Source organism: Hyperoodon ampullatus, assembly GCF_949752795.1.
Source record: "Hyperoodon ampullatus genome assembly, chromosome: 11".
Classification (NCBI taxonomy): Eukaryota; Metazoa; Chordata; class Mammalia; order Artiodactyla; family Ziphiidae; genus Hyperoodon; species Hyperoodon ampullatus.
Window position 1 is genome coordinate 98,065,101 of NC_136924.1, and position 262,850 is coordinate 98,327,950.

Sequence of the window (262,850 nt, forward strand, 5' to 3'; positions counted from 1 at the left end):
CTCTCACTGTTGTGGCCTCTCCCGTTGCGGAGCACAGGCTCCGGACGCGCAGGCTCAGCGGCCATGGCTCACGGGGCCAGCCGCTCTGCAGCATGTGGGATCTTCCCAGACCGGGGCACGAACCCACGTCCCCTGCATCAGCAGGCGGACTCCCAACCACTGTGCCACCAGGGAAGCCCAGGCCCCTAAATTTTTATGGTCAGGAAGCAGACAGAGAAACCTGCTCAGTCCTCAAGAAACATATCATCAGCAACGCCCATCTCAGACAGGACCAAGATGACAGAGAAGAAGGGGTGTTCCAGAGGGAGAAGCCAGGGAATCGAGAACAGTGAGTTGGGAATCCCTCCCAAGGAGCCACATGAGCTCCTAATTCTGCTAAGTGGAGTTCAGAACCACAGCAGTCCAGTGATGGCCGCACTGCTTCCATCTCTCCCCCTTCTGAACAGGAATATTTATTAAGGTTATCTTATTCCAAATCAACCCTTGTCCATCACGTTGTGAGAGAGGGAAAGATAACATGTCTTTGGTTCTCTGAGTTTCTGAACTAGGAGGTGCCACGTCTGTAACTGATGTAGAGACCAGAACATGTCCCTCTGAACACAGAGACTACTACCCGCCGCTGGAGGTCCTAGACTTTGAGCTTGGTACCTGGAATGGATAGGACTTTCGTGTTGTCTCCCTTAGAGAGTGAGTAAGTGTATTTTGCCTGTGAGGGTCAAACATTTCATGATCAGGAGGGCAGACGATAGTAGGCATTGCTGTTATTTACCAAATATTTCCATCTCTCTACCTTCTGAGCACATGGTAGGTTTGTGTCCTTCCTGGTCCACGTATGGCGGGCCAGGGTCACGTGACTAGCTCCAGCCGATGCGTTGTGATATGTGTCATATCTGGCCTGCAGCACTGAGTTTCCCAAACTCTTTTCCTCTGGCATAACAATCCAGAGCCCTTGAGACAGTGGCCGCTCCATCAACCTAGGGCTGCCAAGAATGCCAGTGAAGCATGTGTAGTCTGAGAAATAAATAATCCTTCAATAGAACCCACTGAGAGGTATGGGATGTTTATTACTACAGCTAACCTAGCCTCTCCTGACTGATACACCTACTTGTTTTCCTGCTCGGAGATACATACAACAGAGGTCATTAATGTTCTATTTTCTATGGCCACAAGAAAAAAATTGAACATAAATCATGAAATTCATTACAAAAGCTTAATTTTGGTCAACTCTTTTGTTTTTGTTGTTGGCTACTTCTCCCCCCACCATATCATGCTGTAGAGGGTATGCTCAGAAAAGATAGAGAAAATATTTTCTGGCTTCTTCCACCACTGGAGTGAAGTACAAGTTCACGAAGAGATTGATCTGGAACCTTTGACACAGTTGGAGAAATTGTATCTCTTGTTGATTCTGCTAACTGCGGACTCCGTGAAGTAAAAAAGTTCTCTTAGTTCTGAGGGCAAATGAAAGGACTTTATGGTTATAAGAAAAATAAAGCCCAGGATACAGTTTGTGATGGAAGCTAAAGGCAAAGGAAGTTCAATTGCTTTGCATCAAAACAGAAGTAAAATGATTTTCCGTATTCCCCTCAGGGTCAGGAATTGCAGGAACCTAAAAAGGAAGAAATTGCGAATTCCCTGGCAGTCCAGTGGTGAGGACTCGGCCCTTTCACTGCCGAGGGCACAGATTCGATCCCTGGTGGGGGAACTAAGATTCCACAAGCTACTTGGGGATCTAAGATTCCACAAGTCGCATGGCATGGCCAAAAATTTTTAAAGAAAGAAAGAAAGGAACACAACATTGTAAAGCAATTATACTCCAATAAAGATGTTTTTAAAAAAGGAAGAAATGAAGAAAGGAGAGAAAGAAAGGAAGAAAGAAAGAAAGAAAGAAAGAAAGAGGGAGGGAGAAGGAGGGAGGAAAGTAGGGAAGAAAAAGAAAAGAAAAAAATAAAAAGGAAGAAATTAGAGAAGGTTGTCTGTCGAGTAGGACAGGTCCCCAAAACAAGTGGGAAGGCAAGGTCTCAAAGACCTTGTGAGGTAGCCTGTCAGATGCAGAAATGGAACTGGCATGTCTAATGTGCACTTTTAGGCTGTTTTCTCTTCTGGGCTTGGCTTCCCTTTCCAGTCTTGGAGAATGAAGGGGCTGCTTTGGAAGAAAAGATGGGGGAGGTTAGGGAGGATTCTACAGAAAGAGAGACCCCACTAGCATCCCCCGCTCCGCTCTCCCCTTTGGATGCAAATAGACAGATGGAAGCAGTAGGGTGAGGCTGGGGCAGCTTTGTGCCTGGTCCTTTCCAAAGCGTTTATGCTTCCCTCCCCCCAGGCACACTGGAAACAGGGATCCACTGTCCCTTGCCCAGTGAGTCTAAGCCGGATGTAGCGGGGCCTCCAAGGTGCTGCTTCCCTTTCTGAGGAGCTAAGAGGGTGATTTTCACGTTCTGGTTCTTCTGCTTTCCCGATGGAATGAAATAGCTGGGGCTAAATAATGCAACATTCCCAGTCCACTGATGGTAGCTTCTCTCTTTTTTTAACTACAGCCTCTACTTCGCTCTGAAGAACAAATTATGTTTTATGGCCTTTTATAAAATATTCATCCTTCATCCCAGTGCTCTCGGTGGTTCAGGAAGCCTGGCAATGGCCTGGGGTAAGGAGGACCTCATTTCCCCCAAGACACAATTCCCAGAGGCAGGTGGGCTCTGACCACATGGACCACATGGACCACAATGCTGGCTGCCAGGTTGGGAGCAAGGATTCCAGCATCCCGTTCCACAGAGCTGGACTTTCAGGACACCTGGAAGTCGGGGGCCTTGGGGGCGGGAGGGGAGGAGGGTGCAAGGGAGTCGTGCTGCTCTTCCTGGTGTCCCCACGCTTCGTGCCTTCCTTCTGAAGATGCTGAAGGCTCACCAAGCATCACACAATTCCTTCTCCTCCGCACCCTCTTTTCTGAAATGCATGTGTTGCTCCCCCCCAGGCCTGGGTCCAGGACACCAGCAAGGGAGTCAGAGTCCAGAGGAGGGGAGGTGGCCGTGTTCGGAGGGTGTGGTCAGGGTGCAGGGGGGAAGAGGGAGAGGTGACAGCTGTTTTCTCTCCATGTACGTTTCCCATCCAAGTGACCAAGGGACACGGGTTCATCATGACATGAAGAACGCCCTCAGTTGATCACAGTGTGCAAAGGACTGTCACATCCAGACTTTACAGTGTGCAAAGGACTGTCACATCCAGAGCCTTGAGCACTGAAGGTGGAGTTGGGGAGCCCGACTTCCAGACCTGGGGTGTCCAGTGATCAGCCCACATCACTGTGCTTCCCTGGGCCTTGTTTTCCTCACTTGCACAGTGAGGGGTTTATACAAGAGGACTCTGGGGTCTAAGGTAAATTATAATCCTGGTTCTGCAACCCTCAGACTCTGGATGTGTGCTCCTAACCTTAGGTTGGTACCATTTCAGAGGGTCTCCAGACATCTGCCACTGTAGGTAGAAAGAACCCCATTTCCTCCAAAAGCAACAGCATCAGCAACTCCCGAGTAGAGCGGTTTTCCAACGCTGGTCTCACACGGCTACCCCAGGTGTCACCCACCAGGCCCTTCCCACAGCAGAGCGAGGAGTGGGCTCTAGGCACCCCTTCCCGTTGGCCCAAGACCTGATTCCTGGAGGTGATGCCCAGGAGGACGTGTGTCACCAGCTGCAGGAACAAGACCACAGAGGCAGCAAAAGGATGCACACACCCTCATCACCCAGATGCCACTTCCCCCCATCTTCGCACGCATCCCTGCACCACTCCCTACGGAGACATGCTCATCTGAGGATAAGATGAAGGCTCTTACACTAACAGCCCAAATTGGAGAGATGAAAATTACAGGAAAGGACATTTCCAATGGATTTGTCATCACAGAGTCTCAAAGTACTCCGTGTCTCTCATTTATCCCAGAACCTATCCATCTGAAAAGCGCAAATTAGTTAATGCGCACATTTTCTATTAGGCAAGGCAACCGTAGGGCTCCTCAAGCTGTATTAGCTGCTAAATAGAATTCTCCCCTCAGTCCAGGGTGACCTGAGCAGTATTTATGAGTGGGGAGAGGACAAGAAGGCAGCTCCTTGAGAGGGCTGTCTCTGTGCTGACTCATCTTGTTTTCATCACCTGCTGTCCTGGCAATGCATACTGGTGACCTGAGAGGTAGTCATTCATCTACTTCACAAATAATCATTGAGCATCTTCTGTGTACCAGGTACTGTGTTAGGTACTGGGTATAGAGTGTTGAATGAAATAGGCCTGACTGTGACCCTGACCCCCAGGACAGTCTATCTAATGGGGGGGCAAAGTATATACATACAGACATAAGTGTATAGACACATGTGCACACACACACACGTATTTAGAGAGACAGACTCCTCAAGCAGCCCTAGCTGTTTTGGGATTCAGCCATTCAAATCATTCTAGCTGAGACCCCAGACATCACAGAGAAGGTAACAGGACATCCCCGCTGCAACTTGTCTGAATTCCCGAGCCCCAGAATTGTGAGCTGTAATGATACCAAACTGATATTTGGAGACAGTAGGTGTCGGGTAACTTGTCTTGCAGCAAGAGATAACCAAACCCCTCGGAGAAGCCAAGTAACCTGCAGAGAGTATATCAGCTAAGAAGTTTTACAGTGGAGGTTGCAACCCAGCTGAGCTGTGAGGACAGGCAACCTCCTGGGAAGTGAGTGGGATGGTAGAGCTCAGGGGAGCCCAGAACTTTCCCGAATGCAGAGTTAACCCCCTGCACTTTCTCTTCACACACACATATACATCCACCCCCACCCCCACACCCACATACACACACACATATACACACACATACACACACACCCATATACACACATGTACACACACCCACACCCACACACAACCATATACACACATATACACACACACACATATACACACACATACACACACACACAAACACTCACACACACACACACACACCCCTGGGCATCGTATTTCACTATCTCATCACCAGAAGGGAATCCTTACAGGAAAAGGACAGGCATGAAGTCCCTTATTTAGGGAGAAAGCATCAGCTTAGCTAATCCAAGTCAGCAGACTTTCGGAATCCGGGTCTGGCTGATGTAGGCCACACTGTAGCCACGCTCTGCGGCACAGAGAAATCAGACATAAGGTTCCAATTTGAATTCCATTTCCATGAAAAACACGTCCAGCCGAATCCTCCCAAAGCCAGGAAGGGGCCCTGCACTAGGGAAGAGCCCTGCATCCTTACAGAACAGGTCGAAAACAAGGAGATGGAGAATGGGGAATGGGGGCAGGCAGGGGGGCGGGCGCCATGCTGTCCGGAAGCTCTGCGCTCAGTTTTCTCCATGTCGTCGGCTCAGGAATTGGCAGGGGAAGGGGCAAAGTGATGTTTTGGAAACAGGAAAGGGAAGTCACAACTTCTTTTTTTCTCGGGGCGGGGGGGCACTGCGTGGCACGTGGGATCTTAGTTCCCCAACCAGGGATCGAACCCGCGGCTCCTGCAGTGGAAGCGTGGAGTCTTAGTCACTGGACCACCAGGGAGGTCCTGGGAAGTTGCGATTTTTGATACCTTCCATGTGTCCTGATTCTATTCTCACTTGGGGAAATAGCAGACCACGTGAGCATCCTGAGTTCCCTTAGAACCCTGGGTAGATTGGGACCCAGCCTTTGGGACTTGCACCACGAATAGTAAAGAGGATCCAAGAGGATTGTGGAGTAATTTACAAGGTCAGAGAGAAGGCCTCTGACATTCTGACTGCAGCCGCCATACCTAACTGGGTGGCTGGTACATAACAGACGCTCAATGTTTGTTGAATAAGTGAAAAAAATAAATGATCTCCATACAACTGCCCTGATGTCAACTTCCTAAAATATTAGGAAGTGGGCAGCCTGCTCCCCATCCAGACGCCTCTGATCTTCTGAGGAAGGCGGGATGCACCACAAGGGCGGGGCTCCTTTGCCCACTGGTAGAGCACAACCTCGAGGGAGGTGAGGTGGAAGGAGCACAGGCCAGGTGCCACTCCCCAGCTGTGTGACCCTGGGTGTGTTTCCCAACCTCTCTGAGCCTCCGTGTTCTCATTTTTTAAAATGAAGCTAAAATGTCTTTTGGTCCCAAATTAACGTGAAGAAGTTTGGGATGCTTTTCATCAAGTAGAAACTTAATAACTATAGTTCCTTTCACTTTCCCTTGGGTTGGGACAACTCCAGGGATAAAATTTTACTGTAAAAATCTATAGCCCTAGGTTTCTTACTCTTCCTTCCACCTCCTTGCCCTTGCAATCTGGGTACCTGACAGCCCAGGCGTGAAGATTCACTTTGGGGGTGAGGCTGTACGTTGGATTGATATCTCATCTCCCCCACTGCAGGCAAGTTACTTACCTAATACGGACTGCCAATTCCTCACCTACGAAAAGGGAGTCCTGACAGTACCTCTGTCACTGTAGTTCAAAGGATGTCTTCGTGAATTGGTGGGTTGTACCCCGTATGGGGTAGCCTGCACTCCATACCCAGCACCGTGCACCCTGGCGTGGCTGCTCATCAAATAATGAGGAAGGGGCGTCTTTTTTTGATTTGTGCAAAGGTTCTCTATGGGCTAAAGCTGGCCCTGAGCTGGTATAAAGATTAAATGAGATATAGCAAGAATGTCACTCACCCTTGTTCATAATAGGAGGAAGCTTTAAAAATATATCCCAACTCTGATTACTTTTGCTCTCTGCTTCAGAGCTCTAGAAGTCTCTCTGTTGGTCTCCTGCCAGTGATGTGCTGGAGCTCATGCTGACTCACAAGAGCTGACTGCTAGCAACCCAAGTGTCTATCAACAGAGGAATGGAGAAAGAAGAATGCCATTTGCAGGAGCATGAAGGCATCTATAGATGATCCTACTAAGTGAAGTGAGTCAGAGAGAGAAAGACAAATATGATAGGATATCACTTATATGTGGAATCTCAAAAAAGCACAAATGAACTTATTTACAAAACAAAAACGGATTCACAGACATAGAAAACAACCTTAGGGTTACCAGAGCTTCTAGCACTTTCTCTCCCACTCTCTGGCCTCTCCCCACTTCCTCCTCTCACTCACTAGTCATCTTGCCTCTGCTTCTGGGGATCACCCACCGATGACCCCCATGTTTGCCTAGACTCTTGCCTCTCACGAGGTGTTTCCAGTTTGCCTGATGAACCCTAAGAGAACCCCGTGTAGCAGGCCAAGCAATCAGCATCATCCATATTTCTAACACGAGGACCTGCTCCTGAAATCCTTACTTGAGCTGCCTGCAGGTCCTGCAGCTCGTTAACGGCGGCGCCATGACTAGGACCCAGGTCTTTGGCCTCCAAATGGGGGCAAACCTCATGAAAAAGGCCTTCCGATTTGCGTTTGCATGAGGACAGCTTTATCATGCTGTCTGGGATGCCTTCCCCAGATTTCCAGTCATCTCCTTGAACAAACTAAGCACTTTTCACAGCATCAGTTAACTTTGACAAACGATTACTATGAGCCAGACACTGTAGGGGTTTTACATACATTATCCTTTTAATCCTCACCATTCTCTGAAGCTCAGAGAGGTTAACAAACTTCTCCAATTCACCAAATAGACAAATGGTGGAGTTGGAATTCAAACCCAGGTTTTTAACAACACACATTGCAACCCTCTTCCTGAAGGAGATCCACCGTAAGGAAAAGCAAAATAATCAAACAGAAGGGCAGTCAGAGCTCTTCTCCATCCAATGTCTTCACTGATCGACTCTGAATGGTCCTCATCCCTCTCCTTCCTGGAACAGGGACCCTACGGGCTCTAGGACCGGGATCCTGAATCCCAGGTTCTCTGTCCTCACAGCCAGGCTCCTCCTCTGACTCCTCCTCCTCTAGCTCTCCTCTGGCTCCTGGGCCAAGCTTTAACCTCCTCTCTGCCCACTCAGCCCCAGACCAGCCTCCTCTTCACGTTCACATCCTCACTCTGAAGCAGAAGCAGCCTACAGCCCTCCCTCCTGCAAGCAGACCAAGAATAGCTCATGGCTGGATAAAAGCTCTGAGTCCCGAGCCACAAGCATGATTTCGCTTTAACGTGTCATGTCCTTCCTTTCAAATGACCCCCATTCATCACTCTCAGCCCTCATGCACACGGCTCACCAGCTCTCTTTGGCTGACGTTGTCTTGGGGATCATCAGAGAGGGACTTGCTTCCCAAGCCACCCTTAGAGACCCCTCCCAACCAGCCCCCCCGCCTTCAGATCGCAGAGTTCATTACCAAGCCCACTGCATCTCTCAAAAACTGGACACTTAATGGAGATGGATCTGTCCCCCGGGCTGGCTCTGAAAGCAGCATGCTCGCTAAAGAGTTTCTTCTTGTTGTTTTTTCCAAGGTAGGGCTTGAACTGATAGAAAGGGAGAAGAAATAATCTTCTTATTATGTCTTAAAAAAATAAATACTTGCTCTAATAAAATCACCAGCCCTGAAATATGCAGGCAGGGAGATGGAATATCTTCCATTCCTAATTAAGTTCCCATAATGAGGAGGAGGCAAAGCAGGACAGCGGATTGGAAAGGCATCAGGGCGCTAACACTTGGAAGAAACACTGTCTTACTTCATTACAAGACGTTTCCATGAGCGGTCTCTCTTCTCTGTTCAAGTGATTTGCATACTCCCTTACATAAGCGTCTGAATTAATCTGGACCTTTCTCCTAGGTCACATGGCATTTAATTCTCCTTTCGATGACCTAGGTTGCCTTATTTATTCTTCTAAATTATCTTGTCCAACTTAACCCACTCCTCTCCTACTTATCACTCCTGAGTCAGCTTCTGTTATCCCTCCATGAGGGGAATAAGTGTGTGTGAGTTTAAGGATGGCGGGAGGGGGGCAAGTAATCGGAAAAGAAGCAGCAAAGGAAGATGAGGAAGGCCAGGGACTCTGCTACTATCAGATCAGACAGGAAGCAGCACCTCCTGGCAGAAAGCTGCTCTGTCCTAAGTGTGCCGGGGCTAATGCACTATTTTCTTTTGAAGTGTGTTTTGCCGCTGCTAATGGACTGATTCTTACTGAATCTTGTTTCCTGATACATTTAAAGAAACCGTGAAGGAGGGGTGCTCTCACAACCCACAACTCACGTTTCCTTCCTGGAGTGTTTGTTGTCTTCTGAGGCACTCTTTCCAAGGCTCCAAAGACCACATTCAGCCCTCACATGTACGAGGCACTGCTCTCAGCGCTAGAGAGGCACGGATCTAATTTAACTTTCGAAACTGTTTTATCCTTATAGTCAGATAGTTGGGGAAAGACTGACCAGGTGTGCAGTGAACCATCTCCTTTTCATCCTGGGCACGCAGCCGGACTACATTTCCCAGCTTCCCTTGCAACTAAGTGGAGGCAGCACCATGTGACCACATTCTGCCCAGTGGAATGTGGGCAGAAGGGATGTGGGTCCCTTCCCGGGCTGGCTCATAAAACTATGCAAACCTGAGCACTCTCTCTCCTTTCCCCATCTTTTGACCAGATAAGGAGGATGCCGAGGACTGCAGGGTGGAGGGGGTTGAGGGAGCCATAAGTTGGAGGGATTCTGAGTCCCTGAGTCACAAAGTGGAGCAGAGATAAGCAGAACACCTGCGTTGCTGTTGTATGAAGAAGACATAAACTTTTATAGTGTTAATCTAACTAAAATGTTGGATACAGCAGTTAGCCTACCCTGGCTAACACATCCCCCATTCTGTAGACTGTGAAATTGAATTATGACTGAATTTCTGTGACTTCCTCCAGTTCTAATGCTATTCAGTGGCAGAGCTGAGATTCACTGGCAGATTTTCTGGCTAAAACCAGTGCTTCTGCTGCTGTCCCACAGCTGCTTCATCATTGCTCTAACACTGCTTTCAGAGAAGCAACAAATCTGCTGAGAGAGGCGATCATCTCGTACAGATGCACTTACAGCTCATTGATGCTGTCCTAATTAGGACCGTAATGAAGATGACTCTGGGGGAAAAAGAGACGGAAAGCAGGGAAGTAATCAGAGCCACGTCCTGGGCATAATATGTGGAGAATTCTGCAAAGTCACCTTTGAGGACCTCAAAGCAGCCTTAGCCACGGCAGGCACCAGGGTTAGCCCAGGGAGGTTGACAACAAGGGTATTAAATGGCTGCAGTGTGCTCATTTGAGACGAAGGTAGACCATGTATATTCCCTGGGAGGAAGGAAGCCCCAAGCATGCAAGGAAGAATCCCTGGAATGTCACCCTGCATGGCCGGCACATCAGCACCATGGCTCCTCCCTTTGAAATCCTTCAGTGGCTTACTTGTGGCTACAACATAGAGTCCAGCACCTTAACTGCACCCAGGGTCCACCATGATCTGCCCGTTCTTACCTATCCAGCCTCAACTCCCTTCCTTAAGGACAGCACAGGCAGAGTGTGGGCAAGCACCTTATGCTCCAGCAATTTAGACTATTCTTAACTCCCATGCCTTCCAGGTCTTTGCAAACGCTGTTCCTTCTGCGTGGTCCCTCAGTCCCAGCCGCAGCCCCCTTAAAGCTCAGGCCGGGTGTCCTCTCTTTCTCCAGCCTGGGGTGATGCCCCTGCTCTGTACCCCACAGCCCCCCTTTGCACACCCACATTACAGGGCTTGTCAGATTGCTGTGCAGTTGCTCACTCTTGTCTCCTACCAGACTATGCATTGTGCACCCCTGATCTCCCAGCTCCCTGCAGAGCACATGGAACATAGTAAGAGCTCCACAAATGCAAGGTGAGTGCAGGGGTGGATGGCTGAATAAACAGGATCCTTAAATAAACTTACTTGGCCCCATAGTAGATAGAATAATGGCCCCTGCAAAGGTGTCCACATCCTAATCCCTGTAACCTGTCACTATGATATGTTACATGGCAAAATGGAATTAAGTGTGCTGATCAACTGACTTCAAGAAAGATGATTCTGGAGTGTCCAGAGGGGCCCAATCTCATCACAAGGTCCTTTAAAGTTGTCAGAACAGTCAGTGGTGCAGTGACTCAATGTGAGAAAGATTTGATCAGCCACCACTGACTTTGAAGGTGGAAGACGCCACAAGCCCAGGAGTGCAGGCAGCCTCTAGAAGATGGAAAAGACAAAAACAAAACCAGAAAACAAAACAAACAGAAAAGAAGGGGTGTCCCCCTAGGACTTCCAGAGGAATACAGCCCTGCTAACACCTTGATTTTAGCCCAGTGAGATGCATTTCAGACTTCTGACCTCCAGAACTGTGAGATAACATATTTATGTTGTTTTCAGCCACGTTTGTGCTAATTTTATTGCACAAACTAGAGAAAACAAACACAGACACTTTTAAACTGCATGCAAAGTTCCAAAAGAGAAAACAGCTATTCATCCGCCCACGTTATTTGGTCATCTGCTATGCACAAGGCACCGTGCTAAGATCTAGAGGGATGCAGAGCTGAATTGGAACAAATCCTACCCATTCAGGGAATGTGGGTGTGGGGAGGAGTGGAGTGGGTCTTGACCTGCCACTGAAAGACACCTGAAAGCATGGAAAGAGGAAGGGAGCTGAAAGTGGGAAGGAAATATCCCAGACCTGGATCTGAGACCAGATCTCTCCTTGCCCAACACAAGCAAATGTGCAGACAGGGTCACTGCAAGAGAAGAGGCTTCGAAGGCAGCCATGTAATGGGAGCTCTGCAGCACACTGTCTGGGAACACATATGTAATTCACATGTAGTTTCCTATTTATGGGAAAGAGCTGTCCTTGGTGACAACCCTGTGGAAGATAAGGGAATGAAAATCACGGAATGCCAAAGCCACAAGTCACTCTTGTCCAGTTCCTTCATTTAACAGGTGAAATAACCAAGGCTCAAAGTGGGAAACACCACCTTCATTCTGTAGACTTCCTTGACTCTGGCCAAACAGGTGTCATCCTCCTCTCGTGGATGTTTCCTCAGCCCTGGGTTCAGATCTCTATGGCAGTAATCATTACAGGTGTTATAGTGTGTATGTGGCTGCCACATCCCATTGTCCTGTCTATTTCTTGAAGGCAGGGTCTAAGTCATATGCATTATTTTATTCCCCTTACCAGTGACTAAACATAGTAATCGAAAAATAAATGTTTGTTGAGTGACTTAATGTAAGATCCCAACAGGGAAAATCAGATAAGCAGAGACTTCCCAAATCAAGTGACCAGAGATAGAAAGACATTGGTAGCAACGTTCTTCAATAAATACATATCACTTCTGAGCCTAAAGGAAAGTTGTATTTTAACAAAAGTGATTCAAATTCATGTTTTCTGTTTGTTTCAAAGCCTATATTTTTCTATCCTGCTACCCTCTTGGAAATGCAAGTTGTAGTCCTCATTCAGTCACTCACTGGTTGTGTCACCAGGAACTGGTAAATTAATCTCTGAGAGCCTTAGTTTCTGCCTTTGTAAAGTGTGGATAATGATGCTTATTTGTTCAAGTTGTTTGGAGGATGACAAAGGGCATTTGCACAGCCCCCAATGCCAAACGCCTAGTAGCTGCTCAATAAATGTCACCTATAAGGAGCATCCTCCAAGGTGGGGAATCCCTTTGTACTCAGCTGGGAGGCACTAACCCCATCATTACAGACCAGACCCAGCCCTGCAGGCTCCCTCCCACCACACCTGGGAGAACAGAACTCTTTTTTCTAACACACCTCCCTCTGCCTTCTTCCTTCTTCCTTCTTCCTCCTCGGAACAGCAGCCCTTATGGTGGGCTGGTCAGCTGAGGAAGTGTTCTGTGCCACCTAAAACTTGTGCCCAAAAGAGACTCACCCACACCATCGTTCCAGAGTCATCTTCTAAAGCCTGTACGAGAAACTTCTGTCTTTCAGCAGATAACTCCTCTATATCCAGAGATAATGAAAAATGCTGGATTTCTTGGTAAAATATTAAATTAAAAAAATCAGGCTACAACTGTATATAAAATAAGGTCCTAATTTTATAAAATGTATAAATATATTCAGACACATAGATTCAAAGAAAAAAGATGGAAAGGAAATAAGGAGAAATCTATAATTATTACTTCAAAGTGATAAGCTGATGCAGGCTTTTGTAGTTGTTTGTTTATTTGTTTGGCTTTGCCTTTATGTGTTTTGGACATTTTTACAACGAAAACTAAAATGTGAATATGGTTTATTCATTTGTTTCTCTATGCATACCTGAGGGAGAAGGCAGGATAAAGGACGTTTCTGTTGGCTGCTGTGTTCCTCGCAGGTCTACACCGTCTCTCCCCCAGGGTGGGTCCCCATCTCTCCTTTGCCCTTTCATGCCATCCAGGCAAATTCATTTTTGGCATTTTTGCTCCCAGTTCCATGTCTCTGTTCATTTGCCATCACATCCCTGGGACCATGTCAGGCTCTGGAGCAGAAAGAGTACCCCTCTCCTCACTCGCCTCCTCCAACCCCACCTTCCTTGGGAGGCCTCCTGAGCCTGAGGCAGAACTGAGAGCCTCCTCCACCACCACCCCCGCCCACCCTGTTAGCCCCCTCCCCAATCCACATGGGCCTGCTTCCCTTTCGGCTCCAATTATATTGATTCAACCAAGTGTCAGAGAAGTAGAAGTAAAAGTTACGACAGAAGGTGGGAAGGGTGGGGGAAATGGATGAAAACCATAAAATCCTAAAAAAGCATGATTAAGTTTGCATAACCCTGGTGAATCTAGGCCACACAACTGGCAGCTACAGAGTCTCAAAAAGACACAACCAAATGGGATTCAAATGGTCCTTTTTCTCTGACTCCTAGTAGGAGACAGGAAAACGTGTATCCAAAACAGAGGAAACAGATGTCCCTTCCATGAGGACACATGCTCTCCAAAGAAAAGCATTGCATTACAAGGTCCCTTCCAGACCAGAGAAAAAAAAACACCCAGTCTCAGGGTACGCAGAGCCCTGTCCCAGAGCCATCCCCGCAGAGACCTTATTTACCTTGGCTTTTCTGTTCTCTAACTCACAGACTTACTTAATTAAGCACTCTCTCTCTCTCTGGCTATGTGTCTTTTTGTTAGTATTCAATGTATTTAACTAAAATAAAACAAAAACAGTTCATCCATTTCTCCCATCCCCCCCAACCCCCTGCCTCTGACAACCACCAATTTGTACCTATGAGCCTAGTTTTATATGTATTTATATATGTATATTATATAAATACATATAATATCATATATATATGGATTCTACATATAAGAGAGATCATACAGTATTTGCCTTTCTCTGTCTGACTTATTTCTCATAGCATAATGCCCTCGAAGTCCATCCATGTTGTCACAAATGGCAGGATTTTATTCTTTTTTATGACTGAATAATATTCCACCACATGTATGCACACACACACACACACACACACACCTTATTTTATATCTATATATATGGAATTTATCCATTTTTTCTAGGCTGTCCAATTTGTCAGCATATAATTTTTCATAGTAGCCTCTTATGAACCTTTGCATTTCTGTGGTATCAGTTATAAAATCTCCTTTTTTGGGGCTTCCCTGGTGGCGCAGTGGTTGAGAGTCCGCCTGCCGATGCAGGGGACACGGGTCCATGCCCCGGTCCAGGAAGATCCCACATGCCACGGAGCGGCTAGGCCCATGAGCCATGGCCGCTGAGCCTGCGCGTCCGGAGCCTGTGCTCTGCAACGGGAGAGGCGACAACAGTGACAGGCCCGCATACCGCAAAAAAAAAAAAATCTCCTTTTTCATCTCTGATTTTATTTATTTGAGTCTTCTCTCTTTTTTTTCTTGGTGAGTCTAGCTAAAGTTTTGTCAATTTTGTTTACCTTTTCAAAGAAGCAGCTCTTAGTTTCTTTGATCTTTTCTATTATCTTTTTAGTCTCTTTAGTTTCTTTGATATTTTCTATTATCTTTTAAGTCTCTAATTCATTTATTTCTGCCCTAATCTTTGTTATTTCCTGCCTTCTACTAATTTTGGGCTTTGTTTGTTCTTCTTTTTCTAGTTCCTTGAGGTGTAAAGTTAGGTTGTTTGAGACATTTCTTGTTTCTTGAGGTAGATATTTATCACTATGAGCTTCCCTCTTAGAACTGTTTTTACTGCATCCCATAAATTTTGGTATGTTATTCATTTGTCTCAAGGTATTTTTTTATTTCTCTTTTGATTCCTCCTTTGAACCATTGCTTGTTCAGTAGCATGTTGTTTAATCTCCACATGTTTGTGAATTTTCCAGTTGACTTTGTGTGATTAATTTCTAGTTTCATACTGTTGTCAGAAGAGATGTTTGATATAATTTTAATCCTCTTAAGTTGATTAAGACTTGCTTTGTGACCTAATATATGATCTATCTCAGAAAATGTTCTGTCACGTGAGAAGAATATGTATTCTGTTGCTTTTGGATGGAATATTCTGTAAATATCTGTTAAGTCCATCTGGTCTGATGTGTCCTTTAAGGTTGATGTTTCCTTATCAATTTTATGTTTTGGTGATCTATCAATTGATGTAAGTGGGATATTAAAATCCCCTACTATTATTGTATTGCTGTCTATTTCTCCCTTTAGATCTGATATTATTTTTTATATTTAGGTGCCTCTATGTTGGGTGCATAAATATTTACAAATATTATATCTTCTTGTTGGATTGATCCTTTTGTTATTATGTAATGCCCTTTCTTTGTCTCTTATTACAGTCTTTGTTTTAAAGTCTATTTTGTCTGATGTAAGTATAGCTACTCTAGCTTTCTTTTGGTTTCCATCTGATGTTGTCCCATAAGTCCCTTAAGCTATTTTCTCTTTTTTTTCATTCTTTTTTTCTTTTTGCTGCTCTGATTGGGTGAGTTCCACTGTCTTGTCTTCAAGTCCACCGACCCTTTCTTCTGCTTCATCTAGTCTGCTTTTGCACCCCTATAGAGTATCTATTCAGTTTAGTTATTGAGTTCTTCAACTCTGTGACTTCTATTTGATACTTTTGTATATCTTCCATCTCTTTGTTGAAGTTCTCACTGTGTTCATCCATTCTTCTCCCCAGTTCAGGGAGAATATTCATGACCATTAGTTTGAACTCTTTATCAGATAAATTACTTATCTCCATTTCATTAAGGTTTCTTTTCCCCCTGAGGTTTTATCTTGTCCTTTCATTTGGAACATATTCCTCTGTTTCTTCGTTTTGCTTCCTCTGTGTTGGTTTCTACAGAAGATGAAACAACCACCCCTTCCAGTCTTGAAAGAGTGGTCTCATGTAAGAGATGAACATTTTCCTTCAGCCCTGCCTCAACTCCTGGTTGTCTTTTAAGCCTCTGTGCTTGTCCAAGCAGCCTATTATATTTTTAATAGCTCCCAGTAGTTGAGGGTGTGCCAAGACCTGTGAGTGTCCCAAAGGGGAGGATCACAGTCACCACCTAGATCCAGGCTAACTGGAAGCCAGACTCTCAGGCATCAGCTTTTAAACATATGCAAATACATACAGTCTCCTAGGACCACAAGCATAAGCCTCACTGTCCAACAGGTCCAGGTGATCTGGAGGTGTCCCCTGTGTGGCAGTCACAGATATCAGGGCTCAAGATGAGTGTATGAACTCTCTTCTGCGTGATACCTGTGAGCTGCAGCAAAGCAGAGGAAGAAAGCCAAGATGGCACCCACAGCCTATATTCCTTGAGAGTGGTTCCATAGGCCTCTAAATGTGTGTCAAACCTGAAAACTGCCTTTCAGGCCAAAGGACAAGCAAATAGTCCTTCTTCATAGAAAGACTGTGGTGTATGCCTCAGTCCACAGCCTGAGTACCCTGGGGGTGGTAACCTGTCAAGAATCATCTCTTCAATCATCACAGTCCCATGGGACTCAGGAACACAAGCCCCCTGGCCACGAGAGCCAGGCAGTCTAGGGGTGTACCCTGGGTGGCAACTGCAAAATCCAAGATTCCAGGCACAGAAACCAGGGCACTGGATGCATGCAAAACTCCCCTCCACGAGACACTGGCCTCTGGAGCACAGCAGAGGATGAGTGCAAAGATAACGTCACCCTCCGAGGTCTCAGGAAAGGTTTACAGTCAGCCCTTAGCTGTGTGTTTAATCAGAAGGCTGCCCCTCTGGCTGCAGTTATAATAATCAGCTAATAGGTCTCCAAGCTCCAAGGGGCCTGTTGCCTCTTGCTATGCTCTGGGGGTGGCAGCTGTTTAAGAACTCTTTCTCTGTCAGTCACCATCCTGGGGGACCCAAGATTGTAAGCCCCACTGGCCTCCAGAGCCAGGTGATGCAGAGGAGTCCTCTGGCAGCAGTCACAAAAATCAGGGTGCCAGCCTGGGTTGTGAGCTCCTTTCTGGTGACACCAATTATTACAGTCCCTTGGCCTCCAGGGCCAGGTGATCAAGAGGTGTGCCCCAGGCAGCAGCCACAAAAATTCGGGCATGGACGTGTGAAAAAGCATCCATCCTGGAGACACTGATGTTCAGGGAGCACAGCAAAGGGAGAGCGGAAGACCGCACCCACCCATCTGCATCTTGGAGAGCAGTCCAGCAGACTCCTAGATGCGATGCTAAATTAGATGCTAGCCCCTCCAGCCAATGCTTTAATATAAGCAGGGGAGTGTTCTCCCTTTAAGTCTGGAGGCAATGGGCTGCTCTGAGCTGGGCCATGGGATGGGCAAGTCTAAGTGTGGGAGCCCTTTAAGAGCCATCTCACAGATTGCTGGTCTTGTGGGTCTCAGGACCCAAGACCCGTGGGTTTTCAAAGCCACGGGGGGTTCATGTGTCCCACATGTCAGGATGCCTGATGTGGGGTCAAAACCCCTCATTCCTCAGGGAGAAACTCTGGGTTCCGAGTTCCCTCCCAGCTGTGAGATGCACACCAGGGGTGGGGTTTGTGTGAGATTGTGTCCCAGCCTCTCCTGCCTGCCTCGATGTGGTTTTCTTGTTTGCCCAATGTGACGTTATCACTCAGCCAGTCTTTAGGATTTTTAAGAGGAAATGGTTCCATGTGTACCTGAAGACTCAGTGTATTCATGGGAGGAGGCGAGTTCAGCATCTTCTGGCATTGCCATCTTGAACCAGTCATGCAAGCACTTTTAATACACTGGTTTCTTTTATTCCAGCTGTGGTTTCAGAGCTGACTTGCATCCCCAGTCTAGAGGTCATTTACAGTCACAAATATCAGGAGTGATGACAAAGTTGAAGGTATTACTTATTAGAATACGAGTACAAGAGAATGCCTGATTCAGTCTAAAGTTTTCTCAAGTTGAAGGTATTACTTATTAGAATACAAGTACAAGAGAATGCCTGATTCAGTCTAAAGTTTTCTCTTTTTAAACTTGGGTTATTTGTCTCTCTTCTTGCTGCTATTTCAGGGGAAAGCACTGCCAAATCGAGTTTTTCCATATTTGACTCAAAGGGATTGACAGTAGAAGTTGATCCTTGTTATAACACTGGTGCCAACAGTTGGCCTAGTATAAGTGTTCACAGCCAGCTTTTCAAATTCCAGTAACCAAGGGCCCATAATGAAAAGACTCTTACAAGTCTCTCTCACTGAGGCCTCTGGCCAAGGAAAGCAGGAACCTTTGATATCCTCTGGAGCCAAAAGGATCTAAGGATGGAGTGCAGACAGACAAGAGTCCTGGCAAAGAACTCAACTGGGTCCACTTATTCAAAGCATGTCTGAGATGAAGTCTCTCCACTGCTGGGTTTGCCAGACCACTCCAGCCTAGGGCCAGGGCAAGCTGGATTTCAGAACAGTTGCCTGTTTATTCTACCACATTGCACTCTGTTAGTGACCGGCCAGCTGGTCTATTTGCCCAAAGAGGCCCAACCCAGCCACAGCCAGCACCACCACTCCCCCAGGGGCCTTGGCTGTTCCATTAAGAACCTCTCTTCCTTGCCTTCTGGGTGGAACTGGTCCTGGATTGCTTTTATATTTTCAAACCTCTCTGTACATAAGCAGGATGGTTAGAAACACTCAAGATGGCCAGGGAGCTGCTGTGTTGGCCATTGATTCTCACTTGGAGCACAGTTCTGATCAGTATCAGTGGACCTGCTTCTGCCATGGCTCTGGATATAGCCCAGGACAGCCGAAACCTCCCTCTCTCTATCTCTAAGAAAACTTGGCTACAGGGAGTTCACACTGGTAGGGGTGAGGTAAAAGAGATGCCTTCACTTTTTAGGGGTGTCTCTTATTACAGTCTTAAGAAATCTTCCCTGATCCCAGAGTGTCCAAGGGAGAAAGGTGAGTCTCATAGGTGGGGACATTATTCCCTTTGGAGAGTTCTTCTCAGCCTCCTAAGGGCTGGGGTAGGATCCAAAAAAGAGTCCTCTATGGAAAACAGCCTGTCCATGATTAAAGGTCTGTTGGGAAAAGTGTTCATGAGTAAAGACCCCCTACTGTTCCCTCTAGACTGAACAGAAAGATGCACAACAGCAGGGTTGCCCTTGATCAATAGAGCCAGTGCCTGCTCCCCTGGAGCTGAGTTCATCCCAGATGCAAAGGTCTTAACATCTGAGGATGGAGACTGGAAAACCTCAGGCACATTGAGAAAGCCAGAGTCCTCCTGCAGGGAAGGGACTAAGGGCAGAGGCAGCCACACTTAGAGGCCGCTTCTCCCGGCTCTTTCACACATCCCTGCTTGGCCAATCCCCAGGCTCAGCTACCAACATTTCACTACCTGCCATTTCCAGAGCTCCCTGAGGGCTACCCAGCACCACAGGGCCTCCTGCAGCAGCTCCTGCAGGCAAGACTAGCCCCCTGCCCACCCCACCACTTCCATCACCCTGCAAGATCTGCTGCCCTGTTAACTCTGTCCTAGGGCAAGCAAGTACCACTGCTGGCGCTGCTGGTACCCACACAGCCACACCCATCCCGCAGGGTCCTCCATCACCCAAATTGGCTGTGCAGTGGCCACACCCCTTTTGCCCCCGAGTCAATTCCTTTCTGTCCCTTCAGTCTATCTTCCCTGTTCCCTAAGCCATGATGGGCAACTCCGGGTGTGCAGTGTTCTAGCCCAGTGCAGCAAAGCGAGACTCGGCAGGTAGCCAGTCCCTAGAGCAGTAGCCCTCCCAGGACCCAGCGTGTGGCTCCAACTGGGGAAGGGAAGCCCTCATGAGAGTGGCAGGACCCATGGCTTAGAAAGCAGAGCATCTGTCCTAGAGCCTCTTCACAGAATCTGTGGCACCTCGGCTGCACCCTCTACAAATCTGTGCAGAAAGACTCCAGCAGGTGGTGAAGAGGTTGCATGATGGGGTTTGGGGTGGGACTTTTGGAAGAAAGGGGTTCCCCAGATTATGATGCTGGAGCTTTTTGCCACTGTCGTCGTAACCCATGGTCCTAGATTTTGACCTTTCCCCCACGGATCAGAGGAAAGTGGGGAAGTACACTTTACTCCACCTTCAGCAGAACTCTCCTGCTCTTGAGAGAAGCGCTTGATTAAAAAGTCACTGGGGGGGCTTCCCTGGTGGCGCAGTGGTTGAGAGTCTGCCTGCCAATGCAGGGGACACGGGTTTGAGCCCTGGTCCGGGAAGATCCCACATGCCGCAGAGCAACTGGGCCCGTGAGCCACGGCTACTGAGCCTGCGCGTCTGGAGCCTGTGCTCCGCAACAAGACAGGCCGCGACAGTGAGAGGCCCGCGCACCGCGATGAAGAGTGGCCCCCGCTTGCCACAACTAGAGAAAGCCCTCGCACAGAAACGAAGACCCAACACAGCCATAAATAAATAAATAAATAAATAAATAAATAAATAAAGCAAAAAAAAAAAAAAGTCACTGGGAACAAACTGTTGAAGATACTTATAATCGTGAGAACCACTGTGCCCCAGCAGGAGCCCTCCAAGCACTGTGTCCAAGCTGCTGTCCACGCAGCCATAGCTCTCCCGGCCAACCACAGCCCAGGTACACACAGACTTGAGAAGAAAAGACCACTGGGAAACTCGTTTGTCAAAGGCAATTTTAAAAGCTTGGCAAATGTGTGACAACATGGATAGACCCAGAGGACATTATGCTAAGTGAGATAAGCCAGACACAGAAGGACAAACACCATGTGATCTCATTTACATATGGAATCTAAAAATAGTCAAATGCATAGAGGCAGAGAATAGAACGACAGTTGCCAGGGGTCGGAGAAGGAGGAAATAGGGAAATAATAGTCAAAGGGTATAAAGTTTTAATTATGCAAGATGAGTAAGTTCTGGGGATCTACTATACAGTCTAGTGCCTATAGCTTACAATTCTGTATCTTATACTTAAAATTTTCCTAAGAGGAAAAATCTTATGGTGAGTGTGCTAGTAATAATAATAATATTAATAATAATAATGGCGAAAGAAAACCTTGGGAGGTAATGAATGTCTGTAGCCTTGAAGGTAGTGATGGTTTCCCGGGTTATACTTACCCCAAACTCGTTAAATTGGGTGCATTAATTGTGTACATGTCACTCATACCTCAATGAAGTGGCTTTAAAAATTTTGGCAAAAAAGAAAAAAAGAAAAAGGACAAAGTTTTTATAAGGAAATCCCGAAAGAAACTTGTTTGATTGCTTAATGGAAAACCCAGGGCAATACATTGGGGGAGACCACCCTGTAGGTTCCAGCAATGTTAAGGTAGTATTCCCAGTAGTTTACCAACAGATACTATCTTTGGGTTTCAGGAACAAAAATTAGAACTCTTGAGAATTTTCAGGGATTCCCCAAATCATAAGTTATTCTTTAAGTGTTTCTAAAATTAATTATACTCTTTACTCATGGATATCTAAAAAGTTGTATAATAAAGAAGAAATATTAAGCTTAGTCGTATTTATGAAAACTATAGTCTTAGCAAATATTCAAACACTAGCAAACATTACTGTGTATTATTTAAATAATGTAACATTCAGATCTCCTAGTGAGAGGTTAACTAGTTAACAGCATTAGTCAGAATAATACGTTGAAATTGCTCAAGACATATTTTGCTCCCCAAATTTATTATTTCTTGGAACACCATTCCAAGATTTGTATAAAGTACACAGTGCATAAAAATGTATCAGAAATTAGTAAAATTCATTAATTATTATTTTATTTGCAACAATTACTCACCATTAGAGACAGGCAGGTCACAGACACTTACAACATGGCTATAGTTTATGGATGACAAACTGGTTAGATCATCACTGCTTTTCTTCTGAGTGTTCCTGTCCTGGTCTCAGAAACTATCACCCTTAACCTTGGACTCTATGTGTCAGTGGTTCCTGCACTCATGTTCCATTGCACTTCAATGGATTCCTTCAAATCAGTAACATCTCTATGTCACTTATAAAGCTTTAATTCTTGCAGGAGAATTATAGAGTTTTTTCTTGTTTTCCTAACTTTTCAACTGGTTTTCTTCTTGAAATTTGAAATTTGGAAAAACACAGAAATTTCCCAAGCAATGCTGGGAAAGAATTCTCACATGGAAACACTAGTCAAGATGAGTTGCAAGCCTGGTGGGGAAGGCCCATCAGCAGGGCCCCTGGAGAGGAAGTAGAGAGCTTGGTGGGGGTTGGGGGGAGAAGCTGGGACTTGGGGGTTACAGCCGGCCTCAGGACAAAGCACCTGCGAAACCAGGAAAACATAAGCCCATCTTCTGCAATTTAGCCTTGGCTAGAAACTATATTGGAAACAGAAACCACCAGCCTCATTTAGTAGTTAATGAAGAACCTTTAAAGAATGAGGAACATTGACAAGATACTTGGAAAAGACAAGTCCTGCCCTTATGGTAATGACTTCTCAGAGAAAGAAGGAAAATATTGGGAATATTGAGGCAACCTCTTACATCAATTAAAGGGAAAACTACACCTATTTCTTATCTTGTTGTCATAAAGTTGAGTTTCTGCCTAGGGCTTTTTGTTAAGAAGGCCAAACACCTTTCTGGTAATATTGAGAGATTTGATTTTTATAGTTCCATGGACAGTGGACTTGAAATCTTGAGACAGGTTTGTTCCTTGAAACTACACTTATCAAAATGTTTGCAGGAAAAAAAAACTGTTTGTTAAAATTATAACAACTTAAAGTCATGAGAAGTTGATTTATTCACCAAGCTTAGTGATAATTTTCACCAGGACATTACTAGCCTAACTCTATTTCACTTAACCTCTATAAAAGGACTTTGCAAGTTTCCTTAAAATTAGGAAATTAGCTAAAAGCACATTTCCTATTGTAAAAATGGATTACAAGGAAAATAAAAAGACGCTATAAGAGATTAAATTTAGAACTTCTAGAATCTCAATTTGTTATAACTCAGCCCTCAGCCCTTTATCTGTTAGGTTTTGCACAAATGAGGAAGGTGCTTGTTCTAAAGAGCATTGGGATGTTTGAGGCTGGTATGGATGATGCTTGGGGCCTGGAGAAAAGGGACCACCAGGCCCAGGATACATGACCACAGTCTCAGGAGCATCTCTCTTGAAAAAAGTGCCAGAATTCAAGAGAAACAGCAGTGCAAACATGAGAGGTAAATCAGGACACCTGTCCTGTCTCTTTAATCTCCTTTACTCGGGGGCAGTTCCTCAGTCCATCTTTTTTTATGACTGACGTTTATGAAGCATAAAGACCATTTATTTTGAAGAATGTCCCTCAGTTTGGGTTTAACTGATATTTCCTCAAGATTATAGATTCAGGTTCTGTACTGTGGGCAGGAATACCACAGAAATGATGTATTCTTCTGGGAGCATCATATCAGGAGGCACATGATATCCATTTTTGCTGTAACTGATGATGTTAACACTAATTATCTTGTTAAGATGGTGTATGCCCGGTTTCTCCACCATGAAATTATTATTTTCCCTTTGTAGTTAATGAATATCTTTTGGGTAGTTACTTTGATACTATGTATGTATCCTGTTTCTCATCACCCACTAGTTTTAACATCCATTGATAATTCTTGCCTGAAACAATTTTAATTATGGGGGTTGCCAAATAAATTTCTAATTCCATAATTTCTCCTACATTTATTAGCTGGCTTTCTACTATCAAAAAGAGCTTTACCTTTTTCCCCATTCATTCATTTATTCGTCCATCTATCTATCCATCCATTTATCCAATCACTCATCAGTATGGACTCATGGATTCTTATTTTATTCTATGGCTTATAGTCTATATAATAAAATCATTGTTTAGTTTAATGCTCAAGTTGTCTTAGATTTGGCCAGTGGGAGCCCCTGGAACCTGGCTGCTGTAGTCTGTGACTTGTTCCCATCACTCTTTGAGAAGTTCCTTATTTCCCAACACGGGAAAATGTCCCAGTCCCCAAGCCCTAAAATCAGCTATTTCTCCAGGGAGCCCTAATTCCTTTTACTGGAAAATGTTAAGAAACCAAGATCTGGATGCTAGATGCTAAGTGTTCTCAGAGGGTATGTGCATTCAGTTAAAATATCAAAATATAGTTAAGTTCACTTGTTTTTATTTGTACTCCATTTTGGGTTTCCTCTAACCTTATTGGTTTTACCGTATGTGTGTTTTGAGCATATGAAATATGACGTGGTTCTAAAAGGCTACAATTATAATTGTAGTTTGAAAAGTGTCACTGCCCTGCCACACCCCTTCTATCCTGTGCCTATACCCAATCCTTTCCACCCTATTTCCAACCACCACCACTCATTTGTAACCAATCTCATTAGTTTCTGGTTTATCATGCAGATTAACCAGAAAGGAACAGTTACATGTATCTTTCCCCCTCATTTCTTACCTAAAAAACCCATACTCTAGACTGTTTTTCTTCTTTCACACTGGAAATCACTCCATATCCATTCAAAAAATGGTCCTCATTCTTTTTTATAGCTGCACCCCATTGGGTGGACCACTCTCTGATGTTTGAGCATATGGTTTGTTTCCCACATTTTACAATTACAATCAATACTGGAAAGAATTATTTTGTACGTAAGTATTTTCTTGTTTTTGGAGCTGTAAATACCTGAGGTGGAATTACCGGCACAAATAGAAAATGCACATATAGTATTTTTAGATATTGTCAAATATCCCTCCCAAAAGGACTGTACCAGTTTACATCCCTACCATCAAAGTATGAGATTGCCTGTTTCCCACAGCCCTGCCAACCAGAATGTGCCATCATATTTTTTTTTTTTTTTTTTTTTTTTTTTTTTGCGGTACACGGGCCTCTCACTGTTGTGGCCTCTCCCATTGCGGAGCACAGGCTCTGGACACGCAGGCTCAGCGGCCATGGCTCACGGGCCCAGCCGCTCCGCGGCATGTGGGATCCTCCCAGACCGGGGCACGAACCCGTGTCCCCATGCATCGGCAGGCGGACTCTCAACCACTGCGCCACCAGGGAAGCCCCCTCATATTTTTTAATTTTCACCAAGTTAAGTGAAAAATGATCTCAGTACAGTTTAAATTTGCATTACTCTATGAATGAGGTTAAACATTTTTTCTTTTGCTTAAGAATATTGTGTCTTTTGCCCATTTTTCTGTGGGGCACATGCTTTTATTAAAACTTGGCTATGAATTACATTTTCCCTTCAACATGCTGGGCAGAAGCTAGAAGTTCTACATTTGCTTAACATTTATCCTCTTCCTTAATTTTTGCACCATAAAATCTTAAATTGTGGTAACGTTTTAGTCCTTGATATGAGCGTGGTCACTGCGAAAATTTTATCAAACTGTATATTTATGACTTGTACATTTCTTATCTGAAAAACTCTTAGCTGATTTTATTCTGCACTAAATTATCAGTGTCTTGTCTGCCTAATGCTTAAAGGAAGCCTGGTAATTCCCAGAATCATACCCAAGTAACCCTGACGTGAAACTAAGAGGAAAAGGTGACCCTCTGGAGAAAGGAGAACCCAACAACACAGCACACACAGGGTCATCCTACTTCCCCTCCCACCGTGATGCTCACTCCCACCAGCCCCTAAGACCTTGCCAAAGCTGGCACCCCTAGACAGATCCTCCTAACTCACCACTTACAAGAAAGGATTTGTCCAGTGGGCAGCTGTAAGGACCCCTGGTCTTTAGTACTTACCTACAATCCCCTCTTTGTTTCCCAACGAGTGATGCCTCTCTGTTTCAAGCCTCATTTTCTCCATAATTTTCAGGGATGGTAGAAGGAAACAGGTAATCAAGCCTATTAAATGTTATAAGCTCCTTAGAGAAAGACTTGGAAGGGCTTGGATTTTTCCACCATTCTCATGTACTAGGCAGAGTGAGATTGGTTCGTTAGGTGTGTTCTCTCCTATCCTCAGCCCCTGGAGTTTCTGTTATGGGAGAGATGGGGTAATCCAAAGAAAGCTGCTGTGAGGGGATGGATGGAGGCATTTTTTTAAAGATTACGGGTGGATTTGCTGCACCTTTCAGGACAGTCCTGGCTGAAGTCACAGTAAACACACACACACACACACACACACACACACACACCTTCTTTCTCTCCCTCTCCTCCACTTTGAGCAGCATTGGGAACAGAGCCCATTCCTGTGACAAGAACCCAGGCTCTCTGAGGATCACTGGGCGTTGGTTTGACCCCCAGTTTCCAACAGTGTACTGGAGCGTCCACACTTGTGTGGTGCAGGTCTGGAGAGCAAACATGTAGCCACCTGAAGTGTCCCTCTTTGTCTCCAGACATCGTTTGGTGGTTCTGTTTAGGACGGCTCTTCCCTGGATGGAAGGAGAAGAAGTGAAGGTATTGAAGCGCCCTGGTAGAGCATCATCTCCCTGCTGTGCTCAGAGAAAAGCCCAAGGGCTCCCTCAATCCTCTGCGAGTCATCCAGTGGAGAAACGAAGCCAAGTGCTGAGTTAGATCACCCGGTGCTTTCTCTCCTAGTCCCACCGCAAACTAACCCCAGACCCGGGAGTAAAAATGCTGTGCTGGGTTCCTATGTTCTCATCCGTATCTCCTGAGCTGGAAGCATCAGGTCAGCATGGCTGGCAAGACAGGATGCAGCTTGAAGAGCCGTGGCCCTTCTCCACTTGACCTCCTTTCTACGTCTTCATCCCTGAGCCCGTGACATCCATCAGAACTCTCCCCCACCCCACCGCCTCCTCAGCAAGGGAGTCCGGTGATGGGACTGGAGTGGAAGCTCTGTTCAGGATTCTCAGCCTATTTTCTCCACCTGTTTCCTCTGGGGAGGGAGGCAGTTCCTGCCTCCCCTGTTGTGGGAGCTTCACCAAGGTTTACTGCTGGAAACAGTAAGGGCGTTAAAGCCAAAGAGTCTGGGTTGTATCTCTGCTCCACTGTGAAGAGAGAGATGTGGGCAAATTACCTGTGCTAAGTCTCAAGTTCCTCATCTCTAAAATGGGTCTAGAGTTGATATCGGGGTTAACGTTGGGGTTAATATTTATTGAGCTCTGTGCGTGACGTGGAAGATGTGCCATGGATATTAGTTCATCTCCATCTCTCCCCATCCTAATGGGGAACAGAGGAGGGAGGGCCTCCTTCTCTGTGCTCCCTTGTGCCACCTCCAACGCCCCCGACCTCTTGGCTCCTGCTCTGCTCACCTTGATACTGATGGTCATGCCATCTGTCCTGTTCCGTTCTCCTAACTCTTCCCTCCCCATGCCCCTCTCCACCCCTTTGCAGGAATCTACCTTAGTATCTGGGTGAAGTGGTCCCCTTTACCCTCAGAGCTCACAGCATCCATGTGGACGTCTGGTGAGAAGCCCGGATCTCACTGCTCCACCTCGATGACCTGTCCCCACCTCGTGTTTGCTTAACAGCAAGCAGGGCTTCAGCTCTACATCCAAATCTCTGCTCCCTCTCTGACCCCCCGCCTCCCGTCCTCTCATCTCTTCCAATCGCCAACGGCCCCCACCAACCCTGCTCCCCCAATCTCACCTGCCCCCATCCCTGGCCACCTTGGACTCCCTCTGGCTACCACCTCCCACCTCCCTGGGTGCATCCATCCAGCATCGGTCATTCAGGGCTGCCCTCCTATTCTTTTCTATTTTTTTTTAACATCTTTATTGGAGTATAATTGCTCTACAATGGTGTGTTAGTTTCTGCTTTATAACAAAGTGAATCAGCTATATGTATACATTTATCCCCATATCCCCTCCCTCTTGCGTCTCCCTCCCTCCCACCCTCCCTATCCCACCCCTCTAGGTGGTCACAAACCACGGAGCTGATCTCCCTGTGCTATGTGGCTGCTTCCCACTAGCTATCTGTTTTACATTTGGTTGTGTATTTATGTCCATGCCACTCTCACTTCATCCCAGCTTCCCCTTCCCCCTCCCCGCGTCCTCAGGTCCATTCTCTACGTCTGCATCTTTATTCCTGTCCTGCCCCTAGGTGCTTCAGAACCTTTTTTTTTTTTAGTTCCATATATATGTGTTAGCATACGGTATTTGTTTTTCTCTTTCTGACTGACTTCACTCTGTATGACAGACTCTAGGTCCATCCACCTCACTACAAATAACTCAGTTTCGTTTCTTTTTATGACTGAGTAATATTCCACTGTATATATGTGCCACATCTTCTTTATCCATTCATCTGTCGATGGACACTTAGGTTGTTTCCATGTCCTGGCTATTGTAAATAGAGCGGCAATGAACACTGTGGTACATGACTCTTCTGGAATTATGCCCTCCTATTCTTGAACTGCCTGCATCACTCCCACCGCTCCTTTCTCTGGGCCCCGTTCCCAGACCACAGAGCGCTCCTGGAGAAGGTCCACCGACCGAGCAGGCCTGGCCCCTAAAAGGTGCTTAGAACAGTCTGGCCTCAGAACTTGGCTCACTCCGTAGGGCTGCTCTTCCAAGCCTCCTTAGCACGCTTTTTCCTGCTGCCCCAGCCCCTGTCCCTCACTTTCACTAAATGCCTCTATTTTTCCCTTTGTCGAGAAGACCTTGCTTCCAGCCAATCTAGCCCCTCCCAAATGCCATAAGCAATCTCGGGGTACTGCTCAGGGGTCATCTCAAAGGAGCGGCCCTGCCTCTGGCTCTATGATCAGTCCCCTGTGCTTGGAGCCCAGCCATCTTCGATGCCAGAGAAACAAACACCCTTCCTGTCTAACATCCTTCTCTTATTTCTCCCTCTTGGCAGATTCCTTTTCTATGACTTTAAATATATCCAAATGTCCCAATATTCGAGGGGAAAAACAGTTCCTTAACTCTATCATCTTTTTCAACCAGCATTCAGTGTTTTTCTCCCTTTCAGAATCAAACTTCCCAAGCAGTGAGGCAAAAACAATGGATAAGATTCTGTGTTTGAACCCTGGATATTTACTACGCTATGTGACCTTGCAATATTATTCGACTTCTCTGTGTTTTAGTTACTTCATAGGTAATATTATTCGACTTCTCTGTGTTTTAGTTACTTCATAGGTAAAGTAGAGCTAATGGTAATACTTCTCATAAGATTTGAGTAAGGACTAAATTAGGTAATGTTTAACCCAATGTCTGGTACATAATATGTACTCAATAAATATTGGCAATAACAATTTATGGTGACCTTGCAGATGAAATCAATGGTCTTTTTTTTTTTTTTTCCTATTTTCTCTCCACTTCCATGTGACATGTACTTTGGCAATATTCCTATATGTCTTCAGACTCTTCCCCTCTGGTTTCTCTTACATGTGTTCATCTGGATCTTATACATTTTTGGTTTGGTTTTTATTTAAGAGGCATGGCCTGCCCCTTTTTAAAAGATTTTTTGATTCTTTTTCACTTGTACAGAAAGAATATGTGCTCATTTTTTTAGCTTAAGATAACATTGTCTATATGGCTTTTATACCCTGTTTTTGAAATTTAACATTATATCATGTGCATTTTCCAGTGTCATTCACTTTTTAGAAAACACACTTTTTGAGAATATAATTTGAATGACTATATAATATTCAGTTCAAGGGATGAACAAAAATCTCCCCTACTGTTGGACATTTAATCTTTCCTAATATTTTGCTATAACTATTAACATATTTTCTATATTAATCTTGATCTACATTCTATATTATTCCTTAAATTAAAATATTGTCTTAAAAGAGAATCAGTGGGCTTCCCTGGTGGCGCAGTGGTTGAGAATCTGCCTGCCAATGCAGGGGACATGGGTTCGAGCCCTGGTCTGGGAAGATCCCACATGCCGCGGAGCAACTGGGCCCATGAGCCATGGCCGCTGAGCCTGCGGGTCCAGAGCCTGTGCTCTTCAACGGGAGAGGTCGTGATAGTGAGAGGCCCGCGCACCGCGATGAAGAGTGGCCCCCACTGGCCGCAACTAGAGAAAGCCCTCGCACAGAAATGAAGACCCAACATAGCCAAAATAAATAAATTTATTTTTTTTAAAAAGGGAGGATTTCCCTGGTGGTGCAGTGGTTGAGAGTCTGCCTGCCGATGCAGGGACACGGGTTCGTGCCCCGGTCTGGGAGGATCCCACATGCCGCGGAGCGGCTGGGCCCGTGAGCCATGGCTGCTGAGCCTGCGCGTCCGGAGCCTGTGCCCCGCAACGGGAGAGGCCACAACAGTGAGAGGCCCGCGCACCGCAGAAAAAAAAACAAACAAAAAAGGGAATTAGCACCTTAAAAGGGGGCCTAATCAATTTGGGGGTTCTGGTTAGTGTCAGACCTTTCTGGAGCTGTGCACTCCAGCACGCATGAGGGCCCTCCCTCAGGGATCTCTTCCTGGTCACTTCTCAGACCCAACTACGAGTGGCTTTCTCCTTCTCACGACCTCTCCCAGAGATCCTCTGCTGTCACTCTATCCAAAAGACTTCTGAATGATGACTGTCACTCAAATTCTCCATTATATCAGCTTCGTCTCTCCTCTCCCCTCCATGCTCCTCGTGTGAAAGCCCAGATACCTCAAACTGACCTTCTCTCTCCAAACAAGCCCCTTCTCATCACTGGCACCATCTCTCCTGTGGTTTTCAGAGGTCAGAACCTCTTCTGGTTGACTCAAAACATTAATCATGGAATTGGAAGACAACAAAGGAATTATCGAGCCTTCCCTCCCTCTCAGTTCTGGGAAACTTCTTTGGTAACTTTTTAGTAGAATGAATGTGCGATTTGTGTCTACAAAGAAAGTAGAGCACAAAAGGGACCCAAGATTCCATCAAACATCATCTTCACATCTGAAAGAGCTGTGGTCCTAAGAGATAAGGTGGGTATGGAGAGATTAGATGGAATGAAGGGACTTAAACCTGACTTGAAATCAGGCAATGCACCCTGAGCGACATCAGTGTCTCCCTCTTTAACTTTTGGAATTCTTGACATAGTGATCATACCAAGGGACCCAGCCTGGACATCAGAGTGGTGGGCTGGATTCCCCTGCATGTCCCGCAGATCCAGATCTCACACCAGCCAAGATCTCTATTCTATCAGCAACTTCAACCCACTAAGAAAGTAAGTGATCTTCCAAAATTCTCTTGGAAAGACAACCTTCAAAATGTTTGGGATGTCATCATTGTTTCTTTAGCATAAGTACTATCTGGAGATTTAAGATAAAGTTGAGATGTGAAAGGAATCAAACACATAATAATTGCTAAAGATTCTGTGTACATTTACTATATTAAGTACTTACTATGTTTAAGAAAAACTGTCTTACAGATTAACCTTTTGATACCAATTTTAAAATGTGTAATTAAATAAATCTGTGATTGTATGTTAAAATTTTACTGGATTGCAAACACTTTTGAAACATTTAACAGAACTTAAGAAATCATTCAGTTTAAAGTCAAGATCACTGAAGTTCTTAAAAAAAGAAAATTTAATGTATTAAATTTATAAATACAGTCTGTAATGTTTAAGGGAATTTATTAAATTGAAAAACCCCTTTAAAGTTCTCATCACAAGAAAAAAACTTGTAACTGTGTGTGATGATGAACATTAACTAGACTTACTGTGGTGCTTATTTTGCAATATACATATAAATCATGTTATTATGCTGTGCACCTGAAATTAATATAATGTTATATGTCCATTATATCTAAATAAAAATAAGTAAATAAATCAAATACTACAAATAACTTTATACTCATAAATTTGAAGAAGTGGAACAGTTCCTCAGAAACCATAAACCACCAAACTCAATCATGACAAAATAATCTGAATAGCCCTATATCATTTTTTAAAAATTCAACTCATAATTTAAAAGGTTCTGAAAAAAAAATCCAGGTCCATATGGTTTCCCTAAAGAATTCTGGCAAAAATTTAAAGATGGAATAACACCAATTAAAGACAATCTCTTCCAGAAAATCTCTTCCAGACAATGTCTCTTCCAGAAATTTGTCTCTTCTGTAATATTTGTCAACATGACTAATTTTACCAACAGAAAGAAGGAACACTTCCCAATGCCCTTTATGAGACAAGTATCAACCTGATACTAAAAACAAAGACAGTATCAAAACAAAAACAAGAAAACTGCAGACTGTTATCTCTAATGAACTTAGACCAAAAAAAAAAAAACTTCAACAAAACATTAGCACAATTGTTCACATAGGTGCCTATATATGTTTTCCTGGAGACAGTCCATAGCATTCCTCAAGGGGTTATTAGCTTTAAGTGAGCAATTACTGTTAGACTGTTCATGTCTCTTACAATGTGAACCTAAGGTAACACAGCACCAAGATGCTCAGAGATACATTCACAAACAAAGCATCATCCCCTTCTCTCCCTCAGAACATCCCATTCCTGCCAACGTGGCTTAGGAATGCAGCTCCAACACATAGTTAATTCACATGTAGACATGGTCAGCCATGTCCCTCATGCCACTGTCATGTGACTTCTGCTGGATTCCCTCCACCCTGTTCTTAGTCAATTGATGATGATGTTAACAGGGCTTTTACATCATTGCCTGTCGAATTGCATCCTAGTGCTCCAGACTCTCTGATTATCATTAAGAATAAGGCTAATCACACAGCTAATAGTATTGAACGCTTTCTATGTGCCGGGCACAATGCTAAATACTTTACATATATTATCCCATTTAATCATCTGCACAGGCTCGTAAAGTAGAAACTATCATCTCCACTTTAGAGATGAAGAAACTGAGTCTCAGAGAGGATAAGAAAATAGCTAAAAGTGACTGAACTAGGATTTGAAGGCAAACTCTTAACTTAAGTTACACCACATTCCAATATCTTTTCCCCTTGGCCACCCCACCTTAGTCAACAGACTCAGTATTTCATGCCCAGACTAGAAAATTTTCTAGTCTTTTCCCTATACACTGCTACAAAATTAATCTTTCTAAAACACTACTAGATCAAATCTGAACCTCTCAGACTATATTTTAATATATCCATCTTTAAAAAAAAAAAACAACACTTGACTCACCAGTTTAAAATCCCAGTGTATGTGCAGTCTATTTTTGACTGCCTTGGAACATGGCTCTAAAGTAGGTTTCTCCCCTTTGCCAGGGTGTGTCAGACAGCAGTCATCAATGTCTGTCTCAGCAATCAGTGGTCCCACATAGACTTCCCCAGCTGGGTGGTAGTAGACATTCTGCAAGAGGACAAGGGGATTTGCCATGGAGACTCAGTGGGGATGCCCTTGACATTACAGAGGGCATAAAGACTGCTCTTGCTTCCCTAGACACCCAGGCACCACGGGGGGGACCACTGAACTTTCGTGGGTAACAAAGAGTCACCTCTGCACCCTTCTCTGACCACCCCTCATCCCCAGCTGATTCTAGAAAGAAGACCAGGAATGAGGGAGGGACACTGACCTGCTTCCTTCCATACAAAGGCTCCAATAGAGTCAATTCCTGCATAGATGAGGGAGCTTATCTTTGAAAACAAAAACACAACACAACTGAACTTCAGAAGCTGTCATTATAAGTCCCAGCTAAGGGCTTGTTGTCAGGAAACCTTTCAAATTCTCAGTCTCTCACTGCCTTGCTCAGTGAGCTTGGACAAATAGGTTGTTTCTGTATCTCCATTGTTTTCTTTTCTCAAATGGAAATTCAATCTGTCCTGCAGACCTCAAAAAGTTCCTGTGAGGGCAACATGCAAAGTAACGTGATAGGTGGAAAAAGTCCCCTGGGTGCACCCTCCATGCGGTGCCAGTCCTCTCCTACCCCATGGAGAGACTTCCATTCAGCCTCTCTCTTCTCTAGCCCTCTGTTTCCTTCTCTATGGAAGGAAACACAGGTAGCATCACCTGTCCACCTTCCAGGGCATACAAGGGGGAAGTGGGCGGATAGGAGGGGTGGTGGGAGGAGGGGAAAAGGAAGAGATTGGAGGTTTTTTTCCGATGAAGATATGATCACGGAGAATGAACGTGCCAGAGCACAGCCTTTCTTTCTATCCTCCCTGTATCTGAAACACAATGACTGCGCACATGAACTTGGAAGTGCTTGGTTACAAGCACGGGTTCAGGCTTCATCCTTACCCATTACCAGGGATGCTCAGCACCTGCTTCTCCATCATCTAACACCAAGTCCAAATCTGGCAAAGGCTACCAGGGGGTGAGCCACAACAGACTCACCCTGCCGGGGCATGGAAGATACCTGGGAACTGTACTGATGGCAATAATACATGATCAGCTGTTGCCTGGAATAGCTCCCTGGTCCAGGCAGACACTTTCATCCAATGGGTTTTTCATCTGAAGGAGCAAAACACAAGACAACACTGTTGGAAAGAGGCAGAGAAGGAGGGTCCCCAAGCCTCCCCAGGCCCTGCATTTTGCCCAGTACTCTAAGGATGCCAAGGGGTGTGGGAATTTGGGATCCTGGCAGCTACTTTCTAAGCTGAAGTGAGGCTCTGCTGTGATGCCCACTTCCTGGGAACACACACACCCTCAGAGCATCAGAGCATATATAAAGAAGGGGCTCCTACACCTGCAGTCAGGTGGGTGAGGCCACACGCCCTGACTGGCTGAGAAACTGTGAGGGTCAGAGCAAGGGCTGTAGTTTGCAAAGTAAGTAACCAGAGGCGGAGAGAAGGAATAGATGGGGACTGGGGAGCAAGAGAGGAAGGGAAACTGAGAGGGTTCAAGGGCAAAAAGTTGAGGAAGGAGTTGGGGGTAGGTAGGGAATCGGGGAGGATGGGTTTTGGAAACCCTTGTCCAGGCAGTCATGCGATGATTCAGGTCTCATGGTCTTTTATATCCAAACATTTAAAATCTGAAAGCAATTTCATGAAACCTGCTCTTCCGTAGCCCGCAGTGCTGTGGATTGGCTTCAGGACTGGATAAACATTTTTCAGATACCAGTCAAAAGTTTTGCATTTCAGTTTCTTCTGGAGTGCCATTCTGGAAGAAACGTCTCCAAAATCAATTCCAGAGTTCTGCAAATAAAACACGGAACATGTCTGCACCTTGCAACACCCTTGACTCCACCAAAGGGTAGGGATAATGCACGAGGGAATTGAGTGTTTCCCTGCTTCCCTGTAAGATATCCTTAATCATTTATAGTTTTCCAGGGAATGTGGAAGAAGCTTGACCCCTAGGAATATCTGCTAGTTTCAAAGGCACTTGCAAGGCCTGCGTAGCGGGGTTTACGTCTCATCATTAGCAAGCTGATGCAGACTGCTCCTGTTTGAGATAATATTCACATCAACCAGGCACAAAGTACTCCTCATGATGTCCGGAAAGGGCTTCCAAAAGGAATATTCTGGCAGCAAGATTTGGAGGTTAAAGGAGATTTTCTAGAAGTGGTATCTGTGGCCAATGAAAGTGGAAGAATGCTTCAGCCCAGAGCCACAGCTCGGGAACAGAGACGGCATGTCATGCCGACCTCGGGGACTAGGGCTAATGATGTGGCCTTAGCCAAGAAGGTCATCTTCGTTCACGTGCATCCAACAGGATTCCGGTGCCTGCTCCCACCATCCCACACCCCACCCGCCATGTTTATGTCCCCTTTAGACAGTGGATCCACGCCCAACCCTGCCCCACAAGGAATCCCCCAGTATAGACGACGGATGAAGGACATGGAATCTAGAAGTTTCCTTGGTTTGAATCCTATCTCTGCTCTTACGACCTTATTACCTTAAGCAACTTCCTTTCCACTCTGTGCTTCAGTTTCTTCATCTGAAAACTTAAAATAATAAAAATAAGCCTTACACAAGAGGTACGTTGTGACGAGTCATGAGTGCCTGGAACTTAGTCCTGGGACATAAATGCTAATGTCATTATCCTCACCCTATCGGGACTTGACTTTAATTCTTTAGGACTGGGATGGCACTTCTGCTTTATCCCTTCCCATTTCCCGCCTTGACCACCACCTCTTCCTCCTTCATCCATCTCTGCTTCTGTTCAAGTCCAGGACGAACCTGGAGAGGTATGTTCCAGGCCATGTAGACCATGTCTTTTTACTCACCCATCCAGATTTCAGCCGCTCTCGTGGCGTTATGCTTCAAGGGAATACTCAGGTCCAAGGAATAGGGCTTGTGGTGTCTCTCCAGGTGGGCAACCCGAGAGCAGGGCAAGACCTTGACTCTCCCACTGCATTGCCACACCTGCAAGAGAAGAAAAAAGCAAAATCGCCTGGGCAGGCTGGACCCATGGCCAGAAAGTGCACAGCCTGTGGACTCAGAGACCACACTCTGGAGCCACGTTTTAAAGAGTGTACATTCAATCCTCCTACTCCCATCTCTACGCACCCCCAAACTATTCATATAAAACAATCTTCCTTAGACGTCTACCGAACTGCTTCTCTCCTGTTGCTCAGACAGCGCCGGAGGTCCTACCTCCTTCAGGAAGTCCTCCTGAAGGAACCAGAGGAGGGCCCCTGCTCCTTTATCCCCAGGGAAAATGCAGAAGTCCTGAGGTACGCCATGGCCTGGGCCAGTCTCGCTGGACTTAGCTTCGCATGACTGCTCTCTGCCCTGGTGCTGGATGTAAGGCAATGTGGTGGACAGACTCTCAGGGGCCCCCATGAGGCCTGACTCCTGGCATTCACGTCTCCCTAATCCCCTCCCCTGAGGGTGGGCTTGAAACCTCCTTCTAACCAATAGGTTATGACAAAGAGGACAGCATGTGCATGACTACATGTGTGTCATTACGTTACATAAGCAGGTAGTGTCCATCTTGCTGGGAGATGCACTGTCTTGCTGGCTTTGAAGAATCAAGCCACCAAAGGGAGAGGTTACATGGCAAGACACTGAGGGCGGCTCCCACTGAGAGCCAGAAAAACCTGAATGCTTCCTCAGTCTGGAAGACTTGACGGAACTGAGTGCTGTTAGCAACCACACGAGCTTGGAAGCAGACCTATCCCCAGCCAACCCTAGATGAGAACCCAGCCTTGGCCAACGCCCTGACTGCAGCCTTACAGAAGACCCGGCTGAGCCAGGCATGGGCTCCCAACCCACAGGAACCATGAGATGATATTGCTTTGAGCCACTAAGTTTGTGATGTTTTTGTTTTTGTTTTTGTTTTTGTTTTTGCGGTACACGGGCCTCTCACTGTTGTGGCCTCTCCCGTTGCGGAGCACAGGCTCCGGACGCGCAGGCTCAGCAGCCATTGCTCACGGGCCCAGCCGCTCCGCGGCATGTGGGATCTTCCCGGACCGGGGCAGGAACCCGTGTCCCCTGCATCAGCAGGTGGACTCTCAACCACTGCGCCACCAGGGAAGCCCTGTGATGATTTTATTACACAGCAATTGGTAACTAATCCAAGTAATTCTTGACCAAGAGATCCCATGACTTCTTATGATCTAATTATAAAATTTGTCATCCTGATGGATACAAACATGCTTGGCAGCCCACACATTCTAATATGTGGCTTAAAATGTATTCTTTATGCCAGTAGATGACTGAACTGTCTAGTGGTATTACATCGATACAATGGCTCCTGTGTGTTCTCTTCATGGTTGCCCAAGTGAGTTGCATTTTCTGGGAGCTATTAGCCCATCCAGCAGTGGTTAGCAACCTACCACACTCATGTCTGTGGGACCCCCAGAGCAACTCAGGTCCTGCTGGTTCAGTTAACACCCGGGGTGGGGGGGGATGGTCAGTCCCCTTATCTGACTTTCAATTTTTTTTCACCCCTTCCTCTACTTCTGAACCCACAGCTTCCCCTCCCTCACCATCTCTACAATCCAGAATAGCAAAGTGAAAAATAGCCAGGCTTTGAAATCAAAATGACCTGTATCAAATCCATCACTGCACACCTGGCAGCGAGGGGGGGAACCTGCCCCCTCCCTGAGCCTCAAGGGGCTCAGCCACAAAAGGGCTGCCAGGAGGACTAAATGGCACCATCTTCTAAGATGATAAACTTGAAGCACATCTTTGCTTCATCCTCCTCCTCCATTTCACCCCATTGGTTCCCAGCCTCATGGAGAGGTTCCATCTAGCTTGTTTTCAGACTTTATTTTCTGTAGGTAAACATTTAAAAATCCCAATACAACTTTCCTTCCATTTTCCTAAAAGAGTTTTCCAATCCACAGGCATTTCAGGGAGAAAAATGAACAGTGGGCACAAGAAACCTTAAATTCAAGTGAAAAGATAAAAGTCAGAATTGTCATCGATGAAGCAACTTTAACTCTTATCCTGAAACAATAGGTTTCAGATTTTTCTCTCTCAATTTATTCCCACTTGCCAATTGCCCCCTCCTCATTCTCTCTGTCTGTCTGTCTCTCTCTCTCTCGCTCTCAAACACACAGAGACATGAAGCTTCTGCTTATAGTTACAATGGCTTACTTTGTATCACAAACTATCCTGATGTTTCAGGAATTTAACCCTCACCATGTAAGTATTATGATTACCCCCATTAAAGTAATGTGTCCACATTTACCAGCTAAGAAATGACAGAGCCTGATTCTGATCTCAGACAGTGTCAAGCTCTGGTACACTGCCAGTAATACACAGGGTGCTGGACCAGTGCTGAGGGCATCAGACTGACTCTCCATCTCTATTTATACGCATTCATGTGCACCATCACTGCGTGGCCTCTAGATGTCAGAATAAAACACCCAGTGCATCTCTGATGTTCTCCAAGGTCTACTACTGTTAGGAGAAATATATATCCTAACAAGTGCTTAGAGGTTTGAAAAGGCAAATGGCCACACACACAAACAAAGGAAACTGGATATGGGCAAACCATTTTATCAAGGAAAGGAAAAGAACGACCCTTCCCTGACACTCCCTCTATTTCCAGCAAAATCTATTTTTCTGAATCACAAAGTATTAAAAGAAATAGCATTTCTTGCAGAAGATGAAATGAGATGCAGAAGGGAGAGCAGAGAAAAGCGTGATGAACTCAGAAATGATAAGAAGGGCTTTGGGTCCTAAGTTGGAGAATTGAGGTTCCAGGCAAATTCATGGGATGCTCTGGTGGGTAGGAAAACCCAGCCACAAGGAACTTGGGTCATCCTCAGGACTTTGCTAAGTACCATGCATAAAATAATGATGTCTGCATTTACGTTTTTTGTGCTAGAGACTAATTGTACCCCCAATGTCTACTCCCCGCCCCCTACATTTATAGTTATAGAAGGAATAACTGGGCACATAGCCAACTAGCTGAAATCTACATTTCCCAGACTCTTTTGCACACAGGCATGTCCGTGTGACTTGTCGTGGCCAATGGGATGTAGGAGAAATGCAACTTTCGGGGAGTGACCTTAAAAACAAACAGCGTGCTCTCTCTTTCCCCTCTTTTCTCTTCGTACTGATGAGAATACAGATGTGGTGCTGAGGGTAGCAGAGCCATGTGATGGAAGAGGCTTGGTTCCCATCACCCTGGAGCTGCCCTCTCAGTCCGGAACTGCTCGTGTTCAAACTGTTATAGGAAATCAATATCTACCTTGTTCAAACCTTTGTTATTTTGGCCTCTGTCACAGAAACCAAATGAGGATTCTAATTAATATGTTTATAAATCATTTTAAATTACTTACCACGTTTGAACTGCACCGTCATCCTTAGGAGGAAGATGAAACAAGGATGCTTCTCTTCATTTCACAAATGGGAAAACTGGTCAAGACTGCTATGCAAAAAAATTAGTTTTCTCTGCCAAGGAATGATTGTGGCTTAAGGTAGAACCCAGAGGGGGACTCAAAGTTTATTTGTTAACATACAAATGTGGAGTCCTCATTGGGTGCTAACTGGGTACGATATATGGCTGCAGGGTCATCAGTCTCAAGCTGAAAGACCTGACTAAGCTTTAGACAGGAAATTATCTTGTTCCTCCAGAGTCCACAGTGGACCAGAGGTCACCTGGCCTCAAGCACAGAATTTTTAATCTGGGGGAAGGGAAAAAAGCCATGTTATAGAAGCTCAGTCCACAGGGTGTTAGCAGAGCCAGAATTAGAACCCATGTTCAGCATTTTTCACAGTGCAACCCTGACATACTTACTATAATTTTTATTGTCAGTAACCACTTACTGAATGTAAGCCATGTGTCACTAGCCATGCTAACTGCCCGATGTAGCAGGTATGCTGCTTTGGCTGTCCATACAGGGGCAGGTTGGCTGCCCACACATCTGTATCCTCTGGTCCCTCTGCCCATTTCTAGTTTCTCTTTGACTGGTCTTGTAGCGAGCCGTCTGTCCCAAAGTTGGTTTATCTCAGGAGATGCTTGGAAAATGCCTGGAGTCCTCAGGGAAATAGAGACACCATCTTTCCACCCATATCACCCAGATTATACAGACCTATACCAGAAAGCTCCACTCCAGAAGCTCCACAGCCCCTCCCTAGTGACTTGGAAACATGAGAATTTGCCTGCCTCTTGAGCCAATGGCATTCATCCTTGTTCCAGGGTTCCACAGATCCTACTACCTTCCTATTATTTCCCCTTCTGCTTTGTCCCATAACGAGAATGGAAATGCACCCACCCTCAGTCTAAGTTCCACGTTCTCCCCTCCATAGGTCAGCATCCCACCATCCAGAGATCCAATCTCTCCCAAGAAGAGCCTGTTGGAAGCCAGGATGCCCATGATGGAAGGACTCCAGCAGAGCACACAGCGAGAGAGTCACTAACTCCTCGACGAGGAATGGATCAGGATGACGGTGAGGGCTAGGAAGCCCAGTGATGGTTTAGCCTTCAAAATTCTCTCTACCCAAGCTTCTTCTTATCCTGAAGGCTCTCCCCAAACCCTTAGGCTGAACTAAGTGCATGGAGCCTTCCCTTCTCAAATTATATTGAAATGACCTCTTCTTCATCTTGGTATCCCTGCTTCATAGCCTGATAAATGCTTAAAGTGGCCAAGATATTTTCTAAAACATTATACTCTTTGCTTTATTTTGCTTGTAATTCCTTAAATAGCCAAAGTATCTGTGATTTCTTATCTGAGATCAGCTTCTTTTTGCTCTATCCCCTGTCCTTCTCCCCATCTCCTCCAACTCCTCCCACCCCACTCCCATGACTACCACCAAAAACAAACAAAGCCCAGACTGCCCATTCCTGACTTCCCATGTGCTAATCAAGCTCCCTGAGCCCACAAAGACTTACTTCACAGGAGCGGTGACATCATGCAGATCAATCCAGGCCTTTGGCAGTGAATCATAGTGGCACCATCGCTCCCAATTAAACCTGTCAACTGCTAATGCATACTTATCCAGTTTAAAGGTGTCAAAAAGAATGTTGTCAAACACAGGAGACACGACCACAGTGCTGTCTTTCTGAATCTGCACCAAGATGGGTTCTGCCCTAAAAGAACAGTGTGTAACCCAGGTTGGATGTGAGGATAAACAGCAGAAGCAAGCAGACAAAGCTGCTCCAAGCACCTTGCCCTGACACTGAGCACCTTCTTCATTCAGGCTGCCCTGGGTGGTGAGCAGAACCCCCCAGAGTCCAGAGAATCTGCAGTTTGGGGGATAGCTGGGGTGGCTAGCTGCTGACCCAGGTCAAGAACAGATCTGAAATTAGTACCCAAATATCACCCCCAAGCCATTGTGAACAGGACCATCAGTATCTGCCTGAATGTACATTACCTCTTGGGTCTTCCTGCTTCCAAAATAATGTCTCTTTACTATCTGATTCCCCACATTCTCCAAAGAACACAGCTCTCTTTGTATCAGGTAACTTCATGGGAAAAACCTTAGGAATTACCAGAAGATAATCTCTTCATTTTACAGAAAAGGATAATCTCTTCATTTTACATAAATGTCTAGTTTGGTGAAGTGACTCACTGAAAGTCACAAAGTATTTGGCAAAATCAGGGTTGGTATCCAGTTGTCCATATGCCAAGTCCATTGCTTTTGGGTTTTTTTGTTTTTGTTTTTTGTTTTGCGGTACGCTGGCCTCTCACTGTTGTGGCCTCTCCCGTTGTGGAGCACAGGCTCCGGACGCACAGGCTCAGTGGCCATGGCTCACGGGCCTAGCATGTGGGATCTTCCCGGACCAGGGCATGAACCCATGTCCCCTGCATCGGCAGGCGGACTCTCAACCACTGCGCCACCAGGGAAGCCCCAAGTCCATTGCTTTTTCGCTAGCACTAGACTACTTCTCCTAGACAAACAAAAGCATCCTGTCTTTGGAGCTTCCTTTTGCTTGAGGTCTGGTGTTGATATCCTGTCTTATACTCATTGTGTGTACAATATTTCCTCTCTTCCCTTTCCCAGAAGGAGTCCCCTGGAGCCTTACCACCCAACGTTCACTTCAACATGAGCATCCAAGATGGCAACCACGTCAGCCATGGCCACCTCCCTGCTGGTGTCGCGAGCAGCAGCAAGAACTTTTCTCTCGGTGTGCCGTATTATTTTCAGTAGTCCTGGAGACTCCTGGTTGTAAAGCTTAATCTCATCCAAGTATGCCTTTAATTCTCCTGCCAACCAAATGCACACCTATAGAAATTCTAAATGCAATAATCAATGCGGTGCAAAAATTTTATACTATTGTAGAGTAGTGGTTGGACTACCTCCAGCACAGGATAGGCAGTTGTACAGCCTTGACTGAGAAAATGGTGTTTCCCTACCCCTGCTTCTCCTCTCCCTTCCATCCACAGGATTCATGTTCCCAATCCTAATTTTTCCATTGAAGTTAAACTATCTTAGCATAATAATACTGCTATTTGTCAGGCATTGTTACATGTGCTGTAAGTGTATTGAGAAATTCTTACAAGAATGAATGCAGGACTTCCTTGGTGGCACAGTGGTTAAGAATCCGCCTGTCAATGCAGGAGACATGGGTTCGAGCCCTGGTCCGGGAAGATCCCACATGCCATGGTGCAACTAAGCCCCTGTGCCACAACTACTGAGCCTGTGATCTAGAGCCCACGAGCCACAACCACTGAGCCCACACACTGCAACTACTGAAGCCCGCGTGCTCAAGGGCCTGTGTGCTGCAACTACTGAAGCCCACATGCCTAGAGCCCTCTTTCTGCAATAAAGGAAGCCATCACAATGAGAAGCCCATGCACCACAACGAAGAGTAGCCCCCGCTTGCCGCAACTAGAGAAAGCCCGGGCGCAGCAACGAAGACCCAATGCAGCCAAAAATAAATAAATAAAATAAATACATTTTTTAAAAAAAGAATGAATGGGACACACCTGACCTAACTAAGGTAGAGGTGCTTATGGACAGACATTGCCAAGACAACCTGGAACTTCTTCTCCACAGCTAAACTCTCAAGGTTTTCTGGAGAGTACATAAACAACTGAAATTGTTTTGTCTTGTTTTAGGTATTCCTACTTGACCTACTCAAGGACCAACTGGGACAGAATACCCAGACGAATCTCCTTGCCAGCTTCTAGCTAATAAGTTTATCCCCAACATTATGCAAATAAGATTCGCTATTTCCAGATTGTTTACAGTTTCTTCTTCTCTCTCTCTCCTCTCTTTTATAAAGCCTGTCTATGCATTCATATCATTTTTGAAATACTTGGATTAAATCTGTTGACACTTGATATATTTGACCTGATGCAAATGAGGCTTCACATCTAGGGGGAAAAAAGGAAGGGGGTACATCTCTAACGTCGATTTGTGGCATTTCAATCTTACTACAAATGATACTGAGGTAAACAAGGAGGATAACTCTAGCTAACATTTACTATGGGCAAGCCCTAGGCTGAGGACTCTACATGTATGATTTAATCCCCAAAACAGTCCTATCAGGAAGCACTATTATCTGTCCCATATCACAGATGAGGAAATGGAGGCAAGAGGTAGCTGAGAGATACCCCACCAAAGTCATGTGAACAGTAGGTTTCTCTTGTGGCCTGCATGGTAGAGACGTCCAAACATTTTCCTCAGTTTAACAAAAAAAAGATTTTAACACAATACATAATTCAGTGTAGGCCCAAACTGGCTGATATTTCCATGGTTACTGAGAGAGAAGGTGATTCTTGTTCCAGTGACACCCGTCAAAGAATGACCAACAATTCCCTCTGCTGTGCCTATCCAAACAAATTATCTCTATGAATGGGTTCCCGACCCAAGTGAGCAGGATGTTATATGATAGGGTCCAGAGCAGCTGAGAACCTTCTCTGGCTTCTCTTTGTGTGTCCACTCTGTGTTTGTAAACTTGTTATCTTTCAGTTTCATTGCTCCACAGGAAGGAGTCTTGAATTAACTCATCTATTTCCGTGGAATGTGGAATTATAGAACCATTGCTTTTGGGGTTTTTTTATCCACAGAAAAAGACATCTTCCAGCTCAGCACTTGCATTGGTCCCCTGATGAAGGTGAGTCCCAGAGAAGTGAAATGTTTGCCTCACATTATGTCAGAAGCAGGGAGTGGAGCCAGGATCTCTTCAGACTCTAGAACAGAGGTCTTTCTAATCAAGCTCCTATTTCTTGCTTGAAAACCAAGTGTGAAACTTGTTATCAGCCTCCATGCCCAAAATGGAATGAAATCTGCCATCCTCTTTTCTTTGGTTTTCAGTGGAATTTTGCTAAAGAAGTGGACCTATGTTTTGTGCAGTTATATTGGAAGGACAAAAGAGAAAGGTATTTAAAAGCAAGAAAGGGGGTATTTTCAGTGTCTGGAAATCCAAAAGGGAAGGTTAAAGAGGTCATTTCTCTCTTCTCCTTTGGCCAAACTGCCCTTAATTTGATACTGCAATAATCCATCTGGTACTTAAAGATCACCCAGAGAAGGAACAAATTCTGCCTCACATGGGCTGCCACTTCACAGCCCTTATTATTAGAAATGTCTTCCTTATTGCTAGCCCAAATCTCTGGCTTGTGACTCAGTTCTAGTTTCTTTTATTTGATGCCCAAAATTAATAAAACGAAGAGCTAACACTTGCTGAGAGGTTACTATGTACTCAGTGCTATTCGTAATCCATGTATTATGTCAGTGAACATAATGGCTAAAGCTAGGGCTCTGGACTCTAAAGTTTACAGTCAAATTTCAGTTCTGACGCTTACCTGCCATGTGACATTGAGCAAGTTTCTTGACCAGACTATGCCTTAGTTTTTTGCATCTGTGAAATAGGCAAAAAAAAGTGGTTCCTTCCTCATAGGTTGTTGTCATAATTCAAATAGTTAACATATGTAAGGTATTTAGAACAAAAGATGTTAGCTGCCATTATCTCTTTAATTCTCGCTCTAGTCCATAAGCTCATGATTATTCTCTACATTCATGCTTTGCAGGTAAGGAAATGAGCACAGAGAAGTTAAGTTACTCAAGGAATAGAGCTTTTAAGGGAGGAACCAAGACTCTGAAATCCATAAAGTGAAGACTCAAGTGTACTACCACCCACTTCACCATGTGTTGTCCTTGGTGGGCTGGACCAGCCTGGGGAGAAGGGCAGGACGGGAGCAAGAGACCCTGCCACCTCCGAAGAGTCTCAGCACCCAGAGCTCCCTTTTCTCTGGGCTTAATTACCCAGGAAGATTGGGGTTTCCTCCGAGGGAACAATTCCAAATCCTTTCTTGGTGTCTGGGGTCTTCCTTTGGACCCACTTCGCTCCCTTGGGTCTCCCTAATGGTGCACAGGACGGGCACAGGTGGCTTTGGAGTCACACAGCCCTGGGCCTGACTCAATGCAGACTCGCCACGCAATTGGATCACACTGTGTCACCTCTCTTGGTTTCCTCTTCCGTGTGAACAAAAGGATGATCCTCTGTCTTGGCTTGGGAAGATTAATGTACCCAGCACAAAATGATCCCTCAACAAATGACCCCTTTCTTTTCCCTCTATGAGAAGTCCAACTTCTTGTCCTAAACTCTAAAACCCCTTTCAGCCTAGCACAGTCCATAAACGGTCATTTTTACTACTATTCCTTGATCAAGTTGCTCACCATTTGAGCTAAAATCGCCCACTAAGATGATCTCCTTCAACAATTGAGAGGGTGTCCAGTTGATGATGCTGGTGATGGCTCCTTGTATAACAGAGAGAGCTTCATCCATGAATATGAGAATGCCACTGAGAGATGGGCGTTGTGAAGGATATCTCTTCTGAAGACACCTCTAAGAGATTTTTTATAACCATATTACTCTTTTTAATTACTTAAACATTACTCTCAAAGTCCCTCTTCTCTACGTATGATGTTATAATCTATCAATCAACTCACCAACCCCCAAACTCATGAGGAAGGGGAACTCTCAGTTGCTTATCACAGTAGCAAGAAGATTTTGTATTTGTTTGTCCAAAATTCTCCTGTTATGGGGATAAAATTCATTTCTTTTTGATCAACCTTCAGTAGACGCTTCCACTTGAACATTCAACGCGTCCCACAAAGAATCCCTATTCTTCCCTGTCCCCAAATTATCGTCCTTGCCAGAGGGCCTCCTTCTGCCATTGCCACCACTCTTTCTCCAAGTTCTCAGACCTTCCGTCATTTTTGACACAATCCTCTCCTTCACCACTAAAGAGAGGCGGCCAACTGTCCAGAGATGTGTGCTTAACACATTTTTTAAGTGTCAGAGTTTATATGTATTAAATGCTTTACTGTATGCTAGGCACTGACCTACTCTTCTTTTTTTTAAACATCCTCATCAAGATATATTTCACATACAATAAAATTCACCCATTTAAAAGTGTATGGGATGGGGGGCTTCCCTGGTGGTGCAGTGGTTGAGAGTCCACCTGCCGATGCAGGGGATGCAGGTTCATGTCCCGGTCCAGGAGGATCCCACATGCCGCAGAGCGGCTGGGCCCGTGAGCCATGGCCGCTGAGCCTGCGCGTCCGGAGCCTGTGTTCCGCAGCGGGAGAGGCCACAACAGTGAGAGGCCCGCGTACCGCAAAAAAAAAAAAAAAAAAAAAAAGACAGAAAACGTGGAGCTTCTGGAAGGAAGGAGATAAGGGAAGGGATGGAGAAGAAGGCCACCTCATTTAGGGTTGGTTGACCTGAAGTGAAACCCAAAACAGCCACCCACTGAAAGCTTGGTTATTGTGCTAATTTGTGGCAAACGATGAACAGGAAGTCCACACTTTAATTTACCAGCTAAGTTAGCACTCAGAGATGGACAGATACGACGGTGGCCTTTTGCATTTTGAACCTCAAGCGCGTCCTCTATTGAAGAGTGTGCTGTTGGGGAGAGGATCAGACGTAAAGAGGGAAGGCTGGCTGGACCACGGGGTGCCCTGGGCCCGACAGAAAAGCCAACAGAGCCGTGTGCCGTGTTGTACAGCTGGCAGCAAGTCAGGGGAATACCACACTCTGCTCAAATGGTGTTTCAGACATTTACCATGGTTTACCATTAAAGCATGGTCACCTTCCTACCGTACAGCACGGGGAACTCTACTCAATACTCTGTAATGACCTATATGGGAAAAGAATCTAAAAAAAGAGTGGATCTATGTGTATGTATAACTGATTCACTTCGCTGTACACCTGAAACTAACACATTGTAAATCACCTATAGCCCAATAAAATTTAAAATAATTTTTAAAAATTTTAAACAAAACCAAACCATGGTCACCTTGCCTAAACCCAGCTCCCAAGACACAATGGCAACACACCTTCAAAGATGTCCCCAGCAGGGGTCACAGTGGTCGTTCTCAGCAGGCGTGACACAGCCCCTGGAGGGCACCCCGGAAATCTGTGGGTGCAACCTGTTTATCACAATGATGGTGGGGGACTATGGGCATTTAGTGGGGGTGGACATAGCACAGTAAGTCAGAACACACAAATCAAGACTTGAAACATCTCACGTGACTTAAAAACCCATTTACACTCACCTGAACTGAAAATTTAACTGTTTGACAGATATAAGGGATTTCTGGTACGGGGTTAATATATGTTGAGTTTTCTAAGAATGTGATTTACTATATAAATCTAGGGCAAATTAGATTTTGTTTTGTTCTGAACTTTACAAGAAGCTGCTCACTAATTCAGAAGCTGACATCAGGAAGAGCAATGAAGCTCTCGGCAGTTAAGTGGCCAAGAGAGACGGACCCTCTCTGCAGCCCTGAAGTCAGGGAGCCTGGATTCAGCCTTCACCCCAACACTCCCTGGCTGTGTGAACTTGACCTTGATTTAACCCTTTTGGGTCACCACAGGTTGTGGTAAGGATTTCGTGAGATGGTGCGGGTAAAGCACACATCACAGTCCTGGCATTTAGTGACCAATAAATATTAGCTGCTAGTGTATCATGCATGGGTGACCTACTTCTCTGGCCACATCAGGCCAGTGTACCTGTGTGCCTATGGTGACTGCCCACAGGAATGCAAGCAGTTGACCACATCACTATGCCCTTCAGTGCAACTGTGCTCACATCACCACTGGAGTACGTGTTATTTTATTATGGGTGTATTATTCTCCTTTAATGCCTTGTTTATATGAGATAAGCCATTATGTTTTGATTACATGTTAGATAGGTTATAATAATAACAACTTTCATAAAAGAATAATTAATAAAGGATGTATTACAAAATATAAAAAGGGGGCATCGGGTGTGACAGGAAAGAACCATCTTGGGTACATTATGGTTTTAGAGAAAGCAAGCATGCAACATCATGGGTTAGGATACAAACCAATGAGAAACAGCATTGCTAGAACGCACGGATACTGTACATCACACAATTATCATTTGTTTTCAAATCAAATCCACCCATCTGTGTGCCTGCTGGCTGGCTTGTGGCTGGCAGAAGTATCCTCCAAACCAACAAGAGATCTCTTAACTGAGGAAAAAAAGTGAAGCAGGGTTGGACTCCTTTCCCTAGAGCCCTGATTCTCACATATTAGTGTGCGTGAGGATAAACCGGCACGTTTAATGAAAATAAAACTCCTGGGCCCTTTCATCAGACTCTTTTTTTTTTTCAGATTTATCATGTAATATTGTTTTATTTGTTTCCTCCAGGTTTACTGAGATTTAATTGACATGCATCACTGTCTCTAGAGATTCTGACTCAGCAGGTCTGGGGTGGGGCTCCGCCACTTGAATTAGTAACAGGAGTCACACTCCTGAGATGCAGCGTTTTCACACTACTGTGCACAAAAATCTCCCAGGGACGTTTTAAAAATGCAGATCCTGATTCAACAGGTCAGGGAGGGCCTGGGACCCTGCATTCCCAACAAGCTCCCAGGGGATCCTGACGCTTCTGGTCCAGAAATCATACTTTGCGTGGCACACCTTTGTCCATCTGGGGACAAAAGATTCTGGAGCATGCAGAGGGGCCAGGGAGAGAAGGCACTTCAGCACTCACGTTCCTCACTCCGCAAGGCTGAGACGGGCGTTACTATAAATGAACAGGGCTTTCACTGACCTTCCCACCCCACAGGTTGAGGCGCCGCACTGCACTGCAGTGGGCTGCGTGACCAACCCTGGGCCGCCTAGGGAGGTGGTGCATTAGCTTCACCACAAACCCTGGGACTTTTTCATACCGTCCTGAGGGACTTGCCGACACTGAACCAACTGTGCATCTGGATCTTGGCCGTGAGGTTGACAACTTATGCAAACAGTCCTAATTCCGAAGCGCTAGCACTCCTTTACACGGCAGAGGATCCCTGTACACCCACGTGTCTGAAACCATCTAGAGGCTGTCCTAACTGCAGGCGGGTAGAGGCCTCGGCAAGTTCAGATCTGGGCAGAGGACTATGGAATTATTGCAGGTAGTTGGAGGATCCATGGCTACAGACAACGGTTTTCCATGTACGTACTATATTTTAAATGTGTGTAGAGATCATTAAGATAAATGTTTAAAAATACCCAAAGTGTGGATAAATTCAGATTAGTTATGGGACATTCATTGTGTCTTTTCTCAATTAGTGTTTATTAAAAGGCATCATATATCACACGGGGGCTTCACAATATTCTGACCTTAAAAAGCGGTTCTCATCTTCCGGAACATTCACAAGAAGTGGCCTGACAGAAGGACATTCAAATCTTCCAGGATTTCAGAGAATAAGATATATATGTGTCACTATTAAATATATAAATTTAAAGAAAATAATGCTCAAATTCTAGATGGCTGAATCTCTCCCTTTGTAAATCAAGAAAGATGTTGGCAAAGAATTTGATCTCAGATGTTTTAATAGGGGCTCTTACGCACGATGTACAGGATTCTCTGCCAAAGGTGGCCTGGTCACTAGTGACCCGAATGACACCAAAAACCAAGGGCAGCTCAGGGGCCACTAAACACTGACTGTCTTGGCCGGCTTCACATCTTCAATCTCAGAAGACAGCCAGCGGTACGTGCGGTGACGTCGCAGCACCTCGATGGCCTTGAGCTCCAGGGGCGTGGCCTGAATACCCAGGTCTTCCAAGCCGGGCAGGTGAGGCAGGGTCATGTCTGTGATGTGCACCTGTGAGTAAACAAGACGCGCAGAGAGCGCTGAAAAGTGGCCAAGGACACGGAGCGCTGGCCTCGCAAACACTCCAACCCGCAGGCCGGCCTGAGTCCCGCTGCTGAGACTTCACTGGTTTCAAAGGATACGGGACAGGGGTTGATGCCCAGAACCACCGAAAGCAGACCACAGAAAAGGGCTCGTGGAGGGAAAGGCAAGTGTCAGCTCAGGGTCTATCCGCGAGTACAAAACCCAGGCTCCGGTGAGGGTTAAACAGCAGTCAGTCTGGGCTGGAGCAGACAGGTCGTCACATCTGTGAGGCTCAGTAAAGAAACAGGGGCTGAGGCAAAACCAGCCCATCGTGAGGATCCCCTGGGCCTGTTCTCCGAGCACAGCTTTCTGCCTCGGTTTTGCTGAATCAAGATTATTCAGCGACAATCCAAGAACCTTTGTCTCCAGCTCTACTTAAGCTGGCTGACTAATGCCGACTATAGATCTCAAAATCCAAACCCACCTTGTTTGCAGGGAAGGAGGGTGAGCCCTGACATTCCAAAGACCCCAGCTCATCCTCAAGCAAATGAACAGGCTCGGTCTCCACCCAGAGCAGCGTGCACCCCCATCCTCCCACCTGAGCACGTCTGCCATCCTTCCACCAAAGAGCGGTCAAGCTGTCTCCCCAGATCAAATCCAAAACCCAGCAGCCTGCTGCCCCAACACTTCCTCAGTGACAAATGTAAGAGGCGCATCCGTCAAACACGCTGAAGCGTCCTGGCCATGAGTTCTCCCGCCCGATCTTTCCTGAACATAGAAAGGACACCTTGGGATAACAGCTGCCTGTTCACGTCTGTTCCCCAAGGACTATGCTTCCATCTTGTGAACATCTTAGCTTTCAAGTAACATTCAGAGGACACCCTGGCTGTTGCTTGTTGGTAAAAGGCCAATAGGTTTTCACAGGCAGAGACGGCAGAGTGTGTGTATTTTATTTTGTACCCTCCCTGGAAACACTTCTACATAAACACTTCTACACGCAGCGGGCAGGCGATCAGTGAGGGAGACCAGCTTGGAGACAGCGAGACGGGAAGGGGTCAGCGCACTACAGGGGCCAAGAGGCAGCGGGAGCTGGTCCAGAGGCTACGGAAGGGATGAGCTACCCTCCTGGATCAGAGTGCGTAGAGTGATTTCCTCTACCCTTCTGGAAGTGGAAAACTTTCAATGCTATTATAAACATTTGCATAATAAAAAGCTGAATAAAAAGGTAGGAAGAGGGAGGTGAGATCTAGCATACAGTTGGTTTCCCATCAATACCTGCTGATGGGCCAGACCTGTGCTGTCCAATACGAATTTAATAAAACTCAAATCTTATTTCTGCAGTCACACTAGCCATGTTTCAGGCGTTCCACAGTCACTGTTGCCAGTGGCTACTTTCTGAACACTAGAGATGACAGAACATTTCCATCACAGCAGGAAGGATGGGACAGTACTGTTTACATGGGGAAGGAAAGGAAGAAATCATGGAGGACTTCCAGATTTTTGGCTTGAGCAACAGAGAGAACAGTGATATCCTTAACTGAGCTGAGAGGGGCTAGGAGAGAAGCGGGTTTGCCATTGTACTCTCGGACGAGCCGTGTTTCAGGTAACTATTACACAGCTAAACAGATGTGAGGCCTGCAGCTGGGCGGGCAGGGAGGCCATCCAGGGCTGGAGTTGAAGCCGCTGCCAGGAGCTCACAGACAGCAGCCGGAGCCCGGGGCGAGATGAGGGTCGCTCAGAGAAAGAGCAAGGACAGGAAAGGGCTGAGGACAGAGCCCTTGGTCCCCACCTTCAGAGACCAGGGACAGAGGGTGAACCAGGGAGACCGAGTGAGCACGAGAAGCAAGAGAATGTGGAGAGCACAGGTGGAAACCGGGGTTTCAAGAGGACAGGAGCGGCGCCTCTGACCAATGCGGCTCACAGATGGGCTGAGGGCAGGGCAGAGTGCTGACCGTGGAGGTGACGGCACAGAGCCCACAGGTGACCGGGAACAGAGCCGGGCTCGGGGAGACACGGAAATAAAAGCCAGGAGTGCGTTAAAGCAAGAAGGAGGTAAGAGGCTGTCAACCACAGGTAGAGACAGCTCTTCTGACGAGCCTGACACACGCGGACACAGACAAACAGGGCAGCGGCCAGACACGATGGGCCCAGGGAGGGACTTCGGCCTTTAAAAAAACACAGAGCTAGTGTTAAGGCATGTCTGTCTGTATGTGGATGGAGACGATCCAGCGGAGAAAGGAAAATTGAAAATGTCAAAGATAGGACCCTGGAGAGGCTGGGCGTGGGTGCATTTTGTGCACGAGGGAGGGGCTGACCTCAGACATGAGGACGGCAGACAAGCACGTGGAGATAAGCCAGGCGAGCCCGTGAGCAAGCTCGACACTCACTCACCCATCTCCGTGGCTCTCTGCCCGGCATTTGCCCGGGCAAGTGTTCATCACCCTCATACTCACCCGCTTCACTTTGTCCCTCGTGGTCCAGGGCTCAAACGGACTCATTTCAAAGAGTCGACCTAGCCATCTGGAAAGAGGAATGAACAAGGCACATGTGGTGAGCGTCTCTGCTCGATGTTCAAGATAAGCAATCAAGGGAGGCTGCCGGGGAGCCAGGAAGTCACTGCAGGTTTTTAAAGAAACGAACAAACGTCCGAACCTCCTGGCCCCAGTGCCTGGGAGGTGGCCTCGCCTTTCAAGCCAACAGCCTGATCGCCTCACCGTGGCTCTCCTAGGCTCCCACCAAAGGGACAGTGGATCAGAAAAACTTACAGTACAGCTGCCTCAGCAACAAGACAAACAAAAAAGATCCAACGTTCAGTGACACCTGTCACATTCAATCAAAGTTAAGCCCCAGACGCTCAAACAGGCTTCTGTCAAGGACACAGGGCGAGCCAGGCGGTATGCAAGATAGAAAGCGTGAGCCTTAAAAGTAGGGGACCCGAGAGAACCAAAAAACCCAAAAGTAAGGAGATGCCTAAGATCTACGGTTCAAATGAGGAAGCCAAGAGAAAACCCGGACAAGAGGGGCCACCTGCCTCCTCAGCACCATCTCTTCACCCTACTGAAACCCGGGGGTCTCCTTATCTGCCACCTGAGTTCCTGTCTCACGTGTCTTCAGGACAGGGAGGTCCCTAGGAATTCCTCGGGGTCCCCACAGAGGACTGGAGGCAGAGCTGGGAGTGTGTGCTTTGAGCAGCAACCATCCCTACGGCTAGGCCGGCTCTGCTTTTATCTGATTGTCCTAATGGGCCTTTAGGTCAAAAGTCATCAAACCCAGGGCTCCACAGCTTTTTAAAAACCTGAAAAACATCATTCCAAAGGGAGGTATAAAAAAATGAAAAAGGAAGCTGAAGATTGGTCAGAATTTCTCCCGGAACCTATGTTCAAGCCTCAGATTCCAGCCAACCTGTTCCAATGGCAACAAAAGGACACTTCACTGACTTAAAAAAACAAAACAAAACACACCGCTTACAATCCTCTGCTCTGGTTCTATGCTAACAGATCACCTCCAGTCTGTATTTTCGGGTCCTCGGGGGCCACGCCATGGGCATATGCCAGCTCCAAGATAAGCCTCAGGTGTAGGCACAACCGCGAAAGCAGCTCCCTGCAAACTGGCTGATACCCTTCCACTGCCCCGAGGCCCCCACCACAAATGACCTCACCGCTAGCTCCAGTGGATGCCCTTTTGTCTTTATCTTACCTGACTTTTCTACAGCATTTCATTCCATAAACGTTAACAAAAGGCCTACTGTGTGCCTAACACTGTTCTAGGTGCTGAAGACACAGATGTGAACAAAATAGCAAAGCTTCTCTCCTTAAAAGGCATTCCCTCCTTGAAGCACCCCCTTTCCTTTGGTGCCCAGGAGGCCAAAGTCTCTCCATTTCTCACTTGAGCCTCTGATAACTCTCTTCTAGCTCCCCTGACAAACTGCTCTTGCTCTGCTGGTCCTTTAAACGGAGATACTCCTCAGCCCTGATCTTCCACTCTGCCCCACTCACCTCGGAGTCACTGGGAGTGTTAAATGAGATGAAGAAGGCAGCCTGAAAGATGGAACACTCCCAGTAAATATTACCATCACACTGCTTTCTGTCTATCTCTCTGATACTTCTGTTAGGTCAGAAGCTTTTTTGAGGGTTTACTGTAACATCCTGAGTGCCTGGTACATTGCCTAAGACACAGCTGGCAACAAGAAATGTTTGTTGAATGACTGAATGACCAAACGAATGAAGAAGTGAGCTGCTGTGTTGCTTCATCAGTCAATCTCTGGCAAACTGGATGTGAAAGTCTCCCTGACCAGGACCGCAGTGTGTGATCATTCCAAGATGCTAAACCTACAGAGGGGAGAAGTGAAGCCAGAAGCAGGAAAAGCAAATAAGGCAACTGCAGGAAGCGGCTGAATTGACCTGGCTCCTTTCCCCAACCCCGGGATCAGACGGCCTGAATGAAGGAGGGCCCCTTTCCCCCACCTGGGTGAGTGGATGAAACAGAGGGAAACGTGATTGCTCCTTCACATGACCTGCCAAGCAAGACGCTGCCAATTAAACCCAGTGGCTTCTAACAGGAGAATCTGAAGACCTGCAGATTCAACCTTCCAACACAGTGTTTTTCTCACCCACAAATCAACATTCCCTTTCTTAAACTCCTCTGGCTCTGTCCTAGATGAATGTCAAGATATCAGAAGCACCTCCTGGTTAGAGATTCCCAGATTTCACCACAACGGACGTACTCCCTCTAACCCCTGGGTGGGAGCATTACAAACGAAGTCTCTAGTTAGCTCTTTTCTAGAAGGCACAAAAAGCAGCACCTTACTTACTGATATACAAAATGTGGCAAAGGGTATGCCAGGAAGGGTCTGTGAGCCACGGCAAAGATGTACTGCACCAGGTCAAAGAGGACGTACCGACTGGGCCTACAAACAGAAAATTCACAGTTCTTCAGATTATTTGCTCCCCACAAACTTTCGTTCTTAGTTTTACAAAATAACATCTTTCTTATGAAAAAGGAAACACATACGCACTATAGGAAATACAGATTAGCACAAAGAAAGATGAAGTTAATAAACTTAATATATAATAATAAACTTAACTTCTCATCCCCTTATATTTATATTTTAATTTATTTTAAAATTTTATTTATTTCTTTTTATTTATTTCTTTTTTGGCTGCATTAGGTCTTCGTTGCTGTGTGTGGTCTTTCTCTAGTTGCAGCGAGCGGGGGCTACTCTTCATTGCTGTGTGCGGGCTTCTCATTGTGGTGGCTTCTCTTGTTGCGGAGCATGGGCTCTAGGCACGCGGGCTTCAGTAGTTGTGGCGCACGGGCTTTGTTGCTCCGCGGCATGTGGGATCTTCCTGGACCAGGGCTCGAACCTGTGTCCCCTGCACTGGCAGGCAGATTCTTAACCGCTGCGCCACCAGGGAAGCCTGGGTCTTAGTGTTTTAGTTTTAATTAATTCAGTAAAAAGGTCTTAAACCTAGCTGTGACATGATTGAATAATTTCAGGTAAGTCACATAGCTTAACTGTGCCCCATTTCTCCTGAGAGCGAATTTCAACAAAGAGAGCGTACAACAAATGATCAGTCTTGCAAAGCGCTAGAAACTGTACCCTAAGCCAGCCATTTCCAACCTTTTGGGGCATCGTGATAATCTAGCAAAATTAATTTGATTTTGCAACTGTACTTACTCCCTAAAAGTGTTTTGTTTGATTATCCTTTGATATATTAAAAACATCACTGGAGTAGCACAAAACCATCCTTGGGGGTCACTGGACTATGGCTACATAATAGTCTAGGGCAGGGGTTCTCAGACTTTGGTGACAGAAGAATCATTTACTCAAGCAGATTCCTAGGTTCCCTCAATTTGGACTTAATATAAGCATTCAGGAGCTTCTGATAATGATGGCCTTTGGATGGTTCTTTGAGATATACTGGCTTCAGGGCCAAGACAGTAAGGTTTCTGGAATAAATATCATCCAAGAAAGGCACTGAAAAATGCAACCAACAGACCTGTGAGCAACATGTTTAGAAATTATTGTTGTTGTAAATCACGGTTCTTTCATTTTAACAGGCTGCACTATTTTGAAGTCAAACTCCAGCCACCTACCCAACAAAGGCAAAAGTTTTCCCTCTGGCATCTGGATCCTTAATTGCATTAACAATTCCTTTGGTGACATCCACAATCTACAAGAAATTATAACACATGTTTATGTAACTGTTGAAAGAGAGAGAAACAGAGAGAGATGAGGGAGAGAAAGGAAGAAAGGGAGGAGGAGAGGGAGGGAGGAAGGAAAGCAGGCCACATGGATCACAACAACAGAATGATGACGTCATTGTTTTCAGAACGCTCCTAAAAGAACCCACCTCTCAAGAGCTCAAATAACCTCCACATGGGAGGGTCACCTGAATACCTTCTCCAGTCGGAGCACGTTAGCTTCGCGGGCACCCAGGCCTCTCCCACCGGCTCCAACCTCACCCCCCCACCTCCTCCTCTCGCTGTCACTGTGCTATCACAAACCATTAGTCCAAACCACACGGAACTGCCAATATTCTACCATTTCAACTTTTAAAAATAATAATAATCTTACATGATTTCAGACCCCATGGTTTTCACTAGGGGTGATTTTGGCCCCCAAGGGACATTGGCAAATGCCTGGAGGCAGTTTTAGTTGTCACAGCTTGGGGGGTGCTACTGCCACCTGGTGGCTGGAGGCCAGGAATGCGGCCACACATTTCACAGCAGCCGCCATGGCAAAGTGTTACCGGCCCAGGAAGTCCACAGTGCCCCAGCTGAGAGACCCTGGTTCAACACAATGTGGACTCCAACATGCTCTCTCACCTCTGGGCCCCCGTACACACCGCTCCCTCTGCATGTGAATCATCTTTAGGGTCTCACGTAAGATGTCATTTCCTTGGAGGCCTTCCCTGACCCTCAAGTCTGGAGTAGGTGTCCTCTGACATATTTACGTAAAACCCTCTCCTGTCATAGCACTTATCATGCTGCATGACAATTGTTTTGCTGACCTGCCTCTGACCATCTTGAGGACAGCAATGTGTGTCTGTGTCGTTAGCATCTCAATATTCCCAGTGACATTAGCATCTCAATATTCCCAGTGAAGTGTGGTGTGCCTAGCACATTAAGGGCTCAATACAGTTTTCCTGAATGAACAAGTGAAGACAGAGAATATATGTACCTCTTAGGTAAACTGAGAGGCAACCAGTCAAAGCAAGCTGACAAAGATGAAAATGATGGAATTACAGGATTAGGATAAAACTGGAAAACTGATCATCTGACTCTTGAATTCAGAGAAAGCTCCTTTATCCAGGGTACTTACATATACTGGTTGTTTCACTGTCTTCTTGCCCAAGGCAATAAGAGGGACACCACCAAACCATCGAATACCTGGCAGAAGAAAGACAACATTCTTAGAAGGCCTAGGCTGCCTGCAGACCCACGCATCTCCAGGTGCCCCAAGCTGGCATAACCATTTTGTGTAGTAAAAATAATGAAATAAATGTAGCTGACTCTGAGGCAGTTAATGATCCTACAAGGGGCAGCCATTTGTTTTTCACACAACAAACATAGAAAGTAAAAGGGCCAAACGCTTAGGGACACAGAGAACAAGGGAACGCAGTCAGGTGGCTTGTCTACCTGTCTTCCACTCTGCAGTGCTAAGCGCATGGCCACTCCCAAGACTGCACTCTACGTGCACCCTATTCTAATCAACAGATCAGCAATACAACTAACCCAGAGAAAGACGTAGGTGGAAATAGGAATTTAGTGTATGACGAATGCAGTACCACAAATACGTAGAGAATGGAAGTATTTAATAGATGACGCTGAGATAATCATTCTACTCTTTGAAGGAAAAAAACAAAAAAGAAATGGCTCACATCTTGCCATAAGCCAAAACAAAATCCCAAGTGGCTTAAATGTAAAGGTAAAAAAAGATTTTCTTAAAAAAACTTTTTTTTTTTTTTTTTGGCCACACCACGCGGCTTCTGGGATCTTAGTTCCCAGACCAGGGGTTGAACCTGTGCCCCCTGCAGTGAAAGCGTGGAGTCCTCACCACTGGACCACCAGGAAGTCCCTTAAAAAAAACTTTTAAAAGTAGAAATTATTTATAAGAGCATCCAAAAGGACAAAATACTTAGGGAAAGACTAAACCAAGTTGGTTAAAGACTTGCACACTAAAAACTACAAAACATTGCTGAAAGAAATTTAAAAAGACACAAATGGAAAGACATCCCATGTTCATGGATTGGAAAACTTAATATTGTTAAGATGTCAATACTACCCAAAGCAGTCTACAGATTTAATGCAACCCCTATCCAAATCCCAATGGTGTTTTTTGCAGAAAGACAGGAAACTCCATTCTAAAATTCATATGGAATATTAAGACACCCAAAATAGCCAAAACAATCTTGAAAAAGAAAAGAAAAAGAGTTGGAGGTTTCACACTTCCTGATTTCAAAACTTACTACAAAGCTACAGTAATCAGAACAGTGTATAGTGATCAAAACAGTGGCATAAAGACAGACATAGACCAATGGAATGGAATAGAGAGATATAATCATTGCACATCTGGCCAAAAACTTTTTGACAAGGTGCCAGCACCATTCAAAGGAGAAATGATAGTCTTTTCAACAAATGATGCTGGGAAAACTGAATATCCATAGGCTAAAGAACGAAAGTGAACTTTACCTCACACCATACACAAAAATTGGATCAAAGACCAAAACATAAGAGCTAAAAGTACAAAACCCTTAGAAGAAAACACAGGGGAAAAGCTTCATGACAACGGATTTAGCAATGACTTCTTAGCTATGACACCAAAAGCACAGGCAACAAAAGTAAAAATAGATAAACTGGACTACATCAGAATTAAAAATTTCTGTGAAACAAAGGACACAATTAACAGTGTAAAAATGCAACCTATAGAATGAGAGAAAATGTTTGCAAATCATATGTCTGATAGGAAAGGGGTTACTATCCAAAATGTATAAAGAACTCCTACAATTCAACAATAACAAAAAACCACCCAATTAAAATATGAGCAAGGACATGAATAGACATTTCTCCAAATAAGATATACAAATGGACAACAAGCACATGAAAAGATGCTCAACATCACTAATCATTAGGGCAAAACCATCAGATATTACCTCATACCCATTAGGATGGCTACTATCAAAAAAACAGAAAATGACAAGTGTTGACGGGGATATGGAAAAATTGGAACCTTGTGCACTGTTGGTGGAAATGTAAAATGGTACAGACATTAAGGAAAAACACATGGTAGTTCCAAAAATTAAAAATAGAATGATATGCTCCAGCATTTTCACTTCTGGATATATATCCCAGAGAACTGAAAGTAGGGTCTCAAAGAGATATTTGTACACCCATGTTCATAGCAGCATTATTCAGATAAAATAATGCAAAGGTGGAAGCAACCCAAGTGTCCACTGACAGACGAATGGATAAACAAAATGTGGTCTATACATACAATGGATTATTATTCAGCTTAAAAGGAAGGAAATCCTGTCACATGCTACAACATGGATGGACCTTGAAGACATTATACTAAGTGAAATAAGCTAGTCACAAAAAAGACAAACATTGTCTGATTCCACTTATATGAAGTACCTACAGTAGTCAAACTCACAGACAGAAAGTAGAATGGTGTTGCCAGGGGCTGGGGGGAGGGGGGAATGGGAAGTTGTTTGATGGATACAGAGCTTCAGTTTTGCATGATGAAAAGAGTTCTGGAGATTGTTTGCAGTACAATGTGAATACACATAACGGTACTGAACTGTACACTTAGAAATGGTTAAGACTGTGTGGTCTGCTCGGGCTGCCACAATAAAATACCACAGACTGAGTGGCTTATTTAAACAAGAGAAATTTATTTCTCTCATACCTCTGGACACAGCAAAGTCCAAGATCAAGGTATCAGCTGATCTGGTTCCTGGTGAGAGCTCTCTTCCTGGCTTACAGGCAGCCGGCTACGTTCTCACATGGCTTTTCCTCAGGGCACACAGGGAGGGAGAGAATGATCTCTCTCTTCCTCTTTTTCTAAGGCCACTAATCCTGCGGGTTAGGACCCCACTCTTATGACCTATCACATGTGTCTGACAAAGTAGGATGCTACCTCTTTGTCTTTCAAAACCAACACCTAAGTGACTTGGAAAACAGACTGAAAGTGAGGCAGCACTAAGAAAACTGAGGCTTCGTAGGCCAAGTATAAATGAGGCACTGACCCCATGCCAGGTGCTGTAACATAAGCTAGCTACCCCATTAACCAGCACACTGGTCCTCAGGTAGACATCATCATGTTCATCTTAACAGATGAAGAAGCTGCTATATTCAAAGACCTGCCAGAGTCCCAGAGCTGGTTAGTCCCAGGACCCAATTCATAGTCAGGTCTCGAACTCCCAAGTCCATGCTCCTTCCAGGCATCTAAGCTGCTTCTTTTGATACAGAGTGACGAAGATCACGAGAGGGACCATGCTGACTGGAAAAAGAGAAACTTTGGGGAGAAAAAGGCAACTCGAGGAGAAAAAAATACAACCTCCATCTTCCAGTCAGAGAACATAGTTTGCTTGTGATTAACTTCAACCTGGTTAACCAGCATTCCCCCTCCAACTATTAAGGAAGAAGACCTACTTGCAAAATAATTGAGGAATCTATCCTCTCTTCCAAAGATGTCCGATGGCTTTATGATGGTAGCTTCTGGAAATGTGTCTCTCACTTCTTTCTCTCCAGCAGCCTAAACAACCAAACACAACAGAGCTCTGCGGTGAGTTAACGAAGCTCCCACTCCTTCCACTATGGGGATGCTACGCGTATTTCAAGGTCGTATTTCCTCCAGGTTAAGGGAATCATATTATTCCTAACACTCAGCTACAGTCACCCCCCGTCCCCGCCCTTATATTCAGTTTCGCTTGCCACAATTTCAGTTACCCGCAGTCAACTGCGGTCCAAAAATATTAAACAGAAAATTCCAGAAATAATGCGTGAGTTTTAAATTGTGTGCTGTTCTGAGCGGCGTGATGAAATCTCATGTCATCCTGCTCGGGCCTGCTGGCACGTGAATCTCATATCGTCACAAGAAGAAGGGTGAGTAGAGTCAGCAGATATTGAGTGAGAGAACGGGGGACCACATTCATGAAATTTTTATTATAGTCTATTGTTATAACTGTTTACTTTATTAGTAGTAATTGTTGTTAGTCTCTTACTGTGCCTAATTCATACACGAAACTTTATCATAGGTGTGTGCATATAGGAAAAAGCAAAGTATATATGGGGCTCAGTACCACCCTCGGTTGCAGGCATCCACTGGGGGATTTGGAATCCATTCCTCACGGTAAGGAGGAGACAAGTCTACGCGAAAGTTTTTTAAAAATTACTAACACATAAAAATGCTCCACCTCTTATAGCTCTTTGCTGGGTTTCTTCCCATATTTATTCTAAGGAAGTTTATGTGGAAGAAGAAAGAAGAAAACTCAGAGTAGACTCACTTCCTAGACAAGGTGCAGATGCCAGCACCTGGTTCAGCCATCCTGCCTACCCGCACCCGCTGGGGGTGACATCAGAGCCCCGGTGGACTTGGACCTCCGTTTCTTGAGCTTCTCAACTCCAGGGACCTCGTCTCCAGCCCACTTCAGCCACTCTCCACTTGGAGGCCTCAGACCAGAACAACCCAAGTGCCCCTCCTCTGAGCCCGACATGAAGACGTGCCGCTTTCAGATGACCAGCTCCTGGGCTGCCAGCCTGCTTGTTCTCTGCTCCTGAGATGTGTTCCTTCAACTTCTCGGGGACCCCGGTCCACTGGGTCTGCCCTCCTCCACACCAATCCCCACGAACGCCCCTTGCCCCAGATTAGATTCCATGGCCCAACCTGTCCATCACTCTCTTAGCGACACTGTAGACTACCTGTCCCCTTGTCCTTTACTCCACCCACCAGGCAAAGTCCCAATCCTGGAAGAACCCCACTAGCCTCCTTCTTTAAGCCATGCACTCCTGCTGCCTTCAGAGCTACAGGAAAATAAACAAGTACAAATCATCAATTGGTAACACATAAATTCCTGTCCCCAGTTTTAACCGGCTCGTAACATTTCTCAGAAATAGGGTTTCCTTCTAATTAGTTTACATGTCCAGTTGACAAATTTCAAACCTTTTCTGTTCTATTCAAATTTCTCCCTTATGTTCCCCTCTTCCTTCCAGTAAATGACTTCATCTTCTAAGTCAAGGAGAAAGTACAGCAGCAGAGAGAAACCACCTGGTGTTCCCAGTGCTGAATCTGCAAAGCCAGGTGCACGAAGCAACATTCTCTCCTCCTTCCTGACCAGAGTGGAGGAACTCACCTCCTGTCACTTTCTCAGGAACCTGCCCATCACTCCCGCCCACATCTGTGGTCAGGCTCCCCTTACCTGCACCTTCCCACCAGCACTTCAACAACGTCAAGATCATCTACCTTAAGAGGAAAAAGAAATTCCACCTCCACACGCCCCTCCAGCCTCCTGCCCCCCTCCCTCCTCTTAGTAAACCACCTGAGGACGATGCTGTCTTACTGTCCCTGCTGCCTCCGCCCCTGCCTGCTCTTCACTCACTGCTGCCCCGACACCTGCTCAAACTGCTCTTGATAAGCCCACGAGGACCTGTGGTGTAGACCCCAGCTGACCCTGCAGCTCTGACTCACCTCTTCATCTTCCCCCCACTTCTGTAACCTCAGACTCTCCTGGTGTCCCTCCTGCGTCTCCGGGTCTACCCTGCTCAGTCCTCTTGTTTGCTTTTTGCAGGTGCGTCCTTGTCCTCGTCCCCAGACCCCCCCCGTCAGTGCTCCTCTGGGCGCTGTCCAGAGGTCTCTGCTCTCGACTCATCCCCATGAGGCCACCTTGTCCCCTCGTGTTGCTTCAGTTAACAACAAACAGTGGGGACTCCCACGTTCATATCCCCCACCACACTTTTTCTTCGGAGCTCCAGGATCTTGAGCCCCATTCTCCACTGGGACCTGGGTCACTGACATGCACTTGAGATGCAACCCGAGGCCAAAACTGGATCATCCTCTTCCATTCTCCACAGATAATACCCCTCAATTTGTGCTACACATTGGGATTACACAGGGAGAGGTGTAAATACTGATGCCCGAGTGCTACCCCCAGAGCGGCTATTTCCATTGGTCTGGGTGCCCTGGGCATCAGGATTTTTCAGTCCCCTCCATGATTCTAATGGGCCACTAAGGCTGAGAACCCCACCCCCAGCACCCGGTCCTTCTCAAGGGTTCCTCATTTTGTTCAACAGGAACACCATCCATCCAGGGGTTTAAGCCTGAGGGCGGGGCACCGCTGACCCTCCCTCACCCTCACCACTGACGACCCCACCTCCGCCCCCTCCAAACAACTGCGAATGCGGGTGATTCTCTGAATGCTAGGGCAGAGGCAGGCACGGGCTTCACTCTCTCACTCCCTCTCTCTCGCTCTCATACAGAGAATAGTGTGTACGCTGATTTATGACTTATAGTAAGCCTTACGTTAAGTACGGTAATGACGGTGAACAGGCCTGTAAAATTTTTAAAAAGTATTAATTTTGACTTCAGGTTAAATCGTTGCTACTTAGAAGTGTAACTATTGATATTATGAATTCCAGCAATAGTATGAAAACCAGCTTATCACGGAACGCTTTGAAATCTCGAGTCGGGTGTTCTTAACCAATTCCTATTTTTTCCTTCCAGAAACTTTGATTTTGAGGTTGTTTTTGTAAAGATTCCCCAAGCTACTTTGCAACACCTAGTGCATCTGGAATTATTTTCCTCAATGGACTAGAAACTAGATGTGGGCTAAGACCATGTGTGTTCTATTTACCCTGTATCCCCAGCGCCTACTACAACATGGAGCATGTAGTAGGTGCTTAATAAATTATTTGGTCAATTAAAGAATGCAGTGGAACCAAAAGCTGGAGCCAGTGTCAAGGAACTCTGCGGTCCTTATCAATCTGACCCAAAGCAGGCTGCTTACGGCAGGAACCAAATGCTGAAGGCATTCCCGGGCACCACAATCCCTGCTGAGTCCCTGATGATAAAACATTTCAGGTTACAGACCGACTCCAAACCAGGCTGCTCAATCCCTAGGCACAATCTGGACCACAGTGGGGTTTCTGGGAGTCCAAGAAGCCTAACTACAATGTGAACAGCCATTTTCCCTGGCAACTACTTATCCTGTCACCCCCAGCCTTCACATCACCCCTCCAAGCATGGCATAAGACCATGACTATGCAAGGGGTCTGAGAAAGAAGGATGGTCCTGTAGCTCTGGTGGCTGACAGAGGTATGACTCTTATGCAGGAAGCACACTCTACCTTTTGTGTTTACTCTGTAAGTCTATGATGTGCCAAGAAACTTTACACCCTGGAAGGTGGGTAAGAGTATGATCTACCCATCTTTGAGGCCGCTTAGCACAGTTCCCTGCAAACAGAAGGCACTCAGCTACAACTCAGCCACACAACAATCACATTCTGGATATGGAGAATTAGAAATCCTCCTTGATTCTGGATACATCAGTGAGAAACCTTTCTCACTTAAACTCACGTTTCCAAGGGGCTAAGAAACTCAAGCTCTGTGAACCACTTCCCAAATCAACTTGTTCCTTACCTTATTTCTCAGATACTTAGAAGAGCTTTTAATATCAGCATTCAGATGTGAAACGTGAATAAATTTTTCAACTCCAGCTTCCTTGGACACTTGAGCGATTGCCTGGGGAATCTTTACAAAAACATCCTCAAAATCAAAGTTTCTGGAAGGAAAAAACAGGGATCGGTTAAGAACACCTGACTCAGGATTTCAAAGCATACTGTGATAAGCTGGTTTTCATACTATTGCTGGAATTCATAATATCAATAGTTACACTTTTAAGTAGCAACGATTTAACCCAAAGTCAAAACTAATATTTTAAAAAAAATTTTCCAGGCCTCCTCACTGCCATTACCATACATAATGTAAGGCTTACTATAAGTCATAAATCAGCACACATACTGTTCTCTGTCCTCAAGGAATCCCAAGGCTGAGGCCCTTTAAGAACATCTGGCTGCACTGATTGGGTGGGGAGGGGAGAAGTGCTGGGTGCTGGAGGGGAAATCATTGCTCACCCCTAGGCCTTTGCTTTGCTCAGGGGAAAAAAAGGAAACTAAAAAAATACATCAGTGCTTGCTTCGGCAGCACATATACTAAAATTGGAACGATACAGAGAAGATTAGCATGGCCCCTGCGCAAGGATGACACGCAAATTCATGAAGCGTTCCGTATTTGAAAAAAAAAAAAAAAAATCAGTCACCAATTAGATCCAACAACATGAACTAAGTGCCTGCTCTGTACAAAGCACTGTTAGTCATCACGGGGGCTATAAAGTTGAATAAGACCCTCCAAGTCATCAAAGAACTTAAAAATATGTGATGAGGCAGACATATCTAAATAAGTCTAAGTCAAACTTTCATAAATGTGAAGAAAGAGGCGTGAACAGAGTGCTGCGGAACCACAGGATTAAAACATTATTTGTTGATAAACAACCCACACAAGGGCTAAAAAGAACTGTTCAAACCGGTACTCATGCCATCTTTGATTAACAACGTGGAGAAGAGATCAAGAACACTGATCACGCGAGAAAAACCCAGTGTTCAGCTTGTCGGTCAGTGGAACAGGAAAACCCTCCTTCCTAACCCCACCCCAGCTGGTGATGACACCCACCACACTGGCACAATCCACAGTGGCTTTTTATTGCTTCTTATACTAGACTTACCACCAACTGAATCCCCGGCTGGGGGAGGATAGGGGTTAGGTGGGGAGGGTGGTCACTGGCTGTGGAAAGGTTGTTCAGTCAATACTCATCGATGAACTAATGAAAATGTCACAACTACAATCCCTGGCATGTTACGTGCCCAACAAATGTCTACTGAACCTTAGGCCAGCTTTGCAAAGGAGAAACGAGGGTCAAAGACTTACCTGGTTTCCCATTCTCGCCCAACAAGATTAATGACCACGTTGCTGTGCTCCACAGCTCTTCGGATCGAGTCCCTGTCTCTCCCGTTCCATTCCTATAACAGCAAGAGCCAGTCACATGAAAACATCAGGGGTGCACCCTGGCACAAAACACGTCTGTAGCTCCCCCCATCAGCAAGATTCACAACGGGCCATCTGTTGTCAGCACGAGACGGTGCCATTTCACACCGGCTCCACTGACTACAACAGAAACGCTGCTGATTCTCTGGCTCTCCTGGAAACGAAGGGGCCAAAGCACATTTTCTTCAGGTAATAGCAGGTGACACAACTAGAAAAGACACTATTCATTTTCACGGGGCAGAGCAATTTTTGTCCTCCCAACTGCCCTGCAGAAGCCTGTAAAGGAACCTAGCCATCAAGTCTCCCTTCCTGAATGAAATACAGCCAAAGAACCGAGGATCATTTGGGAGGTAAACTGACTTTCCCTTGTTAGCACCAACCAGTTAGACGGGAGATAGGAGGGGTGTCTCAAAGGTTAACGTTAAACTGGGAAGACTCATGACTAGTTTCTTATGTCTTTTTAACTCTTTACTCTTTATCATCCCAGATCCGGTCATCTCTGCTTTAAAGACATGAAAACAGCACTCAGAGAGAAGTGACCTGCCTATCAGTTCTGGGCGAGCCGATGGCAGACTTCGGTGGAGACCTGCACTTGTGAGCAGTCGTTTAGGACTTAAGTCAGATCAATGTGTCTTGTCCAAAATAGTGACAAGGGACTAAAGACCCCCGGACAAAGGTAGAGCATTTTCTATGTTAAAATGAAAAATACAATGTTAAAGCATTTTGAAGGAAGATAATAAGTAGTATGGATTTCTTAGTTGTATCTGTGAGTGAGGGGGGTGGGAGGGAGAAAAGAGGGGGGAACGGAAGAGAAGTGGGGGGCTGGGGGAGAAGGAGAGACGGCGAGCAATAGAATGCCTGTGCAATTTAGAAAAGAGAGAGAGGGCTACGGGAAGCAGATTCAAGGGCAAAAAGATGAAGCCCTCGGCAGGCAGCACTGGTTACAACTGACTGTGGCGAACGCGGTACAAGAGACAGAATGCAAATTCCACTTTGCCATTTACTAACAGTGTACAAATGCTCTCTCCAAACTCCATGCAAAACTTGAAAATACAACCTACCCCACGGGGTTGCTATGACGAGTAAGTGAAATATACAGAAAATCTGCATCACAGTGAGCAACACACTCAACCAAAACAGCGCTCTACACATAACGAGCTTAACACGGCCTTTTCAGAGAAGATGACACGGGTGGGAAAGGATGAACCCAAGAAGACTCAGAGGGGAAGAGCTTGCGGCATAACTGCATGAATGGCCCAAGTGTGATGCCCGGAGAGCAGCAGTCAAAAGGAAACCAAATTCCCAGGAATAAAGGCCCAGGGGCACGATCAGGTTGGTGAACCAAACGGCTGTTCAGACAGCAGTTTCCAACAGAGACTCAAGTGGGGAACTCGGCACCCCACACCCAATGTGGTCCATCCTTCTCAAAAATAAACAACAACAATATAGTGAGGCGTCCCCCCCGTTACAACTTTCCTGGGCTTCCCCTTTCATAAACATGACCGTATTCAAAGTCATGCACTTTGTGTCCGTATGCCCTGTTAAGACTGAGTTCCCTGTGGTCTTGTTCAACAAGACACACTCAGAGCTTAGCTCAGGGCCAGGAACGGAGCAGACACAATAAACACCCATGGAAAGCATGGAATACATGCCATTCAGCTTAATTCCAATGACTCCACATTTGCAAGCCAGTAAAAGTTTTCGTCCATCACTTGTGAAATACCTCAATTTTGAGGATTGACAAGATGACTGATAATCTTCAGTCACAAAGAACTAGGAAAGGCTAAGCTCCTCTAACTGTAATACCAAGCAGATATTTGAGAATAAGATTGTGGAAAAGCAAAACACTTTAGAAGTAAGAAATTTCCAATATAAATATTATATTTAGCTTGTGAACCTTCAGTAAAGAATAAATGAAAATGCCATTAAAAATAAGTCAAAATTTAATGAGGTCACAAATAACCTGTGTGAATAAAATAGATACTAAGGATGTTTAACAAACATTTTTTAAAAGAGGAAAGTGTGTCAGTGGAAGCGCTCAGGCCCAGGCAGGATGATGAAAGTAAGAAAAGTTAGCTACAAGAACAGCTGACCCAAGCACCCAGGCCCAGAGTGTTTCTCCATAGGAAACTGCAGGCACTGGGACAACATCATTCCCTGTGAAAAGGGCCTGTGTACTGTAGGATACTCAGCATCCCTGGCCCCTGCCTAATAAAACCAGTATGGTCTCCGGTCACTGTGACAACCAAAAGGGCCCACACATTTCTCATCACTCCCTTGAAGGTTCTCCCCACACAGTTCCCCCTACCCCGCTGGCAACTAACTATTGGCCTAAAGGAAGAACCTGCAGATTGAAGAATAACAACAGTGAATGCTCAGGAAGAACTTTTGGAAGTCAAGTCTATCCAAGCCAACCAAGTTATAAAACACCCTATTTGTGATTTTCTCTATCGAAGCACTGTCCAAGAGAAATATAACACGAGGCACATATGTAATTCTAAATTTTCTCTTAGCCACTTTTAAAAGAATAAAAAGAAACAGGTGAAATTCATTTTAATAATATTTTATTTGACCCAATTTATCCAAAATACTATTTCAATATGTAATAAATGTAAAAAATTATTAACAATATATTGAATATTATCTTCTTCGAACCAAGTCTTTGAAATCTGATGTGTAATTCACACTTACAGCGCACCTCAATCCACACCAGCCACATTTCAAGGGCTCAAGAGCCACACGTGGCTGATGGCTACTGGCCAGCATAGGTTTAGAGCAGAGGTTGGCAAACTATGGCCCACAGGCAAATCTAGCCTGCAATCTAGCTTTGTAAACAAAGTTTTACACAGCCACTCCCATTTGTTTATACTTGTTTATGTATTGCCTGTAGCTGCTTTTAGGCTACAAGGGCAGAGCTGAGTAAACATGATAAAGAGCCTATGACCTGCAAAGCCTAAAATATTTCCTATCTGGCCCTTTAGAGAAAAAGTTTGCTAACTGCTGGACTAGGGTTTACAAGAATGGCCTGTGAATGGAGGATGCCCTTGGTCCACTCTGGGATGAAGTTGCTGCTTTATTATACTGCCTCTCTAGGCTAAAAATGACCTTAGTAATTTACCTTTATCAACTCCAATAATCAGTAACAGGGGCTCTTACCAGGAAGATAATCTGGCCCAGGTCACCCATCGGGCGAAGGTGCATGGTATCATATGGCTCACACCGGTAGGGGACGATCACTTGTGACCCCATGCGACCTAAAAAAGAATGGATTGGAACAAGGATCAGCGTTAACATAATATGGTTACATTATACAACAGTGATTTTGTAACATTTAAATTCTAGTATGATAGGTGAATTGATTCTATTTTTAGTAAGAAACATATTTTGCCATGCTAGAGATGTCATAACTTTTCAGAGCCTCCTTTCCTGTATTAAGGTCCTATATAGGAAGTCTGGGCCTGCTCATAACGTACAACAGACCAAAATTACATAAATCCAAGATAGGAGTAATTCAAAACACCATTACAATGAAAAGAAACAGTTCTCATTAGGCAACTGTAATAAATGGCTTTGGAGTACGTTGAACGCAAGGAACTTTACCAAGGTGGTTGACAACATAGCGGCCCAGGAATCCTGTTGCTCCAAACACAGTGGCCACAATCCCACTGACTGAGGAACGCCCACCTTTCCCATGAGGTACGAGTGCATGATGAAGCTGGCGCTGGGGTGGGCCATGAAACACAGATGTGGCTATTGTAGTAACAGAAGAACCTTAAAGAGAATCCCAAAATATATATAAAATTGACCATGAATTCAAACAGCTTCTTTTCCTAGAAACGTGACATTATTTTGCTATCAGTATTTTCATTTACTTAGGTTACAGTTTAAATTTAACTTTTATAATTTAAGTAACAACAGCAATAATAAACACAAATTATTGCAACAAAAAATCCATAGGACATAAGGAAATGTATAAAAGTTAGAAAGCAAACTCCCTGCCCTATAGGATGTAATTTACCTAAAAAGATAAATCATGTTAAGAAAGATAATAATAAACAGTTACAAATTAAGAGAGTATAAATCTCTACATGAAAGAAGCAGAGAGAATGCAAAGTAAAGGTGCCATAAGTTAGAGAATCATGAGGAAGGACCCCTGAATAAAGTGTTTTGAGAAAGATTTGAAAGAGTAATAACAGAAAAGATAGATTTCCACGTGAAACACGTAACACATCTAACAACGTAGGGGTGGGAATGAATAAGCCCAGCGCAGGGAACAGCAAAAGATGTACCTGGAACAGACTGTAAAACTGATGATGAATGAAAAACAGAGTTGATGATATGGGTTGGAGATAGAGGTAAGAGATTATTTTTTTAAAAGAGTACAGTTCAGGGGCTTCCCTGGTGGTGCAGAGGTTAAGAATCTGCCTGCCAATGCAGGGAACACAGGTTTGAGCCCTGGTCTGGGAAGATCCCACATGCCGTGGAGCAACTAAGCCGGCGAGCCACAACTACTGAGCCTGTGCGCCACAACTACCGAAGCCCTCAGGCCTAGAGCCCGTGCTCCACAACAAGAGAAGCCACCGCAATGAGAAGCCAGTGCACTGCAACAAAGAGTAGCCCCTGCTCACTGCAACCAGAGAAAAGCCCACGTGCAGCAACAAAGACCCAACACAGCCAAAAGTAAATTAATTAATTAATTAGTTTTAAAAAAATAAAAATAAGAGTACACTTCAGACTTAATAAACAACTAATGAAAATCATCAAAAGTAAATAAGTAAGTAACTAAGAAAGTATCAATAAGTCTGTTCTGTTTTCTAGAGCTGACTTTCCAGTGGCACTCTGCCCAGAAACCACTGATTTTCCCATCCAAAAGTATGGAATTGGAGAAAAAGCCTAGCTTACTGAATAGTTACTGCAACCACAGAGACTAGAAACAAACAATGCGGATCAGACACATAATAGTGACACAATAATAACGTATAAATAACAGCTAAACTTACAAAGGCACCTGGCATCATTCTTAGCGCTTAATAGACATTATTTTATTTCACACTATCTTTATTGCCACTTTACAGATGAGGAAACCAAGGCTCAGAGGGGTTACATGACGAACCCAAAGAGCCTGCAAAGGAAATTGAAAAGTGGCCCAGTGAGGTGAGAGAAAAAAACAAAATGGTGTCCAGAAGCCAAAAGAAGAAAGTGATCGATGGAGAGAATAGTCAACTCTATCAAATGCTGCTGAAAAGTGAAGTAAGAGGAGGGCAGAGGACCCTAGGATCTAGAAAAGGTTGGCTGTAAATGGCCTGAACAAGAGCAATTTGATTGGATTAGGAGAGTGCGGCAGGGGGGTCCTAAGAGGAGTATCGAGAATACTTCTCAGGGGATACGATGTAAGAGGACAAAGAAAAATGGGACTAGAGGAACAGGAAGACAAGGAAGGGTTCTTTTTTTTTTTTTTTTTTTTTTTTTTTGCGGTACGCGGGCCTCTCACTGTTGTGGCCTTTCCCGTTGCGGAGCACAGGCTCCGGACGCGCAGGCTCAGTGGCCATGGCTCACGGGCCCAGGAGCTCCGCGGCATGTGGGATCTTCCCGGACCGGGGCACGAACCCGCGTCCCCTGCATCGGCAGGCGGACTCTCAACCACTGCGCCACCAGGGAAGCCCGGGAAGGGTTCTTTTAATATGAAAGATTATAACATATGTAGATGTTGATGGGAACGACCCCGTAGAGGGGAAATGTTAATGACTCAGGAGAGGGGAGGAAGAGGGAAGGGAGGATGGGATCAAAGGCCAAATGACGGAACTGGCCTTCCATCAGACCAGGAGAAGCTCATACACTGTAAGAGGAGGGAAAGCAGAGAATTATCTCAGCTCAGCTATTAGATTTTCATGGTGGGAAAAAGACTGTTCCCATCTGATTCCTTTCCGTTCTCTGTAAAGCTAAGAATAAGACAGAAGCACGTGTTAAAAGTTTTAGGAGATTGGCAGTGTTGACTAGTCATATGGAGAAAGGGAAAGCAAATTTCCTAGAAAAAATGTGCTGAAAATCCACTTGAGATTTGCATTCGTGGATTTAAAATAAGGACACTCAATTTGTTTGGAGTTTTCCTTAGCTTAGCTCTCAGCCGCTCAGGGGCAGGCAGGAAATACGTGGAAAGTATACATGGAAAGCTTGGTTTAATCAGCATTGATTTTTTTATGTCAAAGGGATAAGGGCTGGGGAGCTGAGAATGTATAAAAGGGAATGATTAGAATGATGAGTAAGGAAGTTAGGGCACAGGATAAAGGACAGAGCAAATAAAATGAGAAGAATTACTGGAGTCTAGGTATGAACATCTCCAAGGACTGTTATGAGGACTGGAGTAAATGTGTGTAAAGCATTTAGCACATTACCCAGCACACATTAAGAATTCCAGGAGTATTTTACTATTACTTTGAAATTCCTCAGAAAGTAATGTTACACTAACCTCACATGGTTATTTGTTTTTTCAACAATTACCAGCCAAGCATTATTCTAGAAACTGTGACTAACATAGTAAAAAAGACAAAGTTCCTGGCCTCGTGAAGGTTACATTTTAGAGGGTTGATATGAAAATTAATAATAAATGGGTAAGGGCTTCCGTGGTGGCTCAGTGTTTAAGAATCCGCCTGCCAATGCAGGGGACATGGGTTCAAGCCCTGGTCCAGGGAGATCCCACATACCGCGGAGGAACTAAGACCGCACACCCCACAACTACTGAGCCTGAGCTCTACAGCCCGCGAGCCACAACTACTGAACCCATGTGCCACAACTACTGAAGCTCACGTGCCTAGAGCCCGTGCTCCACAACAAGAGAAGCCACCGCAATGAGAAACCTGCACACCACACGAAGAGTAGCCTCCACTCACCGCAACTAGAGAAAGCCTGCGCAGCAACGAAGACCCAACACAGCCATAAATAAATAAACTAATTAATTAATTTAAAAAATAATAATAATAAATGGGTAAGTATGTCACGGTGCCTTGCACACTGTAGGTTCTCAATAAATATGTTATTACCCTCTTTGGCTCCAGCCTCTCCATCTTCTTCCATTTATTAGGAACACCATTAGGAAAATAACATCCTTTATTCATTAAACCTACTTTGGTTTCCTACTGTTAATATCTAAACCAATAGCCTCCAAACATATTTGCTTCCACACCACACAAGGTTTTTTTTTAAAGTATTTATTTGTAAATTACATGCACATTCTATGTAGTACCCATATGTTATACATTTTGCAACAGACATGAAAGCACTTAGAATAGTGTCTGGTATATAGTTTGAACCATGTGTTAGCTATTGTTACTACTACAGAAAACTTTTTTTCTTTAAGTTCTAATACTGTATTTTTATATACCATTGGTTCCTCTTGCAAAACCCACTTGGAAAACCACTGGTCTAAACTCTGCTTGGCTTTCAAAGGCCTCCATTATTTGATCCCATCTAACGTATTCAACCTCCTTTCCTACAACTCCAGATCTTCAGGGAGTCATCTCACTGCCTCCATTCTCACCCCCGTGTCCTTGCTAGTGCCAGGAAAATGTCCAACCCCTCTGACTTTCCAGATCATAACAACCCTAAAAAAAAATTTTTTTTTTAATCAATGGAAGCGCTGCAATTCTCCACTGGCCTTACAATCTTCCCTCCCTACTTCAGATGATCTACTTTTTCCCTTTTCTGATTTCCTGTGGTACTTAAATAGTCTCGCCACATTTCACTATATATGTTTTATACAGTTCTGTAGTGTTTTGATTATGTTACACACTAGACTTGCCTCTCCCGAGTTTACTCAAAAGCTTACTTTACCAGAGACAGTAAAGCAGAGTGGTAAAGAGCACAAGCTACGGTGTCAAGTTAAAAAAAAAAAAAAAGAGTTAAAGGAAAAAATTTTATGAAAATGTCTGCAACTGTGGTTAGCTGACAACAGGAACTCAATAAATTGCCGTTATTAACATTCACAACCTACACTATGTGGCACCAATGTAACAGTTTAACAAGAACCAGCAAATGTCTTTGCAAAGAAGTGAGCGCTACGAAACCATCCATTATAAGTGATGTGCACCAACCACCTGCCCAGAGGCGTGGAGGAGCTCTACCCAAGATGGAAAATAAAAAAGAATCCTCCAAATACTCCTGACTCTCACCTCTAGCTGAACATTAGAACTACCTGTGGAGCTTTTTAAAATTTAAGGTGCAAGGAGCCAGTCTCAAAAATTCTGATTCAATAGCTCTTCAATGAGTCTCCATTTCTATTTTTTATAAAGCTCTAAGAATGATTCTGACATGCACCTAATTTTGAGAGCAAATGATATTCTGTAATAACTAAAATACACTATGGAAAAATGCAATTTCTGGAGGTTGATGCAGGGCATGTTTGTGAGGGAGAGGAGGGTGAAATAATGATGATAAAGTTTAACTGTATTCCCAATTTCCTTGCTTTTCTGGCCTCTCTTAGTGAGTGGAAGAGCAAATGCGTGTTTTCAACTTGAGGACCGCAGATCCGATCAGAATAGAAGGGACAATAAACTACACTTAGACAAATCCTAAGATATTCTTTTATTCTTCTTCCTTTTTTTCCCACCAATGTCCTGATTCTTCTCTCTCCTGAGCATCCCTCGCTCCCCGAGGCCTCAACGCCTCCACATTTGTAGGAATGCTTTTGATTTAGAAAGTGCCTTTATAAATACTACTTCACTGAATCTTCTCAGAAACTCCCTGACGTTGTAGTATGATCATTTCCACTGTGATGCGCAGAATCTGAAGTTGAGACCGATTAAGAGTTTGCGCAAAGTCATAAAGTCAATCCATGAAGAACCTTTTCTCCACTATCCTTTACCCCCATCCTTTTCAGATTCCTCCCCCGCCTTCCCCCCAATATTTCTTATAACCCCAAACCCTTACAACTCTATCAGTACTGAGTTTGTCGATCTTCCACATGTCCCCCTTTTTCCTCTCCCCTTCGCGTTGCTCACGTTCTCCCAGCGAAGACCCCTTCCCAGGTGCACAATTTAATACGTGAGCCGGGGAAGGGAAGAAAAAGGAGGAACTGGACAGAGGCAGCTCCGGACCTAGAAAAACCAGGGTGCCCTGGGACTCAGCGCGACCGCTGCACCACGGTGCCACTCCCAAAACTTTAGATCCGCATCTTGGACTCCCGATCCGGGGCCGCCGTTCCCGGTGACACTTACGTGACATTGGCAGGGCCCTGACAACTCGGGGGTGAACGGCGGCTGCCATCTTCTCCCACAATCCCCCGCCGCCGGCGCTCGGCCGCCTACGGCTACTAAGCTGGGTCAAAAGGCATCTTTCCCGGCTGTCTGCGCAGGCGCTTACCGGGAACGGAAGGGGCGGGTCCGAGGTTAGGGTGAAGAGTGGCTTGGAAGAGTGTTGGGGAGAGAGCTGGAGGGGTGTGGGGACGCGGGAGAGACGGGGAGGAGGGGAAGTAGAAAGAAAGGAGTCTTAGGGTCGGAATCTCCGGTCTGGAGTGCACCGTAAAGATAACCTCGTATTGTCGAGGAACGTGAAGTTTACAGTGGACCGGGGACTGACTCAAGGGCAAAATGGCAGCACCGCAGCTCTCCCGACTCTCAGTTCATCGTTCCCTGAAAGTGTCCGATGGGGCGGCTCCGGTGAGGCGAGGAAGGAGGAGGCGTGGCCCCTGCGCTTGGGAAGCTCTTCAAGGAGAAAACTCGGGGCCAGGGGACTGGAGGGGGCGGGGACCAAGAGAGAAAAAGTGAGGACGAGAAATAGAAGTGAGAAAGGATGCTGTCGTGGAACCGGAGCAGGTTCTGTCCGGAGCCTTGGCTCTTTCTTGCTGTTCCCTTTTCCTGGCGTGTCACCAGCTCAAGTGTTTGCGGGTAGGTGACCTCGGAGACGACTTGTCTGACGTCTTCTATCATTCCACCTGTCCTTTAATTACTCTGATTTATCAAAGCCTTTATCTCACCACCTGACATGAATCCAGGGATTCTTAACTTGGACTGCCACCCAGGAGTGGGCTTCAGGGGACTTCCCTGGTGGTCCAGTGGTTAAGATTCCGTGCTTCCACTGCAGGGCGTGCCCGTTCGAACACTGTTCTGGGAACTAAGGTCCTGCAGGCCGCACAGAGTGGCCAAATAAAAAGGAGTGGGCTTCAGGAAGTCTACGAACTTCCTGAAATGTCATGTAAAAAGTTAGTGGGCGTGTATGCCATTTGCACATTTTTCTAGGAAGAAACTCAAGATGGCTCTCTCTAGAGCAAAGGTTTGTAATTTTTTTTTTGTAAACTGTGGATCCGTTGGGAGTCTACTTTGTTCCAGAAAGTATAATAGTATCTAGAGCTTATGGAAATTCCAGAAAGGTAAAGACTTGCATTTTTGAATATTTTCTTCGGGGCAACCTCTCAAGCTCCCTGAGTAGGAACAGCGATCAGCAACGTGTCGTGAGACATCTACCTAGGGCTTATCAGAAAACAGACTCGGGGCTTCCCTGGTGGCGCAGTGGTTGAGAATCTGCCTGCCAGTGCAGGGGCCACGGGTTCGAGCCCTGGTCTGGGAAGATCCCACATGCTGCGGAGCAACTAAGCCCGTGCACCACAGCTACTGAGCCTGCGCGTCTGGAGCCTGTGCTCCGCAACAGGAGAGGCCGCCACAGTGAGAGGCCCGCGCACCGCAATGAAGAGTGGTCCCCGCTTGCCGCAACTAGAGAAAGCCCTCGCACAGAAACGAAGCCCCAACACAGCCAAAAATAAATAAATTAATTAAAAAGAAAAATCTTTCCGATGACAGTGAGCTCATTAAAAAAAAAAAAAAGAAAAAGAAAACACTCGTTTGGGGGAGTCTTTCTAGATTCGGTCATTTCTTCAGTGCTTTGTGTTTTCAGGAAGAAAGGAGTGTGCGTTGCTGGGATGGACAAAAGACATGTAGTGAGCAGAAGTGCCCTGTTATTAGGCTTGTAAGGTTGGTTGGTCCCACTCTACCCCACCCCCTCCGCTTACTGAAATGTCATCTTCCACAGTGAATTGGAAGAGGAAAGAAACTCTTGAAGAAATTTTATCAGAGACGTTTACTAATGCTACACTCATATTTCTTGGTCTCATCCTATGTTCACTCAGGACTTATTTTGCTAATATTTGATTCTGGAGTCAATATGAATAAAAACATACCTTCCTGATTGTGATAAATTGATAGATCCCTTTATCATTGGCCGCATCCTAACACCGGTGTAATACTGCCAATTATGTTTCACCTCCAAGTCAAACAGTGCTTCACGTTCTCAATACTAGTTTCAAGGTGGCATGATATTGCTGAAACAGCATCGACTTAAAACTCAGAATGTTAGAGCCCAGTTCTAGTCTACCAGGTATGTGTTGTGAGCTGGGTAAGCTTCTACATCTGTCTAATAGGGAAGAGAACACTTGTCCTGTTTCCTCAGAATGCTACCGTAAGGATCAAATGACATGGACATGAAGGCACTTTGTCAGTTGCAAAGTGCTGTATGAGTGTATGTGTGTTCTGTTCACATCGCACTCAAGTATCAAAATCATAGAATGTTAGAGCTGGAGGGGATCTTAAGAGATCAGCAAACTCAATTTCTTTATTTTAAAGATGAAGAAACTGAAACAATATAAAAGATTATCAGTAGATAAGTAACCTTGTTGAAGGAAGCTTGTAAACCAGTAAGTCGTTTTTGAATTCATTAACAATTTTAATCTTTATCCTGTAGCGTTGTTCAGAGAGTCATTAAGAGTACCTAAGGTGGGCTTCCCTGGTGGCGCAGTGGTTGAGAGTCCGCCTGCCGATGCAGGGGACGTGGGTTCGTGCCCCGGTCCGGGAGGATCCCACATGCCGCAGAGCGGCTGGGCCCGTGAGCCATGGCCGCTGAGCCTGCGCGTCTGGAGCCTGTGCTCCACGGCGGGAGAGGCCACAACAGTGAGAGGCCCGCGTACCGCAAAAAAAAAAAAAAAAAAAAAAAAAGAGTACCTAAGGTAACATTCCAAAGAGAGTGTACTGCTAATAAAGTCTCCTCAAGCCTAGAAATGGCCAACCAAATGCTCTTGGTCTGATCAATCTCAGTATGGTTCCTCAGGTCGAGAATTGCAGAGGATGGATTAGTGCTACTGCATCTGTGACCATCTAAGATTTATTATAACCCAGAGGTGGTCAGTTTAGGCAAAATATCTCAGAAATTTTTTTTTATATATAAAAGTTAAGATGCTTATAATCAAGAAGAGTCCAGGCTGGACCCCAGAAAATGAAGTGATTCCATGGGCTTTGCATAAAAAATTTAGTAGACCCTCAATTCTTTAATTTCTTATTCTCTGCACCCATCTGGATTTGTTCCTATGTAATACTTACTTTGTTCTTTTAAATGGAATCCATTGGCATAAATTCCCCCTCCCATATCCCCTAACAAAATTAGACACTTAAATGAGAAAATTAATCTGGAGAAAGCAAGGCCAGGCCTTCCAAACTAAGCATCCGAGCCTTGGAATGTATCTTCACCCCTCCCCTTGGCCTTTGATCACTCAGTTTCTGGTAGCCTCACCAGTGTTGCCATGGAGACAGTGATATCACCAGTTGTGATTCTGATGTCACTCTCCAGTCCCAACAAGGGGGAGGTACATGGAAGGCTGGGGGAGGAAACAAGATCTTGAGCTGAGCATGAACATCCCAGCATCTTCATTGACTTTAAAAGTGTATTCTGGAGTCTGATTATGTTTCATCATTCCAGTGCTGCAGAGGTAGGAAATCCCACTGGACTGAGAAAACAGCCCATTTTCTGATCCTCTGTGGTTAAAAGGGAGAATTCAGTGATAAGTGCTGGGCTAACTTTTAATGTTCAACCTCGCCTCCCTCTTTGCCCGGTCAATTTTAGTTTCACATCAGAATCTTCTGGAAATAAATGAGCCTCTCCCTCAGTACCATGATAGCTAAACGTACTATCTTTGCTGTTGAAGTTTTAATTTTGTTGCAGATTGATCAGATCTCCTTGGCCATACTTTTGGGGACATGAGGGGGTCTTACGTCTGCTTTCCAATTTCATGATGTGACTGGAAGCTTGACTGTGTGCTGACTTTTCCTATTCATGTGTGGCTGTTCCAAGAGCTGTTGTTTTTGTTTTTGTTGTTGTTATTGTTGTTCCCAGTGCTCTAATAGCAAAATCAGACTGGTATAGCTCTGAGCCCCAATTCTCATCCACTTCCATCCTCTCACTGTTAGTTCTGACTCCGTGGCTAGACAACAGAGAACTGGGGGAAGGCAGGATATATGTAGCTCTGTGGAGAAAATGTCTGTACTAACAGGGCAATGGAGGAAGAGGTTATCACTAAGGGAAAGTGAAACTATAGGAGATCCACAGGAAAGCTGAGCAGTGAGTGGTACCACTGAGAAAAAGATACACACACACACACACACTTTTCTAATCCTTACTTAAACAAAATCGCATGAAACTGATCTCATCAACAACCAAATTTATTGAGTGTCTACTATATGCCAGGCACTTAGAGAAAGGGAGTGAGAGAGAAAAAGAGAATGGATGTACTAGAATATATTCTTCCTTTTTTAAACTAGTAATAAAAACTAGTCAAATAAATTTCAAAACTTGATCAGATATGTATCAGCCCTGCAAAAGCTTCATTTATGCTGCCTATAATTTGAGTTTCTGTGAGTTTAGGAACCTTGAGTAAACAAGAGCTCATCCTTATGATGAATACAGGAAACATGTCTCGAGATGGAGCTGTGGTCTGGGATACAGCACCATAACCAAGCCCCTGTATTGTTGTGCATTCCTGATTCATGATTTGCACTCCTCAGTTATCTCTGAGGTAATAATCACATTGACATTTTTAAGGAACATTTTAGGTCAGTCCTTCCATTGTCCACAGGGTCTCTCTATTGGCCATAGATAAAATTCTTAGCTTCCAGAATGTTAACCTGCAGAGCTGTAAATATTTCAATGAATATATCCATTGGGTTTTTTTAAATTTATTTATTTTATTTCTGTATCTTTGGCTGTGTTGGGTCCTCGGTGCTGCGCACAGGCTTTCTCTAGTTACGGCGAGCGGGGGCTACTCTTTGTTGCAGTACATGGGCTTCTCATTGGGGTGGCTTCTATTGTTGCGGAGCACAGGCTCTAGGCACATGGGCTTCAGTAGTTGTGGTACGCGGGCTCAGTAGTTGCGGCTTGCAGGCTCTAGAGCGCAGGCTCAGTAGTTGTGGCACATGGGCTTAGTTGCTCCGCGGCATGTGGGATCTTCCCAGACCAGGGATCGAACCCGTGTACCCTGCATTGGCAGGCGGATTCTTAACCACTGCGCCACCAGGGAAGCCTTATCCATTGGTTTTAATAATCCTTTTATGGGCCTCAGTTTCCTAATCTTTAAAATGAGTATGTTACAATAAATGGTTCCTAAGGTCCATTTATCTTTACATTGTATATAGTTAGCCTTCTTTCCTCATCAAATTTAATAGATAACACAAAGCATCCTTTGTGTCTTTTATTTTCCACCCTAACTCCAGGATATTATTCACCAACTTTGAGGTTAAGAAATGGATGAATCCACTCATTGGCTCCATTAATCTCTAGACTCTCCTCTCTTTTCCATTTTGTTATGAGACATGTATACAGATTTAGGAGTCTGAATATCACTATCATCCAAAGGTATTTAAGTACCTCCTTATATACACTATTATCCAGGACAATTTAGGGAATTGAAAGTCTAAAACAAACGTCATGGATGCAGACAAACATACAGAAGATATAGAAAATAGAATAAAAACCTCAGGACATATGTAAATGGAAGTGTTTGCTGAATCTATATAACGAGTAGGTGTGAAAGAAGTACAAGAGTGCTTTTGAGGTATTGATTTATTTATTTTATTGGGATAGAAGGTCTATTAGTAAATCATTGGATAAATATTTACACCTTCAATAAGTCTCTGGGGTGAACATATCCCCAAAAAGAGTCAAGCTTCATGCAAGTCTTAACCAGCCTAGCAAATCTGAGCAAGTCATTTCTTTTTTTCTCAGATTCTCCAACTTAAGAAATAAAGAAAAATTGAGCCATCTAGAATTAGAAATAGGCTGTAGTCATACATTCATTCTTTCAGCAGGCAATTAGAAGGAAAATAATTGATCTGGAAGCTGGTTTTGAAGTTAATTATGAATTCCCTTTGTAACATGAGGATGTGTATTTCTCCCGAGTCCTCAAAGGAATGCCTACAAAGTGTTTTGATTTTTTGTTTTATCTTTTTGGCCGCTGCCATGCAGCATGCGGGATCCTTAGTTTCCCAACCAGGGCTCTAACCTGCGCCCCCTGCAGTGGAAATGCTGGAAGCGCGGAGTCTTAACCACTGGACTGCCAGGGAAGTCCCAAAGTGTTTTGAGATTCATGAACTCAGGGCACTTATTCTCCATTCTAGCTACTTATCTTCTGACTTCCTATTTAAGCCAGATTTGAGATTAGGCTAAAAACTGTCAGTGTCCTCGTTGTTAAATAAGTCTGTCTACCAATGATTTGAAGGTGGAGAATAACAATAGTCATGTCAGAAATTACTGGCCAGATGATGAAACCTTTGTTGTCATGTAGGAACCATCAGACTGCACCAAGAATGAGATCTGGAATATGAATGTGAATGTCATTTTGTGCTCATCACTTATGTATCCCATGTGAAAAATAATAGGTCAAATCATTATTTGGTAATATGAGCAATAAAGTTCATATGTAAAATCAGCCTTTTTTATTTGTGTCTTTCCATTGCGGATTCCTTATATTTCATGGCAGGAGGGGTGGATAGACTTAGGAATAGTGAAGACAACAAGAAGTTAATCCGGAGCTTTCCTCACAGCTCAGAACCTGTCCTCAGTAAGAGTAAGTGACCCCACAACTTCCTTTCTGTACTTCATTTTCATCCTTGCTTTTTTTTTTTTTTTTTTTTTTGTGGTACGTGGGCCTCTCACTGTTGTGGCCTCTCCCGTTGCGGAGCACAGGCTCCGGACACGCAAGCTCAGCGGCCATGGCTCACGGGCCGAGCCGCTCCGTGGCATGTGGGATCTTCCTGGACCAGGGCACGAACCCGTGTCCTCTGTGTCGGCAGGAGGACTCTCAACCACTGCGCCACCAGGGAAACGCCTGGTTTAATTGTGCTATATAATCTAAAGTCAGTAGATCCCATTGACTTTGTCATTTTCTATTAGAAGTAACTCATTAAGATGAAATGTAAACTGGAGATTAAAAGACCTGCACTGTCAACAGTCCAGGACAGCCTGTTTCCAAGTCTTCTGATTCTTTGGCCAAAGAACAGTGCCATCCCTTCCTTTATGCATGGTAATGGTTCAAGGGTTCGAATATATACACAAAATATCGAGCTGCTGAGAAACCATACGGGGTTTAACTTAATTGACATTAAAAGCTTCCTTGTTAGAGTTTTAAAAAAAACATTAAAATAAGGTACCAAGAAGGTTAGGAAATCTCAGAGAAAATGTTTAAAGAAAAGAATAATTATCTTTCCGGAGCTTGCAAGTCTATTGCAGAGAGGATCTCTCCATATAAGCCCAGGCCCAGGGGTTCTCAATTCTAGATGTACATTAGAATCGCCCAGAGAGCTTTTAAGAATTCAATGCCTACATTTCCACACCCTAAGACCGCTGAAATAAGACTCTATGGGGATTGGTATCTCAGATACAGTATTTTTAAACAGTTGATCCTAAGTTTCAGTATTTTTAAACAGGGCGATTCTAAGGTCTAATCAGGGTGGAAAACCCGTTGCTTATTCAAGGAATCTATTGTATTACGGTATTAGGAAGAGAAAAGAAAGCTGTTTCCCCAGCTCAGTAATCTAAGTTAGTGGGGTGTGAAAACGGGAACGCATTCTTTTGGGAGCAAAGAACAGGTAGCTCTTGAAAGATCTTATATTTTCTTTTTAGTAATTACCCATAATGTTACGTATAACAAAAATAATAAATCCACTTACAATTAAGTTTAAATCGTGTGTAATCTGTGTTTGAGTTGTGTTGGTTTTATTTGTGGGGGAGATGTATACCCCACCACGACCTAAAGTCCCTTAAAGCAAATATTTCCAATTAACCAGATATTCAACCCCTAATAATGCTCCATTTATTTCAAGCAATTATTTTGACAACACAATTTCATTGTTAAAAAAAATTAGGTTAAGCTTTTGGACTTTATTATAACAGAATTTTAAACCAGTATATTTGTTGAAATTAAACTATAAATATATATGCCTATTTCACAAAGATGTTTGTGGGGCATTGGGGAGGAAAAATTGGCCATCTTATTCCACGTTGCTTATTAAGAAGTGTAGATCTAAGCAACATTTATAACAAAAGAAGGGAAACTTCAGTGTGGAAGCCTGGTAATGGCATTCTGTCATGGAAAAAGAGGGCAGAGAGAAGCTTCCCGTACTTGTAGATGATCAGTGGGCAAATATGATAATTAGTCATGTTTCCAAGAACTAGCAAAGATGCGGTGCTGCAGAAAGTGGATGAGACTAAGGCCAAAGGCCAAGGAGTGTATGGATTAGGGACTATGATGCTCACTTGTGAGAGGAGGCAGTGAGAGCAGCAAGTATAAGCAGTTCTTTCAAGAAAAATGACTACAGGGCTTCCCTGGTGGCGCAGTGGTTGAGAGTCCGCCTGCCGATGCAGGGGACACGGGTTCGTGCCCCGGTCCAGGAAGATCCCACATGCCGCGAAGCGGCTAGGCTCGAGAGCCGTGGCCGCGGAGCCTGTGCTCCGCAAAGGGAGAGGCCACAGCGGTGAGAAGCCCGTGTACCGCAAAAAAAAAAAAAAAAAAACAAAAAAAAAAAGAAAAATGACTACAAATGAGAGAAGAGAGAAATCGTAGTTAGAGGAGGCTTGGGATGGAAGAATACATGTAAAATAAATTTCAGTTTTCTGGAAGACCAGGTAGATGGTGGTGCCATGACAGAGGTTAGGGAACAGAGCAAAGAGTTGGGACGGTTATGAAAAAAATCAACATCAGCAAGGACATCACTGCCTCCAAGGCCCTTTGGATGGTGCATATGACATCTCCCTTCTCCTGGCATTCAGATACTTGGTGGAACCTTGGGGAATGAGAATTCCTCCAGGACCCCTGGCTAATTGGAAGAGGGATTAAGGAAGCCCTTAATCTTAAGGAAGAGATACTAGACTTACTGCCAATATAAGTAAGTTAGTGCTCTAGGAATTAATTACAATGAAGCCTACGTTACTGTATAAAGTTGGTGGAGGCAAGAACAGAGAGGGACAAGTCAATTAATTCTATTCTGATCACACTGAGCTTTGAGCATGTACTGAAAATCCAAGATCTGGAAGGTCTGTCCAGCCAGGACACAGAGAGCAGGACATGTCTGCTTAGGTTCATTCATGAGCAAATCTATATCAGGCACCACTAGAATACACCAGCCTCTGGCCTCTGCACTAGAGATACATGTGCTTAAGAAATCTTCCTGCAGTTGGGAGCTGAGGATGAAGAGGTCCAGAGTTAAGTGGGTGTGGAGTAGCTCTTGGGACAGGTCTCTGTGGAAAGCATCTCTCCTGTTTTCCACATCTCAGCCTTTTACCTTATTTCTCCTTCCGTATAACTAGCCCTTTTGATGACCCATTCTCATTTTTTTTCTTCTTCCAGATGTCAGATAGGGTTGACTGGTTACAAAGCCAAACTGGAGTTTGCAAAGTTGATGTCTATTCCCCCGGAGATGGCCAACCTCGGGACTGGAAAATGGTAAGTGTCAGCCGCCTTATAAATACTGAGTTAGGAATATGTGCCATTAAGACTAGCTTTATTCTCTCCACGACCACCTCTTATTCTTGAAGATGAAGTTATTGGGGGGAAAATGAACTCCTTTAGAACAAGTGATATGGTCATTCTGCCTACATCATTCAGCTTAGTATCAGGAACTGTAAGTCAGAGTCCCGTCAGAAGATGGAAACCACACCAGTAACTGAATATTAAAAACCTGTTCAGTAAAAAGTATTTAGCTAAGTTAACTACTAAAAGCTGTGAAAGAAGACTCAAAGAGTTCCAGAAGCAGCAAATGGAGAAAGCAGCTACTTCCCCTAGGCTGAAAGAGTAAACAAGGAAGAAGCTAAGGCTCATGAAAGCTCCCTCGCCCTCAACCAAGGCTGCTTCAGATCTCCCTGGAGAGAATGAGCTGCAGCAGGACAGCCACCTGCATCCCAGTGGTGCTGAAGACACTTGCCAGAGGGTACAGGGGGGCCAGAAGGGAAACGCCTCCCACCTGTGATGACCACGTAGTGCCCCTCCAGTGCCCTCTGTCAACAAAGCCAGCTGCCAAAGGAAAAGTGTTTAAAGAGTCCAGTTCCAGAGTCACAATGCAAGACAGAAAAGGGTGGACTTGGAGTTGAGAGACAACAATGAATAACTGGCACAGACACTGTGCTGAGTCTTAGGGTCAGAGATAGAAAAATAAATTAGAATTCTCTCCCTTTAAGGATCTCACAATCTAATGGAATCCCCATTGTAATCCTCATCCTTAGTACTAAAATTTATCAAACATCTGCTTGCATGTAACGTTACATCATCCATATTCTGTTTGTCCAAAATCTATTTGGTCTGCCTTATATAGCCTAAGAAAGAAAACATTAACAAATCTACATTAAGACATTAGGACATACAGATACTAGATACCCAATTAATGTAGAATAAGTGCTAACCAAAACTGCTTCCACTAGATCTTTTATTTACTTCTTCCCTTTTCTTTAGAAAAACAACAAAAAAATGAGTTTCAATATTAAATCAAATTAACAAAAATTTCTCAATTTTTCAATAAGTGAGAAGCACTCTAGTGGATGTAGTAAAGAATGAAACAATTTCTGTCCTCGTAGACTGTATCATTCATTTGGGAAAATAAAAAATACACATGTGCTCTAAATAACTAGTAGACACCAATTATAAGAAGTTCATGGTAATTTGCCAAATGGATTTTCTGGACAGTAATTGCTCTGCATGCTTAAAGAACAGATCATTTCGAAGTGGGAGATAGGGAAAATTTTATAAAGTATGTTTAATTGAGTTAGAGGTGAAGAATAGGACGGGAGGTATATGTGTTGACTTAACACTAAGCTACTGAAGCAGAAGATGGCTGAGGAGAGAAAATTAAACCCCTTAACCCTTTTCGTATTCTCCTTCAGGGCCATGAAAATTTTCCCTGTTCTTAATTAAGAAAGACTCAGAAATAATTGGGCATCCACCTTCCCCAACTGTTCAAGATACTAGTCTATAAGAAAGTTAAAGGATGCAAGAGGGCAAAAGGTTTGGAGGAGGTGGGTGTTTGACTGTCAACTCCATCAATAGAAAAAGAAACTGGGTTAGTATTTCCGCCAGTCACTCTGACTTCATCAGCTAGTTCTGCAAAATTCTTCTGGATTGAGTGGAATAATGCACATAGGGTGCACACATTTTAGTTTAAAAAACATAAATAGACAACTGAAAAACTAAAACACACCAAGCTAACACAACTCCTTAGACTCCATCACGAAGCTCGATGCTGTGCTATAGGGTTGTTTTTCCTTAATGTTCTGTGAAAAGAATTGAAAAGGATACAAAGTAAAATCTACACCTGCATTATAATAAGACTGTACACGTTACAGCCTAATTTTGGAAACATGCCTATTTGCAAATAGTGTGCACCATCTGTAAAAGTAGGTAACATTAAGGAATAATTTTCAAAAAAGGGCAAAATCGAGACTCCCAATTAGATACAAAAATGAATGCATGTTAAAGATTTTTTCAACTAATTAATGAGGAAATTGGTGAGACATACTACACCCAGTTCAAAGGAGAATTTTTTAAAAAGGTATACTTACAGATCAGGAACGTTGAAATGAATGTGCAAATCAAAGCAAAACTGGCCTCTTCCACAGCTAAACCTCCACTGGACAGAAGTTACATGTTTGTAGACACACTGAATTATTTTGCATTGCTATCAATTATCTGCAGCTTACAGAGTTGTAAAGTAGCTCACACAGAATCAGAATCAAGTTATGTGGACAGCTATATGCAATGCTCAGTCTACAGACTATGAACTATAGATAGTGCATAGTTTTCTAATGAAGCACAAATTTTTTTCCTACACTTAGCTCCATTTTTATTGAAAAAATCTCAAAATAAGATAAATTTTGATCACAAAATAAGGCTAGTCTCATCAGATTTGGTCTGATTATTTATATACTTGCGGCAACCAGATAAGCCTTAAGTTTGCTTTACTGGAACTTTTTATAAAGAGTCACAGATTGGCCTTTAACAGGATCTTTGTTTTTTATTTTTGGCTGCATCGGGTCTTAGTTGCAGCACGCAGGATCTTCATTGCAGTGCACAGGCTTCTCTCTAGTTGCAGCATGTGGCTCCAGAGCCATGGGCTCTGTAGTTTACGGCACATGGGCTCAGTAGTTGTGGTGTGAGGACTTAGTTGCCCCGTGGCATGTGGGATCTTAGTTCCCCAACCAGGGATCGAACCCACATCCCCTGCATTGGAAGGTGGATTCTTAACCACTGGACCACCAGGGAAGTTCCAAATTGGCTTTTAAAGGCCTCCATTATTTGCTGTCCTGAGAGCAGGGAGTCAAAACTAAGAAACTCTCTCCACCAGGTTTCACCTGCAGTCCCTAGAAAAATAGGCATGTATTCTGTTGGATTCCTGTGAAACTATTGTTCCTAAATATAGCCTCAGCCACTTACATTAATCATAATTTTTAACCTAAGTACTTTCCAATCTATTTCACAAAGAAACCTGGGAGAGAGGAGGTTTACAATGGTGAACTGTCACATAGCAGCTGAAGTGCGGACTAACAGAGCTTATGGACCAGACAGGACGACTCTCTACAGACATACACATCCCTTATTACAATCTAAGTGGCAAAAACAAACACATTCATTAACAGACCCAAAGGTTTAACCTATCTATAGTAATAAAAATAGAAAGCAAAAGCATATAAGTTATGCTTAGCTATTAGTGTTTCACTATTCTGTCTTACTTAGAAATGATCTAAGTATCCAGTGAATATCCATTAATTAGCTCAATTTAATACCAGTCCAGGGTTTTAAGTTACGTAAGGATGTTGGAAATTTATCATCAAGCTGACATACTATAAAACATAATAACTGTTGAAACAAAGTTTGTCAGGATAAATATTCAATTTGATTAAACACATTTATATTTTTCATGATCTTAAACATTAAGTACAAGAAATACTAGCTGATTGGATCTACATAACCTGTATAAGTTTATGAAGAGCACATCAACATAAAATAAAAACGCACACTTAACATTATACCTAACTCTGGTAAATCAGAAAAGACGTAGCTGTTTTTTGTTTTGTTTTGTTTTGTTTTGTTTTGTTTCTTGCGGTATGTGGGCCTCTCACTGCTGTGGCCTCTCCCGCTGCGGAGCACAGGCTCCGGACACGCAGGCTCAGCAGCCATGGCTCACGGGCCCAGCCGCTCCACGGCATGTGAGATCTTCCCAGACCGGGGCACGAACCCACGTCCCCTGCATCGGCAGGTGGACTGTCAACCACTGCACCACCAGGGAAGCCCATAGCTGTTTTTATTAAACAAAAATTATTAAACTAATCTTATTTACCAAAAATTTACCCAACTATGTGAAATTAGATTCCTAAAATATTTCTGAGTTAGGCTCTATAAGAATACTTTTTCCAGTCAGAATAGAGATTCTTTTGCTCAAGAAACTTTATAATATTAACTTGTTAATACCATGTGGAGGTAGGAAGACATTATTACTTACACTTAATGCTTTTCTGAATGGCAGGCACATAATGATTCGAACACTGATAAATAGCTTAGAGCCTCAATTCTAAACTTTCATCTAGTAGATTCAAATGTCCAGTTTTTAACCAAAAAAATTCACAAGTCATACAGAGAAACAGGAAAGTATGGCCTATTCAAAGGAAAAAAATAAATCAATAGAAACTGTCTCTGAAAAAGACCCAGTGGCAGATCTACTAGACAAAGACTTTAATATGACCGTCTTCAAGATGCTCTAAGAACCAAGGGAAAGATGTGGAGAAAATCAAGAAAATGATGTATGAACAAAGTGGAAATATCCATAAAGAGATAAAAAACCTAAAGATAAACTAAAAGAAATTCTGGAGCTGAAAAGTACAGTAACTGAAATGAAAAAACCACTAGAGGGATTCAAAGGCAGATTTGAGCAGGCAGAAGAAAGAATTAGCAAAATTGAAGATAGGGCAATGGAAATTATCAAGTCTAAGGAACAGAAAGAAAAAAAGGATTGAAGAAACAAAACAGAGCCAGAGGGCTCTGTGGGACACCATCAAGAGAACAAACATGCAGCATGGGAGTCCCAGTAGGAGAAGACAGAAAAAAAGGGACAGAGAGAATATTTGGAGAAATAATAGCTGGAAACTTCCCAAATCTAATGAAAGATGTGAACATAAACATCCAGAAGTTCCGTGAACTCCAAATAGGATGAAATCAAAAGAACCACGCTGGGATACATCATAATCACACTTTCAAAAGGCAAAGACAAATGGAATATGGGTAGAAGTGATGTTTGTCACTTCCAGGCCTGGACAACAAAAGTTTCTCATTCAGTCCTCCACAGTCTCTGGTGTTTCCCATACACTGGCTCAAAGGAAAGATTCTGAGTCCCTAAGGAAGGGTGAAACCATGCAAAAGCAGAGCCTGAGTCCCTGAGTCACTGCAAAGAAGGCTGCTCATCAAATGCCCTCTCTAAATGATGTTACACACAGACACTATATACATATTGAATTGTTTTATTATAGTTTATGATACACATCATTCATCTCCCCTACATCACCTCTGCAAAGTGGGCTATCAGGTTGGTCCCCCTGGTGAATAGTTTGTATGCTGGAACCCACTGAATTTTCCATTTCTTGGAAGTCTTTGCTCTGACTCCACCACCTTTTCTCTGTCCCTTTCTCAGACATGCATACAGGCAGCTCTCTTTCCTACAGCTTCCTCTTAAAACTAAATTTTGTCCTTTTAGAAGTTCACCCTTGTTACTGACCTCTGGTTCAGAAAAATAATTTTTTAAAAGATTCATACAGAAACTCAGTAGTCTCTTCACACCTCCCACCCAGGCTGATGGGAATGAATTGCAGGACACACCCCTAGCCATGCTCTCTTCCAGTACTTCTGTTTTCACCCAGAGCACTACTTCCCATACATGTAGGAAGTCAAGTTTTATTCCCTAGTACTCCACAGCTGGTTAACCATGTTTCACCACATTACCTTAACAATCAAGCTTCTTGACTTCTCTTCCTCTTCTCTTACCTCTTCTGAAGTCTAATCTTCATTTGACATGTTTAAGGAGTACTACCTGTCTGATAACATTCCATTCCAAGTGTACACATTATTTTGTGCATATTATCTCATTTAATCTTAATCACAATCATATGAGGAAATTATTTAAAAATAATAATAACTACCATATGATCCAGCAGTTCCACTTCCTGGTATATATCTAAAGGAAACAAAATCACCATCTCGAAGAGATATCTGCACCTCTGTGTTCACTGCAGCATTATTAACAGCAGCCAAGACATGGAAAACAACCCAAGTGTCCATTGATGGACAATGAATAAAGAAAATGTGGTTCATATATACAGTGGAATATTATGAGAAGAAGGAAATCTTGCCATTTGTGACAATAGCTGCTAAGTGAAATAAGTAAGACAGAGAAAGACAAATACCATATGATCTCACTTATATGTGGGCTCTAAAAATAAAAAAGAACACATAAACTCATAGGTGCAGAGAACAGATGCCAGAGGTGGGTGGGCAAAATGGGTGAAGGAGGTCAAAAGGTACAAACTTCCAGTTAGAAAATAAATAAATAAATAAATAAATCCTGGGGATATAATGTACAGCATGGTGACTATAGTTAATAATACTGTAGTATATATTTTGTATATTTGAAAGTTGCTAAAAGAGTAGATCTTAAAAGAGCTCAGCACAAGAAAAACATTTTTGAACTAGGTGTGGTGATGGTGGACGTTTGACTTCCTGTGATGATCATCTCACAATATGTATACAGATATCGAATAATTACAGGTGTTGTACACCTGAAACTAATGTAATGTTATATGTCAACTATATTTCAATGGAAAAAAACCCCTTTTAGTCATGTGTCAAAGGTAAACACAGAAACCCAAAACTCACCTGTCCAGAGGTTAAAGAACCCTTCTCCTTCCAACTAGGCACAAAATTCCAAACTGATTTGAGCTTAAGATAGGCAAAAAACACTAGCAAAATAGATTTTCTGTTGTCTGTCACCAACAGAGAATAGATTGCTATAAACCATTAATCCATTAAAGAAATCACCAAATGGTGATGCAATAAAAGCACATTCTCAAGCATTGCTGCCACCGGTGATTATTGGCCATGGAAAAACCAAAATGAAAACCAAAACCAAAATTCGTAGAGAGGAAAATTAAAACTAGAAAAACAGAATGTTTGCAAAGTTCTGTTGCCCTTTGCATTCACCTTTGGGGGCCTAAGAAAAGATGCACCTGGTACACTATCCTCATGATGACATTTACCTCTGTTAGGCAAATCTGTTGGACATCTTGGCAAAGACTTCCAAAACTGTTAAAAGATCATTTTCAGAGAAAGGTGAAATAATGACTCTCATATGAATATTAAAATAAATTGTGAAAGATTTTATTTAACTAATTAATGAGGAGCTGGTGCAGTTCAAAGGAGAATCAAAGGAAAAAGGCATATATAGATCAGGAATATTGAAGTGAATGTGCAAATGGAAGCAAAACTGACCTTTTCCACAGTGGGAGAGACAGTAAGTAATTCTTCCCTGGTCAGAATTAATATGTGTGTAGACAAGAATTATATTGCATTGCTATCAGTTATCTACAGTTTACAGAGTTATCAGATATCTCTGAGAGAATCAGAATCAGAAAATGTGGAAAGGTATGCTATAGATTATGCATAGTTTTCTACTAGAGCACAAATTTCCTTATAGTAGCTGTTATTCAAATTAGCAGAACCATTTAGGAGGACTTTGAACCAAGCTCTGTAGCCCAAAAGCAACTTAAACCAGTCTGTAGAGGTCCAGCTGCTTTTCTCTTCTTCCCAAGTCATCCAAACATAACAGAATACTGTAGGGGTGGAGAGTGCCAATTTTAGAATCCAAACTAGATTTGAATACTAGCCCCCATCGTGTAGGAGCTGTGAGATGTTAGTCAGTATTTAACTTCTCTAAGCCTCAGTTTTCCACCTGTGAAACTGGAAGAGGGATACCCACCTTACAGGGTATGTATGAGAAGTAAATAAAATAACGCATAGAGCACTAAGCACAGTGCCTGGTAGACCTAAGTATTTAACAAATAGTAGACAGCAATTCTGTAATACTTGGTAGTTAAAATACCAAATTATTCTTTAAAGATGGGCAGTACTTGTGGTCATCCCCAGATAGATACAACTCGTCATTACAACGATCCCTTACATTTGATGGTAAATAGGATACTTTTACATACATTCTTATTGTAGCCTATGTTCAAGTGCAGATTATAGATTACAGTAGGTAAATATATAAATATGTCTATGTGCTTATCACAGCTAATGTCCACCAAAGAATCTGCATTCACTCAAAACTAATAAATTGTCCACAGATACTAACTCCTCAATTACAGATCAGATTTTTAACTTAAGTCATGTCCAGGAGTCCACTGGAAGCCATTGATCATATCAGATTGTGCTTGTGTAGCCCAGTAAAGTGATGAATTAGGCACAACTGTCCTTGAATTTTTTAATTTTTTGAAAACTGTGCTGGAATAAGAGACCTAAATAAAACAGATCAACCATTAAAAAATAGCAATTAATAGCAATACATGAAATCTCTGATTCAGCTCAAATGCTACCTCTGTAGCTGCTGACAGATCTTTTTTTATATATATAAATTTATTTAATTTATTTTTTTGGCTGCATTGGGTCTTCGTTGCTGCTCACGGGCTTTCTCTAGTTGCAGCAAGTGGGGCCACTCTTGGTTGCGGTGCACGGGCTTCTCATTGCAGTGGCTTCTCTCTTTTTTAAAGTATTTTTTTAAATTATTTATTTATTTATTTATTTTTGGATGCGTTGCGTCTTTGTTGCTGTGCGCGGGATTTCTCTAGTTGCAGCAAGTGGGGCACTTTTCGTTGCGGTGCCTGGGCTTCTCATTGCAGTGGCTTCTCTTGTTGTGGAGCATGGGCTATAGGCGCACGGGCTTCAGTAGTTGTGGTACGCGGGCTCAGTAGTTGTGGCTCATGGGCTCTAGAGCTCAGGCTCAGTAGTTGTGGCACACGGGCTTAGTTGCTCCACGGCATGTGGGATCTTCCCAGACCAGGGCTTGAACCCGTGTCCCCTGCATTGGCAGGCGGATTCTTAATCACTGCACCACCAGGGAAGCCCACAGTGGCTTATCTTGTTGCGGAGCATGGGCTCTAGGTGTGTGGGCCTCAGTAGTTGTGCCACACGGGCTCAGTCGTTGTGGCTCACGGGCTCGAGAGCGCAGGCTCAGTAGTTGTGGCACACGGACTTAGTTGCTTCGCAGCATGTGGGATCTTCCTGGACCAGGGATCAAACCCATGTCCCCTGCATTGGCAGGTGGATCCTTAACCACTGAGCCACTGGGGGAGCCCTGACAGTCATATCTTAAGGACAGATGTTTCTGGAGTCAGTATAGTGCAGTGGCCAAGAGCATGGGCCCTGGAGTTGCCTGCCTGGGTTGGAATTCCTCCTCCGTCAATGATTATAGCTGTATAACCTCAGGTAAGAAACTAACTTAAATCTCTCAGTTCTTCAATTTCCTCTTCTGTAAAATGTGGGTAATAAGAGAGCTAGCATTTAAGTTTACTGCCAGAATAATATTAAATGAGATAACAGGCCCAAAATACTTGCAGCAGTGCCTGATACATAGTAAGCACTCAATAAATGTCAGTTACATCTATGGGGCTGATGGAGCAGTTAAGACTTGAGAGAGGCGACCATTTTTGTAACTGATCTTTGAGGTTGTCCTGAATATCCCATATCTTTGCTTTGTTATAGTTGGATGAATCCTTGTCTGTTTTTAAGGAAGCCTCACATGATCCCATCAGAGTGCTCAGCTGGCTCCGCAGAGACCTGGAAAAAAGCACAGCAGGGTTCCAAGATGTTAGAAGTTTCAAGCCTGGAGAAGCATCATTTGGTGGGGAAATGGTCAACTCAGGAGACCCAGGCAAAAGTTTCTGTGTGGACTATTCTAACACCACCACCAAGGGCAGTCCAGGGAGATTGCATTTTGAGATGAGCCACAGAGAGAACCCTTACAATGGCCCCAGTGCCCACGTTGGTAACAGGAGCTCAGTAGACGAAGGTTCCTTCTACGCCAGTCGCCTCACAAATCTCGTCATAGCCATGGCCCGCAAGGAGATCAACGAGAGGATTGAAGGCTCTCAGAACAAATGCGTCCATCAGTCAGCGTACATGGGGGATAAGCCCGCACCCAACAAAAGCCTGAGCGAGGTGGCATCAGAGCTGGTGAACGAGACTGTCTCTGCCTGTTCCACAAACTCCACCTCAGATAAGGCTCCTGGCTCCTGTGACAGAGCCTCAGGAACATTACAGAGTCCCCTGAATTTAAAATACAAAAGTGCTTTGAAGATCAAGGACAGCACCAAGGAAAGCAGGAGTCCAGACGACAAGCCTTCTAAGAAGTCTTTCTTCTATAAGGAAGTGTTTGAATCTTGTAACGCAGGTGATGCCCCAGAGGGTGGAAAGTCCTTACCCACACAGGGAGAGATGTTCAGAGAGCAGGAAAGGCCCGATGACTTCACAGCTTCTGTCAGTCAAGGGATCATCACCTATGCTAATAGTGTGGTATCTGATATGATGGTCTCCATCATGAAGACACTGAGGATCCAAGTGAAGGACACGACCATCGCCACCACCCTGCTAAAGAAGGTCCTGGTCAAGCACGCGGAAGAGGTGGTCTCAGATCTAATTGATTCCATGATGACTCACCTACACGACGTCACAGGGGCCCTCATGACTGATACGGACTTTGTCTCGGCCGTGAAAAGAAGTCTCTTCTCTCTTGGAAGCCAGAAGGCTACAGGTATCATGGATGCCATGCTGGGTAAACTCTACTCAGTGATATTTGCCAAGAAACCTCCTGAGACTGTCAGGAAAACCAAGGACAAGTCTGAGAGTTATTCCCGCATGTCCATGAAAGGAATGAGTGACCCTAAAAACCGAAACATCAGTTTTGCATCCATGAAATCTGAAGGTAAATTGAGGGGAAAAATATACTCTCCTGCACGCAAACCCGAGAAGGAGAAGACGTGTGTTGAAACTCTGGGTGAGCACATCATCCAAGAAGGACTGTCCCTGTGGCATAAAAATCAGCAGAAAGAAGGAACATCTCCAGGTTTCCAGTGTGCACCATTTGTAGCTTCCAACAAGCAGTATAAGCCTGCACCAGACTTTCCCTTGGGAGTTCCTTTCGATCCTTGCAACCTCACACCCTCTGTACATCACCCAGAGAAACCGGAGAATTTTATGTATGATTTAGACTCCTGGGCCAAGGACCTGATCGTATCTGCCTTACTTCTGATTCAGTACCACCTGGCCCAGGGGGGAAGCATGGATGCACAGAGTTTCCTTAAAGCTGCTGGCAGCACCAGCTTGCAGGCCAACAAGTCCCCTGCAGTTTCTGATGAGTCTGGCCTTAGGTCTCCTCATATGGGGGTTGACCAAGAAGAAGCAGAAAAGAAGGATCTAATGAGCGTTTTCTTCAACTTCATCCGGAACTTACTCGGTGAGACCATTTTCAAGAGCGACGGTAGCTCTGAACCCAAGCCAACTAAGGAAGAAGACAGTCCCCAGTGTGAAAGACCTGTAACTCCTTCTCTCATCAAATTAAACGAAGGCGATGAGGCTGGAGGTACTTTTGCTGGGCTGACCAAGAAGTTTGCTAACCAGCTAGATGACCCCATGAATGGGCAAATGGTAGAACATCTGATGGACTCAGTGATGAAGTTGTGTCTCATTATTAAAAAGTCCTGTGACTCTCCGTTGGCAGAACTAGGAGATGATAAGTCTGGGGATACCAACGGGCCAACTTCAGCCTCCCCAGATAATTTACATGTGTGTTTGCCAACCAAGGGCACAGGGACAGCAGAGATCCTCCTGAAGAATGCTTATGAAGCTATCTATAACGAATTGAGAGGTATATCAGGACAGCTCCCCGAAGGGTGTGCCGCACCCCAAGTGATTGTCAGCAGTCACAACCTAACCAATACGGCTCAGAACAAGCAACTCCAAGCCGTTCTTCAGTGGGTGGCCGCCTCGGAGCTCAATGTCCCCGTTTTGTACTTTGCTGGTTACGATGAAGGAATCCAGGAGAAGGTAAGGAAGTAGAATCGGGAATTTGGGAAGATTTATTAGGGGTTAATTAGGGTTTTAAGTTCTTTTTTTCTTTCTGAATGGAAAGAGAGCCATGAGAAGGGTAGAATGGAGACAGTAAAAATTTGAAGCTCATGCCTCATGGTAGAGATAATGGGTAAATGAAAATTCAATTTTGCCCAATAGGAGGCGTATCAAAGGGTAAAAGAGAGAAAAATCAATTTTTTTCTTTTTTTTTTTTTCTGCGTATATTGATGGAAATGCACACATAAGGATCCTCCAAGAGACTTGGTGAAAGAATCAGATCAAGGTCTGGGCTCAGGCTGAATTCTGCATACAGCTTTGCCCAAAGAATGAGAAGGAGCTGCTGGGAAGCATCCCATCCTGGGGATGTGTTGCCGGGCTGGGGAGGCGGGGTGTTGAAGGGCTAGACTGTTGGCCTTTTCCAGCCTGTCATTCCTCTCTTAGCTGGTGGTCTAGGAAGTGTTGGGGATTTGAAGGGATTCAATAAATAACATCCCTTTTCCCCTCACCCTGAGTTCTGAATCCATTGAGAAGTAAGACCAAAGAATAAGGCAGATGGAAAATCAGCTTCTTACTGTTCTTGTTGATAAAGGTAAGTGTGCCTTTTAACTCCTTTCTTCTCCCAGTTTAGGCCTTGGAACTGCTCACTGCAGGGAAATTTGCGGTCCAGAAAGCTTTTGTTTATGTAGTTGCTGTTTCATGCTGGTGTGGGAGAATTAAGAGAGGCCATCTCCACAGCACACACACACACACACACACACACACACCACACTCAGGATTTTTTTATTATTTTCCCTCAATTGAGAAAAGTAGAACAGTGGCATTTTAAGTAGTAGGAGGTGGCACAAGAGGCTGGGATGATTTATAAAAAGCATTCATCTTCTTAGAAACCAGAGGACGTGGAGGAAGAGGCTTTCTCTTTTTAATATGTGGTATTAGGAACCCTTGTAACTGGGTTACTTGGTTTATCTGATGACCGGGAAGACACAGAACTGTGTAGCGTACAGAATAGGCCACACTCAGCCTAAACGAGAAACTGTGTCATCTGTAGCCTTGCTACTCATGTGGTCTGTGGACCAACAGCATTGGCATCGCCTGGGAGCTCAGTACAAGTGCAGAATCTCAGGCTCTACTCGTGACCTACTGAAACAGAATCTTCGCTTTAGCAAAATCCCCAGGTGATCTGTGTGCATGTGCCATTTGGGCTGAAGGAGAGAACGTGGAGATCCAATCTTAGATTTATCCCTAAGAGTCCTCGGCAAGTTCTGTCTCTTTACAGTTTTTCCAGTCTGTACAACAGACAACTGTTTTGGCACGTAGTAATTCGCGGAGGGGCCTGTATTCACAAAAGCTTTAGACTGATGAAAAAAATCTAAAAAGCCTAGCTTTCATGTGTACAATGTGTGAAACAGGCTTTGTTCTGACACCATCTTTTAAGTCATCCTCATCATACATAACATACATAATACATTCTGATTTTAGATTATTTTGAATTAGAATGTCTATGATATAATTCTCTAAAATGAGGACAGGAGACTTGCAGGCCTCCTTGTTCTACACACACGCACATCTTTGCCCAAAGTAAAGACTATCATCTGTTTTCTTAAAGGAAGAGTGGAGAGGATGAACAGCAGCACATCCAAACTTCACCTGAGTGGATTTGCACTGAGCATCAGTGTATTTTTAAGAGCAGCTGCATGAAGTATACATCAAAGAAACTACCTAAAAATGAGTCACAATTTGTTTTTGGAAAGAGATTTAATTAACATATGCAAATATTGTCATGCTGATGCAGGTGATTGAACCTGGTAACACTGGGATGCCCATGAGCCCAATTCCTTTAAACAAATTTGCATCCATTTTTGAATAAGTAATGTGTGCATAGTTCAAAATCCAGAGGCACAAGAAAAGATGCACACTTAAAATTAAGGGCTTTTTCTCATCTTTATCTCCCATCCCATTGCCCTCCCTGGAGAAAACCATTCTGATCAATTTCTTGTTTATCCTTCCAGAAATGCTTATGCATGTACAAGTTAATACTTACGTATACTTATCTTTTTTTAAGTCACAAATGGTAGTCTTTTATCTATGTGTATATATTCTCTTCTGCAACATATAGAGTTGCCACATTCTTTTCTAATGGCTGCATATTTACTGTATGCAGGTGCTGTATGTAACCACTCTTCTATGGATGGACATGTCAGTTACCAGTATTTTGCTGCTATAAGCAGTGCTGTATGCACAGATTCAAATGTATCTGAACGTGTGCTTGTAGATTTGATATGTATTCCCCAATGCCTTTTATAGAGCTTGCACCAACAGTATGACAGTGCCTATTTCCCACAGTTTAACCAACAGTCCATTCCAGACTTTTGACCTTTGCCAGGTGTCGCCTTACTTTTCACATATCTTATTAGGAACGAGGGTGAATACCATTTCCTATGTTTAAGAGCCATTTTTCAATTTCCTTTTTCATGGATGAATTACTTGTTCATGCCCTCTGCCCATTTTTCTGTTGGGTTGTTGGTCTTTTTTTCTTTATCTCTGAGAGTTTTTTTATATACAAGGAAATTAGCCTTTGTGATATTAAATGTGATAATTTTATCATTTGACTTTTGATTGGTGTTTTTTGTTTTTTGTTGTTTTTGCCATACAGAATTTTTTAAATGTTTATGTAGTCAAATATGACAGTTTATCTTTTATTTTTCCTAGATTTTGTGTCATATTTTGGAAAACATTCTCTACCACAAAATATTAACAAGACTTCACCATGTTTTTCTTCTAGTACCTTTATGATTTTTTTAAAAAATGTTTAAGACTTTGATCCATGTTGAATTTGTTTTCATATAAGGTTTGATGTAGGGATGCAATCTCTTATTTTTTTCCAGATAGCTCTTTTTTTTTTTTAACATCTTTATTGGAGTGTAATTGCTTTACAATGTTGTATTAGTTTCTGCTGTATAACAAAGTGAATCAGCTGTACATATCCGTATATCCCCATATCCCCTCCCTCTTGCGTCTCCCTCCCACCCTCCCTATCTCACCCCTCTAGGTGGTCACAAAGCACCAAACTGATCTCCCCGTGCGATGCAGCTGCTTCTCACTAGCTCAGATAGTTATCTGTCTGTGTTTTTTTCCAAAGCTTTCTATTCTATTCCATTGAATCATTTGTCTATTCCTACTAGTTTAATACTATTTTCATAGCATATTGATTAATTACTGTAATTCTATAATATGTTTTAATATCTGATAAGGACTAGAGACGCCTTATTTCTCTGTCTCAGAAATTTTCTAGGCTATATTTCTCAGTTTCACCACCAGCCATAGGCAACCATCAACCTGCTTTCTAGCATTACAGATTTGCCATTCTGACATTTTATATAGTGGAGTCATAAACTATGTAGGCTTTTACACCTGGCTCTGTACACCTAGCATAACGTTTTTGAGGTTTATCCATACTGCAGTATATGTCAGTAGTTCATTTCTTTTATTGCTGAATATTTCATTTTATATGTTTTCTCTATCCACTCACCAGTTCATGGACATTTGGGTTGTTCCCACTAGTTAGCTATTATGAATAATGCTTCTGTGAACATTCACATGCACATCTTTGTGTGGACATAACGTTTTCATTTCTCTTGGGTGACAAGGAGTGTAGTTGCTGCATCTTATGGTAAGTATACTTTCTTAAGAAACTGTCAAACTGTTTTCCAAAGTGGCTGTACCATTTTACGTTCCTACCAGCAATTTTTGTTGATTTCAGTTTCTCATTATTCTTTTTTTTTAAATTATAGCTGTTATAGTGGTTTCTGACTGTGGATTTAATTTGACATACATACATTAAAATGACTAAAGATGTTGAACATCTTTTTCATGTGTTCATTAGCCATTCATATATATTCTTTGGTGAATTGTCTGTGTAAGTCTTTTGCCTATATTTTGACTGGGTTACAAGAATATAAAGTTACAAGAATCCTTTATGTATTCTGGATACAAGTCCTTTATCAGATATATATGATTTGCAAATATTTTCTCTCAGTCTGTATCTTGTCTTTTTACTTAATGGAGTGCTTCAAAAAGCAAAAGTTTTTAATGATGACATCTAATTTATCACTTTCTGCTTTCATTGCTTGTGCTTTTGATGTCGTATCTGATAAATCTGTGCTTAACTCAGTGGTTCTCAACTGGAGGCAGTTTTGCCCCCCAAGGGACATTTGGCAATGCCTGGAGACGTATTTTTTCGTCACAACTGGGAAGGGGGTGTCAAGGGGGAGAGGCCAGGGATGCTATAAACATCTACAGTGCACAGAACAGCCCCTCAGCAAAGAATTGCCTGGCCATAAAGTCAGGAGAGCCAGATTGTATCCAGATTGTGAAACCCTGACCTAATAACCAGGGTCATGAAGATTCTCTTGTTTGTTTTCTTCTAAATAATAATTTCAGCTCTAATATTTAGGTCTGTGACCAATTTTGAGCTCATTTTCATGTATAATATGAGGTAGGTGTCTAGATTCTAGATTCATACTTCTGCGTGTGGGTATGCAGTTGTCTTCAGCACCTTTGACAAAAAGACAAATGGACATCTGGCCCTTTTGAATTCTTCCCCCTTTATACCAACAGAATCACCGTAAATGTTGAGGTTCAAGCTCTCTTTTGATTGGTGTTTTCATGGTACGTCTTTTTCCATAATTTTACTTTTAACTTACCTATATCATAAAATGGTACAGCCACTTTGGAAAACAGTTTGACAGTTTCTTAAGAAAGTATACTTACCATAAGGTGGTTCACATTACCATTTTCCATAGGCATCGTAAGTAGGGTCATGCTTTTTTAATCTATTCTGACAGCAGTTGGTGTGTTTAGACCATTTACAGTTAGCCTAATTATTGATATGCTTGGATTTAGGCCTATTATTTTAATGTTAGTTATGTTTATTCTCTCTGCTTTTCCTGTTTTTCCTTTTGTTGCCTTCTTTTGGGTTATTTAAACATTTTTTAGTTGTCCATTTTAATCTATCGTGTTTTTGTCTATATCTCTTTGTGTAGTTTTTTAGTGGTTTCTCTGGGGATCACAATAGTCTAACTAGAGTCAATAGTTACCACTTAAATTGGAATGTAGAAATCTTCCTACCATTTAGGTCCCTTTACTCTTCTACCTTAGGTTGCAGTTATTTTATGTATTTAGTTGCAAAAATCCTTAGGCAATGTTATTTTTGCTTTCAACCGTAAAGCACATTTTAAAGAATGGAGGCAAATCGTTTATTGTTTATCCTGAGATTTTTACTGTCTCTTTTGTTCTTTGTTCACTCCTTCTGTTCCCAGTTTCCTTCTGATACCATTTTCCTTTTGCCCGAAGAACAAGAGTGCATTTTCTGGCAATGAATTCTCTTAATGTAATCCGAATTTTTCTTTATTTGACCTTCATTCCTGAAGTATATGTTTGCTGGACATAGAATTCTGGTTTGATAGTTCTTTCCTTTTTTTTTTTTTTTTGCGGTACGTGGGCCTCTCACTGTTGTGGCCTCTCCCGTTGCGGAGCACAGGCTCCGGACGCGCAGGCTCAGTGGCCATGGCTCACGGGCCCAGCCGCTCCGCGGCATGTGGGATCTTCCCGGACTGGGGCACGAACCCGTGTCCCCTGCATCTGCAGGCGGACTCCCAACCACTGCGCCACCAGGGAAGCCCAGTTCTTTTTAGTGCTTAAAAAATGCCGTTTCACCTCCCCTGTCCTCTATGGTTTCTGACGAGAAATCTGCTGGCATTCGAATTGTTGTTCCCTTATACAAAATGTGCCATTTTTCTCTGACTGCTTTTAGATTATTTTTTTCTTTTTCTTTAGTTTTCAGCAATTTGATTGCAGCAGGTCTTGAAGTGAATTTCTTTGGGTTCATGTTATTTCAGCTTCACTACACTTCTTGAATTTGTCAGTTATGTCTGTTGCCAAATAGGGGAAGCTTTCATTAAGTATGTTTTCTGTACTCCCCTTTTTCTCCTCTCCTTCTGGGATTCCAATGACATAAATGTAAAACCTTTTGGAATTGTTTATTTCCTCAGTCTTTTTGAAAGAGGTTTAATCAATCTCTTACCCCGTTCAGTGCGACGCATTTCTATTGTTCTTCAAGTTTACTGGGTTTCCTCTCTCATCTCCGTCCATTTAGTTTTCAGTTTGGATTTTGTATTATTGTTTAGATCCAAAATTTCCATTTGGGTCTTCTTTATATCTCCTTTTTGCGGAGACTTTGTCTTTCCATTTGTTTCAGGAGTATCCTTATGTATTGGGTTGGCCAAAAAGTTCATTTGTGTTTTCCCTAAGATGCTATGGGAAACCCCGAACGAACTTTTTGGCCAATGCAATACTTCAGTCTTTGCATGGAATTTCCCCTGAAACAGCTCCTGATATTTGTCCTGTTCATTTGCCCTTTGACTTTCTCAGACAGTCAGGTGCAGAATGCACAAAATATAAAATTTGATTAGTTTGTTGCTGTGAGGATTCCAGGTGGAATAGCAGTGTACTCTGCTCATATTAGAATACTTGCTTTGGCTCATTTTTTCTCATTTTAAGCTTGGGAAGAGAATTAAACATAGGGTTCAGAGACCTGGGAATGAGTATTACCTCCGCTAATTTCTAGCATTGTATTACTGACAATCTTCACCTCTCCAGGCAGCATTTTCATGGGGGTTGAATGGATCTTTGAGTCACCTTCCTGCTCTAACATCCCAGTGTTGTCTGGTCTGTGGGGCAGGGAAAGCAGCACCCACATTTGTCCTTTGTCTCTTTCTCTCCTGCCCTTGTCAGTCTTGGGACAATGATGGAGCCCGTTTTATGATGTTACAGTGAACTTAAGAACTTTAGAATCCTGAGAAGGCAAGAACACCATTGACCAAACACCCACTGGCAGCAGGAAGCTTTTAGTCTTAGTGGGAAATCACATTTTCCGTATCACGGACAGGGGGATGTTACTTAAATTAAGGGCGATGTAACCACCTTTCTTCTGTCAGACAGGCCAGCGAGCGTCCCGGTTATGGACATCTCCTCAGTGTCTCCCTCGAGGCCCTCCCGCTGCAGGGGCTCTTTTGCCCTCGCCTTGGCAGCCCTTCCCCATGGGATGCTCTGACCCCCACCACTGCTTTCCTTCCCTCCCTCAGCTACTTCAGCTCTCGGCAGCTGCCGTGGAAAAAGGGCGCAGCGTAGGTGAGGTTCTGCAGGCGGTGCTGCGCTATAAGAAGAAGCAACAGCTGGACAAGGCAGTGGACAACGTCATGCAGCTGCAACTGCTGGACTGGCTGCTGGTGAACCTGTGATGGGGCCGCCGCTGCTCTCCCCTCTTCCCGCGCTGGGCCCGGCCCTCGTCCCCTCCCTGCTTTCTCACCTCTGCAGCCCCCGCCTCCGTATCCTCACAGAGCCCCAACGTCACCTTCATACCACTCACATCCAAGACATGTCATCTTGTGCTAGTCCCTGGATTTTGCAGATTTTCCTGTCCATGTGAGCAAGGACATAAAATAAAATTAAAAAAATTACAAATAAATGGCTTCAGGTATTTTGTTTCCTTGGCATCCAATGGGACAGTAAGGTGAAGCAATCTCAGCAATGAAAAAAGGATCCGATGGCTAGCAGAAGAAAAATACGGCCGTCCTGAGAGACCCCACCAAACGCCATTTGGCCTGTTGTCTTTGGATGCCCCCCGTCTGTGCCTTGCGGCTCCCCTGCTTTCAAGTGGTCCCTAAAAGTAAGCCACAATTTATCAAGCGTCATTTCAGCCCTTTATAACCTTGTAAATATTTTTCAATATCCAATCTAAATCCTCTTAATTAGGATTAATTAATCCTCTCTGTCTCCGCAGAATAACTGTCCACCTCAGCTTTATCCATGGTTGCAGACAGTCGGTGTCAAAAAAGGTCCAGAATACCTGAGTTCTGTTGCCAGTTCTGTACCTTTCTGGCTGTAGGACCTGGGACAAGTCACCTCTTCTGACACTGCTCTGACTTAATGTCCACGTCACCCCACTTTAGAAGCATTTTCTGAATTTTACATGCTCCAGCTATTTTTTATTCTCCATCCTTCCTTTTAGAAACTTCCTCCTCCTCTGGTTTCTAGTTTCCCTATTTTTCTACATCTCTCAGGCTCTACTCGACTTTGTCAACCCCTTACATGATTGTCTTTCCCAGGACTTTCTCTTGACCCTCTGCTACTCTCTACTATCTTCCCTAGGTGATCTCATCCAAACCCATAGCTTCAATTACCTGGTGTCTCCCTTCATGGACAGTTACACACTGATTAAAATGAAAACTATGAAGCCATGTATGATGTTCATGATGTTATGATCTTGAGTCTTGTACACATTTATCTGTACTATAATTACAACCATATACAGACTGAGTTCGTGTAGGTAAAGACTAGAAGGGCAGGTGGTGGATGAGTGGATACCTCCTGTAGTTTGCTCGTCTTCTGTCCTTTGGGAAACCTGTTGTCCCCTACTCCACGTGGTCCTGGAGAAGCATCAGTCATGGCACTGCCACCACACCACACCACACTGTGGGCTTGTGACCCAGACTGGCCAATCAGAGGATCCCAGTATCTCAGACACAGTGATGAGTTCAAATCTGGTCAGTCATCTCTGAGGCTCTCCTACCAGCAGGAGGACTGCATCTTTTGACTGGCTGAGAGTGGTCATCTTAACTTCTGGGCAGAGCTTGTCTTCAGAGTGAAGTTAACCGTAAAAAGAAGCAAGACTAATGGAGGAGAGGGAGTCTGAGCTCCATGATCTTGTCTGAATTCCTAGATCTTGCTGTGTCTACACTTACCCCTCCTGATTCCCCAGTCACATAAACCAATAAATGTCCTTTGTTGTTTAAACTAGTTTGAACTCAGCTTCTGTCATTTTCAAACCAGAATCCTGACTGTCTTGGGCAAGAGGAAAAAAGTGTTTTTTTTATTATTTAGAGTCCTCTCAGTGATGCTGTAACACTTGAGTACTTAACTCTCTCCCCACCCCATCTCCCCACACACGCACCCATTGTTGTATTTCATTGAGGGCATAAGGAAGGAGCATGGGTGCAGGGACACCCTTTCCAATCCCTCATCATAGGAATCATGCCAATAGGCCATGTGAATAGAGGTTTGTTTTTTTTAAACCTTTATGCATTAAAAAACAACAGTCTTAAGTATTGTACAATATAAGTGCTGTCTCTAATACAAATCACTGGTGGAAAGGAACGGGACACACCCTCCTCTCAGGTCACACAATAGGTGGTAAAGTGTTTGTGTTCTTGGGGGAGCAGTTTTTGTTTTGTTGTCCTGTGGAGGTCTTGGACTCCGCTGGCCCAACAACTGCCTCGGGCTTTCCGGAAGCTTCTGCTATATGAGGCAGCTGGACTTCAGCTGTGTGCTGGACAGAGCCCTGCTGATTACCTGAATTCTGATCCTGTTTAGTGGCGCCTTCTTTGATTTTGTCTTTAGTCTCTATTTGAAGGATCACCTCTGCCAAAGAGGAGAGAGCAGGAACAAGTAAGTGTTCAAATATGAATTATATTCTAACAGTCCATTAGGCTCTCAATCATTTTGGGGAAATCTGGTTGTAATGATACAAAAACAAGTCATTTGTAAAGCACATTCTGTGTGCCAGGCACTATTCTAAGCCCTTTACACTTACTGGTTCCTTTGATCCTTCCTGCAACTAGAGAGAACAGGCATTATTCTCATTCTCATAAATGGAGAAACTGTGGCACAGAGAGGTTAAGTAAATTGCCCAAGGGCCCACAGCTCGTAAGTGGTAGGGCCAGAATTTATCCCAGGCAACCTGACTCCAGTGTCCAAGGACATAACCATGATGCTATATTGCATATAAAAGTTACTTGTATAATTCCATAATCTGATAAAAATTCAAAAGGTAATTATAGGGCTTGCAGAGCAGGACACATTGAAAGAAAAGGAAAGGAGGCAAATAGGAATTGGAGATAGGAGAAACACGGAAATTCCTGATGAGAGGGCAAAAAAAAAGGAGAACCCAGCCACAACCGAGTTTCCTGAAAGAGGAAAATCCCCAAATTAAGAAGTGGCAGGCCAGTAGTGATGGAGCCAGAATAATTAACCAAGGTTGAGCTCAGAGAAATTGGCATGCAATCCTCCAGAGATGTCTGACCCCCTGGATTATGGAAATAGGACTGGCTATTTGAGGTACTGTACCTTTTTTGCCCAAGTGATGTTGCCCTTGAACCTTGTCCTTCCTGGCCTCAGAAGGGAAACAGAGACTGGATTTCCTCAAGGTCTGAAGCCTGGGCTGTGCTTTGAGGTTCTGCGGCTCATGAATCCAAGCATGCTTGAGGGCCTGGTCAGGGGTCATGCGAAGAGAAGGCTCCCAGCTACACACCAACAAAGCCCAGCATCGGTTAGGGGTTTTATTTCCCTTTTTAATAATGAAATATTTTCAAAGACCCCAATAAAGAACCTAAATAAGATATAAAAATGGTTCATTTTTAAAGAACCCATTTAAGCTATGTTAAAACTCAAAGATACCATAGAACAGAGCTTATGACATATAATTTTAAAGTACCTGGAGGCAACTATTGGAAATGATCTTTTTAGAAAATGTGTATGACAAGCCAAGGAATATCTCGGAGCCCAAATTCCGTTACAAGAAATATTATAGAAAATCCAAACCAGTGGGATTTAGGGTTTAATAAAATAAGAACATCAAAATGAAGAGATGCTTAATTGTGATTCCCAAACTATGGAATTTGGACCTCCAAATATATCACAAAGAACATTATAGAACACTAGAATATTAAGATCATGAGGGGACTTGGAGGTAATCCAAACTGCTAATGCAGTAACAAAATACACTTGACAAAATACACTTGACCCACCATGGAATCATCTTGCCTTTCTTGAGTAATTATAGTAACATGGCACTAACTCACAGAACTAGCTATTCCAGTTTTTAAAAACTCCAATTCTTTAAAAGTTCTTCATTTTCATTGAGCCAAGATTCACTTCTCAGGAACTTTTAGCCCAGTAACTCTGACCCGGTCTTAAATTCTACCCATTAGCATCATACAGAATGAGACAATAATCCATCTTTTATGTCACAACCCTTCAACTATCTGAAAACATTTACATGACTACTAATTATTGATCATATGACATGATCAGTTCCTTCCTAGATAGGAAAGCTCAGCCGTTATCTAACTGGTGTCCATCATGCTGGGAATAGCTACTAACTGCAAGGCGATGGCATTAATATTTCAGACTCATCAAGGTCTAAACAACTCAAGTTCCCAGTTCTTTGTCCAATGAACTGCTGTTAAGCTACACCTCACCTCTCCTGAACTCCTAGAGTTAGCCTATAAAACCTAGACACAGAACTTTACATTTATTCCTATTAAATCTGACCCAAAAATTTTAGTCTCTCAAAGACTTGCTAATTAGCCAAATACAAAGTAATAAAACAACAGGCCCTGACAGCATGACTGCCTCTTACAAGGTGTGAGCAACCAGCCCTTTGCACTAAAAAGGAGAATAATTTCATTCTTGGCTCTGAGTTTCTGGATTACCCACCTCGGTCTCAGTACTGAGTTTCTGTTACGAGTTAATGGCCATTCATTCTATCACCTCAGCAAGAGGCTGGGGTGGAGTGGGGGTCATCATGGGGCACAGGATCCTTCTCTATCTCCATTTTTCAGATGGGTAGCATGACCCCGCAGATGGGAAAACTTTTGGCAGTCCCTGGTGGTTTATTTTCTGAGCTAGTACCTAAACTCCAGATGCACAAATGCCAGAAGAGTAGTATTTTGCTAAAACTACTTCATCCCACTGAAGGAATGAGAGAACATAAAGGTATGGTCTTCTAAAAATACTAAACAATTATAGGACTAATACAGCTGGAAGAGACCTTAGTAATACCCCACTCTACAGAAAAGGAAACTGAAGCCCAGAGAGACAATGACTTGTCCAATATCACATGGTTAATTTATTTGCCACTCAGTGGAGACAGACTTGCATAACCTCTTTAAAATTGGTGACAACAGCTAGTATTTTCTAAATACCTTCTAAACTAGGTACAGTTCTAAGGTGCTTTATGGACTATTGGGTTTGTTTTTTTTTTTTATCAATACTATGACTTGGGTGAAGTACAGAGCCTACTTTCTAAGATTCAAAATATGCCTATAGATTCTAAAAAGCTGTACACAATAAATGGTTTATAGATCACCCTTTCCCTAGTTCCCTAATATGAGAGGATTTAGACTCTAAACCCTAGGGGAATGGGTGGGAAGGGGCCTGAAACCAGCTTGTACTGGGCAGGTATGCAAATAGTTATTGATACAACAGGCTCTCTGAAGACCTTGGCTTCAGTTCATGAAGGAGAAAACATTGAGGACTTGCCTGCAGCCTTGCATCCAGGCAGTCAGGGCAAGAAGGAAGCAAGCTCGACCCGCACGCTGTGTAATCCAGGGCAAGTCACTGAACCTCTCGAGCCTCAGGCTCCATGTCTCACAACATCAAATCGTCTGTCCCGCTGACCACACAGGATGGACAGTGGAGAGAGCAGGCTGATGAGGCAACAGATAGGAAAGCATCTTGTAGACTCTAAAGATCTAGGGTCCGTGTTTATTATGTCCCATGACTGCGTCCCAGCCCCAGACTTTCACCAGCAAACATGTGGGAAAGTACAGTATTTAAGAGGAAGCCCAGAAGCAAAGACACCCTGACAAACTCACACCAAACACTTTCTCAGAAAGTCCAGGAAACTGGTGTCGTACGTTTTCAGCACCATGGTGAGATCCTTGGAATCCGGGTATCTTTTTTTCCCCCCTGTTGTTGGTTATGTTTTAGGAAAACCTTTGGAATCTTTAGAGATATAACATTATGTGTTTAGTTCCAGGTGTGAATATGCATTGGTCACATCACAGCTGTTCACTCAACCATGCTGCTTCTGGGAGTGGTCTCTGCAGCTCTCCTGCCTCCTCACACACAGACAAACACACCCGCAGTCTTAGTTTAAAACAACCACACGTAAATTATCCAATGAATACAATTTACTTTTACAAATAACTTCCTACTACTCGGCATGTTCTGAGCCACCACCTCCTCCTGGAATCAATCAAATGATTTTAATGGTTTAACATTAACCAACGTAAAGTAAAATAATAACGATAATGATAATGATGAGGAGGAGGAGGAGGAGGATAATAATAATAGTAAAGTAAATCTGAAATGACAGAAACGGTCCGCTCTGAACAAAAAGCATGTTGTCCATTCTTGGCTTATCTATGCCCTTGATCCTTCCTCACCCCAAAACGTGAGAATTTGGGACACCCATGAGGAATAACAGGAAAGTCATTTTAGGAGAAGGATTGACTTTCAGAGCTCATGTACAAGCCACACAAGCAAGTTAACCTCATTTCTTATTTTTACAGTCACGTCAAAATTTTGTCCATAACTGGAATGATCAAACTTGGTTGGTGGCTTAAGACACTGCTTGGAATGATTTTCTTCAGCCATTTCCACTGATTAAAGCCCTCACCAAATGTATCTTCTGTCATTGCTGAAAAGAAACCCCCGAAGACAGGTCCAAAGGTGGCCTGAGAACACAGTGCAATGCCTTGAAGGCAAGACCACTCGTTTGGACATCTCGGTCCTGGTGAGCAAGTGCAGAAAGGTGACCATGTATGCTCACACCTTGTAAATATACATGTAAAAGGGTGGATATGTATATACACACATGCAAAGTTGACACATTGCATGAAATTCTCACAAAAACTCGGGGTTCATACAATGGACATCCTGGAAGGTACATAATGAAATGCTTCTAATTACTTTTGCAATCAATACAATTTGCAGGGCGTCCAACAGAACACCTGCTCTTACTGAATTCCTAGAAGAGCCCATGAATGTGTGTATGTGTGTATATACACACATGGGTATCTGTGTGTTTATATAGAAAAAAATGGGCTGGGGGTACTGCATAGGGCAAAGGTCCTGTGAACTCCTTTCTGACTGTGGCACCAGGGCTCCCACCTTATCTTATACTGTCTTTTCATAAATGGCCAAAGAAGAATTAGATTCATGGGCTTACAAATAACATAGCTCCTCCAGTCATCCTTATGTAATTGCTTTTCTTGTACAAGTTTTTCCTACCTCTCTGACCTTCCCCAATATCTCATTATTCTCGCTACCTCCTCTTGCTGCCTGGAGCACCTACATATCTTGCTACCTTTGAAGAAACAACTTTCCTCTTAATTAAGGGTATTAACTAGGAGTGGCTGGGGTCTGAGGACCTATTGGCAGCCCAAACCTGGGGAAGGGAGAGCCAAGAACTTAAGTGGATACAGTGTTTCCAAACTTGCCTCATCACAAGCTGCTGTAAAAAACATACAGACTCCTGAGTCCCACCTCAAACACACTATACCATAGGAGGATCCTGGGGATTAGCATTTTTCCCAAGAACCCAAATGATTCTTATAATCAAATAAAATTTGGGAAACACGGATGAGGATGCAGCTGCCAATAACGTCCTTTCTTACGCAGGAAGGGAAGATGTGTGATTTTGCTACCAAAACCACATTCGGAAGCCTAGTGCTGATGGTAAAAATCGGGTACTCTATGAAATGGACATGTGTATGTCTTTGGTACCCTCTTACCAAAATGCCTATATTCCCTTCCTTTTGATTCCCCCAAGTACAATCTCTTGAGTTCAGGGTTATAGGCTTGAGATGTGACTCTTCCCACATTGTCTTTGTCTAGCAGGAGGGAACACCAATGCTCCTACTTGTCTTTCCCTAAATCCTTTGAAATCCAAAAGGCTGAATTAAAAGTGGTGGATGGGAAAAGTATATCTGGGGTCAAGAGACCAGTTCCATTGCCCCATGCATAAGTTATACCAGCGAGTCAGCCAGAGCCTCTGCTGCCATCAGACTGCTCTGGTATGGGGCTGACCAATCCGAGTGGACGACAGTCTTGGCATTGGAGGGGGATCCTGGAGGACCTTTTCTTGCCAGACCTTAAAATTTTAGTTTCTGGATCGTGGGCTTAGAGCTGTGGCTTTTTAACCAACTGGTACAGAAATAGACTACATTTTAACCCCCAGGTGGCTGAACCAATATATACCGACTGCCCATCAACATGACTGAAACACTTTTGTCCAGGAGGGTCCCCCAGGGTGGTGTTTTTTGACTCCTATTGATGGGACAAGATGTGGAGAGAAATTATGTGATTTGTCTACCCATTTTGAGGCCACCGTTGGGTGAAAATAAGAGGCAGGAGGGCTGGGAACGACAGTGTGAGCCTGTGCACTAAGCTGACGACACTGTCGTTCCGGATGGCAGGGAGCCCGTCTGTGGAGCCCTCGTCCCTCACATCTGGCTTCACTCCACTTGGCTGACATTAGGGCCACTATGGCTTTTTGTACACGGGAATCCCTTAGCAAAGGGATTTTAGATCTGGGGCTGGCTTCATCTTCTGGTTCACAGTGGCCCAGAAGCCCTGCCCGAGTTGGACTTCATTGATCCACCGGTCCGTCCTGTACAGCACAACTTGGCTTGAAAGACAGAGGATCATAAAATCCAGAGTCTGGGAACTGGGATGGGGGTTGCAGCATGGAGGCTGTGGATGAAGCTTAATTCCAGCAATAAGGCAGATGTCCTATACAAAATTGACAAGCCATAGCTGACAGCCCTTGCTTACCCATTTTATACCAAAGTTGCAATGAATCTGGAATAGTAAGGGACTGGGGGATTAAGAGAATTTCAGCGGGAAAGAATAAGGCTCCATTAATAATAAACTGCAGCAATGGAATTTTCCACTATTCTTGCAAAGACGCTTCTGCTCTTTGATTTCCTTCACCGTGCATAGTGCGAGCGGGCAGGCAAGCTGCTAGGGGAGGTGGGGAGAATTGTTAGGAGAGGGTAGAGTTCTAATCTTTTGGGGTTTCAAGATCTGCTGATAGGCCTTCTGAGCAGGAACCTGATCATTCTAGGCACCTGTGCATCTTCACTGCCGAGACCTCGTTCCCAGTGACTGCCCCACCCATCTCCATCATGCACCTGGTACCACGGCTCAGCATCTTTTTACTTTTCTGAAAGAAACCTCTAAGCACAGTCTGCCTTTTGGGGTGGGGCCAGAGGAAGAGCATCATATGGGGTGTAGGGCATGGAGGGTGTCTTCCAGGGCTGGGAAACCTCATCAGCTACAACAGGAAAAAGAGAGTCAGACCTGGGACTCCCCAAAGAATGTCTGTCTCCTGGAGGCCGTCTGGATGAAGTGGGTTGGTGGCAAGCCCAGCACCTTCAACAAGGACAAAGCAGTGGATTCACTCCTCTGGAGTCACACATTCCAAGACTGTTAGAACTGGGTGGGACTTCAGCTAAACGTTGTCTTCTACAGATAAGGACCCAGGATATTAAGCGATAACCTCAAGCCAGTGGCAGAGCAGGTCCAGAGCCTGAGACTTGACTCCTAATCCAGGGCTGTTTCAGTATCCTGAGCACTGACACCACCTACATTATTCTAAACAGACATCAGCACCTACTAGATAGGCCATTCGTGAGAGCAGCCAGATCCCACTGTCCAAGCAAATAAACCAGTGCAGCTGCGGACCACCCCTGAATTAAGGAGTGACACATCCCAGCTCAGAGCATGGGAAGGGAGGAAAGGAAAAGGAGATGGAAATCACCAGATGGGCATCAGACCATGATATGACAAAATATCTTCTGAAAAGACAAGAGTAACACCTGCTTGGTCACCTTTCCCCACTGCAACCTACAGGGGTGCACACAGAAGAGAGAAACGACAGGTGTCCCCCTCAGCTCTGGGCCCCTGTCCTTGCAGCCAGGTTCCCAGGTTGTCCCTTCATGACCCTGCCCTCCTGTTCCTCAGCCTCACTGAGGTCAGGAGGAAGCTGCAGTTCTGGGGCAGTACGAACCTCCACCCAGATCCCATGCCCTCCATTCTCCTTGGAAATTGGAGGAGGATTGGCTCAGGGATGCTTCACTGAATCATCCATCATCAACCTTAGAAGCCATGGACTCTGGTCCCCTCATTTTACAGAGATCCAGACCAGGGAAGTGACTTGCCAAAGAGAAGGAGGACTAGCCTCCAGGTTTACTGATTTCCAGGGCAGTGTTCATCCCACCATAGCTATCATTTATAGCTGCTACCAACTAAATTATTTGAATACTTTATTATCAGTTTCAACCATAAGATGAATCTCTACATTAATTCTCAAGGATGTATGTGTCTCCCCAACCAACCTTTAACTTTAAGACAATCTAGAAAATGGAGATTTGGGATGAATGGTTGAGAGAGAGAGAGGAATTAGATATGTCTTTGTTCAGAGTCAAAATATCTTTGTTCCCTGGGGAAACCCTAAAATGTGAAATTTCTAATTTTTAGGATTATTTTCTCCTATGTCATCTAATTTGGCTTAACAAGATGTCTTTAAGTAAAAGAATAGCAGGTATAATAAATAATCATATGAGAGTCTTGGTAAAGCCTTTTCATTGGGTGATATTCTTCCCAGAAAGTTAAGATGGTAACTAACAACTGAACAGTGCACAGATTTCAATGGGTGTCATGTCAGCCTTGTTTTTAGATTCTTTGGACTATGTTTGAAAGACTGGTATAACAGTTTTATTTTAAATGTCACTATTCAAAATATGCTGGAAGTTACATCCTTTGCAGTTACTTAAATTTATGATAAAAAGGTTAGATGTCAACTCAAAAGTGTACATAATTTCAAAACATCCAACCCTGTCCCATAAACAGATGCAGGCCATTGCCCTAGAGCGAGTCCGATGCAGCCTGGAGTCTGAGAGCGGAAGTTACCCATCCCGAGGGCATCGGCTGGAAGGCAGCCGGGTCCCCCTCACCTCCATGATGCAGGCTAGCTGCTCCCCCTTGTTCTCCCCAGGGAACAGGGGGTAGCCCATGTACAGCTCGGCCATGATGCAGCCCAGGCTCCACATATCAATGGCCATGTTGTAGGGATGGCCCAGGATCACCTCTGGGGATCGGTAGAACCAGCTTTGAATGTAGGTGTAGGCTGCAGGGGAAAGAAAGAGAAACCTCACGTGGAAATCTCCTCTCCAGAGCACGCTGCTCCACATACCTGCTCAGGTGAGGGTGGACAATAATTAATTAAGAACCCCCCCTACCCCCGACTTCTTTTCACTCTCCAGGCTTTGCAGGGAGAAGGAAGTACAAATGGCCAGCACTTATGAGTCCCATCCCACATCTAATCTCATCACATCCTCAGAGCAACCTGATTATCAGGAGGGGTTGTTAGCCTCACGTTACTGATAAAGAACTCTAAAGTAGGCATTGTTCTAGAGAAGTAAATTTGTCAGGCAAGCTTTCAAAAAAGAAAACATAAGACGAATATAAAGCTAAGTTTTCAAATTGTCTGATTAATCTGGGGTAGACACCCTCTGAAGTATTGCGATTTGGCAAGGGAAGACGTGTATGAAAGTTGAAAAAGAAGCGTGCAAAATGCATAATTTAAAAATGTATATTCCATACATTATGTGCATTGTGTTATATAAAGTATAGAAAGAAAAGTTCAACAAAATCTCAGCAGACGAGGAGGTACAGAGGATATTTAGTATTGCAGGCAGCCTAGATTTTACAGATGAGGAAACTGAGGTTGGAGAAATGGGACATTACAGTTATTTGCAAATGCTGTTAACTGGTTACCTAGATGGGGGCAGGGCAAGGGATTTTGTAGTCACTTCTCTGTTTTTTGACTTGGGTACAGTAAGGATGTAATAATTTTTAGTGATTTAAAACAAAATAAAGATTTAATAAAAATGACTTTGTACCCTGTCTGTTTCCAAAATGGACCTGAGGCACTTTGCAATCAAAGTACAAATATACAGGAAAGATTTTTTTCTTTTCTGTACGTGGGCCTCTCACTGTTGTGGCCTCTCCCATTGCGGAGCACAGGCTCCAGACGCGCAGGCTCAGCTGCCATGGCTCACGGGCCCAGCCGCTCTGCAGCATGTGGGATCTTCCTGGACCGGGGCTTGAACCCACGTCCCCTGCATCGGCAGGCGGACTCTCAACCACTGCGCCACCAGGGAACCCCAACAGGAAAGATTTTTTAAATGAATTTAATGACAAAGGAAGACAAATACAGTATGATTTCACTTACATGTGGAATCTAAAAAGTGAACAAACAAAAGGAAAGAGAAATGTCTATTTAGGTTTTCTGTCCATTTTTGGATTGGGTTGTTTGTTTTTTTTGATATTAAGCTGCGTGAGCTGCTTGTATATTTTGGAGATTAATCCTTTGTCAGTTGCTTTGTTTGCAAATATTTTCTCCCATTCTGAGGGTTGTCTTTTCGTCTTGTTTATGGTTTCCTTTACTGTGCAAAAGGTTTTAAGTTTCATTAGGTCACATTTGTTTATTTTTGTTTTTATTCCATTTCTCTAGGAGGTGGGTCAGAAAGGATCTTGCTGTGGTTTATGTCATAGAGTGTTCTGCCTATGTTTTCCTCTAAGAGTTTTATAGTGTCTGGCCTTACATTTAGGTCTTTAATCCATTTTGAGTTTATTTTTGTGTATGGTGTTAGGGAGTGCTCTAATCTCATTCTTTTACATTTAGCTGTCCAGTTTTCCCAGCACCACTTATTGAAGAGGCTGTCTTTTCTCCATTGTATATTCTTGCCTCCTTTATCAAAAATAAGGTGACCATGTGTGCATGGGTTTATCTCTGGGCTTTCTATTCTGTTCCATTGATCTATAATTCTGCTTTTGTGCCAGTACCATATTGCCTTGATTACTGTAGCTTTGTAATATGGTCTGAAGTCCGGGAGCCTGAATCTTCCAGCTCTGTTTTTCTTTCTCAAGATTGCTTTGGCTATGTGGGGTCCTTTGTGTTTCCATACAAATTGTGACATTGTTTGTTCTAGTTCTGTGAAAAATGCCATTGATAGTTTGATAGAGGTTGCATTGAATCTGTAGGTTGCTTTGGGTAGTATAGTCATTTTCACAATGTTGATTCTTCCAATCCAAGAAATGGTATCTCTCCATCTGTTTGTATCATCTTTTATTTCTTTCATCAGTGTCTTATAGTTTTCTGCATACAGGCCTTTTGTCTCCTTAGTTAGGTTTATTCCTAGGTATTTTATTCTTTTTGTTGCAGTGGTAAATGGGAGTTTCCTTAATTTCTCTTTCAGATTTTTCATCATTAGTGTATAGGAATGCAAGAGATTTCTGTGCATTAATTTTGCATCCTGCTATTTTACCAAATTTATTGTTTAGCTCCAGTAGTTTTCTGGTAGTATCTTTAGGATTCTCTATGTATAGTATCATGTCATCTGCAAAGAGTGACAGTTTTACTTCTTCTTTTCCGATTTGGATTTCCTTTCTTTTTCATCTCTGATCGGCTGTGGCTGTCTTCCAAAACTATGTTGAATAATAGTGGCGAGAGTGGGCAGCCTTGTCTTGTTCCTGATCTTAGTGGAAATTGTTTCAGTTTTTCAACATTGAGAACGATGTTGGCTGTGGCTTTGTCATATATGGCCTTTATTACAGAGGTAAGTTCCCTCTATGCCTTTCTGGAGAGTTTATCATAAATGGGTGTTGAATTTTGTTGAAAGCTTTTTCTGCATCTATTGAGATTATCATATGGTTTTCATCCTTCAATTTGTTAACATGGTAAAAGCAGGAAAACTAAATAGTTGAATGACAACAGCATCACCTGGAGGAATATACAGTCTGGTCCATGCAGGAAACACACATTCAAATAAAATTTTGTAAGGAGCCAAGTTGATTTTGAGTCTTCAAGGACAAGTAGGAATTAGCAATGGAAAGAAGGCAAATAAGAACCATCTGAAGACCTGGAGCCACGGGTACTGGCACCCAGTGTGGTGTGGCAGGGGGTCAAAGGTGAACGTGGGCAGCATGGGACAAGGTTGAAGCAGCGGACAGGGGCCAGCCTGATTCGAAATAGTTTGTGAACTAAACAGGCTAAGGGGTATGTGTGTGAATTTTAAGCAGAGGGGTGTTTGGGCTCAGATTTTATTTTAGGAAACTCCCTCTGACTAGAGTGGCTTGATGGGTAGGCCCGAGTAGGCTACCAGTCAAGGCAAGGATGCCCGTTAGTAGTCAGAGTAAAGGCAGCAAGTGGAAGGAGAGAGCGGTTTTGAGAAACGCAGGAAATGGACTAGAGCTTGCTGAACGGACGTGAAGGGTGCAAGTACCTGAGGCACCTCTGCTGACTGAGGGTGATGCTATTTACTAACAGAAAATATAGGAGGGAAAACGCCTGGCGAGGGGGAGACGTTATTGATTCAGTGATGACTTACGTCAAATGATCAAGTGGTCTGTGACAAGAGCAAGGTCTGGGCTAAAGATCCTGACTTGGCAGTCACTGTCACACTGGTGACCATTGGAACTTGAAGTTGCCCAAGCTTTGAAAGAAAAAAGGACCAGGGGGGAAAAGAATGGAATCTCACAGAATATGGTATGGTAGTGAGAGCCGTGGGTGTAGGTGACACAAAAGATTAGCAAGCCACAAACAATGAAGAGTAGGAAGGGAGGCGGGGAGAAAAGTACAAAAGAATGGTGTCATATGGGCCCAGAAATAAAATGTACTAAGCGGGGTATAATGAATAGGGTCTATAAGATAAGGTGAGAAAGTGTACCCTGGGTTTGGCAACAGAAAAGTCATGAGTGCTTTCTGCAAGGCCAGTTTTGACACACTTTAAGGTAATTTTCAGTGGAAACTACTAATATCAATAGCATAGAGAACACAGGTTCATCAAGCTGGTCCAGATGATTAATTAATGATATCAGTACTAACACAGGGTAGGCTCTTAATAAGTGTTTATTGTTAAACTGCAGCATACAGAGTACCTCAATACCGTGCCCCTGGGAAACGTGTTTCCAAGAGGAGGTGGGGTGGGGTAGGTAAGGGGATGTAAGACAGTAGAAAATATACACTTGATAAGAAAAAACATATATAATAGCAGTGGGATCATAATTCCTACACAAAATCATCACTGTAATCATAATTCTAAATACTTATCTTCACATTACCATAGATATTTCATTAACCAAGAAGAACTGAGCTAAGTATTATATATTTTTTAATGGTTAACACGATTCAAAGTATTTTTATTAAAAATTGAAATTTGGTTTGGTTGAAGTTCTCACCATAAATATAAAATATCTATCACTATCTTTTCTCACAGTGAATTAGGACCTAAGCTTCCTAAAGGGCTGTACTATCTAATACAATAGGGGTGACAAGTACTTGACAGCCGCCCTCTAAAGCACGGGCTTAATGTAAAAGTGACGACTTTAAGAAACAGCTCTTCCCCTTTATATTTACAACAAAAAGGCTAACATTTTTTTGCAAAGCACTCATTTTATCATAAAATGTAGACAGTTAAGAGACAGGTGGATGCATCAGTATCAAGGAAAAGTGCATATCACAACCTTTTCACTTTTATTAAAGGTTTTGACAATGAGGGCTTCATAAAATGTCACGAAATTCTATTTGCTATCTAACCATCTACTTCGAAGTAGGAGACATACGCTATAGTACAGCAACTGTTTTAATATGGAAAATTATTCTGAATTCTCAATATAAAAACATTTGGCTAAAATATGAAACAACATTGCAACAAAACTGACAGTGCAGGTTAAGTAACTTATAAGATTTCAGAAATGTCTCCTGGGAGAAATGGGAATTTTCCTTTTGCCAGATAAACTCTACACAGTTAAATTTCAGGTGCCATAAACTAGACAAAGCCAGAAAGAAGCATCGGGCACCTTACCAGGAAAGAACAACATGTAACGGGGACATCCTCCATGTCAAATTGACAGCCACGTAATGACAATGACTTATTATATACATATAAGGGAAAGACAATATGCTCTTCAGAAGGGAATGACATTCCAAGATAATTTTTATAAACAAACCTCTTACTGAAGTCTCAGAGAGCTTTTCAGAGAACGATCACAAAACAGGTAGAGATCATTTATACAACTTCAAAGGATTCATTTATGTTACAATACCCTCCTCAAATATAAACACAAATATAAACATGCTTATAAAAGTGAGATCTTCTTAATCAAACATTTTCTTGCCACTACACTCAGCTACTAGCAGCATTTGGATGCAAAGGTTTAACTCGTGCTAATCGGGACAAGCCAAGGCGGAGACTCTGAGTTGGAGACTTCACAGACACTCTTGCCAGTGGGCTACGGCTGCTGCTTCCAGACACCGCTGCAAGAAGACAGATCACCTGATGCTGAGAACGTCAGAAATCTCGTACCAAAGGTCAGTTTATAAAACAGAAGAGGCCAAAAAAAGGAGTTAAGCATTTTTCTGCTATGCAGGTTCTATCAAGTTACATATTAGATCAAAAGAATGGGGAGTACTAAAGAGCAGAAAATATATAGCACTGCATATTTTCAAACATCCTCAGAGGCCAAGGTAATGACACCGAAACTTTAAATGTGAGAGCTAAATAGGAAAGTTAGGAGCAAAGAACACTGATTGTAAAGACATAAAAAAATGAATGGAATTATAATTTCTAAAGTAGTAGCAAAATCTAACGCATTTTTACAAAATTCTACAACTTTTACAAGTACTCCTTACAGAATCTATTTTTTCAAATATCACACAAGTTTAAATATGACAAATACCATTTTTCTTTATTTATACTAGTTTCATTTATGCTACCACTCTAATGGAGCAATCATTTCCAACGAGTATTAAATTTCAGAATTTATCCACATGTATGTTCGTAGCTGATCATGATTTTAGCCGTAATAAGTACAAGTGTGTGTACTTTTTTCATACAAAGGTTTTATGAACATTTCCATGTTTCCAGCCATCTGACTTATCATACTTAGTTGCACATATGTGCCACATATTGATCAAATTCCTACAACAAACTTCTGGGTTGTTTCCAATTTTTCACCACTTTTCTATAAATGGCTATAAAGAAATCACTTACTACTGACCACTTACTACTTTTCCTTCTTTTGAGTTCTTTTTAAGGATAAATTCCCAAGATTAGTTCCTAAGTCAAAAGATCGATTTATTTTTATGGCTCCTGTCAAGCTGTCCTGTAAAGGGATTATAACTTTATAATAAATAATTATACCTGCTACCCCACAACCCAGAGTGCACTGGTTGATACTGCTTTATTATTTTCTAGTTTGAGAGGTATAAAACAATATTTTATTATTTTAATTTACATTTCCTTGATTACCAGTGAGGCTGCAATTCTTTTCATATTGGTTTCTAGTTGTACTTCTTGGGGGCAGTGGTATGTTATGTCCTTGGCTCATTTTCCCATTGGAATCTTGCTGGTCTTCTCACATTCGTATAAGACAGGAGGCTAGCTGGCAACCTGAGGGTCAAATCCTGCTCTCAGATATACTGTTTGGACCACATGGTGTTTTAAAAAGTCCACTTTTAAGAACTAGGAGATTTCACACTAAAATCTGTACTTCTGGCTCCTCTTGAAAAACTCAGACGTGGAAATACGAGGCCCATAATCCTGCATGTTGACAACCAGGTGGAACAGAGCGACGGCGGCTTCCTTCCAGAGGGCACGCGCTCTCGAGGGCAGCAACGCCCGCTCACTCACGCTTCCTCTCCAGGCCCGATTCCCTCACCTCTGTCACCTGCCCGGCCCTTCCCCACAATGAATTTATAAGCACTTTGTGTTTTATGACGTGACTCTTGACCCATCAATCCGTTATTTCTTTTTTATCTTTTTGCTGATGCTACCTTCAAATTTCTACAGTCATTATATCAATACTTTTAAAATTCTTTTGTTGCGGAATCACTAATTATTCTCAGGAGAAATACACTAAGGATTATCCTTGAACTGACAAAGCTTCATTATTTCAATAACTAATCTTCCGGGACTTTCCTGGTGGCTTAGTGGTTAAGAATCTGCCTACCGATGCAGGAGACACGGTTTCGAGCCCTGGTCCAGGAAGATCCCACATGCCGTGGAGCAACCAAGCCCGTGCGCCACAACTGATCCTGAGCTTTAGAGCCCGCGAGCCACAACTACTGAGCCCGCATGCTGCAACTACTGAAGCCTGCGCACCTAGAGCCCACACTCTGCAACAAGAGAAGCCACCACGATGAGAAGCCTGCGCACCGCAACGAAGAGTAGCCCCTGTTCGCCGCAATTAGAGAAAGCCCGCGTGCAGCAACGAAGACCCAACATAGCCCCCCAAATTTTTTTAATAAAATAAAAATAAATTAAAAAAAATAATATGAGGAAGTGCTCATACGTAACATTTACAACTAAGAAAAAACAAATCTACTAGTGGTAATTTTCCAAGCCCCTGCCCTTGAGCAGTAAATAAATATACCATACCTGGTGGGACCCACTTAGGTCTCTTGCTTTCAGCTGGAGGACTTCGTATTTGTAACAGCTTCCTAGTGGCCTCTGAAGAAGGAGAAACCTTTTTCGGTGAGGGCCAAGATTCTGACTTGACAGCAGCAGGAGCAGAATCTACTGAAGTCACTTATTTGAAAAATATACATAAAAAAGGGGTCACAGAGGAAGATAAAGTCTAGCATGTATGTGTGAAAATTATCAACTTACATAAGCTTATAAGAATTAAAGAAGCAGAATCATAAGTTTGAAAAACTCATTAATCAACATTTATTGAGAGTCTAAGAATAGCCATCTTTTATGAGCATTACATGCTAGGAAGTATGGTAAGCATATCATATACATTACCTCTAACCCTTAGAGCAACTCCAATACAGAAGTGACTATCCCTACTGTCAGTTAAGGAAACAGAGGTTAAACAATCTGCCTGTAATTTGAGAGCTAGTAAGTGTCTGAGTCCAGAGTCCACACTTGTAATCATTACACAATAGTGTCTCATCGGAATATGTCAGTGAGACATTTTATTAGGCTCTAGGAATTTACGGTCCAATCACTAGACTCTAGTAGAAAGGGCAGAAAAGTACAGAGATGCGTACAGTGCAACGTGGTGAGAGAGATGACAGACGCTAGAGGTGGTCACGGGGCAGGGAACCTACATCTAGAAGCATCTTGCCGAGGGCAGTGTAAAAGCAGACCACCTAGACGGCTCTGTGGTAACCCAGGTGAGAGGGGACCAGGGCCTGAACTAAGGGGGAGAAAGGAGGGAAGACAGCAGAGTGGATGGCTTTTAGTAATTAGGAGGGGGAGGCATGCTGGAGATGAGGGAATAATCATGATTGGCAAGTTCCTGTCAGGAACACACCATCTGATGGCACCATTTACCCAGAGAATGAACACAGAATGGGAGTGGGTTTGGGTTTTTTGTTTGTTTGTTTTTGATGGAGGGAGGAGAAGCAGAATACAAATTCACTTTCAGATAATGCTTGCTTCGAGATACCTAAGTGGCATCTAACTGCATGTGCATATGAACATTTTCACTATACACTCTTCTTAACGTTAACATCTACATTCTCTAGGTCAGCCCCATCCCACAGACTTTTCTGCCGTGATGGGAACGTTCCGTATTTCGTGTTGTCCAATACGGTAGCCACAAGCCACATACAGTTAGTGAGCACTTGAAATGTGGTGTGCAAAACCAAGGAACTGACTTTTAAATTTTATCTAATTTAAATTAATTTAAATATGATAGAGCTACTTTGGCTAGTGGCTACCATATTGGACACCATAGCTCTTGCAATTTTCTCTATTCAGGGAAAAATTATAACACCTGCCACGTCAGAGATGCTTAGAGGTTATCAGTACATTATTAGTGGGACTAGAAATATAATCCATCTTTCCAAATTCTTAATCTCATTATTTAGCTGTTAAACTTTACTTCTAATATTACATAGGAAATTTTCTCAGGAAGCAACTTGCTCCAGGGTATATGGAAGACTTTAAGCAGCAAACTCCAACGTGGAAACTGAAATTTTATCTTTAGTTTTTAGAATGTTTTAGTGAGAAAGCATAAACAAACATCTGAAGAAAATATGAAATATATTCATGTTACGTTTTTTTCCTATTGTCAATGACTTTTTCCTATCAGTTTGTGGTAGGCAGTCCCTTAAAGAGACCTGTCTCCTAATTCCCAGAATGTGTGCACATGTTACCTTACACAGCAAAGGGACTTAGCAGCTGTGACTAAATTAAGGATCTGGAGATGGGGAGATTATCCTGAATTATCCGATGGCCCCAGTGTACTCACAAGGGTGCTTATAAGTGAAAGTGAGAAGTAGGAGAATGAGAGTTATGTGATGGCTCTGAAGGGATAAGTGGACCACCTGTCAGAGAGCAGGTGGCCTCTAGAAGCTAGAAAAGGCAGCAAAGGGGGTTCTTCTCCCCTTGAACTTCCACAGAGGAACAGAGCTCTGCCAGCAGCTTGATTTTAGCTGAGTGAGGAAAATTTTGAAACTATGACCTGCAGAACAGTAAAGTAATAAATCTGTGTTGATTTAAGCCACTAAATTTGCGATAAATTTTTACAGCAGCAATTGGAAACTAATACACAGCTTTATCTCTAAAAACCCCTACATTTAAAATCTAATTTCTGGAAACCAGATGAATTTGCCAATTGCAAACAAAAAAAAACAAAAAACAGAAAACACACCAATTAAAACCTGGCTAATTGAGAATACAGTGGTGGGAGGAATACGACTCAATCAGTTCTCATTTCTTAGTAAGTACTCAGCACCAGTACTCAGCACCATGCTACTTAAGGTGAGAGCAATGCCCACCCTTAATGAATGGGGTCTGAATAATGGAAAGTTTAGTTTCTAACAGTACATATATTAAACAACCAAGACATAAAAATATCTATCAATAAGTAAAACAAAGCAGGTTAAAGGAAGTTATATTTTACAATAATCTATTGTATGTTATGAACTCAAAAATATCCTAACTTCTTTTACACAAGAAACAAATATTCCACATTCAAGTCGTCACAAATTCCAAAAGTTTTATTGTGAAACTGGTTTCTCCTAACTGAATTCATTCTGAAGAAACCACAGGGCCCTAAACACATGACAAAAGCGGTCTCAACTCAAAGACTGAGTCACGTGCAACAGCAGAAAATGAGAATCACGCCAATTTCCCCGTTTAATCGTGTGGAGAAAATGTGGTCTAATGGACAGATTTACACTCTGAATGGACAAGCCTGGGTGCAAATTCTAGCCCCTCGCTTATCAGGTATAAGAATTCCAACAAACGGTTTAACCTCTCGGAGCCTCAGTTTTGTCGCTGTGAAATGCAGGTGACAGGAGCCACTCAGAGGGAGGCCCAGCTTGAAGGGAGACAAACAGTCCGTGCTGGGGGGGGTGGGGTCAGTGCCCCTATCTGCCCTTCTGCCTTGCCCACCCCAGCCTGCTCTCTTCCACGGACCTTAACAAGAAACGAACGCTGGCAAAAGGTTAAGGAGACTAAAGGCAAAGGTGAGAGAAGCACGGTAAGCAAGCAAGCAAGCATATTCAGTATGAAGTGACGTATGGGGGACCGCTCTTACCCACATCATCCCGTTTGGATTTGGCTTTCTTCTCTTTCTTTTCAACTGGAGATTTCCCTTTCACTTCTTTCTTTTTAATTTCTTTAACTTTACTTTTTCTCACAGTGAAACTTTCATCGTCTTCACTCTCACTAAAATCAGAATCGTCCTCAGAATCCTCACCTGAAACAGAAGATCACATACCTCATCTCTAAAAAGTTCTAAAAAGTGAGGCTTCTGGGACTTCCCTGGAGGTCCAGTGGTTAGGACTCCACGCTTCCACTGCAGGGAGTTCAATCCCTGGTTGGGGAACTAAGATCTAAGATCCCGTATGGCTCTTGGCGTGGCAAAAAAAAAAAAAAAAAAAAAAAAAAAGGGTGAGGCTTCTAGTGCCTCAACTTCATCTTCTGCACCAGATTCTTGTGCGCCTTTGTGCTATGCTGTTTCCAGGGGCAAAACAATGCATGGTGCCTGGGTCTGGATCCTGGCCCCTCCACTGACACGTCGTGTGACCTGAGACAGGTCCCTAACTTCAACGTGCCTCAGTTTCCTATGTATAAAATAGGGAGAACCCTAAAACCTGCATCACAGGGTTGTTGTGCAGATTAAGTGAGTTAATATAGGGAAAGAATAACATCTGGCATATAGCGAACAGAAGAGCATTGCTTGCTATTGCTATTATCATTAATTTCCCATCAGTAATCTTTACTTCTGATTTTACCAGTTTAACTCAGAACTTTTGAGAAGAACGGCTGGGTATAACATTAGCTGCTCTTCCAAAACGATAACCTTGATGGTAATAATAACCGTATGCCTTTCCTTAATCACACCAACTTCAACATGCCGGAACAGAAACCCACTGGGAATTGAGAAGAGACTGACCGTACCATAACCATCTTAACTGACAATCCTGTGTATGATTTCACCTGGGACACACCTCTGATTTCCCACAAACTCCTTTCTATTCTGCATGGGATGATACAAGCCAGTGATGGAATGTGTTAAGTAGCTACAGCTTCTGGAAAAAAGCATAGAGAATACTCGAGAGTTAAGCAATGATTCTTCTATCTTTCGGGGGAAGAGAGGATCAGAAAATCATGTCCTGTAAATACTAAACTCTGAAAATTAAGTGTAAATAAGGATTAGCCCTATATTCATAAAAAACCTTTTTACACTTTTTTATACATTATTACAAATGCAGTACATGCTTACTGTAGAAGATGCCGACCATACCAAAAAAGTATTAAGGAAGAAGAAAGCCCACTCCCTCATCTCCTCACTCAGAGATAAACACTGTCATACCCACCATATATAATATCTACCTATCTATATGGAATAATATATTTTATGTAAAAAATATATATATGTATGAAAATTTTCAAACATACACAACAGTGGATAATAATAAACTACCACCCAGATTCAACAATCATCAATATTTTGCAACATTTGCTTCATCTATCTATCTTCTCTTCCGTTTCCTTCTCAGAGTATATAAAAATAAACCCAAGACACTGCATTATTACATTTCCACATACTTCAGAATGCATCTCTAAAAAACACGGACTTATAAAAAACACATCATTATCATATCTAACGATATCAACAACAGTTTCTTGGAATCATCTTCTATCCAGCCCATATTAATCACTTTTAATATAGAGCAATATCCCATCCCTTTTCCTCCCATGCCTTTGACATGTTGAAGCAACGAGGTCAGTTGTCCTATGGAATGTCCTACATTCTGGATTGGTCTGTTTTCTTCCTCATGGTATCATTTAACTTACTCTTGCATTTCCTGTGAGCTGGAATTTTCTCAAGGCTCAATTAGAATCAAGCTCACATTATTATTATTATTACTTTTTTGGGCAAGAATACACATCATAGGTGATGCTCTGTTCTCCATATTATGTCAGTCATATCAGAAAGCACAGAATGTATGGCTGTCCCACTCCTGGCTGGTTCAGCTGATGCCAGCCTGAATTCTCCATTGTAAAGATCCTCGTCAGCCTTCTATTGATGATCTTTGCCTAAATCAACAATGTCATTACAATCTTCAAATTGTGACGTCCTTATTCTATCATTCTTCCCACACAAATAAAATTTTAAAAACAGATAATCAACCCATGTATTCACATAATAGTTACCGTGTTATACAGAATTCACCATATAAGGCCAGCAGATCACATGAAGGCCACTATAAATAGTACCTTGCAAAATCAAATAATTATTTCTGGATTCCCAAGAGGATCTAGGTTCAGGGAGGGCAAGCAGTGGAGAAGTTTCTCCAAAATTTCAGACTATAGTATCTAGGAGGATACAGCTTCCTATAACCCCAACAGTTACGGTATCTCATGTGTTCTTTTCTTGGCTTGAGAGGATAAACTGTAGGAGCGGGCTATAATGCTATTTAAATAAACTGGAGGTGGGGAAACGGAGCTCCCAGAATCCCAAGTCATTAGCATCTCATACTGGGAAATCTGGAAGGCCCAGACACTCAGGTTATAGATTTGGGGTATCTTTAGATGTCCTTAAGAAAAGCCTTGATTCTCTCCATTTTCACTTTTCTTTTCCCACTGAAGGTCACAGAAGTTCCTTTCTCTTCTCATCTAGGGTGAGCCAGTGCAGGAGGAAAACTCTGAAATGTCACTTAAAGAAGGGACCCTGTCCCAGATAACTCAGGTTGTCTGAAATGAATCCAGCAGCACATTCAAGTATAATAAACAACCAGCTCTGGGGGGATGGGAGAGTGAGTCATTCTTGGCTCAGGGCAGATGGAAATAAACTGGTAGTACTGCTCCTTGAAGGACACTGAGTGTATCGGGGAACATGTCTGTCCTTCCATTTAAGGTAAAGCAGGCTTGAGACCCTTCACGATCTGGCACCAGGCAGCCTCTCCAACCTCCATCACATTCTGCCTTCCCTGCAAACCTCACTGAACTCTGTGTGTGTGTGTGTTTCTACGTCTTTTTCTTTTGTTTCTTCCAGTTTTATTGAGATATAACTGACATGCAGCACTGTGTAAGTTTAAGGTGTATAACATAACGATGTGACTTACGCTCATCATGAAGTGACCATCACAAGAAGTTTGGTGAACCTCCATCATCTCGCAGACACAAGATTAAAGAAATCGAAAAAAATGTTTTTCTTGTGATGAGAACTCTTAGGATTTACTCTCTTAACTTTCATATGAAACACAGAGCTGTGCTCATCATCTTCATCCTGTTGTACGTTATATCCCTAGTGCTTATTTATCTTATAGCTGCACGTGTGTACTTACTGACTGCCTCCATCCCATTCCCCCTCCCCCAACACCTGCCTCTGGTAACCACAACCCTGATCTCTTTTTCCATGAGTTTGTCTGTGAAGTATAATTGACCTACAACACTGTGTTAGCTCCTGGTACACAACACAGTGATTCGCTATTTCTATACATTTCACAATGATCACCGCAATAAGCTAGTTACCATCTGTCACTACACAAAGATATTACATAATTATTGAGTATAGTCCCCACACTGTACCTTCCATGACTCATTTAATTTGCAACTGGAAGTCTGTCCCTCTTAATCTCCCTCAACTATTTCTTTCCTCTCCCCACCCTCCTCCCCTCAGGCAAACCACCTGTTTGTTCTCTGTATCTGTAACTGTTTCTGTTTTGTTGTTTGATCATTGGTTTTGTTTTTTAGATTCCACATATAAGTGAAATCATACAGTTTTTGTCTTTCTCTGTCTGACTTATTTCACTTAGCACAATGCCCTCTAGGTCCACCCATGTTGCTGCAAATGGCATGTTTTCTATGGCTGAGTAATAGTCACTGTGTGTGTGTGTGTGTGGACATACACATATACCACATCCTCTTTATCCCTTCATCTACTGACGGGCACTTAGGTTGCTTTCGCATCTTGGCTACTGTGAATAATGCTGCAGTGCACATGCGGGTGCAGATATCTTTTCTAATTAATGCTTTTGTTTTCTTTGGATAAATACTCAGGAGTGGAACTGCTGGATCCTGAGGTGGTCCTAGTTTTAGCTTTTTGAGGAAACTCCAGCGCCGCTGAGCTCTTGTATGTGCACTTGCCTGTTCTCCTGTTTATGCCCTTTTATCAGTCAGAAGTGCTATTTCACCCCTAAATGCTACTCATTTTTCAAGGCACGGCTTAAAGGTCACCTCCAGATAAAGCTTTTCCCCCAAATGCCATAGCTGAATTGAACTGTCCTGTGTATTCCTCAAGTTTGCAGACACCAAACGTTTAGCAGTGCTTTGCATACATTCATGGTCTCCAAGAACTTTCTACTGACTCTCCATAGGGTTAATTTTGAGTTAGGACATAACCTACCAGTTGCAAAGTCTGGTTCGGAGTCATCGGCACCGTCGCCGTCACTGTTTTCCAAAAGAATCTTCCTCTGCTGGACCACGGCTTGGGAAGCCGCTTTTCTTCTCCGCTGAGAACCCTGGGAATCATCCTCCTCCGTGATCTTATCCAGATCTTCAGGATAAAAAAAAATCAACGAAACTTTTTGTGCCAGGTAACATTTAAAGAACTGTGGAGTAGACTTCTATTATACCTGCTCTTTTTATTTGCCCAGCTTTGTCCTTCCTGTGTTTCTAGTAACAGACCACACAGCCCAATCTGGGTCAATCATAATACATCAGTCTCCTGGCAACAGTCTGAGTTAAGCAAAAGTCCAAGGCCCACACTGGAAGAGTCTTTCCCCAAGAATTTTCAAAATGGAGCTGGGAAGATAGAGCCCCTTTCTTCAGTGTTCAACTGATGTCAACTAGAAGCTATGGGTAGTCGTGACCCTCCACCGGGGAAGAAACTGGGTCTGCAGTTAAAAGAGAGGAAAACTAAAACAGAAAGAAACAAAGGAGAAGGGGTGAAGAGAACCTTCACAAATGTGAAGACCTTGGTTCTAGTTACAGTTTCAGGAATTTAAATAAGAGTTAGAAAATGTCGATGGAAAAAATATTATTAATATCAAAAACTTACCTAAATAATCACTGGCTACACTGCAGTTGGAGATATGAGGAGGCTTACTCATTGCTTCTGTTTCACTATTGCCATGTTTGTCAATGTCTAAATATAAGGAAGAAAGCACCCTAATCAACTAATGTCTAGAAATAGGAAGATAAGTGCTAAAATCTAATACCATTTAGATACAGATAAATGATCCAGACCAGGGGTCCCCAGCCCCTGGGCTGTGGACTGGTGCCGGTCCGCAGCCTGTTAGGAACTGGGCCACACAGCAGGAGGGGAGCGGCGAGTGAGCGAAGCTGCATCTGTATTTACAGCCGCTCCCTATCCCTGCCCACCGCTCGCATTACCGCCTGAACCATTCTCCCCCTCCCCACCGTGGAAAAACTGTTTTCCACAAAACCGGTCCCTGGCACCAAAAAGGTCGGGGACCGCTGATCCAGGCTCAAACTAGCACAGTGACTTTACTTGGCAAGGCTAACATATGGTTAGGAAGTTTTGGCTCTGAAATCACACAAACTTTAATCAGACTTAAGTTCAAATTCAGGCTCTTAAATCGGCAATATACCAGGGGAAAGTTGCTTATCCTCTACAAGACTTAATTTCCTCATCTATAATGTGGAGATAAAAACAGTCTGGGGGGGGCTTCCCTGGTGGCGCAGTGGTTGAGAGTCCACCTGCCGATGCAGGCGACACGGGTTCGTGCCCCAGTCCAGGAGGATCCCACATGCCGCCGAGTGGCTGGGCCCGTGAGCCATGGCCGCTGGGCCTGCGCAGCCGGAGCCTGTGCTCCGCAACGGAAGAGGCCACAACAGTGAGAGGCGTCCCGCGTCCCGCAAAACAAACAAACAAACAAACAAACAAACAAACAAAACAGTCTGGGGGGCTTCCCTGGTGGTGCAGTAGTTGAGAATCCGCCTGCCAATGCAGGGGACACGGGTTTGAGCCCTGGTCCGGGAAGATCCCACATGCCGCGGAGCAACGAAGCCCGTGTGCCACGACTACTGAGCCTGCGCTCTAGAGTCCACGAGCCACAACTACTGAGCCCGTGTGCCACAAATGCTGAAGCCTGTATGCCTAAAGCCCATGCTCCGCAACGAGAGAAGCCACCGCAGTGAGAAGCCCGTGCACCGCAAGGAAGAGCAGCCCCTGCTCGCCGAAACTAGAGAAAGCCCATGCACAGCAACGAAGACCCGACGCAGCCAAAAAAACCCAAAAACCAAAAAAAAAAAACAGTGTGGGGATTAAATGAGGCTATTGTGGGGAATTAAATATTGACTTATTGTGGAAATTGCTTATTGTGGTGCCCAGCACAAAGGAAACAGTGGACAAACATTAACTATCATTTCTGTGTAGGCAGATCCACGCTTTTACTAATGTAAAGCCTCTTCAATCATTATCACAACTTTAAAATGATCTAGAGTATTTTAAGAGAACTTTAAGTCATGATGATTGGTATTATTACTCTTGGAGAAGTGGTACTTCCAAGGAAACCCTGCTATACGATGTCACGATCTTTTACAGGAAAGAGATTTTCATTTTCTCAGTTTTAGATACATGACAATTCTCTTTTTCAGTTTCTTTGACGCCTGATTACTAAAAGGGCCCCCTAATCAACACTATCTCACTTATTTTCAAACAGGAGGCACTACTGACTTAAACATCTATACCCCTAAATAAGCAAATGGGCTAAAAATATCCTCCAAGATAAAAGAAGTTAGGCCAAAGCAGTTTAATCCAAAAAGCAACTGAGCAATTTTAATGTCTTTTCCAGGAATAATGATTTCTGCTTCTCCAGAATATCAATATTGCCATCTGCTGACCAATTGCCAGAAAAATCCACAGATAAAGCCAGCAGTCATAAATCTATCAAGTCTACTGAGCTTGCTAACCAAATTAGTACCTTTAGCCTCTGTAAAAAATAAAAATTACCACCATTAGATTATGTTTAACTAATCTGAATTTGGAGAGAAAGAAGGTGGATTGTTCAGATGTATAGGTCAATTTATTTGATCATGAAATTAAATTTTCACTGCATATAAAGATGAACTTTGGACATGCAGGGTCATAGTCCACGTCCTCCAGTTGAATCTGAGTGTTAGGCAGAGAGGTATTTATGTGTGGATGAGATTTATGCAACTGAATAAACAACTGAATCCAACGGCACCCTCTGCAAATTGTTCCTTTTTTAGTCCAAAGTTTTAAAACTACATTCTTCCCTCTGCAAAGGCTCATCCAACGAAATGATTACAAAAGCAATAAGAAGGCTTTAAAGATAATTATCCAAAATAAAGTTACTTTTATCTTGAGACTCCTCCACATCAATGGTGACGGCTGGAAGTTCCTTCACTGATAAAGCCAGTGCGACTTCTAGGTCTCTCTGGTAGAGCTTATCGTCTAAAGGCATTCTAAAATAGACACACAAATAATAATGAGTTTGTAAACTATCAATCTCAACTAAAATCTGAGATTTTCCTCAGTGACTAAGAGTCTCTTTCCAACCTCAGAAAGATGTTCTTCAAAAATAATCATGATCATAATTGCTCCTTAACGTTAAGCCTCCCGAAATGTTAAGTGTCATGTTGGACCCAGCAGAACAGATTTGAAATAGGAGCATCACGTGACAATGTCCATTTCATTGTGATGTCTCTTCCTCACCACCAGCTCCGTCCAGGTGGGAAGCACCTGCCCAGCTGAGAATGGACGTGGCTCAAACATCACTTCCACTTAGAAATGTTCCTTGACCTCACCCACACCTCTTTAGACAGCTGTTACAGCTCTTTTATTAAATAGAAATTACTTTTTTTTTTACATCTGTTCCGCCCAATCTGGATTTTGACAAATATTTCAGCAAGTACTTACTCTGTGAGGCATTGCACTAGACAGGATATTAAAAGTGCCCTCAAAAAGTCTGCAGTTAACGAGGAGGTAGGAAAACAAGTCCCATAATAATTACCCTATATAAAAAGATTACCACGTCTCCTGTTCAAGGTGGTCAAGAGTGCTATAGTGCTTAAGAGGAAGAGAAAGCAAAGAAAGGTTTAAAAAGGTTTGAAGGTAAGAAAAGGCTATGTAAAGGAGGTAATGCTGAGATACACCTTGAAGGATTTATTTTTTAAAATAACAATTTTATTGAGATATAAGTCGCACAGTACAAAATCCACCCTTTTGAAGCATACAATTCAGCAGCTTTTAGTATATTCAGAGAACTGTGAAAGCATCACCACTATGTAATTTCAGAGCACTTTCATCAGCCCAAAAAGAAACCTCATATCCACTAGCAGTCAGTCCCCATTTCCCCCTCCCTAGCATCTGGCAACCACTAATCTACTTTCTGTTTCTGTGGACTTGTCTATTCCAGACATTTCGTATTACTGGAACCATATAATATGTGGCCTTTTGTGCCAGGCTTCTTTGGCTCCCTACAATGTTTTCAAGGTTCATCCATATTGCACAATATATCAGTACTTCATGTCTCTTTTTTTTTAACATCTTTATTGGAGTATAATTGCTTTACAGTGGTGTGTTAGTTTCTGCTTTATAACAAAGTGAATCAGCTATACATATACATATGTCCCCTTATCTCCTCACTCTTTCGTCTCCCTCCCTCCCACCCTCCCTATCCCACCCCTCTAGGTGGACACAAAGCACCGAGTTGATCTCCCTGTGCTATGCAGCTGCTTCCCACTAGCTAGCTATTTTACATTTGGTAGTATATATGTCCATGCCACTCTCTCACTTCGTCCCAGCTTACCGTTCCCCCTCCCTGTACTTCATTTCTGTTTATTGCTGAATAATATTCCACTGTATGGATATATCACATTTCACTTATCCAGTCATTAGTTGATAAACATTTGGATTACTTCCATTTTTTGGCTATTATGAATAATGCTCCTATAAATATTCATGTACAGGTTTTTGTGTGGGCATAGATTTTTATTTCTCTTGGGTATATACCTAGGCTGGGTCATATAATAACTGTTTATTTCAAGGAACTGCTACTCTGTTGTCCAATGTGGCTGCACCATTTTGTATTCGCAGCAGCAATGTGTGAGGGTTTCCATTTCTCCACATACTCCTCAACACTTTCTATTGTCTGTCCTTATGCTTACAGCCATCCCTCTGGGCGTGACATGTTATCTTATTGTGGTTTTGATTTGTATTTCCCTGATGGCTAGGGACGTTGAGCATCTTTTCATGTGCTATCAGCCATTTGTATATATTCTTTAAAGAAGTGTCTATTCAAGTCCTTTGCCCATTTCTAACTTGGGTCATTATTCTTTTTATTGTTGGACTGTAAGTGTTCCCTATATATTCCAGATACAAGTCCCTAATGGGTTCTATGATTTGCAAATATTTTCTCCCATCCATTGGTTGTTTTGTTAACTGTATTTTAAAGGTAGTATAAGAATCTCAAAAACAAAAAAGAAAAAAGTAAGGAGAAGGACACGGGCTAAGTCTCTCTATGTTAATTAACTTTCCTCACATTTATTGTAGCAGTAAAGCATCACACGTCCTACGTTCCATTTGTCAGTATCCCTCCTCCCCATAGTGCAAGTTTGGGGCCTCTTGGGGCTTCCTTCCCTCATTTTACCCTCTCTCTTGGTACTGACTAATGGAACTCCAGGTGAGGCTAGAAACCACAGGTCCTGCTCACTGCTGGACAAAACTCAGTAAGGTAAAGAGAAAATATTTTTTATCTCTAGAAAAATACATGGTTTAATTTTTTCTTCCAGTTTTACTGAGATATAATTGACATCCAGCACTGTATAAGTTTAAGGTGTACATTACAGTGAGTCACAGTGATCTGACTTACATGCATCACGCAATGATGGCCACAAGAAGTCTAGAGAACATCCATCATCTCATATGTTATAGATACGTGGTTTTAAATCTTATAAAACTGTCCTTACAAATGTAATGTTTAACAAAGTAGTCTTGTAAAACCTGAGGACTTCAGAGACAGGTACTAGGCCTTGTAAATGCAAGTCATACCTTCTAAACTTGGTAATTATGATTGTCTTAATACTTAAATAGATATTTCCTCATACATTTGTGAACTTAAAGAAGTTCGGAAAGTCAGAAGGGGATTAATGGTACATCCCTGTTCTCCTACATGCACTAAATAAAATAAGACCCATGATGCTGCTCAAATTCCAATTTAGACCAAGACTTTGAATTTATCTCTCTTTTACATTAACACACCTAATGTCATATTTACTGTATGTCTTACCTCTCACCTTTTTTTAGGGGTTTTCTCTTGTAGTGGGATGTCTTTTTCCTGGAGATTCTTCAGTTTAGGTTCTGGTTTTTCTAGTTTTAACTCCTTTTGTGTAGTTCTGGATTTTTTATTTAACGGTGCGGTTGCAGGAACAAAATCATCTATTCATGTGTGAATTAAAAATAAAAGAACATATGAAATTGCTTTTCCTTAGGAAGAAATAAATAAAATTACTTTCTTGGTAGCTGAGATTCATTACCATGTGTGTTCAAGTTTTAAAGATGAGCAAATTGGGGCTTCCCTGGTGGCACAGTGGTTGAGAATCCACCTGTCAATGCAGAGGACTCGGGTTTGAGCCCTGGTCCGGGAAGATCCCACATGCCGCGGAGCAACTAAGCCTGTGCACCACGACTACTGAGCCTGCGCTCTAGAGCCCGCATGCCACAACTGCTGAAGCCCGCACGCCTAGAGCCCGTGCTCTGCAACAAGAGAAGCCACCGCAATGAGAAGCCTGCGCACGGCAACGAAGAGTAGTCCTAGCTCGCCGCAACTAGAGAAAGCCCGGTAGCAACGAAGACCCAACGCAGCGAAAAATAAATAAATTAATTAAAAAAAGAAAAAAAGCAAAGACAAGCACATTGTTTGCTTTCCACAGCTTAAAAAATACTGTTGGTATACTGTTTGTCTTTATTCTCCCTCAAGCTTTTCAACTTTGTTTTAGTGGCCTTGATTTTTTAAAATATCAATCTATCAAAAACTAATCCCCCAAAAAGCTGCAAAGGCAACTAAGCTAGTATGTGTAAGTGGCAAAGAAAAGAACAATTAATTAAAAATCTGCAAAACCATTAGAAAAATTATTAAAATTCCCTTACAATTTTATCATATTGACAAGTGGAAGAAAATGATTTTTGGCAAAGGGATGCTCTTTTCCAGCCCATTCTGTTCTCCCAGTCTTCTGCCCTACCAATCCTCAGAAGTGAGGTAGTTCTTCTGTTGACACTCAAGCTAAGACTGCTGCTCTAGCATTCTAACTCATACATGACACATGTATGGATACCTTCATGTGCGTGTAGTCTGAAGCACGCACTTTCCCATTTATTAATAACTGTCATCTCTTTTATGCTTCCCCAGGTAGGAATATAATACTTTGTGACTCGCCCCCCACCCCCATGCCACAGTCTCCAGAATACAACCAGCAATTTATAACAATTTAGTGACAGGTTGATGACAATAATTAAAAAGGTAGAAGTTATACCCTATGCTCTTTTCTCCCAAGTATTAGACACATGTAAGACTGGGCTCAAGGTGAAAAACAAATTCCTTCAAACAGAGGAATTACTAAATATCTGACCTGCAGAAAACTCCAATGGTCTAAGAAAGAAACACAAAACTTACCTTTAAGTATAATGTAATCTAACAATGTTTCTCAAACTTTTTGACCAAAGTTCTCTTAATAGCAGAGACAAGCAAATATATATATATATATATATATATATATATATATATATATATATATATATATATATATATATATATATATATATATATATATATATATATATATACACAATAGGGTAAAGCTCATGCCTGAGCTTTCTTCAATGTCTTGTTTTATTGTACAATTAATGGGGATTTCACATTATATTCTGTAACACATTTGTGTCTCAGAAAGACAGTGTGTTCTTCTTAGAGGAAGGGATAAAAGGGTACAAATCCCACAGTGAGAAACATGGACCTCACAGAGTTTAGATCTAAGAAGCCATTTTACCTTGCCCTATTTGGTTATGATCTATGCCAATAATTCTTGTCAGTATAATTATCAACATAAGTATCCTAAGTGCTTAGAATATTATTTTTCCAGGCCTACCTCATACGCAATTGGTACTAACCATATTTTAGCCATACACACACACACACACACACATACACACACATATCCTATAAATTATGAGGAAATAAATTTCCAAATCTTTAAAGAAGACATAAGAAGCTCTACTTACCATCACTGTCAGAGTCCTCAAACTGGGAGTAATTGACTGGCTTCTTGTGCCTGTAACGAAAACAGAAATTTTCATTTACACAAATGTCAATTTCTCACCTCCATTCTTTAAGGTCATTAATAGTCTTGAGTAAATAAAAATATGTTTGGATTCCCTTAAGAATATATAAATTAAGGCCCTGAACCAAGATGGCAGAGCAGAAGGACATGCTCTCACTCCCTCTTGCGACAACACCAGAATCACAACTAACTGCTGAACCATAATCGACAGGAAGACACTGGAACTCAGCAAAAAAGATACCCCACATCCAAAGACAAAGGAGAAGCCACAATGAGATGGTAGGAGGGGCGCAATCACCATAAAATCAAATCCCATAACTGCTGGGTGGGTGACTCACAAACTGGAGAACAATTATATCACAGAAGTCCACCCACTGGAGTGAAGGTTCTGAGCCCCACGTCAGGCTTCCCAACCTGGGGGTCTACCAATGGGAGGAGGAATTCCCAGAGAATCAGACTTTGAAGGTTAGCGGGATTTGATTGCAGGACTTCAACAGGACTGGGGGAAACAGAGACTCCATTCTTAGAGGGCACACACAAAGTGGTGTGCGCATCAGGACCCAGGGGAAGGAGCAGTGACCCCAGGGGAGACTGAACCAGACCTACCTGCTAGTGTTGGAGGGTCTCCTGCAGAGGCAGGGGGTGGCTGTGTCTCATCGTGAGCACAAGGACACTGGCAGCAGAAGTTCTGGGAAGTACTCCTTGGCGTGGGCCCTCCCAGAGTCCGCCATTAGCCCCAACAAAGAGCCTAGGTAGGCTCCAGTGTTGGGTTGCCTCAGGCCAAACAACCAACAGGGAGGGAACCCAGCCCCACCCATCAGCAGACAAGAGGATTAAAGTTTTATTGAGCTCTACCCACCAGAGCAACAGCCAGCTCTACCCACCACCAGTCCCTCCCATCAGGAAACTTGCACAAGCCTCTTAGATAGCCTCATCCACCAGACAGCAGACAGCAGAAGCAAGAAGAACTACAATCCTGCAGCCTGTGGAGCAAAAACCACATTCACAGAAAGACAGACAAGATGAAAAGGCAGAGGGCTATGTACCAGATGAAGGAACAAGATAAAACCCCCAAAAAACAACTAAATGAAATGGAGATAAGTCACCTTCCAGAAAAAGAATTCAGAATAATGATAGTGAAGATGATCCAGGACCTCAGAAAAAGAATGGAGGCAAAGATCGAGAAGATGCAAGAAACGTTTAACAAAGACCTAGAAGAATTAAAGAACAAACAAACAGAGATGAACAATACAATAACTGAAATGAAAACTACACTAGAAGGAATCAATAGCAGAATAACTGAGGCAGAAAAACGGATAAGTGACCTGGAAGACAGAATGGTGGAATTCACTCCTGTGGAAAAGAATAAAGAAAACAGAATGAAAACAAATGAAGACAGCCTAAGAGACCTCTGGGACAACATTATATGCAACAACATTCGCATTATAGGGGTCCCAGAAGGAGAAGAGAGAGAGAAAGGACCTGAGAAAATATTTGAAGAGATTATAGTCGAAAACTTCCCTAAAATGGGAAAGGAAATAGCCACCCAAGTCCATGAAGCACAGAGAGTCCCATGCAGGATAAACCCAAGGAGACATATAGTTATCAAATTGGCAAAAATTAAAGAAAAATTATTGAAAGCAGCAAGGAAAAAATGACAAATAACATACAAGGGAACTCCCACAAGGTTAACAGCTGATTCCTCAGCAGAAACTCTACTAGCCAGAAGGGAGTGGCATGATATACTTAAAGTGATGAAAGGGAAAAACCTACAACCAAGATTACTCTACCCGGCAAGGATCTCATTCAGATTCGATGGAGAAATCAAAAGCTTTCCAGACAAGCAAAAGCTAAGAGAATTCAGCACCATCAAACCAGCTCTACAACAAGCTGGAGTAGCAATACTCATATCAGATAAAATAGACTTTAAAATAAAGAATGTTACAAGAGATGAGGAAGGACACTACATAATGATCAAGGGATCAATCCAAGAAGATTTAACAATAATAAATATATATGCACCCAACATAGGAGCACCTCAATACATAAGGCAACTGCTAACAGCTATAAAAGAGGAAATCAACAGTAACACAATAATAGTGGGGGACTTTAACACCTCACTTACACCAATGGACAGATCATCCAAAATGAAAATAAATAAGGACACAGAAGCTTTAAATGACACAACAGATCAGATAGACTTAATTGTTATTTATAGGACATTCCATCCAAAAACAGCAGATTACACTTTCTTCTCAAGTGCGCATGGAACATTCTCCAGGATAAATCACATCTTGGGTCACAAATCAAGCCTCAGTAAATTTAAGAAAACTGAAATCATATCAAGCATCTTTTCTGACCATAACGCTATGAGATTAGAAATGAATTACAGTGAAAAAAACGTAAAAAACACAAACACATGGAGGCTAAACAATATGTTACTAAATAACCAAGAGACCACTGAAGAAATCAAAGAGGAAAATAAAAAATACCTAGAGACAAATGACAATGAAAACACGACGATCCAAAACCTATGGGATGCAGCAAAAGCAGTTCTAAGAGGGAAGTTTACAGCTAGACAAGCCTACTTCAAGAAACAAGAAAAATCTCAAATAAACAATCTAACCTTACACCTAAAGGAACTAGAGAAAGAAGAACAAACAAAACCCAAAGTTAGGAGAAGGAAAGAAATCATAAATTTCAGAGCAGAAATAAATGAAATAGAAACAAAGAAAACTATAGCAAAGATCAATAAAACTAAAAGCTGGTTCTTTGAGAAGATAAACAAAATTGATAAACCATTAGCCAGACTCATCACGATAAAGAGGGAGAGGACTCAAAGCAATAAAATTAGAAATGAAAAAGAAGTTACAACAGACACTGCAGAAATACAAAGCATCCTAAGAGACTACTACAAGCAACTCTATGCCAATAAAATGGACAACCTGGAAGAAATGGACAAATTCTTAGAAAGGTATAACCTTCCAAGACTGAACCAGCAAGAAATAGAAAATATGAAGAGACCAATCACAAGTAATGAAATTGAAACTGTAATTAAAAATCTTCCAACAAACAGAAGTCCAGGACCAGATGGCTTCACAGGTGAATTCTATCAAACATTTAGAGAAGAGCTAACACCCATCCTTCTCAAACTCTTCCAAAAAATTCCAGAGGAAGGAACACTCCCAAACTCATTCTATGAGGCCACCATCAGCCTGATACCAAAACCAGACAAAGATATTACAAAAAAAGAAAATGACAGACCAATATCACTGATGAATATAGATGCAAAAATCCTTGACAAAATACTAGCAAACAGAATCCAACACATTAAAAGGATCATACACCATGATCAAGTGGGATTTATCCCAGGGATGCAAGGATTCTTCAATATACACAAATCAATCAATGTGATACACCATATTATCAAATTGAAGAATAAAAACCATATGATCATTGCAATAGATGCAGAAAAAGCTTTTGACAAAATTCAACACCCATTTATGATAAAAACTCTCCAGAAAATGGGCATAGAGGGAACCTACCTCACATAATAAAGGCCATATATGGTAGACCCACAGCAAACATCATTCTCAATGGTGAAATACTGAAAGCATTTCCTCTAACATCAGGAACAAGACAAGGATGTCCACTCTCACCACTATTATTCAACATAGTTTTGCAAGTCCTAGCCACGGCAATCAGAGAAGAAAAAGAAATAAAAGGAATACAAATTGGAAAAGAAGTAAAACTGTCACTGTTTGCAGATGACAAGATACTATACATATTGGAAAAGAAGTAAAACCGTCACTGTTTGCAGATGACATGATATTATTTGCAGATGACATGATATTATACATAGAGAATTTTAAAGATGCCACCAGAAAACTACTAGAGCTAATCAATGAATTTGGTAAAGTTGCAGGATACAAATTTAATGCACAGAAATCTCTTGCATTCCTATACACTAATGATGAAAAATCTGAAAGAGAAATTAAGGAAACACTCCCATTTACCATTGCAACAAAAAGAATAAAATACCTAGGAATAAACCTACCTAGGGAGACAAAAGACCTGTATGCAGAAAACTATAAGACACTGATGAAAGAAATTAAAGATGATGCCAGCAGATGGAGAGATATACCATGTTCTTGGATTGGAAGAAACAATATTGTGAAAATGACTATACTACCCAAAGCAATCTACAGATTCAATGCAATCCCTATAAAATTACCAATGGCATTTTTTACGGAACTAGAACAAAATATCTTAAAATCTGTATGGAGACACAAAAGACCCTGAATAGCCAAAGCAGTCTTGAGGGAAAAAAATGGAGCTGGAGGAATCAGACTCCCTGACTTCAGACTATACTACAAAGCTACAGTAATAAAGACAATATGGAACTGGCACAAAAACAGAAACACAAATCAATGGAACAAGATAGAAAGCCCAGAGATAAACCCATGCACCTATGATCAACTAATCTATGACAATGGATATACAATGGAGAAAAGACAGTCTCTTCAATAAGTGGTGCTGGGAAAACTGGACAGCTACATGTAAAAGAATGAAATTGGAACACTCCCTAACACCATACACAAAAATGAACTCAAAATGGATTAGAGACCTAAATGTAAGACCAGACACTATAAAACTCTTAGACATAAATCACAGCAAGATCTTTTTTGATCCACCTCCTTGAGTAATGGAAATAAAAACAAAAATAAACAAATGGGATCTAATGAAACTTCAAAGCTTTTGCACAGCAAAGGAAACCATAAACAAGACGAAAAGACAACCCTCAGAATGGGAGAAAATATTTGCAAACGAATCAACGGACAAAGGATTAATCTCCAAAACATATATACAGCTCATGCAGCTCAATAATAAAAAGCAAACAACCCAATCCAGAAATGGGCAGAAGACCTACATAGACATTTCTCCAAAGAAGACATACAGATGGCCAAGAGGCACATGAAAAGCTGCTCAATATCACTAATTATTAGAGAAATACAAATCAAAACTACAATGAGGTGTCACCTCACACCAGTTAGAATGAGCATCATCAGAAAATCTACAAACAACAAATGCTGGAGAGGCTGTGGAGAAAAGGGAACCCTCCTGCACTGTTGGTGGGAATGTAAATTAATACAGCCATTATGGAGAACAGTATGTAAGTTCCTCAAAAACTAAAAATAGAATTACCATATGATCCAGCAATCCCAATACTGGGCATATACCCAGAGTAAACCATAATTCAAAAAGACACATGCACCCCAGTGTTCATTGCAACACTATAGCAAGGTCATGGAAGCAACCTAAATGCCCATCGACAGACAAATGGATAAAGAAGTTGTGGTACATATATACAATGGAATATTACTCAGCCATAAAAAGGAATGAAATTGGGTCATTTGTTGAGACGTGGATGGATCTAGAGACTGTCATATAGAGTGAAGTAAGTCAGAAAGAGAAAAACAAATATTGTATATTAATGCATATATGTGGGACCTAGAAAAATGGTACAGATGAACTGGTTTGCAGGGAAGAAATAGAGACACAGACGTAGAGAACAAACATATGGACACCAAGGGGGGGAAAGTGGCGGGGGGTTGGGGGTGGGATGAATTGGGAGATTAGGATTCACATGTATACATTGATGTGTATAAAATGCATAACTAATAAGAACTTGTTGTATAAAAAAATAAATAAAATTAAATTTAAAAATTAAAAAAGATGTAGGGAAATGAGCATTAAAAAAAGAAGAATATATAAATTAAAACATGATTTACATTTTACAGCAAGGATTTAGCATTAGCTGAAAAAAGGTATAACTATACTGGATATATCTGATAAGGAAGAAAGTTAATTTAGATAACACATAAAGTAAGAATAATCAATATAATTAACACTCAAAGTTTATACAGTGTTTAATTGCTGTTGGGCATTTAGAAGTTCCTACTATATGTATTCTTTTGTTTTATACATGCATTCTGTCTTCCCTATTAGATTATAAACTTCTTGACACTGAAAGCCATTTTCTTTTATCTCCCACAATATTAAATAATGCTCATTATGCAATGGACATTTAAAACATGGTGAGTGTCTTTGTACTTGACACCTGAAAAAGAACTAATTTAGAGGGCAATATACACTATATTACACTACTTTAGAGGGCGGTAGAAGAAAGTGATATTCAAAGTGAATAAAATAATTTCCTTCCTCCTTCCCCTGCACTAAATGAAACTCTAGTTTTCATTTTTATCTTCTGCCAAGTACCCAAGTGTGAATAACCCAGTTTGTCAGTCAGTTGTTCTTTCAAGTGAAAATGGTGTTCTATGAAAAAGAGGCTCACAACTCAAACAACCTCACAAGTTGTTTTTCTTAAGACAACCATCATAGATGTGAGTGCTTTATGCATCCTTCTCATCATCGCCTCACACAGGATATTAAAGCCAAGCATATTCTTGTTAAAAATAGAGTTGCCATATGATCCAGCAATCCCACTCCTGGGCATATACCTGGAGAAAACTCTAATTCGAAAAGATACATGCACCCCGATGTCCATAGCAGCACTATTTACAATAGCCAAGGCATGGAAGCAACCTAAATGTCCACCGACAGATGAATGCATGAAGAAGTGTGGTATACATATACAATGGAATATTACTCAGCCATCAACAAGAATGAAATAATGACATTTGCAGCAACATGGCTGGACCTAGAGATTATGATACTAAGTGAAGTAAGTCAGAAAAAGAAAGACAAAAACCATATGATATCACTTATATGTGAACTCTAAAATATGATACAAATGAACTTATTTACAAAACAGAAACAGACTCAGACATAGAAAACAAACATGGTTACCAAAGGGGAAAGGGGACGGGGAGGGATAAATTAGAAGTTTGGGATTAGCAGGTGCAAACTACTATAAATAAAATAGATAAGGACCTACTGTATAGCACAGGGAGCTATATTCAACATCCTGTAGTAGACCAGAATGGAAAAGAATATGAAAAAGTAGATATATATATATATATGTATGTATGTATATATAAAATTGAATCACTTTGCTGTACACCAGAAACACATTATAAATAATTATACTTCAATAGAATTTTTTTTTAAATTAAAATTAAAGTAGGGCTTTCCTCCTTCTCACTCTCTCTCACATTGCCATGTTCATTTTCCGTCTCCTAACTTCATCCCTTGACTAGACTGCAACCTCCAGCACCTAGTAAATATATGTATCTAGTAAATATATACCACCAGCACAAAAGTAAATATATTCAAAACTCTACTAAATGAACGGCTGACCCTAGGCCTCCATGGTGCTCAACTGAGATTAACTGGAGGAATAGTTTCAAACAGTACATTTAATGGAAAACACTGAGGATCTGGCGCCAGCTGGCTTAGGTTTGCGTGTTATCCTGTAACTTACTAGCTGTGTGACTCAGCTAAACTGGCTTTCGTGCCCAGAATTTTAAATTGATAAAATAGGGAGACCCAAACTTTCTATCTCCAAGAAGTATAGGGACGAACAAATGAAATAACACGTAAGCAGGAGCTTGGTGAAATGCAAAGCGCTGTAACCAGGCCTTATTTGAACGGGGTGGGTAAAAAAAAACGGCAGTAACTGTCAAAGGAGCCAAGAGAAGGAAACAGCTTGGATGCTAGGACCTTTCCGAGGAGCGGCAGCTCTCACTGGAGTCTAGAGCGTTTAGCTGTCGGTCCCACCATCGCTACCCTGGTCCTCGGGCCCTTCCCTCCATCCCATGCAGGTGACGCGGCCTACAGCGTCCTCCTGCCTTTCCTCCCCATCCGCGCCGGATGCCATAAACTACTCACCTCGCAGGCCGCACCATGGTCCCCTCCAAGGCTGGAAACCTGCAGCTCGCAGGCTCCTGTAGGCAGCGGCGGCGGCCGTTCCAATTCCCGCGCAAAACCAGACTTGAAGCTCTCCGTCCCGCCGCCAGTCCTCCAATCCTCTCCCGCCATCCCCGCGGGCGCGCACGCGCTCTGAGAAGCGCGCGTTAGTTCCCGCCCCCCCCAAGCACCGCCCTTCCGCATCCGGTCTGCCAGAGCCGAGCTGGTGCTTCGCCGCTGCACTTTCGTCACGACGGTGAACTCTGCGCCGTCTCTGAAATGGACAATAACAGTAGAAATACATCTTCTTACACTTTTTAAATGATTCAACTAGGTATTATGGAACAAGGGGACACTTAGACCGAGGAATTTTCCACGGGGTGCCGGGAAAGAGGAAAAGATGCGGACGAATCTGCCGGAGCTGATCTTCCGGCAGTAAAAACAAGGCGGCGGTCAGCTGACGGTTCCTGCACCGGGGCTGGTTGACAGCGCCGGGTGTGCTGACAGCAGGAGACTCGGAACGAGGGGAGGTGAGCCCGCGACCGGAGGGAGGAAGCCCCCTCAGACCGAAACCCTCTAACTGGGGGCTGATCCCTTCACTCGGCCGTGGCTTCTCGGCTCTATGTCTGCCCTCCCTTCCCTGACTCATTTAAGCCTCAGAACCTCCACTCGACTGGAGCTGCATGAGTTCGGTTCAGCTCTCCTCCTCGCATCCCATAATTGTACGGAAACCTTGCTTGATTTCAGCCCTGCTGTTAATAACAGATCGCGGAGAGAGAGCTAAAGTATCAATTTGTTGAAACACAATACGGCTAAAGGTTGAACCAACTGAAACCAGAGCTAATGGTTTTTGTTTGCCGAAAATTATGACTCGAGACAAGATGAGACCATGAGCCCCTATTTCCGTAATTTTCAGTTCCCTGCAAAATGTTTTTTTACTGCCTTTGCCTGCATCATGTGTGCTCATTTAGCAGCCTTTGATTTTTTTAACTGATAGAGCTTCCTGTTATTCTTTATTATTTTTACCAGCTTCCATTTATTGGTCATCTTATGTTTGTCGGATGCTTCTTATTTATTATTTGATTAAGCCTAATGACAGTCCTACAAGTTAAAAGGTTTCCTGGGGCCTATCTCAGCTGAGATGTGGCCAAGGAAAGAAGAGCAGTAAGCGTGTGCTGGGCAAAGGAAAAACATTCAGAAAGGTTGGGAGTGGAACGAGAGGTTTGGTATTGAAAGAAGTTTAGTATGGCTGGAAAATAAAGTTTGTGGATTTGTGTGTTGGAGAGGACGGGGTCCAGGTGCTGAAATAAGAGTTTGGAGGTATAAGCAGGGGCGTGGTAAGCTCCGTTAACGAGTTTGTATTGTATCCTGAGTCGTACAAGGAATGTCATAGAAGGATTTTAAGCAGATGAGCAACATGGTCAGATAAGCACTTAAAAACGATTGCTGTGACTTCAGTGTAGAGAATAGTGTGGGAACTGATTTGACGGGGAAATGCCTGGGGACAGGAGTCCAGTTAGGAGGCTAATAAGTAAATCTTCAGTTGCTGTGTTCTTTTTGACTAGATTTTCTTCTTTATGAATAGTGTCCACTTTGCCTTGTGGGCTGTCCTGTACTTTCCACTTTCTCTGTATCTTTTTCCTTCATGGAAATCTTTCCAGCACCATCTCCCTTCTCTCCACCCCCAATCAGATCTCATGCCCACCACCTCTAAGCTCTTCAAGATAAATTTTGGGTCCCTGATCTGTTTCTTTGACTTTGTATTCACCAACTGTTTCATGAACTGTATCCACCCACCATGCGTCTGTTCCTAAGAATCCTCTCTGTTCTTCTCTCCATGATCCTTACCTATTCCTGAGAACTCTGCCTAGGAATGCTAAGTATTTTGTGGGCATAATTTTTTTCTTAAATGAAGTTTAGAAGAACCTTTTCCTTAAAAAAAGAAGCACTTTGTTTTCATCACGAAGATGAAAATGCAGGGATAAACGTAGGGAAATAGAATAATCAGCTCAGAGTCACACAAATGAAACCTCTGAGTGGGGGAACATCTTAGAAGGGGAATAGCAATAATGAAACATCATGGTTTTTTTTAAATGGACTTATAACCCGCTGAGTTTTGTTGTTGTTGTTAGTTCTACAGAAATCCTGCCAAAGAAGATGAAGAAAAACAGAGAAAGATTCTGCAACAGAGAGAGGGAATTTGTGTATGAATTCAAAGTGGGAAGTCAGTGCTTAGAACTGAGGGTGCCTCTCAAATTTCCTGTTCAAGAGAATGCCAGTCATTTACATGGCCGTCTGATGCTGCTGCACAATTTACCATGCTTTATAGAAAAAGGTGAGGATTGATTTCTTTTAAAATATCCCTTCGTTATTTTCCTATAGTCTCTGTCATTAGAAGTTTTATATTAGAAAACATAAACCTAAGAAGCACTGGAAACAACCACAAAATGTGAAGCTTTCAAGAATAAAAAGGTTCCCCAGACCTTTGTTTTATGGAGTATTTTTTTCTGTATCCCTTGTAATTGTTTATTAGGCATTTTAGTATAAAAATTAAAATTAAATATGAAAAATTACAGAGTCTGGATTAGAACTCTTAACCTCTTAATGTAGTTGGATGGATTCATAAGGCATGTCAGCTATCACTAGCTATGTGCTAAATGTGTTGCCCTTTTAATGATCCGGTCCTCAATTCCTGAGATGTCATGGGAGAGAAGGGGTACCTGTCTTTCAATAATCTTTGCTCACCTAAATTAATTCCATAAAGTCATTAATAAAGTCTGTATTAAACCATGTTAAGAGGTCTGTGTTCTGTCTACAGATGAGGGAAAATGTTTTAATTGAGAATATGTTGGATCATAGAAGGTCGAAGTTACAAGGGAACTTAGAAACTTTCCAGCACAATCTCATTGTACAAATAAGGAAACTGGTACCTAGAAAGGTTAAATTATTTGCCCAATGATTCTCAAAAATTGTTCCCTGATCAGCAGCTACAGCATCACTTGGGAACTTGTTAGAAATGTGGATTGTTGGGCAGGCTCCACCCAATTCCCTTTGAATCAGGAACTCTGGGAGTGCATGCAGCGGTCTATTCCAGTAAGCTCTTCAGGGAACTCTGATGCATCTTAACGACTGAGAACCTCTGGTCCAAAGTTATATAATGACAGAGCCAAGACCAGAACCCAGGTATCCTGGTTTCCATGCCAGTGCTCTTCAATCAGTCTTTTTTTTTTTAAAGCGGCATAAAGCAACAAATATGTATTATCTTGTCCTTACCGTTACTGTCGTTCAGGGATGCAGGTGCAACCTAGCTGGGTGCCTCTATGACTCAGGGTTTCTCATGGGGTTGCAGCCAAACCATCAGTCAGGGCTACAGTCTCATCTGAAGGCTCTACTGACAGAGGATTGTTTCCAAGATCCCTTGTGAGGTTGTTGTCAAGCCTTGTCATGTGGGCCTCTTCATAGGGTCACCTCAGGACCTGCAGCTGGCCTCTACCAGGGCCAGCAACCTAAGAGAGTGAGGGAGGGAGCAAGTGCCCAAGATGAAAGCCATGGTCTTCTTATATCCTCAAAGCAGTCTCTGAATAGTGTCTCTAAAGTTGGAATTGTAGATCATCTGAAATAAATGAGTTTTAATATGCTAATCACTCAATTTCTCTCTCATATTCAAAGACTGTAACAATCTATACCCTTGGAAGTTATATAGGAAACTCATTTAAATACAGAAACCTTTAGCCGCTCTAAATCTGTAGGAGGTCTTTATGTGCTTTTCCCTACTCAGTTTCAAATAAAGAATCAGGCTTAAGAAATTAACATTTTTAATTTTTTTAAGATTCTTTTTGATGTGGACCATTTTTAAAGTCTTATTGAATTTGTTACAATATTGCTTCTGTTTTATGTTTTGGTTTTTTGGCCGTGAGGCATGTGAGATCTTAGGTCCCCGACCAGGGATTGAACCCACGCCCCCTTAACCACTGCACAGCCAGGGAAGTCCCAACATTTTAAATTAGTATCAGGGTTGTATATCAGAGTTAAGAATTTGGACCATTCAGTAACCTGTGATTGTAAATAAGAAGAATTGTGAGATTAGTTAAATGATCCCCTAAGCTGATTTTATTTTAGTTAGACATTCTCTTAAGGGTTAAGGGTATTCTCATTGTCTCATTCTGTTAAGACACTATTTTAGTTAGACATTCTGTTAAGCTTGATAAAATAAAGTTTGACATTGGAATGTGCTTAGCCAGGTAAAATGTTCCCCTATTTATGTGTACTGACAATGGTATTTATTGTCCCTGTTACAGACTTAAAAGAAGCTCTGAGCCAGTTTATCGAAGAAGAATCCCTCAAAGATTATGACAGAGATGCTGAAGCAGCCCTGGAAGCTGTGAAGTCAGGTGACGTAGATTTACATCAGCTGGCAAGTACCTGGGCCAAAGCTTACGCGGAGGTAAAACAATAGATCACATTGTAAATTTTGAGGATATTCTGAACTTTGATGAAGGTTTCTTTCCTTACAGCTTTATTGAGATGTAGTTGACGTGCGACATTGTGTAAGCTTAAGGCATACAGCATAGTGCTTTGATTTACACACATCACGAAGTGATTATCACAAGTTTAGTGAACATCCATCCTCTCATATAGATACAAAATTAAAGAAATAGAAAATGAAATACTTTTTTGTGCGGAGAACGCTTAGGATTTACTCTCAACAACTTTCATATATACCATAAGGCAGTGTTAATTATATTTATTACATTGTACATTACATGCCTAGTACTTATTATAACTGGAAGTTTGCATCTTTTGACTGCAGTCATCCAATTTCCCCTTCCCCCATCCCCAGCCTCAGTTAACTGCAAATCTGACCTCTTTTTCTGTGATTTTGTTTGTTTGTTTTTAAAGTATAGTGATGGAGGAGACAGAGAAGTCCAGATGGGCCTGGACGTGGAGTAGTTTCTCCACAGGCCCTTACTCAGTGCCCATTCCTCTCAGCTGTCACAGTCCCCTTTTTAGGGTCACCTCTCCTGAGGGAATATGGCGCCAGTTAGGTCAAATAAGAACTCCGTTCAGTGCTTCTCGTGTAGGTAGCTTCTGCCTATTCACAAGGCTCACTCTAGGCTGGGTTTTAAATTGATGCTGAAAATTATGTAGTGAGCAGATCTGGTTCATGGGGTTTCCAAATGTCTGGTGTTACGCAGGGCCAAGCAGATCCCTGTGATTTGGCCCTGGCTCCTTCCTGCAAAACTTGAGCCTGAGCCTGATGTGAATTTGGAACAAGGCTTAAGTCACATGGGCTGGTTATAATTTCTAGAGCAGTGCCAGGGTCTAGAGATGTAGAGCGGTTATGAGAATGCGGGTTCAGGTTTTCAGAGGCATGAGGTAGATGAAATCCGTCTTCTAGATTCAGCTGGTCTTCTGAAACTCTTCTATCCTGATCTGGCAGTCAATCGAAGTATAAGTGAAAAGAAACAAGGGGAAAAGTTTACCCGATTGACCCAGTTGAAAATACCTGTTTCTGTCATTTATCCATTTGTTTTATTTAAGGTAGATTATTACTCTTAGTCCTGTCATAGATTCCAGTTTTTGACATTTTCACTTTGAAAAGGGAAGAATTTAGATTATTGTTTTTTATAGATGTCTGTCTGCAAAGATCAATAATAGAAAAAATATTTCCACTTTTGCCTTTAAATTGTATGACCTTTGACAGGAGACTTCCCAGCATGCCAGTTTCCTCCCCTGGAGAGCACTGTGTGTGTCAGATGTGCTGGCATGGCACACGTCTGGGGACAGGCATCTGTCCTCTGGATGGATTTGTGTGTGTGCTTGGGGTATCTCCATTCTGCCTCTCTGCATGTTTCTGTTTTTCTTGTTTATTGGTGTTTACTGAGTCCCTTTATCATTTTGATAGCTACTGTTTTCATACACTTTAAAACATGCTTACATTTTATAATGAAAACAATACTTGAAAAGTTCAGAGTAAGAAGATTGCAAATGTACATCTTGATATAAAATCCTATGCATGAATTGGGTTTTCAAGGTCAGTGTTATTGCACAGGTAACCTCATTCTCTAAATATATAGCCTACAAAACCTTTCATAGCAATATATTTTTAATAATGGAAAGCCTCTTCTGATTATATAATTAATATATGCAAGTTATTCTGTTATGCAGCACCTTAGAATACAAAGTAAAGATCTTCAGAAGTCCCACTCTGCCGAAACAGCCCCTTTGAGTGTGTTTGGGTTTCACAGAAATGGGATCTTAGCTTACTTACCTTTTTTTTTTATTGTGGGAACTTCCTATTTCTTCCTCCACATTAACACCTTCCCCTTACCCCTGCCTCCAGGTAACCCACATTAACAGCTTAGTTGACATCTTTCTGTATTTTTTTATATTCAGATAATCCTATGTAACCTATATACACATATATAGATGGAGGGTCTTTCTGTCCTTTGATGTACAGAAATGGAATCATAATATATGCACTTCTCTAGTAGTGTGTTAATAAATAAAAATACTACATCAAGATTTAAGACTATTCGTGTCTCATCTCGTAGACCACATTAGAGCATGCAAGGCCCGAGGAGCCCAGCTGGGATGAAGATTTCGCAGATGTGTACCATGACCTAATCCATTCTCCTGCCTCTGAAACTCTCCTAAACTTGGAACACAATTACTTTGTTAGTATCTCAGAACTGATTGGCGAAAGAGATGTGGAGCTGAAAAAATTACGAGAGAGGTATTTCAAAGTTCTTGCATTATCATAATTAAATGTTATGTCATCAAATATTGATGGGCTGCAGAACAGCTTGTTCTCATTTTGTTATAAAATTGAAGAATAGAATAAAAAGAATCTTTAACTTTAGAAATTAATTTTCTTAGGCGTTTAAATCTGTCATTTCATCTGGGAAGATGAGGTCCTCATAGGTTTATAGAACTTCTCCAGTGATTTACCTAAACAAGTACGGTGGTCTTATCTATTCTTAGTTCTAATAAGAGGAATAGCTTACCTCTTTTGAAGGTCTGCTTTGTTCCAGGCACTGTGCAAAGTGCTTTGGATGCTGTCTTAGTTCAGGCTGCTCTTGAAAAAAAAAAATACCACAGACTGGGTGGCTTAAACAACAGAAATTGATTTCTAACCGTCTGGAGGCTGGGTAGTCCAAGATCAAGGTGCCAGCAGACTCCGTGTCTGCTGAGGACCCACTGCCTGGCTTGCAGACCGTGCCTTCTTAATGTCGCTCACGTGGTGTTTCCTCAGTGCGTGCTCCTGGTGTGTTGCTCGTAGACAGACAGCTGTAGCACCTCTTCTAGGCACTAATTCCATCAGGACGGCTCCAACCTCTTGAGCTCACCTAAACCTACTTACCTCCCAAAGGCCCCACCTCCGGATACCATCACATTGAGGGTTAGGGTTTCAACATATGAATTCAGGGGAGACACAAACATGCAGTCCATAACGGATGCCCTGTCTCACTTGATCTCTTAGCACAATCCTACTGTTATCATCCCCATTTTACTGAGGCAAAAATTTGATTTTCTTCTAGTTCTTTATTATGTAGCCAATAATATTGTGAACATACTTTAAGAATGAAATACAGATTAGATTTTTTAAAATATGTAAGAGTATAATTACCTAACAATAATGAATTACCTTCTGTTGAACTACATTTGTTTGACTTTTCCTACCAGGACTTCAAATAATATAATCTTCATCTCATTCTGAATCTGTCCTTTGGGAATCTGAATTAACTTACTAATTATCTGCATTTACTTCATATACATTTTCTATCGTGGAATGGTTTTTCAGCAGGGGTTTGTTTTGGTTTACGTTATTTTTTGAAATGTCCTTTGGCCAGACTTCTTGATGGGGCTTTGCTTTTCCCCACCTAAACGTATAAATAGTATTTGAATACATTTATTTTAAAAACAGTTTTATAGTTTATTTTTCACAAGTCCAAACTGGTAGCTGAAAAAATAAAAATAAGCTATGTTCCCTTTAAGGTAGGTAATATTTTTTGCAAAGGTGAACAGTATAACTAATGGTGAGTTGGAATTCATTGATGGAAGTTCACCCACAATTTTGGTGCTTAATTCATTTATCTAATTCATGAGCAGAAGTGACACCTTTTCTCATTTCTCCTTTCATTTTAATTCCATTTTACATCTTTAAAAGAACTTTTCTCGGGGCCTCCCTGGTGGCGCAGTGGTTGAGAGTCCGCCTGCCGATGCAGAGAACGCGGGTTCGTGCCCCGGTCTGGGAGGATCCCATATGCCGCGGAGCGGCTGGGCCCGTGAGCCATGGCCGCTGAGCCTGCGCGTCCGGAGCCTGTGCTCCGCAACGGGAGAGGCCACAACAGTGAGAGGCCCGCGTACCACAAAAAAAAAATAATAATAAATAAATAAATAAAAGAACTTTTCTCAGTATAGCATCAATTGTTATAATGTTCTTCTTTCCTAAGTTTGTTTGAGGTAATATACAGGTTGTCAGAATCACCCCACCAGACATACTGAGCCAATAGATTGTTAGTATTTCATCTGAAAAATAATAAAATTTTCTATGATCTTAATCATAGAAAATATATATTGTATCATTAACTGTATCATTAACTACTTGCACTTCTAAAACATTTAGGGTGAAATAAATGTTCGTGAAATTTTATTTGTTGAATTATTATTTATTGGTCTTCTTTTTCCTCACTGGAAATTTGCTTCTTTTAGCAAATCAGATTCAAGATATTTCTTTGAAACTTAAAAGTGGCAATGATACTCTTTATCCACTAGAGGGAACATGTGTAATGTAAAATATTAATATATTTGTATCGAAGTTTATATTTATTAATGCTTAGTAGTTATTTCTGTTTTAAATAACAATCTTACTTGCAAGCACATCCTTCACCTGACCTCTAGTAGTTATTAAAAAATTAATGGGGTCACCTGCCCACTTATAGTTAAGTGGGAATTAAGTGATATTGAATATTTAATACTAGAATACTATACATAGAAATGTATAGAAGTATAACATATGAATGAGTTTCATTTATTATATACATATAAGTATCTTAATCAGTTGTTATAAATAAGTATAAGTTCTCTTTTAAGAGCAATTTACTTAAATTGACTAGAATGATAGTAAAATCCTTTTAGTTCATGTCTGTGTTTTGTTGTTTACAAGTTTGTTTGAAATATGTTTCAGGACAAATTTTTTAAATACATTTTTATTAGAAGATAATTTTAATGAACTTACTAAAATATAATACACATACAGAAAAGGCAATAAACGATAGGTATACAGCTCCGTAAATTTTCACAAAGTACACCCATGTGCTCATCTCCCAGATCAAGAAATGATTTCCAGACCTGCAGAAGGCTCCCTGCTGCCCATCCGGCAGTCACCACCCATTTCCCCCGTAAATAGCCATTATCTGAACTTCTAACACCACTGATTAGTTTTTCCTGTAGAGGAAACCATATTTAATTTCTGTACGTTTATTTGGATAAATGAAGAAGACTAAAATGTATCTTCAGAATGTATTTCATATTCCTCTAAAAAGGGAACCTTGTGACTTAATACCAGCTTGATTCTTAGAACCTAATTGGCAGCTTCTGGTTATAATATAAAGTACCTTTTGAAGGTTGAAGTCACTTTAACTCATGTTCAAATAAAAAGAAAATGTATTTAAGCTGGAATTGCAGAGTATCTTCTTTGTGAAAATCTGCAGCCTCTTAAATATTAGCCATGGAAGTTGAAAAATCACCTAGATTTTGAATGCTTTCATTTATGCACTCAATTTAGATTCCAATTTAGCTGCACAAATGACATTGTTGATATTATATGACATTATCATTATTATTTCCACATCTCCATTGGCAAGGCTTCAAAGTGCCTTCCAGGTAGTATAGTTGTCCTAACTGGACATAGTCCTAGAAAACAAAAATTTTCTTTTGACTTTGTAGAGGTTGTTCAATAAATCCAGAGTGGTTGTATTAAAACTTTGATGAATATATCTGATCTGCTTTATTTATGGTTCAGACAAGGCATTGAAATGGAAAAAGTGATGCAGGAACTGGGAAAATCACTGACAGATCAAGATGTAAATTCACTGGCTGCTCAGCATTTCGAATCCCAGCAGGTGAGTGAAGTATAATGACTTTTGGGTTGCATTTTCCACTTACTTATTTTTGTAAAAAAAGTAGTTAGTAGTGTACTCTCTCTTTTTAGGACTTGGAAAATAAATGGTCCAATGAATTAAAACAGTCGACTGCCATACAAAAGCAAGAGTATCAGGAATGGGTGATGAAACTTCATCAAGACCTAAAAAACCCCAAAAACAGCTCTCTCAGGTATTAATAGGGTGTTGTTTTTATTAGATGAAGGTCATTGTCAGTAATAGTTTGTATTTATTGTAAAACTGGACCTTTTTAGTTGTAGATATTTTTAAGTTGCTGGTGAAATTTCAAGATAATTTATACTTCTTTTAACACCTTTCATTTTATAGACTTTATGTGGATGATTTGTGGGGTGGGGCGGGTAACTGGCTGTTTTACAGTAGTGATTTCCCCGCTAGAACTTAGCCTTGTAAATCTTGTGGGTGTGTATACCTAAATACCGCCATTACCGTCTCTTGTTTCCTTAAGTTGGTTTCCTTTCAGTGCAATACACACTGGTCGACTGCACCTTAAATGCCAAGCACTCTTTAAGCAGAAGAGCAAAAAAAAGATAACTGCCCATGTGGAGCTTATATTCTAGAGACACTGACCTGTGAATAAAACAGTACTGTACAGAATGATGTGTGCAGTAACAGAAGCATGTACAAGGTACCGAAATAGTCTAGAGGACTTTCCATAAGTCACAATTTGTGTGGTGCCTTATGGCCTAAATACATTGTGTTTCATGTGTTGCCCTAGAGCTCGACAGTGCCTGTTCTTTCCTGGCTGTGTACTCACCTTTGAAAATTTCTTCTTTCAAATCCTAAAGTATATCCGATTGGGAATATATTTAGTACAGTATAATAATCCTATTTCCAGCATCTTCTAGTGTATGCTATAAACATTTAGATATTGCCCTTTATTTGTCTAATGTCATTCTCCCTCACCTGTCTTGCCTTGAAGACAAAAACCATCTGTTTTTCTGCTGTCGTATACCCAGTTCTTTGTCAAGTGTCTAGCTCTTGACACAGGCATATAAATAAATATTTATGGGATGGGTGTAAACCAGGCAGAGGGATAGATTATCATTAAACTGTTTACCTGACACAGTCTGTATCATCTCTTATTATAATCTGTCATTTGTGTTGTTGTTTTCCCCAAGACAACACCTTAGAAATATTTAAACAATTTTTTATAATTAGAAATGGGATAACCTCCTGGACACTAACATATATATCCCCCTCATTTCAAATGAAAATAGTGCTGAATACAATACAAGGGGACAGGTGAGGTGACAGACAGGCTGGGAACACCTGTGTACTATAAGGTCCAATGGTGTTTCTCAAATTGCTGATTGCAGTCTGCCAGGGACCATGCTAGATCCTTTACTTTCCAATTGGGCTTTTAAAAATGACAATAAAATGGAATGGAATTGAATGGAACAGAACTGAATAGAATAGACTAGGGAAAAAAATATCAGCACGTTACTCATGTGTGCATGGAGCCAAAATGTGAAATATGTACTCTATATTGTGGTCAAAAAAGTAGGAAGTCATCAACCTATGGAAGCTAAGAAAATCTCTTGCTGCAAAAATTATCTCTTGCTTTACTCCTCTAGTTTCAGAAATTCATTCTATAGGATCAATGCCTTTGTGTAAATATTGGCCTCTAGCTGCTGCTGCTTTAAAAACCAAATATTCCTAGGAAAGAGTATTTTTACTGTGACTTGGTTAGTTTGCTTTCCTTTTTGATAGGGATTTCCTTGGGGAGCAGAAACCCATTTTCAACATAACTACGTATAGAACTCCTGTGTGAGATTGATCAATTTAAAAAATTTATTTATTTGTTTATTTTTTTAACATCTTTATGGGAGTATAATTGCTTTACAATGTTGTGTTAGTTTCTGCTTTATAACAAAGTGAATCAGTTCTACATATACATATATCCCCATATCTCCTCCCTCTTGCGTCTCCCTCCCACCCTCCCTATCCCACCCCTCTAGGTGGTCGCAAAGCACCGAACTGATCTCCCTGTGCTATGCAGCTGCTTTCCACTGGCTATCTGTTTTACATTTGGTAGTGTATATATGTCCGTTTTTGCCCTTTTGTTTAAAGTCAGGTCTATTGAAGGATAAATTACATAGAGTAAAAGTCACTTGTTTTAGGTTTACATTTTGATGAGTTTTGACAAACTTAATTAGTCATGAAACCATCACTGCAATCAAGACATAGCATTTCCTTTTTATACCTTTATATTAACCCCCCGTCCCCTTGCCCAGCTTGTGGCAACCTGATCTGATTTCTGTCCCTGTCATTTTGATTTTTACAAAATGTCATATAAATGGAATCAAGCTGTATGTAGCAGTTTGTGTCTTTCTTCCTTCACTTGACATAACGCTTTTGAGACTCATTCATGTTGTTGCATTTATGAGTGGTTCTTCCCTTTTTATTGCTCTGTTATTCTTTGTTTATCCACTCACTCAGTGGTGGACATTCAAAGTATTTCGGCAATTATAAATAAAGCGGCTATAAACATTCACATATTGGTCTTTCTATAGACATATGTTTATGATTTTCTTATGTAAATACCTAGGAGTGAGATTGCTGGAAAACATGGGAAGTAAAATCCATGGTGTGCTTAATTTTATAAAAAGTTGGTTCTCCAAAGTGGCTGTACCATCTCGCACTCCCACCACCATTGTGGGAGGGTCCCAGGGGCTCCTCACCCTCCTCAGCACCTGGTGTTGATATTTAGCAATTCTAGTAGGTTTTGTAGTGGCGTCTCATTGTGGTTTTACTTTGCATTTCCTGGACGGCTACTAACATTGAACATTTTTTTCACGTGCTGATCTTCTATCCATACCTCTCCTTTTTTTTTTTCCATTATTATTATTGAGTTGTGAAAGTTCTCTATATATTCTGGATACAGGTCTATCATCAGATATGTGTTTTACAAATATTTTCTCTCACACTGTGGCTTGTTGTTTCATTTTCTTAATGGTTTCTTTTGAAGAGCAAAGTTTTTCATTTTAATTAAGTGTAATTTATCAATTTTATTTATTTATTTATTTATTTATTGCGATACACGGGCCTCTCACTGTTGTGGCCTCTCCCGTTGCGGAGCCCAGGCTCCGGACGCACAGGCTCAGCAGCCATGGCTCACGGGCCCAGCCACTCCGCGGCATGTGGGATCTTCCCAGACCGGGGCACGAACCCGTGTCCCCTGCATCGGCAGGCGGACTCTCAACCACTGCGCCACCAAGGAAGCCCTAATTTATCAATTTTTAAATAGTTTGTTTCTTATCTCAGTTATCATTGCCTAATTCAAGATCACAAAGGTTTTCTCCTATGTTTTCTTCTAGAAATTGTATAGTTCAAATTTATACATGTAACTCATGATGTATTATTTCATATATATTATATGTAAATTTAAACATATCCACTATAAAATAGTAAATAAATACATCCACTATATATATGTTGGTCTGTAACTTTGTTTTTCTTATAATATCTTCATTTGGTTTTGATATCAGGGTAATGGTGGCATCATAAAATGATTGGTGGTCTGCTGATGAGCCTGTCAAAGGAACTGACATCTGTGATCATCGATCTGATAGCATGTTTTATTTCTAGTACTTCTCTCTTTGCTGAAATTCCTTATCTGTCCTGTGTGTTGTTTTACACTAAATATTTTAGCATATTAGTCATAGTTATTTGAAAGTCCCTTTCTTTTAGCCCCAATATCTGGGTCATCTCTAAGTCTGTTTCTGTTGATTGCTTTCTCTCTTGACAGTGGGTTATTTATCTATTTTTGCTTGCTTTTTTAGGTCTTTCCCCCTCTCTGTTTCTCTCTCTCTTTTTAAAACTGAATGCTGGCTGTTGTGTGTATTAGAAAAGAAGAGACTGAGGTCAATTGTACTTATGCCCAGAAATGAGCAGGCCGTTAATGTGAAGGTTATGGAAATCTAGTCAGCAGTTGGGCTGTGTTTGGTTTCTGCTCTTCAGTCCACCATAGGCTTCATTTTCTACAACAGTGCACTGCTGCCACTTTGTGTTGAGAGTGGGGCTTTGGCTTCTAGACTGTTCTTCTCTGTCATCCTGCTCCACCCTCAGCTTTCAGTAGCCTTTGCAGGCCTGTGCCACAGCAGGAGGTCCCCGTGTGTGCTGTTGCTCTGCCCACCCGCCAGCAGTAGACTAATGTTGTTGTTACTTGATGCCAGGCTCCTGGTCAGGGGTGGGAGGCGGGTCTCTGTGGCCTTTGTCCAGCTTCAGTCTTAGGTAAGTCTAGCAGATCTGGGCCTTGGGCTTGGGGCACTCTTAGCACATCTGCCTGTGCCACCGAGTGGCCTGTCTCTTCTCTTGCCCTGCCCCCAAGGTTTTCTTGGAAGCGCCTGGTGGAGGCCAACAGGAAAGAGTTTGCAAGAGCATATGCAAAGTCCCCTGGTGCCTGGAGCTCATAGCTGTTCTAAATGGACATGCTAGCCCATACTTGACCTTCAAGAATTTGTTAAAATTTTAGCTGATTTTTTCTTACCCTCTTATATACATTACAGCAACCCACTTCTACTGTGCTCTGCCCAAACTGAAAACTATCTGTGTGTCCTGTCTCTCCTTCTAAAGCGTGTCACACTTTAGAATTTAGTTTCTTGGTTGCCTTGTTACCTCAAATCTCTGATGAGCTCCAGAAAATTTATGATCTTATGGGTTATCTAGGCTTTTCTTGCTATTAGCATGGAAACATCATTCTCTTGTGGCTTTCTGTGTCCTAAGATGAGGATATTTTATTAATATAAATTTATATGAATTTACTTTGGGGTTTAAATTTGCCACATTTACTAATGAAGTCAATCAGTGACGCTAATGAGACTGTTTGGATTTACCCCAAAAATGTAGTCAGGGGCGTGGATGACTGTTAGAGACTTATACCATCTTCAGCTCACCATGAAATTTGAATTGAACAGTTGTACAGTTCTGGTGCCTCCATGGAAACCTTTTCCGGAAGTGCAAGGGCAGCGTAGAGCAAAGAGAGAAGTCCTTCAATGGGAGACTGTTGGTGGTGAAAAATCAGGAAATGGTAAAACAAAAAAAAAAAAAAAGAGAGGATATGAATACATCAAAACGAGCTTCATCTTTTTTTATTATTTGACATTTATTTGACATTTTAATTTTTAGTTTTCATTTCTATCACTTCACTTATTTTCTAGTTTCGCCAGCCCTAAGGCTGAGAGAGGATATATTAAAATGTCATTGTAAACATATTAATGTTAGTCACTTCATTTAATCATTTTCTTAGGCTACTAAGAAATATTAAATGATGACATATAATCGATATTGTAATGACTAAAAAAATATGCATCACTTACTGAAAGAAATAACCAAAGAAATGAAAGAATAAGTAGGAATTTTACAACCTGTGTTAATGATCTTACTTGTCCCATGGATAAAGGATAAATTTAGGAATAAATTAAGTGCTACTTTCTGCTGTTTCATCTCATTTCACTGTAAAGCTTGCTTTCCTTTAGGAAAGGTTTTTGACAAACATACAAAAAAGAAAAAAAAGCATATCAATAATTTTTTCAATTTCAGTGAGGAAATTAAAGTTCAACCGAGTCAGCTCAGAGAATCCGCTGAAGCAAATGGAAGGATTTATGAGGAACAGAGAAAGTTAGAAGAAAGTTTTACCATTCACTTAGGTAAATATATTAATTTTTTGCAGTCACAATTTATTGTAACCTGTGAAACATTTTTTAATGCTGTAAGAGAAAAATCCCTAGCATATGAGTAGAATATACCCAGGTTCTTTTTATTAAAAATCGTGTTCTGCTCCAAGAAAGCCTAGAGTTTATTGGCTATAAGTTTTCTATTTTAGCTCATGTATTATTTCTTTGCAAATAGAAAGATGAAATGTTAATAGTTATTCAAATAGAAAATTGCAAGGCCCATTTTAATTATTCGTAGCACAGATTTATCTGGATTCTTGCCACAGAGATTTGCCTCCTGCCCTGCTGGCTTTCTGCAGCTGTCTAAGTATCTTTCTGGGCCTGTTGCCTACCCCCAGGAGCCCAGTTGAAGACCATGCATAACCTGAGGTTGCTGAGAGCAGATATGCTGGATTTCTGTAAGCACAAGAGGAGCCACCGAAGCGGTGTGAAGCTCCACCGACTCCAGACAGCACTGTCGCTTTACTCCACGTCCCTCTGTGGCCTAGTGTTGCTAGTGGATAACCGAATCAATTCATATAGTGGTATCAAAAGAGGTAAGTTAACATTATGTATATTTATGCCATTAAAGTTCTCCATTTAATGCCATTCTAAAAAGAAAGGAGTTAGTGAAAAGCTTAAAAAAAGGCATGAGTCACCCCAGTATTCAAGTAGACCAAACAGCACACATACCCAGACACTGCCATTTGAGATTTGTTTCGTACTTTAGCAGGCCTAGTGTGCTTCAGGTATTTCATTTTTCTTAAAATTCTACCACATTGTAGATAATACTCTTACAGGATCCTTGTTTCAAGGTATAACAAAAAGAATAATCAAGATATAAATGTATTTTTCAAAAAGGAGGAGATCCTGACTCAGTGAATTTTAGTTCATCCATTTGTCCTTTTTTTCTTTCTTCTTTTAAATAACCTATTTCTTAAATATGCTAGGTAAAATTCTACTTTCCCTCTTAGTACAATTAATTTTTTATGATTATTAAAAAAATTTTAATATATAAAGTATATTCAAATGTATAACTGTTTTTAAAAGAAGCTTGAATAGAGTTTATTTTCTATTATAAATAAAAGAACCTTATATTTCTTAGCACTTTTGGGGACTGGATTATGATCAAAGTATATATTATTTAAAGAAGGTTTGGACTTATATTAAAATTTCCTTGCCTATTAATTGTTTACTCTTCTGGGCGATTGAGAGATTAAGTTTCTGATCAAAACCAAATTGTTGTCCCCTAACTTAGTAAGACATAACTATTGAAAGGACAAGTATGAGAAGTTGTCCTTGTGAATGCTGTATTCTCTCTCTGCTAGATCTCATTGTCTGTAAGTAAATACTAAATACTTGATACTTCACCTTTAGAAGTTCGTAACTGTGTTGGGTCCCTTAGATTTCGCCACAGTTTGCCAAGAATGCACTGACTTTCATTTTCCCCGAATTGAAGAGCAGCTGGAGGTTGTCCAGCAGGTGGTACTTTATGCCAGAACCCAGCGCAGGAGCAAGCTGAAAGAATCACACGGTCAGTGAAACTCAGATTTTTAAAAATTTCACTTTCAGGATGTTCTGTCCCTAAGCACTCTCCTAGCATATGGGCCATCTGAAGTAGAGAGAGTTGTATTGGTGGGAAGATGCAAGAAAGAAATTAAGAACAAAATTCAAGGTCTTTAGAAGCTTGAATTCTGTTCTTAATTTCCTTGTTTGTGTGATTTTGTTCAAGATCCTTAGAAAAACTGTTTTTAAAATTCAATTCCATAGTTATACTTGAAGTAGGCACTCAGTGGAAAGTTGGTGATCTTTTGATCCAAGTTCTGCATCTCTAAAATGGATATAATTAGTACTATAAAGGACATTGAAATCATAGGGTAAATAGCCCAAAATATACACTTTTTATATGTTCCATCTTTGATCCACTTAGGTAGCACGAAGTCAGTTACAAGAATTAGTTTTGGTTGTTCTTTTAAAAAATTACTAAGTTTAGAATTATGTCCTGCTTTTTCTATATTTATCCACAATCTGAACATCCTTCTAGGAAATTTACTGGAAGATGATTTTAAAGCTATGGAAGAAGTTCATGGCATTTTTCTTCAGAAGATTTCTATTTATGCCTAAGGAGACCTTAGGGAAGACATAAAAGAAAACAAATTATGGAGTAGTTCTGCTATCTTTAATTGAAAAATGAAAGTTTAAAAAGTAGTCTTTTTAAAAATTAAATTGGTGCCATAAGTCTGTTTAATTAGGAGCTAAAAAATATAAGAGTAGTATTCATTTAAAAATATACATAAGGTGTGTTTTTCTTATTTTTCTGACATTTCATGTTATGTCACAGGCATAAAATTATAATACATGCTTCTATCTGGCTTGAGTGCATACTCAGTGTTTTATTATTTCTTATGGAAACTTGATGTCTTGCCCAGGAAATAAAATACGGCAGGGTTTTAAACGGTTGCTGGTCAGACCTTTAAATCTACTTCTGGTACTTTGGATGTCTGTCTTGTTTGTTTGTTTTGCAACTGCAGTGTTTCAAAGAAACCCTTATATACTTTGGGTTCACATGTTTTGTATCTTTTAGTAAACAGAGAGAGAGACTGCTGTATCTTTGCTTGGTGTCTTTGTTCTCTATCCCATGAGGAATTCCTCCTGTTCTCTTGATGCTAGAATTCTAGAATGCAGCTCTCTAGGCTCAACTTGATTAGCAGTCACGGTAGTTTTCATGTTTATTCAGTAGATTTTTTAAAAAGCATTTTATTTATATTTTAATCATTTCTAAAATAGGTAAAACAATCTGCAGATTCACAATTCAAACTGTACAAAAGAGCATACAGTGAAAGTCTTTGTATCTCTGTCCACCAGCCATCCAGTTTCCTGCTCCAGAGGCAGCCAGTGCTGTGTCACATGTACCTTCCGGACATGTTTATGTATGTGTGTGTGAGCGGGTGTATGTGTGTATTTATGTATTTTGCCTTTTCACACAAATGGCAACTTTCTCTGCACACTTCTCTGTCCTCTGCTTTTTTTCACTGGATAGTTTATCTTGGACATCATTTCATATCTGTACAGAAAGAGCATCCTTAGAGCTTCTCACTGCTGGATAGTGTTCCCCTGCAGGATATCCCATTAGTGATCAGTTCCCTATTGATAGACATTTTATCTGTTCCAAAGTTTTGCTCTTATAAGTAATAATGCATGAATAACCTTACACATATATCGTCATGCGTGACTGAGCATATCTATGGAATAGATTTGTAAAGAGAAATTCCTGAGCTAAAGGGCACATACATTTGTAATTTTGATAGTGTCAGCAATTGCTCTCCATAGCGGCCCCGCCAGTTTGTATTTCCACTCCGGGTAACCATGGCTTTGTAGTGGCAATGTCTGTCACATACAACAGAGCCAGGCTGAGTCTTGGGAAATCGGTGTGGAAGTGTATCCCAACGAAGGACCTTTCAGAAAATTACAGTCTGTCCTCTTATTCTTCTGCCATCTCCTTCCTCCATCTCATTCAAACTAGCAAGGATGTGATCAGACACATTCAACTATTATTCTTAGTAGTAACTAAAAGCATGAAGATTGAGATCATGACAGGTGTGGGAGAAGGCGGAGGACGCAAAGTTTATTTATGAGAGGAAGTTTTTAAACCACATACGGTTAAGGCAACGTGTGTACATCATGGTAGTATTTTGTTCTTGTTCAAGCAACTATTTTGTGGTTTAAGTGAGTCAGTGAAACAAGTAGGTTTATAAAAGACTACTTTCTTAGAGGAACCCGTGTGTTATAGAAGAGTTTTGCAAAAATACTTTCGCCATCTTTTCCTTTTCTGAGCATGCCCACGTGTTTGTTCTACACGTTTACATCCTGATACGCAAGTACTGTCTATTCTAAGACATTCCATTGTTTTTCTCACTGTGCCTATTATATCAGCATCTTTATATTTCTGTGGTTCATGATAAGCCAAAAGCAACTTCATTTTTTGTACATGTTTTATACACATTAAAAAAATTTAGCCATCTTCTTAGTATTACAAGGTATTACCATTGAAACATGGAAAGGGAGATGGACTATAAACTGTTCTTTCTTGTTTACTTAGTAGGGATTCTGTCTGTTCATATCCTATGTGAACAAAATTAGAGTCTTCATTTATCGTTTTTTGTTTTCTGCACTGTGAGCAGACATTTATTCGAAGCCTATCAATTACATGGGTCTGTATGAGAATCAGACTGTTGCATTACATGTGGATTCTGGCAACACGGAGTCTTCTCTCTATGCTTCTCTCTCCCTCTGTCTATTTATAAAATATATGCATTTACAGGGTATGATGTTGTAAATCAGTTACTCAAAGTAGTCAGTGGGTAAAAATATTAGGTTACTTTTATTCAGAACTTTTTTGAAACCATAAGGTTCCCTTGGTATTTTCAGTTTACTCATTTGAAGTTCTGTTTTCAAGTGATTTTCTGATGTTGAAGGCCATTTCAATATAGCTTTATATTTAATTTGAATAAATATACAGCCTCTTAAAGATAACTACTTTGAATGCTAATATTCATCCTGCAGTTTTCAGTTCTCATAGAATTCTTATAAAATTCAGATGTATCTTCTATTAAAAATATATGTACATATATAAAATAATTTGTGTTCAACCATAATAATGAACGATCAAATGCGATATATCTTATTTTACCAACATTTATCCCTCAAAGTAATATCATGCCTCCTAAAAAGAAAGAAAAACTATTGAATATCTGAAGAAAAATATTCCATTTGAAACAGAATCTCACCCGTCTGTTTGAAAGAAATTGTATATAGTGTTAGATAAGAAGTAACAAATTTCAGGAATGGGCTGAATAGCAGGTGATTCCTGGTGCTGCTAACCACTAGCTTATCGTCCTGAACAAGTTATATCAACAGCAGTGACTCAGATTCTAAAAATAAAGCTGGCCACCCCACAACTGTCTAATGAAGTTATTTTATGTGTAGTTCACTTAGTGCCCTGAACCTCCCAGATGAAAAATAGGGGATTGGCAAGTCTAAAGTGGTCAAGACCACAGGCTTTGGAGTCTGAGCATGTGGGATCAAGACCTGGTTCCACCACTTACCTGTGCCTTCCTCGCTAAGTGAATTAACCCATCTAATCCTCTGTTCCTGTGTATAACGTGAAGAGAACACCAGTCCCTCACAGGGTTGTGGTTAGAGGGATTTTGTAAGAATTAAATGAGACCATCCATGTAAAGCATGTATCTGACTACCTGGCACCTAGAGATCCTTAGTAAATTTTTGCTGTTGTTGTGGTTGTTTGGGGAATAGTAGTCGTAATGTGCTTTCATATGTTATTTTGTTCTTTCCCGTTGCATTACTACCTTATGAATAGATTCTGGAAACCGAAATGGAGGAAGTGATGATAAGACTAAGAATACAGATAGAAACTATTTAAATATTTTACCTGGTAAGTATTATTTTACTTTAAACTGCAATCTCCTTATAATCACATACATTGAAATCATCGATTTGAAACATAAGTTCTTATGGTGTACCTTATACAATTTTTGTTGGTCAGTGTATCACTTTAGAACATTGTATCTATCATCTATAAACGCACTGTCACAATGTTCTGCAACTAAATCTTTATTCTTATAGTAGCACTGACTTTTCCTGGATCCATACAAGAAAACTTCCTCAAGCAGTTGCATACGTCTAATCATTATTTGCTATTTCAAATGTCCTCTTTTATACATTGTTTCTTAGTTTCTTAAATGAACCAAAAAATAATTTTTACTATGAAATAAGCAATACTAAATAGAGATGTGAACAGTTGAACATGTGGAAAGAACACGGGTCGTCTGATTTAGAACCTTTCTTTTTGCCATTTCCCCATAAATTTTCCTGCTTTCCGTTTCTTATCTGCTTTATTATTCTTGGATATATTGTTTTATCAACTGGAAATTCACTCTCTTGATCCTCTTCCAGGTTGAATGCACTCTGATGATCCTTGGCAGTGTTTGTATGACAGGGCATAAGAGGGAAGGCCTATTTGTAGACGTTATAAGTGTAAAGTCTTTTAAGCCAAACGGTAAATGTTGCAGGTTCATAAACAACCAAGTTTGTTTCCTCCCCCGGATTTTCTACACATAGGTCACATTCCGTTTAATCCTGGTGCTCATCTTGTCTCCTGGCCAGTTCGCTTGTGGTCGTCAGCTTCCGAATATGCTCCCACCTCAGATAGCCCACCTTAGTGGATAATGTTAGTGGCAGATTGCATCACCACATGCTGTTTCCTCCACTATGTGGAACAGGAAACTGTCCTCCGCTCCATCTAAAAATACCTTCATTGAGACAGGATTTATTGTATTTCTCTTCGTAGATCCATAATTTAAATCATCTATATTTTGTGGCTTTCTTAAAATGTGCCAGTCTTATCTGTTCCGGAGGTACCAACGTCTGATTTTTTTTAAACTTAACTCTTTACTGCTGTATTTATTTTCCTTCTTGCTCCTTTTTGGAAAAAGCCTATAGGTTAGTATCTCATTATTACCAGCAAATCAGAAGACTGTGTCAGAAGTCCTCATTAGCAGAGAAGTAGTGACAATTCAATTAGCTATGCTGATAGCATCTGAATTTCCATTTGGGTAAAGGATGCTGCATGGCCAGGAAGTGTACAGGAGGTGAGAAAGATCCAAATCACAGAATGCTTTTAGATTTTGAAGTTGCAAAGAAAAAGTTTGATTTATGTATCTTTTAACCAGTGGGTTTGCTTTATCATTATCTAAGTATTTGTAGTTTATATCATCTAATTCTCAAAACGATTTTCTGAGGAGAGCAGTCAGGCATTATTTTCCCCATTTAATTCACGAAGTACAGAGGATCTGTAAGTTGAATTGATTTGCTCAAGATCATTCTGCCAAGAAATGCTAGAGACCAGATCTTTTTAACACCCAGTCTGGTCCTTTTTATGTTATTTTGATTACTACTACCAGCTCCGAGACCCCCATCTTACTAACGGGTAAAATGAGGCCCAGGACAGGTTATCTGAGGTTAAATGAAGCAGTGCCAGTTTGGGGATTAGGAGCACCTGACTTGTCCACTAAGTCCTCAGCCTCAGTCCTGGACCGTAGCCCATGTTTAATGCTATGAGTACCATCATGTGAACCATCAGTAGGAGTTCAAGAGGTGAGACGCTTCATTGGATACACTGGGTCTCTGATAAGCAGTCTGCATCTTTTATTGCCTGCCAGGGAAATTGCTATACTACTACTCGCCGGACAATTTTTTTTTTTACTTTTCCTTTGTCTGGTTTGTTTAGATCTGTCACTGACCTTTCTCTTTTTTTTAAAATTAATTTATTTATTTATTTTTGGCTGCATTGGGTCTTCATTGCTGCGCGCGGGCTTTCTCTAGTTGTGGCGAGTGGGGACTATCCTTCGTTGCAGTGCGCGGGCTTCTCATTGCCATGGCTTCTCTTGTTGCAGAGCACGGGCTCTAGGCGCGTGGGCTTCAGTAGTTGTGGCACAAGGGCTCAGTAGATGTGGCTTGCGGGCTCTAGAGCGCGGGCTCAGTAGTTGTGGCACACGGGCTTAGTTGCTCTGTGGCATGTGGGATCTTCCCGGACCAGGGCTCGAACCCGTGTCCCCTGCATTGGCAGGCGGATTCTTAACCACTGCGCCACCAGGGAAGTCCCTGGCCTTTCTCTTTTACTGCTTATCTAGTTCTTTTATTGTATAAGTTAAAGACAAAAAAAGACCTCTGCCTGGGGCCTTTCAGTGGCATCCATGGGCACAGCTTATGTACACTAGTAATTGGAAATGGTTAAACATTGTGCCAAAGTATATTCAATACTTCAAAAATACTATATGTTTATAAGTAAATATAAGTAAAATCCTAAGATAAGGACTTTGAAGCCAGGATGAGCAGAATTTGTGAGGACGTGGGTTAGCGATAGAAGAATAGTTCTTAGAAGAGCAGAGTTTTCCTAGAAGGACGTAACAGATTTTCCAGTGAGGCAGGTATGTTTATAAAAATGTATTTTTTATATATTTTATTTATATTGACAGAAACTGCAGAATATAAAAGCCAATGGCTAGCGTGGCTACATAGAAGATAGAGTGATGGTAGAAAGCCTGGATGTTAAGGTTTGATAAACACTGTGCTGGCATTCAGTCCAAAACATTTGTTTCCCATTCAGTGAATAGATGTTTACTGAGTACCTTCTATGTTCCAGGCCCTGTTGTTCCACGTGCCAGAGATAAAACATTAAACAAGAGAGAAAAAAATCCCTACAGTCATGGCATGTAAACAGTGGTCCCTTTAAAATAACCTCATAAACAAATAACAGAAGAATTTCAGTGCTGAGAAGAACATAGAACAATGTGAAAGAGAATAAGTGAGGGGTGAGGGAGTCCTATATCAGTCAGATGGATCAGTCAAGGAAGACCTCTGGGAGGAGGTGACCTTCACTCTGAGGTGTGATTGGCGAAAAGCAGTCAGTCGACCAGAATCTTGGGGGAAAGCCTCTCTTGGGGAGTGGCCCTGGATTGGGAACAAGCCCTGTGTGTCTGAAGATCTTAAGGAGAGTCTGTGTGGCTTAGGCAGGAGCAGAGGGTGAGACAAGAGGACGGAGTTTGGATTTTTTCCTGAGTGTCATGTGAGCCACGTTAAATGGGAGAGTGATATAATCTGATTTATACTTAAATCGTTTTAACTGCAAATGTGGATGTGGTTTGTAGATGGGCAAGACTAGGAGCAGAGGTTAATTAAGAGGCTATTACAGAAACCGAAGTGAAATGATGGTAGCATGAGCTAGGGTGATAGCAATAAAAATGGAATGTTCAGATTTGAGATATTTGAGGTATATGTTGCAGATACACTGAAAATAGTTGGTGGTGAATTGGATTGGGGAAGAGGCAGTGAGAGAAAGAAAGTAATTAAGGGCAACTCCTGGTTTCTGTCCTGTGCAGCTAACGGGAGGGGGACTGGACCCCTAAACCGTGATGGAGAGAAGCAGGTTCAGGGTGCAAGGAAGACAGGTCATCAAGGAGCCTGTTTTTACATGTTAAGTTTGAGTTCAGTACCACGTTTTGAGCATTTACATCAATATAGCGATGACGAGTACTCATTTGACCTACTTATGAGTAAATAAGCTTGGTGGTCTCTTCATACCAATTTAGGAACCTAAGGTACATTTGGCCTCTTTTTTCATCACCCTTCTTTCCAAGAATGAAGGAGCACTAATTATATATGCTTCCTGAGTCCAACAGACATTCCTGATAACACCTCTGCTGGTTCAACACACTGGCTGCCCACTACAGTTGTTTATGAAGCCCACTGATGAGTGTGAGTTATGCATTTGAAAGTCATGATTGTATCTGCTGTTCACAGGAGAATTTTACATTACTCGGCATTCTAATCTCTCAGAAATACATGTTGCTTTCCATCTTTGTGTGGACGACAACGTGAAATCGGGAAACATCACTGCTCGGGACCCTGCCATTATGGGTCTCCGAAACATACTCAAGGTTTGCTGCACTCATGACATCACAACAATAAGTATTCCTCTCCTGCTGGTGCATGATATGTCAGAGGTAAGCAGATAGAAAAATACCAACGTTTTCTGAAAATGTTAAGATATTGTATAATAATAATAATCCACTTTACATTGTAAAAGCTCTGTTTAACTAATGAGGCTTGGCATCTCCTATCGGCATCTCCTATATGTCATCAATAGAATTGAGTGACATATAACATAAAACTGAATAATCCTTAACCATATATGTTCAGAAGAACTCTAGCATTATCCTATAGTAGGTAAACTAGAAAGCCAGACTTATTTTTAGCTTTGGATAAGGCATGTGCCCCTAATCCTCCCCCTTCTCGTCTATTTTTGTCTTAAGTAGCTTTAGATTTACCTCCACATTTGTATTTGGCTTTGGCTAACATTAAAATTAGTTTGCATTCTCTGAGTAGGCATTAATAGGCAATAGAAAGAGAAGCTAGATGACGGGAAGAAGCCAGCCTCATTTTAACGTTTTCTCAAGGATGCTCTTAGGATAATACAAGTGCTGGCTTCTATGACCAAAATGTGGCGTAATCATTCATTCATTTTATGATGTACTGAACTTTATTTTATGTTTTTAATTTTAAAATCTCTTTCCATGGCTGTTTGCTTTCTCTCCTGCTTTCGTCCCTTACCTACATAAAAACTGGTTAGAAGGGATAAGTTGTAGAAATACAATACAGAGACTAAAAATTCAACTTCAGATAGTCTGGAGGAGCAAAGCAGCCTCAAGACAAACGGGTGCAGGCAAGTCCTTCTGGGAGAGCCAGTGGCCCACGTGGTGAAGGAACCCATGTCAGCAACATGGTGCCTGCTTGTTTTGAGTGGCACTTTTTTAAAAAGCAAAATGGCTAACTGGCAAGTACAGCTTGTGAAAGGAAGGAAGTTTGATCATCGATTATTAAAAGTTATTTACCAAAGTAATAGATGTGTATAAATACTGTATCGTAAAGCGCAGGGTAAAAGATCTGATATCGTACTTTTTAGAGTGACTCAGTCCCCAGTTAGACTCATCACATTATAGGGCACCTCATTTTAAATGCGATACTCTATATAAACACACACAAAAAAATCAATTCCATATAAGACAGGATAATTTTAAATGATTTCCCACTTACAATTCATTTGTATTTTTTACCAGACACACTATCGTTTTGATTAAAAGAATTCTGGCTCCATCAGATGCAAGCTGCATCAAACTTTTTAATTTCTCAGCCTCAGTCATACCTAATACGGCATTAGGAGAGATTGACCAACATGTTTTGTTTTGTTTTTCCCACTGTAGCTTTATAAAGTTTTAGTCCCATCAGGAATTTTTAGCCATCGTTAGCGTCACTAACTAGTCCATCTATAAAAGAGTCTTTGGGGAGTGACAAAGAAAGTTTGTGATGAATTCCAGCCACACGGAAACATCCAAACATTCCTGCAGCTGGACTCCTGGTTAACCAGTTTATAAAAATGGTTATATGTAGGTGGGAAACAACCTCAAAAACAGTGTTTCCAAAAGTCACTAAGTTCGGATTTACTTCCAGACATCTGATACTATAGCGTGCCCTCTCCCACAGTGTCACAAAGGTTACAGGTTTTAAATTGGGACAGCCAGCTGCAGAACATTAAGTCTGTTTCCAGAGTGTCCATTTTAATTCACGAAAGTATATTGAGCCACCATCCTCCCATTGGTCGTATTTAAACATCCATTCAGGTCAAGAAGTTTATCCTACAAACTCAGACAACACTGCACAGGATATAGAGGCAGTATTTGTCTTAGCTTTCGTGCAAGGATCCCAAAGCATTTCGGCTCTTGTTTTCTTCCTGTAACAGACTTGCCAGACTCTCAGTTCCCATATTGCAGTGTGTGCAAGGTAATGATGACAGTGTCGGAAACAGTCCATGTCCCAGCGTCGATAAAAACAGCTGTAGAAATGAATTGCAGTTTAAAAAAACAGGAAAGGAAAAAATAATCTATCGGCAAGAAGGAAGACATCCTGCTCTTACCAATTTTATCTCTGTAGATCTTTGTGATCTGAAGACACTGTCATCCTGGAGTTCAGTCTAACCTGATAGCCGGGGAATGAACGTGCAGGTCACAAATCCTGAGTTCCTGACCTTTCCTTTTCTTTGTGCTGTTAACTTGTTGAATCATTTGGGACTGAAGGGTTTTAGTTGTTATAATTGTTGTGGTTGATGCAGATGTTGTTCTTAACCTTTTATTAGCATATAATACACATAAAGAAAAGCACACATAAATATACAGCTCACATTTTCACCAACTGAACACCAGCATCACCAACGCCCAGATGATGAAACAGAACGTCACCAGCCAGCACCCCAGCGTCGCCCTGTGCTCCCTTCCCATCGCTTAACCCACATTCCCTCCCTCCACCTTTGAAAAGCATAGGTTAGTTAGGTGTGTTTTTGTAATTTATGTGGGTGGAATCCTATTGTACATACTCCCATATCTGGCTTCTTTCACTCAGTATTGTGTGTGTGAAATTTATCCATAGTACCGTTTGTGGTTGTAGATTGCTCATTCTCATTGTCACATAGCGTTCCATTGCATGACTGGACCACAGTTGTTTAGTCATTCTACTATTTGTGGACATTTGGGTGCTTTCCAGGTTTTGATTATTGCGACGAATGTTGCTGTGAACATTCTAGAACATATGTTTTGGCATTTCTGTTGGATACATACTTAGGGATGGAATTCGTAGACGGTAGGCCAGGCACCTGTTTAGCTTTGGTAGATCCAGTCAAATAATTTCCCAAAGCGATTGTTGAACATAAAAAATGAGAAAGACAGACAGCTGTTTCTCACCTTCTGCTGATGCTTATGAAACCGATTCATATGAGTGTGTCAGGAACCTCCGAGGCACAAGCTTGAGATAAAGGATAGTCTTGCAATTTCCCTCAGGGGTGCATAAACCCAGGAAATAACTCTTATATCTACCATCTAAGACACACAGTGAAGACCTAAAAGTATATACCAGTTAATCACCTCTGCAGTTCAGCCTTACTCTAATTGGAAGATTCAGGTTAGGTAGTCAAAGTGCGGCCACTAACTTTAGATAGAAGATATTGTCTGTGATCATAATTAGAACTGGCATCCTCATTTCAATTTCACAGGTTTAGAATTTACTCTGTGTGTGCCGTGCCCACTTATCATCTAAAGTATAGCCACCGGGCCCAGTTTCCTGCCTCATTTCCGAAGTCTGAAGTGTTTCACATGATCCGTTCAGCTTCTTCAATGGATTTCTTTCACATGTGCTCTCACAGATGTGACGCTAAGATTTAGTCACTTGGCTGTTAGTTAGAACTCATGATCAAAAGCGTTCTGTGCTTACCTGACCCACTGTGTTGTAGACGCCACCTACTGTATAATATATACTAAGGGTTACTTCCAGAAGAGAGCTCCTTACAGGACTACAGGCCACATCCCACGATGACACCCAGTAAATCATGTCTTCTTGTGACCTTGTTGACTTCTAAAGCTTGTGGTTTAGAGTCCTCAAAGCCATTCTTTTCAGGTGCTGGTTTCAATCAGAGAACAAATGACGGGGGTGCTTGAGATGGAGCCTCTGTGTGGGCAAATGGGGGTTTTAAAAACCACCTGGGTGTGTATTTATGCAGGTGCCTGCAGCTTTCTAGTTTCCTTTCTGATCCACCTGCTGCTAAGTAGCGCTAAGCGAAAGTAAACAGAATGTGAGTGTTCATATCATCTGAAAATTAAATTGTCTGTCACTTCGAAGATATCCTGGGATCCTGCCCGGAGCTGGTATTTTGGTGTGTTCTCTGTATAGCACTGATGAAACTTTGCGTTAATTCACATCATTCTGAAGAGTTCGTATTAATTTGGCTCATAGATATTTGCTCTAGACCGTGCTATTAACCACACATACCAAAAGCAAGAAAGCAAGATATTGAGGGATAAAAGGGGATGATCTTTGGAGAAGTGGGGCAGTGAAGGGACTTGATTTTTTCCATCTACTTTTGGTCAAACCACTAGAACTATCCCTGTTCTAACTTGTGCTTCAGTCTTTCATCATTTCCATCATGATCCTGACTTTAATACAGTGGGATCATATGTATTCTGTATGTTGGTGCTGAAGCCTGGCCCTTCGGAAGCTCTGTGCTCACACTGCACAATGGTTGTCCTCATGTAAGCAGTGCTTAGCCTTGGCCTTAGCCTGAGATGTTTCAAAGGCTAATCGTAGATGACAATAAATTACAGATAAGACAAGCTACTGTCAGATAATGCTTTTTTATATGTAAAAACGTGCTTTATTATAATAGTATGAATAGTAATAATTCCTTGATTCTGATTATTTCCATGGTATTTTGAAAAAATGTTATGTTTTAGAGTAGCATTTTAAGGTGATGCAAATACTCAGTTATACTTTAGCATTTATTCCCGCATATGATCCTTCAATAAAATGTTTAATGCAAGTGAAGGGTAAGTAAATAAAACACCACTAATGAAAACCAACAGGAACAATGAAACCTAAAAACAGATACACAAAGACTTTTGAGGCACTGGAATTGTGAGACACGGAGCATAAAATAGTTGATTACTGTGTTTAGAGAGCTTGAAGACAAGCTTAAAATGTCTTCAAGTAAAAAGATGCTGTGAAAAATGACCTAGCAACTACAAAACTGAGTTTTTAGTTACTGAAAGAAATTTAAAAGACCTAAATAAATAGATATACTATGTTCATTGGTTGGAAGACTCAGTACTGTTATCTGTTCTCTTCAAACTGATCTATAGATTTAAATCCCAATCAAAATCCTTATAAGGTGATTTTGGAGATAAAGCTAATTCTAAAATTTATATGAAATACACAGGACCTAAAACAGTCAAAACAATTTTGAAAAAGAACAACGTTGGGGAACTTACAGCAATTGATTTCAAGGCTTACAAGCTTAGCAAGCTACAATAACCAGTAAAGTGTGACACTGGCAAAAGAATAGACTGTGGATCAAAGGAACAGAATAAAGAATCCAGAAATAAATCTGTACATATATGGTCATTTGATTTACAGCAGATATGCCAAGGCAGTTCAGTGTGAGAAAGTGTAGTGTTTCCAACAAGTGGTGTTGGGAAAATAGGGTATTCATACAGGAAAACAAAAAACCTTGAGCTTTACCTCAGAATCATACATAAAAATTAACTTAAAATGGATCATAGACCTAAGCCAAAAAAGCTAATAGTATAAAACCTCTAGAGGAAAACACAAAAGAAAATCCTGGTATCAGATTAAGCAGAGATTTGTTAAGACACCAAAAAAACATAAACCGTAAAAGAAAAGCTTAATAAATTGTGCTTCATTAAGATTTAAAACCTTTTCTCATCAAAAGATACTGTTAAGAAAATGACAAAATGCAGGTCTCAGACTGTCACGTGACCTTGAGTGGTTTACTCTACCTTTCTCAGTGTCCTAAACGAAAAAGTTTATAAAAGTTGTTTTTTTGTGAGATACAAATCATGTATATTGTAAAGTTCCATGTAAATGTAAGACATTATTATTGTAGTTTTCAGAGCTATCAGCATTTCCTCTTAGCCGCAGGTAGGTATTTCTTAGTCACCTTGCTCCCTCTGTACATTTTTTAAAACTAGGCAGAAATAAGCCAAAAGACAAAAACTTGTCACTCCGTGCATGTGTGTACTCCCGTAAGGCACCGTGGCTCTCTTGTAACAGCCTTGGCAGTTACGAGGAAATATTCTTCCTGAACTTTGAAGCTAAGACGTATTATAAACTTAATTTAAACATCAGGCAATTCTACTAGTCATTTTTATAAGCTTCCAGAGTCTTGGAAAAGAGGATTCTTTACGTTTTAGCCCTTTTGGCAACGAGACCCCTTTTATTTATCAATCTTAAAAGTATCTTGGACACGAAAAAGTAGTTTCCTGGGAATTCCCTGCAGTTCAGTGGTTAGGACTCTGCACTTCACTGCTGAGGGACCGGGTTCGATCCCTGGTCGGGGAAGTAAGATCCCGCATGCCATGAGGCACAGTCAGAAAGAAAAAGAAAAAAAAGTAGTTTCCTCTCAAAGCCTAATTCTCTAGCTACAGAGAAAGTCACTTTCTTTTTAAATGTCCATGGATAATAAATGATTCACTCACTCAACCTGTATGCTTGAGCATCTGTATGCTCAGTATTGCAGGAGGCATCATCATAAAGGTAAATAAAAAGTGGCTCCTGCCCTTAGAGAGCACACACCTTAGTAAAGAAGACATAGATCCCATCTCCCTACCTATTCCTCTACCACCGCCCCCCACCCCCCCCCAAAAAAGTAAAATGTGATCATGGAGATAAAACAAAAACAAAGTACTTTGGGAGTTCAGAGACACCATTTGTAGCTGGGGAACTAGGAAGTACTTCATGAAGGAGAGGACGGTTAGGGAGGGAAGAGCAGGTTTCAACAGATGGAAAGAATGGGGAGGGCATTCTAGGCAAAAGAAATGGCTTGAGGAACATGGGAGGAGTGGGTGACAGGCATTGCAGATCATGTTCAGGAAAAGGCGGACAGGCAGGCTGGAGTGAAACCTCATTTTTTAATTTAAAAGTCATAGAAGATGAGATAGTGTGGGTTCTAAGGTAATTAGCCTTAAATACTAAAGAGTCTTAGATGATATTCATGCGGCAGTAGGAAGCAATTGCAACTTACTAAACAGGAGTCTAATGTGATCAGAAAGGTATTTCAGATAAATCAGCCAAATCAGTTCGAAGGGGAAATTCTGGGGTCCAGGAAACTGCGTGGGAAGCGATAGCAATAACTAGACCTGAGATCGCAGAGACCGTCAGAGATGGGTGAAGACCTGGGATAGCTCAGTGACACTCAGCCCAGGAGAGGGGCCGGCACGTTTCATGAAAAGTGTGAGTAATGCCGGAGAGGCCAATTAGAGCAAGACTGAGAGAAGGTTAGGTAATTATAACCCAAAATATAAAGTAAATATCTATGAGTCCATACTGATATAAACAAATGCTCGAATAAGTAAATGAATAGGGGAGAAGAAACAAACCTCCCATGCAGAAGAATTCCAAGTAACTTATGTAGGTACTCCATCCTCAAGGAGGGGAGCACAAAATCTCCACCTCTTAAGTGTGGGCTGCCCACAGTTAGTGACTTCTTTCCACAGAGGTCAGAGGGGAAGGTCAGGACTGGGGACCTTAAAAACACCACGCCAGCCAGGTGTTCCAGGCTCACATCACTAGTCATAAATCACATGGATTATCTACCCTTGACATAGTGTGATGAAAATGAGACTTCACCTCTGTAGTCTTCCTGCCCAAATCCATAGCTTCTGTCTAATCATGATGCAGACATCAAATTCTAATAGGGGACGTCCTACAGAGTTCCTGATCAGCCCTCCTCAAAACTCAGGCTCATCAAAAACAAGGGAAGTCTGAGAAACTCAGGGCAAGAGAAGCCTGGGGCGACATAATGACTCAATAGAGTGAAGTGTCCTGGATGTGGTCCTCGAACAGAAAACGTCATTAGGTAAAAGCCGGGGAAATCTGCGTGCACTATGGATTTGAGTTAATAATAAGATATCAATAGTAGTTCAGGTTTTTTTCTGGTTTTTAAGTAATTTGTTTATAGTACTGCATTTACAAAGAGAATAGTGCACCCAGTAGAAAGAATAAAAATGTATTTGGGGTTTAATTTTTAACTGACTGCAAATAGAAATCCTTTAGTGACCTCATGGCAATTTGACAGTTATGATTAAGTTCAATAAAAGTACATGGGGTACTTGGAAGATCAGATTCTAGCTGCTGCTTTCTAACAGCCTCTGATTCATCTGGCTCTTTAAATGATAAGGGCTAAAGCCCTTATTTGGTGAGGAAACATTTCCAAAATGAACTTTTAGGTTCTCTCTTAATTTTCTCCTGTCAATTGTTAAAAATAGGACTTTCTGTGTCTGTGTCTGTGTGTGTGTTGGTTATTTCACCTCAGTGTCATCACCCGAATTCCTATAACTTCACAATTGTGATTTTACAATGTAGAAAAAATTCAGTTGTTGTAGTCTGCTATTGCTTTAGATGTACATATCGCTGAAAACCCAAAGTAGATTAGAAGTGCTAAAGGATTTTCCTGCCATTGTTTGATGTAGTCTGGTTTCTTTATTCCTTTTTTTAAAAATTTTATTGAAGTATAGTTGATTTACAGTGTTGTGTTTAATTTTTGTTATATAGCGAAGTGACTGTTATACATATATATATTCTTTTTCATATTCTTTTCCATTATGGCTTATCACAGGATATTGAATATGGTTCCCTGTGCTAAACAGTAGGACCTTGTTGTTTATCCATCCTATATATAATAGTTTGCATCTGCTAATCCCAAACTCCCAATCCTTCCTTCCCCCGACCCCTTCCCCCTTGGCAACCACAAGTCTGTTCTCTATGTCTGTTAGTCTGTTTTTGTTTTGTAGATAAGTTCATTTGTGTCGTATGTTCTCCTTATTCTTGATAGGTACGTGGACAGCCTCACTTCTAGGGCTCTACTAATATAAGATGTTAACAGGGGAAACTGAGTGTGGGAGTGTATAGCAATTCTCTGTACCATTTTCATAATTTTTCTGTCAACCTAAAACTGTTTCAAAAAATAAAGCCTATTTTTTAAAAGCCATCAGGGTGATACTGTTTTGGATCTATTAAATTAGTAAATATGTTAAATAATGTTTTAAATAATATTTAAGTGTCCAAATGCTGGTGAACAATATGATGAAATTGGATGATGCATACATTGCTAATGGCTAATGTAAACTGATAATACCTTTTAGGGAAAAACTTGAATTTTATTTCACTAATCTATAGGAGTAAGTATCCCAAGAAATTATTCAAAAAACAAGACATCTATAGATGTAGATACACACATGCATCATGTACATAAATATGTCCACTGCAATGTTATTAACAAAAAGGGGAAATTGAGTTATAAGAGGCCATTTAAATAAATTATGATGCATTAACTCAATAAAACAGCAGTTTTTAAATTGTGTTCTGAAGATACCCCCAGGATGCTAGCCCCTTCTGGGGGTCAGCAAAACTAAAAATATTTTCATGATAATACTAAGACATTCTGTGCCTTTTGCATTCTCATTCTTGCTTGAGCGTCATTGAATTCTTCCCGAAGCTGTATGATCACACAGCAGATTGATGCAGAGGCAGATGTGAGAGTCCAGATGTCTTCCGTGAGGCCAGGCATTAATGAGAGTTGTAGATTTGTAAGGCATTGCCCCTCTTCTGACTCAAATTTTTTTGTTTTGGAAAATATAGTAACTTTACATTTAAAAAAATACATTACATTAACATATGGTGGGTTTATCGTTTTTAAATGAAATTAATATTTTAATTTTTTTCTGTTTTAATTTCTAATGCAATAAATATCAGGAGACATAATCCACATAGACAAAAGCTCAGTGTAGTCCTCAGTGGTTTTTAAGAGTGTAAAAGAGATCCTAAGGCCCAAAGAGATGAAGGATCACCATAATGAATTAATAAACATATTTTATTGTTACAGTTACAAAGACTTGCAGCATGGGAAAGTAATTTGATAATAGTGAAAAGAAATAGAATTTAAAATGGCACAATCGCTGATCATGACCACAGAAAAGTATAAATGTGTGGGTTGGTTGGTTTGCAGCACACATGCGCTCATTTGGTCAAGGGTTAGGAAGGAGCGTCCAAAAAAGAGCTCATTTGGTTTGTTAGGTGGCTGGGATAGGGCGCTTGTTTGTTTCTGGTACTTTGTAATAACATGTTATACACAGAAAACATTTTTTTTAATTTAAATTTATTTATTTATTTTTGGCTGCATTGGGTCTTCATTGCTGCGTGTGGACTTTTCTCTAGTTGCGGCGAGCGAGGGCTGCTCTTTGTTGCGGTGCAAGAGCTTCTCACTGAGGTGGCTTCTCTTGTTGCGGAGCATGGGCTCTAGGCTCATGGGCTTCAGTAGTTGTGACTCGCAGGCTCAGTAGTTGTGGCTCACGAGCTCAAGAGCACAGGCTTAGTAGTTGCGGCGCACGGGCTTAGTTGCTCTGTGGCATGTTGGATCTTCCCAGACCAGGGACAGAATCCGTGTCCCCTGCATTGGCAGGCACATTCTTAACCACTGCGCCACCAGGGAAGCCCCAAGGAAACCATTTTAATGCATTGCTTATTCAAATATTGTACAATTTAATAGAATTATTCATGCTAACATATTGAGAGAAGTAGGTGGAGTTCCTATGTCACATATATTTGTCTTTAGAGTTAATTATGTAGAAAGTTTTAAGGGAATGTTCATTTTAAAAATTATATTGACTAGGCTAATTCAGTTAGTTTGCATTCCACAAGTATATTCTAACAGCTGGAACAGGTTACATGCCTAAAAACCAGAGGAAATCTAGCTGAAATTAGCTAGTGGTTGCCTGTAAGTGGATGATCAACATTATAGATAAATTAAAATCTGACCATATATATATTTTTTTCTTTCTTACAAAGTTCAGTTAAAAACATGATTTGTTTTGTTTCTGTTTTTAGGAAATGACTATACCGTGGTGCTTAAGGAGAGCAGAACTTGTGTTTAAGTGTGTCAAAGGTAAACAGAACCTTATATTTAACAACAGCGACCTATATTTCTTCCTTGAAAATATTGAAAGTAGAGCAAGCCAGGAGAAAGAATTGTAGCAGTTACCCCTGTCATCTGGTGCCTCAGTTAAATGGTTTAACAAGCAAATATTTCATAGCGGCTTTTTTATCTACCTTTTTCCAACCACAAAATAAAATCTCCAGCCCTCCTCTTTTTTTGGGCCGTGTCACACGGCCTGCAGGATCTCAGTTCCCTGACCAGGGATTGAACCCGGGTCACAGGAGTGAAAGCCTGTAATCCTAACCACTAGGCCGCCAGGGAACTCCCTCCAGACCTCTTGAAATGTGAGGCTATTTGGACATTGATGGAGCTTACTGTCTCTTACCTTTTATTTTCTTAAAAAGAAAAGAAAATAGAACTATGTGTTTAATTAATCTTTAATAACCTGTTTTGGCTTCATTGTGTGGAGGCAAAATAGGACTTAAGAAATGATCATTACAAGTGTTTTGACGGAACTATGTGAAACCTCTCTGGCCTGGAGAAATAAGGATTGCAGAAGTTTATCTGGCCTTCAGGCTTAACCTTTCCTACAGGCAAGTAGCTACCTAAAAAGTCAAGACGTGCAGCCCCACGATGAAAATTCAGTTTATTTTCAATAAAGGACTGGTAGGTTTGAAGACCAGAACTCATAATTCAGCAAAGTCTGTTGTTCTATTTTAGGTTTCATGATGGAAATGGCTTCATGGGATGGAGGAATTTCTAGGACAGTGCAATTTCTGGTACCACAGGTGTGTTATCTGGACAGCTCTCACCCCAGTTCAGTCTCTGTTGTGATATTCCTCGCAGACATAGCTGGGCACACTGCAGTAAACTCAAAATAGCATAAGAAAATGCTAGCAGCTTTCTGTGTTTTAAGGGGAGAAGTGTTTGGATGCCATCAAGGCACTTAACTTACTGTCAAAGATGTTAGTATCTGCCACTCAAGGGATCTTTGATTAAACCCCAAAGCTGAACTTAACTCATCTTTCCTCCCCCGCCCCACATTTATGTTATATAGATTCATAAAGAAGGACATGAGCAGAGAATGATTCCGTGTTCTATGTAGAATTTAGCAAAACTTATCACTGAATGCACTACTGTTATCTAGGGTTTTTTCTGGTAATCAGATTTATTATTTGACAGAAATAGCGTAGGTTCTCAGAGGCTGGATCCAGAGAAACACCCCTGCCCACAGCTGTGCAGTTAAATCAGCTCTGAAAGATAGTGTTCACATATTACACTCCATGTCTAGAACTACCGCCATGACTTCCATGTTTTAAAATACTTAAACATTTTTTTAATCAGTGATGATTTAACAAGTGCAAACTTTTTTTTTCTTACCTCTTAACAGAGCATTTCTGAAGAAATGTTTTACCAACTTAGTAACATGCTTCCCCAGATCTTCCGAGTATCATCAACACTCACCCTGACATCCAAGCACTAAACCCCCTAGATATCTGGCAGAAGAGGATGCGTAAACTATCCAGGAACTTGAGATGTGCTGGGATTCTGTCAAGCAAAAGACGCCCAGAAAGAGGACTTGCCACCCAAGCCACGAATCAAATCATGATAAACATCTGTTAAACGTTCCAAAATCCACATGCCGTACAGACTAGTGGTCAGCCCCTTACTTATACAGTTATTCTTTTTTTTCTCACACACACACACACACACACTGTATTTTATTTTTACAAGAGATAAACTGACACCAAGCATTGTAAATGGATGACCACAAAAAAAGCAACAATGATTGCCATTACCAAACATGAAACACACTCATACTATGTCGTAATATTGATATTCAGTCCAGTAATCCTCCACTGTAACAGCTCCTTTACTTTGCAGTGAAAATTGATTTGTATATTTTTTGCCTCCGAGTCCTTGTGGGATTTTTTTTTTAATTCAAACAGAAAGTCACAAAAATTATAATCATCCTCATCAGTTCACTCAGTCCCATGTAATTAATTTTTTTTCATCTTGATCTTTTGTTAGCACTTTTATGAATTCATCAGTTTTCCATTAGAGTTCTGAAAATGCTTATTCATTCAGTTCAGCAGTATGGTCAGTTACCAGAAACCTGTACTTGTCAGAGTCTTTTCCATGAATTCCTTGAAGATGAAACCCTTTTATAGGAACATTTTTGCGAAAGCATCAGAGTACACCCAGAACTGTCTGTAAATGACAAAAGACTTAAAAATGACCACGGTTAAAGATTTGATGGAAGTTCATTATAATGCAATTGACAAGGAAATTTAGTTATTTCTGAGATACACATTTTAAAGTAATAACTAGAATTATGACTTATAACATTATACCAGAACGTAAGATTTTTAGAAATTTCATGTAATGTCTGAAACATTTATATTAACATATTTCCATACAAATAACCCAAAGAAAGTTTAGTATTAGTTGTTTTTTTGTTTGTTTTTTTACACTGCAGATTCTTATTAGTCATCAATTTTATACACATCAGTGTATACATGTCAATCCCAATTGCCCAATTCAGCACACCACCATCCCCACCCCACCGTGGTTTTCCCCCCTTTGTGTCCATACGTTTGTTCTCTACATCTGTGTCTCACCTTCTGCCCTGCAAACTGGTTCATCTGTACCATTTTTCTAGGTTCCACTTACATGCGTTATTATACGATATTTGTTTTTCTCTTTCTGACTTCACTCTGTATGAAAGTCTCTAGATCCATCCACGTCTCAACAAATGACTCAATTTCGTTCTTTTTTATGGCTGCATAATCCATTGTATATATGTACCACAACTTCTTTATCCATTTGTCTGTCGATGGGCATTTAGGTTGCTTCCATGACCTGGCTATTGTAAATAGTGCTGCAATGAACATTGGGGTGCATGTGTCTTTTTGAATTGTGGTTTTCTCTGGGTATACGCCCAGTAATGCCAGTAACAGGATTGCTGGATCATATGGTAATTCTATTTTTAGTTTTTTAAGGAACCTCCATACTGTTCTCCACTGTGGCTGTATCAATTTACATTCCCACCAACAGTGCAAGAGCGTTCCCTTTTCTCCACACCCTCTCCAGCATTTGTTTGTAGATTTTCTGATGATACCCATTCTAACTGGTGTGAGATGATACCTCATTATAGTTTTGATTTGCATTTCTCTAATAATGAGTGATGTTGAGCAGCTTTTCATGTGCTTCTTGTCCAGCTGTATGTCTTTGGAGAAATGTCTATTTAGGTCTTCTGCCCATTTTTGGATTGGGTTGTTTGTTTCCTTAATATTGAGCTGCATGAGCTGTTTATATATTTTGGAGATTAATCCTTTGTCCATTGATTTGTTTGCGAATATTTTCTCCCATTCTGAGGGTTGTCTTTTCGTCTTGTTTATGGTTTCCTTTGCCGTGCAAAAGCTTTGAAGTTTCATTACGTCCCACTTGTTTATTTTTGTTTTTATTTCCATTACTCTAGGAGGTGGATCAAAAAAGATCTTGCTGTGATTTATGTCAAAGAGTGTTCTTCCTATGTTTTCTTATAAGAGTTTTATACTGTATGGTCTTACATTTAGGTCTCTAATCCATTTTGAGTTTATTTTTGTGTATGGTGTTAGGGAGTGTTCTAATCTCATTCTTTTACATGTAGCTGTCCAGTTTTCCCAGCACCACTTATTGAAGAGACTGTCTTTTCTCCATTGTATATCTTTGCCTCCTTTGTCATAGATTAGTTGACCATAGGTGTGTGGGTTTATCTCTTGGCTTTCTGTCTTGTTCCATTGACCTATGTTTCTGTTTTTGTGCCAGTACCATATTGTCTTGATTACTGTAGATTTGTAGTGTAGTCTGAAGTCACGGAGTCTGATTCCTCCAGCTCCGTTTTTTTCCCTCAAGACTGCTTTGGCTATTCGGGGTCTTTTGTGTCTCCATACAAATTTTAAGATAATTTGTTCTAGTTCTGTAAAAATTGCCATTGGTAATTTGATGGGGATTGCATTGAATCTGTAGATTGCTTTGGGTAGTATAGTCATTTTCACAATATTGATTATTCCAATCCAAGAACATGGTATATCTCTCCATCTGTTGGTATCATCTTTAATTTCTTTCATCAGTGTCTTATACTTTTCTGCATACAGGTCTTTTGTTTCCCTAGGTAGGTTTATTCCTAGGTATTTTATTCTTTTTTGATGAAATGGTAAATGAGAGTGTTTCCATAATTTCTCTTTCAGATTTTTCATCATTAGTGTATAGGAATGCAAGAGATTTCTGTGCATTAATTTTGTATCCTGCAACTTTACCAAATTCATTGATTAGCTCTAGTAGTTGTCTGGTGGCATTTTTAAGATTCTCTATGTATAGTATGTCATCTGCAAACAGTGACAGTTTTACTTCTTCTTTTCCAATTAGTATTCCTTTTATTTCTTTTTCTTCTCTGATTGCCATGGCTAGGACTTGCAAAACTATGTTGAATAATAGTGGTGAGAGTGGACATCCTTGTCTCGTTCCTGATTTTAGAGGAAATGCTTTCAGTTTTTCACCATTGAGAATGATGTTTGCTGTGGGTTTGTCATATATGGCCTTTATTATGTTTGTTTGTTTGTTTGTTTGTTTTTGCCGTACGCGGGCCTCTCACTGCTGTGGCCTCTCCCATTGCGGAGCACAGGCCCCGGACTCGCAGGCTCAGCGGCCATGGCTCATGGGCCCAGCCGCTCCGCGGCATGTGGGATCCTCCCGGACCGGGGCACGAAACCATGTCCCCTGCATCGGCAGGCGGACTCTCAACCACTGTGCCACCAGGGAAGCCCCATGGCCTTTATTATGTTGAAGTAGGTCCCTCTGTGCCCACTTTCTGGAGAGTTTTTTATCATAAATGGGTGTTGAATTTTGTCAAAAGCTTTTTCTGCATCTATTGCGATGATCATGTGGTTTTTATTCTTCAATTTGTTAATATGGTGTATCACATTGATTGATTTGTGTATATTGAAGAATCCTTGCATCCCTGGGATAAATCCCACTTGATCATGGTGTATGATCCTTTTAATGTGTTGTTGCATTCTGTTTGCTAGTATTTTGTTGAGGATCTTTGCATTTGTATTCATCAGTGATATTGGTCTGTCATTTTCTTTTTTTGTAGTATCTTTGTCTGGTTTTGGTATCAGGGTAATGGTGGCTTCATAGAATGAGTTTGGGAGTGTTCCTTCCTCTGGAATTTTTTGGAAGAGTTTGAGAAGGATGGGTGTTAGCTCTTCTCTAAATGTTTGATAGAATTCACCTGTGAAGCCATCTGGTCCTGGACTTTTGTTTGTTGGAAGATTTTTAATTACAGTTTCAATTTCATTACTTGTGATTGGTCTTTTCATATTTTCTGTTTCTTCCTGGTTCAGTCTTGGAAGGTTATACCTTTCTAAGAATTTGTCCATTTTTTCCAGGTTGTCCATTTTATTGGCATAGAGTTGCTTGTAGTAGTCTCTTAGGATGCTTTGTATTTCTGCTGTGTCTGTTGTAACTTCTCCTTTTTCATTTCTAATTTTATTGCTTTGAGTCCTCTCCCTCTTTTTCGTGATGAGTCTGGCTAATGGTTTATCAATTTTGTTTATCTTCTCAAAGAACCAGCTTTTAGTTTTATTGATCTTTGCTATAGTTTTCTTTGTTTCTATTTCATTTATTTCTGCTCTGATCTTTATGATTTCTTTCCTTCTCCTAACTTTGGGTTTTGTTTGTTCTTCTTTCTCTAGTTCTTTTAGGTGTAAGATTAGATTGTTCATTTGAGATTTTTCTTATTTCTTGAAGTAGGCTTGTCTAGCTATAAACTTCCCTCTTTGAATGCTTTTGCTGCATCCCATAGGTTTTGGATCGTCGTGTTTTCATTGTCATTTGTCTCTAGGTATTTTTTGATTTCCTCTTTGATTTCTTCACTGATCACTTGATTATTTAGTAACATATTGTTTAGCCTCCATGTGTTTGTGTTTTTTACATTTTTTTCCCTGTAATTCATTTCTAATCTCATAGCATTGTGGTCAGATAAGATGCTTGATATGATTTCAATTTTCTTAAATTTACTGAGGCTTGATTTGTGACCTGAGATGTGATCTATCCTGGAGAATGTTCCGTGCGCACTTGAGAAGAAAGTGTAATCTGCTGTTTTTGGATGGAATGTCCTATAAATAACAATTAAATCTATCTGGTCTGTTGTGTCACTTAAAGCTTCTGTTTCCTTATTTTTTTTCATTTTGGATGATCTGTCCATTGGTGTAAGTGAGGTGTTAATGTCCTCCACTATTATTGTGTTACTGTCAATTTCCTCTTTTATAGCTGTTAGCACTTGCCTTATGTATTGAGGTGCACCTATATTGGGTGCATATATATTTATAATTGTTATGTCTTCTTCTTGGATTGATCCCTTGATCATGATGTAATGTCCTTCCTTGTCTCTTGTAACATTCTTTATTTTAAAGTCTATTTTATCTGACATGATATAGCTACTTCAGCTTTCTTTTGATTTCCATTTGCATGGAATATCTTTTTCCATCCCCTCACTTTCAGTCTGTATGTGTCCCTAGGTCTGAAGTGGATCTCTTGTAGACAGCATATAGATGGGTCTTGTTTTTGTATCCATTCAGCAATCCTGTGTCTTTTGGTTGGAGCATTTAATCCATTCATGTTTAAGGTAATTATCGATATGTATGTTCCTATGACCATTTTCTTAATTTTTCTGGGTTTGTTTCTGTAGACCCTTTTCTTCTCTTGTGTTTCCCACTTAGAGAAGTTCCTTTTGCATTTGTTGTAGAGCTGATTTGATGGTGCTGAATTCTCTTAGCTTTTGCTTGTCTCTAAAGCTTTTGATTTCTCCATCAAATCTGAATGAGATCCTTGCTGGGTAGAGTAATCTTGGTTGTAGTTTCTTCCCTTTCATCTCTTTAAGTATATCATGCCACTCCCTTCTGGCTAGTAGAGTTTCTGCTGAGAAATCAGCTGTTAACCTTATGGGAGTTCCCTTGTATGTTATTTGTCATTTTTCCCTTGCTGCTTTCAATAATTTTTCTTTAATTTTTGTCAGTTTGATTACTATGTGTCTCAGCGTGTTTCTCCTTGGTTTATCCTGTATGGGACTCTCTGTGCTTCCTGGACTTGGGTGGCTTTCCTTTCCCATGTTAGGGAAGTTTTTGACTATAATCTCTTCAAATATTTTCTCAGGTCCTTTCTCTCTCTCTTCTCCTTCTGGGACCCCTATAATGTGAATGTTGTTGCATTTAATGTTGTCCCAGAGGTCTCTTAAGCTGTCTTCATTTGTTTTCATTCTGTTTTCTTTATTCTTTTCCGCAGGAGTGAATTCCACCATTCTGTCTTCCAGGTCACTTCTCCGTTCTTCTGCCTCAGTTATTCTGCTATTGATTCCTTCTAGTGTAGTTTTCATTTGAGTTATTGTATTGTTCATCTCTGTTTGTTCTTTAATTCTTCTAGGTCTTTGTTAAACATTTCTTGCATCTTCTCGGTCTTTGCCTCCATTCTTTTTCCGAGGTCCTGGATCATCTTCACTATCATTATTCTGAATTTTTTTTCTGGAAGGTTGCCTATCTCCACTTCATTTAGTTGTTTTTCTGAGGTTTTATCTTGTTCCTTCATCTGGTACATAGCCCTCTGCCTTTTCATCTTGCCTATCTTTATGTGACTGTGGTTTTTGTTCCACAGGCTGCAGGATTGTAGTTCTTCTTTCTTCTCTCTGCCCTCTGGTGGATGAGGCTATCTAAGAGGCTTGATGGGAGGGACTGGGGGTGGGTAGAGCTGGCTGTTCTGGTGGGCAGAGCTCAGTAAAACTTTAATCCACCCTACTGTTGATGGGTGGGGCTGTGGTCCCTCCCTGTTGGTTGTTTGGCCTGAGGCAACCCAACACTGGAGCCTACCCGGGCTCTTTGTTGGGGCTAGTGGCAGACTCTGGGAGGGCTCACGCCAAGGAGTACTTCTCAGAACTTCTGCTGCCAGTGTCCTTGTCCTCACAGTGAGACACAGCCACACCCTACCTCTGCGAGAGACCCTCCAACACTAGCAGGTAGGTCTGGTTCAGTCTCCCCTGGGGTCACTGCTCCTTCCCCTGGGTCCCCATGTGCACACTACTTTGTGTGTGCCCTTCCAGAGTGGAGTGTCTGTTTCCCCCAGTCCTGTCAAAGTCCTACAGTTAATTCCCACTAGGCTTCAAAGTCTGATTCTCTAGGAATTCCTCTTCCCATTGCTGGACCCCCAGGTTGGGAAACCTGACGTGGGGCTCAGAACCTTCACTCCAGTGGGTGGACTTCTGTGACATAATTTTTCTCCAGTTTGTGAGTCACCCACCCAGCAGTTATGGGATTTGATTTTACTGTGATTGCGCCCTTCTTACCATCTCATTGTGGCTTCTCCTTTGTCTTTGGATGTGGGATATCTTTTTTGGTGAATTCCAGTGTCTTCCTGTCTATGATTGTTCAGCAGTTAGTTGTGATTCTGGTGTTCTCGCAAGAGGGAGTGAGAGCACGTCCTTCTGCTCTGCCATCTTGGTTCCTCTCCTCTATACAGTTATTCTTAAAGTCTCTTTATGAAAAAAAGTATCCTTTTTTCCTACCATTATGTCCTATCTGTGAATATTCATGAGTTAAAACTTCCTATGTGTCACACACAGATACTAGGTGTAGGAGACTATTCACTACAATTTCATGGAGATATTTGACTTTTCCAAAAGATTTGAATCATACCAGGTACAAGGCTTAATTAACATACAAATAAAACCTTCCCTCTACCTTATTTTCCAATTAAATTTTAAAAATTACAAAGCAGTGAAATATACATTGCAAGTATGGATTTCTTGTGATAATCTTTTTATAGAAGCATATGAGACAAATGTGACTGTTTTAAATCCCTCCCTTTGAAAAACTTGCTTTTAAGGTACTCTTTCTAAGGTTTTATGAGAGTCAAAAAAGGACTTTGGATTCTTTGCCCCTGTCTCATCTTCCCTTTGTGACCTTGCCCTTGTCTATTAATAACGTTTCGTGGACTGGGAAAGTAGTGTGCCTATGTGCGGACCTGGTGGAAGTTGGTCTAAAGCAGCAACTGGCAGTGTTTTAGTGACACTGATTCAACACGGTGATGATCAGACAGCGGGGAGCATCTTTATTTCTGCTTACTGCGCTCTCAGCTTCCTTAATCCTTCGGCTTCCTGCATTACTTGGCCGATAACTGTGTCCCCATTTCTGTCTCTGCTGTTTTGCCACCTTTTCCACCTTCTTTCCTTGTAGAACTACATTCTCAGGTGCTCCCTATCCCTTACCTATCCCATCTAGAACATATTTGCTACAAGTAGTGACTACAACGAATAAAGGCATCTACAAAAGTAATAGCTTCATCCAATCCAAATTGTATGCAGATTGTAACTGGCCAGCGGACTGAACTGGAGGACCTCTGACATCATCATGATATGGTCTGTCTTGATTCCAAGAAACAAAAAGCACTCTATTAGTATGCCTAAATGTAATAACTTATGGAAACTCTTTTGGCACAGAAAAAACTCTCTCATAGAATGTGTCTTGATTTTCTACTCAAGGAAACAACTGTCCAGTAACAACCCTAAGGAGAACACCACTCCAGACTGGGTCCATTACTCACTAACACTTTCCACATCCTTTTCCAAAGAGCCTGGTGATCCCACCAAGAACAAGGTAGGTGCTCTGTCCTTGGAGCAAGAAATTGTCTTCTGAGCATGAATGCTACCATTGCAACTGCTTCTCATGCAAAGCCAGGTAGACAGAAAACTGGTCTGTGCAAGACCAGGGTCAGAGACTGTCGGGGTTTGTACTATGACAGGTCGAGTTGAAGTGGGTGTAGTATGATCAAAAGATGTTCAGTTTATGCCTATTCAATAAATTAGGAGTTTGGGATTAGCAGAGACAAACTACTATATATAATATAAAATAGATAACAAGGTCCTACCTATAGTACAGGGAACTATAGTCAATATCTTGTAATAAACTATATGGAAAAGAATCTGAAGAAGTATGTATATATGTATCTGAATCACTTTGCTGTACACCAGAAACTAACACAGCATTGTAAATCAACAATACTTCAGTAAAATTAAATTTTTAAAAAAATTTTAGTATGAATATGATGAATTTATAATGAATAAAAGGCATTCAAAAAGAGGAGAATCTTTTCACAGAATTCCTGTAACCAAGTATAAAGCCAACAGCTTGAAGGGTGCAGTCAGGTGCAGGGATAAGGCTTCATTCACAGAAGGTGGGTAAGAGCTGCTACCCAGCCCTTCCTCTGTCACCTCGAGGCTGTTTTAGTAGGTATGAAGTGGTGGCTTTCACAGCAGGGCAATTTAAAGGTACCATTGGGCCTATGAAATCAAAATAAATGTGTTAGGTATCTGTTTTTCACATGGTGCTCTATTATGAAATATACAGAAGTGGTAAGACTGGAAAAAATCAAGCTATGGTGTTACATACCATTTTTATGAAGACACACCAAACACTAAGCCGATAACAAATACATAATTTACATAATTTACAATACTAAATGGTAAAGATTTTAGATGAAGTCTGTAGTTTTGTATTTGGACTGAGAGGATGAGATTAAGACTATTTCCCTGAGTGTTCTAGAAGCCTTCTTGGATGGGAGTGGTCTCAGACACTCCTTGAATGATGTGAAGAAGATGGCTTGGCCAACTGAGAAGAGAAGGGGCATCCTCGGTGTCAGGTCCAGATGCGAGCAGGAGTAGATAAAGGAGGCGGGATACACAGCCCGGATGGTGAAGAAGCTGATCGCAAGAGCCTTCTGCGGATACCGGCCAGGGCCCGGACCTTCGTGCAGACATTGGTGAAGACTGTCTCACTGAGCGTCAGGTTCTCTATTTGTATAAACAGTTAAGCATTCCTATGACAGACGACAAGGTCCTCAAGGCTTTAAAAACACACTTTGGAAATGAGGCAGGCACTGAGCCTGAGGTCTCCAGTCCCTACTGCCCTTTCCTCCCCTGCCCCCATTTCTGTTCTCAAAGCACAAAACCCAGCGAGGCTGTAACCTTGCCTCGATGGGGAAGGGTGGCACCAGCTGTTCCTCGGAATGACATTGCAACGGGAATGGAAGAAATGCATGAAAAGGAATTTCAAGAGAAACACAACTTAGGTTGCCTGGGCGCTGCCAGATCTACTGGCCCAGTACATGCTGTCTGTGTCACTGCAGTTGGATCCTGGCTGATTCTCACAAGAAGAAAAAATGTTCTACAAAGGAAAGGTGAATTCACGGAAAGATTCCTGTTCAAGAGGCCCTCGGGAGAATCAGCAGAGCCGTGTTGAAAGAACGAACAAAGCTGAAAGAGTGGCTCCTCAGGCCTGTTCTCCAGCTTCTAGGTGAAGAAGTTTGCTTCTGTTACTTAGTTTTCCCATTTAGGTGAAATTGGACTGCTTTGCCTAAAAGAAGTCAGGGCAGTGTAAAAATCCTTATCATTATTTAGAAATAGTAAAAAATATTATAACACCTATTTACAAAAAGTTCCATGTGTTCAGAACCATTTAGATGGATGGTTTTCTATCCTTGAACCATCAAAGAACCTTTCCATTATCTCCCCCCATATTTCCCTGAAATGTTCTGAAAACTTTCCCTTAGCAAACAATTTGAGCAGTTATCTGTTTTTCATTCATCAAAGACATGTCTGTGGAGCTGAGAGATAGATGGTATTAGGAAGCAGTAGATAGTATCATGGCATAGGATTATCACTGTACAGGGACTTCCCTGGTGGCACAGTGGTTAAGAATCCACCTGCCAATGTAGGGGACACAGATTTGAGCCCTGGTCCAGGAAGATCCCACATGCCACGGAGCAACTAACCCCGTGCACCGTAACTACTGAGCCTGTGCTCTAGAGCCCGTGCACCACAACTACTGAGCCTGTGCGCCACAACTACTGAAGCCTGTGCTCCTAGAGCCCGTGCTGCAAAAAGAGGAGCCACCGTAATGAGAAACCCGCACACTGCAACGAAGAGTAGCCCCCACTCACCACAACTAGAGAAAGCCTGCATGCAGCAATGAAGACCCAATGCAATAAATAAATAAAATACTGATGAATTACAAAAAAAAAAAAAATTATCACTCTATAGTTCCAGGCGGGTTCACAAAATCAAAAACAAAACCTTGCCATTTTATGTTAACCTGTGAAGTCTTGTCCTAGTGAAATGTATTTTTGGAAAGATTTTTTTTCAATAGCTCAGTGACATATTCAAGACAACTCTAAGGACCGCGAATTCCAGAAACCTCAAGGTGGGAAACACAGCTTTAGAAGGAAATATTTACATCTGAATATGTTACAAAGGGAGGGTGGGGTAAGGACCACGTAGTGGCAGGTTGACCTGAGTCCCGTTCAATACACAGCAAGTGTTTGCCAAGTTTCTTCTGTACACGAAGGCACAGAACTAAGCAAGATCCAGCGTCTAGAAGGCTGTACAAAGGCGATGGACTTGAGGAGCTATTTGATTAAAGTAAGAAGATTTAGACTTTTCTGTGACCTGTGATGCTGACAATCTCTCATGACCAGAACAAAATCCCAACTAAAGCCCGGAAATGGATGGGTAGCCTCCTGAGTTTCCCTGCAGGACTAACACGTGAGGTCCTGTTCCATATACACAGCTACAGTTACTACTACTGCTGCTTTTCCTGTCTTCCCAGAAGAAGCAGAGTTCCTCCTATGCCCGAGTGTGAGAACTGGCTCAACTTCATGCTACATGCAGTGAATCCTGACTCATCGTGGCCTCTACATTTGCAAATTCTCCTGCTTGCTAAAATGTATTTGTAACTCCAAAATAATAAAGCATTTACAAAAGCAATAGTCTCATCAACTCCAAGTTGCGTGGATATTGTCACCGACCCTCGGGATGAAAGGGGGGCCCTTTGGCACCGTCTTGGGCATCACTTGTGCACATGCACAGAGCAGCAGAAAACTGAGTCACCGGACACACACACACTCCCAGCTGAGAGAAGAATTGTGACCCTCCACCTTCCGGTCTCAGCTCCACTAACATAAACAAGTGTCCTTTTCAAGGTCTATTTCCTGCCACATTTTTTACATTTTTGTGCTTTTTCTTGGTGATTTTGCTGTTTAAAATGCAAGGGTAGTGCTGAAAGGCTATCTGGGGTTCGTAAGTGCAAGGAGGGTGTGATGTGCCTTATGGAGAAATACAGGTGTTAGGTGAGCTTTGTCCACTTAGGCATCAGTTGCGGCGCTGCTGGTCGTGAGTTCAATGTTAATGAGTCAACAATCTGTATTAAATAAGGAGTCTTTAGAAAGAAACACACATAAGAAAGGTTATGTATTGACTGGCTGATGAAAATGTGATGAGAGGCTTGCAGGATTTGCTAACTCAGGGTCCACAGCCCCAGAGTCGACTGTCTGCCTGTCTTCTCTCGCAGGCAGGAGAGCATGACGAGCTCTCTGTGGATGCCTTTGGCACATAGAGAATGAAACCCAGAACACAGTACCCAAGAAGCACGCAGATCCTTTCTGGAGATGTCGAGGGATGAAGCAGAAACCATGCAGTTTCGGTGTGACGCCTGTGTTAGTGGGCCTCTCCCTACCTCTGTGTTCTCTTCTGCTTTCTATCCTTCCTTCCTTTCTTTCTTTATGGTGAACTCCTGGTTCCTTGGTATCTGCTCCTCTGTGCTCAAAACTCTCAGCATGACAGTCTGACATCAGAGATGGGAACCCAGTTAAACAAATCTGCCTCAAAGACTGCCTCCCTGATTTACTTGCCATGGCTTGTCCCCAGGCGTATTAGCTACCCTCGGAAGCGTGTTTCCTCATCTGTAAGCTAGGAAACATTAATAATAGTATCTACCTCACTTAGTAGTTGGGAGGATTAAAGAAGAAAGCGCGCACGACCTGGCATATAATCATTCTATAAATATGTGCTGCTGTTATCCTGCCTTCCTTCCTTTCTTCCTTCCTTCCTGTCTGACCTTTCTCCTCTTTTCCTTCTTTCCTTTCACTGGATTGTAGGGACACAAAGTCACTTACCTCACCGTGTCCTGAGGCAGCGTGCAGCCCAATTGAGTTGGGACGAGAACTCAGGGTAACTCGCAGGACCAGTCCGCACACAGGAAGGTACACAGTCAGTGCAGAATGCGATGCACATAGATGGCTGTGGACGTCAAAACAGAAACACGAGCAATGCGTTGGGCCGAGAGGGATGTTGAGCCCCTTAGGAGCAGACGGCCTGGCCCTTTCTCTCTCTGGCATGGAGTGCGTATCCCCTGGAGCTTTCGTCCCTCTTGATGGGCAAGCCCAGATCTCCTGGCAGACACACAACGCCACCTGTGCCAGGAGCGGCAACACATTCAAAGGGCGGGGGTGCAGGTGAGAGTGTCAGGAGGAAGTCACAGGGTAGGTGACTGACCCTGTATTTGAGTGGAGCAGGAAGGACTCTCACATTTTTATCGGGTGAATCTGGATTTTGGACGTCACGATAGTAGGAAGTAGTTCGGAGGTTTAAAGTCTGCTGCCCCCGGAGCAGGAGCATCGAATTTGCCCCTGTGGTGCTTTCTGCCCTGCTTCATCTCTGAGGATCTCCTGTCCGTGAGCTGATGAGCTGTGTGCTGTTGTGCAGATGACTCACTGAGGCCAGAGGATTAAATGCTGGCAAAGGATTCAGTTCCAGGACGGTTAGGGAAGGCGTCCCGGGGATGAGAGAAGAGAATGTGAACTCAGAAATCCCTGGGCCACTCCCTCGGCTCTGCGTGTGTGTGTGTGTGTGTGTGTGTGTGTGTGTGTGTGTGTGTGTGTGTGTGTGTGTGTGTGTGTGGTGACGGTGAAGTAGGGAGGGGGCAAGAGGGCAAGTTCATCTCTTTGTTCTTTTTTAAAACCCTCTAGGCCACCTTGTCTGGTGTAGCACATTGGACATTTACTCTTCTGTGTAAATTTTCTTTTATTGTGAAATACTTCACACATACAGAGAAGCTAGGAGAATTCGATAACAAATCCTCATTTCTCTACTACCTATATTTGTGCAATCTTAACGTTTTGCTGTGTTTGCTTCGGGTCTCTCTTAAGATGTAAAGCATCAAAGACACAGTTGAACCCTTGTCCCTTTTGCCCCTCGTGCATTCTGTGTTCCTCCAGTGTCAGCTATTTCTCAGTAACAAACCACCTGGAAACTTAGTGGCCGAAACGATAAGCCCTATTACTCCACGTGACTCCTTGGTCACCTCGGCTGCTCTGGTCTTACCTGGGCTCAGTCTTCAGATCCGCTTCAGTAGGTCAGGTGGGCGGCTCTGATGATCTTGGCTTGTCTCTCTCAGGTGTTTGGAAGTCAGCTGACTGTAGGCTGGAATAGGCTGACCTCAGCTGGGACACCTGGACTGTCCTTCACTGGGTCTCATCCTCCAGGAGGCTGGCCCCAACTTGCTCACGTGCGTCAGCAGATCGGAAAAGACTGGGATTGTGCGATGCCTCTGAGGCCTAAACTCAGAACTGACACACATCACTTGTATACCAGATTCCGTTGGTTAAAGCAAGTCCCAAAGCCATCTCATATTCTAGGAGGGAGGTAATAGGCTCCCTGTTTTGATGAGAAGTGCTACTAAAGTCCCATAGCAAAAAGCATGGACACAGGGTGGGGAGAAAATTTGGGAATATTTCTGCTACCAATGTATCAGTCTTTCCTCAGTAGTGATTGCTGTCTTAACTTTGATGTTCTTCATTCTCCTGGGTTTATTTATAGTTTCAATGCACATCTGTGTAGTGTACATCCATGTCTATATAGTGTAGCCATAAAATGTGTCATATTGAGATGTGCCGAAGGTGTCATACCGAAAGCATTATCTTCTGCATGTCACTCAACAACTTGCTTTTGTTAAACCCCATATCATGCTTTTGAGATTTAACCATACTGATACAGATAGAGCCACTTAATTCATTTTAGCTGCTATATGCTATTTTTGAGTACTCTAAATTATATGCTTATGGCCCAGTTTGTTTATTTGTTTATTCTCCTCTTGATGGACAGTGAGGTGCTTTGCATTGTGCATGCACGTTAGCTTCTCCAGGGTGTATCTCTGTGAGTGGAATTGGTGGATTCTAGAGTATTAACAACTTCGAATTTGTTAGTTCCAAATTTAACTCCAAAGTGTTTTTCCCAAATTCCCCTTCCACTGACAGTATATGAACACTCCTTTTTTTCTCCATATCCTTGTAGAAACCAGGCAAGAACTTTTCAGAAATTTTAATTTTTGCCATTCCAGTAAGAAATAGTGCCATTTGGTTTTGCATTTCTGTTGTCACTGGTGATGTTGTGTAGCATAGCATGTTTGTTGGCCATTTTGATTTCCCTGGTCATGAACTGTTTGAATAGTTTTTGAGGAACCTCCAGGCTGTTTTCCACAGTGACTGCACCTGTTTACATTCTCACCAACCGTGCACAAGGATTCCCTTTTCTACACATCTTTGCCAACACTTGTTGTCTCTTGTCTTTTTGATAATAGCCATTCTAACAGGTGTAAAGTGATATCTCATTGCACTTTTGATTTACATTTCCCTGATTATTAGTGATATTGAGCATCTTTTCATGTACCTATTGTCTATTTGTATGTCTCTTTGGAAAAATGCCTATTCAGTTTCTCTGCTGATTTTTTAATTGAGTTGTTTCTTTGTTTGTTTTTGTTATTGAGTTGTATGAGTTCCTTATATATTTTGGATATTAACCCCTTATCAGATACATGATTTGCAAATGTTTTCTCCCATTCCATACATAGGTTGCGTTTTCATTTTGTTGATGGTTTCCTTTGCTATGCAGAAGCTCTTTAGTTTGGAATAGTCCCACTTGTTTATTTTTGCTTTTGTTGCCTTTCTTTTAGTGTCAAATCCAAAAAATCATTGCCAAGGCCAATGTCAAGGAACTTATGCCATACATTTTCTTCTAGGAGCTTTATGGTTTCAGGCCTTAACATTCAAGTCTTTAATACATTTTGAGTTGAATTTTGTGAGTGGTTTAAGATGAGGGTTCAGTTTTATTCTTTTGCTTGTGACTGTCCAGTTTTCCCAACACCATTTATTGAAGAGCCTGTCCTTTCCCCATTATATATCCTTGGCTCCTTTGTCATAAATTAATTGACCATATGTGTGTGGATCTATTTCTGGGCTCTCTATTCTGTTTCACTATTTTATGCCAATACTATACTCTTCTGAGTACTATGGCTTTGTAATATAGTTTGATCAAGAACTGTGATGCCTCCAGTCTTGTTCTTTCTCAAGATTATTTTTGCTATTCAGAGACTTTTGTGGTTCAATACAAATTTTAAAACTATTTTTTCTACTTCTGAGAAAAATGCTGTTGGAATCTTGACAGAAGACTACATTGAATCTGTAAACTGCTTTGGGTAGTATGGAATTTTAATAATATTAATTCTTCCAATCCTTGAGCACAGAATATCTGTCCATTTATTTGTATCTTCTTCAGTTTCTTGCATCAGTGTCTTAGAGTTTTCAGTGTAGAGATCCTTCACCTTCTTGGTCAAATTTATTCCTAGATATTTTATTCTTTTTGATGTAATTGTAAATGGTATTCTTTCCTTAATTTCTCTTCCTGATAGTTTGTTGTTAGTGTGTAGAAATACAAATGATTTTTATATTGATTTTGTATCCTGCACCTTTACCAAATTTGTCTATTGGTTCTAACTTTTCTGGTGGACTCTTTACAGTTTTTTAACATATAATACTATGTCATCTGCAAATAGAGACAATTTTACTTTTTTTTTCTTATTTGGATACCTTACTTTTTTTCCTGCCTAATTGCTCTGGCCAGGACTTCCAGTGCTATGTTAAATAAAAGTGGCAAGGGCAGGCATCCTTGTCTTGTTCGTGGTCTTAGAGGAAGAGCCTTCAGCTTTTCACCATTGAATATAATGTTAGCTGTGGGCTTGACATGTATGGCCTTGACATGTATGCCTTTTTTGCATCTATTGAGATGATCAAATGATTTTTATCTTTCATTTTGTTAATGCAGTCTATCATGTTGATTGATTTGTGGATGTTGAACCATCTTTTCTTCCCTTCAATAAATCCCACTTGATCATGGTGTATGATCCTTTTTATGTATTCCAGTTTGCTAATAATTTGTTGAGGGTTTTTGCATCTATGTTCATCAAGGATATTGGTCTGTAATTTCCTTTTCTGATTTGTTATCAGGGTAATGTTGGCCTCATAAGATGAGTTTGGAAGTGTTCCCTTTTCTTCTTTTTTTTGGAAGACTTTGAGAAGCATTGGTGTTAATTCTTTAAATGTTTGGTAGAATTCACCAGTGGGGGCATCCTATCCTAGACTTTTCTTTGTTGGGAGATTTTTGGTTATGGCTTCAATCTCCTTACTAGTAATTGATCTGTTTGAGTTTTCTATTTCTTTATGATTCAGTTTCAGTAGAGTGAATGTTTCCAGGAATTTACCATTTCTTCTAGGTTGTCTGATTTTTTTTGTATATAATTGTTCATAGTAGTTTTTTATGATTCTTTGTACTTGTGTAGTATTAGTTGTAACGTCTCCTCTTTCATTTCTAATTTTGAGTCCTCTCTCTTTTATTCTTGGTAAGTCTGGCTAAAGGTTTATCCATTTTGCTTATCTTTTTTAAAAAACAGCTCTTAGTTTCATTGATCTTTTCTATTGTCTTTTTAGTGTCTATTTAATTTATTTCTACTCTGATCTTTGTTATTTTCTTACTTCTGCTAACTTTGGGCTTATGTTGTTCTTTTTCTAGTTCCTTGAGATGTAAGGCTCAGTTGTTTATTTAAGCTCTTTCTTTTTCCCTTAATGTATGAATTAAAGACCATTCAATTATATCAAGTTCTTAGGAATCTCTTCTGTTTGTGGAGTCTGCATGTTCTCATACACTGTTGATCGTGTCCTTGTTTGCTTTGTAATTTTTTATTATGAAGTTACCTTCATAATAAGGTTGTATAAACTGGTTTGAGAATTTGTCCCTCCAGAAAGGTTTAACATATTCTTCTTTTAGGCTACCCAAGGGTATTCTTAGCCTAGGACCAAATTTTATGTTAGTTTATTAAAAACTGGTTGTTCCCAAAACACATGGATAGTATAAACTTGAACTCCAAACCTACTCATGATATGGACTTCTTCCCCACATTCAAATCAAGCTATGTCCATGTTAATGAATGAGGCTTAACAGAAACATGCAGATTATACTTACCAATATCTTACCAGTATTAAACACTTACTCTCTTCTAAGCCCTATGCTCCTTTACCTACTGCATAAGTTTAAGATGTAAATTCAACTTCTGTGACCAAGTATCAAGGTTATGTTGGTGAAGGAAAGATACAATTTTACTTTACTTTTATATTCAAGTCCAAGTTAGAATGCCAGCTCTGCTCTGGAAAGGTATCAGGGTTCCAGGACTCCATCTTTTGTTCAACTATCACTAAGGTGCTGCTCTTATTTCATGGCCCAAGAGATCCTGCCACTATGTCTGCATTCCACTTAGTAAGAAGGGGAAAGTGGTAATGGGATACAAGCCCAAAGTCATGCACATCACTGCCACTCACATCCCATTGGCTAGAACATAGTTACATGTTCACACCTACATGCAAAAGAGTTGGGAAATTGAGTCCCTTTTTTGGGTGCCATGTCCCAAATAAAAACAGGTATTCCTATGTCTATAGAAGAAGAAAACAAATATTAAGGACAACCAGCAGATTGCCATACCTACATTGTATCATTTTAATCTTTAAGCAAGCCTATGAGATAGATATCGTATCTGTTTTATATCTAAGGAAAAGTAATTTGCCCAAGGTAATACAGTTACTAGAGAGGAGTTTAGACTCAAAGCCAGATGTCTGTGACACCAAAATTCTTCAAAGTGCTGTTGAAAGTCAGACCTGAATGCATGGCTGGTTACATTTGATTAGAGCTCTCTGTCAAAATATTGAAGGAGACTTTGGAGTCAAAAAGACCTGAACTGATCCACCAGCAGGGCCAAGCCTAAGAAGAGGTAAACAAAATGCCAAGAGTGAAATATATAAGAAAGCATTCACTCTCAGGGGTGTGCAAGCATTCACAACCCTGAGAGTAAATGCTCCTTAAATTTGGTCTGTAGCCATCTCACTTGCCTCACCCTACTACCAGCCCTACTCATCATTTCCATTACTAACCAGATATGGCCTTGGACAAATATTTCATGTCTTTGACTCTTTGTTTACTTGTCTCTAAAGTACCTTTTCCCCCCTCGCAACTTCATAAAATCGGGCAAGAAAAAAAATGGAAATGTGAGAATGCTTTACAAATTATAAAGTTATGAAAAGATAAGATTTAATTTGATTCTTGAGAACCAAAGCCATTTTTGAATATGAGGATCTTAATATCTTTTGGGGGGTGAGGCAGGACATGGATGGGTGGGTGGGAAGATGGAAGGAAATTAAATAAGTATGTGTTGAGTATGTCTTTTATGTCATAAACTGTTTTAAATATAGAAATATTACATAAACATGAACAAGACACATCATCTCATCTCCTGTCCAGTAGCAGAGATATATTAGATCAATAAACAAATACATATGTAACCCTATGGGAAGATAAGGGGAACATAAATGATATGACAATAAGGGAAGGCTTTTAGGATAAAATGACATTTAAGCTAAGACCTGAAAAATTAATATTAGTTAGCCAGACAGAGTACAGGAAGATGCTTTCCCAGGTTGAGGAAATAAAATGAAACAAATAAACAACAATTTTAGAAACAGCAGTTGCAGTAAGTACACTGAGTAGGGAAACTAAATTCCCAGATTTCTGGTACAGGGAATGTACCAGGGAAATCATAGAGAGGGAGAAGTTGAAACCTACACCATAAAATGGTTTATGAGCTCCTGGGCTTACTCCAGAGATGTGACAGCATGGATCTGATCCTAAACCTCATACTAAAAACTTTGAGAATTGAACGACGTGATAGACCACCACCCAGATTCCAGGCTGTCCACTGAGAAGCATCCATGCAAGAAAAATTCTAATAGCACTGCAAAGACTTTGAAAATGGAACTCTCATTCAAACCATAACCCACAACATGTTTGTCTGAACTTGTGGCCTGAAACAAACTGGGTTGATTTCCTGCTAGGAGAAAAATATCAACATTCTCCATAGGATTTAAACAAAACCTGGAATCTGATAACATAATATTTTAAATGTCCTGAATACAATCTAACAACACTTGCCATACAAAGAACAAGAAAAATCTCAACTCCCAAAAGATAACCTAAGATGGCACAGATATTGGGATTATACCACAAAGCTATTATTAAAACATGCTTTATGAAATAAGTACAAACTCTCTTGACGAATAAAAAGAATTCTTAGCCAAGAAATAGATATAAAGAAGAACTACATGGAAACTTTAGAGCTAAAAAGTTCAGTCTTCAAAATAAAGGAGGGCTTCCCTGGTGGCGCAGTGGTTGAGAGTCCGCCTGCCGATGCAGGGGACACGGGTTCGTGCCCCGGTCCGGGAGGATCCCACATGCCGCAGAGCGACTAGGCCCATGAGCCATGGCCGCTGAGCCTGTGCATCCAGAGCCTGTGCTCCGTAACGGGAGAGGCCACAACAGTGAGAGGCCCGCGTACCGCAAAAAACAAAAAATAAAAAATAAAAAAAAAATAAAGGAATCCTGAATAGGATCAGAGGCAGAATGGAGATGACAGAGAGAGGAATTAGTGAACTTGAAGACATATTGATAGAAATTCTTCATGCTAAACAGCAGAGAGAAAAAAAGATTGGTGAAAAATGAGCTGAGCCTCAGGGGACTGTGAGAAAATAGCAAAATGTCTAACACTCATGTCATTAGAGTCCCAAGAGGTGAAAGAATGTGGTACTGAAAAATATTCAAAGAAATATTGGCTGAAAACTTCCCAATTAATGAATGATATAAACTTACAGATTCAAGAAGTTCAGTAAATCCCAAACAGGATAAATTCAATGAAATCTACACCCAGACACATCATAATCAACTGAAAACTAAAAACAGTCTACGGCCATACCACCCTGAACGCGCCCGATCTCATCTGAAAACTAAAAACAAACAAACAAAAATCTTGAAAGCAGCCAGAAAATAACAATGCATTACCTACAGGGCAACACCAATAGGAGTGGCAATAGATTTCTCATTAGAAACCATGGAAGCAGGAGGAAGTGGAAAAAGACTGTCAACCCAGAATTCTACCCAGTGAAAATATCTTCAGGCATGAAACTGAAATAAAGACATTCTGTGATGAAGAAAGACTAAGAGAATTTGTTGCCAGAAGACCTGCTTTAAAAGTATTGCTAAAGGAAGTTCTTCAGACATTAGAGGTTCAGGAGGAAACCTGGAGCATCAGGGATGAAGGAAGAGCCACAGAAATGGTAAATGTCACGTACATATGATAGACTATTCTCCTTTTGAGTTCTTTAAAATATACTTGACAGTTGACAGCAAAAATTGTAACATTGTGTAATGAGCTTTTCAATGTTTGTAGATGGTATGCACAAAACAACTACAATGTGAAGGGACCTATATGGGCATAAGGTTTCTACATCCCATGAAAGTGATAATATTGAGTCTAAGCAGACTGTAAAAACAAACAAATCCTGAGACAAGGAATTTGATGCATTCGAGTAATGAATGCAAAGAAGACAAATTTTACTGAAGGGCTATTGGGTCGTGATTGCTTATTCCTCATCCTAGACAAATTCCAAATAGAAGCTTTGCCTCATAGCTCATCCTCTCACACACCCTCATATCTAATCAATTACCAAATATTGCATATTTCTCTCAAATGTTTCCATTTCTCTCCATTCCATTGGTGCCTTTATAGTCCAGGGCATTATTTCTTACCTGTATACCATCCCCACAACTGTCCTCCCTAACCCCAGTTTTGCTTCTTCTTCTCTCTTCATCCCACCCCAATTACCTAAAATTCAAATATCCTCATGTTGTGTTCCTGCTGAAAAGACATCCATTCCTCCCCACTAACTTTTAAAATAGTGAACCTTTAGCCTGGTTACAAGGCCTTTCATTGTCTGCCTCCCAGTCACCTCTCCAGCCTCATTTCCTGGCACTCTCCAATCTCTCCCCTGAACCACAGTCTCTCGACCAGCATAGTAAGTGTTTTAGGCTTTCAGGGCCATATGTCCTCTGTTGCAATGACTCAACTCTAGCTGTATCACAAAAGCAGCCATAGGCAATATGTAAATACATGGGTGGAAGTATGTGAAAATAAAGCTTTAATTACAGAAACAAGTGGCTGGCTGAATTTGGCTCTTGAGCCACTATGTGGTGACCCCTGCTTTAGACAACTGAACTACCTGTGGACATGGCATTTTCTTTCCTCTTTTGAGCACTGCACAGTCTACTGTCTGGAATGCCTGTCTCCTTTGTCTGGCTACCCTTATTCATCACCAGGTCTCAAGCTGGATGCCACTTCTTCGAAGACTCCTTGGACTCCCTACCCCTCTACCTACGTTGCTGCACTTACCGCACTAATATATTTACCTGCTAGCATATTTACACAGATACTTGTCTGTCTTCTCCCACGTGTCTGTAAGCCTCTGGAGGGCAGAAACTATATCAAGCCCACACTTTAATCCCTAGTGCCTGGAAGAGTACTTGGCACATGTACGAACTAATAAAACTTTAATTTTTTCCATTGAGTGAATGGAAGGCCAGTAGCTCTCTGGCTGGCCCAGCCCCAGTCTTCAAACTTTAGAACTGGGAAAACACTGCCTGGCTAGATGGTTGCATCGTCATAGAAGCTGTGGTCTGTTTTGTGTAAGCCATCCCTTCCCTTTGGCCTGGCTTCCTCTTCCAGGGAAGCAGAGGTCCAAAATTAAGGGCCAACCCCTCTATCTCCTCTCAGACAGCACCCATCCCATCCACCGGCAACTCAGAGCTGTCTGACCCCACTTCTGGCAGGCATTCTCAGCCACTGATTTTAAAAATAAGCCCCGTGGGGGAAATTACTACATCTCTTTCCAAAGACTGTTGTAGATGCCAAAGCGGTGGTCAATGAACCATTTGTGGTTAAGGGTGGAGCAACCACCATTCAACCAGGCATCCTGGGGACTCTCCCTGCCTGTCCAGCATCCTCCCTTTCCAGCCCATCACCAATGAAATGGGAAAGGGCAACTTTCTCTGCTAAACCATCAGGTAACTAAGTACAGTAAGTCCCCTACATATGAACGAGTTCCGTTCCGAGAGCGTGTTCATAAGTTCCATGTGTTCATAAGTCCAACAAGGTTAGCCTAAGTACCCAGCTAACACAATCAGCTATATAGTACTGTACTGTAATAGGTTTATAATGCTTTTCACACAAATAATACATAAAAACAAACAAACAACAAATATAGAAAACATTTTTAATCTTGCGGTACAGTACCTTGAAAAGTATAGTAGTCCAGCACAAGAGCTGGCATACAGGGGCTGGCATTGAGTGAACAGGCAAGAAGAATTACTGACTGGAGGTGGGAGAGGAGGTGGGAGATGGTAGAGCTGAAGGATCGTCAGCAAAGGGAACGGGGGGCAAGCTGCAATTTCACTCACGCCTGACGTTGATGGCACAGGTTCTGGTTCCTTGCTGGATTCAATTCTATCTATAAAGATACTGTACTGTACAGTAAAGTACACAAAAGCACAACCACTTGTAGAGGATGCACGCACATGACAATGTACACCAGACATGTAAACCAACATGTAATTGGACACGCAAATGCACATTCACACTTTTGAAAGTTCACAACTTGAAGGTTCGTATGTAGGGGACTTACTGTAGCTGAAGGGTCAACCAGGTATCCTGTTCTGATCCAGTGTTAAATCTCAAGTGAAGACCTGGACCCTTCCTGCAAGACCTTACAATCTAGTTGAAAAAACGAGAGGCACATGTGAACCATTTAGAGATTAGGGAAATGCATTTATTCATTCACTCATTCACTTTTTAAGGTGGCTACTCAATGCCAGGCACTGTGGGATGCTGAGTCACAAAGATGAAAAGGAAGAGTCCCTTCACTCAAGGAACAGTCAGTCTACTAAAGTTTATGCCAAAGTAGGAATACATCATGGAAAAGGTGTTAGAATAGAAGAGATCCATGAGGGCTAAGGTCAGAGAAAGTTCCATCAAGGAGGAAGAACTTGAACTGATCTTGAAGAAACTATGAGATAGAGATTTATGAACGGAAGGAGAAAAGGATTTTAGGTCGAGGAAGTGACAGGACCAGAGGTCTGGAGAACTGAGCTGAAGAGTGGAGAAGAGAGGTTAGCAGAGGGAAATAAGCCTGGAGAAATAACGAAGGATCATATTGTGGAAGACCTTGAAGACTGGGCATTTAACTCCAAGGGTGAAGACGATAATAGCCTTCTTTTTAAAAACTGAGCTATAATTCACATGCCATAAAACTCACCTTTTTAAAGTGTAAGTTTTTACTGTTGTCACAAAGTCATGCAACCCTCACCATGATCTAATTCCAGAACAGATAGTATCCTTCTGAACAGAAAATGCATGGGATAAAGTTGTGTTTCAAGCAGATCACCCCAGCTACAAAAGCAGGAATGGTTACGTGAGGAGAAACAGGGCACAGAAACAAGCTAAGAGGCTCAGAGGCGTGAGGACCTGGACAGGATATGACATAGTGCCACCTCCTGCCTACAGTCTTCTCACTCCATCCAGGACAGCAGGATGTGTGGCAGGATAATTTATTGAGATAAAAAGCTATGTCTTCTTTCCTCTGTATCTCCCTCCCTCATCCCTGGATGGTGCAGACATTGTGTTCCCTCATGGATGCAGTTTGGGGGAACAAGGCCAAAAGCAACTTGCCTGTAGACAACCCTCCTGTTTAGAAATTCTGAACTCAATGTTGGGATGCTGTTGGGATGAGGGAGAGCAAGGAGACCCTTTGAGAGTAATGAGAGCTGAAACTGAGAGGGCAGAGAGAACAGAGTGGAGGATTCCCCCAAACTTTGAAGAACCAGTGATTTCTGGTTCTGAGGCTAGTAGGGAACTCAGAACGGGTGATGGTGCTGCATCTTGGAAGCTTGACCCCAAGCCCTAGGGCTCCAGGGCTCCGAGCCTCCAAAGGGACTCCTGTACCCAGGGGAATGTATGAGCCCGACTAAGTGGACCAAAGACCAGAAGGGCCTCTCTCGTAAGCATTCTGTTCTGCATAAAATTCCTGGGATTTTGTCCTACCCTGAGGAGTGAGGACCCCAAATGATGAAGGAGCCTCCATTAACCAGCATGGCAGCATGGGGCTCAGTGTCACAATTAGACAAGTTGAGGTACCATGGACCTTCTTGAGAGCTACCATAGCATAGTGGTTAACAGCACGGATGCTGGAGGACTGAGTCTTGGCACTGCTATTTATTAGCTGTAGAGCCTGGGCGTGTTACTAAACCTCTCTGTTCCTGGGTTTTTCCTCAAAATGGGGATAATGAGAGTCAATTACCTCACGGTGGTGTCATGAGGATTAAATGAATGAACATATGTAAAACAGTTATAACCCTGCCTGGTACATAGAAGGACTGTTTGCTTGTTATTACTAACTAATGAGAGGAAAACAAATAGTTGGGGGGAGGGAGGAGTTTCCCTATAAAGGAAGATACTATTGCATGGAAATAAGGGTGGGGAAAAGAGTAGAGGGAATGAAGAGGAAAACTAGGGCGAATATTAGGGATGAAGGAATTAAGGTAGATAACCATTTAGACATGAAGGAAAAAGGAGAGGAAATACAAACAGATAGATGGGGCTTCCCTGGTGGCGCAGTGGTTGAGAGTCCGCCTGCCGAGGCAGGGGACACGGGTTCATGCCCCGGTCCGGGAGGATCCCACATGCTGCGGAGCGGCTGGGCCCGTGAGCCATGGCCACTGAGCCTGCGTGTCCGAAGTCTGTGCTCCGCAATGGGAGAGGCCACAACAGTGAGAGGCCCACGTACCAAAAAAAAAAAAAAAAAGAAAACCAGATAGATGAAGATAAATGAGGCTCAAGAAATAGATGGTTTGAAAGACAACAGATAGATAGATGAGAGTAGATAGATAGCTGGATAGTAGATAGATAGATTGATCTGGACAGATAAAAAATATTGAAAAAGAAATAGGTCACAATGAAAACGTTATAGAGGTAGAAAAGTGGTGGCAAAAAGTAACTGATTAAATTATATAAATGAGAGAGATCAACGATTGTAGATGATAAACTCAGAATAAAATATAAACAATAGCATCAGATACTAAAAGGAAAAAAAGCATAAAGGGAAAACGAAAGGGAAGGTGGCGGTGAGGACCAGGTCGGGAGGGACTGGATGACTTATTCTGTGGGTGGAGGGGCTGCTCTCCCCCTGCCTGGCCCTGCCCCACTCCTCTCCACCCACCCCACTCCCACGATGCTCAGCCCCGGCTTCTCTGGTTTCCAAACCATGCTCCTCCGCTTGGGAACTCCCTGTTCTCTGTTCTGCACAGTTCAGAAATGGATTTTCTTCTGTCTGGTTTTCTAATTGCTTTGTGGATGCAATTCTTGTCTCCATTCCAGAAGACTATGTCCCCAATGGGAGTAAATCCACCCCTCACTCCAGTTTCTTGGTATCTCGCCCCGTGTGGGGCTGAGAGAAAATGGGTTGAAGAAAAGTCCTGGTGTAGAAGTGGGAATCGTAGGGGCAATCCAATCTCCAACTGCCACTGTTACCACCCTGCAGGACATCATCAGTCACCCCTGGAAGGTTCATCTCTAAAAGCTTAACCTGGAGGAGATTGTTCAGCCTGCCCTGCACAGAAAACACGTATACAGTATCTGATGGTCCTTCTCAATTGTGCTTCTCAAGGGTCCAGTCCTCTGTAATTCAGCATTTTCCTATAAATAATTGGTCTCCCTTACAAAACTGTGAGCTCCCAGAGGGCAGAGACTATGTGGATAAAGTTGCAAAAATGTTATAGGATGAGGGACTTTCCTGGTATCTCAGTGGTTAAGAATCCGCCTGCCAATGCAGGGGGCATGGGTTCAAGCCCTGGTCCGGGAAGATCCCACATGCCGCGGAGCAACTAAGCCCATGCACCACAACTACTGAACTGCATGCCACAACTACTGAAGCCTGCACCTGGGTGCTCTAGAGCCCGTGCTCTGCAACAAGAGAAGCCACCGCAATGAGAAGCCCGTGCACTGCAACAAAGAGTAACCCCCACTCGCCGCAACTAGAGAAAGTCCATGCACAGCAACAAAGACCCAACACAGCCAAAAATAAATAAATAAAATAATAATAAAAATAAATAAAATAAAGTAATAAAATTTTAAAAAAATGTTATAGGATGAGCAGGTGCTTGTATTCTGTATCCATCACTTTTAAGCATCTGAAAATTTCCACCACCATGCAGTTAATGTGCTTCGTCCTAAGGACAGAAATTGTGTGGTAAAGAGAAGGGAAATCTTGGTATAAGAAAAGGGACAGGAGATTCTCTGTTTACATAGGTACTGAATATAGGACAGAGGCCCTGGTAGTATCCAGAGAGCGTTCTGGTCACCTCAGCCAAGTGAAACTCCCCCAGATTGATCTAAACCCGTTCCTTTCCTTCTAGACAAGAGGAAGGAAAAGTCCCATTCATAACCATGGACAAATAAAAGTCTTCCTCCCTGATTATATACAATTTACAGCAGAGCGTTTCATTTGGTGCCCAGGAGCCTGTAATAGCTGGAATTACCCTTGTTCCTCTTCCTCTTTGAAGGGCCAGAGCTGAGAAGTGCTCTGTGATTACGGGTCAGGGTATGACATCTCCATGCCAAACTTACTTGGCCTGGTTTTGTGTGTGAGTGTGAGTGTGTGTGTGTGTATGTGTGTTTCCAGAGTAAAATTTTCCCATCTCCTTGCATTGTTTCTCAATTCATAAGTAATGAATTAAAATATTTTTACCACTTCACGCATCCTTAGTGGAGAGAAAGAAGGAAGGAAGGAACGAACGAACGAACGAATGAAGAAGGAAAGAAAGAGGGAGGGTGAGAGGGTGGGAGGGAGGGAGGGAATGGAAAAAATAAAAAGAACCATTCCCCTGCCTCGAAACCTCGCATGTGGATTGAGAACTCCAGTATCAACAGAGCAGAAGAGCTGAATTAGTTGGGCTGTGATGTGCTGATGTCTACAGAACAGGAGGTGAGGACCGGAGAGGAACAGAGTCCCTAGATTGGGAAGGTGAACACTGCCACACAAAGGTAGTTGTGACTGGTTCTCCCCTGGAGTTTTGCAACACGTATAAAATACTAGAAACCCTAATGCTGGGGATGCAAGCTGCTTCTGTTAAGGGCCAAATAGTACATATTTTAGGTTTGTGAGCCACATGGTTTCTGTCACAACTACTCAACTCTGTAGTGCAAAGGAGACATAGACAAGAAGTAGACAAATGAGCATGGCTGTGTTCCAACAAAACTTCATTTCAAAAACAGGCAGAGGGTCGGATTTGGCCATCAAGACGTAGTTTGCTGACTCCTGCCCCGAGTGATCTAATACTATGAGGACCTGGTTTTGAAAAATCTAGGAAGGAGAAGAAAAGGAAGAGGTGAAGACTAGGCAATAGTTGTTTTTAGAACAGAGACAATGTGGAGCATCTGGACTTATGGGCTGGGTGCAAAAGGAAGAAAAATCACAGTGTGAATCATTTCTGGGTGAAATTTAGGAAATCAAGGGGGGTTTTGTGTACTTGCAAGGAAAGTATTTGTGACCAAGTACTGAGGAGAAGTATTTGGGTCCTAACGTAAAAAGATTTTCTCCCTGTATCCATTATCTATTTCTGTGCAACAAATTAGCCCAAAACTCAGTGACTTAAATATTGATCATCTCCCATAATTTCTGTGGGTCAGGAAGTCAAGAATGGTCTGGCCAGGTGCTCTGGCTCATGGTTTCCCACATGGTGAAGTCAGAGATCAGCTTTAGAGCTGTAGCCATCTGAAGGCTTGGCCTCAGCTGGAGGACCTGCTCTACTCACATGCCTGACCAGTTGACGTGGCTGTTGACTGGAGGCCTCAGCTCTCCTCCACGTGGTCCCCTCCCCAGGGCTGCTTGAGAGTCCTCACAACATGGCAGGGACAAATCAAACCAAGAGACCCAGATGGGATCTACAATCTTTTCATGACCCAGCATCAGACATCCTACACCTTCACATCTACCATAGTCTGTTGGATCAGAATGACCTGTCCTGATTCATTGTCGGGGGAGGCTAGCCAAGGGTGTAAACACCGAGAGGCAAAGATCAATGGGGCCCATTTTAGAAGCTGGCTACCTACCACCTAAATGCAAAGAGAGCCAAAAGATGTATCTCCGGTCTCAGTCTAGGATCTGCATATTAGGATGGCTTAGGAATTTGTGTTTAGTTTGAATGCATCTGTCTAGGGAAAGAGAACAAAAGAGAACACCCAACTTAAAAGTACTTCAACAATGGGATTTATTTCATTGTTGAAAGTGTCTAGATGTGGGAGATTTCAGAGTTGCTTAATTCAGCAGCTCAACGATGTCAGGTTCTTGTTCAGCCTCCTGCATTTTTCTTGGCTTTGTGGAAACTTCATGGTCACAAAAGGGTTGCCACTGCCCATACTACATGCATACACAGCTGCATGTGAAAGCAGAAAGAAAGGAAATCTGTTGGGTAGCCAGCTAACATTGCTTGTCACAGAAGCCTGATATGTATGGCCATGTGTGACACTCTGAATTGACTAATATGAACAGTATATTGTAACTTTCCTAGAACCACAGGATCTCAGAAATCACTAGGTCCAGCTCCCATCAGATGTTTGCATCCCTTCTTTTGAATTGAGGGATTACACCAAGATTTCCTCTCCCATTAGTAAATTAGCTTGGGCACCATAAATATATGACAGAGCCTTTGGTCAAAGTGCAGAATTGCAAGAAAGGTAAAGAGTTGAGGCCAAGCTAGTTGAGGGACAATCCTTGAGCCCCTGGCTATTAGCAGGAACGTGGTAAGCACTAGTGGAGTCTTTTATTAGGGACAGCACTCTGACCACCATGGAGATGGATATCTCTCTTGCCCTGAAAGTGAGTTTCAGGAGAGGCACATCCCCCTAAATGACTTTTGCTCATAACAGTAAAACCCCAAAATTGGATAACTAAGACCCAGGGGTAAAAGTCACCAGGAGAGAGATTCCCAGTTCAAGAATTTTTAAACAATTAGAATAGACCAACAATGGATTAACTTTGTAGGGTGGTATCTGCAAGCAGTGGCTCTGTGATGAACTATAGAAGATTCTATCTTAGGGATTCCTAAATAGAATGCAAAGCTGTATGAGATGACCACCAATTTCCCTTCTAACTCCCAAATCAATTATTCTTCTATATTTACTGCTAGGAATTTCTGCCTGATGTCAAGCCTAAACCTCTTTTGTTGAGCTTTCAACCTCTTTCATGAAGTTGTAGAATATTGGAGCTGATGTCACCTTGGGACTGTGTATGTCTTTATTTCTCAAGTATCTTGAGTCAGTGCTCAGTCTATTCTATCTATTCAGATAGAATCAATAATGTATGGCTTTCCTTTTATTATTTGAAATTTCAGTCATATTTCATCAACTTTCTTAAATATAATTTACATAGAATAAGATACAGCCCTTTGAAGTAAACTATCCAATAAGTTTTGGAAAATGTGTACCACCACAGTTAAGATATAGAAGATTTCCACACACCCCAAAATGTTCCCTCATGCCCCATCACTGGCTGAGGACACCGCTGCTCTGCCTTCTGTCATTTTAGACTTTTGGGAGGCCTGTTCTAGCATTTCATTTTCCATAGGCAGTCATAAAGTATGAACTCTTTTGCATAAATTAGCTTGGGCTCAGCAAATTGTTTTTCAGATTCATCCAGGTTTACTGCATATTACAGTAGTTCCTTCCTTTTTATTATTCAGCAGTTTTCCATTGCGTGGATGGATCGCAGTTTGTTAATCATTCTCTTGCTGATGTGCATTTGAGTTGTTTCCAGTTGGGGCAATTGTGTATACATCTGCTATGAATTTCCACATAAAGTTTACCATTTTCATGTACAAGTTTACACTTTTTGTGTGAAACATGTTTTCATTTCTCACAGGTAAAGACCTCCAGGTGAAATTGCTGAGTCAAATAGTAAGTGTGTGCTTTAACTTTAGAAGAACTACACAGTGGTTGTATCATTTTACATTCCCACCAGCAGAGTTTGAGATTTCTAAGTTGCTCCACATCCTCTCCACCACTTGGCATTATCACATTTTTAAATTTTAGCCATTCTAGTAGGTATGAAGTTGTATCTCCTAGTGGTTTTAATTCGCCCTTCCTTGACAAATATTGATGTAAAGCATCTTTTCATCTGCTAATGGACCATTTGTGTATTTTTTATGAAGGTTCTGTTCAAATCTTTCATTTGGTCAGGTTATTTACCTTATTATTGAACTCTCAGAGTCCTTTATTTCTCTTATGCTGTGGCTTGGCTTTTCACTTTCTCAACATTGTTTTTGAAGAGCAGAAGTTTTTAATTTAGATGAAGTCCAATTTAAAAGTCTTTTCTTGTATGGATCCTACTTCTGGTGTTATACCTAGAAGTCATTTCCTAAGCAAGGTCATAAGTGTTTTCTCATATGTTTTCTTTTGGAAGTTTCACAGTATTAGTTTTACATTGAGGTAGTTTTTATATACGGTATGAGGTATGGATCAAAGTAGCTGCAATAACAAATTACTATATATTTAGTAACTCAAAACAGCACAGACTTACTCTATCACAGTTCTCTAGAAGTCCAACACAGGTCTCACTGGGCTAAGGTCAAGATGTCAGCAGACCTGCGCTCTTTTCTGGAGGAAATGAAGGACAATCTATTTCCTTGCCTTTCTAGCTTCTAGGAGCCACCCACATTGCTTAGTTCATGGCCTATTCTCTTCATCTTCAAATCCAGTGATATTGCATTGCTCTGTATCTTTTTTCTGTAATCACATCATCCTCTGACTCTTTTTCTGCCTCTCTCTTCCATGTTTACGGACCCTTGTAATTACATCGGGCCCACCTGGATAATCTTGGATAATCTCCCCACCTCCTCAAATCTTTCATTCAGTCAGGTTATTTATCATAATGCTGAAATAAACAATAATATTAATAATATTAAGGTCCTTAATTTAATCACATATGCACTATCTCTTTTGCCATGTAAAGTAACTTATTCTCAGGTTCCGGGGATTAGAACATGGACATCTTTGGGGGTGGGGGAATATTATTCAGCCTACCATGATTGTGGATTGTTCTGGCACCATTTGTTGAATTACCTTGGCATCTCTGAGGAAATCAGTTGTTTTTACATGTGTGGATCTATTTCTGGGCTGTATTCAGTTCCACTGATCATGTATCTGTCTCAATCCAATACCACACTCTCTTGATTTCTGTAGCTTTAAAGAAGTCTTGAAATCAGCTGGTGTAAGTTTTCCAACTTTGTTGTTCTCTTTCAAAAAAGCAATTTGACTATTCTAGGACTTTTACATTTCTTATAAATTTTAGAGGCAAATCATCAGCTTCTACGAGAAGCCCTCTTTTCTTTTTAACAGGTTTATTGATGTATAATTTGCATACCATAAAATTTATTCATTGTAAGGGTAAAATCCAGAGTTTAAGTAATTTATAGAGTTGTACAACCAACACCATAATTCAATTTTAGAATGTTTCCATCATCCCTAAAAGATCCCTCATGTACATTTGCTATAACTTCCCTTTCCAACCCCCAACCCCAGGCAACCACCAGTCTTCTTCTGTGTTTATAGATTTGCCTTTTAGGGACATCTCAGGTAAATAGAATCATATAATATGTGATCTTTTTTTCTGGCTTCTTTCATTTAGGATAATGTTTTCAAGGTTCTTTTATTTTGTAGCATGTTTCAGTACTTTGTAACAGTTTATTGCCGAATGGTATTCTGTTGTAGGAATAGACCACATTTTGTTTCTGCCTTCACCAGTTGATGGACATTTGAAGGTATCCACTTTAGGATAACTGTGAATGATACTGCTATGAGCACTCATATACAAGTCTTTCTGTGGACATATATTTTAATTTCACTTCATGTTTAACTTTTTGAGGATCTGCCAAACTATTATTCAAGGCTGCATCATTTTACATTCCCACCAACAGTGTTGAGGGTTCCATGTTTTTCCAGACTCTCACAAACTCTTGTTATTATCTGTTTTGTTTTGTTTGTTTTGTTTTGTAAAGTCATCCTGGAGGATGTGAAGGATTATCTTGTAGTTTTAAATTGCATTTCTCCGACAACTAATGATCTTGAGCATCTTTTCATTTGCTTTTTGGCTATTCATATATATTCTTTGGTAACATCTACTAAAATCTCTTGCCTGTTTTTAATTGGGTTATTTGTCTTCTTGTAATTGGTTGTAAGAGGGCTTTATATATTCTGGATATAAGTGCTTTATCAGATATATGATTTACAAATGTTTTTCCAAGTCTGGGGCTCCTTTTACTTTTTTTTTTAATACAGTAGGAACTTGTTGTTTATCCATCCTATATATAATAGTTTACATCTGCTTCTTTTACTTTATTAATGAAAGTAAAATGAAGCACAAACACTTTTAATTTTGAAGAAGTCAAATTTATCAGATTTTTAAAGTTAACTTTTGCGTATGACGTGATGTTGTTCTAGAAGAATTTGTGTTCTTACATATGGACATCCAACTGTCTCAGAACCATTGTTGAAAAGATTACCCACCCCCCCAGACCCACCCCAGACACTGAATTTCCTTGGCCACTGTGTCTAAAATCAACTGACCACAAATGTACAAGTTTATTTCTGGACTCTCAGTTCTGTTCTATTGATCTATATTTCTATCCTTATGAAAAAGGTTTATTTTAAAAAAACTTACTAGAAATCTAATCTTGCAATCAAGATGGTAAGTTTTAAAATCAAGAAGTTCTCCCATTTTGTTCTGTCTCAAAAAGGTTTTCCTTTGGCTATTAGGGGTTTTTGCATTTTAATATAAATTTTAAAATTACATTGCCAATTTCTGAAAAAAAAACAGTTGAAATTTTATAGCGATTACACTGAATCTATCACTTAGGGAAGAATTGCCATTTTAATAACACTGAGTGTTAACGATCCATGGTCGTGCAATGTCTATCCATTTATTTAGATCTTTAATTTCTTTCAGCAGTGTTTTGTCTTTTCAGTGTACAAGTCTTGAACGTCATTTGTTAAATTTATTCCTCAGTACTGTATTCTTTTTGGTGTTGTTGTGAATGGAATTATTTTCTTAGTTTCATTTGCAGGCTGTTCATTGTTAGTACATAGAAATACAATTGATTTTAATACATAAACTTATGGAACTCGCTTATTAGTTTTAATACAGTTTTGTGTGGTTTTTTTTTAACTTCTTTAGATTTTCTACCTACAACATAATGATATCATGTCATCGGCAAATACAGTTTTACTAACTCCTTTTCAATCTCAGCACCTTTTACTTTTTCTTGCCAGGTTGCACTGGTCAGAACCTCCAATGGCAATATTGAAAGGAAGTGAGAGAGAAAACATATTTGCCTTGTTCCTCATATTAGGGTGAAAGCATTCAGTCTTTCACCATTAAGTATAAGGTTAGCACAGGTTTTTCATAGATACACTTTATCAAGCTGAGGAAGTTCCAGTTTATCCTTGCTAGTTCTGAGAAATCAAAAGCTGAGGTCATTGATTTGAGATCTTTCTTCTTTTCTAATATAGGCACTTAGTGCTCTAAATTTTCCTCTAAATACTATTTTAATGGAATTCCACACATTTTTGGCAAGTTGTATTACCATTTTCATTCAGTTCAAAACACTTTTAAATTTCCCTTTAGATTTCTCCTTTTACCCATGGATTGTTTAGAATTGTGTTATTTAGTTTTTAAAACATTTGGGGATTTTCCAGATATTTTTTGTTACTGATTTCTAATTTCATGGTTGTCAGAGGACATACTTTATATGACTTGGATCCTACCATCGCTTGTTTTCTGGCCCATACCCTAATCTTTCTTGATAAATGTACTATGTGCCCTTGAAAATAATAGTATTCTGCTGTTTTGGGATGGAGAGTTTTATAAATGTCAACTAGGTCAGGTTGGTTGATAGGGCTGTTCACGTCTTCTCCATCCTTACTTATTTTCAGTCTCCTTGTTCTGTGAATTGTTGCAAGACAGTATTTAAATATTTGAATGTAATTGTGGATTTGTCTATTTCTCTCTGTAGTTAAATCAGTTTTTGCTTCATGCTTCCTGAAATTCTAATGTCAGGTGCATAATAATTTATGACTCTTATGTCCTCTTAATTAATTGCCTCTTTTCCATTATGAAATGATCTTCTTTATTTTTTATGCTATTTTTTGATATGAAGTCTACTATGACTGACATTAGCATAGACATTCCAGCTTTATTTTGATTTATTTTTAATGTATTTGTGTATTTATAGTGGGTTTTTCCTAGGCAGCATCCATTGAGTCATGCTTTTTTTATCCAATGTGACAATCTCTACCTACTAATTGACATACTTAAACTTTTTGCATTTAATGTGATTATTGATACAGTTAGGTTTAAATCTAACATATTGCTATTTGTTTTCTTTGCTCTTTTTTTCTTCTGCCTTCTTTTGAGTTAACTGAGTATTTTTTAGGATTCCATTTTAACTCATTTGTTAGCTTATTAGCTGTAACTCTTTGTTATTTTTTTTTTAGGGTGTATAGGGTACATTTTTGACTTACACCCTATGTTCAAGTGATATTATCCTACTTCACATACAGCATAAGAACCTTACTGCATTTCTCTCCTCCTGGACTTTCTACTATAGTTGCCATACATTTTATGCAATGTACATTCTACATATATTATAAGCTCAAAGATAAAGATAGTTGATGGATTAAACACAAATAATAACAATAATCCATCAACTGTCTTTTAAAGGGATTTAAATAACAAATTTAAAAATTTTGTGTTTTTGCCAACATATTTACCATTCTTGTGCTCTTCGTTCCTTTATGTAGACCCATACTTTACCCTAGTACCATTTTTCTTCTCCCAGAAGGACTTCCTTTAACATTTCTTGCAGTGTGGGTCTGCTAGTTATAACTTCTTTCAGCTTTTGTTAGCTGAAAATGATGTTATTTTTCCTTTGTTAAAAAAAAAGATGTTTTGCTGACTATAGAGTTCTAGATTGACAGTGTTTTCAGTATTTTAAAGATGTTGGTCCACTGTCTTCTCATTTGTCATATTTCCTATGGGGGAAAAAAAAACCTGCTGTCATCCTTCCCTTTGTTTCTCTGTATATAATATGTGTTTTTTCTTTGGCTGCTTTTAAGATTTTCTGTTTGTCACTGGTTTTCAGTAATTTGATTATGATTACATTATAGTTTTCTTTATGTTTCTTGTGCTTGGGGTTTATTGAGCATCTTGAAACTGGGTTTCCCTCAAATTTGGAAAAATATCAGCCATTATTTCCTCAAATATTTTTTGTCCCTTCCCGTTCATCAGAGACTCCAACTCCACATATATTAGGGTGCTTGAATGATGTTCTGTACAGTTTAAAAATTACCTTTTCTCTCTATGATTCATTTTGAATAGTTTCTATTATTATGGCTTTGATTTTACTAACCTTTTCTTCAGCAATGTCTAATCTGTCATTGATCCCATCCAGTGCAGTTTTCATCTTAAGCATTGTGGTTTTCATCTCTAGAAGTTCAGTTTGGGTCTTTTCTATATCATCTGTGTCTCTACTTAACATTTTTTATTTTTTCCTTTAGCATTTGGAATTATAATAACTATTATAAAATAGAATTATATAAAATAGAATTATAATAACTATTTCAATGTGCTTATCTGATAATGCTAACATCTGTGTCAGTTCTGAGTTAGTTTCTACTTTAAAATTTTTTCTCCTTATTATGACTCATACTATCCTGCTTCTTTGTATGACTGGTAATTTTTTATTGTATGCCAGACATTTAAATTTTGTCCTGTTGGGGTCTGGATATTCTTGTATTTTTATGAATATTCTTGTGTTTTTCCGGGAGTGAATTTAAGTTACTTGGAAACAGATTGATCCTTTGGGATTTTTCTTTTAATATTTGCTCGGTATTAGAGCAGCATTTGGTCTGAGGATAACCATCTCCCACTCTTAAGGTGAGACCCTTGTGAGTACTCAAACCAATGTCCTGTGAATTATTGTATATTTCCCTCTGTCTGGTGGGAACAGGCGCTGTCTCCAGTCCTATGTGAACTCCAGCTACTGTGCTGTCTAATTCTTTGGGGGGAGTCTTTCCCCAGCCTTGGGTGGCTTATACGTGCACTAATCAGAACTCTGCTGATCACTCAAGAGGGTTGTCCTCCGCACGTCTCTGAGTTCTCCATGCATTCTCTCTTCTCTGGAATTCTACCCTGAAAACTCTCTTTGCCTTGGTCCCCTCAGTCAGCTTCCCCTCCTCAGTTCACTGTGTCTACCAGGCTCCACCTAGGTTTCTCCTCCTGTGGCATGCCTGAAAACTCTCTTAAGATAGTAAGTGGGGCAAGTGTAGGATTTACCTTGCCAATTTCTACTTTCTCAGGAATCACTGTTTTTTCTTGCCTGATGTCTAATACCTGGAAAACTGTTGTTTGACTAATCTTTTCCAGTTTTTTAGTTGTTTGGATGAGGAGGGTAAATCCAGATCCTGTTATTGCCTCTTGGTCCAAGTAGAAGTCTTGAAAATGTTGGGGAGAGAGTCCAGAGTCTTAGCCCAGATCCCATGTATCTCCACTGCTAAGATGTGGCTCTTCTGTGCTCTCTGCTGAGAAAATCTAGTGTCTCCACTCTGACTGGTCTGACCACAAACAGCCCAGTGTGAGTGTTGGAAATCATTCCACGTACAGCTGTCTGGCAGGGCTTTTCCTGGTTTCATGGAGTTTCACCCTATACTTGTGTGGCTTAGTATTCAGCAATAGACTTAAGGGAGAATGCATACTGATTTCTGGAGCTCTTTCTCTACATACTGTCTCTTCTTTGGTACCAAATTCTGGCTGCCTCATCCTCCCCAAACTCTGGTCTCTGTATCCTCAACTCAGGGGCCTGTGGGCTCTGCTTGGGTTCTCCTTTCCTGCTCTGTGACCTAGAAGGTGCCTCCAAGCAGAAAGAAAAGGTGATCCTAGGGTCCATCTCATTTGTTTCTTTCCTTTCAGGGATCACAGTCCTGGGCTGCCTGTTACCAGTATCTAAGAATTCGTTTCATCTATTTTTCCAACTGTCGCTTATGGGAGCACAAGGCCAGTACAAGTTTCTCCATCACAGTGGAAGCCGATGTCACCAGTGTAACTTTTTTTATGACAGAAGGCAAATCGTAATATCAAAAGTGGTTTTTCAAATTAATATGCCCCACCAAAATTCTGATCACACCTCCACAGAGGGCTTGGGACTTGTTTGAGAATCACTCATCTAGTGAAATCCACAGATTCAAAGCCTTGAATTCAATACCATTTATTCAACTATTTCATGAACCTTATTATGTGACAGGTACTGTGCTAGGTTCTGAACACACAGAGACGAATAAGGCTCCATGGCTGCATCCAAGACTTCACTATCAGAATGATTACCTAATCAGATTATTATGGTATAAGCTGGTAGAGGTAGTGATAGAGAAACATGCAAAACATTCATGAAGGGAGGATGGGGGGGAGGGAAGACAGAGGTACCAAGTCCAGCTTAGGGACAGGTGGAAAGTTGTCAGGGATTGCTTCCGGAGGTGACATTTCAGCTGAGTCTTTAAAGATGGGAAATCATTTGCCAGGCAAAGAGAGGACAGCTTGAGCAAAGACACGGAAGCAGAAGCAGCACAAAGTGTGCCCAAGAGCCACTGGCCACTCCAGCAAAAATTCCCAAAGAGGAAGAGGCAGGGGATGGAGCAAGAGAGGCCAGCGGAGGTCAGGACGTGGAGGGCCTGTCCTGCCACACTGGGGAGCCTGCCACCGAGGGCTGAGTCTTTTACATAACTCTGTACAGTGGCTGGCAGGGTGCACCCCTGCCTCAGCCCGCAGCAGGTATTATTCGATGATGATCATGAAAAGCAAATCTGAGAAACCTCAAAACTCTGAGGCAAGCCAAAATCCCTTATGTTCCCAGGTTCCAGGAAGTTATCTGACCCCTCTGCCCTTTGCAAGTTCAGCTGAGGTGTTTGGCCCTGGTGGTCAACCAACCCTGAGCTGCTGCCTCTTTGGCAGTTGGCTCACGCTCTAGGCTTGTATATGAGGCTGGAGAACAGTCAGGGGGAGAGGGGAGAGGGTGGGGGGAGAGAGAGCGGGTGAGACCCAGAAAGAAGAAAGAGAGAGAGATGGAGACTGGGAGACACAGCAGGATGGGTTTCAGACTGAAGGGGGTCGATCAGGAAGCACTTGAACCCATGGTGGTGATTTCTGGGGTGGAGAGGATGACACGGCCCTGCCCAGCAGACTCTGCAAATCCTTGGACAACCAGGCCACAAAGCTGAGCGTCCAGCCTCACCCCTCCCCAGCAGAGGACAGCTGGGAGAGGAGCAAGGTCTCTAGTCTGAACTTCTGCTTCTAGACCACTGGTGGGCTGACCCCCACAGAAGTCTATTTGCCTGAGCTTTGAGGGGCCCCCTGAGAAAGAACCCATCCTGGAGGAAAAGGGAACCCAACCTATTGGCTTGACCCATAACGAAGACTGGTCCTCTGCAGGCAAGGAGTCTGAATATAAAATCCAAAAGAGGAAATTCCCAGGGCACAAGTAGTTCTGGGCAGACATTCCTCTAACAAGCATCACTATAGTAAGGGACAAAGATACTGGTCCTGGTTTTGAAACAGAACATAAAGCAGCACTGGCTCCTTGAGGGCTTGGGGTCCTCAGCTTTGGAAGGAAAAGAAATACCCATCAGCGGCCCAGCAGGAGGTGGAAGCCTGGTGAATGGGGTTCCTGGCAGATGCCCTGTGGTGGTCCCAGACAGGAGCAGTCACGTGCTCACCCACATGCATGAGGCGGGCTCTGGACTTCTAGAAATAATTTGGGGCCACTTATAGTGGGGTGAAGCTCCACCTAAGCTGGTAGAGGTCAGAACTAGGGAAACTTGGATTAGACTTCTAATGGGGTCCCACTTACGTGGGTGAGACCTGGGGAGAGCTGAGTTCCATTAGGAAAGTGCAAAGTAGGGACCAGCTAGCAAGGTAAGACCTGACCCCTCCCACAGAAGTCCAACCTGGGGACCTTTGTTCTGGAAATGTTTTCTCTTGAATCTTGCCACTTGTAGCAAGTGTCACGGGCCCTAAATGTCAGCTTTGGACAGGGTTCTTCCTAGTCTCTCCCCTCTGCCCGTGGCCATCTCAGACTCATCAAGACCCCTGATCAAACGCTACCTCTGAATACCAGGTGTGGGTGCATGGGTGTCTGAGCAAGAGAGAGGGAGAGAGCAAGTGAGGCGGCAGCCCCATTGCCCAGGTAGCTCTGCAAGACCAAGGTAAAAGACAGGAAGATGCTAAACACAGCTATTTTGTTTTCTACCTGATAATTTTCTGTAATTTCCAAATTACTTTCTGTAATTCCAAAAAGGCAAATGTTGAGACTTCCCTGGCGGGCCAATGGTTAAGACTCCACGCTTCCACTGCAGGGGGCACGGGTTCGATCCCTGGTTGGGGAACTAAGATCCCACACGCCGTGTGGTGCGGCCAAAAAATAATAATAATAATAAAATAAAAAATAAAGAAAGAAAAAAGGTAAATGTTACTTTTTCTAAATTAAATGTAAAAAGTACAAATAAGCAGCACTTTTCACAATTTACACAAGTTTCTGTGCTTTCCCTATGGTCACTCCTGAGGTGTTTGAAGTTCTTTATGTAATAACCAGGAGGCGTAGAAGGCATCCTGCCTGGTTGTGGCAGAAGCCGTTCGGCTGGGCAGGTCAAACTTGACCAATGTCTACTGCGTGGTACCCCACTTGGGGACAAGGACCTGTTGTGGAAGGAGACGGACATTAGCATTTTTCCCCGCTCACCTCCACCAACTCTCAGCTCATCCAGAGAGAGTGATTGACAGCCCCAAAGGCTGCTGGACAGCTATTTGAAAGAGGGGTCCACAGAGAGGCCTCCTCCACCTGTTACTCTTTTCTCTATCACTTCACATCCATAGGGGTCCCTAAGCCCCGGGAGAAGGGTCAGGTGCAAATCTGGTAAACCAAGAAGCCCTAGCAGTTGTCAACTTAATTAGTCTTCAGGAAAAATCTATGGATATATGAGCACAGTGGAGTTGCTATGGAGACAGACCCAGGAGGCGCATTTAGAACAGGGCCTCATCACATCACCTGATAAAAATAAGACCCAGGCTTTTTAATAGAATGAATTACTTAAGTTTTATATTTAACAGGGGACAATACCAAGGCTGTTACTGGATTTCAGAATATTTTAGGAATCCGAGCTGCCTGCTTCTGCATATGTTAGCAGCCATCACAATATATGCTTGGGTGGCCAGCATTTAGGAACTAGAAGGCCACGTGTCTCTCCCATCCTTGAGATGAGAGATGGTTCTTCTCACTTTGGGTTTGTTCTCCTTTAACGGGGTGAGTGATTTTCAGTGTGTTTCTGAGAAAAGACTGTATTGTGCTCTGCATTGGCCCTTTGCATGTATTGTTGCTAATATATAATAACCCTATGTAGTAATGGTCTCATTTTGCAGATGAACAAATGAGGCTCAGAGAGGTTCAAAATTTTTCCAAGGTCACACAGCTAACAAGTGGTGGAGTTGGGATTCAAATCCAGGCGTCCCCATTCTGAAGCCCTTTGTTTTATAAGATGCCAACCACGATCCCTGCACGAAGAATCTGGGATGAGGTGAATCTAAATGAATCTAAAGAGAGTCACTATTTTTGTTGATATTTGGCACAGACCTTGTCATGGTTTAATCTCTCCTCCAAAGCAGTCCCACAGTGGATGGGTTCCGAGAAGAAATCCGCAGAGATTCTGACCCCCTGCTGATGAGCGCCTCTCCAATCATCCAAGGCAAGTGTTCCTTTCAGACTAACTTCTTACCATCCAACAGGCTGCCAGGCTGCCTCTTCCTTAAGTCAGAACACCAGCATCATGAACACAAGATCCCAAAGTGAACATGGGTAAGAGAGTGTCTCTGCCGCTCTTTCATGCAAGAAAATGTAAATGTATGAAATCTAGCTGGAAATTCAACATGGTGGTTCTTTTTTTGACAGTTTTGCCTTTGGATTATTCAAGACCCTCCTACTTTGCAGAGAGATGCTTTCTTTTTAATTATGGGGGGTTTTTTTTACTAGTTTTCTAACGAAGGCCTACCTATGCCCACAGGGTGCCAGTCTTTCCTTGTTGTGGGAAAGATGGTGCTGGTGATGATAAAGCTGGGTGTGAGGTAATGCAGGTGACAGGGAGGGGAAAGGTGGTAGGGAAGCTAGGGGCCCAATGGTGAGGGCTATGCTAAGCAGAGGTTTGTATATTCCCTCCCCAACTCCCCACATTTTAGCAGCTGAAGGTAATGACAGAAGTCCCCTGGGCTTCAAGGGATCTGGGCAAAACTGACATGCAAGGCTTGGTGGAAATCCTAACCAAGACATCAATCCAATGGACAAGGCAGAGGAGCAGAAGGCAGGTAGACTCCACAGACTGGAGGCCAGGACCCAGGCCAGGGCAGGAGCTTGGAATCATAGGGGAGGGAGTGGGGTCTCAGGGCAGGCCCTGAGCAGTGTGCCTCATCCTAGGAGCTTCCCCAGGCTGCCCACAGACTCCAGCATGGGTGCGTTGGGGAAGCATCCTGTGCTACTGAAATAATTCCGTGAGTACCCTTGGCATGTAATGAGCTCAGTAGACTCCGTGCAAATCTAACTTCTACATCAGACCATCATGCAGAGGTTAAAATCACAGGCTTTGGACTCAGGCCGACTTTATACGTTCTGGCTTTGCCACTTACTAACTATGGTTACTCAGCACCTAAGCTCAGTCACTTAAGCTCTCCCAACCTCAGCCTCCTCATCTGTAAAATGGGAATGAATGACATCAGTCAGATGCCAAGGGTGAGCCCCGATAGGAAGATGGCCAGTGGCCATGGCAAGGGCCAGATGCAACTTCCACCCTGTTGGCTGGGTGAATTCCATGACCGGGACGGAGAGCAGAAGACCGACCCTAGCCTTGCCTCCCTCCACGATCCTCAGGACCCTTGGATACCGCACCCCCATCTCTGTCCTCTCTTGCTAAAGGGGTTCAGCCTTTCAGCATCCCCCCAGGCTCTATGGCCCTCAACCATGAGCTCTTTCCATGAATAGGGTAACTCGTGTGCCCCGGTCATTGCCTGCCACCAAGACTGCCCCATCCCTGTCTTTACCCTTTGCCCTCTAAATAAGGAAGCCAGCACTGCCAGGCCAAGAATTTCTGCCCAATTTGGGTCTTGGGTGGCCTCTGGCCTCCCTCTTCCCCGGGGCCCCTGGCCAACTCCTCCCTCCCCTCAGAGATGCTCCCTGCTCACTTCATTCCTGCTTCATAGTTGGAATGACAGTGGCTCCCAGCATCCCTGGGTGCTGGGGGTCTGGGGAGGCCGCCAGGCCCAGGAGCAGGTTAGTGTTACAGCCCTGGATAAGTGAGCCAGGCCAGCTGACGTCAGGGTGATGAAGGGCGCGGGGCGGGCCAGGCTGCTGAACTATAAAGATAGGTCAAATCAAGCAGAATCAACTCGGGTCGGAGTGAGCGGGCCAGCTAGACCGCGTCCCCAAGCCATGGTCCGTACCGGCCGCGGCTCAGCCTGGGTCCCTCCGCTCCAGACCCGAGTGCCCAAGGCAGGCTTTTGTTTCATGTCAGCAGCCTTCAACTGCCTTCCAAAAATAAGCCCCTGCCGCCATGCGGAGGGGAGGAAAACAAGAAGGGCGGTATTTTTAGGGCCATTAATTCTGACCACGTGCCTGAGAGGCAAGGTGGATGGCCCTGGGACAGAGGCAGCTCATCACTATGTCCCCGGGAGCAGGACGTCTGCAGGGCACGCTACGGGCTCTCATCTTCCTCGGCGTCCTCGTGGGCATGGTGGTGCCCTCTCCCGCGGGCTCCCGCGCCAACAGCACGCTGCTGGCTTCGAGGGGCTGGGGCACCCTGCTGTCCAGGTCTCGGGCTGGGCTGGCTGGAGAGATTGCTGGCGTGAACTGGGAAAGCGGCTATTTGGTGGGGATCAAGCGGCAGCGGAGGCTCTACTGCAACGTGGGCATCGGCTTCCACCTCCAGGTGCCCCCCGACGGCCGGATCAGCGGCACCCACGAGGAGAACCCCTACAGTGAGTGCCAGTTGCAGCCAGTTGGGAAGCTGGGGGCTGGGGCTCCAACAGGGATAAAGGATGGAGGGGCCTCGCTCTGGTGCCTGGAGTCCTGTTTTGAAGGGGGAAAGGTTATTCTTAGGGACGCCCATAAGCTTAGCCACAGCCCCTGACTCACTTTGACCCTGCCTCGGTGCAGGCTTAAATGCGCTGAGGTCCGAGCATCCTGGTGTCTTCTGCCATCACCCCACAGAGCCCCTGAGGCACTAATTCCTTCAGCATTACGGGCCCAGCCATGGCCTTGTAGGACCACAGGGAACCCCCAGCCTGGGGGAGCCATGAAACAAGGGTGGGGAGAACCGGTGAAGATGCTTGGACCAAATTAGACACATGCTGCTTTTTATTTAGCTTTTCTCTTGGAGAGGAAAGGCAAGTCGTCTGCAAAATTCCCAGCTGAAGCACATCCTTCTTTTTATTTCAACTTGCCCCCTCTGTCCTACAAGTTGATGGGTTGCTGCCTAGATGGGCTCTCCCCAGGAGGGGATAGGGCTGCAGGATCCAGTGTTTGCAAGATTTTTTTTTGTTTGCAAGATTAGATGGGCTAGGGCTTCCCTGGTGGCGCAGTGGTTGAGAGTCTGCCTGCCGATGCAGGGGACATGGGTTCGTACCCCGGTCCGGGAAGATCCCACATGCCGCGGAGCGGCTGGGCCCGTGAGCCATGGCCACTGAGCCTGCGCGGCCGGAGCCTGTGCTCCACAACGGGAGAGGCCACAGCAGTGAGAGGCCCGCGTACCGCAAAAAAAAAAAAAAAAAAAAGATTAGATGGGCTATTTGTTGAAACACGAGGAGTATACATTGTTAACAAAGCTAATCAGAATTCACTTCCTTTACCCACGTCAAGGATGTGGTGTGATTAAGCCCAGATTCAAAGCTAACTTTAGGTAGATGCCTAAGTGGCCACTGTGAACTCTAACTCTGACGCCAGAACTTTCCCTGCAGAACTGGATTTTTAGCAGGACTGGCCGAGCCTGGCAGCCGATTCCTAAAGTGAGATCAAGGATAGAGGTGATGGAGGGTCTGACTTTCTAGAAGCAGGGGGATGGGCCTAGATGCCCTTGGAGGGTCACCTTTAGGTTGACGTCCTGCTCTGATTTGCACAAGCCTGGGGTAATGCAGCTCCCGTTTCTTTGTCAGGCCTGCTGGAGATTTCCACAGTGGAGCGAGGCGTGGTGAGTCTCTTTGGGGTGAAAAGTGCCCTCTTCGTTGCCATGAACAGTAAAGGAAGATTATACACCACGGTGAGTTCATCAGGCCAGGGGAAGCTTCAGGCTGCACGAGGCCTGAAGATTACGCAATTGAAGAAAATAATGCAAAATCTTGAAGAGGGGCGTGAATATTTATCTAGAATGGGTCGGGAGGTTGCTGTGGAAAGCGCTGGTGCGAGTGAAGGGCTTATAGCTTCTAAGCTGCACGGTGAATCAGCCTGTGCGCTGGACCATGTTTTCCCTGATCTCACCCACCAGAGCCTTGTAAGGAGACAGAAACCGTAGCTCAGAGGGCTCCTGGGTCCGAGGGAAACCCACGTTCTGGCATAAAGCTGTTGTCCAGGCTTACGGTCAGGTCCTGAGCAGGAGAGGCCCAGAGGAACAGGCCTGTCTTTCAGCCTGGGCACGCTGTTCCCATGGCTCACCCTCCGAGGCCCCCAGCCTGGAGCACAGCAAGAGGAGAAGAAACGAAGCTCTTTTCCTCGCCTTCATCAGTGCGTGGACATTTTACTTTAAGGCTTTAAGTCCTCTGGTCTCTGATCCCAAGAGCTGGAGAAGCATCCTCCCCTAGGGGATATAAGACTCTCTTGGCTGGCCCCAGATCCCACCCCCTGCCTTCTCCCCATCACAGATCATCCCTGGGGGGGGAGTCAAGGCTAGCACTTTGGCTAACCTCACCAACTTCCATATTTACCAAAATCTCTGATCTCTCTGACCCCCTCATTCCTGGGTCTCTCAGCCCATGATTTGGCATATTCCAAAATATGGGCTGGGAAAGCACCCCTGTGAAGGCAAAGAAACTGGGTGTTCTTTCGACAGAAATAAGAAGGTTAGAAAGGAAGACCTCTGAGCCATGGTCAAGGAATAGCAGAGTGGCTATCTACGGGGAGGGTGTGGGGGCTGTTCTACCTTTGCACGGGGACAGACAGGGTCCGAATGTGAACAGGGGGGGTCTGGGATCGGTGCTGGGGTCTGGGGAGGCTGTCCCAACAGACCAGGGCTGTGAAATACCCAAACGGGGTGCTCCACTGGCCTCAGCCTGTGATCTGCAGTGCTAGCACCTCTCCATTTGGGTTCGTTTACGTGGAGACAAGACGTGCGTTAGAATCAGTGGGCCTCTGAAGACAAGCGCTGGAGGGTAGGCAGGCTGGAGCTGGATCTAGGGTCCTAGTCTGTACCACCAAAGGCTCTCCTCCTGCTGACCTACAAGCATCACCTGCCGAGCCCGGAGGCAGGTTTGCACACAGCCCCGATTCACCTGAGACCTGGGAGAGCCAGGGTCCCATCTGCAAAGTGAGGATAAAGGTCAGATGCACCTCTGGGGGTGCTGGAAGATAGTGCTCAGAAAACATCCTCAGGGAGCCTGACAAACAGTAGGTGCTCAATACAGGGGAGTCATTTATATTGTCTAAACACTGCCATAGGCTCTGCACCCCTCTTTCCTAGAGGTCGGTCTTGTGGGAGGACCATTGGCATCCACATCACCTTGGTAACTTGTTACATGTCCAGATTTCTGGGGGCCTTCCTCAGAGATGCTTAGTCAGTAGGGCTGGAATGGGGGTCTGCAAATCAGTTTGTTTTTATTGTTTAAGTTTCCCAGGTATTTCTGAGGTGCAGGCAGGCTAGGGACCACCAGGCTACCTGGCCTTCCGAGGGCAAGGAATCCTCCCTGCCCCGGGGTTACACTAGCGCTGAGGGCTGCTGGGAGATGAAACAGCCATGCGACTGGGATGCTCAGACGCCCTTTCCACCGCTCTCTGCGTATGTGATGCAGAGGACGAAGCAGCTGGAACCGAGGAGGCCCTGGTGGAGCAAGTGCCGGCTCTGTGTGGTGGGTGGCCCCAAAGAGCCCCTTCCCTGCAGCCCGTGTACAGCCTGGAATCCCACTCGTTGCAGAGCCAGGAACGGAGGCTGTTGGCTCTGGGATTCTACACAAGGTGAATCTTTTGGAAGGAAGCACAAATTACACCAACCCTTATCTCTGCCACCGTCATTAACAAGCTATTTAGTATTTTTTTCTCCTTATCCCGAAAGAAATTGAACTGTGAGCTGGGGAAAGGGTGCAAAGAGAAGGCCAATGCATCCACTTCCCACTCGAAACCTGGGGTCCCCGTAGGACAAGCAGGGAGGCTGGGAACAGGGGACCTCACAGCGAGAGTGCTGCGGGTGGATAGAACATTCAAGGAGCACGAGGAAGGGGGCAACTCTGAAGTGTGGGCTGACCCCTGATGTCGGTGACGCCCCTGACCCCTCACTCCTGGGCAGATGACTTCAAAGGGGGTCCGCAGGGCTCACTAAAGGAGAGGAGTCCCGGAAAACGGGGGCTTCCGTAGGAGAAGCCCCGCCCACGGTCTACACCCCAATCTCCCCCCCACCCACCCACACACACCCCCAGGAGCATCTGGCCCAAAGGCACCTTCTTGGAGGGGGAGATTGCCCTCCCTGGAGCCCCGAGCCCAGGCACCAGGTGCTCCTGGACCACCTATCCACTCCCTGCTACGCCCCCCAGGGGCCATTATCACAGTCTAAAAAAACTATTGCCCGCTGATCCAAAGAGCTGGGAAGACTCCCACTGGGTGATGATTTCATTCACACTATTTCCCTTTAAGTTCCAAGAGCTGCCTCCCCTCCCTGTGGCTCAGCTGTTATGGCTCCTCAGTGGGGTCTCTCCTGGGGGGAGGGGACCCATGCTTGGGGGGATGGAAGGGGGAGCAGGGGCAAGGTAGGAAAATGAGAGCCAGAAAACCCACCTAGGTGGCCTCCCGCAGGTCTCAGCCCTTGGAAAGAGGGGTGCAGAGCCTGTGGCAGTGTTTCGACAGTATAAGTAGCTCCACTGTATTGAGCACCTACTGTTTGTCAGACACCCTGGGGACGCTTTCTGAGCACACTATCCCCCAGCACCCCTGGGAGGTGCATCCGACCTTTATCCTCACTTTTCAGATGTGACCGTGGGTCTCCGGGGTCTCAGGTGAATCAGGGCTGTGTGCAAACCTGCTTCCAGGTTTAGCAGGTGATGCCCGTAGGCCGGCAGCAGAAGCGTACCTGGTGTGCAGACAAGGACCCGGTTTCCAGCTCCTGCCCGCCCAGCCTCCAGCTACTGTCTTACTTCGGGCAAAGTCTCTGACCCTCTCTGGGACCAGACCTCTCTCTGCTCTCTCTGATGTGGACCGAGGCAGGAATCAGGGAGTTCCAGTCTCCTTGATCTTTTTAAAATTAAAAAAAAAAAATCAAAGATCTCCACCTGACAGTGGTTCTATGAGAATCCCTGTGCTTTAGAATCAGTTATGCTTCTGAGTGATCTTGGTTTTACTGATTATAACTGTGTCTCCATCCTTTTCATCAATAGTACTATGACAACTGGCAAAGCACAGCATTTGTTTCATCCACAGAGGCCGTTGACTGCTACCTAGGACGTTACAATTGGGGAGGGGAGGACCAAGTCTTTCCCTCGCTCAGTTAGCTGCACCCCTCCCCTAGAGGAGAACGGATTCCTGAGGGGATGAGGCAAAGGGTCCCTGGTGTTAGACTATGTGGAAGGGCTGGGAGATGGGACCCCTGAGCAGGGAGGGGCTGGTGCTACAGCGAGGGGCCCGGGGGACCCTGCAGACGGTCTCACAAACAGCTTTGTCTGCAGCCTGCCTGCTACCCAGAGCGATACAGGAATGAGAAGCATGATAGGCCTGGTGGAGACATCTTCAAACACTTCTAAATTGCCGGTGCAATTGTGTGTTAGGAACGGGGATTAGAACAGACAGATGTCTTCAGAGCCGGGAGATGTTATTTCTCCATTTCCGCTAAGGACCAAAATGTAGCAGTCAGGGACTGCAGGAGGAAAGGGTCTTAGGACAAGGAGTTTTCTGGTTTTTTCTCACCACCCGCCTCCTTATCCATCCCCACCCCTCCCCAGCTCCCATGCACACACACACAGCCAGGAGTAACGGGGGCAAGTGGCCCAGGGCAGGCCTAGAAGGAAGAACTTTAAAGATAAAAAGACACTTTCATTAGTCCGGGTGACCTACTGACCAAAGACGAGATGGGATGGATGTCTGGTCCACCGCAGACTCTAAGGGGCATTTCCGCCAGAGGTAACTCAGGCCGAGAGACACCCCTGTGTGTACCCCCCTGCAAAACGCCCTTCTCCACTGCGAGAGCTAAATGCTTTAGAGTTTGGGTCCCCATAAGCCTGATTAGACCTATGTGGAATTTAAGACATTGTCACGCTGGGGCTTGGGACCCGGCAGGCCCAGGCAATGTGATCTGGGGGAATTATTTTCATTTGTTCAAGTAATAATATACGGTAGCTGCTTTTATTAATGTGTCGTTCACTTGGCTTTTCTCAGCAGAGCTCAGGAGCCAACATTCCTGAGTCATGAGACTCAGCGCAGGGGCACGAATGGAGAGATGAATCGAGGGGCTGGTCCTGATGCCAGCTCGAGCATCCGTGTGGGCAGTGGAGCATCGGGCTGCAGGGAGCAGTTCAGGGCCATGGTCTTGGCCTTGCCCCCAGCCGCATGGCCACCTGAATACCAAGGATGGGGTGGAGAGGGGTGCAGGGAGGAGCGGGCAAGGACGAGGTAGAGAGGCTTCCAAAGCAAACTTCACCCGTTTCTCCTTTCTCACTTTAGATGGACACAGAATTCGGGGGAAGGCTAGGCACGTGAGGTAGGCTAGGGGAAAGAAACAGAGGTCAGCAACTTTTTGAAAATTTGGGGTTGGGGGTTGAATAATCAAAATCTGATGATCAGAGAACGAAGCACAGTGCATATGCAACCACTGTCTTGCACATTTAAACAAATGTGTTTTAGGAGACCCAGACCTTAGCAAAGGCTGGATTCTTCAACTGGACACATTCTAGATCAGAGGATCGGGGCAAATGCCCTGAGTTCCTGGCCCCAATCGCTCAATTCCTCCCCCTCCCCACCACCGCTCCCCCCAGGTCCTCCACCCCAAGATCTGCATTCCTCTCTAGAGTTTGCAAACCACACGCGAAACCTCTCCCTTGACCACCATCCAGATCAGAAGTGAAGTCTCCTGGAAACTGGTGGGCAGGGTGCTTTCCAGGGTCATAAACAGTTAGAACAGAGGGGAGAGCAGGGAGTGGACGGGGGGAGGGACAGGACCTGGGAGAGAGAACGGGCCAGTCTCTGATGCAAAGGTTCTCTCACTCCATTTTCTGGCCCATCTTCTATCCTGAATTCCCTTCCCATTTTCAATAATCTATTAACATGACGAGGTAATACATGGACGTGGTTTAAGGGGGAAAATGTGCAGAAGAATATACCACAGAAATGAAGTCTCACTCTCACTGTTGTCTTGAAGCCACTCAGACCCTCCCCAGAGCAGCCACTGTTGCCAGGCCCTGTGTACCTACCATCCCAGGAAGTCCCAATGTCCCTGTGCATGTTCTCACACTGGCATCATTTTTTAAAAGCACGCAAACTGGAGCAAACTATCCTCACAATTTGAATCTTGCTTCTTCACTGAACAATATGCCTTGGAGAGCATTTCAAATCAGTGCAGAAGGAGGTTCTATTTTTTATGGCTGAGAGTGTTCCATTGGGTGGCTCTCCCATCACTGAGCTAACCACTGCCCTCCTGATGGACACTTAGGTTGTTTTTGGTCTCTCACTATTACAAATGATGCTGCGGTACATGACTTTTGTACATGAGTGGGAGTGAACCAGTAAGATAAATTCCTAGAAGTGGAATTACTATCCAAAGCTGTAGTTATTATTTTATTCTAATAAATATTGTAAAATTTCTCTTTAGAGAGGTTATAACAATATACACACCAACAGACAACAAATGAGAATTCCTAGTCCCCATGCCCTCATCAATGAAAGCCTATTGTCAAACAGTGTTCTTTTTGCAACCTGACAATTAAAAATGTGATCACACAGTTATGGTTTATGTTTCTCTGTTAGGCACATGTTCTTGCGTTTAAATGCTTTTTGTATTTCCTTTTCTGTGAAATGTCTGTTCATAAACGTCCATTTTTCAGTGAGTTCAGGGTTCTGGATATAGTAGCAAAATTCAATCTATTGCAAAATATATTACAAAATATAATGCATTGTAAATATTTTTTATCCGGTTTGCTATTTATATTTTTATTTTGTTTAAGGTGATTATTTTTTTCCAAGCAGAAGTCTAATTTATTCATCTTGGTTTTTTAAATGCCTTCTAGTTTTTTGTGTTCTACTTAGAAAGATCTTTCTGACTTATTTTAAGGTTCTTTTCTCTTTCTCTCTCTTATTTATTTATTTATTTATTTACTTACTTACTTACTTACTTATTGCTGTGCCCACGCGTCTTTTGGTTTCTCAGTTTCCCCACCAGAGACTGAACCCAGGCCTCGGCAATGAAAGCCTGGAATCCTAACCACTAGGCCACCAGGGAACTTCCCTTAAGGTTCTCTTTTTAACATTTAAATCTTTGTTCCTTTTGGAATTTATTTTAGTGTTAGGAATAAAATCATACATCAAACTTTATTATTATTACTATTATTATGATGATTATTAAAGATAGCATCCGGTTCTTCCAACACCACGTTTTAGCCAGTGATTGGAAATGCCACTTGTATTTTATATTCATTTCAGATCCACCTTTATTTTATGTTCATGTTTGGATTTACTTCTGGACTGTATTTTGTTAGTTGATCCACACCAGACTATTAATCCATGTAACATTATTTCTACTCAACTTTTACCATTGATCCCAACTTTATTTTTCCCTTGTGCTGTTGCTCCAGAGTTTTGCCCATCAACAGCCTTAGGTCCTGTGGCTACCCCGACCCCCCATGTCCAGAGAGGCCCCAGGGGTGTGGGGCCGGAGCCCAGTCAGCTCTGTGCCCTCCTCCCCCATGCTCACCTCTTACTGCCACTCAGGCAGTAAATGCAGGACTTAGAAGCTAAATTGTTCTGCGACCCACAGCAAGTTTTACAGGAATGATGATTCCGGGTAAGACAAAGATTTTTAGTGCTTTTAATTTAAACTAATTCATGAATCAATTGGAGAAGCATCATTATGGCAATACAAATTATTTTTTATTTTACTGTGTGCCAGGCATTATACCAAGGACTCTCCATGCATTATTTCAATGAATGCTCCCTCCAGTGCTAGGACGGAATTATTCTCACTGTTCCCATTTTACAGATGAGGAAGCTGAGGCTTAGGAGGTAAAATCATTTGCCAAGTTCACACAGCTATGTAAGAGGTGAATCGTCACATGCTCTTTGCCTATTTTGAGGAGTTTTTGTTTTCCTACTTTGGGACATTCCTTTCTTCATTCTACACGTGTTTTTGAGCACCCATAACAAGGGAGATGAAAACCTGTGAAAACGGAACTTCCTGGCATGGTCTTCAGAAGCCAGTTGATGTGGCTGGTGGAAGCTCGCAGGGTCATCTCAAGCAAATGAACATCACAGGAAGGTACTCTGTACACAGTGACCCAGGGGCGTGAGAGGGAACGGGGGGATGCGTTCATTCAGCTGGGGCAGAAGGGACCGGCGGCTGGTACCCGACGTGTTTCCTAAACAACGCCGCCTGTCCCTTGCCAGCTCTCGCTGCATCAAAGAGAAGCCACCCCTGCAGGGGCATCCATGGGTGGCTGTGCCGTTCCAATTAGAGCATCATTCGTTCAGCATCATGTGCTCCACAGGACACAGTCCTTGTCTCAGGGAGCCAGGAGTCCCCTGGGATGGTGCATTGTTTTCCGTGCTGCTGGACTGGTCCACTCGGAGCCCTGAAGAGCTGGCTCATCATCCTCCGTTCATAACAGGAAGAGGCTCTCGTCCACCCTACGGCTGACAAGGCCAGGTGCTCAAAGTATGATTCCTTTTAAGAAGGTCAGGCGATACCCCTAGCACAGCCGCTTAGCCGCTGAGTGGGTTTTTTATAGCCGATGGCCTCAGTCGGCAGGAAGCAGTCGGGTGTTATGCTCAGCTCTGTCTCTGTTTCGTTCTACATTTCTTTAATGACTAGATCCCAGGCCGCCTGGCTCCCAGGGAGCGACCCCCATCGGAAGCCCAGAAACCCCTCCAGCCAGGGGCAGTGAGCCGGGTGGGCTTGGGAGGCAGTGGCTCTCTTTTCTAGGAATAAAGGAAGACTTGGGTGATTTATTGGGGATGAACTTGTTGATGTGTGACAGGAAGCCTGGCCCTCGTTTTCTGAACAGGTGGTCCTCACGCGACACGCTCTGGAGAAGGTGATTCACCACCGGCCCCCGACTCCTTGGCACTGCTGGTCACAGAGGGAAGCAGGTTCTTCTCCCCATAAAAGTTACTGCTTCTCGCCATCTCTGTCCCTGCCGTTCCCTGGCGACCTGTGGATGCCTAGGAGGCACTGGGCATATTGCTCAGTGAAGAAGCGAGATTCAAATTGTGTGGATAGTTTGCTCCAGTTTGTGTGCTTTTAAAAAATGATGCCAGTGCCCCCCTCTTCTGGGCTCAAAGTCCAAACCCAGAATGGGCCCCTTTAGAGGGCAGCAAACTTGGACCTTAAACTGGGAAAGACAGGGTGAGGGAACACAAGTGGAGAGACCGTTACCATATTAAACAGATGTGCTGGGAAGGACTTAGAAAGCCATCCATCTCGCCCTCCACTCACCACACCCCCCCGCCAATGCTCCGCAACCATGTGGGTGCAGAAAAGGGAATCAGGCTGGGAGGGGAGGCGCCTGCCCCAAGGTCACACAACTAGAGCCACCAAGCAAAGCCCAGCTCTCTATCCTGCTGCACTAGGCCCTCTAGCAGTGGACTTGAGAAAACAGCTTCTTTTATCCTTCCCTGGTCCTTCCTCTGAATAAATCATCATCCCTGTTCTTGGTAGAAAGTGTCCGGGATTGGCAGTCGGGAGAACCCCCAGCCCCTATGTGACACAGGCTGTCCACCCACATCTTCGGGCCTGGGCTTCCTCATCATGACGGAGGGAAGGGGAGGGAGGACCCTGAGAGCTCTGAAGGCTCCCCTGTCCTCAGCTTTCATGTTTCTGCTCACCCAGGATGGCCCAGAGCTCCTGGAGGCTGTCTGACATGGGAAAGCGAGGGGCCCACGGCAGACGTGCCTGCTGGGCCTCATTTGTCACTGATGCTCTGCCGTTTGTCCATTTCTTTCACAGCCCAGCTTCCAAGAGGAGTGCAAATTCAGAGAGACCCTCCTGCCCAACAATTACAACGCCTATGAGTCAGACCTGTACCGAGGCACCTACATCGCGCTGAGCAAATACGGACGGGTAAAGCGGGGCAGCAGGGTGTCCCCAGTCATGACCGTCACTCACTTCCTCCCCAGGATATAAGGACCCTGAAGGAAGGCTCACAGGTGGAAAGCAGCGTCTTTTCTGTTGGAATTTTGCACAAGTGAACAATTCCCTCCTCCTTCCATGCCCCCCTATTCGGGCTCCTTTTGTGCTTGGGGGTAGCTGAGTCGGTTCCCTTGGCCACCGGACCCCACGACATGTGACCCACCCAAGTGAGGGGTTGCAGCCGGCATCCTAGAATGGCAATGGATCCCATGCTGTGACCTCATCTGAGGAAAGACGGTCCAGAGACACTTGGGGGACGGGACCTTGGACACAGGAAAAAGCAGGGAGGAAGCATGTGTGTGTGCTGATGTACATCTATACATCTTGGTATATATCGTCAGAACCAAGGCATCTCGGCACAGCAGGGTTCTTCCTCCCGGGGTCATCGCTTCAGGAATCTGCCTGCAGGAATGTCACCTGTCAACCCAGCAGGATTTACACGTGCTCCCATTCTGCCTCTTTGCAATCACCTTTCCATTCAGAGGCCACTGACAGCGTGGGTTGCCTGGAGGTGGGGGCAGCAGCTGTCCTCTAAGTGCAGGAAGGGCAGGGTGACAGGCAGTAAGATTTAGCTGCTGACCAGAAAGCGTGGGCAGGTACTCCGGGCATCCTGCGTGTGAGGGCTCTGGGGACACTGGGACACATTGTCAGGGAGGCTGGGGGAGAAGCGATCCCCCTCTTGGAGGAAAGGGTAGAGCAGCATCTCTGGCAGCGGGGGGAAACCTGCTCGAAGCAGCGGGAGAGACTGAGTGTTCTAGGGAGAGCCTTTCTGCCTGGAAGTCAGTGCTGCGCGTAGCTCGAGAACAAGCTGGGGCCAGGCTGCCTGCCCATAACCTTTCCTCACGTTGAACCGGGTCTTATTTTAACCTCAGATGACAGGGATCCTAATAATGGCAACCTCTTTGGCGAGAGGTGAGGGGGTACAGAATAGGCCACGGAGGAAGTAGAGAGGCTTTGGACTACAGATGCTAATTCCCCTCCGGCAACGTCCAGGAAACTCACCCAAGTTCTCATCCGATACTCTCACTTCCTTCTCGGGCGTCCTCTGCCACACGCGCTGGTGCCTGGATGCCGCGGAATCGGGCATCGTGACCTCCGGAGTTCGCCCCCTCTGACCCCCCTACAGTAGGAGAGGAGTGATAATCCCGTGAAACGGAGCAACCAAGCTGAAGCAGCTCCTTGCCGTACGATGCCTCCTTGCCTCCTGTCCTTTGAGAGTATTTAAAGAAGAGGTGCCCCAAGCGACTATAAATGTTGTCCTCCTGGAGCCTTCAGATTCCTGAGCCACTGGAACGTTCCTAAACCTGAAACCAGAGAGACCCATATCAGAGCACAGATATTTTCAGTGTCCGTGGACTGTGGCTTTGTAGAATGAGCTGACACCCTCTGCGACTCTCGGGGGCCCCAGCCTGCGAGACAGGCCCTCATTTGCTGCAAATACCTTCGCCTTTGACATACCTCTCTTATTTGCAGAGGTGGCCATCTATAGATTGACCTGAGATGAGCTGAGGATAGAGGTTGGCGATCCAAGGAAGAGACACCCTACTGGCTGCCTCCTCCTCTGCCTGGCAAATATCAGGGAAGGTACACGCTGGGGGAGGAAGAAAAGGCTGCTCCAAGGGGGGCGAAGATGGAACGGGCAGTAAGAGCTCAGGACGAGAGTGGTCGAACCTTGGATAGAAACTGGACCGAGTTGTGGTCTTGGTCAAGCCGAAGGGGGAGAAAATTGGTCCATCTTGACTGTTCAGAATATTTCAAGTGTAGGTCTGCTTGGAGGCAGGGGACAAAGCTGATTGTTTTTCAGGAGGTCTTGTCCTGAGTAACTGGTCTTTTAACAGGGTACCTCGGAAACGGATGCACTCAGGACCTGAGCTGCATGTCAATTCCAGATGAGACGTGGTGGGCGTGTAGGAGGGCTGGGTGGACGGATGGACCGTGATCTGGAGAGGAGAAGAGAGTCACAGGTCCCAAACCATTCGCCCCTTTCTTCCCAGATCTTGAGCTCCCTTGCAGGAGAAGACTCTTCTAAAGAGAGTCGAGAGCCTTCGGATGGTTAGATCTTTCCTGCAACTCCCTAAAGGCTTATAAAAGTGCCCAAATCCTGACCAGGAGTTTCCCCAAATGTCCACTCCCATCTGTCATGCTGGGAGTGAGAATGAGAAGCTCTGAAATCCCAGGACCAGCCAGGCTTGATACCCGTCGCTCTAGCACACGGGTTGTCTAAGGCTGGCATCACTGTGGGCAGCTGGGCGTCTGTTCTCACTGGTACCAGGGCCCGTGCTGTACTAGTAGTTCCATACTTTGAAGATCACCTCTGGAGGTAGGGATGCATCACTGACTCTTTCAAATCCTTCCCATCCAAAGGAATTCTCCCAAGGGCTTTCTCTTTGACCTGTGAGTGACTTAGACTTAGGAGAAGTCAATTCCCATCCGCAGAAGTGGGTTACGGGGCGGGAACAGAGTGAGATCAGCACAGGCGTGCAGAATCCTCTCCTAGCTGATCCCCATCTGAGTTCTGAGCTCACCTGTCAGCCCCATCGGATCCAAAAGGCTGCAGGACAGGTGGCAGAAGCAGGAGAACAGGGACGTCCCCGCCTTCCCGCTGAGGATGTTCTAGGAATGACTCGGGTCCTCCCTCCCTCCCCCAGATCCTGAGCTTTGACCCTGGGTCATAGAGTTTTGTAGATAATGGGCCTCTCTTCCCTCCTGAACCTTCTCTAGCAGCTCCATGCAAACGTGGGGCTCCAGGAGCCCAGAGGCTGCCTTATTCCCTCTTCAAGAGCAAACGATGAAGAAGTGAGCAACACCCGTGCACCCCTTGGAGATGGCGTCCCAGCTGGGACGAGGTTAGCTCAGGACAAACTGGGGGCCCAGGACCACACAGAATCTGCACCCTCCTCGCGGGGCCATGGAGAGAGCTCAGAGGAAACCAGAAAATGCCCTGCTAGTTCCTGCTGTTGACTACAGTGACCATTTGCTGCCTTCCAAGCCCTTCCCTCTCCGCTTCCCAGATGGGTTTGCACCTCCCTGGGAAAGCAGCTTATAGCTTTGTGATGGATACCCTGCGGTTCTCCTTCACAGCCTCCCCTCCGCCCCCATGTCCCCTGCACCTCCTGCACACATACCCCAAGCCCCTGGTCAGAGCCATTCTATGGCTTAAGAAAAAGGGGATTTTCTCCTGTTCTCCATCCAGGCTGTAAACTTCTCTCCTTTGGACGCACCGCTTTCTCCCCAGGCCTGGAATTCTCTCCCAGCCCCATGCGACCCGGGACAGCTGGGATTCTCCTGCCCAGGCTGGCTCTGGTCCTCTCTTGTCCAGGACCTCGGATCTTTCACATTCTGATCCTACAAGAGTCCTGGGGGAGGAAGGAAACACAAAAGGCCGTGAGCTGTCGGTCTCCTTCTCCCCAGGGTTGGATGTTCATTGCCTCAGCCCACTTTGGACCACAGCCACTGGTACAAATCAAATGCGTCTGGCCTCCAAGATACTGGAATGTCCTCTCTGCCCTCCCTTTCCTTTTTTGCCCCTTTTCAGTGGACACAAGCTAGAAAACTCCTACATATTTCTATCCCAGTGTTTTCCCCCAAGGGCTCTGGGTCTGTTGCCACTGAGAAGGTATTCTCTGCCACACGCCACTCGTGCACCTGTGAAGTGGGTCTCTAATACTTGCCCCCCACCTCTCCCGGCAAAAACCCAGCCACTCATTCTGCTATCTCCCAGGAAAACTCCAAACTTCCTGTCAGGGCTGGAAGAATAGCTAGAAACACTTCAACCTGCGCTTGCCCCTCAGCTGGTGTTTGCTCTTCCCAGGACAGGAGGGAGGGGTAATTATGCCCAGAACATCCTGAATCTAGTCCACCCTGCAGAAAGCTAACACAGTCCCATGTTTGGATACCTCATGAACTACCAAAATTCCACCATCTGGACAGCTGCATCTTCACGCGGGTTTCCCTTTCTGAAAATCCATCAGTACCTCAGACTGGGTCCCTGGGCAGAGCCGTCCTCAAGCTTGGGTCTAGTGGGTAGGAAAACTCCGACTTTGTTGTCATGTGTTTGTAAGATGTGATGCTTCTATTTTTTTAATATGTATGTGCTATGCACAAACCATATCCTGTTCCAGCAAAAAAGGAAAAGATCTTTTTATACGTTCCTCTAAACTGTTTGACTCCACCCCTCCTATTAAAACTGACGACGAATCTCTGGGTTGTGGTTGCTTCTCATCTGGATTCTTCTTCACCCCTCAAGGAGGCAGGCAAGTTGGAAACAGAGAGCATGATGGCATGGTGCTGTGGATTTTTAAGGCCAGAACTCACATGGGTCACTTCAGCCAGCCGCCATATTTTACAAAAGGGGAGTTTGGCCCAGAAGAGAGGAGGGAGATACCGTCGACCATAGTGGGGCAGGAGCCCTGTTCCACCTTGTCAGAGCCGGTTAGGCACATTTCTGTGACTATCACGTTATTCACGCATCCATTTATTCACCCGTCAAGGAACAGTTCTGGAGCACCCGTCTCTGTGCTGCATTGCACTAGGTTTGGGGGTGTGTGAGTGAACAAGGCAGAGACAGTCCTCCGTCCCCTCACGAACTCGCATTAAAAAATAAAAATCACCGGGCTTCCCTGGTGGTGCAGTGGCTGAGAGTCTGCCTGCCGATGCAGGGGACACGGGTTCGTGCCCCGGTCCGGGAAGATCCCACATGCCGCGGAGCGGCTGGGCCCGTGAGCCATGGCCGCTGAGCCTGCGCGTCCGGAGCCTGTGCTCCGCAAGGGGTGGGGCCACAACAGTGAGAGGCCCGCGTACCGCAAAAAAGAAATAAAAGAAAAGAAATAAAAATCACCCATGAGTGTGTTAAAGTGTAGATTCCCAAGCCACACTCGCAAAGTCCAGGCCTGGGTGGGCTCAGGAATCTACCCTGTGACACACACCCCAGGCCACCCTGACGTTGCAAAGCTCTGGTTTAGTAGGATGACTGGACTCGTAGGAAAAAAAAATCTTTTCATAGGTTAAAAGAAGAAGGCCAACATGCCGCGGAGCGGCTGGGCCCGTGAGCCATGGCCGCTGAGCCTGCGTGTCCGGAGCCTGTGCTCCACAATGGGAGAGGCTACAACAGTGAGAGGCCCGCGAACAGCAAAAAAAAAAAAAAAAAAAGAAGGCCAGGGAGTTTACGGTTCTTAGCCAGGATCGCCCAGCCAGATGAGACACCCCTTCCCTCCTCCTGAGTCCCCCTTCCCCCGCCCCAAGGCATCAGCCTGGGAATCTCCCCACAGAGCTCCTGCACCCACCCACCCCTCCCCCTCTTCTACCTCGTCACGCAGCCTCTGGGGGAGATTGCAATGTGCCCTCCGCTGAGTGATGCCGGGTCCTGAATAAACCTATACGCTCTTGGAAGAGCTGCCTGGTCCCATGGCCTCTGCACCTCATTCCCACGTTTATTCACGCAATTAACATCTCTGAGATCCCACTACGTGCCAGAGACCACACCGGGCCCTGCAATATTGCTATGACAAGTTATCTGTGGGCTCATGTACTAGCAAGGAAGACAGACATTAAAGAAATAATTCAGCAAACAGTGATAAGTGACATGAAAGAGAAAGTCCAGGGGCAGCACAGGGGCACAGAACAGGGTCCTGACCTCATCTGGGTGGATAAGGCGATCCATCCCAGGGAGAGCTGAGCTGTGAGGAGCGTCAGCCAGATTTCGGGTGGGAGCCAGCAGTGAGAGGAGGAGGGGTGCTCTGGGGGACGGAGGCTGTAGCAGGTGTTTGAAGGTGCAGGTGGGGCTGAGGGGGGAAGAGGTAGCCCCTCTGAGGCTCTGGGCCAGGGACAGCACTGAAGGAACAGAGTGGGGAGAGCTGGGCAAGACGGGCCTCCAGATGGGTCTTTAGGAGCCATAGCACGGAGTGCCTGCTGGCTAGGATGAGGTGCTTGAATAATTTCTAATTTTGCATATCATATAATTCACCCTTTTCTAATATACAATTCAATGATTCTTGAGTAAATTTACCAAGCTGTGTGACCATCACCATAAACCAGTTGGAAACCTTTTTAAGACTCCAGTAAGATCCTTCATACACATTGACTCTGAACCCCCGCCTCCCCGCTTCCACCCAGGCGACCACTAATCTGCTTTCTGTCTCCACAGTTTTGCCTTTTCTATTTCATGCGAGGGAATCATAAAATACGGGGTTTCTTGAATTTGGCTTCTCTCACTTTAATCTAAAAATGAGAGCTCCTTGCTGAGTTTCAGAAGTGACAGGACCGGACAGGGGTTTTAGAAAGATCCCTGGAGCCGTCTTGTGCAGAATGACTCCAGAATGTGCTCCGCAGCGGGAGAGGCCACAACAGTGAGAGGCCCACGTACTGCAAAAAAAAAAAAAAAAAAAAAAGAACATGTTCACAGTAGAGAATGTAGAAACCTCAGGAAATGAAAACAATCACCTCGTCACTCATAATCGCACTCCCCCAAAGGCCACGGCTGTTAGGATTTTGTTGTGTTTCCCTTCAGCCTCTCGAATATAAGACAAAGCTAGCGTGTGGAACAAGCACGGCTGATGGGATGCTACGGAAAAGCCATTTTGTCTTCGTCTCAAAGCCATAGGGTCATTTCAAGTTGCAAAAGCACCTTTTTCTTTAAAGGTTTTTTGGGGTTTTTTTGTTTGTTTGTTTTCAAGTTTCAAAACACAGCTACAATTCAGAAACTAGAACATCAGGTAACACGGAATAATCTGCACTTTGTTCTTCATTCAGAAATGCGAGCTCCCCTCCCAGCTCCAGCGTGTCGGGCCCATCTCTTCTCTCCTCCTCTGGCACCTCCTCCCTGACTTGCGGGCTGCGGTTTCTGGCCCTTCTGGTGCCAAAGGGAAGCCGGGAGGAAGGGTAGGTGAGCGGCGAGGCTCTCAGCTGAGTGGCCCTGTCGTAAGCTCTCTGGGTCTAGTAAGTGCCTAAAACTGAGTCTCTCTCAGACTCTCAATCTCTCTGTCTCTCCCTCCCTCTCTCATTAGGGGCTGCTTTAGATTTTTCAGAGACCCTCCGTCTCTGGAGACCTCTTGTCTCTAACCTCCAGGACCCAGTGAGTTCATCTTTTTTTCCGAGGGGAGCCCTTTGCCCCCTCTTCTCCCAGCCCCCTTGAAAGCCAGCAGTCCATCCTCAGCCCCCTTCTGCCGTGTCCCATTACCTCTCTAAGCATCTGTATGGGACCCTAAGTCCCCCCGCCCCTCCTGTGTGGCCCACAGCCAGACCCTGGGAAACACGCAGACAACCCTGGCCCCTCCAAGCTCTGGGGGTGAAGCGGGAGCCCAGAGCAGCCCACCTGTCCATAGCTCTTACCGCTGGAACAGTTTGGTGGCCCCTCTATCCTGCCCGGGAGACTTTCCAGGCAGGAATCACACAGCTGCCCTCAGCCTCAGGGACAAACATCCAGCCGTCTGTGGGATCTCACCTAAATCTCTCCTTTGACTTGTTAAGGCACTCCAGGCCCACCTAAAAAGCCCCCTAAAAAGGTTCCCCCTAAAACCCACTTCTCAAAATCCTCTTATTTCCCGACCCTCAGTACGGAGGAATCCCATGAATTCGTGAACCGAGGCCACCAATATTCTCTGGCCTTTTCCATTCTTCTCCACCTGACCTGCCTGCCCAGGTTACTGCAGGGCCTCTGATCTCCAACAGTGCCAAGAAGATAACACATCTGGACATTTTTATGTCTTCTGTTCATTGTTAATTGGAAAAACCCAGCCAAACAACAATAACAAAGCAACGAAAAATAACACATAATTCTTGATTAAAAACATTTTAAATCCGCACACTGCAATTAGGAGGGTGGAGGGAGAAAGGTAACAAAATTTGGAGAGTAATAAGAAATAACATTAATTATACTTTTAACCCTCTTTATGGATCTAAATGTACTTTTTCCTTGATAGAATGTGTTATGTGCTTCTTGATTGGTTAATAAAATTCTGTTTGCAAAACTAAGGATGTAAATATTTTGTAAAGAAGACAAAGAATACTCAACGGAAAAAGCTATTTCCCCATGTTTTCCAAATTTTTGAAAAACTCCTAAAGTTTTCCAAAAAAAATTTTTGGTAACTTTCATCCAATTTTTCTCCCACACTTCACATTGTCATTTACCCTTCTGGCTGAGCCCTTTTCATTTCTTTTTTGCGTTTGTTCCTCTGCCCTGCAGGGTCTCCCAGATGAAGTCAGGGCCATCCATCGTCAGGCCCTTTGGTACTGCCCCCTTGTGGTCACTTCCTTAATAACGACGGTTAAGAGCCACTGAACACCGATGGTGAGTTGGGACTTGGATGCTACTTTTAGAAATGAATAGACCGTAGCCCTTGCTTAGAAAGAACTCACAGTCCTGAGTGGAGGAGTCACCTGCCCAGCTGACGCTGCTTTCAATCGGAATACATTTGAGGTTGCAGAGGAAAAGGTGACTCAGCAGAGGGGATGGGATGGAAAGACTCGTGGAAGAAAGGCCACTGGGGCTGGGACTGCAGGATGGCAGACATGTGGAGACGAGGAAGGGCTGTGCCAGGCTCAGAGAGGAGCCCGAGCATAGGCTGAGGTCAGGATATAATGACACACGGGAGGTTCCACTTAGTAGGGGGTTAAAGTGTAGACTTGGGGGGAGGACAGGTGGAGATGAGGTCAAGGCTTAGATGTGGCATTCAGAAGCCGCTCCATCTTAGGTGGGTTATTTAAGCCTCAGTTTCCTCTTCCATAAAAATGGGAAATGTGAAAATTGGGCATAACGCTAGCGCCTATCTCATAGCATCCTTGCAAAGGTTAAATGGAATAATACACATAAAGTGCTTTGCACAGGACTCGGTGTACGGACATGTTCAGTAGGTGACAGCTGCCGAGGGCAAGCAGTTCAGGGTGTCCTAGAGGGTGGAGGGCGTGGACAGGTGTGGAGGGTAATGTAAGCTGGAGGCACACCTTGAAGGCCAAGCTCAGGAGCCCCAAATTATCCATAGACAGAGGGGAACCACCTCTGATAGGGTAGAGAACTGCTGTGTTAGTTCATTTAACTAGAGAAGGGACAGGTAAAGCTCTCAGAAACCCCGGTGACAATGACTGGGGCCGATGAGAGCTGTTGCTGAAACGATTCACCCCGCGTCCCTGGCCTGGAGGCTTCCTTGTAAGGTTTGTCTGAGCAAGACCGTCTGGTCTGAATTTAGCTGGGCCCAGGCTCTTTACAGCAAGGACAAGGGAGGACATCCTTATAGTTGCTCATGAAAATTCATACCCTGTATCCAGACCCCCGCACTCATCCACTACACTCCCAGGCTGAGACTGGGGGCAGGGAAAGCCCCCCAATTACAGGGAATGAACAGGATTCTCCTGATGGTTCCTACTGGGGATAGCACACAGGCTGTCACAGCCTTTGACCTCAGCTGAGTTGTCTGGGCTGAATTTAAGTCCCCCGAGGAACAGGCCAAATTAATCCACAGCGAGGGAGCATTTGGTGTCTTGGTTAATTCTTTCTCTGGAAGCAGGAACCTCGACTATTTATCAATCTATTAACTTCTTCATCAGCCATAAAGGATGTGCTGGCTGTTCACACGGGTCCAGCTCTGAGCTGGGCTGTATTTATAGAGCATCCTTCTGAGAAGTGCTCCATGCTCCTTGAGGACTTTAGCTCATCACGGCAGGGGTGGAGGGAGGAAAGAGGGACCAGGATGCTGGTGTTTCCCTCTCCCTTTAAGGCAGAGGGATGTGCCCCCCATCAGAGGCTGGAAGACGTGGGCTCCCTGAGCCTCTGTCCAGGGTGACTTTGACTGAGTCACCTAAGCCTCCCCGGCACTGGCACTGAACTCCTGGCCCCCACCCAGGAAACACAGCCTGAGCTTCACAGATGGTTCACATCCACAGCTACCCGGACCCCCGCCGGCTGCAGCTCCCTCCAGAGCTCTTTTAAGGACACTGCAGGACCTCGAACTGAATTCTTTTTAAAAAATTGTGGTCAAATATTTATATCATGAAACTTACCATTTTAAGCATGTTCAAGTGTATATCACGGTTCAGTGGCATGAAGAACAGTCACATTGCAGGCAAACCATCACCGCCATCCAGCTCCAGAACCTTCCCATCTTCTCAAACTGGAACTCCGCATCCATTAAACAATAACCTCCCATTCCCCCACTTCTCCCGGCCCCTGGGAACCTCTAGTCGGCTTTGTGTCTCCAGGCATCTGACTATTCTAGGTACCGCATATGGTTGGAGTCATACAATATTCATCCTTTGCGTCTGGCTTATTTCACTTTGTCTTCAAGATTCATCCATATTGTACCATCAGCCTGAATTCTTTTTTTCTTTTTCTTTAACATCCTTATTGGAGTATAATTGCTTTACAATGGTGTGTTAGTTTCTGCTGTATAACAAAGTGAATCAGCTATACATATACATATATCCCCATATCCCCTCTCTCCTGTGTCTCCCTCCCACCCTCCCTATCCCACCCTTCTAGGTGGTCACAAAGCACCAAGCTGATCTCCCTGTGCTATGCAGCTGCTTCCCACTAGCTATCTGTTTTACATTTGGTAGTGTATATATGTCCATGCCACTCTCTCACTTCGTCCCAGCTTCCCCTTCCCCCTCCCCGTGTCCTCAAGTCCATTCTCTACGTCTGCGTCTTTATTTCAGTCCTGCCTCTAGGTTCTTCAGAAGCTTTTAAAAAATTTTTTAGATTCCATATATATATGTTAGCATACAGTATTTGTTTTTCTCTTTCTGACTTACTTCACTCTGTATGACAGACTCTAGGTCCATCCACCTCACTACAAATAACTCAATTTCGTTTCTTTTTATGGCCGAGTAATATTCCGTTGAATACATGTGCCATATCTTCTTTATCCATTCATCTGTCGATGGACACTTAGGTTGCTTCCATGTCCTGGCTATTTTAAATAGAGCTGCAATGAACATTGTGGTACATGACTCTTTTTGAATTATGGTTTTCTCAGGGTATATGCCCAGTAGTGGGATTGCTGGGTCATATGGTAGTTCTAATTGTAGTTTTTTAAGGAACCTCCATACTGTTCTCCATAGTGGCTGTATCAATTTACATTCCCACCAACAGTGCAAGAAGGTTCCCTTTTCTCCACACCCTCTCCAGCATTTATCATTTGTAGAATTTTTGGTGATGGCCATTTTGACTGGTATGAGGTGACACCTCATTGTAGTTTTGATTTGCATTTCTCTAATGATTAGTGATGTTGAGCATCCTCTCATGTGTTTGCTGGCAATCTGTTTATCTTCTTTGGAGAAATGTCTATTTAGGTCTTCTGCCCATTTTTGGATTGGGTTGTTTGGTTTTTTTTTTATTTGAGCTGCATGAGCTGCTTGTAAATTTTGAAGATTAATCCTTTGTCAGTTGCTTCATTTGCAAATATTTTCTCCCATTCTGAGGGTTGTCTTTTCATCTTGTTTATGGTTTCCTTTGCTGTGCAAAAACTTTTAAGTTTCATTAGGTCCGATTTGTTTATTTTTGTTTTTATTTCCATTTCTTTAGGAGGTGGGTCAAAAAGGATCTTGCTGTGATTTATGTCATAGAGTGTTCTGCCTATGTTTTCCTTTAAGAGTTTTATAGTGTCTGGCCTTACATTTAGGTCTTTAATCCATTTTGAGTTTATTTTTGTGTATGCTGTTAGGGAGTGTTCTAATCTCATTCTTTTATATGTAGCTGTCCAGTTTTCCCAGCACCAATTATTGAAGAGACTGTTTTTTCTCCATTGTATATTCTTGCCTCCTTTATCAAAAATAAGGTGACCATATGTGCATGGGTTTATCTCTGTGTTTTCTATCCTGTTCCATTGATCTATATCTCTGTTTTTGTGCCAGTACCATACTGTCTTGATTACTGTAGCTTTGTAGTATAGTCTGAAGTCCAGGAGCCTGATTCCTCCAGGTCCGTTTTTCTTTCTCAAGATTGCTTTGGCTATTCGGGGTCTTTTGTGTTTCCATACAAATTGTGAAATTTTTTGTTCTAATTCTGTGGAAAATGCCATTGGTAGTTTGATAGGGATTGCATTGAAACTGTAGATTGCTTTGGGTAGTATAGTCATTTTCACAATGTTGATTCTTCCAATCCAAGAACATGATATATCTCTCCATCTGTTTGTATCATCTTTTATTTCTTTCATCAGTGTCTTATAGTTTTCTGCTTACAGGCCTTTTGTCTCCTTAGGTTGGTTTATTCCTAGATATTTTATTCTTTTTGTTGCAGTGGTAAATGGGAGTGTTTCCTTAATTTCTCTTTCAGATTTTTCATCATTAGTGTATAAGAATGCAAGAGATTTCTGTGCATTAATTTTGTATCCTGCTACTTGACCAAATTCATTGATTAGCTCTAGTAGTTTTCTGGTAGCATCTTTAGGATTCTCTATGTATAGTATCATGTCATCTGCAAACAGTGACAGTTTTACTTCTTCTTTTCTGATTTTGATTCCTTTTATTTCTTTTTCATCTCTGATTGCTGTGGCTAAAACTTCCAAAGCTATGTTGAATAAGAGCGGTGAGAGTGGGCAACCTTGTCTTGTTCCTTAGTGGATCTTAGTGGAAATGGCTTCCGTTTTTCACCATTGAGAATGACGTTGGCTGTGGGTTTGTCATATGTGGCCTTTATTATGTTGAGGTAAATTCCCTCTGTGCTTACTTTCTGGAGAGTTTTTATCATAAATGGAGAGTTCTTAGCTTTTTGTCCAAAGCTTTTTCTGCTTCTTTTGAGATGATCATATGGTTTTTCTCCTTCAATTTGTTAATATGGTGTATCACACTGATTTGCATATATTGAAGAATCCTTGCATTCCTGGCGTAAACCCCACTTGATTGTGGTGTATGATCCTTTTAATATGCTGTTTGAGTCTGTTTGCTAGTATTTGTGTTGAGGATTTTTGCACCTATGTTCATCAGTGATATTGGCCTGTAGTTTTCCTTTTTTGTAACATCTTTGTCTGGTTTTGGTATCAGGGTGATGATGGCCTTGTAGAATGAGTTGGGGAGTGTTCCTCCCTCTGCTATATTTTGGAAGAGTTTGAGAAGGATAGGTGTTAGCTCTTCTCTAAATGTTTGATGGAATTTGTCTGTGAAGCCATCTGGTTCTGGGCTTTTTGGGGGGAAGATTTTTAATCACAGTCTCAATTTCAGTCCTTGTCATTGGTCTGTTTATATTTTCTATTTCTTTCTGGTTCAGTCTTGGAAGGTTGTGCTTTTCTAAGAATTTGTCCATTTCTTCCAGGTGGTCCATTTTATTGGCATAGAGTTGCTTGCAGTAATCTCTCATGATCCTTTGTATTTCTTCAGTGTCAGTTGTTACTTCTTTTTCATTTCTAGTTCTGTTGATTTGAAGGGAGTCTTCTCCCTTCTATTCTTGATGTGTCTGGTCAATGGTTTATCAATTTGGTTTAACTTCTCAAAGAACCACCTTTTAGTTTTATTCATCTTTGTTATCATTTCCTTCATTTTTTTTCATTTATTTCATTTCTTTCTTTTTTTTTTGTTTGTTTGTGGTATGTGGGCCTCTCACTGTTGTGGCCTCTCCCGTTGCGGAGCACAGTCTCCGGACACGCAGGCTCAGCGGCCATGGCTCACGGACCCAGCCACTCCGTGACACGTGAGATCCTCCTGGACCGGGGCACGCACCTGCGTCCCCTGCATCAGCAGGCAGACGCTCAACCACTGCGCCACCAGGGAAGCCCGATTTATTTCATTTATTTCTTTTCTTTTAGTTTAGTTTTTTTTTTTTTGGCTGCATTGAGTTTTCATTGCTGCTTTCTCTAGTTGTGGTGAGCAGGGGCTACTCTTTGTTGTGCTGCAAGGCCTTCTTGTTGCAGTGGCTTCTCTTGTTGTGGAGCACAGGCTCTAGGCAAGCAGGCTTCAGTAGTTGTGGCATGTGGGCTCAGTAGTTGTGGCTCGTGGGCTCTAGAGCACAGACTCAGTAGTTGTGGCACATGGGCTTAGTTGCTCCACGGCAAATGGGATCTTCCTGGACCAGGGCTCGAACCTGTGTCCCCTGCATTGGCAGGCGGATTCTTAACCACTGTGTCACCAGGGAAGTCCTTCATTTATTTCTGATCTGATCTTTATGATTTCTTTCCTTCTGCTAACTTTGGGGTTCTTTTGTTCTTTCTCTAATTGCTTCAGGTGTAAGTTTAGGTTGTTTATTTGAGATTTTTCTTGTTTCTTGAGGTAAGATTGTATTGCTATAAACTTCCCTCTTAGAACTGCTTTTGCTGCATCCCGTAGGTTTTAGGCCATCATGTTTTCATTGTCATTTGTTTCTAGGCATTTTTTGATTTCCTCTTTGATTTCTTCAGTGATCTCTTGGTTATTTAGTAGCATATTGTTTAGCCTCCATGTGTTCTTATTTTTTACAGTTTTTTTCCTGTAATTGATATCTAGTCTCATAGTGTTGTCATGGGAAAAGATACTTGATACAATTTCAATTTTCTTAAATTTACCGAGGCTGGATTTGTGACCCAAGATATGATGTATCCTGGAGAGTGTTCCATGAGCACTTGAGAAGAAAGTGTATTCTGTTGTTTTTGGATGGAATGTCCTATACATAGCAATTAAGTCCATCTTGTTTAATGTATCATTTGAAGCTTGTGTTTCCTTATTTATTTTCATTTTGGTTGATCTGTCCATTGGTGAAAGTGGGGTGTTAAAGACCCCTACTATTATTGTGTTACTGTTGATTTCCCCTTTTATAGCTGTTAGCATTTGCCTTATGTATTGAGCTGCTCCTATGTTAGGTGCATAAATATTCACAATTGTTATATCTTTTCTTGCATTGATCCCTTGATCGTTATGTAGTGTCCTTGTTTGTCTCTTGTAATAGTCTTTATTTTAAAGTCTATTTTGTCTGATATGAGAATTGCGGAGCTCCCTGCAGTCGGCCATGTCAGACTTGGAGCAGAGTTTAGACTTCCTGATGGAGCAAAAGCTAATGGATCTCTACCGCATGAGGAGCTTTGAAAATGATTTTACCCTCTAACTCAGTAATTCAACATATAGGAATCTACACAGAGGAAATAATCAGAAATGTGAATAGAATTTATGTGCAAGGATATTCATCAGAATGTTATCTGTAGTGATGAAACAACCTGAATGTCCAACAGCTTGTAATAGTTAAACAAATTCTGATAAAGCTGCTGGCTGCTTAGAGTGGTTTTCTCTTGAGGTGAGAATATCGGGAATGTTCATAAACATGAATGTTTTACAGCAAGCGTGTGTAAGTTTGGTGATATGGAAAAAAGATGATAAATAATAAAAAATAATTATGACTTTGAAAATTTTTAGTGGTGTGGGAAGATACAACACTGAATAAAACAAGGACGGTACCATACTAAATATGTCATATAATACCATTTACATATGTGGGGGGGGGGGATTTCAGGAAAGAAACATTCTAAAATGTTAACATTTGACATTATCTCTAGGGTATGAGATTATTGATGATTTCGCTCTCTATTTTTTTCCTGAATTTTCCAAGGCTCTAGAATGAGCATTTTCCTCTTTTGTAATCATGGGAGAAATGAAAGTTATTATGCAAATAGATTGGTGCAAGAAGAGGAGGAAATGAAGCAAAGCCAAACATCATTGTTTATCAGGCAAGCGGGGGAAGGGAGAAGCCTGTGGCTGACCTACGGCAGGCACTGTTGGTTGCCTTGCTATGGAGCCCAGTTTGGCTTGGGCCAGCAATGTGCTCAGCTCCAGGCAAAACACTCACTTGCTCAGCCTCTCTGTAGCCAGAAGGGGCCATGTGATGTGCTTCTGGCCAGTGAGACATGAGCAGAAATCTACCCAGGACTGTGGGAAGCAACTCCTTCTCTGTTTCCCTTTTATCCCTGCCTTGAAAATGTATATGATGCCTGGAACTGGAGTAGCCATCTTTCAACTCCAGGGTAAAGGCTGAAGAATCACAATGATGTCAGCCCTGACGTTGAGCCACTGAACCATCACCAGCAGGCACCTACCAATGCTTTCTTATTACGTGAGAAAAATACCCCTCTCTGTGTTTGAGCGCTTGTGAGTTGGGTTTTCTGTTAATTGTAATGGAATACTTAATAATTTGGAAGAAATGACCAAGATTTGTCATTAAGTGGTTTAAAAAAATAACAGAACACAAAACTATTTGTAGAGTTGTTTTGGTTATCTATTTCTACTTAGCAAACCACTCTTAAACAACAATCAATCACTGGCTATTCCTCACAATTCTGTAAATCAAGAATGTGAGTAGGGATTAGCTGGGGGGTTCTTCTGCTCCACATCACAAGAAGGGGTCAGGTAATTGGTTGCATTTAGCTGGTGGCTGTGCTGGACAGGAAGGTCCAAGAAGGTTTCACTCACATGCCTGGTGCTGTGGCTTCTCTCTCTCTTGCTGGGTGGCTTAGACTTCCTCACAGCATGGTAGTCTCATGGCATTCAGACTCTTTATAAGACAGCTGGCTTTCAAGAGGGAGCATTCCAAGCATGCCAAAGCAGAAGCCACATACCTCTTGAGGCTAAGCCTTGGAAGTTATACAATATCACTTCAGCCATAATCTACTGATCAAAATAAGTCATAGGGCCAACTCAGGTTCAAGGGGAGAGGACATAAGCTTTGCCTCTCAATACAAGGAATGGTGAAGAATTTGAGCCGTACTTAATCCACCACAACAGTGTTATCACAATTTTTAAAATATGGCCCTTATATATATTGAAAAAAAACCCAGAAGGTAGAATAGCCCTGGTACAAGACATTTAACCAAATGTCAGAAGAGGAAGGAGAGCTACTCTAACAAAGACCCGTATAGACTTTTCAGTGCTATCCTCAGCCTCATCCCCAAACCCAGAGCAAACAGAGGGGCTCAGATGTGAATAAAGAAAAAGAAATGACATGGACATTATGCAGACATTCTACAGAAGTTGAATGAAAGAAAAAGAAGGAAGGAAAGAAAAAGAAAGGAAAGAAAAGAAAAAACAAAGTCAAAGGAAAGAAAGAATCATGCAAAAGACAGACCACTAAGCCAGTTTGGAAGAAAACAAAACCCAAGGAAAAGAAGGAAATCCTTCATAAGTGTTACACACTAAGAGACAACCTAAAAAGAACATGTATTCAATAAAAACAAGAACTCAAAGATGAGATGAGAAAACAATATAATAAGACAGAATAAGAAGGAGGAGGAGGAGGAGGAGGAGGAAGAGGAGAAGAAGAAGAAGGAAGGAGAAGGAAAAAAAGGAGAAGCAGCAGCAGCAGTTGGGGGAGAGGGAGATTGTAGAGCAAGGAAACAAATAGAGAAGCAAAGCAAGATCATTATAGAATTACTAGATAAGAAACAGAATATATATGCTGCATATGAGAATATTTGTTAATGGAAAGGCTGAGCCAGTGTCAGTGAATACAGAAGATAAAGACAAGAACTAAACGCAATTAGAGAGAAAAGAACAGATATGAAGGACAGTGAAGACAACTCAACATAAGATATTTGGTACCCCTGAGGTAGAGAAGCCAAGAAATGAAATAGAATACTAAAGATATAATACAAGAATTTTCCCTGAAACACAAGAAGAATCAAATCTGCAGATTGAAATAAACACTCTGGTTCCATGAGAAACTGAAGCTTTGACACCAAGAAATATCCTGTGAACTTATTAAACCTTAATAATTCTTCATACATCCTGAAGATGATATAAAATGTTAAATCAATTAATATAACTCAAGTATTTAAAATGGTTAAACATGTAACATATGATATTGTACATCAACTATAATTTTTTGAAAAACTGAAAACAAATGGTTAAACAGTGCCTGACAGTTCTTTCAAGTATAAAATCTAGGCATAAAAAGCAATTCATCTACAAGGAAGAAAAGTCAAGCTGACCTCAGACTTCCAAGAGCATTATCTAACTGATAAATAATGGAGCAATATTTACAAAGTTTTGAGGAAAAGAAAATGGTACCCAAAATTATAATCATCAAGAAGTCATTTAGTGGTGCAGTGGTTGAGAGTCCGCCTGCCGATGCAGGGGACACGGGTTCGTGCCCTGGTCCGGGAAGATCCCACATGCCGCGGAGCAGCTGGGCCCATGAGCCATGGCCGCTGAGCCTGCACGTCCGGAGCCTGTGCTCCGCAACGGGAGAGGCCACAACAGTGAGAGGCCCGCGTACCGCACAAAAAAAAAAAAAAAAGAAAAGCCAAAAATAACCCCAGAATTTATCAAATCTGAAAGAACTTAGGAAGACAGCACCCAACAACTCTACCTGGGATGGGGCGGAAGCTACTTTAATAACATTTTACATATTAAAATATGAATCCAAATAAAAATTCAGAAAAGGAGAAACAGCTGAAAGAGTACAGGTGGTAAACACTAATACCATTAGATACTGACTGAAGACTAAACAATCGTAGAACAAATTTTGACAATGTAAAATTAATAATATAATTAACAAAATTAGGGAGTTGTGAGGAGAGCGCAGACACATGAGAGATACTGATTACCTTATTTTTCATAGCATTTACCCAATCGAAACCGCCAAATTTAAATCAGTAAACAAAAAATAGATAGGTGATGATTCTAACCTCTTAATGTTTTTCATAATATTTTCATAATCTATTTTCTTAAATGTGGAAGGATTTTGTCAAAACAGTATCTCTTGTGCAAAGGACACATTTAACTGAAGTTCACCAATTCCCTCACCACTTTCACTTCCATTAAATCCAAGTAATAATGAATTAAAACATTTTTGTGTGAAAAGTAGAACACGTAGTATGAGCCCATTTTTGTAAATATAATTCTGTTAACATTTCTACCCATTCTTCTGTCTATAAAGATACACATGGAGATAACTACCATATGTTCATTCAAGGGTGGATATCCATGGGCAGCAGGGTTTTGTTTTAACTTTGTTCTTTTAGCTTTAGTCTTTGTTCGTTTTTTACTTTATTTTCTTAAATTATTTATGACTAACTTATTTTCATAAAACAAAAAAAAAGTGTTCAAGAAAAGAAGATCAGGGCTTCCCTGGTGGCGCAGTGGTTGAGAGTCTGTCTGCCGATGCATGGGACACGGGTTCGTGCCCCGGTCCAGGAAGATCCCACATGCCACGGAGCGGCTGGGCCCATGAGCCATGGCCGCTGAGCCTCTGTGTCCCGAGCCTGTGCTCTGCAACGGGAGAGGCCACAACAGTGAGAGGCCCGCGTACCGCAAAAAAAAAAAAAAAAAAAAAAAAAAGAAAGAAAGGAAGATCAGAAGAAAATACACTGAATTGTTATCAAATAATTATTCACGTTCAGAGAGAGTATGGGTATTTTTTTACCTCTCTACTTTTCTATAGTTTCCAAAGCTGCTCACCTTTCAGATCTCGGTTTAGCCTTCATCATTTCCTCCTGGTTATTCACTGACCCCTATGCCTGGATGGGACCCATTGCCGTACCTTCTCCTGGGTCTGTGTTCCACCCCTACTGCAACATTTATCACACTTTAATGTGACTTATAAAATTGTCTTTCTTCGCTGCTAGACAGTAACCACTTTGAGAGCAGAGGTCATGTCTATCTTTTCTTTCTGATAAACTATCACATAGCAAAGCTACTCAATAAATATTTATTTGATAAATGTACATGCTGAAGTTATATCACACAGCAAATATTATAGCAGCACACAGCAATTGCTTTCTGTTTTCTAAATTCAATCCTCTGGTTTTGCCAGACTTATCAAGCTGTAAGGTACATGGACAATGGAAGGAGAAAATCTTTTTTTTTTTTTAAGAATTTTTTTAGAGCAGCTTTAGGTGCACAGCAAAATTGAGAAGAAGGTACAGAGATTTCCCGCACACTCTTTGACCCCAACATGCACAGGCTTTCTCATGATCAATATCCCCCACCAGAGTGATACATTTGTTACAAATGATGAACCTACATTGACACATCACCATCACCCACAGTCCACAGATTACATTAGAGTTCACTCTCAGTGTTGTTTGTCTCTGGGTTTGTACAAATGTATCAAATGACATATATTCATCATTATAGTATCATACAGAGTATTTTCACTGCGTTGCCCTAAAACTCCTCTGTGCTTTGCCTATTCATCCCTCCCGCCCCTAATCCCTGGAAACCACTGATCCTTTTACTGTCTCCATAGCTTTGCCTTTTCCAGAATGTCATATAGTTGGAATCACACAGTACGTAGCCTTTTCAGATTGGCTTCTTTCACTTAGTAATATATATAGAAAGTTCCTCCATTTCTTTTCATGGCTGGATAGCTTATTTATTTTTAGCGCTAAATAATATCCCACTACCTGGATATACCACAGTTTATTTGTCCATTCATCTACTGAAGGACATCTTGGTTGCTTCCCAGGTTGGGCAATTATAAAGTTGCTATAAACATCCACTTTCAGGTTTTTGTGTAGACATTTGTTTTCAACTTTTTTGGATAAATACCAAGGAGTGTGATTGCTGTATCATATGGTAAGACTATGTCAGTCTTGTAAGAAACTGCCAAACTGTCTTCCAAAGTGGCTCTTCATCCTCACTGGCATTTGGCACTGTCAGTGTTCTGAATTTTGGCCAATATAGTAGGTATGTAGTGACATCTTATTATTGTTTTAATTTGCATTTCCCTGATGACATATGATGTGGAGCATCTTTCTGAATGCTATCTGCCATCTGTATAGCATCTTTGGGTGAGGTTCAGGTCTTATGCCCAATGTTTAATCAAGTTGTTTGTTTTCTTATTGATGAGTCTTAAGAGTTATTTGTATATTTTGGATAACAGTCCTTTATCAGATGTGTCTATTGCAAATATTTTCTCCCAGTCTGTGGCTGGTTATCTCATCCTCTTGACTTTGTCTTTCTCAGGGCAGAAGTTTTAACTTTAATGAAGTCCAGCTCACCAATTATTTCTTTCATGAATGATGCCTCTGGTCATGTATCTAAAAAGTTATCACCAAGCCCAAGGTCATCTAGGTTTTCTCCTATATTATATTCTAGGAGTCTTATAGTTTTAAAGAGAAAATCATTTTTAAATTCAAAATGTAGCCCTTGATTTCCCATTTCCCTGATTGGAGAAGACAGTCAGTCACACATTAGCCCTGTAAGTCCTCCCAAAGTGAAAGGCTTATGATTGGAGCAAATGGCAAAACTGGCAGTGATATTCTTTTAAATGTTTCCTTTTTGTGCTCCAATAAACACATCATTTTGCTCTTGAGTTTCTTAATTAATCAGCTTGGACAGTCACCCTATGGCCCTTCCTATCAATGTCTCTCCAAACTTTAAAGGAGTGTCCACACTCTACTTTCATGCCCTCATTTCTTGTTTTGCCCTCAGTCCACAAAATATGGTCTCCCATCCTACCCTGTTGAAGCAATTCTTTGCAAAATCATGAATGAAAAATTGCAAAGTCTGGTCCCTGAGCTTGTGTGTCCCCTCTGCAGCATCTGGCATGGTTCTTCATGCCCTCTTTCTGGAAATCTTGCTTCCTTGGACTTTCCCAAGACTCCACTCTCCTTCTGTTCCTCTCCTCATTCCTGATCATTAAGAACACACACTGATCTTGACAGGGAGCTGAAGACTTCCTCTTTATTCCAGCCCTGGGAATGGAATCTCAGATGTGAGTCAATAACAAAATGGGCTTTTTCCTCTTAGGGGTATGCCCTGGGGTCCTGACGCTAGCAGCTGGAGCTCTTTAGTAGAAGGAATAAATAAACTGTAGCTGGAAGCAGCATGGGGTACATCACATCATGCTCTTCTCTGTCACTAAGATCTCTTTTGTTCCTTCCCTTCTCTCTCTACCTCCTTAGACATGTGGCGGGCATCAGGACAGGGCTGGAGGGAGGAGAGACCAGGTCAGGTCTGCTCCAGCCTCTCAGAGAGGAGTCTTCAGTTCTTCCCTTTATTTGAATGTTTTCATTCATTTCCTTCTTCGGGGATTGGAGACGTAAGACCCAAAGTGTCAAGGGCAGAATGGAAGCTTAGAGGAAAGAGGCCAAGAAGAAGCTGCCTTTGTGTCAGTAGGGATCTCAAGTTAAAGTTAGTGATGCCCTTGAAGCTCACACACCGCCTAGGACCACTCATTGGTGTAGAAGTTCTGGTTCCTAAGACGGTGCATTTGCCTGTTGGGCTTTCTGCACATCTTCAATCAGGAATCCACTGCAATCAAAGGTAGTTAATCCAGGAATCAGGAACTCAAGCTTCTCAGCCATAACTCTCTGAGTAACATTTCTTGATCTCTGTTGTCAGCTTGTTAAATGTCGTCATCCCCCGGATACGCAGGGCCCCCCTTTGCCAGTCCACATGCTCTCCCTTGGTGGCCCAACCTTAAGATTGCTTCCACTACCACCTGCATAAAAACAACTCCCATGTCTCTACCACCAGGCCTGATCTCTTTTCTCCAGAGCCACACACCTCCCAAGGCCCCCCAAACCCACCACCCCCGAATTCATCAGCTCTCCTACCAAAGCTACTCCTTTCTGGTGTTCTCTAAACTGGGGATGATTTTTTTTTTTTCAAATAAATCTGATTCTTGTATGTACAGCATACAGGTGTGAAAGCCCTCCAATCCTGGGCCCAGGCCAACAAATACATGAGGAGCAAAATCCTATGTAACCCCCTCATGCTGTCCTCCACTCCCATCTCCCTTTTGAATCGGCTCCATCCCACCCCCAGACCAGGGACATAGCTGAACCTGCCCCCGGCCTCCAGTGGTCTTATTTCACCTTAATCCTCCCACCCCCCGCAGGATTGCAGTTTCCTATTGACAGAATCACCCACCAGGCTCTGCCTGCCTGCATGACTAAGTCCCCCTTCCGGGTCTCCCTCACCCGCATCTACTGATGCTGTCCATGGGGCTCTGGGCCTAGTGTAATGTGGGCACACACCTGCATTACCCATCTTCTCCTTCAGAGAGGGTGGAGGGGGCATCGACGCCTTGGCATCTCATCACGGCAGCCTTGCCAGCACTGCCCTGCACAGTTCCAGGGACAGACAGATGCCACCTCATCTCCAGCCAACCCCCAGGGGCCCTGACTCAGCTCAGCTGAAGACACCCAACTCAGAAACACAAGGGTCATCCTTGACTTGACCCCCCGTGTACAATCAATCATTTCTTGTTGTGAGTCTTCTTTCTAAAGATTTCTCATAACCCTATTTTTTTTCTAGCCCCAGATGAGCCCTGTTTTAGTCCAGTCTATTACCATTTCTCATCTAGAATATAGTTGACGCTTGAACAATGTGGAAGTTAGGGGCACGGACCCCTTGCACGGTCTAAAATCTACGTATAACTTTTGACTCCCCCAAACTTAACCACTGATAGCTTCCTGATGCCCAGAAGTCTTACTGACAACATAAACAGTCAATTAACACATATTCTGTATACGTATTATGTGCTGTATTCTTGCAATAAAGTAAGCTAGAGAAAAAGAAAATGTTATTAAGAAAGTCATAAGGAAGAGAAAAGACATTTACAGTACTGTAATGTATTTATCAGCACCATAAGTTTACAAGATGAATTGTCCGTCTGTACCTACCTCAATGTTGTCTTATATGATACAAAACACTGTAGATGTTATACGTGTTACTAACGTTACTAACACTGGATATCGAAGATGAAAAGATAATGTGAAAAAGAAAGTCACACCAATCAGAATGGCCATCATCAAAAAATCTAGGAACAATAAATGCTGGAGAGGGTGTGGAGAAAAGGGAACACTCTTGCACTGCTGGTGGGAATGTGAATTGGTACAGCCACTATGGAGAACAGTATGGAGTTTCCTTAAAAAACTAAAAATAGAACTACCATATGACCCAGCAATCCCACTACTGGGCATGTACCCTGAGAAAACCATAATTCAAAAAGAGTCATGTACCACAATGTTCATTGCAGCACTATTTACAATAGCCCAGAGATGGAAACAACCTAAGTATTGTACCGCAAAAAAATAAAAATAAAAAACATGTTCGGGCTTCCCTGGTGGCGCAGTGGTTGAGAGTCCGCCTGCCGATGCAGGGGACACGGGTTCGTGCCCCGGTCCTGGAGGATTCCCACATGCCGTGGAGCGGCTGGGCCCGTGAGCCATGGCCGCTGAGCCTGCACGTCCGGAGCCTGTGCTTCGCAACGGGAGAGGCCACAACAGTGAGAGGCCCACGTACCGCAAAAAACAAAAAAAAACAAAAAAAAAACCATAGTATTAAATCGGGTTGACTATCTAATGAGGCAGGTACAATTATGACGTTTCTTTTTAACTTTTTATTTTATATTGGACTATAGCTGATTAACAATGTTGTGATAGTTTCAGGTGTATAGCACAGTGATTCAGTTATACATATACGTGTATTTATTCTTTTTCAAATTCTTTTCCCATTTAGGTTGTTACATAATATTGAGCAGAGTTCCCTGTGCTCTACAGTAGGTATGACCTCCTTTCTGACAGATGAGGAAACCGAGGCTCAGAGCGGGGAAGTGGCTTGACGGGGTAGAGCTCCATTTCTGGCCCAAACTGTCCAACCCCAGGACTCTGCTTTACTCCAAGCCACACTGCAGACAAGTGACTCACAGATGGAGAGGGAACAGGGGGTCTGAGCACGGAGCACGGCAGGAGGTGTGAGAAGGCTAGGTTCTCGCCTCTCCCTGGGGACTCCGACCCCCCTCCATCATGCGGGCCGGAGCATCCTGTCCGCCCCAGCCCTACGCTTCAGCAACCGTGACATCCAGCAGCCTGAGGGGATGCCTGCCTCCGGAAGCCCCGGCTTCCTGCTTTCTGCTGAACCCACAACGCGTCAGGCCGGCTGTCCCAGCTGCAGCACGCAGACGACCTGACCTTACAGGCTGGGGCTGAATCACCAGCCCCTCAGCTAGAAATAGCCCTCGCAGAAGTGTGCAGAGGCCACGTGTACACCGGGAGGAGAGGGGGCAGGGCAGTGTGTCCAAGGAGTCCCAGGACCCCGAGATAACACGGGTCCGGATGTGCTGCATCCCAAACACGGTAGGCTGGCCTTGGTCACAGGCTCCAAGGAGGTGAGTGGGCACCAGGATGTCTGCTCTCCGACGTGGGCTGCGTGACGAGGCCCAGGCATCCTGCGAGGGCGGGCTGGGTTCCGATGCGCAGCCCTCGAGGGCCAATCAGATCAGGCAGGCTGTGCACACACACACACACACACACACACACACACACACACATACACACAGTGACTCTGCAGTTCACAGATCCCGCGGTTCTTCCCTAAGCACAATCCCAGCTTGACAAGCATCCCTGTCTCCTCTCTGGTTTTGGTCAGAGAGCGGAGCGGGGTATTAGGAGAAGGTGGTAGCCCGGCAAAGCCCTGCAGGCAGAGCAACGGAAGGTTCTAGACTTTGCTCCTTCTTCCCCACCTAGAAGAGCACAAACATCCAAAGTTCACCCTGCAGAGCTTGTTCCCAGCGTACCAAGTCCTCCCAGCTCTCCCCTGGTGCTGTTCTCCGCCTACCATGTTCCCATCCCAGCAATTCAGTCCCTGAAAACAGGAATGTTCACAGGACAGGGGGGTGTCGTTGGTGGAATTCTGAATTCAAAGCAAGACGGCCGGGGTCTGACTCCCTGTTCTGCCACAGTCGAGGC

General features: G+C 42.8%; 6 protein-coding genes across 7 annotated transcripts; 3 read left to right on the forward strand and 3 right to left on the reverse strand.

Moving 5' to 3' along the window:
* Nucleotides 1-26,357: 26,357 nt before the first annotated feature.
* GALNT8 (polypeptide N-acetylgalactosaminyltransferase 8) lies at nt 26,358-49,390 on the reverse strand (the record flags this gene model as incomplete). Its single annotated transcript, XM_079714999.1, is given in 13 exon segments — nt 26,358-26,378; nt 26,380-26,511; nt 33,114-33,281; nt 34,288-34,322; nt 34,325-34,382; nt 34,928-35,065; nt 36,050-36,088; nt 36,092-36,235; nt 40,546-40,657; nt 41,163-41,360; nt 42,297-42,477; nt 45,896-46,064; nt 49,307-49,390. Coding segments are annotated over 13 exon segments (1,479 nt in total).
* A 457-nt stretch (nt 49,391-49,847) lies between these two features.
* Nucleotides 49,848-75,713, reverse strand: NDUFA9 (NADH:ubiquinone oxidoreductase subunit A9; the record flags this gene model as incomplete). The annotated part of the gene is made up of 11 exons (XM_079715000.1): nt 49,848-50,345; nt 52,811-52,877; nt 55,168-55,263; nt 56,454-56,530; nt 57,682-57,749; nt 61,014-61,116; nt 64,995-65,136; nt 66,339-66,430; nt 69,612-69,709; nt 70,056-70,205; nt 75,665-75,713. The coding sequence occupies 11 exons, from the start codon at nt 75,711-75,713 to the stop codon at nt 50,175-50,177; spliced, it is 1,113 nt and encodes a 370-aa protein (XP_079571126.1). The 3' UTR covers nt 49,848-50,174.
* A 9,391-nt stretch (nt 75,714-85,104) lies between these two features.
* AKAP3 (A-kinase anchoring protein 3) lies at nt 85,105-104,333 on the forward strand (the record flags this gene model as incomplete). Its single annotated transcript, XM_079714752.1, has 3 exons — nt 85,105-85,200; nt 94,570-96,882; nt 104,049-104,333. 3 exons carry the CDS (start codon nt 85,105-85,107, stop codon nt 104,202-104,204), a joined length of 2,565 nt encoding a protein of 854 aa, XP_079570878.1. The 3' UTR covers nt 104,205-104,333.
* Nucleotides 104,334-106,141: 1,808 nt separating this feature from the next.
* LOC307060744 (RAD51-associated protein 1-like) lies at nt 106,142-145,584 on the reverse strand (the record flags this gene model as incomplete). Its single annotated transcript, XM_079715455.1, is given in 15 exon segments — nt 106,142-106,383; nt 107,089-107,264; nt 109,620-109,711; nt 109,713-109,732; nt 109,735-109,749; nt 113,124-113,184; nt 114,768-114,940; nt 122,256-122,327; nt 125,374-125,535; nt 129,694-129,843; nt 130,348-130,434; nt 132,631-132,740; nt 135,573-135,714; nt 137,554-137,603; nt 145,464-145,584. Coding segments are annotated over 15 exon segments (1,569 nt in total). The 5' UTR covers nt 145,481-145,584.
* Nucleotides 145,585-147,617: 2,033 nt separating this feature from the next.
* FERRY3 (FERRY endosomal RAB5 effector complex subunit 3) lies at nt 147,618-182,930 on the forward strand (the record flags this gene model as incomplete). Of its 2 annotated transcripts, XM_079715872.1 has the most annotated exons (13): nt 147,618-147,816; nt 149,780-149,925; nt 152,036-152,217; nt 155,509-155,608; nt 155,698-155,819; nt 161,210-161,316; nt 161,682-161,879; nt 162,728-162,856; nt 166,700-166,774; nt 170,701-170,903; nt 181,399-181,456; nt 182,168-182,235; nt 182,838-182,930. In XM_079715872.1, the coding sequence occupies 13 exons, from the start codon at nt 147,639-147,641 to the stop codon at nt 182,928-182,930; spliced, it is 1,659 nt and encodes a 552-aa protein (XP_079571998.1). The 2 variants fall into 2 exon arrangements, with proteins under 2 accessions (XP_079571998.1, XP_079571997.1); XM_079715871.1 differs by lacking the exon at nt 162,728-162,856 and having other exon boundaries at nt 147,639-147,816.
* Nucleotides 182,931-226,386: 43,456 nt separating this feature from the next.
* On the forward strand, nt 226,387-237,267 carry FGF6 (fibroblast growth factor 6; the record flags this gene model as incomplete). The annotated part of the gene is made up of 3 exons (XM_079714213.1): nt 226,387-226,732; nt 227,906-228,009; nt 237,091-237,267. 3 exons carry the CDS (start codon nt 226,387-226,389, stop codon nt 237,265-237,267), a joined length of 627 nt encoding a protein of 208 aa, XP_079570339.1.
* Nucleotides 237,268-262,850: the final 25,583 nt, after the last annotated feature.